General features: G+C 39.8%; 7 protein-coding genes, 1 long non-coding RNA gene and 7 other non-coding genes across 25 annotated transcripts in view; 5 read left to right on the top strand and 10 right to left on the bottom strand.

Annotated features, from left to right (window-relative positions):
- Window positions 1-5484: 5484 nt before the first annotated feature.
- LOC116409777 lies at window positions 5485-46614 on the bottom strand. Its single transcript, XR_004222053.1, has 8 exons — window positions 46437-46614; window positions 36404-36602; window positions 31647-31681; window positions 29994-30052; window positions 27883-28185; window positions 26183-26302; window positions 16805-16886; window positions 5485-7008 (listed from the first exon to the last, which is right to left on the bottom strand). It is a non-coding gene; the product is annotated as an uncharacterized LOC116409777 (long non-coding RNA).
- On the bottom strand, window positions 36484-36559 carry mir9-3 (microRNA mir-9-3). Its single transcript, NR_049635.1, has one exon. It is a non-coding gene; the product is annotated as a microRNA mir-9-3 (primary transcript).
- An 18798-nt stretch (window positions 46615-65412) lies between the features above and the next one.
- Window positions 65413-75036, top strand: LOC100488087 (microtubule-associated tumor suppressor 1 homolog A). The gene is made up of 4 exons (XM_002932233.5): window positions 65413-65515; window positions 69245-69298; window positions 70777-70918; window positions 74534-75036. Exons 2-4 carry the CDS (start codon window positions 69250-69252, stop codon window positions 74733-74735), a joined length of 393 nt encoding a protein of 130 aa, XP_002932279.1. The 5' UTR covers window positions 65413-65515; window positions 69245-69249; the 3' UTR covers window positions 74736-75036.
- A 3104-nt stretch (window positions 75037-78140) lies between these two features.
- On the bottom strand, window positions 78141-78213 carry trnar-ucg. Its single transcript has one exon. It is a non-coding gene; the product is annotated as a tRNA-Arg (tRNA).
- A 495-nt stretch (window positions 78214-78708) lies between these two features.
- Window positions 78709-78781, bottom strand: trnar-ucg. Its single transcript has one exon. It is a non-coding gene; the product is annotated as a tRNA-Arg (tRNA).
- Window positions 78782-79988: 1207 nt separating this feature from the next.
- Window positions 79989-80061, bottom strand: trnar-ucg. The gene has a single exon. It is a non-coding gene; the product is annotated as a tRNA-Arg (tRNA).
- Window positions 80062-81563: 1502 nt separating this feature from the next.
- On the bottom strand, window positions 81564-81636 carry trnar-ucg. Its single transcript has one exon. It is a non-coding gene; the product is annotated as a tRNA-Arg (tRNA).
- Window positions 81637-85205: 3569 nt separating this feature from the next.
- polg (polymerase (DNA) gamma, catalytic subunit) lies at window positions 85206-100286 on the top strand. The gene is made up of 23 exons (XM_002932235.5): window positions 85206-85349; window positions 86650-87284; window positions 87786-87981; window positions 88804-88971; window positions 89379-89525; window positions 89603-89682; window positions 90217-90399; window positions 91528-91673; window positions 92288-92414; window positions 92499-92720; window positions 92800-92920; window positions 94495-94578; window positions 94803-94913; window positions 95130-95290; window positions 95507-95560; window positions 96073-96190; window positions 96880-97015; window positions 97217-97463; window positions 97753-97875; window positions 98016-98181; window positions 98729-98937; window positions 99576-99736; window positions 99948-100286. The coding sequence occupies exons 2-23, from the start codon at window positions 86704-86706 to the stop codon at window positions 99998-100000; spliced, it is 3594 nt and encodes a 1197-aa protein (XP_002932281.3). The 5' UTR covers window positions 85206-85349; window positions 86650-86703; the 3' UTR covers window positions 100001-100286.
- Window positions 99786-130478, bottom strand: fanci (FA complementation group I). 2 transcript variants are annotated; one of them, XM_012959553.3, is made up of 38 exons: window positions 130371-130478; window positions 127549-127641; window positions 127096-127168; window positions 124785-124915; window positions 124547-124700; window positions 123277-123334; window positions 122427-122468; window positions 120958-121081; window positions 119661-119746; window positions 118875-119007; window positions 117544-117636; window positions 117318-117454; window positions 117051-117231; window positions 116594-116681; window positions 116096-116226; window positions 114345-114415; window positions 114014-114128; window positions 113810-113932; window positions 113659-113727; window positions 113347-113448; window positions 112656-112844; window positions 112033-112154; window positions 111541-111705; window positions 110312-110491; window positions 109622-109788; window positions 108975-109057; window positions 108700-108816; window positions 108504-108555; window positions 107676-107803; window positions 104955-105023; window positions 104752-104845; window positions 103759-103946; window positions 103559-103615; window positions 103412-103471; window positions 102928-103005; window positions 101377-101472; window positions 101169-101294; window positions 99786-100391 (listed from the first exon to the last, which is right to left on the bottom strand). In XM_012959553.3, exons 2-38 carry the CDS (start codon window positions 127630-127632, stop codon window positions 100338-100340), a joined length of 4020 nt encoding a protein of 1339 aa, XP_012815007.2. In that variant the 5' UTR covers window positions 127633-127641; window positions 130371-130478; the 3' UTR covers window positions 99786-100337. The 2 variants fall into 2 exon arrangements, with proteins under 2 accessions (XP_012815007.2, XP_012815006.2); XM_012959552.3 differs by having other exon boundaries at window positions 127549-127638; window positions 130371-130477.
- Window positions 130479-130776: 298 nt separating this feature from the next.
- trnar-acg lies at window positions 130777-130849 on the top strand. Its single transcript has one exon. It is a non-coding gene; the product is annotated as a tRNA-Arg (tRNA).
- Window positions 130850-131195: 346 nt separating this feature from the next.
- Window positions 131196-131268, top strand: trnar-acg. The gene has a single exon. It is a non-coding gene; the product is annotated as a tRNA-Arg (tRNA).
- A 5778-nt stretch (window positions 131269-137046) lies between these two features.
- kif7 (kinesin family member 7) lies at window positions 137047-159423 on the bottom strand. 6 transcript variants are annotated; one of them, XR_004222051.1, is made up of 19 exons: window positions 158566-159421; window positions 156828-157028; window positions 156328-156745; window positions 155429-155972; window positions 153489-153632; window positions 152510-152725; window positions 151088-151278; window positions 150887-150999; window positions 149239-149391; window positions 148131-148333; window positions 145758-145955; window positions 144920-145045; window positions 142701-142877; window positions 142171-142386; window positions 141742-141948; window positions 140344-140542; window positions 139784-139948; window positions 138508-139690; window positions 137047-138379 (listed from the first exon to the last, which is right to left on the bottom strand). XR_004222051.1 is itself a non-coding variant. In XM_031899227.1 (18 exons), the coding sequence occupies exons 1-18, from the start codon at window positions 158888-158890 to the stop codon at window positions 139311-139313; spliced, it is 4110 nt and encodes a 1369-aa protein (XP_031755087.1). In that variant the 5' UTR covers window positions 158891-159423; the 3' UTR covers window positions 137047-139310. The 6 variants fall into 6 exon arrangements, 4 of the variants coding, with proteins under 4 accessions (XP_031755087.1, XP_031755084.1, XP_031755085.1 ...); XR_004222052.1 differs by having other exon boundaries at window positions 138572-139690; XM_031899227.1 differs by having other exon boundaries at window positions 137047-139690; window positions 151088-151212; window positions 158566-159423.
- A 2317-nt stretch (window positions 159424-161740) lies between these two features.
- On the top strand, window positions 161741-172200 carry rergl (RERG/RAS-like). The gene is made up of 4 exons (XM_018092465.2): window positions 161741-162037; window positions 163369-163422; window positions 166057-166133; window positions 171157-172200. The coding sequence occupies exons 1-4, from the start codon at window positions 161890-161892 to the stop codon at window positions 171583-171585; spliced, it is 708 nt and encodes a 235-aa protein (XP_017947954.1). The 5' UTR covers window positions 161741-161889; the 3' UTR covers window positions 171586-172200.
- Window positions 172201-183724: 11524 nt separating this feature from the next.
- Window positions 183725-214391, bottom strand: plin1 (perilipin 1). Its single transcript, XM_031898216.1, has 9 exons — window positions 214383-214391; window positions 213497-213542; window positions 212581-212645; window positions 212078-212276; window positions 210513-210595; window positions 206036-206288; window positions 203676-203866; window positions 196928-197137; window positions 183725-184796 (listed from the first exon to the last, which is right to left on the bottom strand). Exons 1-9 carry the CDS (start codon window positions 214389-214391, stop codon window positions 184509-184511), a joined length of 1344 nt encoding a protein of 447 aa, XP_031754076.1. The 3' UTR covers window positions 183725-184508.
- Window positions 214392-219822: 5431 nt separating this feature from the next.
- pex11a (peroxisomal biogenesis factor 11 alpha) overlaps window positions 219823-225772 on the bottom strand; it is a 6585-nt gene continuing 635 nt past the window's right edge. For 3 of the 5 annotated variants that reach the window (XM_031897982.1, XM_012959137.2, XM_031897984.1), the window contains exons 2-4: window positions 225435-225586; window positions 223481-223596; window positions 219823-221900 (exon numbers count right to left, since the gene is read on the bottom strand). In XM_031897982.1, the coding sequence (XP_031753842.1) occupies window positions 221329-221900; window positions 223481-223596; window positions 225435-225490 (744 nt within the window). In that variant the 5' untranslated portion in view covers window positions 225491-225586 and the 3' untranslated portion in view covers window positions 219823-221328. 5 annotated transcript variants of the gene reach the window in all.

The raw sequence follows: 225772 nt of genomic DNA, 5'->3' as shown, positions 1-225772 counted from the left end.
GATGTCTGTTTAGCGCCACTGATCTCATATTGAGATAATAAATGGGTTCCAGTGCAGAAGGTGCAATGTAGAACATTCTAGCATCATGTGTTGCCTGATTGTGTTGCCTATGGGCTTCCCTAAAGCGCAGGCAATGCAGTTCTGCTTGGGTTATAGTGTGTATAGGGCTTATATTGGTCAAATTTTATCTAGGAGCTCCTAGTTAGAAGACTTACATAGAAACTCCTTATTGTAATATTGCAAAACAGCATACAAATTTTCATTTAATGCACATGGGATCACTGATCTGTCATTTGAATATTTTCTGTTTTTCATTTATTTTGTCATTAATGGAAGAAAAATTCTAGCTTATCCTTGGTGGGAATATCAGCAGCTAAAGCTTAGAAAGGTATGGGGTGGCTCTCATGTACACATGATATATTGCCTTATCATGCAGTGAAAGATAAGAAATCCTGCTCCAGAACTGCAGGAAAGATGAGCTTAGATTCCTTGCCTGTCCAAATTTGTTTGTTTATTGCAGAAAATATATATTTTTTTTTTTCTGTAACATCTGTTTTTTTTGTTCAGCACTGAATTTACCATACAACTGTTTGTTTGTTGCTCTTTATACATTTCACTGAATAGAGGTAAGATGGTTTTGTTAGATATTAAACGGCAGAAGGAAGAAGATAACTTTCACCTTCCTCTCTGGGAAGATATGATCTATTATGGTGGGAATCTTAACCGGGAGTTTATTCACAAAGCTGGAGTAAACTAAAACTAAAAATTCCCAATTCTAATCTGCGAATTCAGGATACCATTAAAAGGATTCATCCACCCAAAAAACTAGAAAAAACTAGGGTATTTTTATGTTTTGCATAATAAGACAAATATAATTCTCTGTAATGCACATTCATTGAAGATTTTCTGTGGTTTTAAAGTGATGTGAACATTTACTTACAACAGAAAGCAGTGTTTGTTTGTCTATCCCTTTCTGTCTGCCTCTTAAAACAATGTAGCTGGATTTATCTTTATAGCCATGGCCCATGTGGGAGATTAGTCACCCACAATTAATTTTAGGCTACTGCAGGCAACTAATCTCCCAGGAATGCCTTCCAACCAGCATTAAAGTGAATCGCCTATGGGAAGGCATATGCGTCACTTTGTTTTCTGAAGTCACTGGAAGTTTCCTGAAGGAATATCAAGAGTTTCAGGAGTCAAAACCAGTATAGTCTGACATATATTGTTACTTTAAAACTACTGGAAATGTTTAATCAATGTATATTCAAAAGATTCTTAGAACTGCATTTTTCACTGTGCAATAAACAGTTATTATGTGGAAGAGCCCTTTAGGAAACACACAAAACCCATCAGAGCAATGGATGAATTTGAAGTTGGTGTAAGTTTTCCGGTGTAACTCCATTTTGCTTATATTACCAAATTCACAAAGGATGGAATTACATTGGTAGAAACACTGTCAATTCAACTTCTTGACCATTAAAAAACATTTAAGCTTAAGGTGCTGGAAAGAAACTGAAATTGGAGTACATAAAAAGTTGTTTTTTATTTTACTTAATGAAAGAACATACAATTTTCAATATACATACAATTAAAAATGTTCAATGATTTGAAAGGAAAATTATAGGATTAATTACCATGCCATGCATGCAGCCCAGGGAAGCAACAAGTATTCCAGGGGCAGGAAACAAGATGGCATTGTTCCACTTACTAGAATAGCACCCTGGTTGGTACAGGGTTTGAAATTAGCAATTACAGTCACTAGTGGGTGCCTAACAAATTGTTACCTGCAATTTCCACTTTTGTAAATGTTTCTCCAGGTCTCATGAGGACCGGCAGTTTACTTATGAGTTTGTGGAGTAGGGGTTGCGGTAAGGAATTTCAGGTACACAAGAAAACAATAATTGATAGAAAAGATGTTTAAGAGGATTTATAGATTTAAAGTGATAGTGACACTAAAAAACTACTCTTCAAAATATGAATGTACATTAAAAGTTACCTATAGGTCATGTTGGTTGTTTTTTCTGATACGGCTGCTTTTGTAAGTAATTGTTACTTGAAATTCCTAAACCTGACTGTTTTGCCAACCTGACTGTCCCTTCTCAGCCTGTCAGTTATAGTTTCTAATGCTTATGGACTCCTGCTGCACAAATATGACAGCATCCTCATAGATGGATATGGGGGATCAGATAGGCAATGTAAAAGCATCAGGCTATTACTTTTATGGCAAATTTATAAAACGCATGCAAAGACAATGTTATGATAGATGTAAAAAAGTTAATTTCTTTAAGAGGGTGTATGCAAATACTGTTGCTCATCATTGAATTACCAATTTCTTCCTACAGATCTTAGATACTCTAAACTTATTATCTAGGGCTAAAATGCAGAGAGGCATAATCTACCAACATCAGGGCAACAGTGTTTGTTAAATCTTTTCCAAACTTCCAAGGCTGGTGGCCCAATTTATGTAAAGGGGTCCACACCTGATAACTATGCCTATTCTGTGTACATTTCAAGGCAAAGTTGCTACCACAACCCAAAAATGCATCATCAAAAATAGATCAAAAGTTCATACATTTTAAGGAGTTTCAAATATATAATTAGGAGACACTTTTTCCCAAGATAATGTGCCCAAGCATGTAGGTGTCAGCCTTTACAAAATATAACAATAAGCAAATAATTAAGACTGCCATAAGGGGTTTTCTGGTCAAATTTACAATCCTAGATTTGTGACAGTAAACATCTATTTTTGAAATGTATTTATTTGAAAAGATCAGATTACTGTTATTCTATTTGGATAGAAAAAATGCATTAATTCACTCTCTTTTTGTGTGTGTTTATACAGAAGCTGTTTGGGCTACTATACATTAGTGGTTAGAGTTATTTTCTAAAAAGGAAGGCCAAATTTCCATTTGTAACTTATGCCTATAAGAATATGTGCTGTTCTTGGCGATCACTATATAAAAAAAACACAGCAGAGAAAGGGGGAAATAAACTTGACATGGCATAGTGGCTTAGCATAACATTTTTACTAAAACCTCTCTTTTTAAAAACATATACACATTCAAATAATGGATTACTAGTAAAACATAAGGTTAACAAACTTCTTCTTTGAACACTTTACCCTGAGCAGCGGTTTCTTTGTCCTTCTGAATATATTATTACAGCAGGGGTTATTCACAAAGGTGGCATAAATTAAAGCTGGACTGAGATAGATTAATTGATTTAAACTATTGTAAAGAGAACATAAACTTCACAAAAGCCATATTCCAGTTTTGTGAATAAGTTGTTAGGCAATTTAATATAGTTCGATCACCCATTTTTATACATTCAGAATACCATTTAAGAATCGTAAGAATTCTTACGAAGACGTTTTTGAGGGTTAGGTGGTAATTCCATATCCTTGTGTTAATAATATCATGCTTGGAAAGACAGATTAAAAATTGTCAGAAATGCTGTTACTATATTATAAGATATAGTGGTATAAAAAACAGGAGTTCAAACATTTGTGAATTTGGCTAGCCATATGAGTATTGTACACCAACTTTTTTTTCTCTTGCCCATTTAAGCTATCATACAAACATCATACAAACTTGAGTGTGATTTCAAGTGTGTGTCAGGAAAGGGTGGGTCTTGCAGAGAATGGTGAGGCTTGGATAGATAATGGGTGGGTATAATGAACATGTACAATAGCATAAGTACCATACAACAGAGAACCTGGATGGTCGTGGTATGTATAGTTCAGTTACCCTGCAGCAGCAACCAAGGGGGGAACTCGAAGGCACTAATGTTATGCCACTGGCCATGGTGCATTGGGGCATGTTCATGTGTGCAATGCATTTTTTTTTAAAATTGGAGCCCTATTCTACTTGTTGGCAGGGCCCACCACCCAGGGGTCCCAGGTGACTAAAAGGCTAATAATTGGCCCCGTGGGAGGATCTCACTATGCTAGTAATATAGAGCCCCAAGTTTACTAATGTTAGTCCTGTATTTCATATTTCAGCTTGCTGGAAAACTTTCAGTTAGGGATGCACCAAATCCACTTTTTTTGGATTCTTCCAAACCCCGAATCCTTCATAAAAGATTCAACTAAGAAACCAAATCCTAATTTGCATATGTCATGTAAACAACTTCCGGGTTTACATGACAAAAAGTCACGTGATTTTAAGCATTTGGTTCAGCCAGAAGCGTGGATTTGGCCAAATCCGAACAAAAAAGGCCGAAAGGCAACATGCAGTAAAGAATTATAAACTGTTAATACCATTTCCAATATACTATATATAATATCAGTATTAATATGTATATATTTTGAATGTTGGGACACCAACTGAAAACTTACTTTTAGTCTTTGAAATGCTCTTTTGGAATAAGATACCTGTAATCTCTTTCATTTGTAAGTAAGTAAGAGATAGGGTAGTCCTGTCATGCACTTGCCTTGCCAGGCTGTGAGTTGCTGCCATACTGTGCATCTAGGACACCGCTTCGAAACAAGCATAACATTACTTCACTTTCTCTGATTCCCCACTGAGACATGTTTGCACCCTGTTATTTTATTTAAGGTTCAATACAAGACTCTCTGTAGGAATACTCCAGCCCATGCAAAGTCTTATAATGTGCACATGGTATACTTGGGATACTGGGCTGTGTTATCATCTATGTACCCTTAAAGGACATGTAAAGCCTACATTTGCCTACAATGTATATCAGTTGGGCATTCTTTGTACTGCATATATCCCCTCCGCTTGCCAGCACCATCACATTTTCCTAAAGCAAATAGCAGCTTTCAACCGGTGGCCATTTTTCCTCTGATACATAATCACATTTAAATCTGCCAACAGCATACACACACACCCTTATTCAGCATACATTTCATCAAGAATACAGGCTCACACAGGCACAACTGTCTGATAAAAGTTTTGCTTTGTTTGAGCTGAGCTCAGGAGAGGAGGTTAGGAGAAAAAAATTGAAGCAGACAGTTAGAGCTGAGTTTCTATGGGAACCAGCAATGCCATCTCTTTACTGGCTGCTAGACTGGGGGCGTGTTTAGTAATCTGAGCTTAGAACAACTGAGCATGCCCACAGGCCAACAGCCAAAGCAAATTCCAGAGGGAGGGGGCCGAGTGCGTTACAAGAGGAGAAGGAAATCTAAGTGGTTAAGGGGATGCTGCAGCCTTACTATTAACCTCTGGACAACCAGTGTGGCAGGTATTGAAAGATTTCAAAGAGGCCGTTCGCTGATTAAATTTTTGTGTGTGGGGTTTACATGTCCTTTAAGCGCCATTGCGGCACATCCTGATTGATGTTTAATGTCCATATAATTGCTATTGGGCAAGAAGGCTACAGGAAAATTGATCTATATGCATAGATTATCTTATCATTCATTTTCACATTACTCTTTGTAGTACAGATCTGAATATGTTTCACTGGGTGTATCAGGAAAAGTCATACAATTCTACTTATATTTTATAGAAACAATGCAACTCTTTAAATGATACATAGAAAAGTTTATTTCTCAAAAATTCAAGAACATAAATAAGATTTACAATGGGCAACTAACAAACAAATTGTTAATATATAACATCATTTCCAGATAATCCGAATTCAATAACAGTGTTGTAATAAAGAATTACAGTTGTTTACAGGTTTCTTTCCTACACTTTTCTGTTTCCCATAAAAATACATAGAGATGCCTTCAAATTGATACACATGAAAGAATCCATTTGGCACCTATCTTCTTTGTATGGGTAATTATTTTCAAATCTGATTCTTTTCAGGTATTCACATAAAATCAGCAGAAACAATATGGCTGTTATTCGGCTTAATAGGCAAATGTATTATGTCCTAAAGTGACATTTCCTAAGATGGAGGTGATGTGTCACATAAAAGTGATGTAAAACCCACTTGTGGTTACACCTCTCCCCCTTTGCTGTTTTGGAAATTAAGACACAACCATTCTCAGCTTCCTGTTCACAGTATGATTTGTCAAATTAGAAATTATTTTGATCATATCTAATCACCCATCAAGTCACCTCTTGTATTTTCATAAAAAAAAAATATTTTTCTAAAAGTATGCACCATTGGATAATCCTATACTGAAACACTGCCATTTGAAACTCCAGTTTCTGTCCCTCTGGGTGGTATTAGTTACTGTCCCCACACACAGACCAAGGGCACATGGATATGTATTTTACTCATACTCTTCGTGCATTTATTTCCTGTCAGGTGATCAGTGAGAAAGCCCATAAAACATCAACTGGTGTTTCAGGGTAAAAAGACAATATTTACGGATATGTATAACACAATTTGATAAGATCACATATTAGGCTATATATTATTTCTTTGTAATGTTTTCTCTCAAAATGTATGTTTCTTTTTTAATTCCTAATCCATAGGAGAATTATGTAGGACATGACCTCCAGAAGGGCCTCACAGGGACAGCTTTCCAGTCAACTTGCGGCCTCAACCTGTAGATTGTATATGTGGCATGTAGTTCTTTTCAGGTAAGGTCTCCTAAATTCAAAATTGCTTGTCAGCCTTTAGAAAGGTGGCACACAAAGTTTGAATGCATTTCACAGAAGATATCTCTCTAAATACAGTTTGAATATAATATTTCCTATTGAATACTCCATAGATAATATTATCTTGAGCATATTATCTTGAGCGGGTGATTGAAGAGAATTTTTACCACTTGGCAAGGAAAACATACTATGCTTCATTTAATTAATATTAGCAGTCAGTGAAATTGAATACCATGGCACTTTTCTGGAAACACAGCCAGGTCTTTTCAAACTGATTTTGAAGCCATATTAAAAATGTGCAGTGAAAAGAGGTGCCTCGCAGATAATGTCCATTTTTCCTTAGATCTTCTTAGTAAGATGGGATGCAGTAGCTATGCTGAAATATTGTCATGTATAATGCATGGCCAGCATATGGCACTCTCTTGAAACCTTTTCAACATATTTGTTTGTCTGCTTTAGTGAAGCTGTATCTTCAGTTTGTCTTCATGAGGACCTGCAAAAGCAGAAAAAGGAGGACAAATTATTGCACAGAAATTCCCAGATTCATACAAAATCAGCCAGGATAACGCAGTACTGATGCATTTACTAGATGGCAAGGGCAGGGAATGAGCCTTTAAATTCTTTTTATCTAGGAGACATTTCAGGCCTACCACTTGCTCACCATGGACATGTATTATTCCTCCATAAATCCTCTCCCTGTGAGAATTTGATCATGATCTCAAAGGTTCCAACATGTCTTGCGGGCAGAGTTTGTGCCAGAGAGGACCTAGGATTAGCCTGCGTGTCAGACTGCTAATACAAAACCACTTTGTGATGTTTTAATCTTCCTGTTAACTTTTCCTGGATTTAAGCATTAACCCAGGACCCCCTATGGGCAATATTTACCAGATTTCCCCAGGCCAAGCCTTTTCCTGCGATCTTGAAGCAAGCTGTTTCTACTACACTTTGTTTTCTATCTATTGCACAGCATGTATAAGCAAATAGAGACCCTTAATAAGTCAGCTGTCTGTGGGTAAGGAAGCTGTAGTTCAACAAAATCTGCTAAAGCTTCCAGTTGCTCATCTCTGACATACATTCTTAGTTACTAGAAGTCTTGTAGATATATTTCATTTCTTGTTTCAGTTCATACCATCTGTGCAATTAACAGAGTTTAATCAATTAAGAAATATGAGGGGCCTATGTACCAGACACATGTGATGCCTACTATTTAAAAGAACTCTAACCCAAAATACAGTGTAAATGTTGTTATATTGGCAAATAATATTCATTTTTTGACTTGTTTCTAATTTCTTTTTCTCACTGGCCACAATAGCATTTATACATATAAACATTCAGGAGAAAAAGATGTAGCAATATCACACCTCTCAGTGAAAAATAGTTGGCTAATATATTTTAATGCATTTACTGTTACCCCAATAGATGCCCATATAGATTAATCACATTGAGTAACTACCAAGGGCACATCCATCTGGGTACAGTGCCCCTATGCCATATTGATGTGCAAGCACTTATCTTAAATTACATATCATTCTGTCAAAATCTAAAGCTATGGAACAGACATATTATTCCAAATGTCCCTAACCTTTTGTTCCTATGAGCCACATTAATGTAGAATATGCATAAGCACAATCATATTTCTGAAAATTGTAGGGGCCCCTGATTAGCTGCACACTTGTGTGTTTGTGTATTCCAACAGAATACATTCCTTATACGCATAAGCACCTGCTGTGAAACTTTTGGAGGTGGCTAGCTATTGAGACACTGGCTGAGATATAGTTCTTATAGAGTGTGCATCCACCCAAGCCAAGGGCCAGAGCTTTTTCTTAATGTAAAGGTTAGGGACTTACAGGGATTCTTTTACGACCTGGCTTCAAGCAGTAATTTGAGGGTAGCAAGGAGGCAAGATGCAGTGACCCTATGACTGTTCTCACCAACTAGAAGCAATCCATGTTGTCAGTGTGCCTCTAGCAGAAATTTAAAAATGTAACAGTTTAGAAGGTCTTGCATATGGTGTCTGATCAGGTTCAAGGACCCATATTAGCTTTCCTACTCTTTTTTATATGATCCTATCTGTGTACTGTATAGACTTTTTTATAACTGTGAACTTGCAGATAAGTACAATGCATTTAAAACATGCATGATACCTTAGGAAGTACCTTTTAGAAAAGACAAAATATTTGTATTTGTTTCTACAAGTGGAGCTAAATAAACTTGGGACCTCAGTGTGATTATTTGAGACTCCCAAGCCTAAAGCTGTAGGTGGGGGGGGGGGGGGCACTCCTACTTGCACAATGTACCAGTACCTTAACCCCCATGTCATTCCCCAAATTAGCCAAAAAAAAAAAATATATATATATATATATATATTTACCACTTATTAACCACTTATTAACAAGGTTTATATTTCTTTATGGAGATTGAATTTTAGGGTGACTGTGGCAATTCAAATATACCCCGAATGGTCAAAAAAACATCTAGAAGTGAAGTTCTTTTTTTACTCTTTAATCCAGAGGAAAGTGCAATGAACAGGCAAAAAGCACATTGTACATTTTGTACTTTGCCCTGTGGGTTGCTCTTCCAGGTGCAGGACTTGGCATGCGCTACATTACTCCCTGCATTCAGCAGCATGGAATTCAGAGGGGGCAGGTGGTGGGTAGCATGTAAGGTTAGACAAATGGGCCAGGGAACATTAAGGACTGCAAAGTACAGGAACACCTGTACTTAACATATAACAGGTATTAGCACATGGCTGTTTTGCACCCTACAGTGATGCGCTCTGCACCAAAAACTGGATTTCTAGTCTGGCACGAAATGCAAAGCCAACCCTGAACGTTTTCCTGTGCTCAGGGCAGTAGTAAATAATACTTGAGGTCCGAACATTAAGGTCTTTAAGTTGTACCTTTACATATGTTTTTACTATTGGCACAATAAAGTCACAACGTATGCACCTTGTGCTGTAATTGTAATATGTTAATCAATTGAGTCCTGTTGTTATGGGAAAAGTAGAGCATTTTACTGGCAAATTATCCTCCATCCATTTAACAATCTGTAGAAAATATTGTGGACATAATTTACATTTTTTTAAGCACTAGCACATTTTTTTCCTTTCCAACTAATAAAGATCTCTTTCTTTGCCCATTTCCTATTCATGCACTTAGGGAGGTGTTACCAACCCACCCCCTCGGTACACCCCATTGCCCATTTCACAGAATCATGGGGAGAAACTTTCTGGACAATTTAATCTCTACAGGGTGTTACTTAGCTAAACCCCTTTCACTGTCAGGTTTTCACCCCTCCTCCTTTTCCCTTATTTTGCTTCAAGTCTAGATTAAATTTTGCAACCCCTGATATCTTTCTTTCTGTTGCAGACCCATGCTGCTTATGTAAATTAAGTCCTTTCATACATCCCCCCCCCTCATCTAAGGTCCTCAGACTTAAATGTGTCCAAAACCAGCTCTCCCCTGCTAACTCCTTAGCACAATTACACCTCTATTCTGTTTCTGGGGCCTATCAAGGGGGGAAATCATTTTAAACTAATAACACGTGCTGCTTGGCTTGGGTAATTACTAGTCAGTCAGTTTATAAGAAAATATGAAAAGGCCGACAGGACATTTGATGACTATGTTTAACCTTACATTACTTTACCAGTCAAGAAATTTAAAATGGTGTTTTTTTCCCTTTAAAATGCAAATATAAAAATATATTTTAGTGTGTGTCATGTAATTGGCTACTAATTAACTATATTACTTTCAAAACATCTTCAAAATTGAAGGAAAGACAAAAGTAAAGAGAAAACCCACTGTTTTTTGCAGAATCAGTAATGCTCATTGTTGTGGTGAAATGTTTTCCATCATCCCCACCATTAGGAAAAACACACCTTGCACCATGAGTCTTATTCGAGGATAGCTATGTGTTGGCCCTCACAGTTTTACAGGCACATTTGGTAACAATATATACATAAGATTATTAATACATAAGATTATCAAAACACAAATTGTTATGCATGGTACATGTGTTAATATTACACTTCCCTATAGTAACACAATATTATATTTATCTGAAGAGAAAGAAAACAATATATCCCCCTGCAAATATATAGAATTTAGATAGTGTTAAAAGGGTTAAATGTCTGTGTGAGTTTGTGTGGAAGATTGAGGGTGCAGACAGGTCATGGGCCTCGCACTGAATGGCTCCTTGCAGACATTGTCCTTCTAACCCCACCCCCCTTGTTTCATGGTACAGTTTATGCATGTTCTGGTGTAAGACCAAACACAGAAAACAGAAGGAGGAAAGCTTTTTTTTTTCTCTCCTCCGTGGACACATAGGAATGTGTCAAAAGATGGAGAGCGGAAAGAGAAAAAAAAAAAGGATGAGAGAAGAGTGGGAACATCAAGGCCCTTGACTAATGAATATCAAGATTGCCCTTGAACCTTGGTAGGCTTTGCCATTCCCAGGACCCAGACAAGGGCTGAGGCATGTCTGAGCCCAGCTGCAGGGGGACTAGGCCATGGTTCATCTCAGACACTTTGACAGGCCAGTCCTTTTTTTGTGCATATTTGAGGTCTGCCTAGCTGCTCCCCTGGTAACCAGGCAGGAAAGACAACCCAAGCCAAAAAACTCTGTCTATGCTGGCTATGCTGCAAAGAGAAGCATACGAGAGGAATAAAACTGACTGTGAGATATGAGCTGTACTCTCTGTAAGACTTAAATACAAAATAATGACACAAACTGCACTGTAATTTTACTTGATTTTATGTTGTGTTCTAACTGATTATTGTCAGTAACTTAATATTTACTATAGCTTTTAGCATCACTACAACCAAAGACTACAGGGGGGTGCTAGCAATTATAGATCAGCCATTACAGATCATACAACAGAGGGTTGCTATTTACACAACCTGGGCTTTCTAAACTGTTTATTGTCTTCTGTTTATGAAGTCTAACCCTCACTGTTTTAAATCCATTGCTTGAGCATAACTCAATGACTCAGAGGAGATCTACCTCGAAACAACTCTATATTCCAATATAAAAGATTTGCTCTGTGTATTATACAAGAGCAACAATGTGGTCTATAAAAGCAAAGGAATAAGCAATGCTGTCATATTTGCATTGTAATGTTTAATACAATGTGTCTGGGGGTACATCAATACACCTAGTGGCCAGAAGTATAAGATGTCTTGACTGATATTTACTCTCAGATTCTGTGTACAGATGGCCCTTCCTAAGGTTTGGGGTGTGGAACCATAAGACCTAAATGTGTGGCCCAGTATGTTTAATCAGATAAACCACAAATAGTGAATGGCACTGCCTCTAAATAGTAATTTGGATAATGGCACCAAAAGACCAAAAAGTGTTGACCAGTAGGTTCCAGATAAACCATCAATGGGGCATTATGTAATATTTGAAATTACTATATAGAGGGTACTACTTCTGCAACAGGAAGAGGTGGTAAAGTGTGTGCCTTAAATATCTTAAACATCTTATTGAAAGTTTTCATAACAAATAAATATTGAATTCTACATTTTGAAGTATTTGAACATCTTGCAGGCAGGCTACAGTATCTATATTTTTGAAGAGTGCCAATAAATTAAATAGAGAGATTAAAATGAATATATACAGACTTCAAAGGCACGGAAGGACATGCAGTGGGAACTACAGAAGAACCGCATTCATGGCCTATTATTGCCATATTAGGGTTAGAGCTGGTTGTCTACCCTTTTCATAAGGTATTGCATGATTTATAAGAATCCCTCAGTATTCATTATGGTATGTATATTGTCAGTGTACACTGCCTCTCCAGGCAAATGAGTTTTTCTCTAATCTATATTATTTGAAAATTATTACTGCTGTCAGATGATTCCAACATTGCATATAAACTAAAGAAGACCAGGATGAAAAAAATTTTTCTCTGCAGATTGCAATATATTCCTCATCAGCACCAGCAGAAGTCTCACTCTTAAAACCCTTAAAGGCTGTTGGTACACTCAGAAGAGTATAGTAAGTTTGTAAAAATATCAAAAGAGGGAGTTATCACTTTTTTTTTCTTCTAAAAAAAATCCCCATAGAACCCACCACAAGAGCACAAGCCCTTTCCACGCACTGTGCTTTCACATCAGCAAGAGATGCAAAGCCACGTATGAGTACTGATCCCTAGCTTTAAATGCTCCTCTGACTTGAATTCTGTTCCCATCACAAAGCCTCCTGCAGCTCTTTCTTGGATTATAGCCCTTATCTGCAGATTAGGAAGGAAAGAACCACATCTGGGATTGGTAGCAAAGCAAAAAGGAGATCTTTTCTTCGTGCATTTTAACCCTAATTGGAAGACTTGTTCATTTGGAATCTGGGCCATACCATTATTTTATTACCAAGTGATTCTATGATAATTTACACCTACAGTGGGAGTAGGATTAAATGAAGAATGTGGCAGCATCCACCATGCCCTTTTTCACATTTAAATAAAGGTCTGCACCAGATGCATCCATGAAGTCTGTTGTTATCTGTTTATTAATTCAATATTCATCATTCCAGGAGAAATAAGCATAATTGCTGTGGGATATGCCTGTAGTTCTACAGCTGTCCTATGCAAGCCTTTCATATGCCCTGGCTATATTTCCTAAAAGGACAGGAATCGGAAAAGCAGCCCAATAAGCATTCTCCAATATGGAATGAAATCTGAAGATGAAATAAAAAATCCCCGTAGGCGATCTTTAGCAGGGACATCCAATCTGCAACCCACCTGCTGTGACTGAATTACATCTCCCATGACCCTATGGCCCTGGGTGATTTAAACTATAGCCTAGAAAAGGCTGGAGGGAGGGATTGAGACATCCCTACTTGGGACTTAGCTGTAGGCCTAAACATCCATCCATATCTCCACAGAGATCCCAGCTCTCTTAGGAATTTGTTTGATATGAAGATTTATGGATGTAGGCAAAAAAAAAGTTTCAAGAGTGAAAATCTATAAATGATGAGAGAAACTAAAACTACAAGGAAAAAAAAAAGGTTTATGAAGAAACATCTACAGACAACAGATTATTGATGTTACCAGTAGCTTTTAATTTGCTGGATACAAAGCCTGGTTTGTTGGCACAATAAACACTTTTCACAAGTATCGGAGTGCTGCAGCGTGTTCATCTTTGAGTTTTGATTTGCTGGAGGCACAGCAAGAATTGTTTCCCATTTTTTCTGACAAGTTAAATATTAATCGCTACCCAGCAAATAAGACTTACTGGTTGCTGATGCTTAATGTGGAGTGCCATGGCAATTTGCCTAGTGCACTGAAGGGGTTAATCTTCTTATTTCAACAAAGCCAGGGCACAGCCTGATTACGTGACTTTAACTGGGCCAACCAGCCTTTCCGGTGAAAATACATTATCCACATATTCATTAAGGAGCTTTTCTCATATGGAAATTTTATCCCTACAGGCACATCTTTTGCAGATCAACGTGGTAAAGACTTTACAAAGCAATTTGTGTTCCATAAGGGCAAAGACAGCAGGGTGAAGAGATAGCCATTTACACAGAAATGTTTTTTTCTGAAGATTTTTATTAATATAAAATTTCTTTGCACCACTGTTCCTATTTTAGGATGATTTTCCCTGGCAAACATGAAAAATACAGATCCTACACCGAGTCATTTTTCATAATACAAAATGTAGTATCTAGGCCCCCACATTATCTTTCAATGCCTTACATAATCCTTTATTGCCAAGGAACCTACTTCCAATGTAAAATATCCAACCTCTAGCAGGCACATCCTCTGTAATATATTTTGCCCTAATACTGTATTTAAAGTGCTTGTATTTACATTTTTCACACAAACTCTCCGATCTTAAAGGCAGAAAACCTATGACGCTTTCACTTTGAAATAAAATAATACTGGTGTGTTTATAGAGAATGATGTAGATTCAGTAACAAGGCTAACATGTAGTACACTATCTAGAAGACTCTAATTTTTTTTTTTTAATGTACCTTTTTAATCAAGGAAGGATTGGTAAAGTTATTGTCAAAGCAAAATATATATAGGTCAAAGAACCTTTTCTCATTTACCCTACTACATCAGAGCCAATGGGAATTTTTGTAAAAAATATATTGGTCTGTTATTTACAGCAACACTAAAAATTTAACATACCACCATTGTTAAACCAGTTTTGGAACAAAGGATAATGGTTCCGTGCTCTGTTGAAGCTAGGAGATATACATGACAAGACCAATTTCATGATTAAGCTACTTGACCAGAAAAACCCTACTCCAAAACCCATCCTCACTTAGGGTGCCCAGCCTATAAAGTTGAAAGCTAACTAAAACTCAATATGGAGCAATATTGAGTTTTAAAGTTAGCTCCTCATAATCTACCTACATGTAAAATGCACATCCAGTCTTTCTGCAGTACCACCTATTTTGTAAGATAAAGTGGCAAAAGATAAAGCTAAATAAATAAATAAAAACACTAACATAATTAAGCCTATAAAATCCATAAAGCTGAACCTTTGCCATGCTGTCCCTAATTCAGAGGAACGCAGCCAGCTGCCGGTTTAACCTCAGTAATATGAAATGTGTTTAGTACTGACTATGCATCATGGGATCAATATCCTTTATTCAGGAGTGAGCAAAAAAAAAGTAAAGTTGGGGTTTAAGGTAAACCCACCTGGCCCAACTGGACTAATTTGCGTGCATTGAGCAAATCTGCACCTTGGCATTTACCTATAGCAACCAATCAGTGATTAGTTTTTATCGGCCAACTGTAGATATAACAATAAGATAGTAAACATTTGACTGGGTGCAACAGTTCACTGAACAGATGCAACTTTGACCAGTGTTCATAAATGAGCCACATTATAATGACTTTAGAATATGGGTTTAAAGATACCATACATGTAACATTTCTTATTAAATGTTAGATTTCCTTTATATCTGAAGAAAATGAATTCCTATTAACTAAATCTACACTATAGGTAATTTATGTTTATATATATATATATATATATATCTTTATTTGTAGAGCACAATCTTTTTAACACTCACTAAGCTAATGATTTCCAGTTCTGGTTTAAAGAACTGTTATTTGCTAATAATGGGCAAATCTGCACCTGGGCACTAACCCAGAACATCAGTGATTAGCTATGTTCAGCCAACTGAAAGAAAAATAATGAAAGCAACATTTTGATTGGTCGCCATGGGTTGCTGTAGTAGTGCAAATGTACCCACCATTAGTAAATGGGTTTCCATGTGTCTAAAATGTAACTTTATACTGACATCCCATACATATTCCCATGAATTCTCTAAAAGAGCTGCAAAGAGGAAAGCATGTGTTTTATTTGCAGATTCCAACTAAAGCTTTTATTTTAAATAGTTGCCCCCATTTTAAATGCTTTTTGTAGAATCGCTAGCCAAGCAATTTACTGTAGATTTAAATTACTTGTCAAGAACAGCCAGCTTGCCTTAGTTGTCATTTGATATGCTTTTAAAACACAGCTAGCATAAAAAATTGTTATGTACTAATAACAGGTATGTCACCAACACACAATGGTTGTTGCATCTACCAAATACTTGATGTGTAAACAAAAGCGTGCCAGCCCTTTCCCTTGTACTACAGGATTATTTTTATTATATTTAATTATTATCTTATATACCATTCATTTAAATGTCAATTCCAGCTGCAAGGCGGTATTTTAAAATATAATGGTTTGTACTCTTACTGAATTGCATGGAAAGGTTTTTCATGCAAGCACATCAGTACATGAACATTGGGATGCCATTTGCTGCTTTTGCATGGTTTGCTGAAGTAGTATTCATGCCTTGCACCTAGAATTAAAACTTGCTTTATACAAAGCACAGGAGTTGGGCCCTGTAATAGTATAGTGGGCTGCAGAAGTGAACAGTTATGGTAGGGACAGGTGTACCAAAACTTGCAGGAAAGGTCTTGGATAGGCTGAACAGATAACCACCTCAACAGCACACACTTATAAGTGGCTGTATCACACCCAATACTACCCTGCAGCATGACTTTATTGTATATTCATGTAACTCTATCCTCATACTGACCTAGTTTACTATGCACGCACCAAAAGCAGTTCGCAAAACTGAGAGCTCAACACAAAGTTTCGGGGGCTATCCTCCATCGTGAGTTATTAAAATATGGTACAGTTATTTAAGATGGTAGAACTGCACCCAGTAATTACACTCAGGTGAAGCCATGTGATAAAAAAACATTCATGAAATCAGGAGTAAAAATACACAGTGCATTATCATAATTTATAATAAACACAAAATCCAGTTTAACTATATACCTCATTGTAGATAATATCTTAAATGAGAAACAGTCCATCGTTGTATGAATAGTGCGTAATCATGACATCTAGCCCATTATAGCTGTAAGAGACAAAAAATGTTATTGTTATTAATATATGTACATAGATGATAATCAGTTCAAATATCAAACCTTCAAAGGCAGTACAGGTATGGGATGCCTTATCCGGAAACCCGTTATCCAGAAAGTTCTGAATTACGGAAAGGCCATCTCCCATAGACTCCATTATAAGCAAATAATTCTAATTTTTAAAAATGATTTCCTGTTTCCTTGTAATAATAAAACCGTACCTTGTACTTGATCCCAACTAATATATAATTAATCCTTATTGGAGGCAAAACAAGCCTATTGGGTTTATTCAATATTTAAATGATTTATTAGCAGACTTAAGTTATGGAGATCCAAATTACAGAAAGATCCCTTATCCAGAAAACCCCAGGTCCCGAGCATTTTGAATAACAGGTCCCATACCTGTAGTATAGAATATAATTACAAATTAGGTATTAAATAAAAGATAAAGACGGGTAGGGTGTGCAATCTGATTTTGCACATTATTGTTTGGATGTCTCTCAAGGCAACACACAGATTGAGTACCACAATCCTACTATTTTGTGAAAACACAGCTTGATAAATACATAGAATTTAACACACCCAACACCTGGTTGCAGACAGCTATGTGTGGTGTATTTGATTGTTGCTTTTTACACAACTTGATAAATAGACCCCTTAGAGTGCCATTACAAGTGACTGCAGTGTAAATACACATATTCAATTTATATTTATGGATATTTAAATAATGTTTTGCCTTAGAAATATGTGTATGTGTGCTTCTTTTTAAGGAAAATTGGGATCCTTTCTTTGAATCTGAAATCATGTTTTGCACATCAATGCAGGTGCAAACTATGGTTTGTTGTTGAAGCATCTGTTTTCAAATACTAGAAGAGTAATGGGTTAAATCAAGTCTTCTATGCCATTAGTTCAAAATGTCTGCCTCAAGCTAATAAGCAAAGAGTGGTGTGTGCATGCCAGTGCAGCCAGGGTACCACCACAAACTGCTGGATATACACACACAGTATGAACACAATGAAGACATGGCAGCAGAGAGAAAGAAAGAGAGAGAAAATCTGTTCTCTCGTTCTCAGCCCCTGTTGGTATATATGCTTGAACTCCCTCCATCCACACACCCCCCACACTCATTCCCATCGCTCCCTAGAATAAATTAAAGCCAGGCATCTGTACAATAGCAGCAGGCATAAATTAAGACGTGCTCTGCCAATCTCCCCACAATTTGATGGTTACAGTAGCTCTTCAAATACAGTAACAGCTTTGAGTCCTTTCATCTTCCTGTTCAGTTCCTATTTTCCTTGTGCCCACCCCCACCCCCTTTTATTTCCTCCCCCCTTTGTGTTTTCTGTCCTTTTCTGTTTTATCTTCCATCTTTTTTATTTTGTCTGCACACAACACTACTATGGATCTTCTTCATTTCTCTTAAAACCCTTATTGAAGAACAAATTTGCCTTCTTCTATATGGTGGTGCAGCTGGCAAATAGATTTCTCTAGAGCTATAATTCATTTATGGTTATTTATCAACCACCATTATGTCAGAAGTAAAGGAGTCACATTAATAAAATGAAGTAACAGGGGCACAAAAGTGCATGAAATTCTGTAAATCTTCCCACCGTAATTATGATGCAAGTCTGTAGCAATAATTTCTTCTATCTGCCCTCCAGTGGATCTGCCCTCATGATCCATTGGTGGATCCCCAGTTGTGGCTCATAAAGTGGAAAATGAAAATGAAAGCAACAACAAATCTCAAATCAATGAATGTCCAGTAGTCTGATAGCAGAATGAGACATCCCAGCTCATCCTGTCAACCAAATAAGCACACTAGACTGGTAGGATCATTCCAAGGAACCTTGAGAAAATATGCCAATCAGATTTAGGGCTAAAATGATGACTGCCACTATAAGCCAGTTGGTTGGGTTATACATCTTTGTATGCACAGCTACTTTAATGGTTTTTCAAAAATGGTACATATTTATGATTCATTTGCATGTGAAAGTTAATGAGAACAATATGTCGCCCAGCTAGAAATGATCATGATATAATTACTTAGCGATATATGTGCAACCATTTAGGACTATCTTGACAGTGGAATCAGCTCAGAGAAAACCCAAGGTGATCTAAACACTTTCCTTTTTTTTCCTTTAGAGTCAGTGATAAGTGCATTCCTTATAGCACACATGGACAAGCAGCCATCAAACATCACTAAAAAGCTAAAAAATCCCTGTTCTCTTACAAATCTCTGGTGTGCCACAAGCTGCATGCTATCAATATAATCTAGTCAAAATAGACTGCCAGTGGTTCTGTGTATTTTTCTTAGTAAAACTGCAGAGATCACTACTTTAAAATTAGTTTAAAACCAGAGTTAAAAATGTAAACAACAAAAGACGTTTTGATTGGTGTTGTATTTTGGGCTTCTAGTGCTGTCCAAGGTCCCTTGCAGTCTTCCGATATCATTCATACGGAATTAAATCGCTGTGATCTCCATTGTATTAATCCCTACAACTACTCAGTTAAACATTGCTACACATTATTACTTTTAATAGGTTTCATCCTATGCTTATGTCCCTTAAAGAGACAGTAATATATATCAGCATGCTCACAAAACTTTTTTTAAGTATGAGTGGGTGCAGACTATTAAACATTAACCCTTCTTTTGTCAAATATATAAACACTTGCTGATACTCAATATGGGAAATTTCAAATGTACTTTTGTAGGAAGATTAAGATGCAAATAGCTAAGCTATTATTTTATATTGTATTTTATAGAAAGGAGCCATGTTTTTAAAAATGTAAACTACTATTAGATAAACTGGCAGGTTACTACAAGTAATGGAAATCATCTAGTATATCTCTGAGCAATGATAATGACTAAATGGCTAAATTATGATAAAGATTGGGAAAGAATACATTAAGATTTATTCTATTCTATTTAGTCTAAATGAAAAAATCCAATATAATGTATTATTAATTGCAATAACATATCTGCAAGATCTTCATATTATCTCAATCTTAACATACTGCAATTTAGTAGGAGCATGTGATCTGCACGATATATACTTTATATCTATATATATATGTGTGTGTGTGTGTGTGCGTGGTTTTTATGCATGCAACTGATTAGGCATAAGCAGCGACTGACAGAAATTACACGTGCCATAATAAGAGAGAATTGAAATAAGGGTGCAATTTCCATTAAGGTATCATTTGTAGGGATTCCCATTCTTTCCAATTTAATACACAGATTTATTATTTTACTGAATCCTTTCTGCTACATTCAGCCTCCTCAGGATCCCTTCCCCCCATTCCCATCACATGAGCTCCCAACGTTTGCAGGGACAAAATATTCATTGCCATTCTATCAGACATGCATGCAAGAAACTAATTAACATGGGCAGACATGCAACCAACGATAAAGCTAGCTCCGCATTCACACATACACACACACAAACAAGCCAGCCTTGTCTACGGGGACACTGAAAGAGGCTTTGTCGCTAATTTAGGCATCTGTCTGGTCTGGTTCTCCCGACTGGGCAAATTTTTTCCCACCCCTTCTGACAATGCTGGGAACATGCCCAGAGACCCCTCATTCAAATCCCCCTTAACAATGCTGTCATTGTGCTATCATAGAGAAAAGGGGAAGGAGAGGAGGAAACCTGAATTACAAATGTAAGGCCTGGAACGTGTTTACTAACAGACTCTGCAGCTGCCCCAGAAAGCAGCCGTCAGGGGGAATATAGGAGGAGGGGGAAGAAAGAACTGGATATAAAAACATTTACTCAAACCTTGTCCTGTGGGCTAATGTCACCGCTTATAAAACCAGCCATTGTTTCCCCTTTCTTTTTATACAGAGATTTGGTGCTGGCTAGAAAAACAAACGACAAGTGCGCAGACCAGCAGTTCTGTGAGTTTGCACTAATTATGGTGTTACAACGTGTGTTTTTATTGGGAGAATGCAATGTATTATGTGTTTATGGTGGCAATAAATTAGTAAGCTTTGTGGAAACAAAAGGCCAACAGCAAAGAGACAGTAAAACCAATTGTGTGCTAACAATGGTGGCTGTATAATTGTTCTGAAATGAACACACTGCCATCCTGTTCTGCAATCAACAGCAGTCGACCCAGTTGCTACAGCACAAAAGGCCACAGATTTAATGGGCAGCTTTACATATCTGAAGCTTGCAATTCATATAAAAATAAAACATCTTTAACATTGGATTTCATTTTAAAAACCTTAGTTGCCCTTATATTTATAATAATAGCTAATAATATATGTGTACAAAGTTACATTTCTTGACTCTCATATTTAAAATGGGCTGTTTTCCAGCAACTGTGTAAAACAAATGTTTTACAAAGTGAAGAAGAATTTCCTTACTAGAAAGTACTATGTGCAACCAAGTGCACGATATGTTAACTTATTACTATGGGATGGTGTGTCTATGTATTATAAAAGTAGGATTTTACCAGTTTGGTGACCACTTGCTTGTCTGTGATTCACAAGTGCATAAAAAGACCATGGTGCAGTTTTTAACTGGACATGGGGATTTATCGGGATAAAATAGTCCATAAACTTTAATATACTTAAATAAGTACTAATTTATCAGAAACAGCTATGTATATTGTTTTGTAACTGAAAGATTACATCTGCATTATTGTATATCTATATAGCTATAATATAAATAAATTATTTTTCCACTGCACAACAAATATGGCCTTAAAAATTAGTACATTCAGCTGTTAGACTATGTGTAGTTTCCATAACTTCATTCTCAGTCCTCATTTTCATTACGATATTAAATTATTGCAGCCAAATAATTATGGATAAATGCCAGGCTCTATAAAAAATATTGTCAAATTGGGTAGTGTGTTGTTGAAAGGCAGAATTTGCGCTAGGTGAATTCCTAGAAATCCCTTGCCCTACATATGCTACCACTGGCTTATACAAAAGGAAAATTAGCTATTACAATGAGCAAAGAGTATGGAAAACTACCACATCCATAGTTTTATGGTGTATGACACACTATTCGAGGTATGGTCACCTAGCAGATTAAGTGAAACTATGTGAAAAAAAGACTACTAAACTACTAAAAACAAGTTGTACACAGTAATATGATACAGGGAATACATTGCTCTCTGTACATTTACATCAGCACTAGGACATAGGCTGCATGGAATATCATAGCCTCAATAACTTCAACCACCAGCATCTTTAGGTATGGCTTTAAGTATGGCTATTTGTGCTGTAGGCTATAAAGTAGGAAAGCACCGAATCCACTATTTTGAGATTCACCCAAACCCCAAATCCTTAGTGAAAGATTTGGCCAAATACCAAAACAGAATCCTAATTTGCATATGCAAATAAGGCCACTGAAGTGATAAAGGAATATACGCACACCATGTTTATGTGACAAAAAGTCACGTGATTCAGTTCAGCCAGGCACATTGATTCGGCCAAATTTGAATCCTGCTGAAAAAGGCAGAATCTTGGATTCCGCACATCCCTACTATAAAGTGCATATTAACCACTTAACTTTTTGGGATTAAAAAATGACTCAAATACACAAGGAGATTGCTGGTTCCATTTTCTTTTAAAACTTTCTAAATGATTCTCTTTCTCACTCCCACTTTAATGTAAGGGCGAACTCTCACATCCAACAAAGGAAGCCAAAACACACTAGTCCCATTTGTATTTGTTATGCACACTTCCTCAGTAAATTCTGAGTTACAGATAATTGTCAAACTTGGAAGCAGAGTCCCTAAACCTGCACATATGCTGTATCTTGTGTATCCTCTGTTAATTACAAAGAGAACAACTTTGTGGCCTAACAACATCTAATGTTAGCACATGGCGTTGGGTTGACAAGCACTAGAGGGGCAAAAAACTGTACAGCTACTGCAAATAAAAAATATATTCATAACCTAGATGAGGCATTACATGAACAGCATCAGCTCTGGAAAGGAGGTAAACCAGTAATCAGGCAAACAATACAGATTATGGCAGGAAAAAAATAACAGATTATTGCAGGAATGCAAAGGTAGATAGCCCAGATTATTGCAGGCAAACAAAAGATACTGCAACAGACAATTGTTGAGAAGGGAAGGGAAGTAGCAGATTATTGTAGGCAATTTAGGCAAATACACAGATTATTTATGGCAAGCAAAAACAAATACACAAAAACAGACTATGGGTTACTGCAAGTAATCAATGGTTTATAACAGAGATTACTGTAGGAAAACATATATAGAGATTTATATGGGCAAGCAAATATATTTACACATATTATTATAGGCAGGCAAATGAAAATAAACAGATGAATGTACAGTTTATACCCATGCAGATTATGCCACCTTGGTTAAAAAAGACACACCCACCCCTCTGTGCCGTACCACTGCTTCTCTGTCTATTTCATTAATAATTATGTTTCATTTTGAGGTGTGTCTTTAAAAAATAGTATCTCATTGCACCTCACTATTCTCCCTGACCCAATAGGCAAGCAACACTACAACAGGGTAAATCCTTTATGCATATTAATGTGTTCTTGCATTGTCCTTTCTGACAACTCCTTAAATACCAACTACTGATTATTCACATTAGTAAATGTGTTTATATTGCATATTTGCTGCCTAATGCTATCACACATTTCTAAAGCCAAGAAATAAATGTCAAAAGACAATGTAAAGTGACTCGATATTGCATTTGTAGAGGTCATATTGTTGATGTTGCCAAGCAACATGGCTGATGTACCACTGTCCCTAGGCTGTTTATCTGTCTAGAACTTTTTTCATCTAAATTCTACATTATTCCCTTGTCATTTAAAAGAAAAATATGTTTTTTACTGGAGAACCATAAGATATATAGCAATACAACGACATCTTCTTATAATATCCCTATAGGTATAAGATTATATTCTTTATTTTTATGTTCTTATAGATTCTTGCTACTCAGACACAAAGGAGAGATCCTTCTTAATTTATAATAAATGAATCCCATTTTTATCTCAAACAGGTTCATGAGCAGCAATCACCAATTTTACAAATAAGATAAAGATACTACATCTAAAACTAAGCCAAAATCTGAAATATACCTTTCCCACATATGCTGTGTCCTAAAATGCTCTACATCTCATCAAAAAAAATCTCAAAAATTCAAATGACAAAATGTTGTACCTAAAACCTAGCAAGCTTCAATAAAAGTCAATGGGAGGTGTATTTTTAATATCCAAGCTATTTTATAATTCAAGTTTTGTTAAAAAGTTGCATATTTAAAAATGAATGTAACACTGTGATTTCTGTGATTTTTTTTTTTGTGGTTTTTATTGCAAATTACTGTGATTCAACTTTTTTTTGTAAATATGCTAGCAGTCAAAAAAATAAATGACCTAAAAAAAATTCCCAGATAAGGTTTAATCAAGAAAAATTGATAACTTGCCCCCCACTTTAGATCAAATGTGTGAAAGGATGTAGAGAAGCATTAGTGCCAGTTTTAAATTTGGGGTGAATTTTTATTTGCTGTCCTCCTTGAATTTTTATATAATCCTATTACCTTCTTATGAACTAAGAGGGCATCTAACCAAATGTTAGACTATAAAGGGGAGCATGTACCCAAAATCTCTGGAAATGTCTAGATAATGGTGTTCATGGCAGAAAATTGTTCCTTGGGGTTCCATATACACCAACTCACCACTAAATAAAGCATTACCCCCACCCCATAATGTCATCTGCAAACACCACAAAAACACTGCTCTGGGTGGATCTGAGCTACTGTGCGATCCAAAGCAGATGTTGCACCTAAATAACAATAGTGTAATATATACATATTAGAATAACCCCAAGGTATAAACATACCTAGAGAGCACCACAAAAATACAATAAAAATGTATTGTATCAAATGATGTTTTCATGGCTGGTTTTAAGGTAAGGCAGCGAACAATCGCCCTGGGCCCACAACATCACGTGTCACTTGGACAGAAAAAGATAAATGAAAGTGCAAAGGACATATTAAATTGTCACTTTTGCAGTTAATTTAGACCCTAAATTTTATGCTGATTGGCACAATTGTGGCACCCCACCCCCCTCACCAGAAAAATTTGGCCAATCAGACACAGTAATCGCAGTAGTGATTCGGTGAATGATTACCTGATGTACTGAATGTATGTGGTCACATAACCATATTTCACATTAGTATCTAAAAGGATTAGCCCTTGTACACAATATTTATGCATGTGCCACTCTTAAGTCTGACAATCATCTAGTTACAGTAGATATACCAAAAGGGCTCCCATCTTTGGATATTTTAAGCATAATTAGGAGTTTCTGCTGTAATACTGAGAGCGAGGCAGTAGGTAAATGTAAAGAAGTGCACTTGGACCATTATATTAATTGAAATAACTGTAGCATTTAGCCTATCAGCTGGACTAGAACTACTACTCCAAGTATTCACCCCCCCCCCCAGCAGAGTGGCCTATGGGATCCTGGGAGTTTTAGATTAACAATGGATATAATGCCAATGATTTCCTGTCCCTGCTTTAGAAAAGAAAAATTCTATTTTTTATGTGCTGACAACTGCAATGTCATACAAAAGTAAGCACTAAGCAAGACTGCAAAAGATTAGCACTTTGGGGATCTTTGCCCTACAATGCAGGGAATATGCATATGGGTTTAAGCCTCAGTTTGTGCCTATAGCAACATATAACAGTAGAGAGCACCTTCATCAATTCCAATCTGATTATATATAAGATTCATTTTAAATCTTTTCTGCTCAATGCAGATACACACATTTTAGATATTCCAAGACAAAGAATACATTATAAGCATAAAATAAATATGGTGTATATGTTGTGTATATATTTTCTTCAAGAAGATCTTTTGCATTTAAAAACTCATTTTTATATCAATATTGTGCACCTTGGCTATTTAGGTGTCTGGTTATCCGTCTATCTATCTATCTACACACATTTAAATTTTCCTTACTCTTACAATGAGCATCTATAATTATTCAGTCCTTCCTCACTTAGTAATTAGTATTAAAAAATGTCCTGTTGATTAGGGTAAGGTTGCATCCAATGTAGATGTTTCCATTACTGAACATATCAATTAACTGATATACTAAAGTCTTAGTAGGGGCATGCATAAACCATAACTGAAAAGAGCATGCACATGTTGGCACTGATGTGTAAGAGGGTGATAACTGTGCACTGAGTACATAAGGACACAGTGACAGCTTGAATGAACACAACATGTACTTTATGCCTTTGGCAAAAAGGTAAAAATGCATGTTATTTAAAGGGCTAGATACCTGGGAGATGTAATTTTCATGCTTGAGTTGCACAAATAAAGGCTGCACATGTACTGAACATCTCCCAGCAGTCAGAGGAGATTGTGATGAAGTCTTGTGATCCCTTGATCTTCTTTTAACCTTAGGAAAAAGGATAATTCACAGTGAGAAATGAGAAAATTCTCTACACAGAAAAGAGTTTTTGTTTATTGTGCCGTATGCAAGGACATCACTCACAGTTGTACAAGGAAACAAAGAAATGGGAATTCAATCTATCATTAACTATAAAACTGCTTTATGGCATTTTCTTAAGCCCATGTTATAGAAATCAGATTGCAGAAACTTGCTTATACTTATGATTTAATGGAATTAAAGTTTTAATGAAGAAAGAACATATTTAGTGAGGTGTTTCTATATTTCACTGAATTCTTAAAATATGTAAAGCTTTTTAGTCAATGGCTGAAGACTGAAGACCAGCAACTGCAGGAAGGCCAAATGTTTGCCTGTACAGGAATACACTGGCCACAGGTTGGTAAGGTGCCATCATTTCCTAATTGCCCCCCCACTCAGGGAGTTACACAAGTACATACAGTACACAGCTTCTCTACACAGAACCAAACAGTTCAAATGTAACCTATTTGACCCAAAGGGTAAGTTACAAATACCAAGTAGTGAGGCCCAGAGGCTTCCACTAATGTTAGATGAGTATTCAGTGAAAACCAGGCAAGCCAAATGTGCCACCTTCCCTGTCTTGGCAGCCGGAGCTCCTGGAATGTTCTCAGCACTGAGAGCTGCACTTCACCACCATTGAGGAAGTTTGCAAGTTTGACATCCATGCCATAGGATATATAGGTGAATTTGTACATAAAAAAAGCAAACAGCAGATTGACAGATGGTGCATAATTAAACACAGCAGCAAATTGAATATATCATGGATCATTTGTTTAGCATACATTAATAATTATAAAACCTTTGTATATTTTGCTTTACTGGAATATAATGCACCTTAACATTTTAATAGATTCTCATAATGTATGCCAACAGAAAATAAAAATGAACAAAAGCTACTGGCACAGTGTACTCATTTAGTTTCTATAGCAAAAAAAAAACCATAAATTATACCACATGTTCATATCCACATGCATTTTATATAGCTACCAGTTAGATATCATGCGAAACATACAATTCAGCAATTCTACGTAGCCCAGTTCCCAAAGAAACATTCAGTTAAGAATGTACATATTTTCATATATTTATTATATGTAATTATTACATGAAGTGATTAACACTATAAATATAAAATTAATAAACCTATCTATTTTACTATATTTTTTTATTCTTTAACAAACTATAGAATTGAATTTCCCTTCAGTTGCTATGCTACACAAACATTTTGTCCTCAATCGACTAAAAAAAAAAAAAATTTTTTTTAAACTGTATTTCTTTCTGTCTACATCATATATTTTATTTTTTTCTGTAGAAATCCAGCAAAATAATGCAAATCTGCCAGCGTACAGAAAAGAACATTAAATTAGAAAGTATGTTAATTCAATTAATATCAAGGGCAGATTTTCCGCTTGAAAAGGGTTCAGGCAGACATAAATGGGTCATGCCAGTTTCATTTATTGTCCCACTTTCTTTGTTAATTAGTACGATAAGATGACGATCGACTAGGTGGGAGGGAAAAGGAGCCAGAGATTAAAGAGAAAAATTCAACCTACCTCATGCCCAAGCGGCCATCTTAAAATGTTCATTTGATTCCATCAAAATGGCCTCCAAGTACAAAGCAGTATCTTCCTTGTGGTGAATCCAGAAACTGATGTCATTTGGGCCAAAATTTTCGTCTCAATTAGGCCTCGTCATATTCGTATATTCTCTTGATCAGCGAGAGTACCACATGGTGATGAGCTTCTCATACGCACGGTCAAATTAACAAGCTGTTGATACTAATGTTTCTTCTGCTTCCTATTTGCGGAATTGCATAACCCACACAGGGATGGGGATTCAGTCTGCTGTCTTATTCACTGTGAGGGAGATAAAGTGAAAGCAGTTCTGGATGTGTTCAACCTTAACAGATGCCAAGCAAGTCTAACCCCTTCTCTGCCACCAATAAAGTGGTTTCTCCCAGTAAATACTTTGAATAGGACCTGGAAAGTAATGTAAATAGTACAGAAGAAGATCAACACTTTTTCAAGCTTTTGATATACAAATTTACAAGAAACAGATTTAAATAAAAATATAGTTGACCCTAAAAAATAATTCATGAAATAATACTAAAATAGATAATCCTAAATGGTATATTCCAAATTCCCACTTACAAATGAATATGTACCTCACAAAATAATTTATTTTAAAAAAAGAACAAGGAATTACTATACCAAGGTGAACCTTAACAGATTTACTCAGATCTAAATTTAAATTTGCCAAACGTTTTCAGAATAAGCCACTATTTTAATATGCCTGGAAAATAATTCTTATGTCTTAATGGCTTGGAATATGGTAGCATAAAATCGTCTAAACTTGAGCTGCCAAATAGCAACACGCTGATTTTCCTTCTTATTTCCCAGGGCTTTCTTGTGAATTAAATTTAAAGCAGTTTTTTCTGTAATATCTCTTTGCACTTGCTCTGTAACTAGATACAATATACTCTTACAAAAGTAAGCGAAAAAAAAGAATAAAAATGTTTGCTTCCCTATAACTGTACAAATATTTAACCCCTTCAAGCCTACATCGGCCCGCATCGAATGTGCCAACAGCGAGATTAATTCTGTAGTCACATATTTAGCAGTGCATATGTGTAACAAAGAAATTCTGATTATAGCTATGCCAGAGAGAGGCCTGATTATGGAAACGCCCAGCATGCAATTGGACGCTATTGTTATTAAGATGAGGTTTAACACATGCAGATTGGAAGCATGCATATTCATTCGCCAGCTTCTAAAGACTTGGCCAATTGCTGCTTCTCATTAAGAAGAGGCTGGCGCTCCTTATAAATCACTCTCACGCTCTGCAAGCAGTGTGGGAAAGAAGGTTCTGTCCATTGTTTGTTGTGTGTGGCACAGCAGATTGCACCAATTGTGTATCTAAGATTTTGTTTTTCGATCTGCTCGCCTTTATTTCACAAAGATCCATTCTTTGTTATAATGGACATAAACACACTACACATTCAATATACTCCTTTTTGGTTATTCACCTATCCCATCAGAATACTATTAAAATGGCTGTTATGGCATGGTTAAAAAGCACTGGGTTCCTGAGAAAAGGCTTGCTACAACATGAAGTTCAGTTTCTTGGAACTTGAATTTTCAAGAAACAGGGTTTTTTTTCCCTCTGTGTAATAGAATAAAATGAAAGATATTTTCCTGCTTTCTTTTTATATTTTTAAAGCTTTTCATAAATTTCATTGCTTCCAAGAAATGAATGGGCCCAATCGGATATATTTACCAGCACATAACAGGTGGCAGACATTAGCCAAGTGTTATGTTCCAAAGGACTGATGTGTTTGGTCTTACTCGTAAGAACAGAATCATTCAAACACATCCAGGGCTTTGATTTTAGTGAGTTATGGCTGTGCCCTTCACTTACAGAGGGAAATGCTCTAACCATGCAAAGATGGAACTGTATTCAAAACAGAGATAAATCCCTTGCAGTTCCCTATAAATCCCTGTGTGCAAATCATGAACACTGAGTTAATTCCTTACATAAGTAGCACCACAGCTGTGACAGAGAGAGGGGAGGCTGCATTGGTATATCTGTTTTCCCTCCTTAACATACTGCATTTAGTAACAACACAAACCTAAAAAACAGAAAGAGGAATGTCTCTCTGGCTTACCGGAGGCCATTTTGAATTCTCCTGCTGTGACATTTTAACTCCTTTTCTTCTGTGTGCAGCTGTAAAAGATAAACGAGAATATATTTTTTTAAGATGTTTATGTTTTGTATATATGAAAATTATACCAAACAAGATGGGTAGTTTTTATGTGTAATATACATTCATTCCCCTTAATAAGATTTACTGATTGCAAAGAGCACATAGTAAAATAACATTCATTTTAATTGTTAAATTAGAAAGAGTAAAAAAAACACAACTTCAAAATGCAAATGGGATATCCACTCCTCAAATGTAATAAAATGCACACATTTTGCCCAGGTACCGTAACCTACAGCAACCAATAAGACATTTGCTTTTAAACAGATGAGCGGATAATCAGCTTCAAATGGTCATTAGATCTGAAGCAAACTTTGCACCTTTCCTCACATAACCCGCAAAGTTATTATTATCCCTGCAAATGTATGAGACAGAAGATATTTGCTATAGATTATTTATAAGGGGCATCTTGTAGCATGGCACCCCATCACCATGCTGCTGCTACTACTATATTGTGTATAGCTTTGTTATGAAGCAATACAACTAAAAATGGCTCAAAATACCTTTCAGCATTGGATAATCTCTTAAAATGAGGAAAGGAAAGTATCATTAATTAATAAAAATATTTTGTTTTCTGTCATTATCCTTCAACCGACAGCAATACAACAGCACCGCCACCTATGGATAAGATGCACATAAAACACTAGCTCAATATTTGAGTAAAGGAATGTAATTAATAACCAGAGTCCAACAAGATGTGTTATTTATTTATTTATTTTTTTTATGACGGTCATACTGACCCTTTTGTAGGATCTTAAGAACTGGCAATGTACCTATTTAGAGACTATCAGTCAGATATATTGTAATTTGACCATACACAAGGATGGTCAATTTGCACTTATCCAGCTTGTGCAATAAGTGTGACTGTATCTAATTCTGGGCTGGTTGATGACACCAAACATGCATATTTGAGAAACCAGGTTTTTAAAATTTTAATAAAAATGACAAAGTTTGAACCAGGTGTAGTAAGACATATCAACCAATTATTCAGGACCATTTACTAGTCCCTTGTCTGAAAGCAAATATCTGATTGGTTGTATGCATCAGTAGATCTGGAGAAGCATTGTGCCTTTTATTACATTACCCCTTAATGATCTGATTTTAAATGTAGGTGCTAAATGTAAAAATATAGTTGTCAAGTTGATTTCTATGTAGCACTTCTGTTTATAATGCATCCCTTTTAGGGTAATGTAAATAACATTTGCATAATATGCAGGAGGTCTAGGAACCCAAAGGAACCAATTAGATGCTACCTACTGATTGGTTGCTATGGGGTTATGAAACCATTTGATAGTTTAGCCTATATGCCTCCAAATCAAGGTTATTCACCCAGTCCCAATAATTTTTATAGAGTCTAGCTTTAATAAAGAAATTTATTTTTTTATGAATACATTTTACCAGTAGTGTGCTATGTGTTTTATACAGAACCCTTTTATATATTACAGTTCATTTTAGGAAAGTGCTACTCTACAACACAAATATGCAGGGGGTAGACATAGCTCCTATTTTATTAACATTATTAAATAATATTAATAGCATGCTTGGAATTGCACTTACCATTTTTCAGAGTATTTATCACCAGGGCATTTTTCCTTTGGGAAAGAAAATAAAATATTTAGTAGAAGACAGAGAGTGCTATCTTAAGAAGGTACCTAAACAGAACATAGACAGAATAAAATAAGATAAATATCAGCTGTATTTAGGGAAAGCCACATAGCTTTTGATGAATTAAAAGTAACTTAAAAAACAATATTTTGCTATGAAGACCATCCAGCACTGATGAAAAATAAACCATTTTTGGAGAGTATTCAGGCCCGGATTTGTGGCGAGGCCACAAAGGCCTGGGCCTGGGGCGGCACAAATTAATAGGTTGCATGCCCCACCTGAAGGTTCCTTACATCCGGAGCACTAGGGACCATGGACACAGGAAATGTTGATTCTACGCGCTGCCCAGTGCTCTGGATGCAGGAACATAGGATGCACATGCGCACAATCCCATGGGATGATGGGGTTGTGGGGGGGCAGTGTAGGATGCCAGCCTATGGGCCCCCTCAGGGGAAATCTGGCCCTTACTCAGGTTCAGAGCTTTGGAGAGTCCGCTTAGTCTAATATCATGTACTGTACTACGCTTATTATTCAATACATAACTGAGCCAGCTAATATACAATGGTGATGGCATATGTAGAAACTAATGGAGCTGACACAGGGAGCAATACAAACTCACTGTAGGACAACTTACAGCCTGAAGAGCTCCAATGGGCCTTTGAGTCAAGGTAGCATCTTAACCCATGCTATGGGGATAATCAGTATACTAAAGGCATTTACACTGCCCAATCTAATCCAAGGTGCAAAATAAAGCTGCAATCAGCCATTTTTCTGCACTTTTCCACTGCATATGGGAATTTGTGCAACTAACTGCAGGACTCTGTGCTACAGAGACCTGCAGCACAGAGACCTGCAGACTGCTCATTGAATTTAGTGCAACCTGCAATAGGCCATGTTATATTCAAAGGGGGCGAGCAGAGGAAGGGACATAGGCACCCCCTCCCGCACTCTTGTATCCTTTAGTGCACTTGCACCCAGGGCTATCAGAATAAGACCTACATACCTTTTTAAGATATATAATACTGTTTCTCAGAAGGATAGAGCTATACATTTGCATTTATTATTATTATACATGTATTTATAAAACATTCTTATACAGCATCAATTCAACATACTTCTAATTACTAGTGAAATGCTTAACATACATTGTTTCTAGGTGACAGCATTTCTAGCACTGAAAATGATCATGGTGCCAACTGCTTATTTTATTGGGTACATGATTAACAAAAGGTAGTGCCAGGGTGCTTGTATGCCAGCTGTAGGAAGCAGGATGAGAGATGCAGTCATTGTAGCATTGCCTTGCCTGACTGCCCTACAATGACTGCACCTCTCATGGCAAAGCACAAGAAAATAAATCTGGGATATTCTGAACCCTATAAACCCAGACATTTTCTATCAACTGCCCTGAACATAGTAATACAGATCTGAATGTATCATCAGCAATGCCATCAGAATCACACAAAAAGTTCCTACTCCTTGTTTGAGGGCTGAAAACAAGTAAAAATCACCCGGGCATGAAGTAAGTTTAAGAACTTATTCTATGGTTTCGATACATCAAATCAAAGGTTGTGTCTCAGTACCAGCATCATCTTGGGTCTTTAATTCTTTGATGAGTGGCAAGAGTAGAATTTGATATACTCTTCAATAATTTTTTAAATGTCTTGCCTATACTTTAGCATTTGCAATACTGCATTGAATAACACAGAATATTTTTATTCATAACCAAGCATTAATTATCACTTAGAATTGCAATCTTCATTAATAACTTGTCACAGATTCAATAATACTTGTGAGAGCAGGAAAAGGAGGCATAACGTGCAAGCTCACCTGTCTGCAAGTCTGTTAAAAAAAAGGCAAGGTGAGAAAAATGTATTAAATACCTGTCTGCAGATATGTCATCACTGGATTTTGCAGGCTAACGTCTTATCTTTGGTTCTATTCAATGAATGTGGGTGCAACATTCAAATACAGACTGCTAAACATAAGCACCAGATTTATAGAATCTTAACAGCCTTGTCTGATGAAAAAGGCTATTTTTACTGGCCTTGGGGGAATTTTCATAGGAACATGGAAGCCTCACCCATTTTTCTACTTGTTTAATGGCCATGAAATAGAATGATAGATCTGATGGCAGATTTCACATGCAGAAATTAAATAAATAAATAATACAGAGATGGGAAAGAGATTGGTAGATATTATATTTACTTCAGATATGGTAGAAAATACATAAAAGAAAGACTGTAAAAAGGCCAAGCTTTTCTAAATAAATGTTTATTCCATTTTTGTGTTTATTCTAAGCACCTATAATTTTCTGCTTGCACTTTTGATTATTAATGCTTAATTTCTTCTCTTTCATCTATAACTAAGAGACAGTATGTCAAACATTACAGTCCCTGGCTAAATGATAAAGACCTGAGACCAATAAGGAGGATACAGCTTTGAATATCCTCCTAGTTCTTGCCCTATTTTTTTCTTTTTTTTTTTTTAGTTCAAGTGCTGGACATGGCGTGGGAAAACGTGTTTGGGCCTTTCACAAAGCCACTGTCCCCTTGAATGAAAACCAATTAGCCTGGCCCAAGGTCCCAGCACTGAAGAAGTTGTACTCTTTTTCATCTCCAGAGTTTCAATTGCTGAGCTCAGCCTGGAAGTGAATGAGGCGACCCCACTTCAAGCAACCATTAAAAACAACTAAGTTTATGGAAAACAGGACATCTCTATAGAGACCTCCAGCGCCCGGGTGCTCAAGCACATTGCCCTCACGCTCCCATTCCTTAGATCCCCATACAAAACCGGCCAATACAATGGGATCAGACCGGCTACGGAAGTGCATTTGGTTCGGAAATACCTACAACTAGCCACTGGAGGCAGCCCTAATATTACTGCACTGTAGGTGGCGCTCCAGCCCAAAGTGTACCTAGTTGTGAAAAGTGATATTTTGCACTGCTATGAGAACCCAGAGTATTCTGTAGTTGATTTTGTTTGTTTGAGTATATATTTTATGCAAAATTACTAAGAACTTGTGAATTCTTCCTTTTGCAGGGTTAAATCTAAGCAACAGTCAATTGTCAGTCAGATTGGGGGGGGGCGCTACACATTTTCCACGATGAGATATTTTAGGGCGGCGAGAGCCCAAGGTTTCAAAGGCAACATTCAGGAGTCTGAATGTTGGGGATTGGGGAGCACCTGATTTCTCCATAAATGATATGTAGTGGCCGGGACTTCGGAAAAACACTAAACTAGTTTAATGCTTCTGCCCTGCCATTAGAGGGCGCAGTCAGATGTTAGTTATAAGTTTGGTCTTCTTTGTAGCCGCTATTCTTGGCTTTATTACAGAGTATGACACACCACCCAATAGATACAGCAGATGCGTCTATCCAGCGCTTATATATAATAAAAGCTTGCATGTGAGAGTGTTTGTCTATGTGAGAGTGCAGATATATATGTGCATATGGGGGTATATGAATTTGTGCTCTTAATAAGTATATATTTGAGGGTATGTTCTACCTTTGTAAGTACTTGTGAGCTTATAGGAATACATATGTGTGATGTGTGAGTGTGTGTCTGTGAGTGTATGTGTGAGTGTGTGTGTCTGTGAGTGTATGTGTGTGTGTGAGTGTGTGTGTCTGTGAGTGTATGTGTGAGTGTGTGAGTGTATGTGTGAGTATGTGAGTGTATGTGAGTGTATGTGTGTGTGTGTGTGTGTGTGTGTATATGTGAGTGTGTGTATGTGTGTGTGTAGCACTGTGAGGCAGAGGTGGGTGGAACTGAAGAAGAGGGACTGGGAGAACACTGGTGCCAAACAAAAGCAAAGCTTAGCTAGAAATGGCAGATAAATATGGCAGAAGGAACTAGGGGCGCGGGTGTTATTGGTTGCCATGGAAACAGAATGCAGATTTCTAAATGTAGTATTTTTCCATTGTGTGCGGGAATAAGTATTGTATACGAATAATATGCATCAGCTTCACATCTGTGAGAGTGAGGAAAGAATACATCAGGAAGAATTTGCGGCTCATGTGCCACACAATTAATTAAAAAAGAGATGCTCGTTATTGTCAGATTTTTCCTAATCACGCAATCACTTTCCCTTTCCATCCGGTAGTGCAAGGCAATCTCCACACTTAGTGGAAAAGATAATAGCCTTAAGCACAACTTTCCCTTTAGGGGGCGCCGACAGTTGGGAAGCAGGATACGATCTTACAAACGAGGCCTTAGAAAGGCTGAGCCCCCAATGTGATGCACCCTAGTATTTGGTACATTCTCTTGGGGTGGGGGTGCCCGGAGTCAACAAGGAACCACTTAGAGAATTGGAACCTTCAGTCATTTTGGGGTTCTGGAGCGCAGAATATAGAGGTTTGGCCTGCTCAGTAATTATATACGAACCACTTAGCTTTATAGCAGTGCATTTGGCGCTTGGCACACAATCAGTTATGGTTTTAGAATACAGAAACATTTTAAATGATATGACAGAGACGTCCTTTTATTTTTAATTCAACCTACTATGTCTTCTTGCCCATCTCTAGTCCACTCAAAACTGAAATTGCAAATATGCAAGTCTCTAGCTAGTGTCCCTTTAAAATACCCATTGATCCTAATTGCTCCCTGAAAACGAACATATAATGCAGAGTTCGACACTTGGGCTCATTAACGCTTGCTAATACAGTTATTAGAATGACAATAATAAGGTGAAAGAGGAGCTGAAGAAATGTTACCTGGAATGAAGCTGATTGGCAGTGGGGTGTCAGGCTGGCATTCTCCCTGCATGGCTGCGGCTAAGGTGACGCCTTGGAAGTGATTCCTACTTTCGGTTATCTAGCTTTATGACGGCTTATTTACACTCATACAGCTAGATAACCAAAGATAGAAACAAACTCCCCATCCTGGCCTTCAGGGTCCACACAAATCTTCCATCTGCCACCAAAAAAGCAAAAAACACAGATAAGTACAATAATAACATTCAAATTGATGGCCCTATGAGGTCATGTAATATCTATTTGCATTGACTTGTCGCCCAAAAACCATGTGCTCAGAGCTCCATCTTGTCTGTCTGTCTGCCCGAGGGCATGGACACAAGGTAAGATTTATAATAGTCAGGAACTAAGAGTTCTGTCTCTTTAACCAACGTCTCTCTCTTTTAATATGACCTATGAGAAAGTGACGTCACCACAGAGCCAGCCAATGAGGGTACCGGTATTTAAACGCCAACAGTTTCCCGCTCTTTTGCCTAAATGACCCATCTTATAATACTGACAATATGATATTGCCCCTTTGCTGAAAAACAATGACATTAATTATGAAACAGTCGTTTACCAAGAATGGGTTCTCTAACATATAATCATATACTTTGAAACCATACATTTAAACGTTATTAGGGACCAAAGGAAAAAGAGACAATAAAGTTCATAATTTAGCAAATGTAACCTAATCCTTCCTGTATCAGATTTCAGTGTTTTAATGTTGCGCAAAATATTAACAAAAACTTTTTGGGTGTAATATTTATCCCTTTATCACTTTATCGTTTTATCACGTATCACATCCATCGCTTCTTGGGGGTTTCCTATGTAATTCTTTAATGACTTTTTATTAAAAAATGTTTTTTTGCTTTTTGTCTCAAAAACAGGTGACTCATTACATAGGAGATAATTATATTGCACTGTAAGGAGAATCCAAAAGCATTTACCCCAGCAAGAAATCACAGGAACATCTTTTCGCCTCAATTAGAAGCTCAAATATTGATAACAACGTACCAAGGTATAGCAAATGTGTAGTTTAACAACCAATGTTGAATCCAAAATCACATCTCATTGCTCGCAATAAAAACTAAATTTTTCAGTCGCAGCCTGTCTATTGACATGAAACCATACTGGGGGAAAATGTAATATGAAAAAATAACATTACCAATAAAATTTATATCTGACAATAAAACACTAAAATAACATAAACTATTAAAAAAAATCACAATTATGCCCCAAAAAAGGGAATAGCCCTTCAGCATAAGATGGGGCAGAAAAAATGGTAGAAAATTAAAAAATAAAAAAGACAGAAAACAAGTAGTCCAGGTTTAAACATTTCGAATATAAATGATAAAAAAACAACATTTATTAAGATATCATATACTGTCACAGAGACAAGAAAAAAACTTAACTGGGCAGCTACAGAAAAAATCTTCGTGTCAGGGCTGAAGGAAGTTATTATAGGAAACGATTAATAAACTTGTGCATAATAAATGATAATGTAGATATTTAAGAAAATTACTTTAATTGTCGAGAATGTATTTCTAAAGGCAGACAGAAGGTAGTGGGAGGGTGGGAGGTTGACGTTATATAGTAACTGATTAAAATGGAAGAAAAATGCTAGGATTGTTCTTTTATACATATATATATATATATATATATATATATATATACGAATAATTAAAATATTTTTCGAAGAACTATTAATGGTCTGAAATGTGCAAATTAATAAAAGGGATAACAACAGGTATGAATTATTTGGATATTAAGCAACAAGACAGGTTTGCTTAGCATGAAAAATCATTAATAAAACTCCATTAAAAATTCAGAGGACTTAAAACCTATAAAATATAAACCCTTTTGTGAACAAATTGTATGCAGTTTAATTGGTTATTGTTGCCAAAATAAAAGGGTACAATGTTTATTTGTCTGCCACCTATAATACTATGTTCGTCGTTTCAAATCAAAGATGCATGGATCTAACGAATAGGTGTATCTACGTATATATATAAACAAAAACAATAAAAATCATTCCGTGTAAAGAGAGAGAAAATTTCATAAGTTGCTTAAAAGTGACATGGCTTCCACTGAAGGGGTCAAGTCTGCTAATTACGTGCCCAGGAAATATTTTATCTTTTGTGGACAGACATTTTTTCCACATCTTCAGTCGATATACTAAGTATAGCCTTTAGGTGTATTTTATCTAGAACTGGATTAGGGTTTGCAGTATTTTTATATGATATTTTTTTTCTCACCAATACTAAAGTGTGTTAAATATAAGTATTTCGGTGCTGGCCCGCATATTGCTGTATTAAGAAAATGGAAATATAAAATGTGGAAAACAGTGAGTAAGTGATTGTGGGGGTAAGCAGAGAGAGAGTGAAGAGAGAGGGAGGGATTGAATGGAGAGAGAATAGGTGGTTGGGAAGAGGAACTGAGTGTCAGAGAGAGCAAGGGGGGCGATTTGGGGGACAGAGAGAAAGAGGATTGACTAAATGAAAGAATAAGAAGGGAGATAGAGATGGAGTTGTGAGAGAAAGAGTAGGAGGTTTTTGAGTTAGAGAGTTAGAGAGTTTCACCCAGTGAGTGAGTAAGAGAGAGGGTAAAGGGCTTCAAAGAAAGAAAGAAAGTAGAGGGCAAGTGATTTAATTATATGAAGGATACAAAAGGAGAAAATGTAGGAAATAAGAAGTAGGGGATAGAATGAGAGAGAAAAGATGGGTTTGAGTGAACGATGATAGAGACGAAAGAGGGATTAACAAAAAGAGAAAAAGTAATTGAGCAAGAGTGAAAGTAGGCTATGGGGGAGTAGTCCGTTCGAGAGAATAAGGGAGGAGCTTACAGAGTCCAGGACTTCAGAAGAAGATAGAGTAGGATAAAGAGAGAGAGTAATATTAAAGACATTTTACATAAACAAGAACAATGAAAAAAAAAGAAAGAAAGACTTTAATTAATGTCCAATTCAATTCCGTTTAAGAGTTGAAATAAAGAGCGCCAGGAGCCCAGCTGTAGCCAGCAGTGTGCAGTAATGTGCAGCAGCACTCCGGCATCACGATGCAATGCAGAAACACAGAGGGCCCCACTTTAGACTAATAGTTTTTATAAGCACCACTATCTACAATACCACTGCGTGTATCACTATAATCCCCGATCTACAAATGATTGTCTTTGTCAATACAAACTGCATATTCATCTATTCAAACTACTCAAACAAAATGGCACAATTAAAAAGAAACCTGTTTTAGGAATAAAACCCCAATAAACCTTAATTCTCTGACACTTGCAAATTCATAAAGAAGACTGTCTCCAGGCCGCTAAATGTGCTGTGGTTCCAGGCTTTCCGCCCAGTCACTGCTCTGTACACATAAACCGGATTTACAGTGGAGCTGACCAAGGTCCTGGAACTTGGCTTTCGGCGCTAGGGATGCGCTCTCCCATTGCACTCCCTGATAATAGTGTTAAGCCATAGCCCTGCCGGTATGTGGCCAGAGACTACCCAAGTACATGAGATCTAAATGATGAGAGTACACAGCGTGTTACAGTGGAAGGCCTATATGAGGGCTGATTGCAGGACGCCGCAGCAGTGCGCTTGCTACAGTCTGTGGGATCAGCGTGTGTGTGTACCATTATATTAGCAAGCTAGCTTTGCCTGCAGCACAGTAATAGGGGGACGATCTGTTGCAAACACAGTTGCATGTTGCATGAATGTTAGATGTACTAGTATTTCATTAATTCCCCTTTGCATTTTCCAGAAAACATTACCCATGTTTTATACTCAAGCATTTGCCGGGACAACCAGATCTCCTTTATGCTTTTCTATGTGCTGTGAACAAAGAAGCCATCCATTTGCTGGGCCAAAATGACTCTATAATCATCCTGATTGCACCCTGGAATTCTAATCAGCGCTGGAGCAGGAGCTGAGAGTCACACAGCCACTAATGACGCCTAATAGCGATAGGGAAGCGCCATTCTCCCTCCACGGCGTGACGTCACCATGTTTTAATTGGGTCCAACTATTTATAGCCAGCCCATAGTAACCTTTTCTTTTTTTTGTCTCAAGTGCCTGACTTAATTATGTCTTTTTTATGACAACTTTTTGTCGTGGTGCCATATGCATTCCACTATTAAATTTAGAACACTGCCAATTAGAATAAACAGAAAGTGAAATAGTCTAGACTAAAACAATGGTGGTAAAACTTGTCTATCAAACAAAATGGGTGATGATATCAATATTATAAATATGGTTATTAGTAGTAGAAGTATTCATGTATACTCCATTGTTAGGTATATGGGCACATTCAGCCTCAAAGCTGCCAGTATTAGGTTCATTATGCAGGGCACTTATAGGGTATGAAAGTCTCATGGTGTCACTCTATCCGTTAGGATCTGTCAAGCCCTATTCTTGTTCAATAAGGATAGACATAATCTCACACTAACAGCTAGGGGCTAATATGCACATCTCCCTTCTGCCTCTCATTAGAAATGAACTAGCAGGGACCCTGCTTCTACTATAAGATCTGACCTGGTGGGGTCATTTTTCAGTCCTCCTTCAATGAAGACCTGCTGAGAACTCTTTTCCCTCTATAATAAGTGGGGCAAACACATGGAAATCTCGTTGCACCTCTAAAGACAAGGGATCAATACAAAATCCTCGCCCAAACATGTTATAAATATGTAAGGGTGCTGAGGGCATCTCCTGTTCAAACTTTTAAATGTCAGAAAGGCCTACGGTGTTATGCCAGGCAATAGTTACGTACAATTCCACAGAAATACAGTGAGCACTACGCATCAAAAAATAGATACAAATAGATAAAATCATGTGTACTATATCTCTTCCCACTTTTTATTGCAATGAGACCCCCTAGGCCAAATCATCCTTTCAGCACTGGGTTAGTCTTTCTTTTAATCTAAGATTGCATTGATCAGTGTTTAAATCCTAAGTGCTAGTCAAACACACAGGATGCACTTAGTGACCGTAGATTATGCTACTGTAGTACAGTAAATACAAAGGGGCTTTATAAGTCTGGGGGGGTTCAAATTCGTGTTCCATATTTATCAAATAATAACATCACACTGAGGGTGATGAAAAAATATTTCATTTAGAATTGCTCCAGCTTGATAAATATAGCTCCAATATAGTGGAGCTCTGGAGATGTTGCTCTTAAATGTGAATTAAAAATGATGTGCCTGGGAGGGTGCATGGCCAGGTTCACACACCTCATAATATATGTGCAGTTTATTGTACTTGCTGGAATTCTAAACCTTGGTATTTAAGTGGCACTTGAGTTGTGTCACTGATAGTGCAGATATTTTATGATTTCATGCGAATAGAATTAGTTGTTTAATAAAGATGTATTAAGTAAGCCAATAATAAGACTTCTTCGCCTTAGTGAGAATATGTTGATGTTATTAATTATGCCAATAATAAGACTTTTTTAAATTTGCCCTATTAAAAATGTATATTGTTAAAAGTAACTAATAACCGTATTAATGATGCTGATAATCAAATGTATATGTCCTGCCGAATATGAAATGATGTTGCTAATAAGAATAATGATATTATTATAAAAGAGAATGGTGCAAGTTATGTACAAAGTATCATAAAGTAAAGCAGTTTTTTCGTGCCAATCCACCCCCACCTCCCCGGCTAATCAGAGTATGAAAATGAGTACACGTTGTGTGTTAATTATTCAGTGCTGATGCCAATTTCAGAGAGAATAAGTGGATAGCATGGCTAGCCCCCTCCCCTCCCGGTGGTACAAGCCTTGGTTGTGCTCTACCCCCCAGGACAATACAGTGGGCAGCAGCAGCAGCAATGGGGAGGCCTCACACCCACACTGAGCTCTCTCTGCTTCAGGTAGAGACTTAGCTGGAAGAGACAGGAGCAGGGGTGAGTGGCACTGGCCTTGGCAAGCTCCATACGGGCCAGTTGGCCAGGGCGGCACAGAGCAGATTCCATCACGTTCCGGTGACATGTGCCCATCACAATGTAAATCCAGCAACAATAATCCTTCAGGTTGAGGCAAACGTGCTCAGGCAAGTTCCCTTTCAGGCTACGCTAGCCCTGGCCTATAGCTAGAACGAGCAGGTGCCATTGTTCCTATGGGGGCCATGATCTCTCTCCCTCCCAACGGTCTCACTGCTGTACAGGCTCAGGCAGTGCTGGATCCCACAAAGAGCGAACACTTACAGGCAACGTGCATCTCCATAGCAGGCATGGACCGGAGGCATAAGGAGCAGCAGCAGGAAGCAGCGGAGGAAAGTGGCGAGCAGAGGAGTGCTGCGGACACGCTGGGTCCCCATTTAAGGCAGTGTGTGGGGGGGTGATGGCTTCCCAAGGCACGGTGGCTGCAGCTCCCAAGCATGACACCTGGCTGAGCCTTAGCGCTCCCAGCCTCTGACTCTATTCCCGGAGCTGCCAGTGGGAGCTGCCACAGTCCGCAGTGACGTCACCGCAGCAGCAGCTCCCGCACTCCTACCATTGGCGGAGCAGAGGTGGAGGGAACCAACTGGGGAGGGACGAGGGGAAAGGGGGGTGGGTGGAGAGACTGGGAGAGAGGAGGGTGGATGCGGGCTCCACCAACTGGAATCGTTTTCTGCACTTGCCTTATAGTCTTTAATTAACACTCTGAAGGTATCTCAATTAAATGCCCACAATGCTGCATTCTCCAGTAGCCTTTCTCTCACAGTCACGTGGTCTTTTCTCTTCCCATTCCGTGTGTGTGTGTGTGTGTGTGTGTGTGTGTGTGTGTGTGTGTGTGAATTGTTTGAACATCACACACACCTGCACTTCTGCACCACATGATGTGTAGGTGCCTACAGCCTATGGCCTACAATTGCCAACATCACCCATGTACCCAGCTGTGGGGGTTAAAGCAGTCAGCTTCATGATCACAATATGCCTTGCCTAATTAGTGCATATATGTGCTTAGTACTTGAGCTTCAGTCATATGTTACACCAGGGCATCATACTAGAGGCTATATCAGCCTAACCTTATGTGGGGCCCCTGTGTGAGTAAATGGAAAGACAATGGCATAGCTGGCACCCATACACCCTACAGAATGTACCCCGGCCCAGGCTTACACACCCAGCCATTGTGTCAGTGTTATTCCTTCCCTTGCCTCATCCCATTCACTATCCGAGACGCTATCCAAATGCTGAAGCTGAGGCGGGGGGTGAGATTAACAAGGCACACAGACTGAGTGCTATCCTGTTAGTTCTGTAATGGGCCCATACATGGCACCTCTGAATGATCCCATTATACCATTAGGCTATAGAAGGGCCGTGCCTCAGGGGATCCGGCCAAAGGAATGCAGAGCAATTTGGAAGTTTCTTTGATGATTGTTCCCCACAGAAAGGAATCCCCCTGTGCCGGGGCTGATCTGCTGCGGGCCGCCAGGCCACTCAATCCGCTTGTCAGGCTCTAGAGGCCGGCACTGACAGCAGGGGAGCTACGGGCTGCTGCTGCCGCTGAACTTGTCACACAGGCTACCGCGATCCATCAAACTGCACCCAGACACACAGCAGGCCAAGGTCAGGGACAATCCCATTAACCCTCCCGGGACCGGCCCTAGCAACCAGACAGCACCGCAGGAATCTCCCTTGTGTGTATCTCCAGCACTGGCCAATATGTTCCCTCATCCCCCGGGCCTGACCCCATCAGTACCACCAGGCTCTGTGCTGAACAAAGGGCCAAGCCCTGGGACAGGCTGATAGGCTAGCCGATCTTGTATCACTTTGCCTGCCTGTCAGTCTTACCATTTATTTATATTTCCTATTCAATTTTATGTACCTAGTTTTCTGTTGTATGGCTAGCTGTGTCATCGATCAATTCATCTGTAATTGTAAATTTGGATCAGATACTTCATGTAACAATCTGTCTATATTTACCACTATAAAAATCACCTATGTATAGTCTATATGTTATCTTTATATATGCATATCTATTGTCAGTCATCTACCTATCATTATCACCTGTCAATCACAAATGTATCGACTCTATCTATCCATCTTATCTATCATCTATCTATCTATCTATAATCTATCTCTATCTATCTATCTATCTATCTATCTATCATCTATCTATCATCTATCCATCGTATCTATCTATCTTTCTATCCATCGGTCGATCGTTCTATCTATTGTCCTTCTATTATCTATTATCCTTATTGATTTGTAAATGTAATAATGTAATTTTGCTCTACTGCATACACCTGTTTTCTATATAATCTATCTATCATTTATCTATTCCTATCTAGCTATTTGTCTTTATATTTATCTATTTGTGCACTATCTACCAGTATTTTATAACACGAATCCAATCTATTTTATTTTTCATTGTAACTCAGTTTCTATTATGTTCTGTGGTTTAGTCCTATTATCAATGAATCTCTCTATCTATCATCTATCATCTATCTATCTATCTATCATCTATCTATCATCTATCTATCATCTATCTATCTATTTGTCAACTATGAATCACTTCTTGTTAAAATATATGCGTTTTATATGTAAACATTTTCACTTCCATATAATATTGTATTTATGTGTCATTTACTCCTGGTAAATAAATTGTATATAATATCTGTATCTATATATCCGCTCAATGCAAAAAAAGCCATACATATCTATCTGCATCTTTGTCTTACCAAAATACCCCTGATTCAGTTGTACAATTCAAGGAATGTACTGCAAAGGCGCCTCTCTGCAATTGTATCTATTTATAGACATAGGTGTGTGTGTAAGAGTGGGCGAGCGTGGGTGTGTGTAACCGTGTATTCGAGCGTGGGTGTACCTATAGATATATAATGTAAAAAAAAAAAATATATATATATATATATATATATATATACACACACACACACAGTTATATGTGCACGCTGCTGTATTTTGTGCAAATTATCTATTTTAGTTATGGAGGACTACACAATGATAAAATAGGAAAATACACAGTACAAAGAAAATTAAATATTAATATTGCCATGCATTTTATTCTCTAGAATATTAAAAACTGAGGAAAAAATATAAAACAATATATGTATATTGTTTCCGTTACATGAGATATCATATAATCTATCATCTATCTGCCTATCTATCAATCAATCTATCTAAATCATTTTCTTTTTTTATATATTTGGGAACATGTATAAACATAGTTTTTTATTTCTATTTTTTGTATAATCTTGATTTCTAATGGTCCCACTTCAAAGTTTATTTGTCCTAATAATTAATTGATTCACAAGAGACTCACTTTGCAGCCAGTCTGGCCATCCTTTCATTAAAAAATCTCCGAGTTTCCTATTGAATTATATCTGCTCCATTGCCGGTGAAATAAAGACGCCAAGCAGACTTTTAGCCTAAGTATTTTCTCACCAGCCCAAAGAAAAGTGCTCTCCTTTCTCCCGTGTCTTTTTGTATGGGACTCAAGCACCCAGGCAGTAGACGTGTCCTGCAATTTAACTACTTGTACATTCTTTGTTGCAGTCACACTGGGGCCCTATTGTGTTCCTATGGAGAGAGCTTATTGCCAAGCCAAGCCTGAATGGGCTGACACACAGCACCAAGCCTGCGAGCCCAGCTCCATTTATTTGCTAACTATGGAGTTCAAAGGAGCTTATAATACAAACACAATCACTGGGTGTGTGGACAAGCAATAAAAGAAAGACACCTATTTTCTGCCAATGCTTATCTTATAGACACCATTTATAGTATAAAAAATACCGGATTTTGCCACGTTTTCGCCTGTTTAATCGCCAATTCTACCTTGGCCACAACCCTTTTAGCAGCAGACGTATTTGTTTAGATATGTACCTGCCCACGCCTATGTGCTGCCTGTGTGCTGCCTGTGTGCTGCCTTCCAGCCTCCGGACAGGTGCTGGGTGAAAGTACTAAGCTAAATACCACAGCTAGCAATATACACAATAATACATATTAATTATTAAGTAGAGAAATTATACCACTTGTCGTTTTTAGGCATTTAGGTAAAAAGAAAAACGAATAAAATAGGCTTACCTTGAGAGTGTCCAGCTCCAGTGCGACAGTTTTCCCTCCAGTATACCATATCCCGAAAAGGGAAAGTTTGGGAAAATGTGTTGTCCCTCAGACACTTTGTGCCCCCCGCCCAACCCATCCGCAGCCCACTCCACTTTTGGCTGCCAGTCTATGGCTTTCCTGTAGGATGGCTGGAAAGCTCTCTGGAGCTATAAGGACGTCTCCAGACCAAAAGAGACTGCTTTGGAGAATGAGGGGGGATGAAATCTGCAAGCAGATGTCACTTCAGTAGGAAAAGCCTATAAGATGTGGCATTTGGGTAAAAAGCTGCCCACGTAGTTCATACGTCACCTATAAAAGCCCTTTACTCTGCCTGCAGCTCCTGCTCCTAAAATCACTGCAAACTCCTTGCCTGAATTTAGGGGTTCAATTAGCAGCTAGAGCCCAGATCTACACTAAGTAGAACCCCCAAATGTCCTTCGCTGGATTGTGGAACACTACCAGGACACAATTTGCACCCACACTGCTGCCCCAGTCCAGAGGGTTTCTATTAATATGGCAAGGAGTTTTAAAAAAATATATATATTTTTTTTCTGCACCAACAAATTTTGTTGAAACAGATGGAGGGGTTTTACCCCAAAGAAAAGTCCTGTGGGACTCTGGGCTATGAAAGGAGGGGGTTAGCTGGAGAGATGGGTGTGTAGCAAACATAGCCAATTAACAGAATGGATAGATGTGGCATTTTAGATAACATGCATTCACACACACCCATTAATTGCAGTAAGTGCCCTGTGCAGATTAGTGTTGGCGGTGCCTTATACCACGGTAGGTACTTGTGCAGCCTCTTGGTTCTGCAGGTAAGTTATTTACACATTCACCGAAACAAAATCGCAGCTTGTTTTGCTTTTTTGGTTCGTGTTTTTATTATTCCCTTGGTTTATCTAAAGAATATATATATTTATATGCTGAGTGCTTATGCTCACCCGGAGAAGGATTCTGGTTGGTGTTGGATTATATTCAGATTATATACAGATTATATTCAGACCCCCAAGTGTTGTCCTTGTTATATATGAACTTGATGCATTATACGCCAAGTCTGAGCGCTCAGTGTGTCTTTTGGCATTTCGACTTCTTTTCTCCCACTCCTTCTATATTTACAGATGGGTCTAATTTCCTTACACTTTCCCCGGAAATTCCAGAAAATTCCGGGTGCATTTTTTCTAGTTAATTATTGTTATTGATGGGCAGGGCTGCCCACTTAGGGGAAGGAATTAGTTAACCCTGAAACCGTCTACGTCAGTTTGGGGGTATGTCAGGTGTGGTGTGATTGTGTGAGGCATATATAATACATTAAATATTAAATATATGCCTCACACAATCACATTATATATGTATATAATATATATAAATACGGAGGCAGTGTTTGCCATGCTGAGAATCTGTGGTGAGCTTAGAGACAATTAGTATCTAACAGGACAGGGCAGCATCTACCTGTAAAGCCCCAACACTATGTTGCGATGAATAAAAAAAACTCCATTCCTAACTGTTCCTTTTGGACATTAAAGCAGACATCCTGTACTGATTTTATCCTTTCAATCACAGCAATAAAATTTTGCCGAATCAATTTTTTTCCTTTCTTTTGTTGCATGTTGTAAGTTCTGTAAAATGGGCAGATTAGCTCCACATTCACACAGATATGGACATGGGCATTACAAAGCGCTTTGGGACAAGCTCACTTACAGAATGGGAACCCACCAGAGACCCGCAAGGCTAAGGGGCGACCCTTTTATGATGCGTGCAGGGCACAGGGCAGGGAAATAAAGGGAGAATAATGGACCAGTCCTTGACCCCTGATCCTGGGCTCTTGTTATTTTACTATCAAGTGTCAAGTTAATAATGAGCGTCCACCTTTTGTACAGATTGGCAGCCTGAAAGGGTTAAACAAAGCGCTTGTACCCCTTATTATCTGTTTATTGCAAATAACTGGTATTTTTACCGCATCCCAATCTTCCCTTTATAGAAATGGATATTACAGTAAAGGTTACACAGATTGTCTCTATTTCTGCCAATTAAACTGATCATGGCCTTGGAACCGATACCTATTCTACACTGGGAGATTTTTCTCTTCCCTGTTAAACCGTACAGGGTCATGTATAAAAATATCACGGCTGCTACATTTAAATATGATATTTGGATCAAATTGACAAACCAACGAATGGCTACCAATAGGATACAGTTCGATGTACTGGTCAGTATTACGGTCTTATTACTGCTGATAATATTCTATATGATGCTGCTTACACTTCATCCTGAGAAGCTAAACTACATAGTGAAACGGCGAATTCAACGAAAGTAAATGTATTTATTTCTAATGCCGGTTTCTGTTACACACAGGCAAAATAGATGTTAAAATCAAAATAGTGTAACGCAAACAAGAATGAGAAACTGACTGTAAAAAAACTGTATTTTTTTAAACAAAAAAAAAACATTTTATCTAGAAAAGGGACACTGCCAGTTTTTCTCCATATCGATTTGATATGTCACATTTTTGTAATTTACAAGAATACACATATTACACACTTATTTTTTCTCTATTCCCATTTGATCCTAGTAAAAGGATTCTGCTGGGGTAAAAAAAATACATTGGGGAGAAAAACAAACACTTGTCTTTTCATTCCAATGAAAGCACTAGACTAATCCAGGTGTTTAACTTCGCCCTCTAGTGGCCACTTTGAAAACTGTCGGGAACACTGCAGGAATTATTTTCTATGTGCATTTTCTCTTTGCTTTTCTTTCTCTTTGCTCTCTGCACAACACACTGACAACTACAGACACACAATACTGGTGTATATTATATTTTAGTAAGATATTTATTCTCATAATTTTCACAAATCGAATGAAACAACAATTCATATTTAGTTTTGCATTAAAATAAATATTCTCTCGACTACTTTTCTAATTTTTGATTCGTACGCTTTAGGCAGCTATTAAAAATATCCCTGTAGAGGTTTGTTCATTGTTCTCAGGAAAAAGCAGTAATATACAATAGGAAATATTTGAACCATTTCAAAATGTTTCATTGTAAAGTTTGAATGAATCTGTTTCCAAAAACAATTAGCAATAGAAACAACATCGTAGAATTTGCTAATAATTTGCTATCAATTTTAAAGGTGACTTTGCCTCTTATTAAATAAAGTCACAGTCAATATGTCCGAATCTAGAATGAATACTGAATCATAAAAATACACCTATCTGTAATAATATATACACCTGTCATCAATATTGTACACTTTGTATTGCAGAAATTACCTCTTCTTTGCAGGATACAATATTATACTAACCCTCTCGATACTAATTAATTTCCTATACTATTATTGCGCCATACATATATAAAAACTGAAAAAAACGAATTTGTTTTTGAATGTGATTTTTTTTGTACTCGAAGGAAATATTATGTATATTTAAATTAGTTGTAAAATAAACCCAAAACGCCAGACCCTTAAGGAACTTTATTATTATTTGTAAATATTAATAAAATGAAAACACCTATTAGCTGAGTGTACAATGCTTGTGGTGTAAGTGCACATAATGCCTATAGGACACAGCTTTCGTTTGAGTGCATTAGCACTGTCACAAATTAGATTATATTTATAAAGCCAGTCAAGGAACTCATACAGAAACTGAATATGTATATCCGCGCATGTAGTATGCGGAGCTTTGGTTGCTAATTATGTACACGCTGGGTGTTTGCACTGAATACTTACTATCAGTGTGCGCAAAGGGTTACAGCTTTAATAACGCAGTTTTAGCGGCACTCTGCTTTTATATACTGGGGCATAGTGTAGTGATGGAGCTGCACATTTGCGCAAGGGCTGCTGGAGTGCGGAAAGGGCGCAACTGTGCTGTAAGTAAAAGCAAGTACTACAGATTTCCTGGGACCTTCTTCCAGCAGGAATACTTACTAAATCCTGCAGCACCAGAGGAACTCTAGGTAATGTACATAAGCTACATAAACCCTTTCTGCGTCTGGGGGTAATAACTGAAGCGACTGGCATCAGTTTGGCAGATTGCTGGGAGCGCTACAATAGAACCCCATGGGCAGTCTCCGAGCTGCTGCGCTCACTTTCCCAGTTTATGAAACTCTGCTCTTCGGATTAAGTGACTGCATAATAAATAAACTGGAATTTGGAATAAATCATGTACAGGTTTCTTACGTGTTTGTTTGTCCGAAAACCTCCTTTTACCATAAAATGCTAGTTCTAAAGATAGACACATAAATATATCGCACATTGCAGACAGACATGCTACATAGAGAGATAATAGGTAACACAGAAAGACAAAAAAATAATGAACAAGAATACGTAGACAGTGTATTTAATATATATTCAATTCCATACAAATGAGAAATAGATACATACATAGATCCAGGGAATTTCATATACAAATAGTCACATATGAAGTACCGACAGAATGAATTTTAATTCCACAGAGATTGATATACGATATTTAATTTTATAGATATAAACAATAATATGACTGAAGAGAGAAGGTAACTGGAGAAGAAAATGCAATTCTTATAGACAAATGGCTGGTAGATAACAAACAAATACGCTAATGATGATAGAAAACAAATAAATACATAGTAACATGGATATATAATAGACAGTTAACAGAAAGTTGCAGGGGACCGAAGAAGAGAAAAAAGACCTACTGTGTGTGTGTGTGTATGAGAGTGAGTGTGTGTGTGTGTGTGTGTGTGTGTGTGTAGCGAGGGGTGACATTGGGGCTGACCATAGAGTATAAGGGAGATACTGGGGAGGGAGAGAAGCGGTGCGGCACATCTCACACATACCCCTGCCTCCTGCTGCAGATACACAAACACACACTCACACTCACTCTCATACACACACACACTCATACACACACACTCACTCTCATACATACACACTCATACACACACACTCACTCTCATACACACACACACTCATACACACACACTCACTCTCATACATACACACACTCATACACACACACTCACTCTCATACATACACACACACTCACTCTCATACATACACACACACACTCATACACACACTCACTCTCATACACACACACTCACTCTCATACACACACTCATGCACACACACTCAATCTCATACACACACACTCACACACACTCACTCTCATACACACACTCATACACACACACTCACTCTCATACACACACTCATGCACACTCACTCTCATACACACACTCATACACACTCACTCTCATACACACACTCACTCTCATACACACACACTCATACACACTCACTCTCATACACACACTCATACACACACACTCACTCTCATACACACTCACTCTCATACATACACACACACTCATACATACAAACACTCACTCTCATACATACACACACACTCACTCTGATACACACACTCACTCTCATACACACACTCATGCACACACACTCACTCTCATACACACACTCATACACACTCACTCTCATACACACACTCATACACACACTCACTCTCATACACACTCACTCTCATACATACACACACACACTCATACATACAAACACACACTCTCATACACACACACACACACTCTCATACACACACACACACTCACTCTCATACATACACACACACTCTCATACACACACACTCACTCTCATACATACACACACACTCTCATACACACAAACTCACTCTCATACATACACACACACACACACACTCACTCTCACACACACACACACTCACTCACTCTCATACATACACACACACTCACTCTCATACACACACACTCACTCTCATACACACACACTCACTCGCATACACACACACTCACTCCCATACATACAGACACACACACACCCAGGCTTGTATATGCTGCAATAAGAGAAGGGGACCCATCTGCACTCAGATAAGGAAACTCATACATTTTCCACTTGGGAGGCTTTGCCAGCTGACACAATGGCCGCTAGCAGGGGCATAGGATGAATGATTACAGCCTGGCATGCATAAAGGCTGTAGCATAGCAGGCTTAAGATCTTACGATCGCAGTCTTACAGGCTCACTACCCACAATAATGTAAGTCTTTTTCTCTCCCCTACACTTCAGTCTCTTAACATTTCTCTTCCCCTGTCTCTTTCTATCTCTCTCTCTCTCACCCGCACAAACATTCTCTCACTTTTTATTCTCACACTCTCATTCTCACACACCATTTCTCTATCTTTTTATCCCTCTTACATGCACACATTCTCATACACAAATACTCTCTCTATTTTACATGCCCACGCACACACACACACATATATGGATGGATAATGGGTTTCCGGAAAACAGGTCTCATTCATGTTTTATATTTATGTACTTTATTATCTTGAATTATCTTAGAAACAGAATTATTAGCTCCTATACTTTGCTTTGTATCCAGGTTGCCTTACTATAGTCCTTGAGCAGGGGTCCCCAACCTTTCTTACTTGAGAGCCACAGTCAAATGTAAAAAGACTTGGAGAGCAACACAAGCACCATAACAGTTCATGGAGGAGCCAAATAAGGGCTGTGATTGGCTATTAGGGGGAAATGAGAGAAACATCAAGGGGTTGGTGAGCAACATGTTGCCCCTGAGCCACTGGTTGGGGATCCCTGGTCCTTGAGAGACATAATGGCTACTCAACTTACAACTTCCACTTGGATTTTCTTGTAATTTTTTATGCTTGTACTTAAAGGGATATTTTTATTTTGAACTTCATTATTTATTTTCTGTGGATATTGAATAGGCTATTTGTTCTGCAGTTCTCCAGTTTAGAATTATTGTTGCTAGGGTTGCTAAGGTCCAATGGGTGAATCTTTCTGAGGATAGCTCTAATTTCACACTTTGATAAATCTGCCCCTAACTCACAGAATGGGACAGCTGAGTACTGATTTATGCAGTGTGTTAAAGTTTCAGACTGTCTCTGAAAACAACCCTAGCATTAGAAATATTTATCAGTTTAACAATATGGGTTTCCATGGGCAAGCAACTAACTACAAGCCTAACAATGTATCACCTGGACTGGGGTAACCATCACAGCCTTTGGTCACAAGAGCTGTAGAAATGTATTCCCTTGAGTATTCAATTGCAGTGAATGAGACTGGGTTTGTCAGATTCCAGGAGAGCACCGGAATGTGCAATGCTAACAATAAGGTTTGTACTTGGGGCTTGTCATAGTAAAGGCTAGGGCTACTGGTTCCAGTGAAAGCTACAGGGCACAATGGCAGACAAGTCCAAGCTTGGTGGTGTCTTGGTGGTGCTTTCCCCAAAACCTGTTCTAAAGATGAAACAGGGAGAATTACAAACCCAAGTCAGCCCCTAGAATGAAACAGAAAGAAGCATCATAGCAACCACTACAAATAGGCTCAGCATTTCCCGAGTGGATTCCGTAGTCTGGACCATGAAACATGTCAGGTGGGAGCGCTACTGTCTAAAGCACCTGTTTTAGGCTATCAGGGTGCAAATCTTGTGTTTCCACTGAATTATATAATGCAGCAGATTAAGCCCTATGCACCCAGATGGTACCAATGGCATCGTACAAGTCACTACTACCAATCTTTGCAACCACTTAGAAGACAACTGACCTCTGTCAGTTGCTTTGGAACACATATAAACAGTGCATTCTCAATCATGCCTGCTGGAACTACTGTAGTGTTTTTCATAGTGTAATTCCCATTCATTTCTGATGGGAGGGGGCTGCAAATAGGGATGGGGGATTTTACTGTCTCCTACAAGCACCACGGAGGTCAAAACATCACTTGCACCATAGACCTTAGGCTGGATCATATTTTACTGCCTTTATAGACTTGCTTGCATTCCATAATGCAATGATATATATATTATACTGAATGTGCTTCAAAAGATCCCAGAGTACAAATTACATAGAACCCATATTCTGCTCAAGGTGAGCTTCATTTACAGTTAACAGTGGCTTCAAGTTCCAAGTGCAAAATTTTAGTGCAATTCACCATCCTCTCAACCCACAATGCAGTGTCTTTCCTCACTGTACCCACTGCAAATTGCTGCAAAAAATTGTGCAACCAATGTTACAATACAGGCACTATATTTGGGGCCATTTGCATGATGCCTAGAGAATTCACAAACATATTCCAGTACATATGGAAAGTTCTATACGTAGATACTGTATTTATACACATGGCCAAGTTGTCCATTGGCATAAGGAATAGAGGGATAAAATCACCTTCATAAATCAGAGCTTTTCTTTATTCCAATACATCTGGCTTAGAATTAATGCACCGTATTTTCTTGTGACATTCCTAATGCACATCCTGAAATAAAAACAGCATAATGGTGTACTCAAAACCCTAGCTGAGGATCTCCAATACCCTAACAGAAAATCAAATTTAGCAAAATGTAACTCTGAGAGAGTGCTTTTTACCAGGTATATTTTCTGGAAAAAAATATCTCAGGGGCTATTGTATTTATCAAGTGCAAGGCAAGGATGCTGGGAGCGAGAGCGACATAATTAGCACGCAAATTGTTTCTGCTAATGTAGTGCAAAAATCTTGTCTCTCACTTTTTAAACGCAATTGCATTTAATGTGTGGCAGAAAATGGTTTTCATCTATAAAAATGAACGAGAGCTTGCATAGATAGGGAGGTTGGAGATCATCACTTCATGCATTTATCATAATGAAACTGTATCAAATGGAGTGCAAGCTTGTTAGGGACAAGTGCACAGGCATTTTGTACATTCAGGTGCTGGGGGAGACAGAAAACATGCAAATACTCATCCGTCCAAAGTTACAGCAGCAGCTATTTCTGTAAGAGCGTACAAACTGATGTACATTAATGAAGGAGGAATACAAATAAAATAAAATAAAAGAGAGTTTAGGAACACAAGCCAGTCTAATTTGTGTGCCTCCAGTTTGGCTAAAAATTGCATCAAACACACAAAACATGATCAATGTTCTTCTTTTGAGTGCACTGCCCCATGCTGTGTTCCATGCCTAGGAGTAAGTGCCAGATAGTACAGCAAATGTGTAAGGCTGAGCTGATGTTATATCACCCAGTGGCAAAACTATAGAGCAAGCAAATCGATGGGCCTAGGCTAGGGGACAGGGGGCCTGGACCACAGAGTCTGATTCCTCTAGGCCCTGGCATTTAAAGTACAAACAGCCACCTACCAGCCCACTAAATAATGACTGTCTATGGCATCTTACAATAGCCTCTCTGGCATTTGCCAGAACCCACAGATTGCCCTAAACTAAAGCCATCTTGAATCATCTCTGCTAATATTTATTCTAATATTTATGCACAAGGAATACCAGTTGTCATTGGTGGGAGGCATTTATTTTGGTATTATTCCATTTTTTTGAGCAAGAAGCAAATTTATCATTAATCAGGCAGATGATAGGTTGGTTCGTGAGGTGGGAAAATAAGTATGAACAAGGCTTTCATTCATTTTGCACAAGATGTCTTGCAACAATTGAAAATTCAGTTTGAAATATTTATCAGATTACACCATTACCATGCAATTGGGATTCATATGGCTTTATATATGCCAGCAAGGCAATTGACCCCTTATCATGCCCCTAGAGATGTAATAAGGGTCCAGGTATTCATACTTTCATTACAGCTGATGAGGGCAGCTATTGATTGGTGGAGTTAATTCTCAGCTATTGATTGGCAGAGTTAATTCACTGAAACTTATGTTGGTAAAGGTGGCCATGCAAAGGCAGATTTAAGCTGCCGATTCGGGTCCTTTAGACTGATTCAGCAGCTTATCTGCCCGTGTATGGGGACCCTGACAGGCCTATCCAACTGATTTCATTTGGGCAGGTTTGATTTTCTCATCATTGTAATTCTCTAGATTGGTCCTAGGTCCAAATTATTGAATCACTTCGATATCTACCGCCATAGTGAGCATATCGGTGGAAAAATCTGCTTGTTGCCAGGTTGCCACCTTAAGGCCTGCTTGTACTGATCCTGCTATTAGATTTGTAGATGAGTTGCACACTGTACTTTCGAACACAGAAAAGCCTTAATATCTCACTTTTGGAACTAGAATTTACTTAAGGGCAGGCTAGCGTACAAAAAAATGATGGAGTAAAAAGTGTAAAATCCAGTTTAAATGCTGTGTAAAAAGTAATTCCAGTTTTTCTGAACTTCTTTTTATGTCAGATACACAGTTGCATACTTCATTATACAGATTTTATAAATATAAAACATTTTACACACTGTACCAAGGGGCTAAAGTGACAATAAAAATTAGATTCTAACATCACTTCACAACATATTATGTGGTCCTTTGGTGGTCCTGCTAGACTATCTTCTCCAAGTTTAACTCCAGGGCCTCCAGCACCCTTTATCTATGCCATCCATTCTGATGCTGCTTTTCACAGAGCCCATAATTCCTCCCCTTTCAAACTGCCAGGAAAGAGGAGTTTGACTGAGATTTAAACATATTTTCCTGCTCAGTTGTCCTAAGAGCATACCATCACAAATATATAATTTGTAATTACAAATATGTAATATGTAATAAAATAATATTCATAACGGATAATTGGGGAGCTCAACCCTCTCTTAATACACCCATAAGGGTGTCAGGTGCAAATACTGAAAGAGCCCCACCTTGTATGGGGATCAATACACAATAGCAAAAAAATCCAGTAGCACACTGAAATTGTAAACCATGCAAAAAATGTGTTTATTTGCCCAAGTACATACAAAAAAAGCAACGTCTCAAGCTTGAGAAAGGGCCCGGAGGGGCCCGAAACGTTGATTTTTTTGAATGTACTTGGGCAAATTTTTGGACACATTTTTTGCATGGTTTACAATTTCAGTGTGCTACTGGATTTTTTTGCTATAAAATGAAATTCAGACATGGGCCTTTATGAAAAATGAGAAACCTGCCCATTCAGACTTGATTTATTTATTGATTAATAATTATGTTACAGACACATAAGAGATGGCAGGGATGGCATTTCTGCCACTTCAGTTGAACCCTACTCCCTTGGACCTCCATAGCTTTGGTGCAATCCCAAGTAAACAGGGTAATGACTACTAAAGGAAAATGTCAGTTTTAGAGATTTGCACATCTAGAAGTTACAATATTCCACAAACTTTAATCACATGCCAGTACTCTCTGCCAGGCGAGAGTACCGGTGGTTTACTTATTTACAAAAGTTCCGCCCTTTAGATCTCTTACCGTTCTCTGTTAATTCCTGCACATCCCAGTACCCAAAGGAAGTGGTTGTAAAACCTTTTCTGAATAAGCCCCTCTTGCAGGTTAAACTTTTGATCACACGACTCTCATGGTTTTATAGTTTTTTTAAACTACTACTAAACTAATTTCCGCGAATGTCAGTCATTTATTAAAAGATCTGAATTGAAAAAGCACAAACAAAAAGTTGTATAAAAAACAAGGAAACCACAACTTTTTCATTTTGTCGCACAAAAACAACTATGTTTTTATATTGTTGTACAAAAGCCAAAAAAACCCGAAAACCTCTAAAACCATGAAGCAAAGAAAGATCTTATAGGTGTAAAAGGGACAATTGTGGGTTTTTTCCATGACAAAATTGGGTTTTGGCATCAAAAGACCCAAACTGAAAAAAATTGAACATTAGTAAATGCCCCCTGTAGTCATTGTTCCAAGAATACATCGGATATTAACTAAGTTTTAAGCCCAGATGTCACCCTAACTCACCCTAAGCTTTGCCAGCTGTCAAGTATGGTGACTATAGAGTGATAGTCTGGGAATGTTAGTCTATCTCCCAGTCTAATTAATCGAATGAAGCGGTAATTTTGCAATTAACCAGGGACATTGAATATTAAGTCCAATCTCATTATTGCTGACAGGCATTGGAGTACTAGATAACCCAATACAGTCCTATCATGGTGATTCTTCAGCAAGACCAAGCAGCAATGCTGAGCCAGATCCTGAAAAATAATGATGGTTAAGCTCAATAGACCAGTGAACTACACATATTTATGTCACATTATATTCAAGTAGGATAATGAACCTTGAGTTCTGCTAAAGTTCTGGTGAATTAAATGAACCAACTATTAGTGATGTTTGGGATTGAGATTTTTTTTTTAACTTCTGAATCAGCACTGAACATTACTAGTTTCTGCACCAGTTAAGTCCATGAGTGCAAAACTTCATCTCCCACCAGCCCCCTATACTTTATTAAGACCCAAAAAGAATTTGTAAGGTCAAGAAATAAATATGCTCCACATCAAGGTACCTATTACTCTCACTTTGGCCTGTGTAGCCTGAAAATTCCCCAGCTTGTCTTTAAAACGCATTTTGATTCACGTTCAGGTTTCTTATGTCCAAGCCATGAATCTGTATGAGCTCAGGTGACACCTGTGTCCCTGATACTGAATGGGCAAGAGGTTGTTTGCAGCCGAGCGTTGATGAGTGCAATGAGCAAGCTGGTAGGTAACACTACAATAGAAGTCACGGTCTGTATAGGCCTGGCTCCTTATCTCTAGTGTTTTCACAAGCACAAAATTAATTTTGTGTGCATTCCCCTTCTATATTATCACACAATCGCATCATTCCAATTTCATACTGTAGGATACGTAGGCCTTATTAGAGGCTGGTCATTCTCCTTGCTGTGTAGGAAATGCAGAACATTGCCCCATGGTCAGCTGTTTAAAGAAATTCCCATGCCCCCAGGGCCAGCTGCTTCTGCTTTCCCCATTGCTTCATTGCTAACTGCTTCATTTTCCCCTCTGCTCCTTCATGGCTAACTGCTTGACCCCTGTCCCATTCTTCCATGGCTAATGGCTTAATTCCAATCTCCTTCTTCCATGGTTAACTGCTTTAGATGTCATTTATTTTTTCAGTGTCCCTGGTTATAAGCAGAATTCCTGCCTCATTCAGTTAATTAGGTTGTGAGACAGCCTAGCATCCCCAGACCATCTCACTACAATCGCCATGCTTGACAGTTGGCAGAGGAAAGCCGCATATGCTTTTTTGTATTGCTTCTTTCACTCTGTGATATCCGGCTCAATAACAAAAACTGGGGCATGTTTTTTACCCTTTAAAATTTTCTCATTTGCTCAGGTGCAACTTTTTAAGCTCCTCCAATGGAGTGCAAAGTCACCTGGGTTTGGCGGCACTGAATAAAGGTGGGCAGCCCCTGAAACACCCCTAGCTTGAACATCATTCAGAACATGCAAGCTGGGGTGCACTAGGAAAGGCAAGCCTTATGACAGATGTTAACTACAGCTTTCCCTTGTACCTGTGTGAACTGTCCTCTGCACATTGTACCAGATATTAATTCTGCCTAAAATGCAGGGTGCAAATTGTACTTGTCATGGGAACAGGTGCAAATGCTCCACGTAAGGGCCCTAAGGAGTACACTTTTGTACCCCCTGCTTCTTCAGCACTTGTACCACTAGGACATAAGCCCTATTGTGTATGATCTATTGTCCCTAATGATATGTTATACTTCAAGTGTTGCATTTACAGTGGTGTGAAAAACTATTTGCCCCCTTCCTGATTTCTTATTCTTTTGCATGTTTGTCACACTTAAATGTTTCTGCTCATCAAAAACCGTTAACTATTAGTCAAAGATAACACAAGTAAACACAAAATGCAGTTTTTAAATGAGGGTTTTTATTATTTAGGGAGAAAAAAAATCCAAACCTACATGTCCCTGTGTGAAAAAGTAATTGCCCCCTGAACCTAATAACTGGTTGGGCCACCCTTAGCAGCAATAACTGCAATCAAGCGTTTGCGATAACTTGCAACGAGTCTTTTACAGCGCTCTGGAGGAATTTTGGCCCACTCATCTTTGCAGAATTGTTGTAATTCAGCTTTATTTGAGGGTTTTCTAGCATGATCCGCCTTTTTAAGGTCATGCCACAACATCTCAATAGGATTCAGGTCAGGACCTTGACTAGGCCACTCCAAAGTCTTCATTTTGTTTTTCTTCAGCCATTCAGAGGTGGATTTGCTGGTGTGTTTTGGGTCATTGTCCTGCTGCAGCACCAAGATCGCTTCAGCTTGAGTTGACGACCAGATGGCCGGACATTCTCCTTCAGGATTTTTTGGTAGACAGTAGAATTCATGGTTCCATCTATCACAGCAAGCCTTCCAGGTCCTGAAGCAGCAAAACAACCCCAGACCATCACACTACCACCACCATATTTTACTGTTGGTATGATGTTCTTTTTCTGAAATGCTGTGTTACTTTTACGCCAGATGTAACAGGACACGCACCTTCCAAAAAGTTCAACTTTTGTCTCGTCGGTCCACAAGGTATTTTCTCAAAAGTCTTGGCAATCATTGAGATGTTTTTTAGCAAAATTGAGACGAGCCATAATGTTCTTTTTGCTTAAAAGTGGTTTGCGCCTTGGAAATCTGCCATGCAGGCCGTTTTTGCCCAGTCTCTTTCTTATGGTGGAGTCGTGAACACTGACCTTAATTGAGGCAAGTGAGGCCTGCAGTTCTTTAGATGTTGTCCTGGGGTCTTTAGATGTTGTCTCTGCGCTCTTGGGGTAATTTTGGTCGGCCGGCCACTCCTGGGAAGGTTCACCACTGTTCCATGTTTTTGCCATTTGTGGATAATGGCTCTCACTGTGGTTTGCTGGAGTCCCAAAGCTTTAGAAATGGCTTTATAACCTTTACCAGACTGATAGATCTCAATTACTTATGATCTCATTTGTTCCTGAATTTCTTTGGATCTTGGCATGATGTCTAGCTTTTGAGGTGCTTTTGGTCTACTTCTCTGTGTCAGGTAGCTCCTATTTAAGTGATTTCTTGATTGAAACAGGTGTGGCAGTAATCAGGCCTGGGGGTGACTACAGAAATTGATATTGAAATTGAAAATTGAAATTGATAAACCACAGTTAAGTTATTTTTTAACAAGGGGGGCAATCACTTTTTCACACAGGGCCATGTAGATTTGGAGTTTTTTTTCTCCCTTAATAACGTAAACCTTCATTTAAAAACTGCATTTTGTGTTCAATTATGTTATCTTTGACTAATAGTTAACGGTTTTTGATGAGCAGAAACATTTAAGTGTGACAAACATGCAAAAGAATAAGAAATCAGGAAGGGGGCAAATAGTTTTTCACACCACTGTATAAGCCACGTAAATACCCACTGAGTAGGATGTTATGTCAGGTATAACAGATGTAGGGCTCTAAGGAATATGACCACAGCCTGCCCAATGCTTTATATATTTGTTGTATGGCATCATCATTTCCTTATAATCATTATTAAACATGCATTTTAAGCTTTAGTGGATTCTGAACCACAAGCCATATTTTATATATTATAATAGTAGCATGTGCTGAGCCTAAGGGAGTGAAGTTGTGCAGGAAGGACTTTCTTCCATCTATGCAGTTCAGCCTGCCAGAACCCACTTGACAAAGGATTTGGTACCGAAACATTGGGGTTTTCTCAATTCACACGTGTGGAATTGGAGGTATGTTTACTGTATATATTATTATTCATTTATATGTTCAGCCTGCACCATTAATCTGTGAAGTACATGTTTCTTATATCATACAATGTACAGTATATAACACCTTGCACCATCAATAAGAAACGCAGTGAGTCCCTTTACATGGGTGAATATTGTCCAAAGCAGCTCAATTAAAGTTCAACAGCATCAAGAGGGTAACAGCTTGTCTACCCTTGTTCTAATATACGTCAGTCAAACTGTAACACCCTCAACATTTGACACAGTCAGCACCAGGTTTCCTATGCTAGTAACATTATGAAATCATGGTGCTGCTTATACAGTACTTTTTATGTGATAAACTTATTCATGTGAATGATTGCTATAATCACCCTGCTCCCCAGCGCATATTCCACATATCCGTGTTATGCTACACAATGGGTTTAGGAAGGGCAATCTTCCTTTATATTACAATCATTTATATCTTTTTAACAAACTTAAACTGTGCATTCAAATTTCAAACTGCTTTGGTCTATATGTTTTTTTTTTTTAATCATTATTATTTTCCTGCATCATTTTTTTTCCCAACAGTTTTTGGGTGTATGTGGTTCTTAAAGAGACATTCGGCCAATTCATAAATAATCAAGGAAAGATTGCCATCTGGTGGCAATGATTGGAATATCCTTCTCCATTGTGTGATTAGGGACAATGCTTTTTTGTTATTTATTCAGATTTATAGAGAGACAGAAGATTTTAATTGTATATTCACTGAAGAATTGTTCCCGGTGCATAATTTATCCCTGTAAGGAACACCTTATGGGATATAAGGGACAGTATGCATGCACATAAGTAGAAATGAATTTTCATGGTGCTTCCAATGTTACCTGGGTGACCCATCAGAGGGATCAGAGTTTTCAAAAGTGGTAATTTGCTCTCCTGAGAATGGCCTATACTTACTGCAGTCTGAGTAGCCTAGGTACTGCTCCATTCCTTCTAATTTTTTATGGTCATATGTACAAAAATGATCTTCTGTACACACTTAAAAATTTGTGTCTGAATAAGCATTTTACATGGTAGGTTTACAATTATGGTTGTCATCATAATTTGTGTGCACTTGCCTTATGATATTTGTACAAAATTTCTAAAGTCATTTTGCTGCTGGGATGGTCATGGCATAAGATTTACACAAGCAATTCCTTTGTTCATGAACAAATCAGGATCCCATCAGTTTCTATATGGGCTAAAAGGATATCTGATCACAGCTTAGCCGGATACTGAATAACTGAATAATGGAGAATAACTGCCACTTTAATGGCATAATCCCAATAGGCAGTGCCAGATTGTGGCAGCCAGGCCCCAGTGGGTGTTTTATATTCTAGTCACAAAAAGTAATACAAAATCCTTCAAATATTAAAAAATAGATATTTGTACCTAAAAAGATTTTATTCCAAGCATTTTTGTGAGGATGTAACCCTTCTTTTTCTTCTGTGCCTGTCCCATAGCTTATCCCATAGCTTATCACAATGACGCCAGTCAGTGATATACTTCACACTGCTCAACTAATAGAAGGGGCACCTAGGAGGTAACAATTAAGGATACCTTACTACGCACTTCCCACGCTATATTTAAATAATGCTGTGTATAACCCTGATTTACAAACTAGGTGCAAAGTTTGCAGTCTTTATAGTTGGAATGTGTACCTGTAGTACCTGTGCCAGAGGGTGCTGAAAAGTCCTTACTTTACCTGTGTCCATCTGGCACTGAGTGGCAACAGCTACACGCTGCCCCTTTCTGATCATAAGAAAAACTATTCCCTTGTTGTGTGTCTGCTGTGTGGCCTACAAGCAGCAAAATGTGCTGCAACTCAATGATGTGTTCCACTGCCCCTTTACACACTATATATATCATATATACATATACATATGTATATATGTCTTTGGGAGATCTTATCCGTTCATTTGGCTTCAAATACCATCTATATGCTGATGATACCCAAATTTACTTTTCGACCCCTTCATTAACAGTTGAAACTGAGACTCAAATCTCTAACTGCCTCCTGGCTATCTCCAATTGGATGAACCAACGCCACCTCAAACTCAACCTAACAAAAACTGAACTAATGATCTTTCCGCCTAAACCTGGTCCTACTCCCCCTTTTCTATCTCTATTGAAGGCACCCTCATCAACCCTGTCAATTCCATGCGTTGTTTGGGGGTGATCTTTGACTCCAGTCTCTCCTTCTCTGACCATACTAACACCACTGTCAAAACCTGTCACTTTTTCTTACGCAATATTGCCAAAATCCGACCCTTTCTTTCTACTGTAACAGCTAGGCTGCTCATGCATGCCCTCATCCTATCCCGACTTGACTACTGTAACCTGCTGCTAACCGGCCTCCCTAATTCCCATCTTTCCCCCCTACAGTCTATATTTAACACTGCTGCCAGAATTCTCCTCCTCTCATCCAGGAGAGTTCAGGCCCTTCCCCTGCTAAAGGCCTTATCATGGCTTCCTGTTAAACAAAGAATAGTTTACAAACTCCTTCTCTTAACCTTCAAAGCCCTCCATTCCTCTGCTCCTCACTACATCTCTTCCCTGGTGTCTCCGTACGTTCCTGGCCGACTCCTTCGTTCCTCGCAGAGCAACCGTTTGGTTGCGCCCCCCACTACTACTGCTGTTTCCCGCCTTAAATCCTTCTGCCTTGCTGCCCCTTACATTTGGAATTCCCTCCCTGATGTCCTCCGGAGAGAATCCTCCCTCAGTCTTTTTAAAACTAAACTTAAAGACTACCTTATGGAGCACTCGCCCAGCACCTGATCTGGAAACTGGCACTTATACTGTAATGTCACCCACTGTGACCTATAGCACTTATATTTGCCTATTTGTGTCTGTTAGTTACCCTCCCATATAGATTGTAAGCTCTACGGGGCAGGGACCTCCTTCATCTTGTGTTTCTGACTCTTATTGCAACTGTACCTTGTATTTATTTGTATTTATTGTTGTACTTTGTATTTATCCATTATCTTTAACCCCCCTGTCTGTATTAATGAATCCTACTGTACAGCGCTGCGTACATAAGTAGCGCTTTATAAATAAAGATATACATACATACATACATATCATATATCATTATTTTATATATATCTATATAATCTCCGTATTGTTATGATGACTAAGAAGAGCGGCTGGTGGTGATAACATTTAGAACAAAAAATGGAGTTTGATGATATTAGGCTGACCAGATATCCACTTTCACAGGGGAATTTTAGAAAAGAAACCCTCCATGCTACAGAGCACTAATTAGACTGTAGCCCAATAGCTAATGTGCTATGTGTTTCCCCAGTTAAAATGGTGATTGAGTCAGCACATCCCATGTTGTAGCATTGGTTAGCTATTTATCAACAAATAATTTAATGATTTTTATTTCAAATGATATAACTGTAGCTCTCAGGTTTTGCAGAAAGTTGTAGTTTAGCGGAAAAGAAAGGGTCCAGTATGCAGATCCCTGCTTTGCCTGCCATTTCTCCCTGTTAGCTGGAGTCTGGGGTTAATTGCTCAGCCTTTGTGTATTCTGCAGTCCCTTAGCAACTAGAGCTGTTCCCATTAGCGCCGCTTACTACACAGACCCACACCCACAGCCCTGCAGTCAGTCTGAACTGGAAGTAAGTAGTGCCGTTTCTTCATTATTTCACTTAAAATTCTGAGCATATGAATAATAATGTGATATTTTAAGGACTGCAGGCAGCTCATTATCTTTCTTTAAACCAGGCCCATAATAATAGTTTGGTTAGGAAACCTGCAGTCATATGTTAACAAAGCTGCTCATAATCCTTATTATCATATCCAGTTTTCTTGTATGCTACTGCATTATTGCTGCTGCCGCTGCTTCAGAGGAAGCCCTTTCTAAGTGTGGTGCCAAGGTCGTCTTTTTGATGTACCTGAGCCCAGGGCTAACACAGCAGGAGGTTGGGCATCACTGACATAATGTGTCATTAACTATTGCCCCAAGCACATGTGCAACAGCACTAAGGGGCACACAATTATGCACTACTGTTGGGCACATGAAAGCCCTGTTGGGTACAAGAAAGCCATAGGCAGACTCTCCCGTGCCTTGCAGCCCCTGGCACTCCCTCGCCTGTACATGGAAATGACACGCAAATTAGATGTTATTCCAAGGCATGTCCATATGCCACATACATCCTGTCCCCTCTGAACTCCACTGATAAATGCAGGCAATGCTGTATTCAGAGCAAGGTACCACTCTCCGTATTCCATTCTAGGATCACAAAGAGCTGCATTTTGGGCACAACTCATAGGACAAAGTGCAAAACACAGAGCACTTTTTGTTATTTTGTGCACTACTGTGTCTACTAGTCACCATTCCAACTACTTCCAGCTGCTGGTCTATGGGCCCAAGTATGTGGGGGCTAAGGGGGTGGTACCTATGTGCCCCTCTTAAAGGAAGAGAGATTTTTTCATACAAACATATACAGGGTAATTTATGAAAATGCATTCCACTATGTTTGTATTTTTCCCTGTGCATTCAAGTCAAAAGAAACTAACACAGGCCTGAGTGCTTCATTTCAGAGCACAGAGACCTGTGGCCAGCCCCAATAATACAGCATTCCCTGTGTTTTGCAGTTCCATATTCTTGAGGGGTGGGCAGCACAGAGGTGCCCTCTCATCCGCTAACGTCACTGTCATTCAGACGTGCAAGTAAGGGAGCAGCAGTGAATGCTGCTCCAGGGTCCGACTGAGCCAGCAGTGAAAAAAAACAGGTGCGCCCTGGCCCCTTATGGGCGCTGCATCCCCCCATGACCCAGGCCTACACCCCCTGTTGGCAAATGTGGGCACTGACACTCCTCCCCATCACTGCTGCAAGTGTCTACGTGGTGTGCAGAGGAGGGGGGTTAGCGTTGAAGTAAGACCTTGCAACTGGGGTGGGGAGCCCTGGTGGGCCCCTGGCACCCCAGTCTGACACTGGGCTGAAGCTGAACTAGGGGAAGGCAGGACAGGTATGTGCCTAGCGCCCCCCTCCCCCAATACACACATTACGCCCTAGTTCGTGCCTCTTTCATCTACGCTAATGTCTGGCCCTGATCTTCTCTTAATATGCTCCATATTTGTTTTGGAATGCAAGTGCCAATGTGTTAGCGTGGGTATTTGTTTGGCCTGTGCAGATGATACCACTGTAAGAATCAATGAGGGCATTCTATGGGACTGTTTGGATGATCCATTACATGCTGACTGCTAGTGCTAAAGGTCACAGACAAGGCTAGAATCAATTTAACCAAAAAAACAAATCTCCAGCTGCTGTGAAACTACACCTCACAGATCTCACCTGTTGTCACTAATAACTAACATGAATTCATCAATGCTATAATCTTAAATGGCTACATTCAGGGCCCACTGTGCTTTTATCAGGTAAGCAAAACACCTAATGAGCAGTTTATTTGTACTCACCACTATATATATATATAGGTGGTCTGGAGCCCAAAAGAGGAGGAGAAAATCACTGTGATAATTTATTGTACTCAATAATAAATGCCACAAGCTGATTTTAAAATGTCCCATGTAATAAAAGCCACAAAGTTTTTCCAGGGGTAGCAACCCATAGTAACCAATAAGATGTTTGCTAATATGCAGCTGATAAGCAAGTGCCAACTGATGACTGGTTGCTATGGGTGATTAGACTTATAGAAAACTTTGCAGCACTTATTACATAAGCCTAAAAGTGAAAAGGTATTTAAGATTCAGCTGACGGAACTTATACTTTGCACTGTGACTGTGCGTGGCTGTAACACCAACTTATGTACCCTTGTGTCAGGTCAGATATAGTTAGGGCACCCAAGAAATAAAGTTGTTTAGACCTTAACTGTGCCACAGACTTTTACAAAAAAACAAAAACTGCTACTTTTATTGCAGCTCTTATTCACAGTTATGGACACCTAGTACAGCCCCTTCCTTCCCATGATAACTAGCATAGCTGCCCCCCTCCCTCCCCGGGGCAAATTTCATAAGTCTAACCCGACACGCCAGCTAGTTTTGTGCCTGTCAGTCTGGTCTGCACAGACCTGGCCTAGAGAAGCCCCTGCTTCAAAGCTTGTAGGATGTCAACTATGGATGGTTTTTACTAGTAACGCCTGGGGAGTCCAACCATAGCCAACCTTAGTGTTTGCTGCCATCTAGTGAATTAATTTCAAATTACATTGCACTATAGCATGTAAATTACAGCTTACTGCCCCTGACACACAACAGGCAGACAGACTAATCATAAAGGCTCATTTATAACAACCACATTTGTAGTCATGCAAAAATGATAGCTTAACACACACTTACTGCAGTTGCACATTAGCACTAAACACCATAAGGCCCACCTAGTCTGTTCAGATGAATCATTTGCAAGTAACCACTTAGATTGTAAGCTCTACGGGGCAGGGACCTCCTTCCTACTGTGTCTCATACCACATGGCACTTATTCCCTGTGCATTTATATATATTTATTGTATTTATTTATTATAACACTTGTCCTCCCTGTGTGTAATTCTGTATATTGTAAGATTGCACAGCGCTGCGTACCCTTGTGGTGCTTTATAAATAAAGTTATACATACATACAAGCATACCTACTGATTCAGGGTAACCCAGGAGTTACTTTTAGGGTTACCACTGCAGGCTATACTTAAAAGCCCATGATAAACAACATTAAACAACCAAGTAAATTAATGGTGTCACATACAACACATTTATTTGTCATAAAAATTCAATCAAATAAATCAATATTGTACATACCAAACAGCATACAGGTGCATCCTATTGCCACATGGTCCCTGAATGCCACCCTCCTAACGTTTTTTTGCCATTCGGTGCTTAATTTCCAATATGCACAGCAACCTAGCGTCTAAAGATTATTGTTCTGCATTGTGGATTTGAAGCATTTGCATTGTGGGTAAAAAAATGGCAAATTGCATCCATATTAATCATACATTTCCTCTATTGCTTTTAGCTTTGACAGTGGCCCCTCTTTTATAATGATTCTTTTCACAATTGTTTGCTGCCAGAAATTGCTCCACTTTCATCAACTGGATACAGGGCTGGAACTAGGGGTAGGCAGAAGAGGCACGTGCCAAGGGGGCAACTGTTGGGAGGGTGCCAGACACGTACCTCTTTGCCTACCCCTAGTTCGAAACCTTGTCAACCCACTGATCCCAATTCTCCCTCATCACACCCCCCACATTACTTCCCTCCCTTCCCATCTTCAGTGCGACTCGTACCTGGAAGGGATGGTGGAATGGTGGGTGGGCTGGCTGGCCAGGTTGCCTAAAGCTTGGCCCAATACTGATTGGATACTTCAGGTCTACAGTCATATAAAATAACTTATTTTTCCCACAGGAAGAATGAAGAGATCCTACAGAAAACAAGAGCTGGCAGATCTCCGAGCCACAGGTAAAGGTGCAATATGTGGTAATATGTGCATGTAATATTTAAAGGTGATGATTATGAAGTATTTTCACCAGCAGCAGGTTAGGGAAATGTGGAATTTATATCAGGACCTCTTGTTTCTGTCTACATGAATATTTTGGTCACAGCCACATTGCACACCCCCCTCAAGGTTTCAGATTTAGTGGTTAGCACGACTTTTCCTTTTTTCCTATAGTTTATACAGGGACAGGGGCCAGCTCCATGTTGTTGGTTCCATCATTCCCAGCTACAGTCAGGTGCAGTGGTATAACTATAGAGGAAGGTGACATCTGGCAGGGGCCCCTGCGGGGGGGGGGGGATTTAGGGAGGCTCACTGGGGGCCCCTAGGTGGTGCAGGGGATGCGGCCGGTGTGGGCCCCTGCAGGGCCCCTGGGGCAGTAGCCCCAGTAGGCCCTGCACCCCCAGTCCAACCCTGGATCCCAGTGATGGTCAATAAAAAGGCAAACATTTGGTAGTTTTAACCTTGAAAGCAAGTCCCTGTATAAAATGTATAATTAAGCTGTAGATTTATTAATGAATCAGATGAAATTGAGTGTAGGACAGGCCAGAACAGGGATGACTTTGACATAGTTGGCCAGCTTGAAGTATGCTGTAATATAGTATATGGACAAACACTCCCTGTTTTGTTTAAAAGGAGAGGGCATTGCTTAGTAGCTTAAGGCTGATGCCACACGTTGTGTTTTTATGCTGCGTTTTTTCTCAGCCTAAAAACGCCGCACAAGCCACACAGCCCGAGACTATGGCGTTTTTCAGCCTAGTACTGGTGACGTAAGCAAATCCCGTTTCCATGGTGCTAATAGTGCGAAATAGCAAAAAACGCCCCGTATTTCCGCTAGGTCTGGCAGCTGCCTTTGTGTATACATAGGAATAGCTTGCTGTGCAAATACTGGCGTATTTCGGCCTACACTTGAAAAATCCGTGCTAAGGCGTTTTCTAGTGTATTTATGCTTTGTGTGGTTTGCTTCGAGTCTTTTCAAGCTATTTCTATGGATGATGATATCGGGCGTTTTTCAGCCGCCGAGAGAATTAGAAAATATGCAGCGGAAAAACGCCACGTGTGGCATCAGCCTAATGCACAGGATGTCTTAATGGCCTGTATATATTGATAATGGGTGAGTGCAGAGAAGGTCTTGTCTTTGCCTGTACTAATAAGTAAAATGCTGTATTGCTGCCGGGAGTAAGAGACACATAATAACCAAAAAGTAGATTGGTTCTTAGATTTATATAATTATTATAATTTTGCCTTTCTGATCAGACCCTCTCCTGCTGATTTTCTGATTCGGCATTCAAAGAAATACATGGTTCCAAAAAGAAAAAAAATAAAGACAAAGAGCAGGCGCACAAGCTAATATGTAAATGAAGAAATAAAAAAAATGAAAAGTATATAAAAGCATAATAGTTTACATAACATTCTGTTAAACATAGTCATTCTCCTCTTGTAGATTATACAGAGACCCCAAAATACACAAGTACCCTGCAAAGTAAGGCGGGGTTTGTGGAAGAGCAATTAAGGCGGGGCTACCAGCAGGAAGCTGCTGCTCTTGATGCAGCAATGGAGAACATGACGCGCATGTATCTGTCAAGGTAATGGGCATGAGTTGTCTGGAATGACAGGGTTTATGTGATATTCCTTGGTAACAGCCACTATTGTTACTTCTGATACTGGAGTGTACAGCAACAAAATGGAGATGGTCAATGGAAGACCATAAAGGATATAAAGGAGTAGCTGTATTGCTAGATTTCTACACTGAGACTGCACAAGTTGTTTCTTTTAAAACATAAACTTAGTTAGAGCCTATCACTTTTAATGAGAATATCAGAATGACATAGACAAATTTTTGTTTATTAGGTCAGGGAACATATGAGTCTCCATGATTCCTTTTAATACAGTAATAATTTAAAAACAGACAATAGTGATTGAGATGAGCTGCAAGGTTAACTCTAAGCTATTTATCTGGTATCTATGCTGGATACCACGGCAAATCAGAGTCTCCTAAGTTAAAGGTTATTATCCAGTCCAGCTGGTACAGAGGGTGGCAACGAGGAAGCAATAAAAATTCTCCCTGTACTGAAATTCGACCAGGGCTGGGACCAGCGTTGTACTAGCTAATTTAAACCCGTAAATATGCAACCCTTCCATAAAGGAGGATTAGTCTCAGTCACTGGAGTTTGCCAAATATTAGGCATACATCCCAGTGATTGTAATAGCTTACCTGATACCCTGGGCCAGTGCTTGTGTTAGCAGAAAACTGCCCCGGCCCAGGGTATTCCTGCAGAACTTCTTCAGTAGAGATGTAGCGAACCTCACAAAAAAAGTTCGCGAACCCGTTTGCGAACTTCCGCCAAAAAGTGTGAACTTTTGCGAACTTTGCGAACCCCATAGACTTCAATGGGAAGGCGAACTTTAAAACCTAGAAAAGCCATTTCTGGCCAGAAACCTGATTTTAAAGTTGTTTAAAGGGTGCCACGACCTGGACAGTGACATGCAGGAGGGGGATCAAGGGCAAAAATTTATCTGAAAAATACGTTGTTGACACAGCGTTGCGTTTTGTGCTGTAAAGGGCAGAAATCACACTACATTTCTAAACTTGTGTAATAAACTGCTTTAAAACGTCCGGGGTCTACATGCCAATCAAGTCGTGTAAAGGTTACAGCCGGTTCAATGTGTGGTTGGTGCTTAGTGCACTACTATGAGCAGCACACCTGTCTCCAACACACACAGACGGAGCTGCAGTACACAATGAAAAGAAGACTAGAGTAACAGTTATCAGAAAATAAAAGCAGTCCTTACAAGGACTATTGGGTTACAGCAGATGAGATCAGCAGGACAGCTGTCCCCAGCAGCTACATACAGAGCAGTAGAAAGTAGATTACTAGTCAGCAAAGCTACCTAAACTGTCCCTCAAACCCCTGCACAGCTCTCTCCCTATGCTAACTCATCAAGCACACACAGGCAGAATGTAAAATGGCTGCTGGGCTTCAGTTTATATATGGAAGGGAGTGGTCTGGGGGTGGTCCAGGAGGGAGAGCTGCCTGATTGGCTGCCATGTATCTGCTGGCTCTGGGGTGAGAGGTCAGAATTTGGCTCCAGCTAAGGCGAACCCAAAATTGCGAACTTCGCTAAAAGTTCGCGAACTTGTGAACTTGCGAACACCCGATTTTCGTGCGAATTAGTTCTCCGGCGAACAGTTCGCTACATCTCTATTCTTCAGCACAATCTTTCTACCTCTTCTCACTTCTTTTCTCCGGGCACACATGTGCACTAGAGTGAAAACGCTGGCTTTTAGTTGCTAAGATCAGCTTTCACTCCGTCACACATTTGCCAAACACACTGAGACCAAAAGAAGCCACAAGAATTGAATAAAGGTGGCAGTGGGGATCTTCTGCAGAAATACCCTGTGCCGGACATGTCAACCCCCAAAAGTATTTTTTTACCTTATAAAAAGAACACTTAATCCCAGGAAACTTTTCAATCTGAATTTATTGAAAATTTTTAGTGCTTTAAAAGTTATTTATAAATGTAATTGCTATAGAAAGCAGCATTTGCTGAACCCTGGTTGTTACTTTTTAAACAATGTTACAAAAGCCAGTCTCCTTCAGCAAGTCAGGTCTGTCAGTCTGCCGCCTTGTGTTACATTGTTTCAAATGCCAGAGCCACCAGGGCAGAGAATAGAAAGGACAAACACTACTTCTAATAACAACTATATATATATACAAATAAGTAAAAAACTATTGCCAATTCATAATGATATATTGCAAAGTTGGTTATAATTAAGTTTTCTTTTATTAGGCAAAAAATTATATTTTGTGTAAATGATATTAATCACCGGGGGGGGGGGGATGCACCTTACATTTTGACAGCCCCCCCAGTGATTTAAACTTTAGTTCTCATTTAAAATATTTCTATTATCCGTTGCCACAAACACTCCATGGTGAGAACTGCACACAGCGTCACAGATCTGTTGGTGAATATGGACCAGAAGAGTTTGTTGTATATATATATTTCCTTTAGTAACATAGCTGCCTTTGTTTAGATGCAGGTGTATGTATATTAGAGACCATCCCTGTACTACATGTTTTAGACAGGGCCTTACCAGTGCTTTACAGATAAACAGTTTATTACACTCTTTACCCATGAGGCTACACACTTTTTAATATGGTGTCCCTGGATACTCAGTTGCATGTAACGAGGAAAAGAATATATTATCCTTTTTTATTTTGGCATCTTAAATGCTGCTTTACGTTCTAATTTACATTTCTGTTCCCTCTGACTTGCACATCATAAGTAGCCTTATTCTCCTTTCTTATATTTGATTTGGCTTCATAATTTTTAAGGAGTATTCTAAGGGAATAAACTGAGCACTGTAATTGTTTCAGGTGCCTAAGATTAAGTTCCTTGGGTATAAAATGTGTAAGGCTATTGTGTGTCATACATTTACTTTAAACAAAGTTTACAGTGCTTATACAATGCCTTCTCGTGGAATCTCTCCCTGACAGAAATCTATGTTGGCACAAATTCCCTTCTTAAGCTGTATGTCTGGGCCATGGCACCCAGACCTACATTTGTTTTTAATGAGCTCTTGTCCAATATCCTAACATAGTGTGATGCTGTATTGTAAAAAAGTACAACTTTTTTGGTGGCTATATTGAATGTCATTAGTTATTATCAGAGGCTATAAGAAAGCAGACCCCCCCCCCCCAGGGCATAGGGGGCCCAGGGGACAGGGGTGCCTGGACTGCATGATTCCTCTATATAGAAGCCCCCCCCCTCTATAGTATAGAAATATATCATCTCAGGTAGGAGAGCTTGCAATGAGCTGGGAATGCAAGTGAGCGGGATAGTGGCATAGGGGAGAGGGTCTGAGTAGGGTTGGCTGCCATGTAGTTATGCCACTGGCTATTATATATCATATGTATACTAGTTTTATTTGGGGATGTACATGTACATGTGGAAATCTGAACCACTGGAACTTATAGGAAGGTGAAATGTGTGGGATTTGTGTGTTCCTGATAATTCCAGTGGGAATGGATATGTGAAGTCCCAAGGGGATTTTAAGACCAAAAGCCTGCATGCATCACTGGAGGGAATTTGGTGGGGAACAATGTTATTGAATGGGTATTAGAAGATAAAGAGCGAGTGAGAAAGAAAGGGTACAAATGAGGCAGATTATATATAATAAGCAATGTTTTGCTTTTCAGACTTCAAGCACTGGAGAAAGAGCTAACCAGTACAAAGTGTGAGCTGGAAGAAGCAGAGAAGCAGCAATGGGAAGCTCAGAAGACCCAGTCTGAGCTTTTCCATGAGAACTGGCGACTGTTGAAAACACTTCAGCAGCTACGAAGGACCATGGAAAAGCAGGAGGAGACAAAAAACAGGAGGATTAAGAACACCCTAAAATGACACCCTTATAATACCAATGGGAAAAAAATACATTTTTGAGACCTTGTCCCAGAATAAACGCCTGCACCAGGAGACACTCACAAAGGCACACATTGAAAAACAGTCCCTATGTAATAGTGAAACTATTCTGCCTCCACAATGTATGCTAAAAAATATAAAATAATGTACATAAAGTGTTTCAGCTGACAGCTTTACATTACAGAAAAAGCCTTTAAAAGGCTTATTTATTCTTGATCTTTGTGGAAATAGCGATCCAAAGAATTGTAATCCAAAGGAATAAAAACAAAATTTCATGATAGTCTGTCTGAGCCGAACTAAAACAAGACAATGGAATGCAAACCTTGCCAATCCCATGTTAAATGGCATGGCTGCCTAGTAATGAATATAATGTGTATTGATATGGAGTATGGTATGATTGTAAGCTAACAATATAAAGGTTACATGATAAACTATATGGGCCTATTGGGTAGCTCAGAAGCAGTACAATAAGCCACTGCAGCTTGTTATAAAGTTGTATATATCTATATAGCTCTGTGTCCCTCTGGGAGCTAATAGAATGAATGGCACTGTGCCTTACAGGAGAACTAAAGCCTAAACATGTTGTACAGCCAGGGCCGCCATCAGGGGGGCACAGGGGGTACAGCCGTCCCGGGCCCGGCCGATTTTAACTTTAATCAGTTCCGGGCCCTGTCATTGGTGGACAGCGGGTGATCCTATTGGTCGCGCCCCGTGCGTACATGCACGTCAGTACGCACGGGCCGCAACCTTATAAAAGGGCCTGTGTTCTGCCGGCAGTCAGAAGTGAAGAGGTGTCGGCAGGGAAGGACCTTGCCGCCGCTGAAGATGCCGCCGCTGAAGATGCCGCCGCTGCCGAACTAGACGCAAGGGCTGTGCTAGCTACCAATGTACTAGGGGGGCCCTGCTGGCTACCAATGCATTAGGGGGGCCCTGCTGGCTACCAATGTACTGGGGGGGCACTGCTGGCTACCAATGTACTGGGGGGGCACTGCTGGCTACCAATGTACTGGGGGGGCCCTGCTGGCTCCCAATGCATTAGGGGGGCCCTGCTGGCTACCAATGTACTAGGGGGGCACTGCTGGCTACCAATGTACTAGGGGGGCACTGCTGGCTACCAATGTACTAGGGGGGCACTGCTGGCTACCAATGTACTGGGGGGGGCACTGCTGGCTACCAATGCATTAGGGGGGCCCTGCTGGCTACCAATGTACTGGGGGGGCCCTGCTGGCTACCAATGTACTGGGGGGGCCCTGCTGGCTACCAATGTACTGGGGGGGCCCTGCTGGCTACCAATGTACTGGGGGGGCACTGCTGGCTACCAATGTACTGGGGGGGGGCCTGCTGGCTACCAATGTACTAGGGGGGCCCTGCTGGCTACCAATGCATTATGGGGGCCCTGCTGGCTACCAAGGTACTAGGGGGGGCACTGCTGGCTACCAATGTATTAGGGGGGCCCTGCTGGCTACCAATGCATTATGGGGGCCCTGCTGGCTACCAATGTACTAGGGGGGGCACTGCTGGCTACCAATGTACTGGGGGGGCACTGCTGGCTACCAATGTACTAGGGGGGGCCGTGCTGGTTACCAATGTACTGGGGGGGCACTGCTGGCTACTAATGTACTGGGGGGGCCCTGTTGTCTACCATGTATTAGGGGGGCCCTGCTTGCTACCAATGTACTAGAGGGGGGCACTGCTGGCTACCACGTATTAGGGGGGCCCTGCTGGCTACCAATGTCTCATGTCTGTGAGTCCTTTGTACTGGTGGGAGGGGGGCCCAGAAAATGTTGTTGTGAGGGGCCCCGTGATTTCTGATGGCGGCCCTGCGTACAGCTCATTGCATTATTTACACCAGCTTACATGCACAGCTCTTCTTATTGTAGGAAAGATCTCCAGAGTTGTTTCTTTGTGATACTGAATATAATGGGAGGTTATATTTTTTAAAATGAATCAAATTTTAAACCCAAATAAGTCAATAATCAAAAAATAAATTCTAGTAAATATGGCTTTATTTATATAAAAAAAACACTGTGTTTCCCCAGCAAGTAACAAGTGCACCCCCACCCACAAGACCATACCATGGCATGATGGGTATTAAAACAAAAGCAAGGTATTCTCAGGCAAATGAGCCATCAATGCTTTGGCAAGTAAAAAGGCAGGGTAGAAAATGCCAAGTAGATAGCTTATATACAGTTCCACTCAGGTTTCTAAGATACGCAGAGATAAAATTGTAACACAATATTGATGGGAATTAAGGGAATATAGGGGAGCACTCACCAGGATAGCAGGCTGGATAATGCTCCACGGTACTGCAACGCTCCCCAACACCCCCGATAGGGTAACAATCACATTAGATAAATAGAAAATGTAGCGGAGCACCGGATAGCCAAATTAATAAAAGTACATGTTTATTTCATCATTTTAAAAGCATATAGAAGGCGTCCTCACCCATCCAGCTTTATTAATTTGGCTATCCGGTGCTCCGCTACATTTTCTATTTATCTAAATTGATGGGAATTAAGTCTGTTGGTTAAAAATAACTCACCTAGGGTGATCAGTCTGTCTGTATAGGTACTGATGATCACGGGAACAAAATAGTTATGTATCACATAACAGGTAAAATGTGCCCCAAATGACAAGAGCATGGTATAATACAGCCTTTTATATAAAGTCTCATATTGTATAAACGTCAAAGGACAGGGAGGCCTACATATCAAAATTCCTATTTGTGAAATGTTCATATTTTTTTCTGCTTTAAATAAAATGTGAATGTTTGCTTACTTATTACAAATCTGAATACAAAAGTGGAATCAAAGAAAATCGGGGAAAAAACTCAAATACTCCTACCTAGAAACCCACTTTTTTCCTTAGGGCAGTGGCACACAGGGAGATTAGTTGCCCCGTGACAAATCTTCGCAATGCCATCCCACCGGCAGGAATGTAAATCGCCGGTGGGATGGCAAACGCGTCGCTATGATTTCCCAAAGTCACCCAAAGTTGCCTCTCACGGAAACCAGATGACTTTGGAAAAATGAAGCAACGCGTATGCCATCCCACTGGCGATTTACGTTCTAGCCGGTGGGATGGCATTACAGGGGGATTAGTCGCCCGCGGTATACATGATTTGTCGTGGGGCAACTAAACTCCCTGTGTGCTACTGCCCTAGGTTCCCAGCAAAGGACATGCTCATGTTCTGCCTGTGTACTCTCCCATCAACAAATCTATCAGTCCCTTTAGCACCTCCTCAAAACAGGTTTGGATACAGCATCACATGTACTTTACATTAAGTAGAATTGGACCCTTATATGATGTGGTAAGTATTAATAGACATTTATATGCATATTTAGTTTAAAAAATATAGAAATTAATTTGTAGCAATGTTAAAAAAACTGACCACGGCAGGACTCGAACCTGCAATCTTCTGATCCGAAGTCAGACGCCTTATCCATTAGGCCACGTGGCCCACTTGTGTTCTCTACTGCAGACACGCTATCTATAACACATATGGTTTGTTTCATTTCATGAAAATGTTGTAACCTTATCGATTGACTAAACGACCGATCGTCATGGTCCAAAATTTATCAGGACGATAATTTGGAATGCACACACGGTCTGAAAACAGATTATTTTGGTGCGTGTATGCCCAGCCTCCTCATACACCCGCTTGTGCATAACCCGCATTCACCGCTAGAAGCTGTACTTGAACTTAAAGGACAACATAGTAGAAACCAGTGCATTCTGGGTGCCATCAAAACCTGTACCCGTGCTGTCACCTCACTCTTACCTAGAAACCCACTTTTTTCATTAAGAGTCCAGCAAGGACATGGTCATCCCATCCTGTTCTGCCTGTGTACTCTCCCATCCATTGGCTGCCCTGTTTCTCCTGCCCACAAATCTATGAGTCTCTTTAGCACCAGGTTTGGATTCAGCAATCACATGTACTTTGCATTAAAACAACCGACCGCGGCAGGACTCGAACCTGCAATCTTCTGATCCGAAGTCAGACGCCTTATCCATTAGGCCACGCGGCCCTGGTGCAAACTTTACTGCAGACGCGCTATCTATAATATATATGGCGGGTGTCATTTGCCCTTTATTTTCTCTGTATAGAAACATATACATGTTATATCCTTCCACCGAGTTTTGTGAGCTTCGTTCCATGTGTTACTGCGGGAGAAAGCCTGCTATGTGGGACACTTAATTTTCTCATACACCCAGACAGGTCGGTACAACTGACTGAGAAAGATTAGTTCTCAGCGGATGATTTTTCCGCTGCTTGCGTGCTTTACTGGCCTAACCTCTAAATTTAGCTCCCGGCTTCATAGGCCACAGATGGAACCTCCCAAGCGGTACTACAGCAGCACAAAGCAATGTTCAGTATGCAAACACCATATGGCGTGCTTCTCTGACAGGGAACTTTCCCCGCATGGTGCGCTTTATATCCCGGGCACAGGATTATTCAGGGCCACTTTCCCTTGATTAAAGGTAAGTATGGGGGTGTCTTTCACTTAATATTACAGTATGATGCTTATTCTTGCCTATACCTCGCATATTTACTGACATAGATTTACTTATATAACTGTAAGGAGGCATAGAATAGATCCAGGCAGAGCAGCAGTAGCACCAGCTTTTGTGACCGACAGCCTGCGCAGCACCCGCACCCATGACTAGTGATGGGTAAAATGTTTCATTGGCATGGATTCGTGGCGAATTGCTGCTTTTCAGTGGGAGGTAAATGCTTTGTTACCGCGGATGACTAATCTCCCTGCGATGCCATCCCACCGGCAAGAATGTAAATCGCCGGTGGGATGGCATACGCGTCGCTACGATTTCCCAAAGTTGCCTCTCATGGAAACCAGGGGAGTTCGGGAAAATGAAGCGACGCGTATGCCATCCCATCGGCGATTTACATTCTAGCCGGTGGGATGGCATTGCAAGGAGATCGCCCACGGTAACGAAGATTTGCCGTGGGGCAACTAATCTCCCCATGTGCTACTGCCCTAGGTTCCCAGCAAAGGACATGCTCATTCCATTCATGTTCTGCCTGTGTACTCTCCCATCAACCAATCTATGAGTCCCTTTAGCACCTCCTCAAAACAGGTCTGGGTTCAGCAATCACATGTATTTTACATTAAGTAGAATTGGACCCTTATATGATGTGGTAAGTATTAATAGATGTTTATATGCATATTTAATTTAAAAAATATAGAAATTAATTTGTAGCAAAGTTAAAATAATCGACCACGGCAGGACTCGAACCTGCAATCTTCTGATCCGAAGTCAGACGCCTTATCCATTAGGCCACGCGGCCCACATGTGCTCTTAATTGCAGACACACTCATCAGGTAAGAGGAAGGCTGCCACTGGTGGCACTTTGTCTGAGAGAACAGATTCATTTTGGAGGCAATAATCTACAAGCTAAAAAAAATGTATAATTGAATAAATGGTTTAAATTTTGCCTAGGACAGCTCCCATTAACTACATAACCCCGCAAGCTTTCAGATGCTGAAATTTTACATTTGAGTTTTTCACATTTTTTATGCTTAATAAATATGAAGAATTCGAGTTTTTTGAAACATAATTCAAATTCGTTATTTTAGAGCAAAACAAAACAAGAATTGTGGAAAAAATTCAAACATTAATAAGCCCCAAAATGTCCCAGGAAGTATTCTTAAATCTAGACTAATGTGCTCTAAAAATTTATAATAATATTTTACAGGTATATATACCAGTGCACACAGTACATCCTAGTGCTTTCTTTGGCTCTTACCTTAGATTGTAAGCTCTATTGGGGCAGGGACTGATGTGAAAGATGTACTTTCTCTGTAAATATGCGGAATATGCCAGTGCTATATATATATATATATTTAGGGCCACTCGAGGCATTACCTACATAGCTGCAGGACTATCACTAGTGATCTTATCCGTCAGGATCTACGCTAACTTTGCAGAATTACCCCACTAAATGCTGTTAACATGACTACCTGTGCTCCTAAGGGCTCTGGCGGTGGGATGGCATCCACGGCAGCAAGACTTGTGGAAAGCGCCGAAGTTGCCTCTGAACGCGCCGCCGCGTATTGGTGTTTTGGCCCCTGGAAAACTGGTGAGTTCATTACAATTGCACATGTACACCTTCATCTGTGGGTGGCAATTTGCTTGACCGAAATGGGTTGGACAGACACATTTTGTGGGGCAAAAATGCCATCCCTACTATGTCTGTTACCTTGCATCCCTATGAATAATATTTGCACCAGTGGCTATTAAGGTGGCCAATCGCCACGTAGCAATTTCAGTAGCATGTAAGATTGTTGTTCCCACCCTCCACTGACGTTAGGGGCTGAATAGTCAGATATGGAGGTAGAAATTCTACCTCCACCTGCCATCATCTTTTTAGCTGGCCGATCAACGAGTCGACTGCTATCCTCAGCCTTCTGTGATATCAGTTGCCTCTTCGAGCCGCCATACACATACCATATTATCGGTGCATGTATGACCGGCCTTACTGTCAAGGTACCAGAGAAGTAGGACCCCTTAGACTGGCCGCTAGATGCTGTACTTGAACTGAAGGGGCAACATATCAGAAAGCAGTGCATTCTGGGTGCCATCAAAACCTGTACCCGTGCTGTCACCTCACTCTTACCTAGAAACCCACTTTTTCATTAAGTGTCCAGCAAGGACATGGTCATCCCATCCTGTTCTGCCTGTGTACTCTCCCATCCACTGGCTGCCCTGTTTCTCCTGCCCACAAATCTATGAGTCTCTTTAGCACCAGGTTTGGATTCAGCAATCACATGTACTTTACATTAAAACAACCGACCGCGGCAGGACTCGAACCTGCAATCTTCTGATCCGAAGTCAGACGCCTTATCCATTAGGCCACGCGGCCCCAGTGCACACTTTACTGCAGACACGCTATCTATAATACATATGGCGGGTGTCATTTGCCCTTTATTTTCTCTGTATAGTATCTTTATTTATAAAGTGCTATTTTTGTACGCAGCGCTGTACAGTAGAATACATTAATACAAACAGGGGGTTATTAAGATCATAGGCAATAAGAATCAAAAACACAAGAGGATGGAGGTCCCTGCCCCATAGAGCTTACAATCTATATGGGAGGGTAACTTACAGACACAAATAGGCAAATATAAGTGCTGTAGATCACAGTGGGTGAAAGTACAATATAAGTATTCCTACACGTTATATCAATCCACGAGTTTCGTGAACTTCACTCCATGTGTTACTACGGGAGAAAGCCTGCTATTTGGGGCATTTATTTCTCTGGTGCGGACTGATACAAACAGGTCGGTACTACTGACTGTGAGAGAGATTAGCGTTCAGCGGATGAGATTTACCGGTGCTTGCGTGCTTTACTGGACAGACCTCTAAATTTAGCTCCTGGCTTCATAGGCCACACATGGAGCATGAAACAGTATTACAGTAGCGCAAAGCAAGGTGCCGTAAGGGAACACCAACTTCTCTGCTTCTCTGACAGGGAACTTTCCCAGCATGGTGCGCTTTATATCCCGGGCACAGGATTATTCAAGGGCCGCCATCAGAAATCACTGGGCCCCTCACAATAAAATTTTCTGGGCCCCCTCCTATGCCCTGCCCCCCAATGGCCCCTCAGTACAAAGGACACAGATATTGGTAGCCAGGGGTTATGTTTTGCATTGGTGCCAGGGCAGGGGCCCCCTAAAACACTGGTGGTCCTCCTCCACTACGGGCCGCTCCCCACTGCAGCATCTTCCAGCTCCCCCCCAGCATCCTTCATCTCCCCCTAGCATCCTTCATCTTCCCTCAGCGTCCTGCCCAACATCCTTCATCTCCCCCCAGCGTCCTGCCCAACATCCTTCATCTCCCCCCAGCGTCCTGCCCAACATCCTTCATCTCCCCCCAGCGTCCTGCCCAACATCCTTCATCTCCCCCCAGCGTCCTGCCCAACATGCTTCATCTCCCCCCAGCGTCCTGCCCAACATGCTTCATCTCCCCTCCGCATCCTGCCCAACATGCTTCATCTCCCCTCAGCGTCCTGCCCAACATCCTTCATCTCCCCCCAGCGTCCTGCCCAACATGCTTCATCTCCCCTCCGCATCCTGCCCAACATGCTTCATCTCCCCTCAGCGTCCTGCCCAACATCCTTCATCTCCCCTCAGTGTCATGCCCAACATGCTTCATCTCCCCTCAGCGTCCTGCCCAACATCCTTCATCTCCCCTCAGTGTCATGCCCAACATGCTTCATCTCCCCTCAGCGTCCTGCCCAACATCCTTCATCTCCCCTCAGTATCCTGCCCAACATCCTTCATCTCCCCTCAGCGTCCTGCCCAACATCCTTCATCTCCCCTCAGCATCCTGCCCAACATCCTTCATCTCCCCTCAGCGTCCTGCCCAACATGCTTCATCTCCCTTCAGCGTCCTGCCCAACATGCTTCATCTCCCCTCAGCGTCCTGCCCAACATCCTTCATCTCCCCCCAGCGTCCTGCCCAACATCCTTCATCTCCCCCCAGCGTCCTGCCCAACATGCTTCATCTCCCCTCAGCGTCCTGCCCAACATCCTTCATCTCCCCCCAGCGTCCTGCCCAACATGCTTCATCTCCCCTCAGCATCCTGCCCAACATGCTTCATCTTTAGCTCCTGGCTTCATAGGCCACACATGGAGCATGAAACAGTATTACAGTAGCGCAAAGCAAGGTGCCGTAAGGGAACACCAACTTCTCTGCTTCTCTGACAGGGAACTTTCCCAGCATGGTGCGCTTTATATCCCGGGCACAGGATTATTCAAGGGCCGCCATCAGAAATCACTGGGCCCCTCACAATAAAATTTTCTGGGCCCCCTCCTATGCCCTGCCCCCCAATGGCCCCTCAGTACAAAGGACACAGATATTGGTAGCCAGGGGTTATGTTTTGCATTGGTGCCAGGGCAGGGGCCCCCTAAAACACTGGTGGTCCTCCTCCACTACGGGCCGCTCCCCACTGCAGCATCTTCCAGCTCTCCCCCAGCATCCTTCATCTCCCCCTAGCATCCTTCATCTTCCCTCAGCGTCCTGCCCAACATCCTTCATCTCCCCCCAGCGTCCTGCCCAACATCCTTCATCTCCCCCCAGCGTCCTGCCCAACATCCTTCATCTCCCCCCAGCGTCCTGCCCAACATCCTTCATCTCCCCCCAGCGTCCTGCCCAACATGCTTCATCTCCCCCCAGCGTCCTGCCCAACATGCTTCATCTCCCCTCCGCATCCTGCCCAACATGCTTCATCTCCCCTCAGCGTCCTGCCCAACATCCTTCATCTCCCCCCAGCGTCCTGCCCAACATGCTTCATCTCCCCTCCGCATCCTGCCCAACATGCTTCATCTCCCCTCAGCGTCCTGCCCAACATCCTTCATCTCCCCTCAGTGTCATGCCCAACATGCTTCATCTCCCCTCAGCGTCCTGCCCAACATCCTTCATCTCCCCTCAGTGTCATGCCCAACATGCTTCATCTCCCCTCAGCGTCCTGCCCAACATCCTTCATCTCCCCTCAGTATCCTGCCCAACATCCTTCATCTCCCCTCAGCGTCCTGCCCAACATCCTTCATCTCCCCTCAGCATCCTGCCCAACATGCTTCATCTCCCTTCAGCGTCCTGCCCAACATGCTTCATCTCCCCTCAGCGTCCTGCCCAACATCCTTCATCTCCCCCCAGCGTCCTGCCCAACATCCTTCATCTCCCCCCAGCGTCCTGCCCAACATGCTTCATCTCCCCTCAGCGTCCTGCCCAACATCCTTCATCTCCCCCCAGCGTCCTGCCCAACATGCTTCATCTCCCCTCAGCATCCTGCCCAACATGCTTCATCTCCCCTCAGCATCCTGCCCAACATTCTTCATCTCCCCTCAGCGTCCTGCCCAACATCCTTCATCTCCCCCCAGCGTCCTGCCCAACATGCTTCATCTCCCCTCAGCATCCTGCCCAACATTCTTCATCTCCCCCCAGCGTCCTGCCCAACATCCTTCATCTCCCCCCAGCGTCCTGCCCAACATGCTTCATCTCCCCTCAGCGTCCTGCCCAACATGCTTCATCTCCCCTCAGCGTCCTGCCCAACATCCCCCAGCTCCCCCCAGCGTCCTGCCCAACATGCTTCATCTCCCCCCCAGCGTCCTGCCCAACATCCTTCATCTCCACCCAGCGTCCTACCCAGCGTCCTGCCCAACATCCCCCAGCTCCCCCCAGCGTCCTGCCCAACATCCCCCAGCGTCCTGCCCAACATGCTTCATCTCCCCCCAGCGTCCTGCCCAACATCCTTCATCTCCCCCAGCGTCCTGCCCAACATCCCCCAGCTCGCATGCCTGCGCCCTCCAGATACCCCCGTCTCGCAGCTACAGCTACTCTTTTATTAGGTTGCGCCCAGTGCGTGCTGACGTCACGCGTACGCACGGGGCGCAACCAATAAAATTACCCGCTGACCGCCAATGAACGAAGGGCCTGTAACTCTTTAAAGGGGCCCATGCTTAAAAACTGGATGACGGCCCTGCCCCCTATAAAGCCTAGATCGTCCGGCCCGGGACAGCTGCCCCCCCTGTGCCCCCCTGATGGCGGCCCTGCAGCGCTTTGCCTTGATTAAAGGTAAGTATAGGGGTGTCGTTCACTTTATATTACAGTATGAGGCTCATTCTTGCCCATGTACTTATATACACAGTGTTATAAGAGTGCGCTGCATTGGGGAGACTTGCAGATAACTCAGTTGGTGTTTATGTTCTGCTCTTGGCCATTTCTAAGCTTCCCCTGCTTGCAGTCTGCTGCTCACACATGGATACTGTAACTTACTCCTGAATAAATCTATTGCCTGCTTGTTGGCAGTACCCTGTAGGCTTGTACACCCTACAAATAAATAGGGCTAGAAATGGCATGTTCTTTACTCTGATTTTAATGCGCCAGCCTTTCAGAAGCCCTATAAAAGTAATAATCCAGGCTTTAAGGGCGAAGACAGATTAATTGCCATGATTTTCAAAATCTAGTTGCAGCAACTAATCCCCGCCACTAAAGTAACTGTGACTTGTACCAGCGCGGGTACCTTCACATGCGGCAACTTGCATATTTTGAGAACAGAGGTAGCATTGTGACTGGGTAATTAGTCGCCACAACTACTTTTTTAAGTAACCCTGTCTGTCTTAGCCCTAAAGGTTGTGCTTAGGGGATCACCATCTTGGATTTTGTTAGATGTGTCAGTGACACTGCACATGCTCAGTGGGGTCTGGGCAGCTGTTATGAAGCTAAGCTTAGGGGTTGTAGCAAATTATCAAGCAGAAAATGAGGTTTGTCTGTGATATAAGCAGATTCTGCAGAGCTGATTATTAAATTCTGATGCTAAGTGCAGTGGCTTCAGAAACTGAATTACTAATCAGCCTTATATAATGACATTTATATTCTATATATACAGTATATTGTGAGTGGGTCCCTAAGCTCAGTAAGTGACAGCAACACAGAGCATGTGCAGGGAATCAGCAGAGAAGAAGATGGGGAGCTACTGAGGCATATACAGAGGCACAGATCTGGGATGTGGTCACATTTGTCTTGTTCAAAGGTTCAAAACATAATGCGCAGCATTTTTAGCCTCCTTCTCATTAGTTGTCCTTTTAGAGTAAGAAATTGCTCTACTGGTCTATTTTAATAAATGTTTTTAAAGAAGGAAAGGCTACATCACTGGGGGGGGGGGTGCCAAAATGTTTTTTGACTCCAGGATTCTGAAGAAAGAAGGAAGAGGAATGCTCACTTGCAATCAATAGGGGGTTGTCTAACATTTGGCATCCCCTAGTGATTTAGCCTTTCCTTCTCCTTTAATTATTTGAAGTTTCACATGTAATTTAATATATTTATTTGTATTTTATATACAAATAATTTATTTAGGTTTTATTTTTATTTTCAGATCCTGCCATGGATCTCTGAACCCTTGCCATACCAACCACTCTAATCCACTAATATGAATCGTTTGCTTCGAAAAGCCACTCCTCTATTTCCTTCTTGGAAGACAAGAGGCTGTGGATACCGTAAGTGCTCCTATGCACCACAGTTACAGACGGAAACTCTGGAAACTGAAATGTCCCAGAGGAGAATGAACCCCCTTAACATCCAAATGCTTTCCAAAGGGCTTCATGCGCAAGTATTTAGGGGTAAGCAAGTGCAGCATGCAGAAGAGGACATTCAGAGAAGCATTAACCATCTGAAGAGTCATGAACTTTGGGGGCAAGAAACATCTACAGTCCCAGACATAGAACTGCAGCTTCCCAAGTTGTATGGAAATGATATTGAGGAACACTTCCAAATTCTGGCTCAGAAGCAGTCTTTGCCATACTTAGAGGCAGCAAATGATCTCCTGAATTGCCAGCTGCCAACTATGCCTCAAACATGGGCCTGGCAGTCTGGATGGACCCGATACACTGCTACAGGAGAGACAGAATTGGTGGACTTTCCAGATGAAAAAGCTTTGGTGTTTGATGTGGAAGTTTGTGTATCAGAGGGCCACTGTCCAACCCTGGCTGCTGCTGTTTCTCCTCAGTACTGGTTAGATATGAAGCTAGAATGTCCTAGAGAAGGAAAGGCTAAGTCACTTGGGGGTGCCATGATGTTAGGCACCCCCCAGTGACTTTAATCGCTTACCTTGTACCCCGGGCTGGTGCCCCTGTTTGGAGAAAACAGCACCAGCCCGGGGTACCTGCAACAAGTGTTTCCTCTTCCTTCTTTCATCTGTCTTCGGAATCCCTGGGCCGGCGCATGTGCAGTAGAGTGAAAATGTCAACTTTTTTGTTTAAGTTCGGCTTTTCACTCTACTGCACATGTGCAAGCACAAAGACGGGAGAAGGAAGGGTAGCTGCTCGCTACAGGTACCCGGGGCTGGTGGGGTTTTCTCCTAACAGGGGCACCAATTCCGGGTAAAAGGTAAGCGATCAAAATGTTAGGCACCCCCAAGTGACTTTAATCGCTTACTTAGCCTTTCCTTCTCCTTTAATGTCCTCTATGTCCTTTCATATGTATATCTGCATCTTATATTACTGTTTTTTGTAGGTACTCTTGGTGCAGTAGGAGATTAATAGAGGACAGATATACATGGTCTAAAGAACTGTCATTGTCTGACCTGATCCCACTGGAGACATCAGTGAATTGCAACTGTATTACCAAAAACAACTGGACAGAGAGATTGGTTGTGGGGCACAATATCAGCTTTGATAGGGCACATATTAAAGAGCAGTATCTTATCAAAGTAAGAATACTAACCTGTTTCTGATATATGGGCAGTAATATAGGGAATACACTTGATTAAAAAGACTCGCTAAGATATTACAAGGGAACTCTACCCAAACACAACTTAAGCTTTTTGAAAAGTAAACTTTATGTCAATTAACAACTTTGCAATATACATCAATTAAAAAAATATGCAGCCTTTTTATGATTTTTAATGTAATAATATGTTTGAAACTGTTATCGTAGCCTGGCCCCCTTTTCTTCTGTTGATCTGGCTGACTACTTTAGCACTCAAAAACAAGTGTAACAGTAGCTGACTATCTTCAGCCTGCATCCTCCAAACCCCACAATTCCCTGCACATGTGATGTCAATAAGGAAAGGAACATCGTACAATACATTGTAGGTTTTGTAGTTTCTGCATGCTGTCTGTAAGCTGCCAAGAAGTTGTTACAATTTGTAACATTAGTGTTTTAGTCCCTCCTCCCCTGCCAGGATTTCAAATGATGCAGAGAAGAAAAGAACTGTTTTGCAGCTGGATTTCAGCATTTAAAAATGGTATTTATTCATACTTTTTGAAGGAACAGATTACAGTGATAGGTATATTAGGAGTTTCCATGTTGTGCGGGGACCTTTAACAAATTGTGATGTGGAGGCTGAAGTTCCCCTTTAAGGTCTAATAATAGATATACTGGTCATTTTTTTTTTTTTTAAATTCGTAATTGTACATTTCTATAAAGATTTGTCTATATACTACTTGTGTTAGAAGTGTAGGAGGAACCTGAATATTCTGCTTTCAAGCAACTTAGGGTTATGACTAAAAAGTCTTTTGATGGGTTTCAGGGTTCAAAAATGAGATTTATGGATACCATGAGCATGCACATGGCCATATCTGGTCTTACAGGATTCCAGCGCACTTTGTGGATGGCCAGCAAATATGGAAAGAAAAAGGGGCTGCAGGAAGTCAAGCAGCACATCAAGAAAACGCGCAGCAAATTTGATGGTTCTCCAGTGAGTTTTTGCAACCAAATTAAATTGGTTAAGAAAAATCCTTTCTCATCATCATTTACTAGCACCACTGACTGCATTCCTTCATTTTGTTCTAATTCTAGCCACAACAAGCAGATTTGGTTGTTTATAATTAATGTCATTTTCTCCAGTATTTTAAAAAAAAAAAAAAAAAAAAAAACGTTTTGGTGGTTTCCCTTTAAATGAGATTTATTGTGGCCACTGTTACCCAGGGGTTCTATTGCTAGCACATTTCAAATTCATACTGGGTCATTTAAGATCACTAAATCCAGTATCATTTCTGGTAGCATTCTCAGCAGTCTGGGACAAGAAATTGTCATGGATTTTTTCTTATCACAGTTTCAGAATCATTCAGGGATTAAAGTCAGGATTTTGTGCGTTTGTTTCAGATCAGTTCTTGGGACTGGGTGAATATCAGCAGCATAAATAACCTTGCAGATGTGCACGCACTGTATGTGGGTGGCCCACCCCTGGAGAAGGAGGCCCGGGAGCTCTTTGTAAAAGGAAGCATCTCGGATATTAGAACAGAGTTCCAAGTAAGAAAAGATTACACTTCCCCTTTAAACCTCTAAAATAACAAATCCTCCTATGACTTTTTTCTTTATGTTGAAAGGAACTCATGAGGTACTGTGCGCTGGATGTTCAGGCAACGCATGAAATCTTTCAGGAACAGTTTCCACTCTTCATGGAGAGGTAAAGGGACAGTTACCATGGAATATTTTTCAGTATGATACAATATATAGATTGTAGTATTAGTATTCTATATTTATTTTCTACATGGATGTTGAAGGCAGGGTATATATTATATTTAGCTTTTAGAATTTTTAACTTGAGGCTTTTGCTTCCCATGATGCAGGAGCCAACAAACTAAATACAATTTATAGGTTATTTGTTACCAAACCAGAGAATATGGATTAGGGGATAAAGGCGCTTATACTGCTCCACCTACCTAAAAGATCAGCTACCTCCATTCTTAAACTCAGGTGCTCCTCAGCTAAATGGTGTTCTGGTTGTATTTTGCATTAATGTTAATAAAAATACATAAAACAAAATTTCGCTGGTCAGGTCAAAAGCACTGTATCAACTTCACATGGTTAGACAATTTTCATGAGTGTGGAATCAAATTAGTACATGAATATGACAACTGTGTATAACAGGGGAATATTGATGAAGGATATGAATGTGAGAACATATTTGCTATTATCACAGGGTATTATTTCTCCTCAGGTGTCCTCACCCTGTCACTCTGTCAGGTATGTTAGAAATGGGCGTTTCCTATTTACCTGTTAACCAGAACTGGGAAAGGTATTTGGATGAGGCTCAGACGAGCTATGAAGAGCTTCAAAAAGAAATGAAGAAATCATTGATGAATCTAGCCAACGATGCATGCCAGCTGCTCACCGAAGATGCGTATGTTATATATTAACAAGTTGAACTTGTTTTTTTTCACTAACCTGCTCTAGTTATGGGTACTAAGGAGCTTTACACTGTCTGATGGCTGGGAACCTGTGGTAATGCCATGTAAAACTATATAGCCTCTTATTACGAATGTGGAACTATTACAGCAACATGCTGTGTATCAAAGACTTTTTTTTTTTTTTTAATTTTTTTTTTTTTCACAATTCAAATTGTCTTGCACAAAAATATGATTGTCTTGGAAAAAAAAAGTGTGTTTTTTTTTACATTTATTATGCAACAAATCTGAGACAAATCAGAGAGGAAAAAATATGCTATCTAAAAGCTTGCAAGATCATGGTAGGAAGTCAATGGTAGGTTTTCTTTTTTACATCTAGATGATGTTTTCAGTTTTTTTTTTTTTACACTTTTATTTGTGCAACAATACAAAAAAAGTTGTGGCTTTGCGTTTTTTTTCTTTTTCATTTGTGCTTTTTTAATTCGGGTCATTTAATAAATGACTAGACATTTGTGGCTTCAAAAAACTCAAACAAGGAAAATCTGAATGTTGATAAATCCCGCCCCCTTAGTGTTTATACCACCACCACTTAAGTCCTTTCATAAGATCTCCCTCCAGTTCCAGTGGTGCTGTTATTGCTTAGGAACATTGTATCCATGAACATGTTATAAGGAGTATTCTCATGAAGGCTCTACACCAGGGGTGGCCAATACGTCTATCGCGGCCCAGCAGTCGATCCCCCGTGGATTTCTGGTGGACCGCGATCAAGCCGGGGATGCGGAAGTGCTCCGTGAATGCGTACGAATAAACCTATGTGCGCATTGACGCCGCACTTCCGCATTCTGCGTCGGTCCGTTCGATCGCAACCGAAGAACGTCTGGCCACCCCTGCTCTACACTGATATCTCTGTGTGATGTGACTGTGCTTACTTCTGGTAAGGGAGGTGGTATAATAGAGTTCTGTATATGTAATAAGGCATATTCCCTGTTTAACCTACTGTTGAAGTGGGCGGCCTCAATTTCCACGACTTTGATAACTATTTAGAAAGATTTAACAGTTTCTTTGAATAAAATATGTTGGTAAAGGAATCATACATTGTATTATTGATCTCAACCTCACTTCAGTTACAAGGAAGATCCCTGGCTTTGGGACCTTGAATGGGACATTCAGGAGTTTAAACAAAAAAAGACTAAAATCAGTAAAAAGCAGAAGAGACTGAAAGAAGCCCAAGAAAGTGTAGGAAACAAGTTTATTGAGGATCTTAATGAAGGTGAGTGGAGAATAGAAGGTTACATTTAGATTTACATTTAGATTTAATATCAGTTTTTATGTATGTATATTTTTATTTATAAAGCGCTACTTATGTACGCAGCGCTGTACAGTAGAATATATTAATTCAAACAGGGGGTTAATAAGGTAATAGATAAATACAAAGTATAACAATAAATACAAATAAATACAAGATACAGTTGCAATAAGTTAAGAGTCAAAGACACAAGAGGATGGAGGTCCCTGCCCCGTAGAGCTTACAATCTATATTAATTTGACAGATCTCTTTTGGTATAAATTTGTATTTTTGTATTATGTGCTTCTTGAGCACGTGACTTTGTAATTAATTTTAATTAATTAATTAAAAGTACTATGCAAATGTGTCTGTGCTATATAAAGAACAACTAATACATAATAATTATATATGTAATAATATAGTAATGTTAGGCTGTTGCATGTAAGTTTCAGCTTTTGAAGCTCAGAAATAAAAAAAATAAACATTTTTGATACCAGCTATTAATATGTACCTGTATTTTGTAGCTGTTATGCAGGACTATTACATTTGACTTGTCTTGAAGTTATTTGGCATTTAATATTTGTAAATTGCTCCTGTAGATACTGGACCTCCGAGTGAAGAAGAAGAGTCTCGCCCTTCCTTGGCCAAAATCTACTTGGAAGATCTCAAACTCAAAACTTTACCTTTGCTGCCAAAGAGAAGCCAGCATTTACCTGGTCACCCTGGGTAAGAGTCAGTCAGCAGACTGGAAACCACATGTTCTTGCACCTTACGTTACTAATAAAAATATAATTATGTTTCTGTTTTCAGATGGTACCGTAAATTGTGTCCTAAACTAGAAGATCCTGACTGGCTGCCAGGACCAAGTTTAATTAGTCTTCAGATGAGGTTAACTCCTAAACTTATGAGATTGACATGGGATGGTTTCCCTTTGCATTATTCTGAGAAGCATGGCTGGGGCTACCTTGTTCCAGGGAAAAAGGACAACATATTGAACAATGAACAAGAAGAGACCATCCTGTGTCCATACAGGTATATAGGCACATACAAAGGCCTTCTAACATCATGAGAAATTGTAATTCTTAGAACTTAACCATTACTCTTCTTGCAGAGCCATTGAGGAAATTTTTTCAGAATACAGTAAAAATAAAGCAAAGGATAGGCGTGTATCTGAACATTCCAGCTTACATGAGGATTTCATTCTTACTGATGACAGCTCTATGTGGCAAAAGGTGAGGAAGGATAAGAGGAAGTCTGCAATATATTTTTTTAATCGTAGTATCAGGTACTGCTTCATATTCAGAGTAATATTGTCTGTTATGATAGAATAGTTGAAACTTTTATGAAGGTGCTTTGCAGCTGATCCTGTTGGTGTTGGCAGCTGGATACCAGGCTTAAAGGAAATTAAAGGTTATAACACTGGTGGGTGTTAGGTGCCCCCCCCCCCCCCAGTTTGTATAATTACACAGCTTGTGGCTCCAGCTGATGTACTTCTTACATCACCTGGCATATTTTATTGATAAGCTCTGCATCCATGATGTTGGCGTTGGAAGAGCCCTGTGTCGCTTTTGAGAGAAAGTAGAGAAAAGGATTTAACGGCGAGAATATAGATCTTCCTTTCTTTCATGTCGAGGGGGGTACAGGAACAGTGTGGGCATACCTAAAGTGCCCCTAGGACAAAGGCGCTCCTCAGGAAATCTTAGGATCTTGTGGCCTAAGGGCGCCTTCTTGGAAAGATAAATATAAAACTGATAACATTTTGTGAATGTCTGTAAGGAGGACCAGGACACAAAACTTGTTCTGCCAATACCATATTCCAGGGTGTGCCCAAGAGGTTCTCAAGGCCCGGGTAGAATGTACTTGTAGTCATAAGGGAGGCATCCTTTGATCCAGCGAGTAGAGATACATGGGGAACCACAAGCCCCGAACTGATCTTCTTTGAAAGGTCACTTTCCAGCCCTTGAGGAAATTCACGGGGAAGTGTGCCCCCATACCACATGGGGAGAAGGTGCCAAGCTTGTGTCTCCCGATCCCAAAGATGTACACCCCAACTCCGCTGCTGCCAGTCCCCGCAGGCTGGTTCTTCAGAGGGTCAGGCAGAATACCTGAGGTCTTAGAGAGGGGGATATCCAGCTGAGGGAGCTAACGCAAAGATCACAGGCCAGGGACTGGCTCAGGTCTCAACCCTGTTGTGAGTGTTATCTGCCGACCGACAGTTTCCTTGCCAAGGCCTTTCTAAAGGCCAGTCCTAACTTCCTGTGATGGTAAAAGGGAGAGGGGGGGTCAGCAATTCTGACATCACTGCAGGGTCCTACCTCTTGATGGGAGGGGCCCTTTACCCCACTGTTCCCATGTCCCCCTTGACATGAGAGAAATACAAGTAAAAAAAACAAATATAAACGGGCCTAGGCACACCGACCCTAGCCATTATATTGCAAGTGATTTCTCTCACTGGTATTGGCTCCTCCCAGAATTCTAGCCTTTTTTTTTTTTGTTTTCAGTAGTGAATTTTCTAATGCCTAATTTCTTGGTGTGTCTGGCTCTCATTAGATTTTTTTATTACAAGAGTTGCTCTGATCTCTATAATATAGATTGGCACTTACTGTTGGGAACTAAAGGCACAACACTTCTAAAAGAAAGCTCCTCTCTGCAGGAGAAAGGACACCAGATCCAAAAAGAAATGTATTTGAATTCTGTGCTTTCCTGGTAAACCTGGGTTTTTAAAAGGAAACATTTTGATTGTATAGATTTTCCTGTCAGTTTACACAATACTAACAATCTTAAAATGAATAAATATGCTTCTTAGGTTGAGCAGCTAAGTCGGATGGAGATGGATCTTAGTGCTGAAGTCCCGTCCACTGGAACAATGAAAAAAAGAAATAATAAACCTGTGAGTTCCTTTTCTAGAACAAAAATAGAAGAAAATGTATCCAATTGTTTAAAATAAAATATATACTAATAAAAATGTTATCAAGTGTCTAGTCTTACACATGAGCAGTATGGTTTTGCAAGCGAGTCTCTGAACTTGTTACAGACAGGAAGTCCCTTTAGGTTGGGAGAGGTTATATCATCCACTATATAATTGTAACCATTTTATTTCACTTTCTTGCACAGGAACCCCCTGCTGAACCAGAGTTTTGTAGCCTACCTGACTATCACCATGGAAACAGCCCTTGCAGTGATGTGAATGTTTCAGGCTGCTGGTTCTACAAGTTGCCACACAAAGTAAGCTTGGACAAGCCTTCATTTACACTGGACATGTGTGTCCTGCAGCCCTAAAGCTTGTTATAAATGTCAACTCCCAGCATTACCAACAGTTAATTACTGCTGTGGAGTTCTGGGAGCTGGAGTACAACAACAACCTGCAGGGAAGCAGTGTGTACATACTAAAATCTTTAGCAATAGGCCAGTTATATTACATTATATTTTTCTGTTATTCAGGATGGCTATGCTAATAATGTTGGAAGCCCATTTGCAAAGGACTTTCTGCCAAAGATGGAAGATGGCACTTTACAGGCTAGTATTGGAGATTCCAGTGCAACACGTGCCCTAGAAATCAATAAAATGATCTCGTTTTGGAGAAATGCTCACAAAAGAATAAGGTAACAAATTTATAATTGTGTAAATTGGATGAAACCTATGGGGTAATGCAATGGCAGGAGCAGTGTTTACTATTAACTCATATCAACCAACCAGGAGGTAGAATATACTGGTCTATTGCTTGAAAACAAACATCTGATTGGGTTGCTCCAATTACCTCCTTTATCCTTAAATGTCCTTGTAATATATATGTACATTGAGCTTGGGTTTTGTTACAGTTCCCAAATGGTGGTGTGGATGAAGAAGGGTGAACTTCCCCGGACAATCACCAGGTATCCCTTTGTCTTCTTTATTTTGTCTGTTTGTTTGTTCTGATAAGAGAGAAAAGCATAAGGGCTCTGGCACACGGGGAGATTAGTCGCCCGCGACAAATCTCCCTTGTCACGGGCGACTAATCTCCCCGAACTACCATCCCACCGGCGAACATGTAAGTTGCCAGTGGGATGGTACACGCTGCGCAGTCAATTTCGGCAAATCGCCGAAGTTGCCTTGCGAGGCATTTTCGGCGATTTGCCGAAATCGCACCACCGTGTTTGCCATCCCACCGGCGACTTACATGTTCGGCAGTGGGATGGCAACTGATGGCAACTCGGGAATTATTTGATTGCCTCTGCCCACGGTTCATAGGGATGTGTTTATATTAGGCTGTTTTATGGGAATGGAGAAAAAAAACTCCCTCTCCACTGTTTTTCCTTTCTTTTATACTTGATAATACATACGTAACTTTAATTCACTGCTTTATTTAGTGCCGTTGGTTAGAATTATGTGAATCTCTTTCTTTCAGGGACCCCGAGTACGATGAAGAAAACAAGTATGGTTGTATTTTGCCTCTGGTTGTTTCTGCAGGAACTATCACTCGCCGAGCTGTAGAGCCCACATGGCTGACAGCAAGTAATGCTCGTGTAAGTAGCTAAGCAGCTCCACCCACCTTTCTTTGGCTGTATTAGTAAAATGAGAAATGGAAGAGCTGCATAGACAGTAGCATTGATAACAAGGGAATGTGGAGTTGAGGAAACTGAATTAATCAGTGCTTGTTACCATGCCACCATCTTCACTTAGACCTCCTTCCCTGCAAATTCTTTCATTGGCTCCCCGTCACTTAATGAATTAAATTGAAAACAATATTACTTGCATGCAAAACACTCCACAATGTGGCTGCACCTTACTTACCCTGCTTTAGTTGGAAAATACTCACCAAACTGTAATATTTGTTCCACCTATTCTCTACCTTTTTCATGACTACCACACATTTCTCCAGGACTTTTGCAGAGCAGTGCACCATCTCAGTGTGATAGATTGAAGGAGCTATAGAACTGAGCAGAGAAGCATCACATGATGTTTCCTGCATCAGTAAATGTAGCTTTTGCCATTGCCATCTGTTTGGTACTCGCCTGGACATAACCGCAGAGATTTCCCTGTACACATTTGTGAAATAAGCGGTGAACAACTGCTTATATCAAGAAATAGAAAAGGAAAAAAATGTAGTGCTTAGAAGAGCACAATTGAGCAGTTTTATGTCCTATTTAAAGCACTTGTGTATATGCCATTGTTGGCCATTTATGTTGCTGTTCGTTCTTTCCTGGTATGTTAGGCAGATCGCGTGGGCAGTGAATTAAAGGCCATGGTACAAGTGCCCCCGGGATATCACATAATAGGAGCAGATGTGGACTCTCAGGAACTTTGGATAGCTGCAATACTTGGAGAAGCTCATTTTGCTGGAATTCACGGTACTGCAGATGAGAATGCTTATGAGAATGCTCATCATTGTGTTTGGGGGACAGTGATCGTTTGCATGTGGCATAACCACCATCTTTACAATCGGCATAATTACAACATATTGCTTATTAGCCGTGAATTACTATTATTCATAAACCTGTGTACTCTCTCTAAAAATTCTGGCTTCTCTGATGCTGATGTTTAAATTGAAGGTTGCACAGCCTTTGGGTGGATGACTCTGCAAGGCAAGAAGAGTACTGGCACTGACCTGCATAGTAAAACTGCATCTACTGTTGGAATAAGTCGGGAACATGCAAAAGTGTTTAATTACGGGCGCATTTATGGTGCCGGGCAGGCCTTTGCTGAGCGCCTGCTAATGCAGTTTAACCATCGACTTACTCAGGAACAAGCAGCAGAGAAAGCAAAGCAGATGTACGCTGTGACAAAGGGAATCCGGAGGTAGGTGGGGCAGAACACAGCAGGCTTGTAGTAAGCATTTTCTGCATGTCCCAGTAGGAACAGGCTAGATCCACTTTGATAATTGTGGGGCAGCAATCTGGAGGCTATTGTCAGATAATACCTTTGCTTATTTCAGCAAGCAGAAATGTGCTTTGTAACTGGTAAGCATACATTTGGGATACTTTCATGTTGGTATACCCTCCTGTCTCTTCTTTGCGTTGCATAAACTTGGCTTGTAAAGGGCTTCTCATTGCATCCTTATGAGTGCATTCACTTTAACCACGTGCAGGTACATTTTATCTAAAGAAGGAGAATGGTTGGTGGAAGAATTGGGAATCCCAGTTGAGAGGGGAGAAGAGAATTCTGTGAGCTTACAAGATTTACGGAAAATTCAAAAAGAAGCCTCAGCAAAGTATGATATTTTTAATTGTTTTTATTTATATTTTTTACAAGAAAAAAGCACAGACCATGTTTATCCTATCTTTCTAGGAAATTAAAGAAAGCATAGGAAAGGCAAATCTTCAGTCTGTTAACAATGTGACTGTTGTGCAGGTCTAGAAGAAAGTGGAACTTGGTAAGTCGCAGAATTTGGACTGGAGGAACAGAGTCACAGATGTTTAACAAACTGGAGACCATTGCCATGAGTCCCTCACCAAAGACTCCGGTTCTGGGCTGTCACATCAGTAGAGCGCTGGAACCAGCAGCAGTAAAAGGCGAGGTAAGTTGGAAACTAAATCTCACTCTGCCTTACCCCACTTTCCTTATAATGGAACTGGCGTAACATATGCTTGGCTTATTGAGACTTGGGCTTTCTTCCATTCTGATTTTTAGAGGTCTTTCTGATATTTTGATCTAACCCTACAGTCTTATTATTTTTTGTCTTTCTGTGCTTAATGAGGCAAGGATATATAGCTTTGTAACAAAAATGGTTTCCAAATAGTGCAAAGTGTTTTCCAGGTTACCATTAGTGGGAGTGTATATATGAACATGACCAGGGCACTTAAGCTGCAAGATTGAGGGGGCAGTAAATTCTGGGCTCCCCTAGGGTACAAAAGAAAGCACTGGATGGTGGCCCCAAATGAGGGTTACATTTTGGGTGCATGCAGATTGGCTTCTCTGGATAGGGCGCTGAGACAAGTAGGGCTTGAACCCAGTGTATAATACAGTCTTTTGTTGATTTTTATACTCCCTATAAATCTTTGTTTTTGCAAATGTTTTTTCTGTTGTTACCTATTCCTGCCATATTTATATTTTATGCCTCTAAGTTCATAACAAGCCGGATTAATTGGGTGGTGCAGAGCTCAGCGGTAGATTACCTTCACTTGATGCTGGTAGCCATGAAATGGCTCTTTGAGGCATATGACATAGATGGACGGTTCTGCATTAGTATCCATGATGAAGTGCGGTACCTTGTGCAAAGCAAGGACAGATACCGTGCAGCCCTGGCTCTACAGATCACAAACCTGCTAACAAGGTAATTATAACTCATTCAAGGACACTTCTACTTATTAGTGCCTTTGGCACTCAAACAATTGCCAGCAATGTTGTTTGGCCAAATTAAAAATCCTGGCATATGTTAGCCTGTACCTGAAGTAAGTAGGCAAGTGCACACTCTAGCTTGCGTGCCTCAGTAACGCCCATATGCCAACCACTACTCTGCTTTTATGAATACAATGCTGGCAAATGCAAGGAGAGATGTATGCACTGGAAGGTGAAGCTCTGTGCAGTTCATTCTGGGAGCTCAAAGAGCTGCACCTTCACATGCAACCTCCAAGGCCAGGGGTGCAGAAAGTGAAAATATTACATTATATAACCAAGTATACATGCACACTGTTGTAGAACTACAACTGACTGCATGCTGTTTCCGAAGCACAGATGCAATATATATTGCAATATAATATCATTAAGTAACTGGAAAAGTATATAAAAGGGTCCATAATGTAAATCAAAAGTAGAACTCGCTCATATTTTTGGACTGGTGCCAGAATCCCGCATGGGTCCAGTGCGTATGATTAACCACCCACTTTTTCACTCAAAACAAGCATTAACAGGATTATTTAATTGGATGTTGAAAGGTGTCAAAATATTTTAATGTGAATTTGGTTTTTAAAGGTGCATGTTTGCTTCGAGACTTGGAATGCAGGACCTGCCACAGTCTGTGGCATTTTTTAGTGCTGTGGATATAGATAAGTGCTTGAGAAAAGAGGTAACCATGGATTGTGCGACTCCATCAAACCCCACTGGTATGGAGAAAAGATACGGAATTCCACAAGGTACACATCATGTGGTATTGGTTGTATAGTGTTAAGGAATGACTGAAGATATTACTAATTGTATATTTATTGCATAACTTTATGCATTTACAGGGCAATTCCACAGATATGATATCTATATACATAGTTGGAAATTTTCATAACAAACATCTTAAAACCTTCTGAGATTATTCCAAATTGTTAACTTTTTTTTTTGTTTTTTTTATTTTAGGGGAAGCTTTGGATATCTATCAGATTCTTAAAGTCACCAAAGGAGTTTTGTGAAGAACAGCTAAAACCTCCCTGACTCCTATGGAGTTTGTGTAGATGGCACTGAAGTACTGGCGCTTCATTGAGATGCCATATTGGATAGTCTCAGAGGTGTTACAAGCACTTAAGAACAGAAAAGTTCCAATTTTGTGAAACTTAAGCATTAATGCAAACATTTACCATTTCAGAAACATCTCACCTATATAAGGGGTATACGGAAACTGAATTTGTGCAGGAATTTTCGTTCCAAATTTTCTTTCCCCGTTCAGAGGAATAAAAAGTTTGAATTCCTTTAGAAAAAGTGCATTTGTTGTCTGTATTTGACTCTCCTGTTCTGACAAGTGGGCGACATTTATTTTCTCCGTCTCTTCTTTTTTGGTTCCTGGCTTTGTTCCTCTGTTACAGTCTGAAACAATGTAAATAATTTATTTGAAACACAAACACTCTTTTGCAACTGTATACAAGAAAATTCAGCATGCTGTCAGTTCCAGCTGTTTAAAGGAAATCTAAAGCTTAGCAAAGTAGGTTAGAAATGCAAATGTTGTGGGTTTTCTGTACCAGCCCAACGCAACCATAGCCCGTTACAGGGAAGATCTGTGTCCCCTCAAAAATGCCCCAGTAGCTCCCCATCTTTTATGCTGCCTTAGGGAGCTTAGGGAACCACTCACAATATACTGCATATATAGGATATAAATGTCATGATATAAGGCTGATTAGTAATTCATTCTCAGTGCAATTGGTGTCAGAATTAATTATCATCATTGTAACATCAGCTTCTATGACAAGTAAACCTCATTTTCTGAATGATAATTTGCGACGACCACTGAGCATGTGCAGTGTCACTGACATACCTTTGTTATAAAGCAACATGGAAATCAGCTGCTTATCACAGCAACAATATGAATTTACATTAATAACCACTTTTATCTTCAAGTTGCCCCCTGCACCCATCCCTGGGAGGACAAATCTTTGTTTAGGTTCCCTCTTGAGTCTTAACAAGGCTCTAGTATAGGAAACTATAGGTATATTATAGGAGTTCCAATAATATCTATAAGAGCATACCTCCCCCAACTCTCACCCTGATGGACCTTTTAACTGGGCTTTCAGAAGATCTAGAAAGGCAAATGGCCTTCAGATTGAGACCCCTAACAAGGCTCTAGCTTGTGACCATTTCATAACATACCTGTTCATTATCTGGTTCATTCTCTTCATCTTCAGAGCCTTTTTCTTGCAAAGCTGCATCTAGTGTGGCTGCATTAATCCTGAAATCCCTTGAGGTGCTCAGCTTCATGTATTGCATCAAGTTTACCTAAAAAAAATGCAAACATAAAAATGTTGGGTGTTCTGATAACATAATGTTTTAAGATAAAGTGAGAAAGAAGGAAACATACCTTGGACTTCTTGGAGAGATGAATGAGAAACTTCTCGTACTGTTCAATGGCAAAGATCAAGTTTGGTATGGGCTTAGTGTCACGAAGGATTTTCGCCTGGGGGAGGAGAGATGGGTACAAAGGATTTAATTTCAGCCAGTTGCTGCCAATAAGACTTGTGATTCTCACAAAAGAAAGAATAAAAGTGTATATGGTCTCTCACTAGGACGCAGCACACTTTCTATACCGGGACCCTCCTGACAGAGCAGCAGTATAGAACCCCCAGCCAAAACAAAGGAAAATCCTTAAACCAGACCAACAAACAGGAGAATATTCTCCCTACACACCTGAGAGTAGTGCTGGGCGGTATACCGGTATAAACCGAACACCGGTTTTTTTAAAAAAGATGATAAAAAATTTTAACTTACCGGCATACCGGTGTGGGCGCCTCCTGGCAATTTTTCTTACTATTTCCGGGTTGTGCGCGCTGACGTTACGTGCGCGCTGACGTCACGCGCACGCTGACGTCACGCGCGCAACCCGGAAATAGTAAGAAAAATTGCCAGGAGGCTCTGTGAGCTGTCGGGGGTGCCTGCGGCTGCCTGGCCCGTAAGGTTTATTTATGTGAAGGGGATGGGGGGGTGTTTGGGGTTGGATGGGGGGGTGTTTGGGGTTGGGGGGGGGGTGTTTGGGGTGGTCACGTAATCATGCATGGGGAAAAAAAAATACCGTCAAATACCGTGATACCGATATAATAAAAAAAATACCGTGATATAAATTTTTGGTCATACCGCCCAGCACTACCTGAGAGGATAAGTACATATCTGGCTTTAACTAAGGGAGTTGCCATGTTTCCCAAAGTGAAAAAAAATAAAAGGAGTAAATAGTATTAAATATAAACAACCTTCTATGTCACATGTACCCTAAAGCACTCAGGATTTCTACAGGTCTTAGAGAATCACCAATGAGAGACAGGAAACTGAAAACAGCAAACAAATTCTTTTCCCTGGTTAACAAATGGCTACCTGTGATGCACAGACTATTACTGTGCCCTTCATAATGTTTGGGACAAAGACACATTTTTCTTTAATTTAGCCCTCTTCTCCTTAAATCAAACAATTCAGATGTGATTAAAGTGCTTATCCCTGACTTTCATTTATTACATGTTATTTGCATGCATTTCAGTTTCACCATGTAAAAATGACAGCACTTTTTCTACACAGTCCCCCTCCCTTCACCATGTTTGGAACAATTGGCGTCCAGGTGTTTGTGATCACTCAGGCGTGTTGCATTGCTTCATTAGTGCAGGTATAAGATACCTAGGCTGCTTCTACCATTTGGAGTCTGTAGTTGCCTTTGTTCAATATGAGGAGAAAAGTTGTGTCAAGGAAGCTATTATGAGGGCACTGTATATGCTGCTTTACACACTGCATGTGTATTTTTTTTTTTTTTAAATAGGTTCAATTTGATGATTTTAGTAGGTTTTGGAATTCTGTATCTCTCACTGCATACTTGTATATAGCTGAGATGACAAATTTGACTTGAATTCCCAACATTTCAGGTGCCACTTACTGTGGTGACTGTGGATGCCTCTTCCTTCTTTTTCTTCTTCTTTTCTCCAGCAAGGCTTAGACTTTCACTGTGGATGTTCTGAAAGAAAAGTCAAATCCAACTGTAGATACCTTTCTCTTGTTCAAGGATGCAAAATGACTGACTACTCGACTGTAGCTACTGAGACCCATGGATGTGTTTGTGTATGCCGATTTGCATCTTTTGTCTGCAGCATAGCTGCCGTCATGCATCTTTGTAATATAGGTCCTAGGCAAATATGAGCCATTCAGAATTGTGGTGTGAGAGAAGCATAAAATCAGCAGAAACAAGCTGCTGTCCAAGGCTTAGGTTTTCAGATTTGCCTTTATAGTATCTTCATGTATGAGCTTGTGGTGGTTTAAAAGCTTAATTACAGCTTAATAAGAGTCAAAGTACAGCAGATCCACAAGCTCGCTGTTACAGAGGGTATTAGATTGTTTTCCAATTCTTTTTACTTTGTTCCTACCTGTACATATGTGATGAAGGCATAACACTGTGGAGTAAGATGAGAACCCGAAAGCTTCACCTATGGAAATAAGTCATTAGACCTAAGTTCTTCATTTGGTGTTTAACAGTCTAAAGGAAATATTCTCCTCATCACCAGGTAACCTACCAGCTTCTCCAACCGAGCAGAAATCTGGCCTCCATGACTGCTGCAGATCTGCAAGTACTAGAGGCAAAAGAAAAAATCTACAGTATTAAGAGAAAAACATCAGGTCATGGTCAAGGCTACATTTCAGGAATCACTGCCACTGGCACTGGATACCAGTAAGCATGTGTCTCAGCTGGCATTGTTAATTAGGAGAGACTCACATATTTGACAACAGACGTGAGGATCGTGTACATCTTTGCCAGCTCTTTCAGAAGGGTTTCAGTACAACTCCCAGCAGGCAGAGCAGTCTGCACTAACTCATGGCATGCAGTCAGCAGGGTCCCCAGCTGCAGAATAATGGCCTTCTCTATTGGAAGCCTTGCATTTGAAGTCTGAGTTAAGTCTTCAGCTAAAGAGCAAAGGGAGAATTTTAAGACACATTTGTAAGATTTAAAGTGCCCATACACCTTCAGATCCGCTTGCTTGGCGATGTAGCCAAGCGAGCGGATCTTCTCCCGATATCCCCCACCAACGGGTGGGCGATATCGGGAGAATCCAGGCTAATTCGATCGAATTATAACGACGGGTATATGCAAAGTCGGTCTGGGGATCGCATCAACAAGCCGATGAGGTCCCCGAACCAACGATTTTTTTAACCTGCCCGATCGATATCTGCCCGATTTCAGGCCAGATGTCGGTCGGGCAGGCCCGTCGGTAGTGCCCATACACGGGGCGATTAGCTGCCAAATCGGTCTATGGGCCCGATATTGGAAGCTAGAATCGGCCTGTGTATGCACAGTGTGTTTTTGAAAAACAGATTTCAATGCAGGATTCTGCTGGAGAAGCTCTATTAACTGGTGCACTTTGAAAAACACATGTTTTCCCATGACAGTATTCTTTTAAATTCTTTGTAATTTTCGTATAGTATAGACCCCCCTTGGAAAGCGAGAAGGAGCCAGAAGAAGGTGGCTAATAATTCAAAACCTATATAAAATAAAGACCAACTAAAAACTTGCTAAACATACTAAAAAGTTAACTTAAATGTAAATTACCCATTTAATATGGTGTCAACTTTTTCCTGCTTTAAAAGCGCTATATGGAATTTACTCATTAGCAAAATCTGTGCTGGTAGTCACCAGCATTAAAAACATTTATAAAGATTTTGACCATTTCTCCTCTGAAAATGATGTGCAGAAATATTTCCCTAGGCTTACTAGAGAGCTTTTCTGAACCCAGCAATCCTTTCAGCTTTATGATCAGCCAGTCCACCTCTTCCAGGACCTTTGCAGCTTGAGCCAGAACCAACAACTGGAAAAGAAATACAACTGGGTGTAATAACTTCATTACGTAATTATATTCCAACACACAAGTCAAAGGTAACTATTCTAGTTGTTTGGTCCTGAATAACAGTACTTACAGTAACAGTAGGGGCCGCAGTCTTGAGACTTACAGAAGCAAAATGAGACTGCTTCTCCACTTCAATATCCTGTATAAATGCAACACACTGTTGAATGAGTTGTATTCTTCAAGAACTATGTTATGTATGACTAAATCAGTTCTTAGTAATGCACAACAGACACTCAGCACCCTTAAAGGGGAAGGAAAGGCTAAGTCACTTGGGGGTGCTAAAATGTTAAGCACCCCCAAGTGACTTGAATCGCTTACCTCGTACCCCGGGCTGGTGCCCCTGTTAGGAGAAAACTGCACCAGCCCGGGGCACCTGGGGCGATTCGCTTCCTCCTTCCGCCTTCCTTTCCCCTAGACTCCGAGTCCGGTACATGCGCAGTAGAGTGAAAAAGCCGACTTCTCTGTTAAAGTTCAGCTTTTCACTCTACTGCGCATGTGTGCGCAGCGAGAGAGGAAGGAGGAAGCGATTGCTGCTACCCCGGGCTGGTGCTGTTTTCTCCATACAGGGGCACCAGCCCGGGGTAGAAGGTAAGCGATCTAAGTCACTTGGGGGTGCCTAACATTTTGGCACCCCCAAGTGACTTAGCCTTTCCTTCTTCTTTAACAAAGTTAAACTGTTGCTAGCTTAGTGAAGTCATTTGCACATGGATTGAAAACTGGCTACAGGATTGGGTACAGAGGGTGGTTGTTAATGGTACATTCTCTACTTGGAGTAAGGTTCTCAGTGGGGTCCCTCAGGGTTCTGTACTGGGTCCACTTTTGTTTAATTTGTTCATAAATGACTTAGGGGAGGGTATTATAAGCAGTGTATCAGTGTTTGCAGATGATACAAAACTCTGCAGACCAGTCAATTCTCTCCAGGATGTGACATCCCTGCAGCAGGATCTTGACCAACTGGCAATCTGGGCAGCTAAGTGGCAGATGAGAATTAATTTGGATAAATGTAAGGTCATGCACCTGGGATGTAAAAATATGCAAGCCCCATATACCCTTAATGGGACTGCAGTAGGCAAATCCATAATGGAGAAGGACCTTGGAGTCCTTGTAGATAATAAACTTGGCTGTAGCAAGCAATGCCAGGCAGCAGCTGCAAGGGCAAACAAGGTTTTGAGCTATATTAAAAGGGGTATAGATTCACGGGAGGAGGGGGTTATTCTTCCCCTTTACAGAGCACTGGTAACACCCCATCTAGACTATGCTGTTCAGTTTTGGTCTCCAGTGCTCAAACGGGACATTATTGAGTTAGAGAGGGTCCAGAGAAGGGCAACTAAGCTGGTAAAGGGTATGGAAAGTCTCAGTTATGAAGAAAGACTGGCCAAGTTGGGTCTGTTTACACTGGAGAAGAGGTGACATGATAACTATGTATAAATATATAAGGGGATCATATAATAACCTTTCTAATGTTTTATTTACCAGTAGGTCCTTCCTACGGACACGAGGGCACCCACTCCATTTAGAAGAAGGGAGGTTCCATTTAAATATTCGGAAAGGATTTTTTACAGTGAGAGCTGTGAAGTTGTGGAATTCCCTCCCCGAATCAGTCGTGCTGGCTGATACATTATATAACTTTAAGAAGGGGCTGGATGGATTCTTAGCAAGTGAGGGAATACAGGGGTATGGGAGATAGCTCTTAGTACTAGTTGATCCAGGGACTGGCCCGATTGCTATCTTGGAGTCAGGAAGGAATTTTTTCCCCTCTGCGGCAAATTAGAGAGGCTTCAGTTGGGGTTTTTTGCCTTCCTCTGGATCAACTAGTAGTTAGGCAGGTTAGATATAGGCATTATGGTTGAACGTGATGGACGTATGTCTTTTTTCAACCCAATTTACTATGTTACTAAGCTTAGATAATATGAAGCAACCTGAACAGCTGCATGATGCCCAGCACTACCCTCAGCTACAATTACAAACCACTGGAAAGTTACACCCAGCCCAGTATTAGAGCAGCTTGTTTGCACAAGCAGACATAAGCAGATACTGCGGGCCCCACAGAAAATTAATTTAAGGTCCACCTAAAACATCCAGAAGTTTTACCATACCTGTTTTACCCATATATACTTAAAGGAGAACTATACCCCCCAGGCGATAAAAGCCCCCTTAACTATCACTGCCTTGACCCCCCTCACCTCTCCCTTATTGCATTCTAACTTTTGAAACTGTCCCAATCGCTAACCCCAACCTAAAAGAGCAGAGTAGCGCAGAAGCGTACCAGGCCGACATCATCTTTGCAACTGAAGACACTTCGGGTCTCACCGCCGACACGGACCCTGCTTGCACTCGCACAGTTTAAGCAGATTCCCTGCTGCCTCCAACTGTGCATGTGCAAGCAGGGTTTGTATCGGCAGAGAGAGACCTGAAGAATGTTCGCTTGCAGGGAAGATGTCGCCCAGGTACGCAGCTGCGCTACTCTGTTCTTTAAGGTTGGGGTTAGCGATAGGGACAGTTGTTAAACTTGTGATAAGGTTGAGGTGAGGGGGGTCAAGGCAGTGACAGTTAAGGGGCTTTTATCGCCCGGGGGTATAGTTCTCCTTTAAACTCGTTATTTAGGGCCCCCTATTATAGCTACTGTATATGATTGGCTTGTACAAATGTAAATCAGATTTTCAGACAGATTTAATACGAGAGGGAAATCATGAAATGACATAAATAAAGCAAAAAAAAAAAAATGCAGACTAAGAACTCCAGTAGGTTCCATTCAAAATGCAAAGAAAAAAAAAAGCTTAAAAGGTTGTACCTGATCAATATCACCCAGGTGCCCATGGATGTCTTGGCACAGTTCTCTGAGCACGCTTACTGGGCTCTTGAACTGAGCATGGAGGCTAAAGAGAAGGTTCATTAGGCCCTTGCAAAACTGGACATCCTCTGTTGGTTTAAATAAAAAATAAGAATGAAAATATAATCCTACATTTCTACCCCTATATAAATACCAATAATACCTGTATGACAATGAAGCCTTGCACCAGCAGACACACTTAGCACACTTACAGATGTTTCGGCATATTATTGTATAATTTGTAAGCTGCTCCTTTTTCTTATTGCTAGGTGAGTTTCAAGTTTGCCTGTATTTAAATATTGTCACTTTATAGGATTCACAGGCCAATTTTATAAAAATAATGTTGAGGTTTTAGCTCTGTAAAACTAAATGGAAGGTCCTAGATGGGACAGCTGGTATGCAAGGCCAATTTCATCTTTCCATAAATATCATCCTACCATTATTTTAACCACAGCAAAAATACATCGGAGCCAATTTACTAAGAATCTGTATTTTTTCAGAAGCAGTAAAAATGTATTACCCAAGAGGGTAATGTGATAAAAGTTGCAAAGTTTGCCCAGAATTAGTATCCCTTAGCAACCAATCAGCAGTAGTATCACTGGTCATCTGTTGGAAAGCAAACATCCAATTGGTTGCTAAATGTTAGTAAACATGGTTTAAACATTCCGCCAGTTATTACGCTGCCCCAGCCACAGCTGCAAAAGGATGCTATAGCCTACAGTAAAATTACACAGCAATCTACTTTACAGTGACAACCTGTGTTGATAATTTTTAGCAATTTGTCCTTACCAATATTTGTCTCTTTGCAGATTTTAACAGTCCAAGACAGCATTTGCACAAACTGAAAAACAAAGTATGGGAGAATGTGAAAGGACAGATCTTACAATGAATTCTCTGGGCTTTGTGTAGTGATACAATACAATAAACTATTTACAGAACACAAATCTCTATGAATTGGCAACCCCACCACCAAGGATGTCCCTACCTGTGGAGAAGAGGGGGCCAGTAACCTGGATAGTGTAGACAGGATGCTGACTAACAGTAGAGCTTCTTTGCTGTTAAAGTCATCCTCTCCACCACTGAGCTGGTTAATTAGAGATCTCTGGTGACAAGAAAAAAAAAAGTTTCACAGAAGCTGAAACCATACCCTAAATGTTGAACAATAAAGTATCAGGTTGTTTTCATGACTCGGTTTTTCTGATGTTGAAGTTTTATCAGCGATGTTTTTAACAACAAATGCCAAAGTTCTTCAATACTCACTTGAAACTGTTTAATCTGAAAAGCCGCCTTCTCTGTCACATTGATTTCTCTTGCACCTTCTTCATCCTCTTCGCCTAGAGCATCTATAAAAAGAAAGTTTTTACTTTTAAGCTGCACAAGTGGCAATCACAGCACTTTGTATTAATGTAGGCATATGTAGGTGTTTATAACTGCAACTACAATGGCAAAACAATACAGTGCTCCCTTTGCTATGGCTTTATATAGTGAATAATTTACCCCCTATTGTAAAATATAAGGATATTAAAAGTCACCAAGGAAGGAACCAAGGCTGAAGGCCAAGTGCTTTTATACAGGCCATGGAACTCCAAGCGCTGTATTGTTTTGTCAATCTAGGTGGGGGTCTGCCTTAACTAAATCAGTTACATCATATGAAACATTCATTGATATAGTATAATGTCTTTGTGCCACTGGCCTTTTAAGGAACTTACAGAAGGAAGACATTTTAATTCTATTTTGAGAAAAGCAAACAATGGCGAAGTGGAACTAGATAGAAGGAAACAAACCTACAGACTGGAGACCGTTTGGCTGGAACTCCAAATGTGTATCTGCAGTACATCTAGTTATATTGCTGAAATTAGAGTTTTCAACTTCTAACATTTTAATTGTTATCCATTATAAATACACACCCAAAGCTGTAAAAAACTGTGGGATTTTTGATGGATATCGTTGCTGAATGGTGTTAAATACTCTCAGCAATCCCTCCAGGCACAGTAAGGAAATGTTTTTGCCTTTGTCCTTTTTCCCAGGATTCTCAGCTGCAGTTGGAATTGAGTTGTATCTCCACATAAGTACTCTGGGAAGAGAAGCATGGGCATCATTTTCCTGAACCTTTAAACTATAGCAGACAGCAAGTTTGTAGAAGCAGTCAACATCATAACAGTTGCAAAGGTGGAATAAAATTGTGGCATCCATAAAAGTGAACCAGTTAAAAAGGGTGTGGCTAATATATATATATATATATATATATATATATATATATATATATATATATATATATTGTATAAAGGTAGTTTATCCTAAACATAAAGCAAACACTTACTTTGTTATGGAAATGGCTGAAAGTGGCAAACAGAGCAATAATGATTGATTATATATATATGATCTGTGTTGCTATTCTTCTTATGTTTACTCATATAATCCAGTTTTCTTACTCATTTTAGTAAATATAGGTACTGAAGGGATAAATCGACCTGAGAGGAATGGACCCCAAAGGAACCAAAGTCTTGACAGTCCTCCACACCCTTTCGGGGTCATATATAATTTTGCTTCGGGGTCTCTCTCTTATACTCAAAAAACAAGATTTTTGGGCCAATTACCTTGTTATTTCACATATGCTTTGGAACATTTTCTCACTGTTCTGCCCATCAGGTCCATCTGTGACACCAGTTTCTTCAAGTTGCTGAATTTTTTGAAGGGCAACACACACAGAATAGCGCATGAAATCCATGTTGGCTCGAAGAACAGAAAGACTCTCCTCGTGTGATCGTGTGCTGTCTCTACAAATAAGTATACAAGATCATATTACAGTTTTTGTTAAAACCAATAACATTGTAAAGTAGAATAAGAATAAGTAATAAGTGAAATGTAACCTATAGTAGAAAACTGAAGTATTGAACACTACACAAATTGCTAAAAACTTCCATCAGTATTAAAGTAAGTAACAGACATGGATGGGAGATACAAACGTTATGTATTCTCTTTGAGCAGTGAGAAAACCAAGAGCACAATAGTGACCATACCACTGCCAATGTTCTGCCCAGTGTTCTACGAAGTTTAGCAGTATTAAGGTTTCAACCACAGATGAACTTAAACTAAGATGTATTTTGGCAGCCCTGTTTGGTATATTAATATATTGTTCTACTGTACAGTGCTGCATACACATGTAGTGCTATATACATAAATATATCCATATATACAGTTAACAAGAGTAAGCAATTCTTCATTATATATTACTTATCCAATAGTTTTGAAGTTATTGTAAATGTTATTGCTATTGTAGGTAATATTTGTCTGTCCTTTTGCATTCTTGCATGGTTCTATCTTTTGAAACACAGTGCTGTCCAACTTCTGTGGTACCAAGGGCTGGAATTTTTCTGGTCTACATGGAGGAGGGCCAATAATAAAAACCAGTTTTGACAACTTCTTTTTTAAAACTGCACCCACTTCAAACCACACCTATGTTACCACAAAGCTTTTAAGACCATACCTAACAAACTCCCAGAACTAGCCCCTGCAAGGTTAACCTCCCACAGGCAACATAGGGAAGGCAGAGTATGGCGCACACACAGGCAGCATAGGGAAGGCAGAGTATGGCGCACACAGGCAGCATAGGGCAGGTAAAGTATAGCACACATAGGCAGCATAGGGCAGGCAGAATATGGCACACACTTAGCTATTAAACATTGTAATATGGAGGAACAGACAAACTTCCTTTACTTAATAATGATTCATAAGTAAAAAAAAAAAACTATTTTTTTACATTTTTAGTGCATTAAACACATTAGGGAGGTAAATTAAAATTCCCAAACTGGGCTGGTAACCTTACCTGAATAAAGCAGTTAAGAGTGTAGACACAAAAGTCATTGAAATTAGGCTTCTGGCCATTTTATTGTTCCCAGGCTGTCTGCCTTTTGCAGCTTTCTCCTTTAAGATATCAGAGAGCTTGCTGTAGCATTTAAACAGGCCCAAAATATCCTCAAATTTACTCTTGCTGAAAAAATAAAGATGACAGTATTTATGCAAGGCACAGGGATTACCAGTGAAAAATAAATATGGCTATCCAGGGAATTGTTTCTTATGTTTTTACAGGACAAATACCCAAATTGTAACTCTGTAAATGTTCTCACTGTAACAGCCCTGTCTGATACTGAAGGTTTTTCTCTGGTGTTTTCAATGAAATGTGATCACATAACAAAATGCCTTATACATTCTGCCTTGTTGTGGGGCCCTATACTTTTCCTCCTTTGCCTATATATTAAAACATGCATATGTTTCTATGGGTATAAGAAGTAAAGTGGTCAGTATGAAAGGATCGTACCTGAAATTTGCTATGATAAAGTTGTATTCTATTAAGACCTCACAAATCCCCATTACCAAAACAGCATATATGTTATTTTTGACTCCGACACCAGATGCCAAAGAAAAGTCTGCAGATTTGTCCTAGAGCAAAAGACAGAAAACAATGATACTGATATTCCATGTAACCATCACAGTACATACAATGGGGTATGCATGGTGTAGTTTGGCCTCAATTTTTCCATACTAAATTAATATTTCGCTCTAAGCTACTTTCTATTGTACAACTTACAAATTTTGATGCGTTATATGTAAAATGTCTTAATCAGCTGGCTACAATTCAAGAATCACAACCAGAAGTGAATAGACTAGAAAGGAACAGGCAAATACTGCTTTTAATATAATACAAATAACAAATATTTAATTAATGTATATTGGAAAGGTGCTGATAATTACATTCTCTTAAATATTTAAGTGGAGTTCCCTCAAGAGTGGGGTAAAAAAAAAAAAATTGGTCAGGGAGAAAGTGATTTCCAATGTTAATGAAAAGTACTTATAACAATTTTAAAGGGGTTATACCACCTCTTATCATAACGTTTTAGCCAGAAGATCTATAGAGTGTATCCTAACAAATGAAAGCATTACTAATTCAAAGTCCTCCAGGTCACATTTAATCATTCTTCGAGTGATGGATTCCAGTATATCATGAAGATCCTGCTGACATCCTGTATGGTCATTGTCTTCATCATCATCATCATCATCAGGATTTCTATGCTGCAGTAAACTGCTTTTATACCAATGCAAACAATGGTGAATACAGCACAACAGGTGGGCCTAGGGCAGAAAGAGGCTTAGTGAGTAAATAAAGGAAAAGGTGATGTACTGTGCTAGCCAGTCAAAACGTTTACAGGGTAACTCTTTTGAAATAAAAAATAATAAAAGTGGTATAAAGGTGATACCTTTATTGGCTAACTAAGATAATCATAGCAAGCTTTCAGAACATTCTAGTTCCTTTTTCAATCAGCTTGAAAAAGGAACTAAAATGTTCTGAAAGCTTTCTATGATTCATATGCCAAATATTTAAGGTTTCCCTTTTCTGCACATGCACTGAAACAAAGCCACTATACAGCAGTACGCCACTGTAATGTTAATCTGTTTAGACAAATGGCATACTTTGACTAAGCCAGGTCCCCACAAAAACATATTTGAAACCCCCTCCACAACCTGTCCCCACCCCCAGCAAGCCCACCCCACTCCACCTCCAATCAGTCCATCTTCTGTATACACGTTACACAACTGTTTTTGACAATGAAGAAGGAATTCGTATGGCTTTTACCAGAGGTTCCTGCAAAAAGATATGATCCCCTTGAGCAGTAATGCAGCCCTCCAACTTTAATGGTGGCAAAAGATCAGGCTCAGGCTCATAATATCGCTTTAACTGTGAGAAGAGGACAAAACAATATGAAAAATTAACTGAATACAAAGGCAAATGTTTTGCTAAAGCAGATATACTTTTTTGGGTTTTAAACTTTTATAACTACTGGAAAATTAAAGTAGGCTTGATCATTAATTATAGTGCCATGCGGTGACAACACCCCCTTTAAAGAGTTGTTACTACTCCATCTACAAATATAATAATAAACCCTACCTGAGACAACAAAGTCTGCATGACAGAACTGGCAAGCTGGGAATTGCGCCGAAGGACATCATAGAAACCCTGATTGTACAATAAGTAGTGTCAAAATTAAAACTTTGCTATGTTAACCATCTCATTTTTTAGCCTAATATTCTTTACAAACCTCATAAAGCATGAGCCTGACATCAGCTTGCTGGCTTAAGCACCTCCTCAGACTGCCAAGGATTTCCAGACAAAAGGCCTCATTTGCTGCAGCATTGTAACGCATATGGACATCCACCTGGATCTGTGTGATATCAATTAATTGAAAGTAATATTTACACAATAAATGTATAACGCCACAGATAACAAAAACAACTATTATTACCTGGCTGGCACCAATAGCTTGGCTGCACTGAGACGAGGACAGACTTCCTAAGACTTTAAAGTTTCTCAGGAGGAGAAGAAACCCAGCAACGGCAGACTTTCGTGCATCTATTTGACTATTTTTAGAGAAAGAGAGAAAGCAATTATAGTATTTTATAATTTGATGAAGTTCTGAACTTCACTACAGCCTGTTATGCTTTGGCACAAATGATATAAATAAAGAGCAGAGAGCAGAGGAAATGTAAAAAATATCTCTAAAGAGGCATAAGGATCAAAGGCATCTACGAGGTTTAGTTGTAAATAAATTATTTTTCAGTAAAATCCATTGTTACCTGGAGAACATGGCTTTTCTTAAAACAAGAATAAGAGAATCCCTCATAGACATACTGATTTTAAGAAGTGGCTGTTAAAAAAAGGAATATATTGTTAGCTAGGAAGTGAACTTAATTCTTGCATTCTGTTATTTGGTTTACCCGGAATTATTTAAGACAAGAAGAATATTTTAGAATTAAGATCAGAGAGGAAAGCATTTATTCTAACTTGTAATGATACGATGTACCGGAAATAAACATCTAATGCATTGGGCACTTTCTTCTTGACCAAACAGAACAGTGCCTAAATGGACTAGCTTAGTGGGTAGCAGCATTACAGCAGGCTAAAAATAAGAGTGTTTTATGTCATGCCTAACACCAGAACTTCTCTCACTTATCTTTATGTACAATTTCATCAAAGCCATCAAGGCCAATACAGTGCCTTTCAGTGCAAACACAGGAATCAGTGTAGTTCAATGGATCTGCTGATGCTCGGTCTGCATTTATTTACAGGCTGAAAATCAGCCCTGTGTGGCTGTAGTTTAAGATCATGCTGACATCTTGAAGACTTAAGGTGTTCGCACGAAAGATCGTTAAATCTGCCACTAACCTTCAGGGCTGAAACGGCAGATAAGGAGGTAGAAACAATAGGGTTTCTACCTCCTTCTGCCAAATCAGCCCTGATGGCAGATTTTGCTCAGGCGCCTTCTATGGCGCCCAAACAAAATCTTTTAACCTGGCCGATCGGCGAGTCGACCGATATCAGCAGCCCCCTTACAATATCTGTCGACTCGCCAACTTGCCATACACGCACCGAATATCGTACGAAGCGAGGTTTCGTACGATATTATCGGTGTGTGTATGGCCAGCTTTATGGAGAGGATGCAAAGACTACTATGTCAACAGCGTATACACTCGTAAGTGTGACTAACATTTGTGTAGCATTCTGAAGGGTTAAATGTTAGGGGGGGGAAAAAATGTTGCCGCATACTACGTGCATATGCTAATTAGATTTGGGTCAGTATTCGGCCGAATCCATCGGGGTGGGTTCGACCGAACCCAAAAGACTAGGTTCGGTGCATCCCTAAATACAACCAATGGGTAGTTTGACAAATTGGTTAAGTCTAAATCATGGTGGTTACCAGATGGGGAATAAGTTTGTTACATCAGGTAATTCCAATCAAGCTCCTTCAGCCTAACAATTCTCACCTGATACAACTGGTTGCTTTTGCTATCAGTCTGGGACTCACAGCATGAGCAAGCTGTTTGCAAAAGGAACATGTTGAGTGGACTAAAAAAACATTATATAATTTACAAACTATGGAAACTATTTCTGAAACTCAGCCAGAGCTGGCAGTTAATTCCAATAAGATTGCAGGTCCCCTTTGGTGTGTGGACTCCCCATTGACTATTGCCCTCCTGGCTCTTTGGGGACATCTGTTGGGAGTTCATTTTCACTAAAAATAGATGTTGTTTTCATATTTATTAAGGGAGTGCAAATTAAATCTCCCATCGTAACAGAGAGCTCTTCAGTCTGCATAAGGCAGACAGTGAGGGCTGCAAAGATTAAACATCTCTAATGTCTGCTACAGAATTTTGAAATTGTTGGGTTTCATTGATCATTGTTTTTACATAATTTTCTGGAACCTTGCTATGTGCATTACTGCAAGCAAATAAACTGTATATAGCTCTGGTTTCTGACCACCATCTTTGATGAATGGGTCTCCATTCTGTAAAACAATATGCAAGCAACTTTAAGCAACCCAACATACCTGCACAGCTTTCAGAAGACCCTGAACAGTTGTAAGAGGCAGGAAGGACAAGTGGTCAAATGCTTCAGTAACTTTAGATGATGAATTTTGAAGGATGAGTGGAGCAGAAACCACAATATCTGATAACAGATCTGAGGCAGAAGATTTAAACATTACAAAAAATATATTTCCCACTTGTGTTTTCACATACTTCACTGATAAATACATTTTGAAAAAGAAATACAGCAAGACAGCTCAGGGTGTAAACACTATACTATTTTCCTTAATCCTACAAAAGGACATCCAGGGTCAGAGCTTAGTCCTTTCCAAGCGAAATGAGAAAGTAGTTCTTGTACCAACCTATTATTCTGTGCTCACTGTTAAAATGCTTTTAAAAAGTGTTACAAGAAACCCAATCTTCCTTCCTCTAGATAAAAGTCTTGGCTTCTCAATGTATCTGCATTTTACTGCGAGAGAGCAGAGACAGAAAAAATCGTCACAGCCATAATTACTTGTTACCTAAAAAGTGAGTAACTGGATTGGCAGCTTTTGTAATAACACGATTTAAGACCTGCTCCAGAATTTCACTTCTGATAGGCTCATGGACCTGAGAAGACAATAAAAAGAATGAGTCAATACATGCAAGAAAGCAGTGGATGTGTGGAGAAGAGAAAAAGAATAGGTTTCTAACACACAACATTAAAACATGAAAAATGTTTGATGTAAACTGAATAGAAAAGTTGAAAGTGACAAGTTTAGACGTAAATAATTGAACAAATGTACTGTCCAATATTTCAAACGTTATCTGCAGTTCTTATAATCAGTACTTGTTCAAGTGCTTTAGGGCATAGTTACAGAAAAGCTTGATCACAAGCGGAGTAATTTTAAAAAAACATATTTTATTGTTTGTGCAATTATTGTCTTTAAAATAAATTAATAGCTCATCAAAGTTACAAATACTGCACTTATAAGGCACCTTAAAAGCTTCCAGCAAGATCCTAGATCCAAGTTGACAAGCTTGCTGGGCAGGTGTCCTGGAATTCACTGAAATTGTCTCAACCACTTTAGTTCCAAAGGCTGCTTTGGGTCCAAACGAATCCATTAAAATAAAACCAAGTTCTACAAGCCCTTGCGTGACATGATCCCATCCATAAACACTGAAATACATACATATATAGACTTTGATTCCAGCGCATAAAGAATTAGACATATGCACCTGTACTACCAGTTAGAGAAAGTTTACCTGTTTTTAACAGTTTTCAGAAGAATTGAAGATACACATGCAGGCTGAGGTACTAAGTCCTGAAGGAATTTTGAACTTTGATGAAACTGATGGTCTTTATAAACTCTGAGTATAGTAGATTTTAGAAAATCAAATACCTGTACATTGAAGATATATACAGATTATATAAAAAGTCACAAAGAGAAACAGTATGAGTGTAATACACATTAGGACAGTAAAAGAATACCTGTTCTTGGAATCTATGTATCCTTGATACTGATAACAAGAGGGCAGCACTGAAAGGGCAAAGGATCTTACTTGTGTCCCCTTGTTGGCCAGCCTACAGGAATTAAAAGCACAGCCTTTTAAAAATGTACAGATTTTAACAATAGAACAATAGCTTGTAAACATCTGACCAGTTATAAAGCAGGACAGGGACTTTGGTCCTCACCCTCAGGGATACTTTTAGAGAAAAGATATCATGAAATTATAGCACCTTTTAATGGAAACAAATATACACAGCTTGTAACTTGTTTTTTTGCATAGCTAAGAAAATTCATATAAATTAAATCACAGCAGTTGTCTATGATAACCTCTCTTGTTTCCACTTCATTACTTTTAAATGATATGAGCATTCCAGACACTGCCTTGCTTTAGGGAGTTTAGAGGAGATGCCATCAATTGGTTATGGATCTCTCCTAACCACCAGGATCACGTGTTGAAAAGTGATTTTCCAAATAACTCTTTTTACAAGTTACAATGTCAGTAATAATTGTCATCTGCTTAACACTGGCTTGTTCTGTGCATGAAAAGTAGTTGTAGCTACAGTACAGCTTGAGGGTAACATATATCCTAGATTCAGTGACAAAGATGAATGGAAAAATCCGTGCCTTTCTCCAAGTATCAGGCATTCTGGTCCTGCCACTTACAGTTTACCTATTTACAAGATATCACATCTTGTGTTCCCAACCTGTAATTACAAGCTTAGCTGCTAATTGGGACAGGAAGTCAGTGTAACAGGAAGGGAGAGTAAAAGGAAGTAAAGCCAGTATTGACAGTTAAAGCTTTAATCTGCAGACTTTTACAGTCTTCCAACATTACTCCACTGAAGGCCTTTCCTGTAAGTTATCCTTTTTTTCAGTTATACATCTTTGTTAAAATAACTTGACTAAGGAAATGTAAATTTTACTGTTGCATTTATAAAGGTTTTATTGTGCATCCAGTTAATATGGTACTGCTGTTATTTCTAATGATTAGTATCGCCATTATGTATTTATATTTAAAGTTTTACATCATTTGTATGAGTAAATATTTTCAGCATCACCTCGTCATCCTAAAGTCTATATACTAAGGTGTTTAGCATTTTCAAATGCCACACCTTTGTGGACCAAATTATAATAACATGATGTCACATACAAAGGTTTATGCGGACTAAAAGTCACAGGACTAATTATACAAATAAGATCCAATTTTGTGTCTAATATAACTGATGTTATTCTTAAGTGGTAGCAAAGATTGCCAAAGAAGAGTTTTCTAAGAAGCATGTGTGTAAAAAGAGAATCTATGGTGCCTGGTTACCTTCAGATATTTCAGAAGCTCTCTTCCTAATTCCTGGTCTAACTTGATTGCAAAGACGATGTGTAAAATGATAGTGCCCTCCACATGGCACAGCTGGTCTTGTGGGATGGTTGCATCTTCCAAGTCTAAAGATCTACAAATCATTTTGGACAGTTGTAGTTATAACTCCTAAAGTCTACAAAAGCAATGCAACTAATCATTAGCCACATAGACTTTGTTTCAGTTAACCTTAGTGATCTTGGATCTCAAAATAATCTTGAAATAGTTATAAGATATCCTAAAAACTATACTAAGAAAAAACATTTTCAGTTTTACAACAAGCTAACTCATCACATAAAGGTCTACTTATTATACCAGGTTGCAAAATGAGTGCATTGCTGCCAAAAACAGCAGACCAAATTGGAATAATTTTATTGGTTGACCCTTGGACAAACATAACACCTGGGAACCCATGCATTTCAAATGGCATTAGTGGTTCAATATTGCCATCACACATGCCGCATTCACTCTTAAATACGCAGTCATATGAAAACTAAAATGTACAGGGTGTGCTGAAGCCTAGCTAGGGTATTATTATGCTTATTTCATAAATGTTATCCTTTAAAAGTGAATTTTGCCATTTAAGCAATAATCCTTTTTAATCCAGATGATATACATAAACATATAATCTGGGCTACAATGTATTATTTCTTACATGCATTACATAAACCTAATTTTAAAAATATGTTAATAAAAACTCATTACACAAAAACAGATTTAATTTCAGTAGTATGATACATTACTTACATAGAGTTCTCTTGCTGTATTAACTGCTTCTGATCAAGATCATTGAATATAGTGATGATTCCTTCCACAATATTCTTTTTACTCCCCTGTACACAAACAGTTTTTCTAAATTATTCTGTACTGTAGAAGCGGGGTTTTATAGCTAAAAAATAAGATGATTTAATAAATAAAATTCTAAACTTAGATTAACTGCCATAAGCTTTTCTGAGAATGTGAATTGAATTAGAAACTTAACAGCTACAACTTCAGTGCTGAAATCCAACCAAATAGTTCTGTTATAATTTACCTGCTTCTTTTATTATTAACTTTCCTAGTATTTTAGAAATATTCAAGAAAGAGAGTAAATAATGCTATTTCTAGTTCTGCATACATTAACACAGAGTAGAATTCATTACATGCTCTAACCTTATACAACAAATATACACAATGAAGATATAGAAACAATTTTTATAATGCTTTGAGAGAAAATCAGACTAAATGATGTCATTAAAAACTATATACTAAAGGGATAGTTCATGTTCCAGAGACTTTTTCCATTTAATTGCCTTGATATCGTATGTGTTAAATTATTTTTTTTTTCAGCTGCTTTTCATTTTATTTTTTAACAGTTTTTCTAAGATTTAGATTTTATATTTAATATTCCACCTTCTTGGGTTTCCCACAAGCATCTTAGTAAGGGTGGCTGTAAACACTGTAAATTGTTAAAACCTACATACATAATAACAGATTTATTTTCTTAATAGTAGCATTTAAGCCCCTACTGAGCTTCACCAAAGTTTAACTGAAGTTATTTCTTACAACTGCTCTATTAGTTGCTAACACTGCTCTGGTGATGGTAAGAAGTATATCAGCCAATATAGCACACTGAAACAGTTTTAATGAACTGAAAATTTTCAACCTGCACCCAAGCCTTTCAGCCTATTTTAGAAATCTTCTTATCCTCTATTTTTAAACATCCAACATGACCCACTCCAATTGTGTCATGGTGGATAATGGGACATCACTAAAAAAAGAGGGAGCTGGTGTGAGTGTGTCAGAAAAGGAGATGGGTTCTGCTCTAATCTGATCCTATCAGCAAGAATCCACATTTTGGCTAAGATTCTTGTTCCAACCCACCCCTGGTTTTTGAGTAGGCCAGCTCATCACTATTTGTTACTACTAGAAAACACCACAGGGAGGAAAATAAAGCAAATTATTCCTGGCATACTTTCTGAAAGAGGTATACTATTTGAAAACAAAAACTAGTGGTTCAAGGCTGAACCCTTTACAATTTCTTGAGCACATAATATTGGCTTACCTTAGCAGAAAGAAGTAGAAGTTGGTAAACTAATGGAGGCATTTCCTGGAGGTCTAACTTAGAAAGCATCCGTAAAACCTTTTCTACTACAAACTGCAGCTCTTCAACACTCAAAGAAACATCCCTAAACAAGTACATAAATATGTGTTTAAAACTGGGCATTTCAGAATACTTCTGTTTAAAACCGGCAATTTAGGTGTTCCAGTTTGCCATGTAACTTCGTACCACTTTTACCACACTCAAAATGGCACATATATCACCATGCTGTACCTTCACCCTGTAATGCTGAATTACAACTCATAGACTTAAGCATTTCCACTGACAGTCTTGACCTGCAAAGGATAGCTGGGATTTTTTAGTTCATTACCATTACCAAGGAATGGTAAAATTATTTTGACATCATTAAAAATAACGATGGAAGTATTATAGCCAATAAGGGCCAGAAAAAAACTAAACATGCATCACACAAAAATTCCCTACTTGAAAAAATTCTCTAATTCTGTTGCACATAATCTATATATTGCCAAAATAAGCTGGAAGTTAAAGGCATGGCACCTCTGACTGATCTGTCCACAGATTATAAAATGCAGATGCATGGTATATTCCCCTGCTGTGCAGGAAACCTCTGCCACTGCAAAAGGGACACACATTTTTTGCCATTAGTAGAGTAGAATGCTTTGAGCTATATTATGTGACAGGAATCATCACTTTCAATATACTGGTGTTTTCAGAGGAAAACAGGTATTTGGTTTACTGTAACTATTCTGCTAAGTGTCTCAAAAAGCAAAAAAAACATTTTTTTTTGTTCTTTTCTCCACCTGTGCTGCAGTATTACACTTTCAGTTCGTATCCTAACGTGTGGAACAATCTAAGCAGCTCTCAAAACAGTTCTTATTTTAGTAGTTTTAGTAGTTTTCAGTGTATTAAATTTCATTTGGTTTTAACATAGACAATGTGTACATTTGAATTGCAAAAATAAGACAACAGATAGTAAGTCTGTATTACCACTGGAACAAAAACAGCTACACCTACAGATTAAAGGAGAAGGAAAGGCTAAATAATGGGGGGATGCCAAATCACCTACCTGAAACCCCTAGCCGGTACTCCTGTTAGGAAAAAACTGCATCGCCATGGGTTAATGCAGGCGAGCAATCCTCTTCCTTACTTCTCCTTTTAACAAGATCCCGGGGCCTGCGCATGTTCAGTTGAACGAAAAGCTGTCTTTTTTGTTAAAGTTCGGCTTTTTGCTCCATTGTGAACGCGCGAAGACTGAAGAAGGAAGAGGATAACTACATCGCATATACCCGGCCGGTGCAGTTTTTTTCTAACAGGAGAACTGGCCGTGAGTTTCGGGTAAGCAATTACAGTCACTGGAGGGGTGCCTAACATTTTGGCACCCAGTGATTGTAACTTTACTTCTCCTTTAAATGTCAAAATCAGAAAAAGGTTATTAACATGTGAATGCTTACCTAAACATTGAAGTAAGAAAAATCACACTCTGTGGATCCCATCTATAAAGATACGTGCAGGCATTCAATCTCAAGGAAAAACACACTTACACAGCAACAAAATTACATCAAATATATTTATATTAAAAACTAAAGTTAACAGTGATACCTATAAACAAAAAATGAAACATAATAAACAATGTTTCAAAGTAACACAGAATAGATAACAAATTAGTGTTAATGCAAAGTGTACACATTTCTATATTTTAATAATCAACAAACAGATAAACTGGTGGGGAAACTCAACCAATGACACATGGGTTCGAAATCAAAAGCACCCATATGTTACCCAGGCTACATTGTAACCTAATTAAATATATAAGCTTATAGCTGGCAGTGTCCACAAAATGTTAGGTAAACAGGGTATCTATATCATATTGTGACATGGTGCAGCACTAATATTGCCAGTGCCTGCCTGTTTGCTGTGATTGAGAATTCCTAGACTAAATTAAACAAAATTTATATCATTTAAAAAGTGAAAGTGAAGTTTATTTTGCCTGACTAGAACATTAGAAAAGAATTTGGAATTATTTCTTAGGGTTGTCTGCCATGGAGGGGGCAGGAACATTGTCAAAATCAAACTTTTTTTTTTTTTTTTTAGCTCATCTCTTAGGGTGAAGACACACTTAGCTACCAGTAGCTGCTACTTTTTCCACTGCTACTAAACTCCAAAATTACCGCCACAGACAATACTGAGAATTGTCTCTGCAAAAACACACGTACAGACAATTACCAGTAAATGATCAACATTGTCTATTTTAGTAGCCACGACAAGTAGCTGCTACTAACACTTTTTTTTTTTAACACTGACCTGCTAGAACAAAGACTATTAATAAGTTGTTTCTTAAATTCCTCTCCAGTAAGTTCCCCTATAAATATAAAAACATAAAAACATATTTAATACATATCTGTAACATTTATAGAAACACAAGTTAGTAATGTACATTCAACATTATACAGTATACACAATTTGACATGTTTTAAACTCTTATATTTTAAGACAATTGGCCATGCAGCATTTCTTTTGCATAATTAAGTTATCAGAGCAAGAATCCATACACGTCTGTGCTGCCTCCCATTGTCATGAATAGAAATGTGGAAATGTACCAATGTGCATAATAGTCCTTAGCTTGCAGTTTGATAAAGCTCAGAGAATAAGATCATTTTGCTGCTTATTTATTTTAAACCATGCTCTTAAAGTGCTTAATAAAGGACTTGATTGTCTACAGAACTGTGCAGACAGAAATCCAATCGCAGATGAGCCATATTTATTATAACACTTGTCCTTCCTGTGTGTAATTGTATGTATTGTAAGATTGTACAGCGCCGCGTACTTTGTAGCACTTTATAAATAAAGTTATACATACATACATACATGCCCAGATTTGGTAAGGCTGCTTGACTGATTTCAACCATACTGCACTATCTGGGCATGTATGCCACAATGTCAGTTTCAACATCTGACGCTGGTCTGCTTGTGTACCTTCTATGGCCTCCATGGCTGCATAGTACATGTGGAAATAAAAGTCAGATCCTTTAGAATGGAAAACTGTAATTTTTTCTGTATGGCCAGAATTGCTGCAAGCCGGTAGATTAGTACACTTCTGATGCCCTGATAAGTACTAACTTCAGCTCTGCTGCAATTAAAACCCAGCACATATATCTGGTATGGTAATACTTTAGAAAGCAGGGTACACAATCTTTGACTGAATGCTTGCAGATCTATTGAACTATAACCTTTGCATTGTATACCAGCAAAGCAGAAAGAGCAGGAATTTAGTGCAGGGCAAAGCAGAAACAGCATGATTATGGTATGATCAAAAGCATGGTGATGGCAAAATTGAGTAAAACACAGGCATCACCCCCAGCAACAAGGTGCTGAAGAGGGAGCTACAGAAGCATAAAGCGACAGGTAAAAAGTAGTGTAACTAAGAAAAAATTGGAGATATACATATAATGTATATCATAATGTGAATCAATTATCACATGCATTTATGAAAAGCTTAGAGACATGTTTAGAAGAATGAATTTCCCTTTCAGAAAATATAGTAAAAACAAATTTTCCATTTCTATTTGTTTACCTTTTCCGTATGCCAAGCTTTCCTTTGAGGAAAGCGCAGATAGTACTGTGGGAAATAAATCTAGAGATTTTCCATTGGACAGACTGCCACCTTTAACAGCATCCACAAACAAATTAGCCAGTTCAATGAGTGAAGCACCTGGAAATAGATGGACCTAACAAAAGACAGACACTTAAAATCAAGACAGATTTCCATGTGTAATTTTTTTTTCAGATAATTTCTATATTTTAATACCTACCTCCAGCATTAATAAACCCATAATCTCAGATGCAACCTCTCTTTGCAAATCCCCAGACTCAACAAGCTGTATGCAGTGTCTGTAAACCGTAAGCCTGCGCTGAACTGCTACATCTTGAGAACAAGGAGACCCTGGAAAAAAATCATCAAAAACTGTAATTTACCCCAACAAAACAAGAAATGTGCATGAGGATGCATTAGTTCTGTGTATATTAATGACAATAAAAATCTAGTCATGGGATTAATCTACTTTCTGGTTGCTAGTGTGAGTGACCACACCAAACCACAGAGGTCCTTGAAACTTGTACCTAATGGCATGGGATTACAGTAGGGAACCTTCTGTTAGTGCCATCTTAAGCCTAGCACACTTTAAAATGAAACGGACATGTTCATGTATTTATAAATATGCTTTCGGTATTACAATTTTATCTTTTTTTACCCTCTTTTTTACAATAGTTACCTTCCCCTCAGCAAACTCTGGATGCTAAACTTGAGCTCTGCTTAGCTTTTATATTGAGTGGATAGTGTGAAGTGATGGTATGTTTAAATTATTGTTTTACTCTGTAACCCCAAAATAAAGATTGCCAAATGCTATTAATTGTTTAGAATGACATCGCAAAGATTAGCTAAAATTAGAAGTGGATACCTTTTCACTGCCCTATCTGCTGAGAAGTTGTACTGACATATTACTTTTTTAGTTAGGACAGAATCAAATGCAATCTTAAAGGATCACAGAATGTTCTGACTAAACAGCCTTCTGAGCCAATATGCATGGCCAGACAGTTAAGAACTATCGCCAAAATTGTCCAAAACTGTCCAACTAAATCATTCCATCTGCAGGCTTTTTGCACAATGCAACCCCAAGACCAATAAGCGCGAAGACACACAGAGCAACTTAAGCTGGCCATACACGTGGCGATCTAACGATGTTTCGCGCGACCATCGGTCACACGAAACATCGTCAGATCCGCCACACACAGTCAGGGCTGAAACAGCAGATAAGGAGGTAGAAACAATAGGATTTCTACCTCCTTCTGCCGATTCAGCCCTGACGGCAGATTTTGGTCAGGCGCCTTCTATGGCGCCCGATCAAAATTTTCTAACCTGGCCGATCGGCGAGTCGTCCGATATCAGCAGCTTCCTGCAATATCGGTCGACTCGCCGACATGCCATACACGCACCGAATATCGTACGAAACAAGGTTTCGTACGATAGTATCGGTGCGTGTATGGCCAGCTTTAGTAGCAGCTACTTATCACAGCTAGTAAACCCCAGAAAATACCCTGCCATAGACAATACTGTGAATTGCCTCTGCTATAACACACTATTTTAGTAGCTGCTACTAGTAGCCCTGTGTGTCTTCACCCTTAGCAGTCGTGATAAGTAGCTGCTGTGTGAATTCACTTTTATGGGGCCAGAGTCTTGTCCCAGACATTGATAAAGGGTTAGTCGTAGGAGCTAGACTTCTTAAATACATGATTATCTAAAAACTAAAAGTGTCAGTACTGTATCAATCCAGCACAGCAGTTTACGCACTAAGAAAATAATATGTAGCCTTTACAGTAAGAATTCTTAACCATTTTATTAATAGAACAGAGATTCTAAAGGAAAGGGATTCTGGAAATCAGCTTCACAACCCAAGAACTGCTTTAGATCTATTCATGCCCTCATTTCAACGAGGATTTATTAGGTTATTAAAGGGGATCATGAAGACCTGCCCTAAACAGTACAGGGGCTAAAATGTGCATACGGACCTTTGGGATAAGAGAAAAGTAAGCTTAAGAGAAAAGTAAGCAAGATAAGCACTTGCCCAAGAGTTTAAAGCAATGCAGTATATTTGTGGGAGCTGCTGCCACACTTCCTCAGGTGCAATGTTGTACATTTACTTAAACTGCCATATTTAACATGCTAACCTGGAGCACTTACTGTGGAGGTTTTATAGAAACCACAAATTGAAGCAGGAAACCAAAATAGTCAGTTCAGAGGCTAATAACTTGGCCCTGCAACTCTGGACCAAAAAACACGAGAAATATGGTCAACTGGTTACTTAGTGTTTCAAAAGTATTGTTTTATATATAAAAATATATTTAGTTCTCCTTGAAGGCCCTCACCACTTCCAGAATACACGCCGGGTGCTCACCAAAAAATGTGAGCGTGGAGCAATAAAATTTTTTTTTATTTTTTGAACCACATGGAGCTGTGAGTGCTTTCTATTGGCATGATAAAAAAATATTTCAGTATCTAGTTAAACTTAAGTTAAAATTAATGCATTTAGTAGGATAGACAGCACAAACATGAAATATAAAACGTACCTCTAAAGATGCCTCGTAGTAACGCCCCACACTCTTTTCCCTTGACTGCATGCTTTGTTATGATTTCTAAAAGCTGATGAAAGATAAAATAAAAACAATATTCAATGCTAGAACTTTAAATAGCTCCGTTCTACTGGTGTGAGACCTGTTATCTAAATACTCGGATCAATACAATTGGATTGTTTTGTCTTCAATAAGGACTGGGATAAAATACAAAGTAATGTTTTACTAATACAGATAATAAGGAAAGTTTTTTAAAGATTTGAATTATTTGATTTAAATGTAGTCTATGGGAGATAGACTTCCTGTAATTGGGAGCTTTCTGGATAACAGATTCAATACCTGTACTGATAAAAAGAAATGAAAACTACACACACAAATAAAACTCCACAAGTATTTCTGCATTACACACACTGTTGTTGCTTCATATATTGTTTGAAGCAATAAACCCACCTCTGTTTCTTTTAGGTTTTGAAGACAACACTGGAGCCCTTCATTTTTATCTTCAGCAGCCAAAGACAGAATTTTTTGGTCCATAGTGACCTGCTGAAACATAACAAAATTTTAACTTTAAAGTGAGAGCTGCCAAGAACATACTTTCAACTGGGCTCTCTAAATGATCATTATAAACAAAGTAATAATAAACAGCATTTTTCAAGTGTATTATTGTGCTCCCGTACGAGAGGAGCCACTCTTAGTTAAAATGAATGCACAAGTCCCACCACTTTTCATGAGAATTTGTCCACTAGAAAAAATGGTTTTTAACTGAGGTTTATGAATGCAATTTGACTAGTTAGATAATAGTGGCAAAAAAGTATTGTAAGCTCCATTCAAATAAAGCAAGTCAAATATACATATATTTATGGACAAACATATTTGGTCAAATACCAGCATAATCCAGAGTGTTTATGAACACTTCATATGACAACTGAACATGACAATGTTTCTTCGTAACTGATGCATTTTTTTTGTTTGAATATGCCATTGAGGCTTTGGAGCTCAATATTCCACCAAATCTTTTATGGAGGATTCCATATTCTGGTGCATCATGACATATAAATTAAGCTCCCAGTGGATATGGACCAAAGTGATCATGCTTTACATGAAAAAAAGTCAATATATTTATCTTTTAAAAATCCAATAATTCCCCTAGGCAGAAGTGCTCATTCAAACATAACTTCTGCACAGAAAAATAGCTGCACTGTGCATCATCTGCCAGATATAAAAATCCTAGTACGAGTAGGCACAAAGTAGCATCTGAGGGCACAGGCCTTGAGCAGCCGGTTAGGGAAGGGCCCAGTTGCAACACTACGAACTCCAAAATACTTTTCAGAGCCACAAACTCACCCCATAATTAGATTAACATTTCCCTGAGCTGTAGCACCATAAGTCTAACATGATTAGACTTAACACTGACACAAAAATCTGATTCCCAAACACTTCCCAGAGCCCTGGTACCACAAACTCACCCCATGATGTGTATGGGGGAAATTGGGGGCACTGTCTTTGGGGGGCCCTGTCCAGCATAGCGTTAGGGGGGCACTGTGTAGGCTAAACACTGGCACACCAATCTGATTCCCAATCACTTCCCAGAGCCCTGGCACCACAAACTCACCCCATGATTAGAGGAAACACTGGCACAACAATCTGATTCCCGAACACTTCCCTGGCACCACAAACTCACCCCATGATGTGTATGGGGGAAATTGGGGGCACTGTCTTTGGGGGGCCCTGTCCAGCATAGCGTTAGGGGGGCACTGTGTAGGCTAAACACTGGCACAACAATCTGATTCCCAATCACTTCCCAGAGCCCTGGCACCACAAACTCACCCCATGATTAGAGGAAACACTGGCACACCAATCTGATTCCCGAACACTTCCCAGAGCCCTGGCACCACAAACTCACCCCATGATGTGTATGGGGGAAATTGGGGGCACTGTCTTTGGGGGGCCCTGTCCAGCATAGTGTTAGGGGGGCACTGTGTAGGCTAAACACTGGCACAACAATCTGATTCCCAATCACTTCCCAGAGCCCTGGCACCACAAACTCACCCCATGATTAGAGGAAACACTGGCACAACAATCTGATTCCCGAACACTTCCCAGAGCCCTGGCACCACAAACTCACCCCATGATTAGAGGAAACACTGGCACACCAATCTGATTCCCAAACACTTCCCAGAGCCCTGGCACCACAAACTTACCCCATGATGTGTATGGGGGAAATTGGGGGCACTGTCTTTGGGGGGCCCTGTCCAGCATAGCGTTAGGGGGGCACTGTGTAGGCTAAACACTGGCACAACAATCTGATTCCCGAACACTTCCCAGAGCCCTGGCACCACAAACTCACCCCATGATGTGTATGGGGGAAATTGGGGGCACTGTCTTTGGGGGGCCCTGTCCAGCATAGCGTTAGGGGGGCACTGTGTAGGCTAAACACTGGCACACCAATCTGATTCCCAATCACTTCCCAGAGCCCTGGCACCACAAACTCACCCCATGATTAGAGGAAACACTGGCACACCAATCTGATTCCCGAACACTTCCCAGAGCCCTGGCACCACAAACTCACCCCATGATGTGTATGGGGGCAATTGGGGCCCCTGGCCAGCATAGCGTTAGGGGGGCACTGTGTAGGCTAAACACTGGCACACCAATCTGATTCCCAACCACTTCCCAGAGCCCTGGCACCACAAACTCACCCCATTAGGCTAAACACTGGCACACCAATCTGATTCCCAATCACTTCCCAGAGCCCTGGCACCACAAACTCACCCCATGATTAGAGTAAACACTGGCACACCAATCTGATTCCCGAACACTTCCCAGAGCCCTGGCACCACAAACTCACCCCATGATGTGTATGGGGGCAATTGGGGCCCCTGGCCAGCATAGCGTTAGGGGGGCACTGTGTAGGCTAAACACTGGCACACCAATCTGATTCCCAACCACTTCCCAGAGCCCTGGCACCACAAACTCACCCCATTAGGCTAAACACTGGCACACCAATCTGATTCCCAATCACTTCCCAGAGCCCTGGCACCCCATTATGAGACTAAACACTGGCACAACAAACTAACGCCCATTATATTTCTGATTTCAAACCCTAAACCAAAACAAAACAAAGGATTTTGCTAATTATTTTGCTAATCCCTGGCACAACATCCCATTACTATGAAACTGTGGAGCAGCACCCAATGATTCTGTTAAACCCTAGCAGAGGACAGACTGATGTGAGGCGCAGCAGCCCATTGATCCCAGCCTCAGTCACTCACGGCCAAGTGCCAGCTCGGTGCCAGCTCGGTGCCAGGCAAACAGCGCGTCCTTCCGCCGCCTCAGCGCGCCCTCTGAATCTCCCGCTCTGCGCGTCACTTCCGGAATTTGGAGTCACTCTCACTTTCCCTGGCAGCAATAAAACAAGGCAATTCGAGCAGGATAAACTCTATTTGCGAAAGAATACATGTAGTTTAGGAATCCCTTTAGCAATCGGGGTCCAGCGCCAACTGAGTGTTGTACCTGGAATGAGATCCTTGAAATAATCCCCAACCAGTGCAGAATCAATAGAATATGACTAGTGTCGCCTGGGACTAATAATGAGTGGGAATAGTGACAATATATAGAATTAAACACTGTCTTGTTTCAGTTGCATTTCACAGTGAGAATGAGAGGCTCAGGACAAACGGGCCAGTGGCGCAATGGATAACGCGTCTGACTACGGATCAGAAGATTCTAGGTTCGACTCCTGGCTGGCTCGGAATGTTTTCCTTCTCAGTCTCGCTCTTATTTACTAATTGTTAATAATATGTGAAGGCAGACACAGATCTCTGGCACCATGTATTTCCTGCTAAGTAGTAACAGTGATACACTGTGTGCCAGTTGTACAATCATGCCCCATGCGCAGTGTATGCAGCCTCCCAGCCTGGCTATTCAGTAACATGTTCCTCACTGTAAGGTTCCCCCTCCCTTCACTCCTCACAGTTATAGCGCTCATGGATTATTTATAGTGGAGCCTTACAACTTCACAAGCCATGATACTAAACAAAACACACAGATGATCCTGTAGCTATAATTTACATTATAGTTTCCATGAAGTCTCACATGGGCCAGTGGCGCAATGGATAACGCGTCTGACTACGGATCAGAAGATTCTAGGTTCGACTCCTGGCTGGCTCGGATATTTTTCTCCTATTGCGTTCAATTTTCTCTTTGCAGTTAACTCTTCTTGCTAATGTTGTTACGATTTTTTTCTGTCCCCTCTGATCAGCAGGGAATTGTCACTTTGACAAATATTAAAGTAGCCAGAATGTGATGTTGCTTTCACATTGTCAGTGGCCTATTGTATTGAGCCCTACAGCAATTATTTTACACTATTCTAATTTCTGTCAGAGTGCAGTAAGGAAGGTGTAGGGCTGTGGTTCCCAGCTGTGCAGCTCACTCACACTTTTGGTGGTTCCACTAGCAATTCCACCCCCACTCACCCCAGTTTGTGCCCTCAGTAAAGAGAAGGAGGTAAGTTAGCAGAGCCAGGCCAAGTATTACAGCTACCAAAGCAAGGACATCACTGCCCACTGTTACTCCATCATGGTGGACAGTGTCTGGTTTACCTGGTGCCCACGAGGAAACTTCACCACAGGGGCCCAACAAACCTATAAAAGCACCCACTGCTGCAACTGCTGCCACCCCACTGGAAATGCAGAAAATGGATTATGAATGCATTAAACCCAGCCATGCCCATAAGATTGTATAGAAAATGAACAATAAACACACACATACTAGTAAGATTACAGCTGACTGACAGTATTACATTAGATTGTAAACTCTATGGGGCAGGGACCTCCTTCCTACTGTGTCTCATACCACATATGGTATATATATATATATATATATATATATATATATATATATATATATATATATATATACTGTATATATATATATATATATATACTGTATTTATTTATTATATCACTTGTCCTCCCTGTGTGTAATTTTGTATTCTGTAAGATTGTACCCTTTATAAATAAAGTTATACATACATACATTACATTACACACACAAGCCGAATTCCACAATAATTTCTTCTCTCAGTATTCTTCATTGCTGAAAGTTCCTTCTGCATAAAAAGTAAAACTGGCCTTGTCTTCCACATTGGAACACACAGCATCTTGTTTTAAATCTCCTTGCACTTGAGAAAAAGAGTTTCTACCACAGCAGACTGGCAAGTGGGACCCAGAGGGGGTAGGAGAGCAAAACCCCAAATACTTTTCCATCTAAATTAAAGTTGTCGCTTGCAAAACACTTTCATGCAGCACTCCATTGTAATCATGCAAGTATTCAGAAGGAATGGTCTGGCATCACCCTTAGGATTAGCTTTTGGTGTAAATGCCTGTTTGCTTTCCTAAATACTCCTGGAATGCACATAAATCTGCTTAGAAAAAGTATTCTAGTTACCTGTTCTCTGAAAGAGAATATCTGACTGAGATCCTTTGGATCCCAATTAAAATATGCAGGTCAAGCCTATTTTGAAGACCACATTCAATATGCTCGGGTTCCCGAGAATGTATACCCTTCCCAGTAGCCATCCAGTAGCTTCTCCGAGCTTTCCATCTTACCTTGATATTTCCCAGCAGCATCATAAGTGATGGGTGGTACACCAATCCAGCTGGCCAAGGGGCAGTAAATCTACCTGCCATGCTGGGAACCTCCGAGAAACCCAAAAAAGAAAAAGAAAGTAGAAAACTGGATTTGGCACCCATTGATATGAAGGCATGCCAGAAGCTCTAAAGGTCTCCCATGTGCCATCTTGTGATCTTTGTTGGGAAGAAACAAAGGAACAATGCAGAGGCCCGGCTTGGTTAGAGGTTTATGCTGGTGTATCAGGCCTCATTTCAGTGCATCTCAAGAGCTACTCAGCCAAGGTCTGGCGGAGGGGAAACATCTTACCTTCCCCAGAACCTGCTGGAATTCTGCATTCTGTAGGTGCGGTGCTCAGGATAAAGCCCACCATGCCAGCAGTGTCACATTAGGGCAGTGACAACTAATCTCCCCGCAATGCCATCCCACCAGCTAGAATGTAAATCGCCGGTGGGATGGCATATGTGGCGCCATGATTTGCTGAAGTCGCCTTACATTCTAACCGATGGGATGGCATTGCGGGGAGATTAGTCGCCCGCGACAATGAAGATTAGTGTGTCACTGCCCTTAAGATTAACTAGAAATTGGTCCTTTATGAGGAACATGAATTCAGTAACGAGTACCTGCTTTAATTTGTTGGAGCAATCTGACTCGGAGGAGCTATAGCAGTGCATCTATTCCTCATATTGCATGCACGAGGTATCTGTTTTTTGGTCTTTCATAGTCTTTATTGTTGGATCCTCACTAACTCTCACTAACATCCTCCTTTGGGTTATCTCTGTGCTCTGACTCCCCCACTCACTCTAATGGAAACTCCCTGGATCTTATATTTACAAAATGTTGTTCTACCTCCAACTTCACTAACTCCCCTTTCCCCCTCTCTGATCACAACCTGCTCACATTTCAACTCTCGCTAACTCCCTCTACACCCTCTGCTGTCCCCCAAACATGCACATACCGAGACCTGCAATCCCTAAACACGTCTCTTCTTCCTTTGACTCGCTTCATTCTAACATCCTAACTGTCTCTTGTCCTAATCAGGCTAGCTCTGTCTACTACAGCACACTCACCACTGCCCTCAATGAGTTTGCTCCTGCCAAGACTAAACGCATGAGGCCCAAACCGCTCCAACCCTGGCACACTGCTCATACCAAATCCCTCCAAAAACAGTCACGTACACTTGAGCGTCGCTGGCGCAAATCAAGGTCAGAGTCAGATTTCTGCAGCTACAAATCTGCTCTGCTCTCCTACAACACCACCCCCTGCCAAGCTAAACAAACCTACTTCACTGCACTTATTAACTCCCTCTCTAAAAAACCTGCACAACTCTTCTCTACCTTTAACTCTCTGCTATCCCCTCCTCCACCCCCTCCGTGTGCTTCAGTCACTGCTCAAGCTATCGCAGAGCACTTTAAAAATAAAATTGACACCATCCGAAGTGACATTGCACAACTTAATCCCCATAACCATTCCCCTCCCTCCCTACATGCTACCCTGTCTCTTCTTGGCTCCTTCTCCCCAGTGACTGAAGAGGAAGTCTCAAAACTGTTGGCTTCCTCTGACCTTACTACCTGCCCACTTGATCCTATTCCTACCAAACTTCTACGCAATGCCAACCCCTGTCTTATCAAATCCTTAACTCATCTATTCAATCTCTCGCTCTCTACTGGAATCTTTCCCTCCCAGCTGAAACATGCACTTGTAACCCCTATTCTGAAAAAACCCTCCCTTGATCCCTCCAATCCTTCTAACCTCCGACCTATCTCTCTGCTCCCATTCATCTCCAAACTGCTTGAGCGCCTAGTATACAATCGACTGACGCTATTCCTCTCTGACAATAACCTCCTGGATCCCCTACAATCTGGTTTTAGACAACAACACTCCACCGAAACTGCTCTAACCCGACTAACAAATGACCTCCTTTCGGCTAAAGTCAAAAAACACTACTCGCTACTAATACTTCTCGATCTCTCTGCTGCTCTTGACACTGTGGATCACCCTCTTCTCCTCCAGACTCTCCGCTCTCTTGGCCTTCGTGACACTGCCTTATCCTGGTTTTCATCTTATCTGTCAGATCGATCCTTCAGTGTCTCTTACAATGGGGAATCATCTTCTCCCTTGCCTCTTTCTGTTGGGGTTCCTCAAGGCTCTGTCCTGGGCCCCCTACTATTTTCTCTCTATACCTCCTCACTTGGCAAACTAATAAATTCTTTTGGCTTTCAGTACCACCTCTATGCTGACGATACTCAGATCTATCTTTCCTCTCCTGATCTCAACCCAGAGCTTCTAACTCGCGTTTCTTCCTGCCTGTCTGCTATCTCCACTTGGATGTCCCAACGTTACCTTAAATGAAACCTCTCTAAAACTGAACTGGTTCTCTTTCCCCCATCCAATGCCCACACTGTTCCCGAGGTATCCATAACAGTTAACAATTCTACCATCACCCCATCTTCCCAGGCCCGGTGCCTTGGGGTTATCCTTGATTCTGCCCTGTCCTTCACTCCTCATATCCAATCACTTATCAAATCATGTCACTTTCACCTAAGAAATATCTCCAAAATCCGATCATTTATCACCCAAGACGCTGCCAAAATTCTTATTCACTATCTTATAATATCTCGCCTGGACTACTGTAACTCCCTATTAATTGGCCTTCCCCTCCAAAGACTGTCCCCTCTCCAGTCCATAATGAATACTGCTGCCAGGCTCATACACCTCTCCAACCGCTCCTCCTCTGCCATGCCACTCTGCCAATCTCTGCACTGGCTTCCCCTACCATCCAGGATAAAATTCAAACTAAAAACCCTCACATTCAAAGCAGTCCATAACTCTGCCCCACCCTACATCTCTGAACTTATCTCAAGGTACCATCCAACCCGCTTGTTACGCTCCTTTACTGACCTGCTCCTCAACTCCTCTCTCATTCCCTCCTCACACACTCGCATTCAAGACTTTGCAAGGGCTGCCCCCCTTCTCTGGAATTCGCTCCCACAAACTGTCAGACTTTCTCCCAATCTCTCTGCCTTCAAGAGATCTCTAAAAACACATTTATTCAGAGAAGCTTACCCTAATCTAGTTTAGCAATACCCTGTGCCACACCTCTCACAACTCTGGTCATGCCCATTCCCACACCTTGTGTCTCAACCCTCTCTCCTTGTAGATTGTAAGCTCTTTTGGGCAGGGCCCTCTTCACCTCTTGTATCGGTTATTGATTGCTTTATATGTTACTCTGTATGTCCAATGTATGTAACCCACTAATTGTACAGCGCTGTGGAATATGTTGGCGCTTTATAAATAAATGTTAATGTAATGTAAAATGTAATGTAATCCTAAACAGAACTAATGCTCTTGTGCAAATGCTTCAGTCGGTCTCAAGACAGACTGATTTTTAGCAATAAGTTATAGGCAGTACACAGTTGCAGAGTTGCTATTAGAAGGGACATAAATGCAGGGGTCTCAGTGAAACAGGTGTATCTGGTAGACCAGGGGTCCCCAACCTTTCTTACTCGTGAGCCACAGTCAAATGTAAAAAGACTTGGAGAGCAACACAAGCACCATAAAAGTTCATGGAGGTGCCAAATAAGGGTTAAGATTGGCTATTAGGTGCCTCTATGCACACTATCAGCTTACAGGGGGCTTTATTTGGTAGTAACTTTTATTTTTATTCAACCAAAACTTGCCCCCAAGTCAGGAATTTAAAAATAACTCCCTGGTTTGGGGGCACTAGGAGCAACACCCAAGGGGTTGGGGAGCAACATGTTGCCCCCGAGCCACTGGTTGGGGATCACTGTGGTAGACCATATAGCCTGGGGGCTAAAAGAAAAATTGAACTCTAAATAATGATGAAACAGAATCCTGAAGCATCATCACAAGAAGCAAAGTTGTGCCATTGAGCTGCAATAAGGTAAGCTGGTGCACCATGTCACTTCACATATGAGCATGCATTAGGTCAGGATGATGAAAATGTGTATAGCCCAAGTGGCCCAGAAAGCCATTTGTATGCTATATTCACAGAAGCTATACCCATGGTGCAGCATGAGCTGTAAGGATAGATCAACGGCTAAACAGTACCAACCAGGAGCTCAGATGATCAGCATCACTGGCTTATACTTGGGGAGAGTCGAGAAACACTAAAGAATATGAAGTTGGTAAGGGGAGGGTCTATTACATAAATGCTCCCTGTAAAATAATTTTAACGATAGAAGCACTAGGTACAAGAATATAAACAAGGCAGATTGCTTTTCTACCGTTTCAATTTCACAGTTACATTTACACACAAAGTGCTGTTTTGAGTAAAAATTGAAACCTCAAAACACATTGAAAACTATAATAAAATATCTTTATTCCATAAAAACCATATAGAAAATTGCAATACTTTTGATGTAAAAAAAAACCAAAATATTTACACAGTAACAATTCAACCTGTACATGTAAACTGCTCTATAAACATTGCCTTTAAATGCCAGATACACTAACATTTATCATTAAGCACAATGCCTGCCCAGTAACATGCAAACTGGTAATAGTAAATACACATGCTTAGTGTTAACTACAATTTAAACATGCAGAACAACTCTGTACTGAAATTCGGGTTCAAATACACTGGAACTACAAAAAAGGCACTGTTAGCGGGGATGGTCACCCTCATACACAAAAACCTAATTATAAAAAACATAAGGCAAGCTACAAGGGCACGTTTGTCCTCAGCGCAATATACAGTGAAGCTGATTTTACTGTAGAATTGGCATAAACCACAAAAAGTTTTACTTTTTGTGAAACATTTTATGTTTTTAAGCATTTTAACATTTAAAGGGGACAAACAAGATAAAATGGCATAAAATACTGGAAAACCCAGTTTATAATCTATCTATGCTGGAGAGGTCAGGCCCCCCTTTGCATGCAGGTGTCCCATGTTAAATGTATTGGTGGTGCATGAATTTCAGAGGTTAATACATTTTAACACTTATGTTTTTGTTAACAGATTTATTTTGCTGATGTATTTAAAATGGAGCACTGTCTCCTTAAAACTTGAAAATAACTCCAAGACATATTTAATCAAGCTGGGCTTTGGTTCTCATGTTTATATTATTCATACAAGTTGCCATTTAATTAAAGCAATGGGTGAGTGGCCACAAGTGTAAGTCGGCACCACAACATTGTGAGTGACAGGAAAAAGTATCACTTTATTTTGCAACACATCAAGAAAAAAAAATGTTTTAAAAAATTAGTTTGGTTATATTGATACTTCATTTGAGTATTTGTTTTTAATCCTTTAAGCCTGTGTGAAGGGCTAGTAAACAAACGTTCTACATGTTGTAGGTCACCCCCCTATTGACATTAAACATCAACAGCTTTTGGAACAGCTAAGTGAAATAGCTAGCAAATATTAGAAGATCTTTTGTACAGAAGCCCCATTGTGTCATTTTTATGTCTTAGGGCTCTTACACATGAGTGGTTGTTCCTGTGTGCCCTTGTGATGGAGCATTCATGCGTTCAACCTCAACAGCACACATGAACACAGCACTTTCTTCATTTACTTTGTACTCACAGGGCCATAGGGCAGCTCCATATGCAAGTGAAATGCACCTTCTTTTCAATCACTTTGTACTCACAGTGCCGCAGGGCAGCTCCGTACGCAGGTGAAATGCACCTTCTTTTCAATCACTTTGTACTCACAGTGCCGCAGGGCAGTGCCGTATGATGGTGAAATGCACCTTCTTTTCAATCACTTTGTACTCGCAGTGCCGCAGGGCAGTGCCGTATGATGGTGAAATGCACCTTCTTTTCAATCACTTTGTACTCACAGTGCCGCAGGGCAGTGCCGTATGATGGTGAAATGCACCTTCTTTTCAATCACTTTGTACTCACAGTGCCGCAGGGCAGTGCCGTATGATGGTGAAATGCACCTTCTTTTCAATCACTTTGTACTCGCAGTGCCGCAGGGCAGTGCCGTATGCAGGTGAAATGCACCTTCTTTTTAATTATATAGTACTCACAGTGCCGCACAGAAGTGCCAAAGACAGGTGGAAAGTAGCAAGTTGCATTCCACCTGCGTTTAAATCTTTCCTGTGCAGTGTGAGTACAAAGTGATTGAAAAGAAGAGGCTACGTTTACTTCTGCATTCCCTTGCAGTGGAACACATTAGTTCCACCTTAAGGGAACACAGAAAGAACCAACTCATGGGCAAGAGCCCTGAGGCTGATGGCAGATGTGAAGTTGTCACCTGTGCTTAATAACTCTAGAGTGGGCAACAAAACATCCAACATTATATGCCTACAGGATTCATGTAAAATTCCAGTAGTTAAACATATGCATTGGGTAGTAGCCCAAAGTTGTCTTGTGAGGAAAATTCAAGGTACTACCATGTGCTTTACCACCAACAATTTCATTGTCCTGGTTAGGCATGTAACATTGGATGTTGTCACCCGCACTGGAGGAAATTAAGTGTAGGTGACAAAATGTCCTGTCTGCTATAACCCTAAAAGGTATGTAAAACGGCACTCCAAATAGAACATGTAAATATACTGATTTCCAGTAGCCTTGGGAAAACAAGTGCATTAAATATTTTTATCCGAACCTTTCTACAATGGATTTTTTCTAACATCTATCATCTCCAAATTAGAAATTACGGGGACAGTGTTCACATTACATCTGCGCAGCTCTCTTCGAGATTTAGGAAGATAGGAAAGATTTCTCTGGCAAAGGGCTTCTGCTGGTTGCACTAATTTACTATTTTCTAAGACAGTCTCTCGATTTCTGAGTTCCTCAAGGCCATGTTGCTCTTCAGTAGGAAGCGAAGAACGTCTCCAAGTGGGTGGTAAAGGTGCATACAAAAAGTCCTCTCTCGGCTGTATGTTTTTGTCTGTACCAAAAACAGGGTTGTTTAAATTCACAGTGGCAGAATGGATTTCAGTGGTCTGTTTTTCAGCTGTGGTGAGACTTCTTCCATCACCTAGAGCCACTCAGAAAGACAAAGGGTGTCAATATAACAAGATTTGCTCAGTGTACTGGAAACACTCACTGCAGAACAGGTCTTTAAGTGTAGCTGTCTTACCATTTACTTGCTGTCCAGGAGCATTCTGTTTAGGAATAGATACTTTAATTAGTCTTTGGCTTAGTTCTTGATGAGCCTGCATATACCAACATAACTCCTTTTCAAGCATTTGTATTCTGGCTTCATATTGCCTCTTGCTTCCAGCCAATCCTTCACCCATTTGGCCTGAAACAGATCACAAGAAGACAGGAAATTCATATCCATGTTCAGTGGCAAAATCTCTTGTGTGCTGAATCTAAAATACACACACCAAAAGGATTAGGAACACCATACTAATACGGTGTTTGACCCCCTTTCGCCTTCAGAACTGCCTTAATTCTACGTGGCATTTTTATAAATATGCCCATATGTCACACTGGACACTTCATCAACCGGTAGGACATCTCCTACACCTACTCCTATACTTTTCTATTAATCACATTAAAATCATTTTTTAAAAAGCTTTTTATTTATACTACAGTTTTTGTATATGTGAGCTGTTCCATGTGAGTAAATCTACCATTGAGTGGGTATTAAAGCAATATAATGCTATATAACATTAAAGTAGTAAAAGATCAAACCTTGAAATTGCTTTAGGATAAGCTGCATGTTTCTTTCGTGTTCCTTCTGTTGCAAAGTGAGCTGGCGATCCATCTCAAGCCTCTGCCGTTCTAGAGCCACCTCTAGCCAGTAGACCTGCCTTTGCTGTTCTTCTAGCTTCATTTCTAATTCTGAGAATGCAATCTGCAGCTTGTGCTCCTCCTCCCGCAATGTTACAACCTAAAGAATTATATTACATAAATATAAATTATAATAAACAGACTGCATAAAAAAATGCCATACTCTACACCCTCTGAATGCATAGGGGTAGCACAAACAGTAGCATTAATTGCCTTACTAACCAACTGCCTTCTAAAAATATAGAGCAGTGACCCCAACCAGTGGCTTGGAGGCAACATGTTGCTCACCAACCCCTTGGATGTTTTTCCCAGTGCCCCCAAACCAGGTAGTTATATTTGAATTCCTGACTTGGTGGCAAGTTTTGGTTGAATACAAGATTTACTACCAAATAAAGCCTCCTGTAAGCATAGAGGCTACCTAATAGCCAATCTTAGCCCTTATTTGGCACCTTCATGAACTTTTGATGCTTGTGTTGCTCTCCAAGTCTTTTTACATTTGGCTGTGGCTCATGCGTAAGAAAGGTTGGGGATCCCTGATATACAGTATCTAGATAGAAGTAAGTCTATGGCAGGAATCGCAAAGTGGTCTTCCAAATTTATCACCAGTCATCCTAGGGTTTTGTTTTTTTTACCTGTGCTTACTTTCTGTCAGGATTGCTATCAGGATTAATCACCTCTTTAGTACAAGCTGTGATATGAGGTAGGTAACTAAATGAGAGCATGTTTAGTGCTTTACTCAAAAACAAGAATGAACTGCAGTGAAAATAAGGCTTTAATAAGCGATTTGAAATAAAAATAAACAAAGGTGAGCCAAAAATGCAGGCTGAAGAAAAGTTCAGATGCAAGCAAGAATTTAGGGAAAAACAAAGTCCATAAACAGGCCAAGAATCATACCAGAAAAATCAGCAGGGGTCAGGAAAACACTCACAGGAGGAGGACAGGATACTTGGAAACTCCAACAGCATTCCCAGGATAATGTTGACTTAAAATGCAGGTTAACAGATGCAGGGTCCAAGGGTAATGTTGACTGGCTTAGACCAAGTAGTTTAGTTTAAGTTTCCAGCCAGAATAGGAAGGGGCATGTTAAAAAAGCCATGTAATTAGGAAATTACTTGCAGCTGGATCAGGTAACTAAGGCAAGAAGGCAAAAGCATAATCTGCCTGGAGAAGCTGCATTCCATGAACAGGAGGTTCCCGAAAGTGTTAGGCCAGATCCTAACACTTTCTGTCCCTTTAATCAATGAACTGCTAGTTCAAATAGGGCTGGGTAAAGTGCTAGGAGAATAAGCTGATCTCTACCTTGTCAAAATACTTGCAAAGGAGTGCTCTTGTCTCTGAGGAGGAGAGATAGCTGAGCTTTGCCATCAAGTTCATTTCACACTGGGACAGCAGACTGGCAGATGCTCTCAAAACCCGCTGCCTACGAGTAATGGACTCATTTTTGTACTCTATTGCAGCATCCAAGGCTTCAATTGCTTCATCTAGCTGGAACAGTATTCTTTCTTCCTGGGGGAAAAAAATAACACGTAACATAAATATAAAATGCAAACATTCTTTACATCTGGTAGCGATGACATGTGGATGCAATGCCTTATATATATGATTTTATAAGGTTCTTCACAGAACCAGAGAATACAAGCAAATTCAAAAGGTGCAGGCCAGTGTCAGGCTTAACTGAAGCAATACAAATCTTTTAAACAATCATTTTCATGAAGAGACAATAGTCACCTCTGCAGAGAGAAGGTTTCCTTGTCTCAGCTTGTCATCAATGTCTACCCTCTGTTTTAACAACAGGTCCTTCTCCTGTCTCAGATTGTTGATCTCATCTCGTATACGTTGCTGGTCGTGGGCGCTGCCCTGACGAAGCTGGCCATTCTTCTCAGACAGCTCCTTCTCTAAATCCTCAATGCGGCTAGACACTCTGACAATATCGTTACTTAAGGCCTGGGATTAAAAAAAACTTCATAAAACATCAGCTGGAGACAAAGATCACCCTGTGACACAGACAAATTTTTCAAGTTAGAAGTTTACCTCCAGGTAAAACTATGAAGTTATGTTTTGACCTGACAGTGCTTGTTCAGGTATAGTCACAGGCAGGATGACAGTACAATAAACAGTAAACTGGAAGTGTGAGTGAGAAGAAATATATTTTTTTTAAAAAACATTACACTCACAAGATTTATGTATTGTATCTAGTCCCTTCAGCTGAAAAACCAACTCACTTTAGTTTCCTCAGGCAGACTTAAAAGGCATCTCACCTGACTGGAACGAAGTCTTTTGATCTCTAAGTCATTCTTTTCCTGTTGAAGTGCCTCTTTTTTTAACAAAATGCCTTCTCTTTTATGAAGTTCTTCTTCCAGCTCATTCAAGGAACGGCGCTGCTCAAGCACTTTATCAATCTCGCTGTCTAGCCATTTCTTCTGCTCTTCAATTTTCTAACAGCAGACAACATGGAAAACAGCATAATGAAACAAAGTCTTAAACTGACAACACACAATGTTTCCTCCACCAGGGGCAAAGTGCCTGAAACTGCCCCTGCTGCCTCCCACTGGCTGTAATGGGTACCACTTGAAGGCACCAGGTATGGTTGTTATTAGCCCAAGAATGCTCTCCAGTGCATGTTTATAGGCAGCACTTGCAGCACTGGGCTGACATATTTCAGAAAAATACGCAAGATGTCCTACAGCCCTTAGTTGTTGGGAGCAAGAAGTATATCAGAATTAGAGCCATGAGTGCAAAAATGTCAACAGCCAGACAGATACTGTTTGAGGACTATTTTAAACTACTGAAATTTAAAATTAATCTATGCTGGAAAGGTGAATCACATTTTACTATACAGAATAATAGTTATTTACTGAAAGAACCCTTCAATGGAGAACTAAAGCTTAACTAAAGATATAGGCTAGAAATGTTGTACATTATGTTTTGTGCTTCTGTACCAGCCCAAGGCAACCACAGGCCTTTAGCAGGGAAGATCTGTGTCCCTAAAGTAGCCTAGTAGCACCCCATCCTTTTTTTTGCTGATTTCCTGCACATGCTCTGTGCTGCTGTCACTTACTGAGCTTAGGGACCCACTCACAATATACTCTATATATAGGATATAAATGTCATAATATAAGCCTGATTAGTAAATAACACACATGATTACTGCATGGCAACTCTGAAACCAGTGCTATTAGTATCAGACTTTAAAGAAAAAGGAAAAGTAAAAACTCAGTAAGCTTTATTACAAAAGTCTATGTAAATACAACCATAAACACCCACAGAAACGCTGCACTGAGTCCTCTATAAAAAAAAACACAGGATTTCTTGTCTCCTTTTTGGGAAAATGTTCTAGGGTTCTTTACTCGGGTACAGTTAAGCTTTTGCTGAATAAGAATAGCATTCTAGGTTGCACTAATGTGGCAAATCTATTGGCAGTAAAATGCCAAAATTACTTTCCTTCTCCTTTAATAATCAGCCTGTTAGGATCAGCTTATATGACAAACATAATTTTCTTTGCATGATAATTTCCAACGACCCCTAAGCTAAGCTTCTCAACAGCTGCTCAGAGTGCACCGAGCATGTGAGTGACACTTTTAACAGAAGTGTTGAGTATGGTCACCCCTCCTTACTACTATAGAGATGTTGAACCTTTAGGCTGGTTCAATAAGTTCATTACATAAAATATGGCATGTCTAGCCATATTTATTTTTAGGGTTTAGTTCTTCTTTAAAGATGATGGAATGTCAAAAATAAACACATTCTCACTGACACATTTTAAGCATTTGCTTATATCTGCCAAACTTTTTTTAGATGCATGTTACCCTTTATGGGTGTACACTGAAAATGCAGAATGTATTTTTGTTTTAAAACTTTTTGACTTTCTATACACCTTAAGATCAACAAGGGTAGTAGATTATTTATACCATTACCCATTATCATTAAAGTTTTAACATACCAAAAACGTATTTATGTATTCAAATCAAAGTGCTTATTTTACATGGGATGCTATTAGCAAACCATCAACATGTTATCCCACCAATTTCCTTCTAAAGTAGCTTTTACCTTTTAGACTCATGGCACACAAATGTTTGTGGACAATATCTTTCTATGTCAGGAATGAATTGTTCCAAAGGGCAAAAAAATATTGGAAACATCAAAAGATGTTTGAGCTGTCACAAAAGATGTTTGAGCTGTTAATTAATAAACTATGTTCCACTACTAAACCATGTTGTTAGCCATGAACGTTTGAGTTCTCAATGTAAAATAATCTAACTTATCTACTAAAATGCTTATTAATAGGATTAAATATGCAAGTGATATGTGGAATAATTTTCAGCTACATAAAACAACTGATTTTGTCAACAAATAAAAATAACAACCAGTGTTTCCATTATCCTGACAGAAATGAATTATAGCCACATATCACATCATGGCTAGCCTCATTTTCTTATCAGAGCTACAAAGAGCATTTATAAGAATCAAACAGACATACTTGCTGCTGCTCCAGGCTGATAACTGATCCATTACTTCCACTCCGTCTTTTTCTTTGAAACGCCGCTATTTCCTCTGTTTTGATCCTTAATACCTTTTGCTGCTGTTCGTGTTTGAGCTCAAGTTCCTGAAATGAAATACTGTGCTAATCACTACAGGTGCTTTTGTCAAGGCAAGGAAAGGCACCAGTGTTTAAAAAGCCCAGATGTATTGATCAAAAAAGCTACAACAGACAAATATAAAGAGGATTGAGTAAGTGATAATGAGAGGCTACTGACACATTAGGCTAATGCCACATGAGGGCTAATTCTCCACTGTCATCAAACTTCTTTTGTGACTGCACCCTGAGCAACTCAGTCAAGCCAAGTGTAGACACGTGGTTTTAGTTGCTGAAATCCATACTGCTTTTTGGCACTAAAGTCTGCTGCATGTGCCTGCACCTGGGCTGATGTGTTGGCTCTCGGTGCAGGCAGAGGCGAGGGATGCTGATAGCATAAAGGCGGATTCCTGGCCTGCGTTTTATCCGCAGGCTGAAAATCAGTCCTGTGTGGCAGTATCCTTAAGATTTTCCTTGTAGATTTTACTTGTGGGGTGTATTATTTTTCAGTGCTATGAGGAATTTCTTTCGGCAGAACTTAAGTAATGATCCTTCATTATGCAAGAGATACATACATACATATACTGTACACATATAGTATAGCCCAAGCGAGATATCCCACATTTAATCTCGGACTTCTTTTCTGCATTTCTATAGTACGGACCAAGCTAGATATACCCACCTTTACTCTGTGTCTTCTTTTCTGCATTTCTATAGTATGGCCCAAGCTAGATATACACACCTTCACTCTATGACTTCTTTTCTGCATTTCACTCTCTAGACGACGTTTCTGTTCTGTCTCCTCTTTCAGTTTCCTCTGCAACTGACACTGCTGCTGTTTCATTTGCTGTATGTTTTTTTCCAGTTCTTCGATTCTCCTTTCACTCTGTGCAGAAAGTGACACTAACTTCTCTGTAGCCTGCTTCTTCTCATTCAGAACCTGAAAGCGACAGCTCACGATTGGAACTTGCGAAAGTTAAAAAAAAAACAAAAAAACTAAACACCACACAAGACAACTTGCCATTGACTTAACGGAAAATATATAATGTAATTAAGATTGGAAAACAGAAAATGATACCTAAAGGTGGCCACACATGTGGTGATCGTCAAATCCGCCACTAACGTTCAGGGCTGAAACGGCAGATAAGGAGGTAGAAACAATAGGATTTCTACCTCCTTCTGCCGATTCAGCCCCGACAACAGATTTTGCTCAAAATCTTTTAACCTGCCCGATCGGCGTAGTCGACCAATATCAGCAGCCTCCTGCGATATCGGTCGACTCGCCGACTTGCCATACACGCACCGAATATCGTACGAAACAAGGTTTCGTACGATATTATCGGTGTGTGAATGGCCAGCTTTATTTGTAAGTTAACACGTTCCTTTTCCCAGTAAATGTTTAGGAAAGCAGAACTAGTCCAATTACACTGGAAAAGGAAATTGCAAGGGAAATGAGCTGACTGTATAATTCTTTACTGTAGAAACTGAACTGGACTGTTACTCCTGACTATTATAACCGCTCTCTAATATCCAAAGTTACAGTTATTATACAGTGGTGCTTGAAAGTTTGTGAATCCTTTAAAATTTTCTACATTTTTAAATGAATGTGACCTAAAATCATCTGATTTTCAAACATGTCCAAAAAGTAGATGAAGAAAAACCGGCAAAACAAATTATTATTATTAGATTTAGGCATGTATTTATTGAACTGATCCAATAAAATATCTGCGTGTGGCAAAAGTAAGTGAATGGTGCTCTCAGTATTTGGTGTGATCCCCTTGTGCAGCAATAACTGCAACTAAACTGTTGATAAGTCCTGTACATGGAATTTTATCCATTATCCACATAGAACAACTTCAGCTCTTGAATGTTGGTCGGTCTCCTCACATGAACAGCTTGCTTTAGGTCTTTCCACATTTTAATTGGATTAAGGTCAGGACTTTGACTTGGCCATTCCAGAACATTTACTTTCTTTTTTAAACATTCTTTGGTAGAACAACTTGTGTGCTGTATGTCTCTTGAGATTCAGTTCACAGACAGATTTTCCTTTAGAATTCTCTGGTATAGTTCAGAATTCATTGTTCCATCCGTGATGGCAACCCATCCAGGCCCAGATGCAACAAAACAGGCCCAAACCCAAACCCAAACACTTCCCCCCACCATGTTTCACGGGCGAGATATTCTCCTTGCTACCCTGTCATACACACCATAGCTGTTCAGTGTATTCCTGATGGTGGACTCATGATCATCAATATTCAACAATGTGAGACAGGCCTTCAGTTGCTTAGAAGTCACCAAGGGTTCCTTTGTAACCTCTCTGATTATTAGACGCCTTGCAGCTGGAGTTATCTTTTATGGTCAACCTGTTCTGGGTAGGGTAACAACAGTCTTGAATTTCCTCTATTTGTACACAATCTATCATACTGATAATTGGTGGATTTCAAACTCTTTAGAGATGGTCTTGTAACTTTTTCCAACTTGGGCATGGAACACTCTCCATCAAAAACTCTATCTGCCCTGCTTCTCACTTTTATTAATGTGTTTGAGTGTCTAGGTACAACGTATTACTGTAAACCTTAAACAACTCTGTGCACCATAAGACATGTGTGGCACATACAAACCAAAATGACTGGCACATAGGACTCTACAAAGCAGGATCTCCCCTGCATTTAATCTGTCAAATACAACACTGCAGGGGTGGGCCCCTTCATCAGGTATACCTGAAGGGAACCACTCCCAAAATGTTTTATATGATGAGATAAACACAGGGGAGATCCCCACACTAGAGTCCTGTATGCCAGTCAGTTTGTTTTGTTCAAGTTATTAGAGAGTTGCCTATCCCCCTACACTGTGCACCGGACTGCACAAGTTATGCGCAGTTGCATATTAGCATAATTGTGGCATGTAGCCATTTCTATCAGCACTGCAACATGCAAAAGAAACCCCACGGCAAGAAGAATACTGTAGGCTAGACTACCAAAAAGATAGCAAATGTTGTTTTAGACACAAAAATTACTCAAACAGCAAAGGGCTAAAATCCCAAAACAGAAGTGAGTATGGGATCAGTACATGAGACCCATAAACCAGAGAACTCTTTGCTTCTAATAAAACAAACCTGCACTTTGCTCTCCGCAGCAGCTATCTTTTTTCGGTATTCCTGCAACTTGCACTTTTCAGCTGGATCACGCGACGCTTTTCCCTCCAGTTCCAGTAATTGCCTTTGACTTTCGCTGACTTCTGCTCTGATCTGTTCAGCTTCATTCTCTAGCTCAGAAATCTTAAGGCAGTATTGTTTATTCATGGCTTGAGCTTCCTTTCCTGTAAAAAAAACAAAAAAAAACAGAACATATTCCTGTAATATTATATGCTTATACTAACAAACAGTTCTATTAATATCATGCCTGAAATACCCCACCTATCTAACCAATGAGATTGAGCCATTCCATAGTATCAGAGAAGTACTTACAACACCAGAAAAATACAGACGGTATAGCATTAAGTACTGTCCTGTTAAGGGGAATACACGTCCTGTTTTCTTTTTTAAATGTGGTATTTGATGCACTCGGTGTTACACTTGACAAAGGGCAGAAGTACTCAAAACATGTTGTGTAAATAAAACAGACACTTTGCAGCTAGTTCTGCTTTTTTGCCTTTTCTCCCTAACCATTTTATTTTTCTGCTGATCCATGTAATCTTTTGGTGGAGGTGCTTTTACCACATATGTGCAATCATTTTCAGTATTAGAGATAAGCTCAGCTCCAAAGCAACACTGGATATCTTGACTAGTAATATTAGTAACAGTAAAATATGTCTATGAAGATATGTCTATGAAGATTTCATTCACCTAGGTTAAGACATACAGTAAGTAGTAGAGATAAGTTTATAGCAACTGGACTTTAAATATTCTTGAAAACATTTCACTCACTCACTCAAAGTGGCTTTTTCAGTCAAAAAGGATTATTAGGAAAATATTTTTTATATGCAAAAATGTGAACACCAAACCAATGTATAGTTTTTACCATCCTAGGTTATTTCAAGTGGCATTTTGCACATCCTCGCAACTATCCCCCATAAAAATACCAGAAAACACTAATCAGCATCATTCTGGATAATTGTGAAAACAGTAGATTTTGCTAAAAAGCAGCTATCTGTAACCAGTCAAAAACATGAAAATGCTAAGAAAATTAGCTGGCTGATAAGCGCCAGCTGGGAAAGCACCTTACCGGTTTTAACAAGCTCTTTAATGAGCTCTTCTTTCATGCGGATGTTGATAGCTAGTTCCCGGATCTTTTGTTGAGCTTGACGCAGTCTCCACTTTGAATCATTTCCTAAGATTTGGCTTTCTCTGGGTACATTCTGGGCACTCTGGGAAAGTGCTTGGAGCATAAAATTAAGTCTAACAATTAAAGGTTATTCAGGGAATTTTAAGAATGATTAAATACAAGTTCTGATGAGAAGGAAAGGTAGAATCATTGGGGCAGAAAATGTTGGGCTCAGCACCAGTGATTCGCTTTGCTTGCCACCTTCCAAAGGACAGTGCTCTTCTTCTTCAAAAAATGCACTAGTCTAGGGTACTTTTCCTGTGAGCTCTTCAATTTTGTTCCGTGTCCCAGGAATCCCCTGTTCTTTAATGTTTTCTGTACTGTGAATGCAACCAGTTTTAATAAGCACAGGGGATGCCTGGGACACTGGAACAAAATAGAAGTAAGCACCAAACATTGCTTAGGTGGGTTGTATAACAACTTGGCACCCCCAGTGATTGCAAAGCTTGTTCAAAGCATGTGATTACTGAGGATAGTTCAAAAGTGTGGGTTAAAATTAACCACAATACCACTTGTGGCAACAGTAAAACTCCCATTCCCCCTCGCTTGATCCTCCAAATCAGTGCTGTCCAACAGGCAGCCCATGGCCCCCCCCACCTGTCTGGCTGCTGTGACCACTTACCTTTGTGTATAATTTAAATCGTATCAGTACTGAGATTAACTGGCCCCCTGAATTGTTCACACCTCAAATTCAGACTGTAAACCCATGTATTATTCACACCTGTAGTCCCCTGTATTGACACCCTGCCCTGCACTCCCTGCATTGTTCACAATTTAGGCTCAGACTGTAAGCGCCCACACTGTTCACACCTCTGACAGAAAGTGCTGCCTGCCCTACGCTGCCTGTGTGTGCCATACTCTGCCTGCCCTATGCTGCCTATGTGTGCCATACTCTGCCTGCCCTATGCTGCCTGTGTGTGCCATACTCTGCCTGCCCTATGCTGCCTGTGTGTGTCATATTCTGCCTTCACTATGCTGCCCCTGGCGTATGTTAGCATATGGTGTGTATGGTGTGTCCCTATGGTGTAATTATGTGCTGTGGGTTGCTGTGCTATCCACAGGGGAGGAGGAGGCATATTGATTTAAGGGTGTGTCTTAATATGACATAATAAACTTCTTTCACATATAAATGAAGGGTGATATCCCTGCAGTGAGCACCAACTATTTGGGTGTTTGATGTCCTACAACCATTCATGTGGGTATGGTCTTAAAAGCTCTTGTGATAACATGGGTGTGGCTTGAAGTGGGTGCAGTTTAACAAGGGGAGTGGTCAAAACTGGCTTCCATTATCGGCCTTCCATCATGTAGGCCAGAAAAATGCCGGCCCTCGGTACCACAGAAGTTGGACAGCACTGCTCCAGATGGTTTATCATGGGGAAAAAAAGGCAACATATGCTCTTTTTTAACAGGATTTTCCCTTGACAGAACTGATTACATGCTGGGTTATAATAAAACGTTGTCACATAAAGGAGACACTTATTGGCCAGGCTAGGGATCCTTAATAGCTCTGCTGGACTACATACTATGCAATTTTATTTTTAACACTTACATGAATTTATATTGAGGAGTGTCGATGTAGATTTCTCTCCCTCGCTCTCAGAGATTCTGCTCTGTGGCTTATAATGGGAACGATTTGATCCTGGTTTAGTTATTCTTTCACGTCTACATTAGGAAAAATAAAGAAAAGTCGTATGCATACCCTTTTATAAAAAGAAAAGACAATCTGCTTCTATGCTGAACTCTTGGTTACCTGGGAGGCTTTCCTTGCTGCCCTTTACATTGATCTTTATCATCTTCTTCTGCTGATTCATTTGAATCTTCACTAAACCGTCTCTGCAGTACTGTATCTGCTTCTTCTAAGCTAGACACCAGATTCTGTGTGCCAGTTTGAAAACTCTTAGTAAACTCTTTAGATAAAGAGGAAATGCAGCTGCTGGAAATCTGCTCTGAGCACAAACACACAATAATTACACACTGACAATGCATAGGGGAAAAAGGTGGCAATAAAACCCCACCCAGGGTCAGACTTGGCCAGCGGGACACTGTGGAAAAACCCCAGTGGGCCCCTCTGACCCAGACTTGATCCTCAGTTGCCGCTCCCCACTGCCATAACTTTCCCGCTGCCCACCCTGCCCCTGCGATTACCGTATTTTTCGGACCATAAGACGCACTTTTTTTCCCCCAGAAGTGGGGGGAAAAAGTCCCTGCGTCTTATGGTCCGAATATAGCCTACCGATATACTTTAAAAAAATTTTTTTACTTGCCCATGTGGTCTCCGCAGGGCCCTCCTCTATTTGCCGGCGCTTAGCTATGGCGCTGTGCGCATGCCCATACGCATGCGCGTCATTGTGCATGCGCCAGAGCTAAGCGCCGGTAAATAGAGGAGGGCCCTGCGGAGACCACACGGGCAAGTAAAAACATTTTTTTAAAGTATATCGGTAGGCTATATGCTGGTACAGATGGGGGCAATATGTTGGGTGAAATATGTTGGGTGCTGCTGGTACAGGTGGGTGAAATATGTTGGGTGCTGCTGGTACAGGTGGGGGGCAATATGTTGGGTGCTGCTGGTACAGGTTGGGTTTTAATGCACATAAAATATTTTAGGACACTTTGTTTCAGAATCTTTTTTTCTTCATTTCCCTTCCCAAAAAATTGGTGCGTCTTATGGTCCGGTGCGTCTTATGGTCCGAAAAATACGGTAGTCGCTGCGACTGGCTTAATTAAAAGTTGCAGTGACTAATCGCCCCCTGTGTCTTTGCCTTAAATCTAACATTGCAATTAGTTGCTGCTCAGAAATGTAGCAAAAAATTTATTAAATTGTAACAGTTTAGATAAGGGACTTAAGTCTGCTGCTGAGACAAAGAGACAAAATAAAACAACTTATTTAAGCCACAGTACAAAAAAAAAAAAAATTTGATAAAAGCCATTATGTAACGTTTAAAAGATGAACTACCTTTTTTCACACTTAGCATTCCTGCTGTGGCCAATGCATCTGGTGCTGGGCAGTGTGTGTTTTTAAACACAGTGTTATATTTAAAACATAAATGTCAGTCCTACTGTGCTGGCATGAGGGCACTTCTGTGTCAGTGCTTTTTGTATTAAACAAAAGCAATTAGGCAAGAAGTAAAGAATAAAGTTAGAATTAGTCATCTGAAGGGCCGAAAACTCATACCTTTTTGGACTTTGAAAATTCCCATGAGGAAGATTTCTTTTGTTCCAAGGAGTCATGTGGTCTTATTTGAATTATTGGGGCTGTACTTGGCCTTCCTCCAAGCTGCAGCACATGTACATCTTCCAAAAGGGTTGAAGCAGAGAGACCGGGTCTTAACCTCTCCAGGATATTTTGATGTTTAATGATTTCATCCTGTTGTTCTTGCAACTTTGTACTCTATCAAAAAAGCATCTTGTTACCTACAGCTTTAGCCTGCAAGTAATTACTATGCTTTTCAAGCTGGATCATGTCCAGACATTGTCTATAGGAAACAACGCACACACACGGAAAACAGTTTATACAAACAGAGCCAGTTTTAAGAAACAGCAGAGAGGGCATTTAACCTAAGCATCCAGTCTCAGAGGGGCCACATGACCAGAAATCTAATATCATGAAATTTTTAGACTAACATTAAGTATATTTTGATATTTATGTCCAGCAATGTCCAGCCTGCAGTCCTCTAGCTCAGTAGATACCAAACTGTGGGGCTCGGAGCTTTTATTGTTGCCAGATAGAGCAATATTTAGCAGCCATATATGCACTGATTTACAAGATATCACAATGACAGGCAGTAAGGGAGGCCAAATGATGATGAACAACTGTGCAGCTGGGCCATACACACTTCAAAGTGTGGCCCTATCAAAATGCAAGTTGGTCAGTTAACCCATACATGTGCTGATGGAGGTCATAAACCAGGTTTTCATGTTAAAACAATTAATTTGGATGCTATTTAATTAGATCAGTATATATCAAGAACTTTGTGCAATTGCCGATGCGTGGACAGATCACCAAAATCCCTAACTCTGGTAACCTGACTACTTGGTGTATATAACCAGCACTTTTCTAGATTTAATACATTTGCTATTACATTAGGAACAACAAATGCAGACATTCTGACATTGTCATCAGTATTTCGGAAGGCACAAAAAACAAATAGCACCTGCAGTTTATATTGTTCCATTGCATCTTCAAGGGCAGACAGAAATTCTCTGTTCTCATCTTCGAGACGTTGTATTTGGAGCTGAAGTTTTTCGATGAGTTTATCCTTCTCGATTTCACATTCCTTTTCAAAGGTTAGCACACCCTAACATGCAACAGAATCACAAGAGAATCCAAAACAATAAGCAATTTTTCTGTTCACACTGTGGAGAAGATTATTTACTATAATTCAGACAAAACAAAGCATCTTTATTGTAATGTAGAGTCAGACACGGCTTTCAGTAAACTTACATTTGTAATTATGGCTTAAAAAGGAATATTGTAAAGTTGCTTAAAATGGTAATTTTTTTCATTATGCAAAAAACTTTTTGGTGGAGGTTCCCTTTAAACAAACTCATTTCCTTATTTTCTCTAATTTGCATCATAAATGCTTATCTTATAGCATGCCACTAACTGGTGCATTAAAACATGCAGAAGAATTTACAAATCCCATCATATGTAACAAGGTTTATATGTTGCACAGTTTATGACCCAGGGCATGTTTCCTTGATGTCATTTTAATTCTCATCAAGAATTGGATAAGAATTGCATTTAATAATATATTATGGAATGGACACGGTTGGACCAAATTTGAGGCATGCAACAAATTTGGCAATCCTGGGCATTACATGACACAATTCTAACGCAAACCAGCTGGATATGGCTTCTATCAAAATGATTTTTTTTATCAGAATTGCATGAGATGTATGTGGCATTATAACAGCCTGAGGAAACAAATCTATATTTGCTATAGGCCAAAGAAAAGGCCTAGAAATTCTGAATCCCCCAAGTAGACTGGTATGAGACATGCTTCAAAGGAAAAGGCAATGCAAAATAGATTTTTTTTCCTAATAAAAGAAAACAAAATTCTAAGCAGCTTTGCAATATACATTTATTACAAATGTGTAATGATTTTTGAGTTATTTGTATATATAATTGCTATTAAAAGCAGTTTCCCTGTCCTTTTTTATTTTTTTGCCCTGGTGGCTCTGACTGTTGAAACAATGTAACACAAGGCAGAAGATTGACAGACTTGACTTGCTGGAGGAGACTGACAGTTGAAACATTGTTTAAAAAGTAACAACCAGGAGTTCAGCAAATGCTGCTTTCAATAGCAATTACATTTACAAATAACTTTTAATGCACTAAAAAAAATTAATAAATTGATATTGGAAAGTTGCTTAGAATTATGTTTTCTCTTATTAGGCAAAACATTATTTTTGGGGTTGATGTGCCCTTTAGGAGTCAATCAGTTAAGTGGACCTGTGTTTGTTCTTCTAAAAAAATTACTTACAGGGTAACCCTTTTGAAATAATAAATAACAAAAGTGGTACAAAGCAAGCTTTCAGAACATTTTAGTTCCATTTTCAACCTGATTACCTTCTCCTGCTTCTTCTAAATAATAAAAGCCAAGCTGTTGGTTGGCTGCTATGGGTTGCTGGAATGAGACAAACTATTGTCTATGTTATTACATAAGCCTCCTTATACTCTTTCACTTGTCCAATCATCAGACGTTCATTTGAGAACAGATAATGTGTTAACACCCAGTGAAGTGTACAGTGGACAAAACAAATGCCTCTTATGTACACAAGTATGTACAATGGGTCAAAAATACAGCACAAATATTTTATTGAGATGGAAAGCATATTTTTCCCAAGTAAATTTCAAAAAAGGTTAGATTAGAATGACATTGCTCAGTAACCAATTAGTACATGTAGCACACACACATTCATTTTAAAAAAGGAAAATGTTAGGGCCATTTGTCCTCATGCATTCATATGTTTGGTCTGCCTTCAATTATAATGCTATGTAACATTTTAAAGATATCTCCTAAACGTTTACTGCTAAAAGTACCATTTTGGATGCAGTCTGATATGTTGATAATTCTGATTCTAGACGTACCTTGTCCTTTATCTGCCTTTTGCCTAGCTCCTTTAATTTTTCCTCAGCAGTGGAGCTCTCAATCCCACTATCAAGACCTGAGGCAGATGACACATCACTTCTCTCTTCTTCTACTGAACACATCCACTCCTTTGCCCGCAGCACCTGAGCAGGGCCCAAGTTATTATCAGAGAGGAGATCCATAAGGAGTAAATAAGCTGCATCAGTGCATGTCCTGTAGTGTGCACATTCTACTATAACCTGGGACACTGGATTATCCATGGACCGCTGGTTTACTGCCTTAGCAGGGTCAGAACGATTTAGTATGCGTGTTTCTGAGCGCAATCTCTGTTCAAGGGCACGCTGCAGAGATTTGATCTGAAGATGCAAATCCTCCACACAATCTGTATCTCTTTTACAATTGACAGTAGCTTTGTTCTTAATGTTCTGGGCTCTGCTTGCATAATTTAGAGTATTTAAAGTTTCATCAAAGTCAGATGCAGATGGACTAACACATGCAATCATCACAGTCTTTGCATTGCCACCTAAGGAGTCCTTCAGTATCCTGCATAACAAATGGCAGATAAATAAGACCTGCGTTGCATGTAGTAAATCTGAAATGCATACTAGTCTGAACTAAATGACAAATAATTGTTATATTTCCGAAAAATGAAAATAGAAAACAGTACACTATTTATTAACATAGTACATCATTCAAAACTTCATTATTCCCGCACCCTCCTCCCCCCCCCACCATCCCCCAGTCAAAGTTTTTTATGCACATTCTTCTAAAGGGACTAATGTTCTTATACTTAGCAAATTAGTATTACAAAATGATAAGGGTGCAGTAAAAATCATAACGTCTCTTTGAGAAGCAGGTTTGTATGTAAATAACTTTAAAAAAGTCCTCTAGAACCTACCTTGTTATTTTCGAATCCCTATAGGGAATGTGCATGGTTTTTCGTTTTGGGTCCCCCAAAGCACTGATGACATTACCCAGCGCCAGCAGACCAGAGTTTATCTGAATACTCTCTTTTAACCGCTCACCAGTGTTTCCTGTTTTTAGAACTCTTTCAGACCCAGCAAGGTCTACAAAGTGAAACTTGGAAGACAAAACTTGGCCAATATCAGGGAGAGTCTCTTCTTCATCAGTAGCCACTCTGGCAACCCGACCAACACACCTTCTTTGTTCCATTGTGACCGTAAAGACCGTATGCGAACGGCTAGAATGTACATTAACATGTGTGGCTCCTGTATGTTTTGCGGCATTACCCATTTCCAGTAGGCTAAGCACCTCATCCAGCCCCTCGACTTCACATTCCTTTATGCCACACAACACTGAAAGAACACGGCAACAGGTTATATTTTGGTTTATTAATACATTTACCAGGAATGGACAACCTGTGTGTATCGCACTTACCAACATTTCCCTTTTCATCTTCTCGTATTAGAATGCTTTTGCTTGTAGTGTGCACTTCAAGAAGATCTCTAAACTCCTCTTTGTATACTTCCAGGTATGAAACCCGAAGGGTAAAGTCAATTAGGTCATTTTCGTCTATCAGCTTAAAAATTTCAGCCATAGACCGTGGTATAATTCCCTGCTCATCCTCAGATATTGAAGCTATGGGAAAAGAAAAAAAAATTTGGTCATGAACAAGCAAATGTCAGCAGTACACAAAATTCAGTTCTACTCTCAGCATCCCTTTCACAAAGGTATGTGCAACTTGCAGCAACCAAGTTGGATATTAATTCTGATTGATGTCACATCACATAAAGCCACAAGTTGCATGATATACTAAAAAAACTGCTAATTTGCATAAACATTGGTGTGTTAAGCACAAGTATTTAGGAGATACCCACAATTGTGCAGGTATTCTGGGGGAAACGCTGCATTGGGGTAAAAAAAAAAACACAGCAAACTGCATCTTTTTAGCGCCCTATGCAAAAAGGAGCCCTCTGATGTTTTTGCCTGTAGCAGATTGCAGACTTTCTGAAGCACCTATAGAAGTAGGTGCTTTTACTTCCAACATACCCTATCAACTTATGCTAAGAGTTCAACAGCAGCGGGTTGGAAATACATTTATGAAGCTTCCACTGCATGTGCTGGTTTTGTAATAACCATCCTTTTTAGCCTATTATGTGTTTAACATTATACTGCACATCATATATGCAACAGTTAGTTGTTACTTGCTGCCAGCCAGGGAAAAATATTTTTCACACTGAACTTAAATTACGTTATCCCTAAATTCAGATGGTTCTACGGGGCTAGGGATGTTATCAAAGATAACCCAAGCCTTAAATAGTTAATACTGAGAAAACAGATGTACACTCAGGGTGCTTGTTGCCAATAAAAGCAGAAGGCAAGTACTGTGCTGTAAAAAGAAGTCTAAAATTAATAAATAAAGCGGAAGGCACTTTATCTAGGCTCTTGTCATACACTACCATTTACTAGATATGTAAAGTGTCTGTTAGCAATTTTCTCTACCTTTCTATGGTATCCTCATGGAGGATAGAAGCTATAATTTCAGCTCCTCCATCCAGAAACCAATCTAGCTGCCTAGGGCTGGCTAAAGGTAAGGCAAATCTTCTTAAAAAATCAAGTCACCAATGAGACCATCAGTGGTTGTGATCCATCCTTCATCGCACTTGACCAATTTTTTTTTTTTGGGAGGGGGTCCTAACCCACAGTATAAGTATCCGTACTATAATATAGTAATTTTACTACAAATTAGTGATGTGCTAAATCTTTAATTTTTGTTTACATCTCAATACTCCATATGGGATTCTGCCACATGCAGAACCATAACCATGTCTGAATAATCAAAGCTGAGCAAAAAACTCTAAATAAAATCGTATAATCTTTGTTCTTTTAGCGACTACGGTGTTGCAGAATACGGCTGTGCTAAGGGAGAACGGCTACTGGTACAGATCCACTACATGAGATTACAAACTCTTACTGCTCCCATATGTGCCTGGTTTGCTTAAATCTTTGGTAAACCACTGCAATAGTACTTCTGTGCTGTATATTCAGAACTAAAAGACTCAACAAGTAATATATAATTCCTGCTACCTCAATGTTACTACTACATAGATCTCCCACCTCAGTTTAACAATATGCCACCCTATTCTTAGATACGAAATTCAGAATTACTACTTACATATGCTTGCCTCGCCAATGGTGTAGGTTTTTCCTGAGCCAGTCTGCCCATAAGCAAACACAGTGACATTAAATCCTTGAAAGAAAGCCGCAAGTAATGGCTGTACACAGGCGTTATATGTTGCATCTTGGCTGCAAGTCTCATCCAATATGTCCTGGAACTGAAAGTGCCTGTTTGTTCCAAGTGTTAGCCTCCTTTGGTCTGGTTCCGTCCACAAACAGTGCTGCTGTCCATGCAGAACCTCCTTAGGGAGTAAGGGTCGAACTCGGACAACTACCCGCACAGCGGTTTCTTCAGTCTTTGACTGCAGCACTTTGGGACCCATCCGTTCAAAAGTAGGTGCTGTGTAACAAGTCCAAATACTTAGCCTAACTTTGTCAGACAGATGGACAAATCACATGTACTTTTCATAACATAACTTGAACTCTCGGATCGCTGTTTAAATGTCTAGTTCCTCGGCTCCTGCCGGCCACTTCATCCAGACGTCACAAGTCTTTGTCGCGATTCAGTGACGTCACGAATACCAGGCCATAAGCGCAGTGACGCCTGAGGGAGCGGTGCGTGTGGAGTTACTACAGTGAAGGCGCAGGAGTGTAGCCTGCTAGTAACATGCGATAGCCACGTTTATTTTTTATTTGCCAACAGTTTTACTTTTGTCAGGGAACGAAAAAGGAACAAAAAAACACTGCTACCTTGGCTCTTAATATTTGACCAAAACGAATGAATTGTTTTCTCTGTTAGCAGCTCACAAAAACTCATACTTATGTTAGGGAAAAATAATAAAAAAAAGTTTGTTTTCCCTGGTAGTTGACAGCAATAGCTTCTGGTTCCACTATTTCCTCAGAAAATCATTCTTTTCTGCTACTTGTAGCAATACCAGGGGCAAATACCTGCAACCGTTAGAGCAGGGGTTCCCAACCTTTTCTACCTGTCAGCAACTTTGAAATGTTAAAAACGTTGGGGAGCAGCGCAAGTATGAAAAGAGGTTCTAAGGGTTGACCAGTAAGGTGGGGTTTGGTTACTTGGTAGCTCAGTGTGGGCTGGCAGCCTACAGCAGGCAATGTTTGGCAGTACACCTGGGAGCAACATCCAAGGGGTTGGTGAGCAACCCGCCAACCACTGGTTCAGGATCACTGCATTAGAGCCTCTGCTCTGGGTTGGACTGAGCCCGCATCCCCCAACCCCCTGCTGAGCCTCCCTTACACCCTTTCCCCCCGCAGGGTCCCCCACCCGAATTCCTCCCCTGAGCGTTTAACACATCGGGGGTGGAACGGTTGGCTGATGGAGCACCGGCAAGGGTTGGATCTGGGCCGCCAGGGCCCACTGTTTTTTTTCCCGGTGTCCCGGCGGCCCAGTCCAACCCTGTCTATACTTAACTGGGAACTCCACCCAAACACAACTTTTGAAAAGATCTTTGAAAAGTAAACATCATTTCAAGCAACTTTGCAATGTACTTCAATTAAAAAATATGCAGCTATTTCATAATTTTTAATGTAATAATATGGTTTGGAACAGTTACCCAAGCCTGCCCCCCTGTTCTGCTGATCTGCTTGACTACTTTGAGACTCAAAATGTAACAGTAGTCTTCAGCCCACATCCTCGAAATCCCATAATTCCCTGTACACGTGATATCAATAGGGAACAGAACGTCACAGTGCAATTCATTGTGAGTTATGTAGTTCCTATATGCTGTCTGTAAGCTGCGAAGTTGTTACAATTTGTTTTAGTCCCTCCTCCCTGCCAGGATTTGAAATGATGCAGAAAGAGTAGAGCTGGATTTCAGCATGCAAAAGTGGTATTTATTCATACTTTTTGAAAGGAACAGATTACAGTGATAGGTATATTAGGGGTTTCTGTGTTGTGTGGGGCCCTTTAACAAATTTTGGTTTGGAAGCCAGAGTTCTGTAATAAAAATAATAATTGATAATTTTATTCCAATTTTCAGGGAACTGATGTGTCAGGGAACAAAATATTTTTTTTGCTTCCCAACAAAACAATACCCATATTGTTCCAAAGTAGAGCCAGGTGAAATTAAGTCATCTTTAGTATTTTTAAGTCTGTGATTTACAGGGTCCTACTTTTTGTTTTTGTCTTTTTTTTGTACAAGCAAGGGCCAGTTTTTTCACAGTTCAGGGAGAAAACAAGGGGTAATTTAGGATAAGACAATGTGTAAAATTAAACAAAAGTAATTGTGCATTTTTAGGCCCTCATTTTTAACTCTGGCATCAAAGGGTCCCAGTGTTTTATGTAAAAACTAGGGTCAGATTATTCAATTTAGGGACAAAACTGGCTAATTTAGAAGACAGGGTCGCACTGGGCTGGTGGGATCCCTGCCAGCATTCCCCCGACCTGCATATCTTTTTCTCCCAAAGCGCCTAAGGTGAGAATGAAGTATGCGTGTTCAGGAGAGGGGGTTGGGCAGGCAGAGACCCTTGCGGCGCTCTCGCCCTGCCCGACCGCTTCTGCCCCGAAGCGTTAAATTTACGCGCTCGGGGAAGGACGTCGGGTGGGGGCCCTTCAAGGGGGGTTAGAGAGGGCCCTCGGGGGGGAGGCTATGGGCGCGGGCCCCGGTGGGCCCTCCACACCCCAGTCTGACCCTGTGTGGCTGTGTGTTATTCATCTCACATACACATACTCTGGGTGGCTGTGTAGTCCTGAGTTATAATGATTGGTTTGGTCTGAATTGCTGTTTTAAGGATTGTTTTTCACACTTCATTCCAGTGCATTACATGCGGTTTATGAGTGACCAGGCTGTTGGAAGATGTGTGCCATTTTTAGTTTAGTGGCTTACCTGCATAGCTTGGTTTGTGGTCCTCTGTTATAATGATTGCCTTGGTTTGGGATCGCTGTCCCAAGGTTTGAATTTATTTTCTTTTTCTCTAATATTTGAAAGAAATCCTCATTTTGCAAAAAAGTACATGCCCTTAAAAGTACATGTGGTGTAGAATCCTAAGCAAACTGTTGTACCAAAAATAAGTTTAACCTACGACTGCATTTCCCTGTTGTGCTACAGCAATATTACACAGTCACTGCATGTGTGGGAAATACCAATATGTAGCATCCAAGTATTTATAACATTGTTACTATTTTCTAAAACAATGCACATACGCATACATCGTCATATTTTAATATGATAAAATAGTAACAGAAAAGTCATCTATAAATAGTTTCATCCTTTCCTTGTTATGTTTACAGGACCCCATTCTTTCAAAATAATGGTACATTCCATTGAAATGCCTTTGCTGCTGCTGCTAAGCGTAGGCTCATTCCCAGCCAGTGCTTGAGAAGGGCACATCCTGCTCTACTGTGAGGTCTGATCTGCAAATGGTGCTAAAAATCCCTCTGCGGAGATCTGTCAGCCTCAGTCCTGAGCATCACTCCTCTGCAGCTCCAGCAGAGATGACTGGACCCACAACACTGAAAATGGAAGCAAATATACTTGTCCTTGGTGCAGATGGTGTAGGGAAATCAGGTGAGGATGTAAATATGTTCAAATATATAAAGAGTTATGGCATGTCTTGCTGTGTACATATCTAAACCCCTAAAGGGAGACCTTTTGTTTTCCGAAAAAAGTTAGCAAAAATACAAACTCAAATTTGTGACCTTTTTCTGTGTTTATTCTGTGTTTATTTGCATGCATTTGTCTTTAATTTAGTGTGTACAAAAATAGCCAACATTGCTCTGTTGTGATGATGTGCATTTACAGGCTGTCAGAAGATGCTGGGTATTGTAGTTTTAAGATACACTAGTGCAGCGTTTCTCAAACTGTGGGTCGAGACCCCTTTGGGGGTCAAACGACCCTTTCACAGGGGTCACCTGTGACCATCGGAAAACACATATTTCCGATGGTCTTAGGAATAATTTTATGGTTGGGGGTCACCAAAACATGAGCAACTGTATTAATGGGTCGCGGCATTAGGAAGGTTGAGAACCACTGCACAAGTGGATCACATGTTGACAAGCAATCCCTATGCTTTTTTAAGTGCTGTTTAATACATTTCCCTGTATGTATTTTGTGCAAAGCACAGTGTGCCTCCTGTTAGTTGCTGTTCCCTTCCCATCAGGTTTTCTGTTCATTAGAATATTGGTACTAATAATTATTTAAACAGGACAGGTGGCTGCACCACTATAGAGAGTTAGTTAACATATGTTCGCTTGTTAACCTCTAAATGTGGTAGCTGGACTGGAAATGACCAAAGGAGAATTACCAGCCTTGAACCCACCATAGGCTGTCAGGGGATACTTGGAGCTGTAGTTCAGTGACAACAGAAGGGATGCGATTTAAAGGAGAAGGAAACGCAAAGTCATTTGGAGATGCCAAAATGTTAGGCACCCCAAGTGACTTTAATCGCCTACCTTTTACCCCGGGCTGGTGCCCCTATTCGGAGAGAACAGCACTAGCCCGGGGTAGCTGCAGCGCTTCCTCCTTCCTACTCTGCTAGCGTGCGCATGCGCAGTAGAGTGAAAAGCTGAACTTTAACAGAGAAGTCGGCTTTTCACTCTACTGCGCATGCACCTGTCATTTAGTCGTTGTAAAACGAAGCCGGAAGGAGGAAGCGCTCGCTACAGGTACCTCGGGCTGGTGCTGTTTTCTCCTGACAGGGGCACCAGCCTGGGGTACAAGGTAAGCGATTAAAGTCACTTGGGGGTGCCTAACATTTTGGCACCCCCAAGTGACTTAGCCTTTCCTTCTCCTTTAACCACTAGACTAGAGAAGAGTGGGGAATTGTACTCCACTCTTGTTTATTCACCATATAGTCTGTTTTTCTATATGTTGGTAACATTTATTGTGTTTATTTTCAGCACTAACTGTACGATTTCTGACAAGACGTTTTATTGGAGAGTATGGGGAGCTTGGTAAGTATTCACTTGTTATTGTAATCTTTACTATGTACATTCATTTTATGTACTAACGGGAGAATCCATCCAATTACCCCCCAATAAAAAAATTGTACTTGTAATTGCTATTAAAAGCAATATAGGTCTGTCACTTGCTATTTCCTGCGCTGCTGGTCCTACATACTTGTAGTATTGAAACAATGTAGCAAAAATCAGCTCTGCTTCAGCCAAAACTCTATTTCCCACAATGCTGTGCATACTTCTCTGTTGTGCCTTCTACACAGGTCTGTGAGCATGCAAGGAACCAGTGGGTTTAAGGCATCATTGGCCTTACTGTCTGGAAGTGGGCAGGAAGTGAGTATGGGGCTCTGTGCAGCCAGAACCTGCTGGTGCTCCCTAACTTGTGTGTCTTAGTAATATGAAAGTTAGGGGATGGCTCAGAGAGGGATGTCTATGTGCCAAATGCCTCAAGCGCCTCATGAATGAAGTGCTGCAAAATGGAGGCAGTGCTGTATTCTTGGAGCAATTAGTTTTGGAGCATAGAGACCTGCAGAAATTTTCCTATATGCTGAGCGCTTAGTGTAAAATAATATACACACCATTCTGCACTGTAGCCTTTCTCAGGAAATATATAATTTTGGGGGTGCAATCTAGTTACTTTAAACTTCATATTATTTCTATTATTACTACACAAGTAACAAATACATATGCAACACTATATACCTATACACAGCATTTTTATAGCAGAGTGGGAGGCTACACTGACTTTTGTATATATCACATAATGATTAACTTCCCTTAAATTAGCAGTAATCCCCTGACTATTCTATTATATTGAATTTACATAGCAACAACCTTATTATGCTGCACAGTGGTGTGCCAGGGGCTAAAAGCAACCCCAGTTACCCTACTGATAGATGTTGAGGGCCCTTCTTAAGAGTGGGAGAGGCAGATATTTACAGGAATTAGAAAAGTAACAAAAGGAATAGCTAACAGCTTGTTCCAGTGATACCATATGTTAAAGCTTGTGCATTTTTTATTGAATCTGAGATATGAGGGTTCTAAATATTTATTGTAAAAAGCAACCAACATTTAAATCGGAAATACTCTCCATTTATAAAAAGTGATCCATTTGTTGTTCCAGATATACTGTATAAGGTAACTTATAGAAGAGTATTTATAAATGAGTGAACGTTCACCACTTGATATATACACTTCTAAAAATCCTGTAGGAATGAATAGAAAGTGGGTGAATTTTTCTGTGGTGAGTTGTAATTTCACACTTTGATTAATCTGGCCCATATAGTGTGGCTGGAGCATGTTTTTAACTTCTACACATTTGTAGTTATTTAGTACAAATAAGTGGATATTATCATATTGGCAGGTTATTCAGTACCTGAACAGAAACTTTTATATTGCTTACTTTTACTGAGGAAAAGCTTATAGGCACTTATTATAAAATCAGTTTCTTTCTAACTGCTATGGATACGGTTGTTATTGCAGTCTGTGGATTATGTCTTGGGTAGAGTAAATGGCAGCTACTGCCCATGTGGCAATGGGTCTCAAAAATAACGTTAACTTTGATATTAAGTGAAATACTGTATATGCCATATATTTGTTATTAAAACATGAAATAAGACATTAGGACATACATACATACTTTATGGCATAATAGCCTCTATTAAAATCGTCCTAAGGTGCTAGAGCTTTAATGAAAATGGCACATATGGCTTTTTGGTGGACAAGATTTTTAGTAGCAAGACTATGCCTAATGGCAAGAGCCAAAACAGGTAACAGACGTGGTTAGCAACTTGTATGCTAATTTTTGCTGTCATTTACTATGAATGATGAAAAGCTACTTATTCGTTAAGTATTTTTTAATTATTTCCTCCTAAAATCAAAGGCACCTTGAGCACTGGATGAGGCTTGCAAACACATATCTCAGAAGAGCGTATATAACATAGGAGAAGATTGTAGTTGTCATAAACACTGCTATGCACATAGGTATTCAAGAATATTTGCAGTATGTTGCCCAAAACTGCTGTTTCCCATGGTACTGTTTCCTAATAGAAATCCTTTAGGAAACAGTGGCTTTACTGACAATTTGTTATTTGAAGTTTTCTATCCAAGAAAACAACCTTAATTTTTTCTGATGGATTAACACATTATATACCTGCTATGCCTTTGGTCCATCTTGCGGTAATTAAGATGCTTCTGGACAACAACTCTTAGAGATTCTGGGACTTATGGGTTATCAACATCTCTAAGGCCACAATCTGGGGTATCCCTGAAAATTCTGTTTCCATAGGTGCTATTTCCCAGACACAGTGTGACTTTGCGTGAGCACCTCATTTATCTACAGTGCAGATATTGAATTTTCTACACATTGTCTGGGAGACATCAGTAATGTTATTACTGAGCGTACTGTATCCGTTCTTCCCCACATACGACGATAATATCATAATATCACTATATTTAGATGTATATCCTCATTACAAGAAAATGCCTAATTCATTTAGATACCAAAGGATAATATAATTTGTCTACAGCATGTTTTGCAGACTTGTATGAAGCAGATCCCCAGAACATATTGTATATCCTATTGGCACTATATAGATGTATAATAACAGGAATCTTTTTTTTTAATTGCAGAATCTATATATAGTCACAATGTCTGTGTGGATGGAAAGGAAGTGATATTTAATATCTGGGACTTTCCATATGCAAAGGTGAGGCTTTTGATACATCAAACTTTTTTATCAAACTTTTAAAGAAAAGGGCCCTCAGTTTAATTTACTGCTGCTGGATGTTGTGGTACAGAAAAAATGGGTTCTTTTATCTTTAACACACACACATATTCCCTGTAACACATTGCAACTAATCAAATGTTTGCTTTTATTATTGTTACTGTATGAGGTTTATGGCTCACATCATGGGCGTCCACAGAAGGGGGCAAGAGGGGGCACTTGCCCCCCCCTGGAAAAGTAGCAAAAAAAACCTTACTTTCTGCACTGTCTCCTCAAGCCCGTTTTTGCTGTGCTCCGATTGGATCTTTCTTCTTGTGGATTCTCCAATCAGAGCACAGCTTCCTTGACAGACAGTAAAATTGACCAATCAGAGCACAGATGCACACAGGGATCGGGAGATTTTGCAAACTGGAAACAAATGAAGACTGAAAAGAAGAATCTGCAGCTGTAACTTTACCTGAGAACCAACTCTCAACTTTTGCTGCAGATTTCATCCCACAGGCACTATACACAGGTACTATACACAGGCACTATACACAGGTACTATACACAGGTACTATACACAGGCACTATACACAGGTACTATACCCAGGTACTATACCCAGGCACTATACCCAGGTACTATACCCAGGTACTATACCCAGGTACTATACCCAGGCACTATACCCAGGCACTATACCCAGGCACTATACCCAGGCACTATACCCAGGTACTATACCCAGGTACTATACCCAGGCACTATACCCAGGCACTATACCCAGGCACTATACCCAGGCACTATACCCAGGCACTATACGCAGGCACTATACCCAGGCACTATACGCAGGCACTATACGCAGGTACTATACCCAGGCACTATACCCAGGCACTATACCCAGGCACTATACACAGGTACTATACCCAGGTACTATACCCAGGTACTATACCCAGGCACTATACGCAGGCACTATAAACAGGTACTATACCCAGGTACTATACACAGGCACTATACACAGGTACTATACCCAGGTACTATACACAGACACTATAAACAGGTACTATACCCAGGTACTATACACAGGCACTATACACAGGTACTATACCCAGGTACTATACCCAGGTACTATACACAGGCACTATACACAGGTACTATACCCAGGTACTATACACAGGCCTCTGTTCTGCCTCTATACAGATTTCAAATGGGGGCCAAAAATATTGCTCTGTGAGGCTACAATTTTATTATTATTATAATTTTGTATTACTTATTTTTCCAAGTAGTCCCCTTAACTATTCATATTCCCATCTCTTGTTTAAACCACTACCTGGTTGCTAGGGTAAATAAGACCCTAGCAACCAGATAGCTGCTGAAATACCAAATGGAGAGCTGCTGAACAAAAAGCTAAATAACTGAAAAACCATTAAAAATAAAAGTGAATTTGAATGCGAACTAGCCCTGATCACAAACACAAATGTTTGCAGATCCCCTCACAGAAATGCGCGTATAAATACTTTAACATACTAAACATTTTAGGGTAAAAACAAAAAAGCCCCCCCCGCACTTTTGTACAGTATCCCTGGGAGTCAGTGGGAACGGCAAGAGGTAGTTGGGAGGTTAACTTTTTACGCCAGCAGCGAATCCACTAAGTGTCACATTAGCTGTAGGTCAGTCTGTGTATGGGCCATCTTTAGCCTCCCCTAGTATCATCCTGCAAAAAAAAAATATATATTTATATATATATATATATATATATATATATTTGTCTGTTGCAGGATGATACTAGCTTACTTGCCCCCCCTTGGAAAATTTTCTGCGGACGCCCATGGCTCACATGGAAGATTCTCGGCTATGAGAATTTGCTCCTATGCTTGAATCAGCACTTTTTTGTGCTGGCACATGGAGGGATTTTAGCTCTGAAGTGCATGAGTATGCAGCGCTGTATATCCACAGGCCAAGATGCCTACCACATGTGGCATAAGCCTTAGACTGATGAAGGCTAATTGTTGATTGTTTAAAGGGTTCAGCAATATTTGCCCATGTTTGTTATAATGCTGGAAACCTCACCCTGGCAGTAGGCTTGCTTAGAATACACTGCAACAGCCATTTGTCCTAAACTTGTCTGGACTGAAACCCCTTTGAGATTTTCACCTAAGAGAAAAGTTAGACAATTTGTTTCAGTGTTGAAGGAAACCAAGTAACAAACAGAGGTAGATATCATCGTTTACATTCTAATACTGTATTCATTTTTACCTGTGACTGGAGCAAAAACGCTTCCTCCATTGGTTTCTTTATCATTTAAATGATGTGCAGTCAGTGGCATAACTATAGAGGGAGCAGACCCTGCGACCAATGGTCCCAAGTTATGCCACTGTGTGCTGTAGTTCTAAAGCTGCTATATGTGTGTAAAAACAGAGCATGCTCAGACTGCAGGTTATTCCCACATAGCAACCTCACAAAATACTCACCATGTGTGTTAATGAGTCTTAGGCTATAACTCCTCAACAGGTGTATTGACATGCTCATTTTTATTAGGCTTGTGGCAAATGACCCAAAGCTTAAGTGCAAGAGCACAAAGGGGCACAACAATGCACCCGTTAGTGCTCATGCAGAGAGGGTCTGCCCAAGGTACAGAGTGACGGCAGGTGCAGGCCAGCCCTGGCCTTACTCAGGCTATTGTAAGCAGGGTTTGTCACAGCTCCCTAAAGTTAGGGGGCAGGATCCCCTTCCTCATGAACACAGGCAGCGTGGTGTTTGTGGGGGTAGCTGCAGGGTGAACTTTACATCCTGCCTTCTACAACTTAAATGACTCCTATAGAGCTGACCAGTGTGCATAAGAGTGGCCTATAGTTCACATAAGTACAGAGCTCTGTACTTATTACATGCTCAAGACTGTTGTGCATGTTAGTGCTTTAGCAGCAGTGAAGGTTTAGATGTAAGAGCATGGTTGGATATGTATATGTGAGTATTTTGCATACAACATGGATATTTGTAGTCATTTGACTCCTGTTGTTTATGGCCTCCACTTTTCATTATTGAAAGAATATGTGCTCTATTTAAATGGTTAGGGCATACAGCATTCTATTTTTACAGGCCTTTTTCTCCTCCCTGCCCTTGTTAAGTAATGCAGATCATCCTATGTATCTTTTTGCCAACATTTTTATGCCAACACTGGTAAAGAAATAAACAACTCTGATATATTTAGAGCACTATAGTAATTGTAGCCTGTCATTTTTTTCCTGGAACTAATACATAGGAAGGAGACATGGTTGAAAAACTGCACTGTTACATTTACTCCCAGTGGTACTGTGTTTATTAAGTTAGTGGTTTTTCAGAGACCATGTATTTAAAATTAACTTGGAAAGTGGCAGGATTGTGTTCAGTGTTTTTTTTCCATAATGGGTTCAACAGAGGACCCAGAAAAGATCTGGCAGTGCAGTTGTCTGAAGACCTAAAAAGAGCACAGTATTGAATAGAAAGGTTTGTTGACACACCCGCCTCTGTATTCTCCCTTTATTGTAATTCAGAAGGTGCATTCAGGGACTAAGGACTTCAAAATGCAGCTTTATAGAATAAAATCTGTTTTGTTTAACAGGACACTGTGTTTTCTTCATTTTATAGTACAGGCTATGGGTAGACCTAGGTGATTGTTTCTAGTAAGGCTCAGCCTGGACTGTTCAGCTTTGGTCAGCTGGTCTTGGCCCCACTATAGATAACACCCCTATGCAACCTTATTGCAGTTGGATTATAACTTTAATAGAGGGCTAGGGGAGGTATAAGAAAATGTATTTCTCAGGCAACCAGTTAGTACTAAAAACACTGCCAAAAATTACATTCATACAGACAGTTTAAAAAACTGTGAATCCTGGGTAGTTTTTACTTCGAAAAAATCTTGTTTGCAATGGTACATTAGACATGCAACCTATTTGACATCCAATCACTATACCATTAAGATGTACTTGAATGCTGCCCATGATCTTGATCAATGTACCTGCAGCCATGATTCTGATATTTGAGCTTTATCGGCTCTAATAAGGATTCTGTATTTTCATAGCTATCTGGTATTTGAGCTTTACCAGCTACAGTAAGGATTTATTCAAGAAAAAGGGTCTCTCAACGGAATATTGGATCCTGTAGATTCTGACTCTGACAGTCAGGCAGGATACATGCAAAGACATATTGGATCACAGTAGGTTTGTCTAGACAAAAATATAGATTGCTGATGGCTCTAATAGATGTAGGGACATGGCTATAAGAAATACCTGGCATTTTTGTTTTTAGGGCTCTGGCAATAGATAGGCCCACAATGGCATAACACAGAGTTAGACAGAAAATAGGTATTCAATATATAAACTCAATATACCTGTCTATATGGCTTGTAGCCCCCATTGCATTCTAACATTTGGGAATGGCTCCCTTAGATCAGAGCGAGGTTACATATCTAAAAAAAGTATTCTATATAGGCAACTGAGGTCACATGGTTGGGGGTGCCTGTATTGGAGCTTAAAGAGAGGGTGGGTAAAAAAAGAAGGTGGAGCTGGGAGGGAGTAGGTATCCCTTTTTTTGCAGATATGAGAGGAGGCATGTTTTCCATTGCTTTGGGTTTTTTTGAGAAATTAAAGCAAAGTAAAAATGCCTCATTTATGAGCATGCAAACAAGACAAAGAGCCCTAATTTATGAACTTTACACATTTCCCTACGGGCTGCACTGTAAGGTTAAGCCCTGCAATTCTAGAATTGATATACAGTTTAGGGAGTGCCAGGGGCCACAAGCTGCAGCACAATAGCAATGCACTACACACCTTACTCTGGATTTTAATCGGGGGTTAGTTTCAAAGTGCTGTCATTGCCCCCTACATGCATGGACTGTAAAGTTGCCAAAAACTCTGGCACATATGATAAATGTCTTTGCTGGGCACTGCTGCTAATCTGCAAAAATTAGCACAGATGAACATTAAAGCTGTGCATCATTCATCTTACTGAGTGAAACTGCAAATTAAATTTTTGCTGGCCTCTTTTTCTTCCAAGGATCCAACTGAGGAGAGCTGTGCTGAGGAAGAAAAGCGCATGCAGTGGGCCGATGGCTATGTCCTTGTGTATAGTATTTGTGACAGAGCCAGTTTCAATGTTATGTGCCAAACAATCCAGCTCATCAAAACAGCAAAAGACTGCTTAGGAGCAGAGAAACTTCCTATTGTCATTGTGGGGAACAAACGGGATCTGCATCACCTACGGGCTGTGTCTAGTGAAGAGGGCAGGCTTTTAGCTCTCTCTATGGACTGTGACTTTTATGAAGTTTCAGCAGCAGAAGCATACCATGGGGTCCTTATGGTTTTCCATGGGTTAGTGGACAAGATTCGAGAATCCAAGCTGGTCACAAAGAAGGGAACGGGAATACGTGGCATTGTGAAGAGCATGTCTGCTGTGTTCGCTAGAAGAAGAACAGATTCTCTCTGATGCCTCTTATACATGACATGAGTTCAAACCCTCGGGTCATATTTGCCTTTATTAACAAAACTGTGCCTATATATTGAGTTTGAGTCATTGTTTGTTCTATCAGTATTTATAGAGCTGTATTGTTGAATATAATCAGCTTCATATTCAGTGGATGTTTACTGTAGAACAACAGCTGTCACTGAGAGATAAGCTAATGTAGCGTGTCAAAACAATCACCAGTTTAAAATGTTTCTGCATCAAGGGCCAATTTGTAACATTCGCTAATATATATTGTGTCTAAACACTGATGGGCAAAGAAATCACTTAAAAGGAACCCCTGTTGGTAGTACTACTTGAGAGACAGGAATGCTGCACATAATAGCCTGGCTCCGTCAGCAAGGCACTATTGAAAGCCAACAGCTTTTGCTGGAAATTAGAACTATATAAACGTATTAGATGCCACAGGATATGACACTATCTCAAACCAGAAGAGGATAGCACCTGGATATTTTACACTAGTGTCCACAAACCCAACACTTGCTTTCCTGAATTGTTTTTTACACCTTTAGTTTGTGCATTTTGGGAACAAGCTATATGTGGAGTATTAAATGATTATATTAAAATATATCAAATTAATTTTAGAATGCAGATTTTGGTTTTCTGCAAGATCAGAATCAAATTATTTTCTTATAAAGGGGAAATATAATAAAAATGACTTGCCAGACAACTACACTGTGGGCATCCTAGGTCAGGTACAGCACTGACGCTCACACGTCAGCTCACTTGGATTTGGCACCCCCTCTCCTGGTCACCTACAGTCTCTTGCTTCTAAACGCACTCTTGAATTCTCTTCTGATCTATCAGTCATTTTGGATGATCACAACCCATCATGAAAGGGCCACAAAGTGTCTTTACAGTTTTCTTATTTTATTTAGTCTCTGAGCCTAAGAGCAAATTTAAGGCTAATGCCCCACATGGAAACTTCAGGCGATTTAGTGGTGCGGTTCACATTATTGCCGGTGGGAAGGCATTTCGGGAAGATTAGTGCCCTACGGTAGCGAAGATTTATCACAGGTGGCTTATCACCAAGTGGGGCATTAGCCTAAGGCAGCAGCATTTCTAGCCCTAATGCTGCCTGAGATGTCTTTCACAATACAGCCCCTCCCCCCCGCTTACTTGCGTCTTAATTGCTAGTGCAGAGAGTGCAATTGCACTTCTTGCACTAGAAGAGATTACAGTTCCCAGGTCACATTATCCTTTTATTTTTTGCATTAACCATGGAAACATCTAGGGCGAAGACAGATGGGGCAATTATTTGTTGCCACTTGTAAAACGTGCAACTAAAAATCGTGACATAAAATCCATTTGTGGCAACTAATCGCTGCAATTATACCTCCATATAAATACATAGAAGTCTGTGCGAGATGTACCTTGCGGTGCAAATTGTTAACGTGGTGGTTAGTTGCAGTAACTGGATTATAGCAATTGCCGAGACTAATTGCTCCGTCTGTCATTGCCCTAAGGGCTCTGGCACACGGGGAGATTAGTCACCCGCGACAAAACTCCCTGTTCGCGGGCGACTAATCTCCCCGAGTTGCCTTCCCCTGCCATCCCACCGGCGACAATGCAAGTCGCCGGTGGGATGGCACACGCGGCGGCGCGATTTCGGGAGATCGCCGAAAAAGACTCGCGAGGCTTTTTCGGCGATTTGCGCAAAATCGCGCAGCCGCTTGTGCCATCCCACCGGCGACTTAAATCTCCCCGTGTGCCACAGCCCTTAGGGTGAACTAGTGCTAGTAGCCCAGTGTGTCTTCACCTTTAACAATTACAAAACAACTTTTTCTGTCACTGAAATAATGCAGGCAGAATCAGTCCATGAATATTTTTATCAACAGTTAAGGAAGGCTATCCACAGTTACAGTACATTTTAGCTAAATTAAAGGGATATTATCACATTATTAGAAGTACAATTAAGCCTTTGCCAATACAATATTCTGGGTATGCAACTTCTTTAAATTTTCATGGATACAGCCCCTGTACATTCAGGCCTGAGTCAGTAAGGAGCAGATGACGTTGGTTTGCTAACCTTTCTAAATGCTCCTCAGACAGGTTAGGAGATGGCACAGCAGAAATATCAATGTCAGCACCCCATTAACTCACTGTATTTCCACACATGTCCCTTATATCTTTATTCTGTTAGCCTGTTTGTCATTGTAAAATGCTGAGGAACTTGCTGGTGCTATGTAAATAAATCAATGTGGTAATATTTATTGACATACATGAAATGTATATTTCTTTTCATAGTAGCAGAAGGTTTGTAGCCTGATGCAGTAGCTACAGTAAGTATATCTTTATATAATGCAACTGTATATACAGCACTATGCATTTTTCCAGTACAGTAATAGTACAAACAGGGTGACAAACATTAAAATATATTTATATATAGTGATAAAGATTATGTGCTACATGTTGAGAAACACAGAAGGTGGTCCCTGCCCCAATTTTACAAGCAAACTCCCACATGTAATAAAAGGCACTACATTTGTCCAGGTGCAGTAATCAATTGCAATCAGCAATATATTTGCTTTTAAACAGGAGTAAATGCTACCTGCTGATTGGTTGCTATATGTTACTGCACCTGGGCAAACTTAGTATCTTTTACATAACCCCCTAACTGGTTTATCATGTGGGATATTCACAAGCCTGTGCAATGTTGTCCATTATTTAATTCTTTCTTCTAACAGGCAAGATCAGACTTTCCATTAGGTACAACGTATATTTAAACAGGGAGTCTATCTGCCTGCAAGACCCTATTGTTTGATAAAGGAATTTCCACTACATCTGATTTTGGCATTGGATCGGACATGTTTTCTGTTTTGCTAATCCAGTGTTATCTCCAGAGATTTGCTGCAGTGGTTTTGCAGACTTGCCTCAGAGAATTCCACTGTTCAATCATGGCATTAATTCTGGGATAATGATTCCAGTTCCATGTCATGCAAAAGGCATTACTACAGAGCCTGGAACCGTTCTACATTCCACGGTTGTGTGGTCTCTGCAACTTTGTTCTTGGGGTTTGTAACATAGCTCTGGCCCAGTTTGTCAGTGATATAGATTAGATTATGAACTGTGCTGTTCAATTTCAACTATTACATTGTTATATGAATGTTGAAAGACTGATGGCATTATAGAAACTTATCTATGGGTAACATTTAGGAGCACTTGCCCTAGCAGATCATTATAATTGTGTTGGATTGGAGAAAAAACATGGTCTGCAATTCCCAATTATTGTAAAGTATGCACCAGTTTCTGTAATATCTGTAAATAATGTATGCTGTTGTATATTTGTAACTAAGTGAATGTTCCTCATGTATAATTATGCAAAATCACTGTCTTGTGTTTAATGAACTTTAGATGTGTATTGTAAGTATCTGCCGCACTATGTATAAATGTATACATCACATTACAGATTTTGACTTGTTTCTGTGTGCATTTATCATCATACAGGAAAACCATGAATTGCACCCTAGTTAGATGAGTGTTAGTATGTGTACCAGAAACCTGCGCTATTTTCTGTGGATTTGAAGGGTGCTGCTGAAGGCTGGTTCAGGGAGTGTACTTTAGATGGGGAACACTGGATTAGCAAGTAGCTTTACCTTGCAACCCTTTCAGGTAGTTTTTGATGTTAACTTGCACAATAACTCTGCCAGGCTGACTACACCATTTACACCACCCATCTGCTAAGTACCCATCTCATCTTGAAAAAAAAGGTTGAATGGCTGGCACCCATACTAAGGGGCTGATTTACTAAGACACGATTTCGAATCCGAATTGGAAAAATTCCGATTGGAAACGAACATTTTGCGACTTTTTCGTATTTTTTGCGATTTTTCCGGCGTCTTTACGATTTTTGCGTAAAAACGCGAGTTTTTCGGCGTCTTTACGAAAGTTGCGCAAAGTCGCGATTTTTTCGTAGTGTTAACACTTGCGCGCAAAGTCGCGCCTTTTTCGTAGCGTTAAAACTTAAAAGGCGCGACGTTTCACGCAAGTTTTAACGCTACGAAAAAATTGCGACTTTGCGCAACTTTTGTAAAGACGCCGAAAAACTCGTGTTTTTACGCAAAAATCGTAAAGACGCCGAAAAAAATCGCAAAATTACCGATCATTACGAAAAAAACGCAATCGGACGCATTCGGCCCGTTCGTGGGTTAGTAAATGTGCCCCTAAGAGTGATTACATTACATTGACTATAGCTAAATGGTTTGATATATGCCTAACTGGTCTTTGTAGGTGTCAGTATTACCATTAGTTCAACGGTACAGAAGTGCTCAGCACCTACTGGGAGACAACATGGGAACAGTCTTGTGCTTTTCTGTAAAATATAGTCCCCAAATACTCCCATCTCCGGGTAACTCCTCTATGGTGGTAGACCGATGACTGACTTGTAATTAGTGTATGACATTAATAGTATTTTGTAACATTTACAATTGTATATACATTAAGTTCGCTGCCTATGTTTAAGATACTTGAAAGTGCAGGTGGTATGTTTCAGCGTGCTGGACCTGGAGCAATCCTTATAAAGAGCTCCAACTCCTAATGCAAACAGCTCATGTCATTTCATATGTCACGGAGAAGGAATAGCTGAAGCTGTGAATAGTACAAAACACAGTAGTATTTTATGTTCGAGCCTTGTGTATCTGAGCAGAGGTCCCCTTTGCTACTTGTGCTGCCGCTTGTACTATACTGTACTCTGTAATATGCTACAATTTTTTTTTTAAATTCTCTCCTTCATTCTCTTGAAATGTTATTCTATGTAGGCTGATGATAAATGAAAGCACTCGTGCACAAGTAGAGGCAAGGTCCTGTGTTTATTTTAAATTTTGTATTTATTTTTTTTGCAAAAGGAAACTGTGAAAGATGTATTCAAAGTGCTATTTGCAACATCCACTTGACATTTTCCTGTAAAAAGCAGCATCGCTCTAATGGCATGGTAAACATATGTCTTAAAAGTAAAATGTCACTGCTTACGAGAACATAGTTGTCGTGACAATGAGTAGTGAAATCTGCTTTAAAAAACCCGACTAAGTCAACATAACGCCGCCATGACAGCGATGTTTATCCACACGGGAGCTGGAAACTCACTCTGTCTCAACAGGATTTCTATGTCTGGCATGTATAAAATTGTGAATGCGTCTGCAACATATATGGGAGTTAATGCCTGAAGCTTGTGCTAGATTTACTTTTCCTAATGCCTTTTGTTTTTAGTGTATTTACTAATTTCAATGCCTGATGGAAGCCTGTTGCCAAGAAAATGGTATGTTACAGTTTTTACTGTAGTTTTTCCTGCAGAACTTTGATAGATGGGAAGCCCAAAATGGATTGGAAATAGTTTACAATGGAAAATCTCCAAGGAACCAGACAAGAAGAAAAACAAATGTTAGAAGTACTAAGTGTTTCCAAAAAGGCCCCAGGATCAATATGCAACGCATTTCAATCAAGATTTCTGCTTTTATTTCAGGCCTTTTGCCATGGCTGTTTCTTAAGAAAGTTTCTAGAAGCATTTTCCATACTATGGCCAATGTTCTGACATGTTTACAAGCTTTTTGGCTAATTCCCAACAGAATCACTCTGCTACCATGGGAAACTAATCTCCCAGAAATGCCTTTCTACCAGAAACAAGGTGAATAGCCAGTGGAAAGGCATATGCATCACTTCGTTTTCCATTGTCATGCAAAGTTGGCTGCAGGAGGAAACCAAGATGCTTCAAAAAAACAAAGCAACACATATGCCTTTCCACCAGCGATTCACTTGGAAAGGCATTTCGGGGAGATTAGTAGCCTAAAGGTGGCCATACACGAGCAGATCCGCTCGCTTGGCGATGTCGCCAAGCGAACGGATCTTCCCCCGATATCCCCACCTACGGGTGGGCGATATCGGGGACCATTTAGGTAAAAAAAATAATAATCCGATCGTTTGGCCCTGGGGCCAGACGATCGGATTATGTGGGCGGCAATGGGGCAGTCGGATCGGGGACCGCATCAACGAGCCGATGCGGTCCCCGATCCGACCAGATTTTCTAACCTGGCCGATCGAGATCTGGCCAATTTCAGGCCAGATATCGGTCGGCCAGGCCACTCTGCTCTCCCCATACACGGGCCGATTAGCTGCCGAATCGGTCCAAGGGACCGATATCGGCAGCTATAGTCGGCCCGTGTATGGCCACCTTTAGATAGCAGGGATTTATTGCTGATGACTAATCTCTCCGTGGTGGCTTAGTGTACTTTGTTATAGGCCAAAGGGTGGGGTTGCAGTTAAGGGCACATTAAGTAAGCAGGGTGAAGGTTTATCCAGTCGGAGGAACTCTGAGGAGCTTAGTGTATTTCCCTGTATTGCCTAGTAGTTATTCTGCTTTAGCAGAATTCCCCTACAACAGCCTCCCCAGTGGCACACACTCACCGTCACCCCCTCATGAGGTCTTGCCTTGTGGTCACCTTTGTTGGTGCCATTATGTGCTTTACAGCAGATGGCACCAGAGGTGGGGCGCCATTCCACTGTAGTGGGACCAGAGGGCAACCATAATTGGGGCATCAGCCAAACATAAATGCAAGAGCCACACTTGGTCCAGCCAACTGTCCCTCTAGCCAGTTACAGGGACAGAACTAGGCAAAAAAGGCATATGCCTAGGCGCAATAGTGGGGGGATAAATGACAGATGCTTTTAAAATATAAATAAAGTTATGTATTTTATGGGTTAAGTAAAGAGCTGAGAAGATACATGGGATTCTTTTTCAGATATTTGAAATTGTATGTGTCTTATTCACTTGGGCTTTCTTTGTTTTGTTTGCTGATTAATAGGAAGCCTACAATTAAGATTTCCTGCTATCTAATTAAATGCTGGCTTGATTTAGGGCTCTGCTTGTATGTAATGATTCAGCTGAAGGCCTAATTCTTTTAAGGATAATTCACAGTTCTTAGTTATTGTATATTAGGATTACCCAACCACCTGATATTGTTTAAGAATCATTTTCCTACACTTTCACTTTTTTTCTAAAAATGTATTTATAGTTGTTTCACCCTCATGAAATATGCCTTATGTGGGTGCATTTTATTGTGTGCATAATCAGTGTGTTTATTGAAATGTATGCATTAGTATGCTTCTAGAGTAGAGGGTGCTCCCACCAAAGAAAGCAAGATAAGCCCCACCTTGGGTTGCATCTGGGTGGTAAAAATAAAGCTTGGTGCCAATGGTATTAATAGGGAATACATATAAAGCTATATTTTTCTAGAAAAAGTGGCAGCCACACAAAAGTGTCATCTCTTACAAACAGGCAAAAAAGCAGGCAAAACCATAATGTATTAAGCACTGAGGCAATAAGAACAAGCCCTTTAGTTTGCTCACATTTCATCAAACTACAATGGCATAAGTACAGTACTACTTTGTACTAATTACTGTAGGAAAAAATTGAATAAAGAGGCCTGTTAATAATGTAGGTACAACCCATAATGGTGGTGTTTTTTTAATTTGTTAGATCTCATCAGGGCACCATATTGCTTTCTTTTGCAGGGATGTTAGGGCCAATTTACCAATGCCTGACACTGATCCTGCACCCTGTGGCCTTGTTCCGGTTGCACCCTGCTAGAGCAAGGCACAGAGTGCAACACTCAGGTGCATTGAAGCTCTTACTGCATTAAACAGGGAAATGCCTTGTATCTCCTTGCCCTCATTGTTTTTTGCTTTCATGACTTACACATAAGGATTGTGTATGCAAGGGGACACCCATTCAATGAAAGTGCATGCGAGGGGGTGCTCATGCTATGTAAAGAAACAGGCTTTATGCCTACTTGTGCTTCCCAACCCTATTTTCTTTAGACATCAGGAGAAAATTGACTCTAGTAACTCTAGTAATAGAGGCTGAAAAATGACATGTCAAGTTTTTTGTCAGCACTTGCATCTGAACCATTGATAAATGAGCCCTACAATCTATAAATGTACAGAATGTATTTTTCATTTTGGGGCACATTTATAAAACACTGTAGAAGTTGTGTTAATTTATAGTGTATAATCATGATACATCTTTATTGCTATAGATTCTCAAAAAAAAAAAAAGAATAAATCCGTTCATCACAATCGAGTTCAACCTTAGCAGCCATTTGAGAAATCATTAATTTTTTTTTGTTTGTTTTCAAAGGGAAAAAAACATTGATTCTATGATATTTCAGTGAATCAGAGCGGAATAAAGCTGACATCTGATTGTTTCAAGTTTGTAACATCATAAATCTCAAAAACCATAGAATGCATTGATTTGTAAAGGCTTTATATTCGCTCACATGTCATATGTCATATTAGCTCACCTTAGTCTACAGAATATTCAAATTTACAACCTCAAGGTTTAATAAATGCACCACTTTTTGATGTAACTGTCTATTCATAACCAATGTGAGAAAAACCCCCATAGAAAGATATTTTTTGTACAATATATAGTCTATATGCTTTTGCTTTGAGAAACATACCCCAAGTAATGAGCACATCCAATTCTGTTTAGCACCTTAGTACAACTGTCCATCCACATGTGTTATTCCTAAACAATGTCTGTTTTTTTATAGTAATTGCACTGTGATTTAATGGGAACATATGTGCAGCTGGTAAATTTCCACTGCTCTTAACATCTACTTGAGACAAAATATAAAAAGAGAGAGAGAGAAAGAGAAGAAAAGGCATTGGAAGCTCAGGTCTAGTATCCTTAATATTTACATGAAAGAGATCCAAAGCAGACCAGACACATAAAGTTTATTGTACTAGTATTTATGCAGCATTAGCATCATTTAATTTAAACCAAACAGCCGCTGACATGAAAGGGAAACAGCATTAATTCTTCTGCTGAAATAGGACCTATCGGAGAAGTATGATTTAAAAATCCTGAAGAGATTAAAGGTGCACAATTAACATTTAAATAATTATTTATCAGGTTAGCTTCATGCATTATAGAGCTGTAAATAGATCTGCCTGCACACTGCAAACACATAGGAGCAAATTACAGTCTAGTATCGGCATGTTAGAGTTTATTGAGCAGATGAGTAAATTAAACAACCATGTTGGAGTTTATAAGGCAGAAGAGCACAGTACAATCTAATTTTAATCACTAATGTACTGCAATACAGACTAATAGGCTGGGGTGTACACACAGGGTGTGCCACTCTTTCCTGGCATTTAATGGGACCCATGTACACAAATATCTAGATCAGGGGACCAAAAACTTTTTAAACAGGTTGCCGGTTCACGGTCCCTCAGACTGTTGGAGGGCAAGACTAGCATTAGTCCTCAAACTACGCCCCGCCTCCACTGCATCCTCATCCCTGGCTAATACCTGTCTGCCTCAGTGTGGTCCTTGGCCCCAGCGCATCACATCACCGTGTCACATCGGCCGACACAAAATGATGCTGGACAGGTAGTAGCTAGGGGTGAGGACACAGCGGGGGCCGGGTAAATGACCTTGGGGGCCATATCCAGCCTGCGGGCCTTAGTTTGAGGACCCCTGACCGAGATCATTAAACACACAAAGCAACAAAAACAGAAACAAAGCAATTTTATAGAAAGGGAAAGTCCCATGTTCTGAAGTTGAGGGATATAGGATAGGTGGTGTCATAAATTAAATCACAGTATTTGGAGACAAATATATTTTGGGGTGATTTCAAGGAGACCAGCACCCAATTTTATATGTGCCTATAGTTATTCTTAGGGGAAGCATCAGTGAAGTGGGGTAACTAATCCTCAGTGTAAGCTCTGGTAAGGAGGGACCCAGTGAAGGAGGGCTAGCTAGCAGTAGGCAAGATCTTACATGTCACTTACTCCTTCTAGGAGTGGTCAGCAGAGCCAGTAGAGTTAGGGAAGTGAGGAAAGGAGTGAGAAGCTCCATCATGGGGATTAGAAGGTTTAGTACACCACATGAGCTCAAGAGGGTTGGGTCAGGGTACAAGAGCATTCCTTGTAATACAATTGGAATTGGGATTGAGCCTAAATTCTTCCCCCATTTATACATTAATCCATTAATCCATGATCCTTATCCTATCCATTTGGACTACTGCAATCTCATACTAACAGGGCTCCCAGTCTCCTACTTTTTCAATATCAATACCAATTTTAAACTCTGCTGGTAGAAACCTTCTGCTTTCTCCAAAGAGGGAACCTGTTCAGCTCCAGCTAAAATCCCTGTCATGGCTGCCTGTTAGGCAAAGGATATCATACAAAATCCTTCTGCTAACCTTCAAATCCTCCGTCTTTTTTCATCATCCACACCTACTGCCATCTCGCTGCTCCTTGCCCTTGTGATTCTATCCCTGATTTACTTTCTAAGAAATACTCTCAATTTCTAGAATTGGCACTTAAGGGCTAATGCTGAAAATTTGTTAAGTTTTACCCTTTAATTTTTGCCTGTGTGTTAAACACCAACTTTGACAGTAAGCACTACAGGCCAGAGACCTCCTTTCTACTGTGTCTTTTACCACATGGCACTTAATCTCAGTGTATTTATGCTTATTCATTATATTTGTTATCATATTTGTCTTCCCCATGTGTAATTTTGTGCATTGTAAGATAGTAAAGCACTGTGTATCTTTGTAGTGCTTTATGCATACATACTGTACATGTTACTGCTGCTTCAAATGCAGACTAAAGGCCAATAACCTAAGCAAAATAAATTTGTCGCAAATATAGACATACTGGTTTAATGAGATGTATGCTAAAAACCATAAACCATTTCTAAGAAAGCATTTCCTTCTGGATAATATCATATCAATACAATCTGCTCTAAAAACATACGCTGCCTTATATATAAACATGAGCACCTAAAAAGACTGCAGAGGATGAATCCCTAAAGGTTTATAGTGTCAGAAAGGGATGATCTAACCCTGTGCTGTATATGGTAAATCATAACATTCATGATTAAAAAGAACACAATTCATAGACAGTGAGCTTTTAAAAGCTTAATGCAGCACTGAGGGGAAAAGTCCACGGTGCTGGTTATGAATGTGTTATGACTATGCTCAACAACTGTGACTATGCTTGTTGATACAGACCATTGGCGATAATAGATGTTTCACTGCATAATGCTACTTTATATCTGCCAGAGCCATGATGTAAAGTATTGTGTGCAGTCCTGCAGCAGATAAACACGGAAAATACATAATATATATACCACCTACTTTAAAATACAAATATACAATGCACAAAATCCACAAATAAACTTTAAAATATAGCTTGTGATTGGTGATGTTATTAGTAACAAATTGTGCTTTGTCATGCCACATGTCATATGGCTCTTTGGAACATGGGTATTATTAATGACACAGTTGGGGGTAAATTTTCCCCTAGGATAAAGTCACTGAGACGGTTCCTGACTACAGGGCATAAAATCACAAGTTGGCTTCTAAAAATTTCTTATCATACACAAGTTTCAGTGAGTCATGTGACACAGAATACATCCCTAAACACAAATTATAAATGACAGCTTTAAGCACCATGTATAAGGAGATGTTTTGCAGGTTACTCAGGGTGTTTTTGTGTTATAAATCTATTTTATATAAAAGCACAAGCATTTAACTGAAAGACTAGTGGGGCCAAATGATTCTTTTCTACTATCAAATGCTATAATCTAGACTGAGACCGTTATGAGGACAGATTAGGGCAATAAAGGAGATAATAAGGGAGAGATAAGTAGGTCAAAGTGCAGGATGGAATGGAAAGCACCTGTCATCACTTGTTTCAGTCAGACATTGTCTGAAAATCTCAAATGCCTGCTTTTGGCTGGAAAATTTTGGCCTGAAATTTTGGCAGGGTCATGATAGAGACTCAACATGACTCAACAAGATTACAGATACACTTAATTAGATGCTTATTATTTCTGAAAATAATTTATTAGAAGCGGGGGCCCACATTATTTGGATACATCTTTTTTGTCTGTTGTGTGTTGGCTCTAGGTGCAGGCACATCATTTTGATTTTTATAGTGCTGGGGCAAATTCTTGGCCTATGTTTATCCACAGGACAAGAACCTGCCCCATGTGTAAGTGCCCTAATAGATATAAAGCCTAATATTTTAGTTTATCTGGAGGGATTTTGCAAAGCATAAAAATGAATATGGCTGTGATAAGCTGAACTCTTCATTTTTGTTGTTGTTAATGGTACATTTTTATTTCCTTTTTGTTTTAATAACAAAATAAAATTCAGGTCAACGAAACTTAAGGCAGATATACAAAAGAAGACTTGAGAGTTTTTTCTTAGCATAGTACCGCACTGAACGGAATCTATTTCTAGCGTAACTAGAAGTAGTAAATTCATCCAGAATTCCTAGGAAAGCTGTTGAACAGAATACAGAGATTGGTGGGGACATCCATATCATGATAAAGAAGTCTGCACCTTACCAGATAAGGGGTTTTTCTGTAGTTTGGATCACCATATTATAAGTCTACTAAAAACCATTTTAACATTAAATAAACCCAATTTAACTATTTTTGTCTCCAATAAGGATTAATTATATCTTAGTTGAGATCAAGCACAAGCTACTGTTTTATTATTATATTTTCAAATTGGAGTTATTTGCTTAAAATAGGCTTTGTTGGAGATGGCTTCCCATATTTTGGAACTTTTTGGATAATGGGTTTCTGGATAACATATCCCACACTTGTATTTTTACATTTTAACATAGATTTAATCTACCAGTTTATCAGAGCTATCTTCTGAGTTACATTTATGTGGAAGTTTCCACAGCTCACAAAGAACAGAAATGTTCCATGAGTAGCCTAGAATATGAAGTGCTATACAACACATTATAGACACATTATGCTGTAAAAGATTCCTAAACTGTTGTACAAAATGCCTGGGTTTTGACAGAATAGGATACTTGCTTATTTCCCAGAATCCCCTTGTTTTCAAATAAAGGCCATGTACCCACAGTCAGTCAGTTTTGGAAGCTGTGGTGTAGAAGTTGTCATTTGCTGGACTTGGGGAAGCTTTCACATTGGTTCCTTGCTTACAAAGGGCTGCATCCAATAATTGCTGAGCTGCTGCGACAGCTGGATCCTTACTCTCCAGACTAATGTGTTTTTCCCTCTGCTTAAGAGTTTTATCGGCTGTGAAGGACACTGACTTTTCCTGCCTTACACTATCACGGGGGGCTTCTTGTTCCTTTTTTTCTGTTGTTTTCTTTTTCCTTGTCTTCTCTTTTACCTTTTGATTGGGAAGCTGCATGATAGGAAACAAACAGTATGAATGGAATATTAACCGGGACTAACAGGTTCACACATAAATGCATACTGTTGATTTGCTAGTGGTTGCAAAGGCCAGACTTAGGGGCACATTTACTAATCCACGAACGTCCAAAAAGCGCCGAATGCGTTTTTTTCGTAATGATCGGTATTTTGCGATTTTTTCGTAAATTGTCGCGACTTTTTCGTAGCCGTTACGACTGTTTTGTAAATTGTCGCAACTTTTTCGTAGCGTTACAACTTGCGCGAATTGTCGCAACTTTTTCGTACGAAAGTTTTGGATTCATTAAAGCTTCAGTATCGTGACTTTCCTTGGGCCAGGTTGGAGCTGCAGAGTGCCATTAAGTCCTATGGGAGGCTTCTAAAATCATGCGAAGTCTGAAAGTTTTGCCCGCCGTTTACGAGCGCTCAATACGAAAAAGTCGCAAACAATATATGAGCAAATTGTAACGGCTGTTATGGGAGTGTGGTACAAAAAATTTGTCATAAAATTATATTTTACATGTTCCCTGTCTGAACCTGCATACAGGTCTGTTTCTGAGCACATTTGGCTTAGCACCTCAAAATCAGGGCAGCTCATTAATGAATACAAATGTTCAATGGCATTAGATGATAATAGGTATTTTTAGTATTTAGAATTTACAGACCTTACGCTGCTGCTGTGTTAAAGGAACAGTAACACCAAAAAAATGAAAGTGTATAAAAGTAACTAAAATATAATGTGCTGCTGCCCTGCACTGGTAAAAGTTGTGTGTTTACTTCAGAAAGTCTACTATAATTTTTATAAATAAGCTGCTATGTAGCCATGGAAGCAGCCATTCAAAGGAGAAAAGGCACAGGCACATAGCAGATAACAGATAAAACACTATTGTATTCTACAGAGCTTATCTGTTATCTGCTATGTAACCTGTGCCTTTTCTCCTTTTTTCCAGCTTGAATGGCTGCCCCCGTGGCTACACAGCAGCTTATTATATAAATTATAGTAGTGTTACTGTAGCAAACACACCAGTTTTACCAGTGCAGGGCAACAGTGCATTATATTTTTATTACTTTAAAGCTCTTTCATTTTTTGGTTACTGTTCCTTTAAAACAGCATCCCAATGCCAACCAGTTTTAGGGCTCTGGTACACGGGGAGATTAGTCGCCCGCGGCAAAACTCCCTGCTCGCGGGCGACTAATCTCCCCGAGTTGCCTTCCCCCTGCCATCCCACCGGCGAACATGTAAGTAACATGTTCGCCGGCGGGATGGCAGACGCGGCGGCACGATTTCGCGCAAATCGCCGGAAAAGACTCGCGAGGCTTTTTCGGCGATTTCCCGAAATCGCCCCGCCGCGTCTGCCATCCCGCCGGCGACTTACATGTTCGCCGGTGGGATGGCAGGGGGAAGGCAACTCGGGGAGATTAGTTGCCCACGAGCAGGGAGTTTTGCCGCGGGCGACTAATCTCCCCGTGTACCAGAGCCCTTAGGGTGAAGACACACGGAGCTACTTAGTAGCAGCTAATTGTCATGGCTACTGAATGCCAGAATATAGAAAAGAATTGCCTCTGCTAAAACACACATAGAGATAGTTATCAGTAAATGATCAGCATTGTCTATTTTAGTATGTGTTATGAGAAGCTGCTACTAGTAGTTCTGTGTGTCTTCACCCTTAGGGCTCTGGCACACGGGGGAGATTAGTCGCCCGCGACAAAACTCCCTGTTCGCGGGCAACTAATCCCTCCGAGTTGCCATGACCCGCCATCCCGCCGGCGAACATGTAAGTCGCCGGCGGGATGGCACACGCAGCGGCGCGATTTCCCGAAATCGCCGGAAAAGACTCGCAAGTCTTTTTCGGCGATTTCAGGAAATCGCACTGCCGCGTGTGCCATCACGCCGGCGACTTACATCTCCCCCGTGTGCCAGAGCCCTTAGAAGATGTAAATCAACAATAGCCCCAGAGCCACAGTTTGGAATCCCTAATTTAAGTAGTTTTCTTCTTCAACTGACCTTTCCATTATGATGTAAAACAACAAAACAACTTTTATTGACTATATCTTGGGATTCTTGAATTTTATATGTGTGGTAGGATGGTAGAGATGGAGTTGTTTTTTTCTCCAATGGCATTCTACATTGCAGGGCTGCATTTGTAGTTGATTTCTGTATTTTGTCTGCCTGTGTTACCTGTTAGCATGATGTGAACTGTGTTCAGTGATGGGTGCAATGCTGTCCAAAACGGTAATTATATCAGTATAGAATATTGCAGCAAGTTCAGGGTCAGTAAATGAAGGCATATAGGAAAGGAGAAAAGATGATGAGAGATAGTTTAGATTAATGTGGTGGAGGTTCCTGTGTTTGATTTTGAAATTCACGTGTGGAGGAGGGGTGGGAAACTGTGAGTGTTACGAGATGGTGATCAGATGGGGAAAAGAAAAGTTTAAGGGGTGAAGCATAGAGCAGAGGTGAGTAAAAAAAAGGTCAAGGGTGTGGAAATCCTGGACGGTGGGAGCTGAGGTTCATTGAGGTCATGGGAAGAAAGACTGAGAAACTTGGAGGCAGGTGACTTATCAGTATTATTATGGATATTGAAGTCACCCATGTTAATTGCAGGAATATCTAAGGAGAGGACATGTAAGAGTCAAGCTGAAAAATCATCTAAAAGTTGTGAAGTGGTCCTGGAGGCCAATGGATAATTGTGACCCACAGAGCAAATGTTTAAAAGGCACATGATATTGGGACAGGAATGGTGATGATTAAAGACATTTTCATGAGGTTGTCTGTATTTCAGGCATTTGGAATGCATTTGGTATGTTTTTAGGTGAGGGGCAGAATAGTATCGGGAGACAAAGAACAAACTAGGAATAAGAGGCATGTAAGGGAATAGGTGGCATGTAAGGGAATAGGGGGCATGTAAGGGAATAGGGGGCATGTAAGGGAATAGGTGGCATGTAAGGGAATAGGGGGCATGTAAGGGAATAGGTGGCATGTAAGGGAATAGGAGGCATGTAAGGGAATAGGGGGCATGTAAGGGAATAGGTGGCATGTAAGGGAATAGGGGGCATGTAAGGGAATAGGTGGCATGTAAGGGAATAGGGGGCATGTAAGGGAATAGGGGGCATGTAAGGGAATAGGAGGCATGTAAAGGAATAGGGGGCATGTAAGGGATTAGGGGGCATGTAAGGGAATAGGGGGCATGTAAGGGAATAGGAGGCATGTAAAGGAATAGGGGGCATGTAAGGGATTAGGGGGCATGTAAGGGAATAGGGGGCATGTAAGGGAATAGGGGGCATGTAAGGGAATAGGTGGCATGTAAGGTAATAAGAGGCATGTAAGGGAATAGGGGGCATGTAAGGGAATAGGGGCATGTAAGGGAATAGGGGGCATGTAAGGGAATAGGTGGCATGTAAGGGTATAGGTAGCATGTAAGGGAATAGGGGGCATGTAAAGGAATAGGGGGCATGTAAGGGAATAGGGGGCATGTAAGGGAATAGGTGGCATGTAAGGGTATAGGTAGCATGTAAGGGAATAGGGGGCATGTAAAGGAATAGGGGGCATGTAAGGGAATAGGGGGCATGTAAGGGAATAGGTGGCATGTCAGTTGGTCAGATATATCTCCTTCTGCCTCAGGGAGAAGTGCTAGGATAAGCAATAAATGAAAACAGTAAAAGAAATTGCTTCTTTTTAGATTTTCTAAAGAAATCCACAGCAGCTGAAATTGTAAGATTTTGCCCACAAAGGTGCATGATAACTGCTGTTCTAACTGCTCTCCCACTCTATACTTTGTTATACATTGAATTGCTATGCTACCAAGCTGTAACCCCCTGCAATGCCGCCCCCATACTGATAATAAATACAGTAAATAGTAAATGGAAGTCATGGATGAGAGGAGGGTCCAATTGTTCTTAGTAGACATGAAACACACCAAGATTCCCAACTAGTGCCTGTTATCTGTTTCTGATTTGGCCTCAGACACAGGCCAGGAAATTTAATTATACTGGGGGTATGATAAGCTTGGTGTGCGCGATCAGAGCAAATCAGCACATGTGGGAATAGAGACACACAGTAACAGTAGCAGATGTGGGTGCAAATAAGGAAAAGTGGATGGCAGACATACCTGATGAGAGAAAGAGAATTAAAATTTAGTAGATTGTGGTTAGGAGTGCAGTTTAGTTCAGTGATGGTAAAATCAGAGAGAATAGATGTGAAACAGTTGACTCTGTCTACCTCTGATTTCTTACATTGCTATACTTTGAATTGCTACACCGCCAAGCTGCAACCCTATATACCCTGTGTTATATTAATGTTAAAATGATACCTTGGTATTTTTTATTGGCAAATTTTCACGTCATTAGGCTTAAAAAGAAATCAGAATTGAGGAACAATGTTTTGATAAACTTACAAGCACATGTCAAGTTTTAACGTTCAACAGGGCAGATATGTAAATCTGTAAGGGATATTGTGGGCATAGATTGCCAACCAGTCAATGCTTAATTTAGGATCATATTTATATATAGGCTCCAAAGGTCCATGCCTGGTGGCAGATTTAGGGTGTGCCTATATGTAAAAAAAAAAAACAAGTCCCTTGAAATAATTCCAATTCCCAAACCTGCCGCCAAACGCTAGCATTTAAATCCGGCAGCGTGGGTGTGTTTGGTGTCTGCAAAGCTATTGGGCCCTCTTCCCATCCATGTGACTTTCATGAACTATTTATTTAGAATCAGCCTGGGGCAGAAAGGCAGTGGGGCTACAGCCTGGTAGTAGAGCATTAACGTATAGCAATGTATACTAACAGCAGTTGGAATGACAATGATTAGGCATTATGGACAGAATCCTACAAGTCCTTTCAACTGCTGTGGATTTCTCTAGTACAGGTATGGGATCCCTTATCCAGAAACCCATTATCCAGAGAGTTCTGAATTACGGAAAGGCCACCTGCCATAGACTCCATTATAAGCAAATAATAACAATTTTTAATAATGATTTCCTTTTTCTCTGTAATAATAAAACAGTACCTTGTACTTGATCCTAACTAAGGTATAATTAATCCTTATTAGAGGTAAAACAAGCCTATTGGGTTTAATTAATATTTAAATATTTTTTAGCAGACTTAAGTTATGGAGATCCAAATTACGGAAAGATCCATTATCTGGAAAACTGCAGGTCCCGAGCATTCTGGATAACAGGTCCCATACCTGTATATCCAAAAAGAAATGTTTTCATTTTTTTTCTTCCATTACTTTGAATGTTATTTATTGCTGGCACTACTTTTTCAGGCAACAGGGGATATTTGACCAATTTGAGACCCCCTGTACTGTACTTTGTAGTGGCCAGCGGTTGAAGGTCCAGTGCTTGGGGTGGCACTGAATAGAAAACATCTCTGGTAACATTATTAAGACATTCTGATTGTCAAAGTGGAAAGGCTTTTGCCTGCCATGCCTTTTGTTAGCTTTACATGCGTGACCAAAACACCCAAGAACATTCAAAATTCAAAATTGCTCTTCATCTGGCCTCTATGAGAACTGGCTAAAAGCACAACACCTGCACCTATGCACGTGGACAATTACTCTGTTAACGTTTAAAAACAGTGTGTTGCCCAGAGCAGAAGAAAACAAAAGTCTATTGTCCTAAAACTGATCTAATCTTCACTTCCTATGAAGCTGGATATCTTTCTAACCATCCATGAAAAAATATTGTGCATTTTGATAGGAGATAAGTATCTGAAAAGTGACAGGACTATTAATTCTAAATTTGCTATTGTTGCAGTATAACATCTGCTTTTCTTTTTATGACTTAATTATTTCAATGATTTCTCAATTGAAGAAATAAAGTTTATCTTGTGTTGAATATACTTGCTGTCTTTTTAATTGAAATATAGTCATAGTCGGTGAGAAGGCATACGCATCGTCCGAAGTTTCCTTGCAAAGGAATATAAGGTAAGTGATTAAAATAAGGGTTTATGGTAAGTCATTGTAGTCAGTGGGGGTGCCTACCCCCCAATGATTTCACCTTTTCTCCTTTACACACTAAGGGCTGTACAATTAGAGTGATCTCTAACTTTTATAAATGTTTTATAGTATATGTATTGGCCCTTGTTGATATTTAAAGTCCATGTACAACTTGAAAGCGTCCATTTCTTTAAAAACCTAACAATGTATGCTGCAAAAATTGTCTGTAGAGGCATTGGTGGAAGAGTCTATATTTAATGCAGGGAGTTGAGCATTATTAGTGAGTAACTTATATTCGATTAGTTGTGGCATGTATGAAGCTGATTTTGTGCAAATAATATGAGCTTGTGGCCCTCTCAGTTCCTTTTGGCTAGATACTACTCATTACAGAGACTCAAACCGGATAAACAATTTGCTTTGCTCTGTTAATTTGTACACTAGGGACTGGCCTGATGATGCAGAAAATTGGTAATTTTATACAAGACAGACTCAAAATCTCCAGATATTACTCTATGAACAATATATGCTAGTAAAAACATTATTTCCAAAACCAGCATGTTAATAAGTTTAAATGCAATAATAAAGCAAATTTTGTGATTATCTTGCTTATTGTCTTATTGAAATTGGAGGGGGAGGGAGATAAATAATACTATATATATATAGTTTTTATTCACATGCACATTTTTTGTTTCCTCTTCTAGTCGTTAAAGGCATTGGCACACATAGAGATTTAAAGTATTCTTTGCCCAGGGCATATATAGTTCTGTGTGCAGGGAACAAACCTCTGGAAAAGTACCTATGGGGAAATTATTCTCCCAGGCGACAAAATGCCTGAATTTACTCCGTGTGCCATCTCAAAACACTTAAACTATACTTGTATAGCAATTGCCTGCAAGCATGAGTGCACCAGCTTGTCAACCAATTGCCGCTTAAAAAAATGCTGATTTTTAGCTTTCCTAGTGACAATTGCCAGTGCACTCGTGCTTGAAGCTGATTGCAAAAAGTAAATGGGACGTGATCAGGAGCAATTTTTTCCTCTGCTCACAGAATAGCAACAGCGACCAAACACTATTTGAATTGCCCTTTGGACATGGCACGGGTACCCCAAGCATTTTGCGGCCTGAGCAAATAATAGCTTCCGAGCAAATTGCTGTAGCTGAAAAAAGCTAGTCCATCCCATATATATACATAAGCATGCATACAAATAAAGTAAAAGTATTTTAAAGGGGAACAAGTAGAAATTTTTATATGCTGAAATCCAGCTGCAAAACAGTACTTCTCGTCCTGCATCATTTGAAATCCTGGCAGGGAGAAGGGACTAAAACAATATTACTAATTGTAACAAACTCTTCACAGCTTACAGACAGCTTACAGGAACTACATAACCCACAATGCATTGCACTGTGATGTCCCTTTCCTTATTGACATAATGTGTGCAGGGAATTGTGGGTATCAAAGTTTGAGTCTCAAAGTAGTCAGATCAGCAGGAGAACAGGGGCCCAGGCTTAGGTGACTGTTCCAATCCTTTACATGAAAAATAATGAAAAGGCTGCATATTTTTTGATTGAGATATATTGCAAAGTTGCTTGAAATTATGTTTACTTTTCAAAAAGCTTCATTTGTGTTTAGATGGAGTTCCCTTTAATATAATATGTTTTCTAGAAATTCTTCAGGATTTTAGAATTGCTGCCTGAATTAAAGGGACACTAAACCCAACCATAAAGCTGTCCCACTGCACCCCTAGTTCTCTATAGAAGTTGATGTAAAATGTAATTACACATGGAAACCAATTCACCAATTAGAAACTACTGACTGAAAACTTAATTAATGATACAAGAGAACTGACCCATGAGAATGCTGATCCCAGCTCTACGTCAAGCAACTTTCTCATATCTTACATACATATAGAGATAAATATGCCATTTTTCCCCCTTCATTATATTACACAGGAATCCAGCATGGGGATAAAGGACAGACTTGTTCAGTGCTGGGAAACTCTGCTTAATGCTCCCAACTCCAACTGCAGGAACAGAGAACATGGAGCCAGATTTACACACATTAGCTGGGATTATTATTGGAGGATTCTTTTGCATTTCAATGCTGCTGCAGGCACTGGAGAGCTGGAAAAGTTTTATTGTGCAATATTGCTTTAAGAATACAATCCTGATGTTGCTGAACTACAGCTCCCATCATGCCTCTACTTTCATTATATGTTACATTATTCTGGGATTTGTAGTCCAGAAACAACTGAGTAAAGTTTGGTTGAGCAATGCGGTGCAGCAGGGTTTAGTGACCCTTTAACATTACATATAAATACATATAGAGCATATTCCAATGTGTTGTTACTGGCCTTCCTCTGCTTTATTCCCGTAATGCATCAGTAAGTCACTTCACTGGACTGCATGTGTGAAATCTGTAGTTTCAGGCACAGAAAGCAAGAATTCTGCAAACCATGAAAGCTCCATTATTCTGCTCCCAGCACACAGGAAGTCATGGTTACTCCCACAAGTGAACAGAGGCTGCCCGATAAGTGCAACCGCATCCTTGGGGAGAGCCTCAGATAGTCACAGATGCTTGAGGAGCCACTAAATACCAATTGTTCCCAAAGGGATTACAAACTCTGAGATTTCACATCTATTAAATAACAGGGCAGAGTGAGAGACAGCCAGTAAAAATTTCCACTACGCTTTTTCTTCAATTAGGACATGACTGTATAAGCCAAAGTATGCACATTCTGCACGCTCCAGTGTTTGTATTTTACACGTACTGCAAAATAAAATAAAGAATTATTCTGAGTCCCATGGAAATGTTGGCCCACATTTCCTGGAGGAAATTTTTCATCCCCTTTGAAAACGTAATGTACAGTAAGTACAGCTGTGAGTTGTTAGTTGCAGAAAGGTCGCAGCTTTGTTCTCCCTAAGATTCTATGGGAGGAAGAGTTTGCTATAGAGGGGATAAAAACAGGTCACAACATATGGCCTAGGTCATTACATATTTAGAGTTATGGGCAGTGTGCAGAGTGATCAGCTGTCTGGCAGCAGCATGTCTATATCTGCATTTACCCATTAACAGATGAGTGTCGCTGTGAAGTTTCAAGCTGCTGGATACACAAGTGAGTGTCTCAGATGGTGCCTGTACTCATGGCCCTGATGGGATAACTTAACTAACGGACCCTAGCCTTACAGCTCACATATCCCACATGCAGTAAGAAATGGGATGCTATTCCTATCTCTGGGAGTTTTTAGTAAATGAAAAGGGATAATTTCCTTACACCTGGAAAATACAACTTCCCCAGATGTGGACCTGCGGGTAAAAGGAACATGATCATGTGGTTGCTGCTCCAGCAGGCCCCTGGTGCTCAAGTCTGACACTGTCAGTAACTTTGATTAAAATGATTTTGGGGGAACTCACACTGGGGAAAAAGCACAAGTTGCCCACTGCGCTTGCACTCGTAAATTAACCCTACAGATTTCCTATTACACAAGCACATGGGCTAGGGAAAATGTAAGTAAAATGGTGTGCAGAGCTGCACTACTGTTATCACCAGCTGAGTATGAAGCAACAAGCACAAAATAAACCTCTTTAGAGACAATTATAAAAATAAAGATAGTGTGGAATATACTGAAAGAGCAAGGAGAATGAGTCTAAGAAGGTGAACAAATGAAAAGAAGTTATTCTGAATCTACCAGGACTTGTAATTTGCAGGCTTGTAGTGTGAATAGTTGTGTAATAGGTAGCATGAAATCAGTATATACAAATATACGTTCCCTAAAACTATTCAGGAGTGCATTCTAGAAAAGCTCTTGCCAGTTCTTACCCTATGGACCCCAAGTTTTCTTACAAAAATGCATGCATAGGCTTCAACAGCTAACACATTATTAGACTGCAAAATGCTTGGCTAAAACGTTATTGGTTCATTTACGTTTTACATAAATCGTTATTTATACAAAGCCAACAATGTATATAACAAACAGCACTAGAGCTGAACAAGGCTATAGCTTGTAACTTGTAGCACATTAATCGTGGGAAAGCATGTCAGCACATAGTTTGAATAAGCTGATACCAAGACAAACTATGAGCTGTGAATGAATGAACTGTGATAAGTAAGAGAAGAGCAGAATGGACTACAATAACACTGACAGTATATAATTCAATCCAGAGAAGCCACATAAAAGTGAAGAATCTCTAATTAAGTAAACAGTGGAGAGCTGCTAAAACCCGAAGGAGGAACTACTTGAGAATGTGATATAAATCACCACTAAACGAACATCACCAAAGGTTCTGGAACCCCCACAGTTCAAATTCTGTGAGGGGAAGCAATGGCCTGGATTACAATAACATGTTGACAGAAACATTTTTTATGTTTGCTAGACTTGCTTCCTTTCCTCGCCAAATTCTTTCAATACAGAAAACAAGAACATAGACTTAAGGGATTACATATATCCTTCATTCCCCAGCCTGCGCATACTGGGGTTGTTTCCTAGAAAGCATCCTTACTAGTCTAACAGAGATAGAATATGTAAGGCTCCAAAGGGGTGCTCTGGGACTGGAGAATGACCATTAGCAGCAAATGTTCATAGAGAAAACTTCTACTCTTACTAAAGACCAGTGGAAGCAAATTATGTCATATAAGCATTATTATCTTTATTCTTACATGGCTCTGTAAGCATATACAGGCACACATAGAATATGACATTGAACAGGAGTCACATTCTATCTCCCCCACCCCAAACAGCCTTTTGATGCCAATCAGGGGCTCAGCCTGAAGGAGAGCAGATGAGGATGACAAGAACTGTAGTTCAGTCACAGCTGGAGACCACACATTTAAATCCCTAGCCTGACGCACTGAAACAGAACAATTATGATACAAGTAGGTGTTTTTCTAACCTTGCAAGCTTGAAATCCATTTATTAACTTTACATTTTTCTTATATTGTGGCACAGAGAGGTGACACCAGGTCGCGTGCTCGTCTGTATGCAAAGCTGGTTGCCTTATTGATTTTTAAAGGAATGGTATATTTAGAAAGAGTAACCTGCTTCCCCAAATTACTTTCTTTAAAGGAACAGTAACACCAAAAAATGAAAGGATTTTATTTTTAAATATAATATACTACTTCCTTGCACTGGTAAAACTATTGCGTTTGCTACAGATTTGTTACTATAGATATATATAAATAAGCTGCTGTGTAGCCAGGGGGGCAGCCATTCAAGCTGGAAAGTGGGGGTAATTTCCCCCACTGCCTAATGACACGCGGCGGGGGCAATGACAAGGAAGTGCGGCTAGGGGTCCTGCCTGGTGCCCCCAATTGTTGCACCCTAGGCAGGTGCCTTTTCTGCCTTCTCCTAGTTCCAGTCCTGGATGGCACATAAAGTACATGGCTAGGAACACTTCATAGTGGATACTTATCCCATCAATACACTGGCAGAAGAAGAGCAAAGATCTATAGGCCCATCAAATATAGTAGCTATTGCTGATGATGGACTGTAATGATAAAGCACCTATGGATAATCCAATGTGGCAGTCATAAGCATGTTGACTTCTGCTACAAGAATTTGCAAGTGCATCTTAAAGGAAAACTATACCCCAAACAATGTAGGTCTTTATATAAAAATATATTGCATAAAACAGCTCTAATGTAAAACCCTGCTTCATCTAAATAAACCATTTTCATTAAAATACTTTTTCAGAAGTATGTGTCATTGGGTAATCTTAAATAGAAAATTGCCATTTTAAATACTAAGGGCCCCCTGGGACCATACAAATCACAGTGCACACAAACAAGCAAAGGCACACATACATATAAGGTCTCATCAGCCAATTAATGGACAGAGTTCTGCCTTTTCCTGCCACACTTGTTCCTGTTACAGTTAGAGCTGCATTATTTCCTGTCAGGTGATCTCTGAGGGAGCACACAGCCCATCACTAAATGGTGGATCAAGGGAAAGGATGTAAAAGGGCAAACTATGTGTTGGTTAATTATTTACGTTTTCCTTTAAAGTAGTAAAAATTGAGCTGACCAAATGTGATGATTCAGCAGAGGTAAGTAAGACCTGTAAGTAGGCAAAATGTTATACAATTTGATGTTTAGTCTTTTAAGATTTTTTCAGAGAAAATTGAAGATATAGTGAGCATCACTGGGTCACACTATTTCATGTGGCTGAAAAGCATGAGCTATAAATGCCTTACCACTTTATCCTTGAACTGTAACAGTGTTCCTCCTATTGTGGCAAGTGTGTCCTTGGCAAATGAGAGCCCCTGCCATGGTACGTTGAGGAGCAGACCTCTTGCAGTCTCCCACACTGCAGAAGGAGTTTTCTTAACACTGCTTACAGCAGAAAGATAAACACTTTGAAGATTCCGTGTCACTGATACAAGAAGGCTTTGCGGTTCCTTGGACTAAAAAAAATGAATCAAATTGCATTACCTTTCATTTAAAGTGAGTCATATTACATTATTGAATTTTCAACTGTGACGTGATCTTAGGACAGTGTGGGGCAGTCATTGCTGAGATGTTTGCTGAATGCTAAGACCTTGACAAATATACACTGTTCAAGTCTATTTTTCTCTCCATCCAAAACCTTGTACTAGCAACTTTCCAATATACGTTGATTAAACTTGTTCTGTGGTTTTGAAGTTATTTGCACACAAAAAATTGCAATTGAAACCAACATTTGTTTATCCCTTTCTATTCTCTCGGTCTCCTATGATTTAGGAAAAATCAGTTCTCCTCCAGGTCTGTTAATCAGCTGGTTTCTGCTACATCGCTTCCGAAGTAAGAAGCGGTAGTGCAGGTTGTAGAAACACCCAAATAGATCAACTTAGATTATTTTTACAAATAACTTTAAAATGCTATGACATTTGTCATTAATGTAAATTGGAAGGTAACTTAGAATGACATTTTCTATTATGCAACAAGCAGTTTTAAGGGTTAAGGTGGCCTTTATTGACAGATTCTTCCACTCATGGGAAGCATTGCCTATCTACCATACTGTTCCTTGTCATATCACCCAGTTAAATTTCAGTCTTTTCACAGCTTCTCACTAAAATATTTTCAGTAAAAATACTTTACCCGGACTGTGCATGTTTTTGCAGTCACCCATATAATCCATAAAACTGTTTTTAAATAACACAGACTGTACATGATCAGTTAACATAATGTTTAGTGCATCAGTGCTGTATGTTGCTTTGCAGATGTATCTGCTTTTTTGTAGTTGTGGGTCTGCATATCTCTTTACATCTGTGCTTGTGTTTATGTCTCTGTGCTCTGTGTCTGGCTTTGTTTATCTTTGTGTAAATGTGACTTGGCTGACAGCCTAAATGTACTTTTTGTATGTCTCCACTGTAAAATGACAACAGTGAACATCATCATAAAGTGTGTAATAAGGAGAGGTATCTAAATACCAGAGTGCTTCCAGGGTATGCTGGCTGTATCTGACAGTATAGTACAGGTATGGGATCCCTTATCTGGAAACCCATTATCCAGAAAGCTCTGAATTACGGAAAGCCTGTCTCCCATAGACTCCATTTTAATCAAATAATTCAGAATTTTAAAACTGATTTCCTTTTTCTCTGTAATAATAAAACAGTACCATGTAACTGATCCAAACTAAGATATAAATAATCCTTATTGGATGCAAAACAATACTATTGGGTTTAATTCATGTTTTATTCATTTTTTTAATAGACTTAAGGTATGGAGATCCAAATTACAAAAGACCTCTTATCCGGAATACCCTTGGTCCCGAGCATTCGCTCAGTGGAAAAGATACAGGGGGCAGTGGCATACATTTGAGGTGCCTGCACAGAGGAAGCAGGTAGAGGACTTGTGTAGGACATCCATGGGGTCAGATTTTTGATCAGAGGGCTACATATTTGGATTACACTCATTTGGCCTATAACTTGGTTACCTGGTTCAATAAATTGACCTTTATATTCATAGCCATCTTGAAATGTAATATGAAACATCTAGCTTTTTCTTCCCTATGACAGAACAAGACACAGTAAAAAAGAGGAGACCCTTTTTGTTTCATAACCCATTTTGTATTTGCAAAGAATATAATGCTAGTTTTCCTTCCATCTCCATAAAGGGTGTTCTGCTGTTCTGAGTGACATATAGGCATTTTTGTATTATCTCCAGCCCCATAAGCTCACAATTTCTTATTTTGTATCTGTTTACTTAATTACTAAATAAGTCCAATCTTTGAAAAAACAGCTGATTACCATCATCATATATTTGACGGTAATCACTATATAGTGCCAGCAAGTCATGCAGCACTTTAAATGTATTTAACAGGGGTCCCACAATAATTGAACAAACAATAAAAATAGGATCAGTGGCCCCTTTTCACAAGGGTTTACAATCTAATTGTATGTAAGATATATCTTGTACTATTGCCAAATTGTAAGTACTTTCAAATTGATGTTCTTTTGAAGGTGGACATAATACAAAAGAGCACTGACCCCTTTTTAGGCCATGCATAGATATGGTTATATTCAAACGTTTCCCTATGCCACATTAGTACAGTAAAATAAAAGAAGAGGGAAAAAATGACACAAGCCTTTCTTGTAAGACATCTGAAATTCATTAAGTCAGTAAAGGACTGCCAACCACAGGAAGTAAATCTGAAAGCGCAGATAACTGCATCAGACATAAACCAAGCTTTTCTTCCCCCCTAAAGAATTTTTCCTCTGTTTGTGAAAACAAATATGTCATAAATCTTGTACAGACTGGATCTATTTATGAGCAGCAGAGGAGGGACATAAAAGACAGTGGGGGGGAGAGGGAAATAGATTAAAAATAACTTTTAAGTCATAAATTCATGTAAATCAATTGCTATTGTACGGTGAACAAAGCCTAATAACCTTAAGAAGGCTTTTTAGAAAAGCATTAAAAATTAGCACAACAGGGAAGACAAAACGCTCATGCTGAGTAAAGCAGGTTTTGAAGGATTTTTACATGTGGGCTGTAAGGGATATAATACCGTATTGTGAGTAAAAATAGGTAAGAATATGTTCTATCTTTTTTTACTCTTTGTAACCTTCAGTGCTGCTCAACTTATCTGGGTACTTGTTACACTAGGTATTAAAATGCGGAACCACAGGAAAATATACAGCAGGTTCCTAGTATAGCTAGCAGAAGAAACCCTTGAAAATCCTGACATCTCATGTGCTGCAAGGGGAAGGTTAAAGAGGGACTCCGGCTTCTGAACCAAAATTTGTTAAAGAGCCCCACACAACACAGATACCACTAATATACCTATCGCTGTAAACTATCCCTTCAAAAAGTATGAATAAATACCATGCAAAACAGTTCTTCTCTTTCAGCATCATTTGAAATCCTGGCAGGGGTGGAGGGACTAAAACACTGATGTTACAAATTGTAATAACTTCTCCACGGCTTTTAGGAACTGCATAACCCACAATGCATTGCAATGTGATGTTCCTTTTCTTACTAATATCACATGTGCAGGGAATTGGGGGGTTTGGAGGATGCAGGCTAAAGGCAGGCTGTTGGAGTCTCAAAGTAGCCACCAGATCAGCAGGAGAACAGGGGGGCAAGCTTAGGGAACCATATTCTTACATTCAAAATCATAAAAATGCTGCATATGTTTTAATTTGGGCAATTTTACATCTGAGTCTTTAGACAATATAGCTTTTTCAACCTCAATGGAGAAAACACAATTGCAGATAATATATAGGAATACACAGATGTGGAATACAAGTATAGAATTACTGAGCATTTGTACAAAAACAAAGTGAAAATAGACAGTAGTGGTAGTAGTTTGAACGGCATGTCAGTAGGGAACTGATGGGTGGGAATGAGAGGGAGGAGGCCCAGGGGCAGATGGTCTGATTGCCCTTCAGCAAAGTGCAGAGAAGAGTGCAAGTGTCCAAAAAACATTGCACTTTGTACCCAGCCCTGCACTTGGTAAATAAGCTCTATAGGGTGTGAATTCCCTGTAATGGGCCTCTATACCTTTTTTTCTTGCCTAATGGAAATGTTGCGGAAATTGCAAAAAAATAAAGTTCATAAATAATTTGATATCTATATATCTATATATATTTTATATCTACATATATAAGGCAAAGTTAACAGTCAAAGGCAAAGTTGTGTCAGAGTTGTATTGAAATGAAACATTTCTGTTAAAAAGTTTTAAATGGGAGAAAACTTCCAGTTTCTAATTAGAACCCTGAGTCTCCACAGACTTTACACTGTAATTAGCTGGACAAGTATTGTTCTTTTATAATATGATACAAAAGCAATTTATTTCAGGCAAGATTCGCCAGGAATTCACAATGCCATTGTGTGCAAGGCTTTCAGCTCATAATCTTTTCTAAGCAACATCAGCTAAACAGGCTTCAAAGAGGATCATTAGCAGATCTCTAACACACCAGAAAAAACGTCCTGTAAACATAGCAACATCACAAATCTTCAGCATTCTCAGGCTTCATTTAATAAGTTGCTGATCTCCTAGGCAAAACATTTCACTGTAATTTCATCTGTATGATTTATAGTGTACAACATGTTACGGCAAAAGAACACCAAGGCATCTAACTTGTACCATAACTGTTAGTGGGAACTATCTGATATTTTCATCAAAGAACATTATATTCGATATTGTAAGCTGATGGTTGTGGAAGCTGTGACATTATCCAGAAAAGTATAGGTTGCAAGTCCTGCACCAACTAGGACATTCACCGAATCCACTAAGTTATGCACCGAATCCACTATCTTTGGGTTCGGCCAAACCCTGAATACTTTATAAAAATTTAATATTTACTTAATATAATATAATAATAATATAATATAATACTTTAATATTTTTTTATTTCCGTGTTCATGTGACCAAAAGTCACATGATTTTAAGGATTCTAATTCAGTTCAGCCAGGCTCTTGGTTTGGCTGAATCCTGCCAAAAAAGGCAGAGCCTTGGCCGAAGCCTGAACCGAATCCTAAGATAAAGTAACTGTTCCTGCACTCTTACTTACAGAAAATTAATTAATTAATTAACTAAATAATTAAGAAAATACTTGTCTAGCGCCCATTTTAATTGTTTCAAAATGGTTTCCTGTGGTTGGGGCTCCCTGCTCTATAAGATTTAGCTGTTGAGCCAGTAGATACTTGCTATGCAACTGGTGTATAAGATGCACAGGACCAAAATACTGGGTTCTGGCATGATGAAACAGGATCAGGAGACACCTGGGCATGAAACAACATGGCAAATGGGTTAGGAGTGATAGAGAAAAAATAACAAGGGGATTATAGAAATATACAGGAGATCATGGCCACAAACAGGAAACAATGGCATAACTCAAAGACTGAGCGCCCCACAGCAAAATATTTCCCTGGCCTGCCCACCAATGGACCAAATAAATTGTTTTACACATAAATATTAAAATGGTCTACCCCTTCTCTAGCAGTTGTCTGCTGTCTGCAATGTTATACCCCTCAACTTTATGCTCCTGCTTTATATGCCTTTTAGGCTATAATCTTATTAGTTCATCTGTAATAATTATGTACTTTCTACTGTTTCCAAAAATAAGATAATAATAATAATGCATCCACATGACCATTAATCAATTTGCAAAAATAGCATATTGGAAACAAGATGTTCTGTTCTATTTAGCTGCTTCCTCTGTGTATTTTTCCTTCTGATCTTTGCACTTTAAATATAAGAGCCTTCCGCACAAATGTAGTTTTCCTTTCATCTCTGATATTCATCATTTTAAATTTAGATTAAGATAAAACTGAAATGGTTTCTCAGAACAATCTATTTTTTGTTGCTGCTTTTGGTTCTTGCTTCGGTTTGCCAGTTAATTTGTTTTTGGCCTGAAGAGGGCACAGTAACAAACATTAGTACCGTGTAACTCCAGGTCAGCACTATTATAATAATGCAGCTGTTTATTCCTGTGTGACTTTCTAATGGTAAAGATAATAATGATAGGGAGAAATAAGCCTGCGGAAGTTATTCATGCAGCAAGAATTAATTAACCAGTTCTCCTCAAGCTACGACCTTTGGATTGTGCCTGGGTACAAAAACAGAGCTGGGAAACTGAAGATTAAATATGGATGTAACATGGTATACTGTATGTATCAGGATTGGATTAGAGGGTTCTGTAACAATAGTAATGCCCACTGAATGAATGGGCATTACATATTAAAATTAAAGGCTTTAGGTCTTACAGATAAGGAAACCTGTCTAAATTACAATTAAAAACCAGTATTTTCCTGCAAATACATACCTACATCAAACACATACATACATATACGGTGGACTTAAGTGGAAACCTGTGTGATATTCCCCAGATCAACACAGAAGTCTTCATTAAATACATTTATAGATAAGATAACTGCTACACAATGTGATTAAAGGACCAAAAACAATTACAGTGTGTATTATGGCACAATTTAAAAGCCACCAAACAAACATGGCAGTAGTACAGACCCTTACATTATATTATATTGTATGAATCCATGGGGTGAAGCTCATGTGGGACACTGGGGGGGGGGTTCAGTTATTAAGGCCAACAATGCAGTTATATACTTTTTTCAGTTATAAGGGGTGGCACTGTAGTTGACTAGATATGAACAATAAAACAACTTTGCCAGCCCTGGTTCTTAGGAACCTATAAGGAGAGGCTTAACTCTAAATTCTTGTGTTGTTCTAGCCTAGTGTTGCAGGAGGGACACTGGTGCAGACTTCCTGGGCTTGTGATCATGCTAGTTATGTTACTACTTGTAGCTATCGCACTCACTGTTCAGTCACTGGCATTCCAGTGAAATGTTAAGCTGATTTCAGTGTGCCCGCCACAAGACCTTGCAATCTAATCACATTTTGTGCTTCTTATGCTCTTGTGGCATCACTGTCAACTTTCAACTAGAATTCTTGCTGGGAAATGAGTTCAAGGATAATATCGAAATATAGACACTCACCAAAGCCACGCTACCAGGCAGCCAGTTTTGTCCTTTGTTTCTGGCATCTTCAATGGTCTTATAAGTCCACTGAGTGGTGTGCTGAAATACTCTGCTTGCCAGTGCTCCAATCCTAGGTAACAAACCACTCGGAGGCAGGGACAGTGATTCGTAAGACTGGACAGTCATACCGTCAGGTTTCTCACATTCCTCTTCAAAATAAGGAAACATATTAAATTTCATAACGGCAATTAAGCACTACTTCAAACCATTCTTGTGAATGCTACATAAATAGTATGTGTAGGTGTGTGCTTAAAGGGTTTCTGTCATGATTTTTATGGAGTACTTTTTATTTCTAAATTACACTGTTTACATAGCAAATAATTCACTCTACCATTTAAAATGTTATTCTTGAACTAACAAATGTATTTTTTTAGTTGTAATTAGTGATGGGCGAAATGTTTCGCCAGGCATGTATTCGCAGCGAATTTCCGCGTTTCGCCATTGGCGGATTGCTTCGCGAAACGGATGAAAAATTTAGCCGTGGAAAAATTCGCCGCACGTCCAAAAATTGTCGCCGGCGTCAATAAAGAATAGTCGCGGGCGTCAAAAGAATAGCCATGCGACTAAATAATAGCCGCGGGCAGCTAAATAATAGCCGTGTGACAAAATAATAGCCACGCGACAAAATAATAGCCGCGGGTGATGAAACAATAGCCGCGCAACAAAACAATAGCCACGGGCAACGGAACAATAGCCGCGCGACAAAATAATAGCCGCAGGGCGACGAAATAATAGCCGCGCGACAAAATAATAGCCGTGGCCGACAATTTTTTTTGCCGCGTTTCGGGAATTTTTCGCCGTTTCGCGGATCTTTTGAAAGATTCACAAATTTTTCGGCGAAGCGAAACGGAACAGATTCGCTCATCACTAGTTGTAATGCTTATGTATAGGCAGTCATCTCAGTGCATTGTGCTTGAGTCTGAGCTTTCAGAAGGAGCCAGCACTACACATTAGAACAGCTTTTAGATAACCTATTGTTTCTCCTACTCCCATGTAACTGGAGGAGTCCCAAGCCAGACTTGGATTTCTTACTATTGAGTGCTATTCTGATATCTACTGGGAGCTGCTATCTTGCTCCCTTCCCATTGTTCTGCTGACTGACTGCTGGGAGGGGGTTAATATCACTCCAACTTGCAGCTCAGGAGCTGGCTGTGTTAAGGCTGTCCTACATGGGCCGATTCTAGCTACCGATATCGCTCCCTTAGACCAATTCGAAAGCTTATCAGCCCATGTATGGGCACAAATCGGCCAGATATTGATCGGGCAGGTTTAAAAATCAGTTGGATCGGGGACCGCATTGGTTCGTTGAAGCAGTCCCCGAACTGACGGACACCTATACCCCTTGCTCTCAGGGTCAAACGACCAAATTAGCCAGATATCGTCCACCCGTAGGTGGGGATATTGGGAGAAGATCCGCTTGCTTGGCGACCTTGCCAAGCAAGCAGATCTTTGCATGTATGGCCACCTTTACCCTGGGAAATGAAGAATATGGCTAGCTCCATGTGAAATTTCAAAATTGAATATAAAAAACTCTGTGCTTTTGAGGAATGGATTTCAATGCAGGATTCTGCTGGAGAAACTCTATTAACTGATGCCTCTTGGAAAAAACATGTTTTCCCTTGACAGTATTTCTTTAACATTAATGAGATATTTTTTATCTATATTTCTTTAAATTCACACTTAGAGGGGAATGTAATAAAAGTCTATAATGGAATAAATATTCCCAATGTGAAAATGTATGCCTCTGTGCGAACATATTTCCCTTTACGTGAACCACTTCCGACAGAAGAAGAAAGTGATCATTTACCACCTCCAAGGCAGTGCGCAAAGAAGAGGCACAAATTGGCAACTTGGGAACTGACATGCAAATTTGTACCCTGCAGGGTCAATAGACTAGGGAGCTAATTGAAAGACATGTTCTGGCTAATTATTTTGTTTTTTTGGAAAAAGTAATTGTTCAAGAAAGTATAAGGTATTTAAATTTACTTAGATGCACAATGACCTCTGGTGGAACAATATACTATAATATCTGGAATGTCGCCATGAAAATTTGGCATGCCACTTTAAGAGTGAACATATCACACATTGGGTTCCCTTTCAAATCTAGCCTGGCTCAATGGCTCAGCAGCAAAATGTCCCAAGAGACACTTTGCAAATGTTGACAACTATTATATACTTTAACATAAGGCCAAATATTATGCCCAGTAACCTTTTGTGTTCAATAATGCAGCATCAGTTTCATTTCTGCTAAAGCTATAATGGCATGGCACAGTAACACCTCATCCCCCCACCCCTAAAGTTACCACACTCTGACTTACCTTGCTGGGGCAACATATAATCAACAATCTTTTCCATATTATATAGTACCACATATACTGTGTCTGTTGCCATTTGACTGAGTCTTTTGCTAAACGCATAATCTTTGGCGCCATTCATTGCATTCACAGTGATGCCAAAGCCAGCTGACGCCACGCCAAGGACTTTGTCTGAAGTGTTTGTGATAGGGCTGCCAAAGCCACTTCTGGCATGTTGGATTGTTGCAGAGATAGATTCTTTCAATTCAAAAGCAATCTGGAAAAAAATGACCATGCATCCCATCATGTTAAAGGGCCAAAGGCAAAATATATAAACTATATATTTATTTGTATTGCCATATTAATTTTAATTGCAGGGGTATTTGCTCTTTTGTTTGCTCTCTTATTGAAGTTGTGGGGTTGACATTTGGATCTATTTTTTGGATTCTTTTTGAACTACATCTAGAAACTACATAATCATATCAAAGGTGCCATTTAATTTCTTCTTATGATATCAGTCAAAACCTTGATACTGGTGATATCATTAGCCTTAGGGTAATGTCATGAATATTTACCATTCCTAGTTATCCATCAAAATGTTATATTTGCTTTTAAATACTAGCAAATACTTCCTTCTTATTGGTTGACATGGGCTACTACACCTGTAGCAAACATTGTACATATTGTTATTTTACTATAAATTGGTGTTTCTGGATACATTACCAGGTATTACTCTTCTGAAAAAGGGCTGTCTCTCACAGTGAGCTAAGCCAGTCATATGGCTCACTGCTTATTTTGTTTGATTCCAATTTCAAATTACTTGGATCCAATTTGAATGTCATTTCTTTTTTATTGTTTGTTGGAAGCATCTTTGATCTGTTATATTCACAAACTCCACCCATAGTGTAAGATTATCAAAATGAAGCAGTAATTGGTGAACAGAAAAAAGGTATTATTGGGATGGATCAGGTGCTTAAGTGTGGGTGGCAGGGGCTTAATTGTAGGGGGCAATGTAATAAAATTCAGTTTGCCCAGGTGCAGTAACCCATAGCAACCAGTAGCATTTATTGGCCACTATTTATTGGCAAATATCTTATTGGTTGCTATAGGTTGCTGATCCCGGGCAAGCTTAGTGTGTTTTATTACATGTGGGGTAAGGGGATACTTTGTTTATACTTTTGTATAATATTTGTATACTATTTAATATACAAATTTATCCACAAAGTAATTGTACTTTGTGGATACATTTGTAATACCCCAGCCAGGAGTCTGCACTTTGTTACAGAGTAAGCTTTATCAGAAAGGTAAATACAGCCATAAGCACTGTCTATCCTCTATCAAAAGACAAACCTTTTTTGTATACATGTTCTTAGGATATCTGACTTCCTCTCTCAGAAAGATCCTTCATTCCCAGTGCCAGAGTCTGCTCAGTTCTTTCCTCTCTCCCCCCTCCTGCTCCCTCCTTCAATAAGTTCATAAAACTCTCTCCCCCCACCCTTAGGAATGTGTAATCTGAGCTATAAGGCTAGAGCTGCAAACAGGAAGCTATGAAGACCAAGCTAAAATGGCAGCTGCAATCTTAAACTAACAGAGAAAGCTTCTAGGGCTCTTTACTCAGGTATAATAAAGCTTTCTGCAGAATAAATATAGTGTTCTAGGTGGCACTAATCTATTCTAATCTATTGGCAGTAAAATGCCATAATGACTTTTAAAGGACATGCGAACCCTAAAGATTTTATTCCCTAATAAAAGAAAACGTGACTTTAAGCAACTTTGCAATAAACATTCATTATAAATTTGTAATAGTTTCAACATTATTTGTATATATTATTGGTAAAAAGCAATTCTTAAAAGCAATATGTGTCTGTTCTTTCCTAGTCTCTGCCCTGGTGGCTCTGACTGTTGAAACAATGTAACACAAGGCGGCAGGCTGACAGACCTGACTTGGTGGAGGAGACTGACCTTTGCAACACTGTTTAAAAAGTAACAACCAGGAGTTTAGCAAATGCTGCTTTCTGTAGCAATTACATTTACAAATAACTTTTAAAGCACTACAAATTTGTATTTGGAATTGGAATCAAAATTATGTTTTCATTTTTTAGGCAAAAACTTATTTTTTGGGGTTGACATGTCCTTTAAACTTGTGCTTCTAGGCCAAGAAGATTGCCTTGGAGACATTTTTACAATTGAGAGATGTTTAACAATGGTTTACACATATAAGGACATATACAGATACATAAACCTGTGTATTTTTATCATCTTCCTCCCCTATTCCTTTAGTTAGCATTAGTTTGAGGATATTTCCTTCAAATGATTGCCTCTTTACCTGACCCTGCTTGGCCAAGAAAAATACCTTGGAGATATTTTTGAAACTATGATGGTTTACATTCTATGGTTTTGGGGTACTTATTGGACTATTGGGCATAGGACTTATTGGACTAATGGTTCTGTAAATTGTACTTGAGGTACTTACTATAAAAATGACAGTGATTTTAGTACTAACAAAATATATGTTGACTGCTTTTGCACACAGAACTACATTAGACAATAAGGATTCCTTTGGACATCATCTACATGTTAAAGCACAAATATGGAGATCCTTAGGTTTTTGGGTATAACATTTTAGAAATGTATTCTTACTCTTACACTATGGGGCACATTTACTAATCCACGAATGTCCGAAAAGCGCCCGAATGCGTTTTTTTTCGTAATGATCGATATTTTGCGACTTTCTCGCGAATTGTCGCAAATTTTTCGAGCGCTCAATATGAAAAAGTCGCGACAATTCGCGAAAGTCGTAATAGTTACGAAAAAGTCGCGACAATTTACGAAAAAGTCATAACGGCGACGAAAAAAACGCAAAAAATGCGAAAAAGTCGCAAAATGTTCGTTTTCCAATCCGAATTTTTCTCATTCGGATTCGTGGATTAGTAAATCAGCCCCTATAGGTATTTCATTGGTAAATTTATCATTTATTGTTAATTTAAATAATTATATGACCACCTTTCGTGATCTTAAGCTGGCCATACACACACCAATATTATTGCATGAAACCTCGTTTCATATCACAAAGGCTGCGGATATCGGTGGCTTTGTTGATTGGGTGGGTTAAAAGATTTTGATGGGGAGCCCTTGAAGGCGCCTGAGCAAAATCTATGTTCAGGGCTGAATCACCAGGTGGAGGTTGAATCCCTATTGTTTCTACTTCCATATCTGACGATTCAGCCCTGAACGTCAAAGGGGAAAACCAATGGTTGCAGGAAAGATAGTGTATGGCCACTTTATACTACAAGGAGTGGTGAAACTACATGTAGTAAAAGACCCCTTTGGGGTGGAATGCCTTGCACATGTGTAAAACATATCATGTGGCCCTTGGAATTTGAAATGATAAGCACAGTGTATTTGTCACGTGGCATTTTGTTGAGTTTATCTCAGTGCCATAGATTCTGGTTGATTTATCAGTTTTCCTGGACAGCTACTGACTTACATATACAAGCTTCTTCCAGACAGCTGTTGATGAGTATTATTTGTATTGACATCAATCTTATTCTATCCTATGTCTCTCCACCTTACATCATACTGTATACTTTAGAACAGAAATGTTATGCTATTATATGTTTTTAGTTACTGAGGTAATTCACTTGCTCATCATTGTAATGTACATGCCTTGTAAATATTAATAATGTTTTCTATTCTTTACTGTGCTGTCAAGAAAGTTATTCAAATATACTTTCAATAGCATATTCCTTTTGTAAACATCTGACTTTATCTCTAAAATCGTCAAAATGGGATTTTTTTCTATTTGGAAATTTTTTGACTGCTTTTCTGGAAGTTGAAATGGCCTGTTTATAAAGTTGCAAACAATTTCCGTTGAAAATTGGAGGCAAAATGAAAGTGCTGGTATTAAAATGTAATGCAAGTAGTAATATGGTACTGAAATTCGATTACTTTAATAGCATTTCATTGACTTTAATAAAGTTATTGATGGGTAGGAAAATGGCAAAAAAAGGTTTCCTGTCTCATTTTGCCAAAAATAAATTCTTCTTCTTCCCACAGGAAATGAAAAGACTTTGGCAGATCTGTGCTTAAGTACAATTTCATTCATATATTCATCACAAAGATGGTCAGCGTTGTTAATAAGCAGGGAGAAATTAGAAAAATGGTCAAAGACCATTTCCGTTAAAAGGGAAGTGTTATAAATTGGACTTTTTTATATATTTTAAAAAGGACCCTGCACTGTTTATTCTATTCATACTTACCATTATAAACTTGCTCTCTGGCACCTTGGTTTTTGCAGATTCCCATTCAAATGTGCCCTATCCTCTTCCACTACACTTTTTGGATTTTAACCATGAGAATTTTGGTACTGGTTCTTTTCGTGTACCTTTTTTTTTTTTTGCTACTATCGCAAGCATGTTATTCAGTGTTAATTTATCAATGTATGTGCAAATTCAGACCTAGCAACAGGCACCATTGCATTATGATAATCATGCTACATTACCTTGTCTGGAGGGAAGTGCAGTGCAGGAACCTTGCTCTCCAGGTGATCCATGCCCTTACAGGCAATTTCATTAGCAGCACTGACTGGCACATAAAAACACAATGCCATGACAATCATATCTCTGGAACATTTTTGTTGGCTCTGTTGCACCCTAGTAGCATCACCATCACTTTTATTTTAAGGCACAACATTAGAATTATGGAAAGGAATAAAAACATTGCTCTTGCATGCATTAGACTTATAGGGCCTTTCTGTAACCGCCTGGATTTATCTACAGAACAATAAATCATGTAAATGTTTAACATTTCACAATTAGAGCGAGCAAGTCCCAAAGGCTTTATAATTCCTGGCTTGCTCCATATGGAAAAGGCATTTGATTTGATGAACATGTGCATATTAGTCAGCAGATCTTTTCTACCGTCTTCTTTGATCACAATCATGGGTTTTTAGCATGGAAAAAGAGCTACGTCTAACATGTTTCTGTAAGTACAGAAGTCTCCTCACTAAATCAGGACCATCTTTAATTTGTGACAGCAACTGGATAAGTTGCCTCTTGACTCTGGGGTCCCTAAACGTAGTGGTATTTCGATTGTTCCCACTGTGGGTTCCATAAGTAGGTGCAGCAGACTTGTGCCTAGTGATGCTGGGGAACCCTGAACATGGCAGTAATTCCAGGTTTTCCTATCAATAAGCAGGGCTGTATTTATATATAGGCACCCAAGGGCCAGTATCTAGGGCGGCAGCTTTTGGGGGAGGCCCTCGGATGTATATATTATATATTTTCTTTTTGTAAAAACAGAGAACGGGGGGGGTGGGCTGTGAGTTGGGGGCACATGATATCACTTCTGCGCGGCTGCCTTGGGTCTGCCTTGGGCCTTCTGTCTGGTGCCTTGGGTGGAAATGGACCTAAATACAGCACTGTCATTAGATAAAGCAGACTTGTGCCAAAAGGATCACACGCTATAGTTTTATTGGCAAGCACTGGAAGTGATTACAAACAAAACACTAATGCTGTGAGTCAGGCAGAAAATGCTGTAACACAAAAGAACATAAATTATGAAGTTAAAGGACTCAACTTAAAGAAAGAAAGTTACAATCAGTGGGGGTGCCAAATGTTATGTACCCCCCAGTGATTGTAATCACTTACCTGATACCCGAGGCCGGTGCTCCTGTTGGCAGAAAACTTCACCAACCTGGGGTTTGTGCAACCAAGTGATCCTATTCCTATACTTGTCTATCTTCAGTACCCAGGGGTCGGAGCATGCGCAGTCTAATGAAAATGCCGATTTTATTGTTAAGTTCGGATGTTCACTCTACTGGGCATGCGCAAGTGGCAAGAAGGCAGAAGAAGAAAGGGGATTGCTCTGTCACAGGTACCCTGTGCTGGTGTGATTTTCTGCTAACAGGAGCACCAGCCCAGGGTATCAGGTAAGTGATTACAATCACTGGGGGGTGCCTGACATTTTAGCACCCAGTAATTAGACATTTCCTTCTCCTTTAAGGGTGCTCATTATAATGTACTTTCCAGACAATGCCTTTTATCTGACATCCAATGTTTCACTCACTTTGGTGCTCAAACGTCTTCACCACTGGCTGAATGCTCCTTACTGCTAATGTTCCAGCAGTCTGGACTCCCTTTTCATAAAAGCCACAAACAGATCCCACCAGTGGGTGTGCCTGCTTCATATTCACATACTTATTCTGTAGGCTGTCAATTGTGCAGCTCACAACCCCCAGATGAAGGAAGCGCTCAATGACATTATCCTGTTTGATACAGAAAACCACAGAATTACATACAAATATATGCAGACACTGATATATCAGGTTTGTATGCACTTTGGGTATGCAACAAGTTTCAGTAGGTCCAGGGATGTCTGGGGACTGACAGGAAGATGGTGACTGCACTATCTGCAAAAAGTACTCCAGGCTAGAGCCTTTTTTAAAGAAATAGAGTGCAAGCCTGGGTTACAGATTTCCAGTTAGAGTCACTAGGGGATGCCTAGCAAATCTGCAACAACTGCCAGTTTAGTAAATGAATGAATAGACCCTACTATGTCCTTATACTGACCTTGCCACTTCCGTTTGGAGATTTAGGTGATGTTATGTCCATGATCATGCATACAATTCTACCACCTACAAATCATAATAAAATATAGGCAATATGTTTACATAGACATTCAGCCAAGCCAAACAAAAAAATAAAATCATTTTATATGTTGCATGTACAATGTCTTATGCAAAACATCTAAACTGATATTCCCCATTGATCCCCAGTACCATTTCTGCCATGAGACAAGGTGAAAACCTCAGATGGCACTTTACATTGGGTAGCAAAAAGCTGCCCCATGTAACATTATCTCTATTAGTGTAGAGAGTTCAGCTGCAAAACCAACCTTTTTGGGTGGCGATCCCCTTTAAAATGTTATATATGATCATGTTATGTTAGTTGGAATCAATCACATTAAATTAAGCTTGTTGGTTTAGCATTTCACTGTCCCATATTGGAGATTGATATCAATGCCATGCAGCAATCAGTAATCATCTAAAGTTAAAATGTCTTTAATAAGCTGTTTAATAAGCTTTGGAAATGAGTGATAGTTAGCTGTATCTGACACTCTGTTATAATAACAGCCCATTAGACAACCTCTCGTAAGAAAACATTGCTCTGTTCTGTGTAAAGATGATGATCCATCAATCTGTGTCTCATGCAAATAGTATTAACGCAGGCCATTATACTGTATGTTGTTACACATTCAAAATACAGTACTAATGTATTTAAGTAACCGTTATAAAAAAAAATAACATTATTTTTTAAGAAGAAAGCAAGGACATTCTATCAAACCTTCAAGCCAATACAGCTATGATATAATGGAGCGCTGCCTAAGTGCTATGCATGCTAAAGCTTTCAGGAAATTCTATCCAGGGAAATAATTGGAGCTGGTTAAGATGATATAAAGCTAAGCCATTACCTCTACCATACTTACGTAAAGTAAAAGTCTTGCTGAAGTGCTGCCTATCAGCTTTTATTAGCTTCTTTGACAATCAGAGTGATTTTAGGTTGGAAATACCCCTCCCTTAAGAAGGCAAGTCTTCTACCCACAGTATTTATGAGTGACACACACAATTGGCTGTGATTTCAGGGTTTTTTTTTGTAAATTATTCTTGTGCCCTTTGCATTGTTTTAATTTCAAGTAAAACAGAAAGAAGGATGCTTAAAGGGGAAATTCTGAATATCACTTAGAGCAATTTAACCTTAAAGGGGTAGTTCACCTTAAAACTAACTTATGATGTATGATGTAGACATTCATGTTCTAAGAATATTTTCAATTGGTTTATATTTTTTTTGTTTTTTGAATTATTCAGCTTTTGGTTCAGCAGCTTTCCAGTTTGGAATTTCAGCAGCTATTTGGTTGTTAGGGTCCAGTTTAGTTCTAGTAACTGGGCAGTAGGTTGAATAAGAGACTGGAGAGGAATAGGTCCAGTATAGTAAAAAAAAAAGTAATGAAAAGTAACTGTAACCATACAATTGTAGCCGCACAGAGCACTGCCGTGGGCAACTACTTTTCTGAAAATGTGTTTCCCATGGGAGATAAAGTAAATTGCCTCGCGAGAAAACGTAAGGCGGCTTTGGCAAAACGAAATGACTGGTTTTGTTTTCCCAGTGGTGATTTACATTATTTCTGTGAGAAAGCATTTTCCGGAGATTAGTCGCCCATGGTAGAGATGATGTATTGCAGGTGACTAATCTTCACCTTAAGAGTAAATCCACCACGACAGCTAAACATTGACTAACAATTTGGAATCCCCTGACTTAGCTGGCATACCATCAACCCAAGTATAGCCACAACAAGTATAGCCCAAAACACTCACCTTCTTCATAATTTGCCCTCAGCAACTCATATATCAGTCAATCTGACTGAGAAATCAGGGCAGCCAAGGGCCCTATCATGTTTTGTGCACAGACACCCTCTACTTAATCTTGTTAATGATTTAAGGGTCCAATGTTCAGATCTACTTGTAAGGTTTGGAAAACTGACAAAATTAGCTGAATCTCTCAGTGCATGCCCGGTTTAAGAATAGAAAGAGATTGTTCATTGATAAAATATCATCATCGCAGAAAATCACATAAACATTTCCAAACTGTGAAGGAAATGATGATGCATGCCAGCTTTTAACGTTTCTCCAGTGGGACAGAGAGAAGCCAGATAACATGCAATGCATTTTATCATAGAAGATCACAATCTGCTGTCCAGCAAAAGTTCAGTGCAATACAGAATGTAGTGAAAAATGACAAGACTATTTTTCTTATTCTTTAACACTGAATGTGATCTAGTTCAAACATCAGGGAAAAAAATGTAAATGTTGATAGAGATGATATTAATGTGGGAAAATATTATCATCTAACAGCTAACCTTTGGAGCCACATATATATAACTGAGAACTAATGAAGATATGTATATACACTTAGAAGAGCAGATACTTGTATATATGTGCAGGGCCGCCATAGAAACTTTGGGGCCCCATACCAGTTATTTGTCTAAGGCCCCCATGAACACAAACATGTAATATCACACAATCAATTAGCAGGTAGGTAGGGTTTGCTGGGACAAAATATTTAAACTTGTTAGATATATATTTTTTTATCCACAGTTGCTATGATACAAACCCACAAATTAATTGACTAAAAAGCAAGTATGAATTAAACAGAAAACAGAGCCTGCAAATGCTGGAGGGCCCTCAAACTATAGGGAGCAGGGCCGCCATTGTGGGGAGGGGAGAGGGGGTACAACTGTGCCAGACCCCGTGAAATCTTCTACCTTAAGGGGGCTCTGGTGCAACGCAAAAGTTACACAAATTGCATAAGTTATACATAGAATTCTGCCAATGTGCAAGAAATTTCCATAACTTCCGCAAGAACTGCTTAAAAAACGAAGTAACTTGCCTAGAAACTTAAGTAACTTGCATATCAAGCAAAAGACAATGCAAAGAAGCTTTGCAAGGACAAACTCTACTGACCACCAATTAATTAAAAACTTATGGTAAATTCCACTGTCCCCAATGAAACTGACTGACTTATTAGGGCATTAACTATTTACAGTATATGAACTGCTTGTAGAGTAACATCAGCTGTATATTCGGATCCATTCACTGTATTATATTAGCGTCTTTTACATGAACTGCAGCAGGGGAATGACTGGTTATTGGGCCCCACAGCAACATTATTGGGCTACCATTTGTACCTAGCCTATCTGGTAAACCACCAGCAAGAGCCGGCAGCAGTGTTACAAATTTACAGACAATATACTTGCTGGTAAATGTATAATATCCTATATATCTCCCCCCCCCTTTTCTCACCTTCTCTGCTGCTGATCAGCCTTTATGATCACAGGACCACATTTACCCCGCCCACTCCCCAGTAACATTTACCCTTTCCCCTCCAGTCCCACCCTCAAATGAAATCATGGCCGACCCGAAGGCCGGTATTATTGGAAGAAAAGGTGGCAACCCCTAGAGCCCGTGGGACTGATAAACATTATATGTACTTGGAAAGTGACTTGTTGCCCGAGATAAGGGGCCCAGTGGTGTTGATTTGGGGCCCAATAACTTGTCAGTTGGCTGCTAAAAAGTTCATGTAGGTAATAGCTTATATTATCCTTTAAATAGATCCTAATGAAAACAGTTGATTTTACTTTAAAATAAGTAGTTCATATAAATAGTTCCATGAATTAACTTGCTTATAAGTTCTTTGGGGGACAGTGGAGTTTGCTCCTGCCAAGCTTCCCTGACTTGTCATTGCTTGATACGTAAGTTACATAAGCTTCTATGTAAAGTTACATTGGTTTCTATGCAAGTCAAGGCAGATCAGTCCCACTCCCTCCCGCCGATGGTGGCCATGTATATGTGTAAAGATAAATAAAAAGGATGTTGTTAATTTTCTTAGATTTAATAAACAGTCAAAATGTATATTTCTGTAAGCACAGTCAGTTGGCATTGAACAACAAGCTTGGGCATTACTTACTCTTAGGGGCAGTTTTATCAAAATTTGAGTTTTTAAATAAAATGCAGAAAAATACCTGCGTCAAAACTCATACAACTTTTCTTCTCAAACACTAGCTTATTTAAGACAAAACTAGACAAAATATTTGCACACACACTTTGTTGTAGCAACAAAAGTTGCACACTGGTGAGAATCATATTGTTCCATTAATTTTCAAAAACTTGAATGTTTTAATAAACTGGGGAAATAAATAAATAAAGTTGTGGCAAAGTTGAGACAATTCCCATTGACTTCTATTGAACCTTGCCAGCTTTTACTTGCCGAGTTTTTCTGGCTACTCTTCGCCGATTTATTCTATAATAACTAGTAAAGAGGTAAATTTTTCACCAGACATAAATTTGCGTCAAATGTTCGTGTTTTGTCTTTGGTGGATTATTTGGCAAAAGGGATGCAAAAATTAGCTGCGGAAAAATTCACTGCATGTCAAAAAAAATTACATTTATTTTGCATATGATTTTCATGTTTCACAAATTTTTCTCTGTTTCGCAAATCTTTTTAAAGTTTCATTAATTTTTCATTGAAGCAAAATGGGACAGATTCGCTCATCACTAATAATAAATACTGACTACAAACCTTTTTATAAGCTGGGCTATGAAGCCTTTGATACCTTCACCCTGTTTGCATGAGTAGGTGAGATATAATAGCTTAGGGGTCCCAAGAGCCTCTGTATAGTCAGCTTTAGCAGCAAGGGGGACAATGTGCAACTTGTGAGGAATGACTGTGCCATTTTATCATCCTTAATATATCCATGCTGGAGATAAAATGTCCTAAAATATTTTTTGGCACAAATAAGCGTTATGCGTTTGGCCGGAATGCAACTATTTTTTTTGTAAAACAAATTGTCTGGGTCTAAATTTACATATCTGGTATTTTTGCCAGGTAGGCTATCCAATGTGTTGGCACAACAAACAAGGGTTTGTCTTAGAGACTGAAGCATGCCAACTTCTCAAGAATGTAGGAATGGGAGAAAAAGCAATGCATTGGGAAATCAGTCACAAAAAAGGTCAGTTTGTGATGTAAGGCTACTGTGGAAAGGCAATGTCTCTGAAACAAAAATACTTTGAAAATTATGTAGCCTTTACCTTTTTTCTTTGAAAATGCATTGCATTGGTGTTAGTGGGAATCTTCAGTGCTTAAAAATATAAATCACAAAGCCCCAAAAAATTGCTCTTGTATTCAATTACAGCACACAATTAGCAGTTACACCTAAGAAAAGGAATTTTTGGGAGATTTGTTGACCGCAGGCAGTGGGAGCTTCAGCCCAAAACATATTAAATACAGTAAGAGGCAATGGGAACCCCCAAATACGTTTAATACAGAGTGAGGAAATGGTTCCTGACACCACAGACCCCCTTACCCTTCCAAAAAGCAGTACCTGAAGCTTGGAGTAGGTTTTTACATCGTATAGATCAAAAATAAGTCAGAAATCGTAGCATTGCTAAACATGGTCCCAAGCCCCATCTAGTGGCAGACATGAGACCCAAGCAGGAGAAATGGAACCATGACTCCTTCAGATAACACTGAGAAGAATAAACCATAGTGTAATTTAGCAATAAAATCAGGCAGTTTTATAAATCTTGTTGGGTGAGTACAGCATCAATGAGCCAATGTGGTTGTCATCCGACGTCCTGTATTCCCATCCCTGTGATCCGATTGTTTGATCACTCTCAATTTTGCCCATCTTGAGATGTGTATATCAGAAAAGATCCACTTGTTTGCCATCTGGTCACTAGCGTAGAGAAAGCAAACCCATAGTGGGATGGGCCAGCCACTCTCCTAGCTTGGCGTAAGTGGACGGCACCTGGGAGGGTGGGAGAGCAATTTCTGTGTGTGGCAGGCTACTCAGAAGATTTTTTTGCAGGGGGGTGCCACCTTATACTGGTATGGGACATGTTATCCAGGATGCTTGGGACCTGGGTTTTTTTCCTGGATGAGGGATTCCATACCCTAAGTCTACTTCAAAATAATTTAAATACGAATTTAACGCAGACAGATTGTTTTGCCACCAATAAGTATTAATTATATTTTAGTTGGGATCAAGTACAAGGTACTGTTTTACTATTACAGAGAAAAAGGAAATAATTCTAAAAAATTTTATTATTTGATTAAAATAGAGGCTATGGGAGATGGTCCCATAATTCAGAACTTTCTGGATAATGGGTTTGCAAATAATGGATTCCATTCCTGTAGTTATGCCACTGCGACCAACATATGGCGAGCTTTACTTTGATGCAAGGGAGGATTACACAAGAGCTCTGGCCAAGGTAAATATAAAAATGATGTAATATAAATTTGCACCTCTTATGTGCCAGAAGAAAGTATATTAAAATTAGGTAAAATGATAAAGTGCAGTAACAATATAACAACAGCATCTGTTTAGCTGATGGTATAGCAGTAGTCATGGTTGCAGAGAATTGTTTCTCTTGCACATTATTAGAACTGAAAGTAAAAGCATCCTGCAAAGGGCTGGGTTGGAATGCAAACAAACTACAGGTATGGGACTCATTATCCAGAATGCTCAGGACCAGGGGTTTTCTGGATAAGGGGTCTTTCAGTAGTTCAGATCTCCTACCTTAAGTTTGCTAAAAAAAATATTTAAACCATAACTATTGTTGTTGTAAGGATTGTTTTGGCTCCAATAATGATTAATTATATCTTAGTTTGGATCAAGTACAAGGTACTGTTTTATTGTTACAGAGAAAAAGGAAACCATTTTTAAAAATGTGAATTATTTGATTACAATGGAGTCTATGGGAGATGGCCTTTCCGTAATTCCAAACTTTCTGGATAATGGGTTTCTGGATAAGAGGTCTGATACCTGTATAAGAATGGAGACAGTGAAAATTAAATCCTAACTAGAGGTTCTTATTTCTCTAGACTGGTATAGTCGAACAGTATTAGTGCCCATAACATAGAGCAGAAACTAGTGCAATAAACAGACAAAAGCTGACAAGGAAACATAATAACTGAAATGTTTATTATCACAACATGGAGCATTAGATAAGTGGCATTAGGGTTGTGACAGACAGGAAGATTAGGCGCAGCGCGACAATTCTCCCTTGTCGCGGGCGACTAATCTCCCCCAAAATGCCATCCCACCGTTGAGAATGTAAATCGCTGGTGGGTGAACATCAGATTAAAATGCAGGGCAGGAACAAGGGGTAGGCAGAAGCCTCAAGATTTAAATATATTATATAAATTACAGTGGATAATGTATTTCAAGATTTAATTTGCAAAAATGAGGCCAGACAGTTTTTCAGAAGCTTCTTTTATTATCTAGAAATTTGTTCACGGAAATTCAAAAATATATATATTTAAAAATCACACAATAAAAAGAGGAATATCTGTTATTTCCTGTTATTCACGCCGAACAGCTTCAGCTGTTAGGTGTTCATCTTATGTTAGGTGTGTACAGAGCAATGGACTAAACTTCATCCCTGTATTTCTTTACTTACAGTAAGTACTAAGATTATCCATTATCTGCTATGCAATTATTAACTCTACGCCCTATTTAAATAGCATACTGATATGTTATTACCAGGGTCACTGCTGCCATGAGTTGAGTTGAGAAACTTGCCTCAGGTGGCAGAGCCCCGCAAGTTACCAGGGGCAGCAAAAAGCTGCCTCTGGTATCTTTAACAGCCAAAATTACAATTTTTCAATCTGAATTTCAGCTCTTCCAGTGCAGAGAGTGCAACTTAAGGCATCGGAACCACCAATTCGCCCCTGATTATAAATGTACTTCTCAAATAAGCACACAGTTTTGAGAGTGCAGAGTAGCAGTACATTATGTTATAATGCATACCTAACTCTTTTGTTTTTTGGTGTTACTGCTATTAAAAACTAAAAACAAATTATTTGTATGAAAATTCTATCAAAAGCACCAGGGAATTACTCTGAAATTATTCCAAACTGACTAGAGAAAGCAGCTATACCAATACCATATGGTATTATGGTCAAGTCAGTGCACCATACCTCCTACATCATATTAATTAATTAGTATTAACAAAGGGTGAAAAGACAAGCCTCCCAGGGCCTATATAAGTTAGCTGGCTGTGGGAGCAAAAATGTGGTTTTCCAAACTGTCTTTGTTTCCTTTTGATCAATATGCCTCTAATGTAAAGGTCTACACATAGACATGCTGTATAACCAAATTCACAGTAAAACTACACAGTCAAGCTACTGAATTCACAGTAAAACCACTAAGTAGTAGTGACTATACACTGACAAGCCCTGGCCTGTGTAATAGCTCAAAACTTGTACTTCCCCAAAAAATGATGAATTAGTATAGGAGATCATTAAAATACTGATCAGGCAAACTTGCAAAGTCTGGGATTGGTATCCTCTCAGTGAAATAGGTGGCTAAGGGTTTTCATCAGGCTGGTGTTCCTGTTAGGAGAAAGCAGCATGTGGAAAAAAAACTCAGCTCTGTGCCGGCATTTCATTTACCTGCGTACTGGTCCAGCCCAAGGAAAAGCCTAGCAATCTGTTTTACTGGGGGGGGGGGGGGGTACCTAACATTTTGGCACCCCCCAAGGAATAGACTTTCTATGTCCTTTAAAAAAGGAGTGCCGTCATACTTTCTATGTAAAGTGAAAATATTAAAAACATTAAAGTGCTGTAGAAAATTCTATTGCAAAAAATGTGATACCTATTTACTTAATAAAATTCAATTTAAGTTAAACCTAGAACTGTCTGACATTCTGTTTCTAAAATTACATCCTGAGTATATTATTTTAACTTTTCAGTTTTTTATGTTCAGTGCTTTATCTTTAATGATGGATTTGCCACAGTAAGGATGCCTACAAGAGAAGAGACAAGGCCACAAATGCCAATGATCCCTTGACTGGTACTGTAAATTTCTAAGCGATCAAGGGGACTAAAAAGGTCACAGACATTTTTGATAGTATCTAATAAAAGAGGTGGGTGGTTACGGAAACTTAAGTAAAGCAGTAACAGGAAATTCTCAAACCCTTTTGGTAAAACAGAAAGGAATTTTAGGTCTTGGTCACTTTCAGCAGCTGTATCTCTTGCTTTCTGTTTTCTTTCCTTGGCCTCTTTCTCCATACGCCATGATATTTCATATATATCCATAAGTATATTGAGCAGAAGTGAGTAGTAATAACACTTGGTTGCTCTGGAAAGCCATCTCTCCTTGCTGATACCAGACACTATACCCACGCTTCGTGCCCAAAGGACAGTGTCACATACGAAATAGAGAACGCGATTCAAGTTGGCGGCAGTTAGGCAGCAGCGTGGAATTGGATCTGAAATCTGAATGGATGCTTTTGAAGCTTTTAAAGCATGCACAAAGTTGCCGAGTCTGAACACTGTAAAAAAATAACAAAAGGTAATCATTAGTCTTTGTAATCACTAATGTGATACAGGTATGGGATCTGTGGATGCTTGGCACCTGGAATTTACCAGAAGCTTTTTATTGGTATTATGGAATCCCATGTTAAAGAGCAGTGGCTCACAGTGCACATTCTGGCATTTTGTCCATTGCCTTTGTCCTTGCTAAAATTGATGTTAAAATCAATTGAAAGCTGCAATATAGAATCTTGTCAGGTGACTATCAACTTAAAACTTACACAGTCTTTTGCACTGGGGCTTTCAACTGCAGTCATACTGCAACAGAGGGATTTTGATACTACCTTTTTAGCAAGAGAAAACATAGGGGGCCTAACCCCTCAAAATCACTGCGAGGAATGGAACTGATAGTTTTAGTGCTTTCTGGATAATGTGTTTTTCGATAATAGATTCCATAACTATATACATTAGAAATAAAATATTAATATAGGCAATGCAGTCACAGAACTTACCAAAAGTAATGTTTTATTGAAGAGGTTAAATCATGTTGTTTCAGTTTGCAATGACGAAACCTTCATCATAGCCATGGACACCAACCATGTCCCTCATAAGGCACAAAACCATGGATGACCCGCAACACACGCGAAATTGCAGGTCACTTTTACGTGTCATGTGGGAAACTGCATGTCACCCAAGTTGTACAGGTATGGGACCCAGGGACAGAACTAAAGGTAGGCAGAAGAGGCACCTGCCTAGGGCGCAACCGTGGGGGGGCACCAGTCAGGTACCTCTTTTTTCATCTACCACTAGTTCCAGGCCCTTTCCCCCCACTGCAGTACCCCCACCCGCAGCCCCAACAACCCCGCCGCCCTGTGTGCACGCATTGTGCGCTCGCTTGCGCACACACACACACGGGGGAGGGGTTGGTTCAGGCCAAGACGACCAGGTTGCCTGGGGTGCCCGGTCGGCTTGGCCCAGCACTGATGGGACCTGTCCAGAGTGCTTAGGACCTGGGGTTTTACAGATAATGGGTCATTCCGTAATTTGGATCTCCATACCTTAAGTCTACTAGAAAAATCATCTAAACATTAAATAAACCAAATAGGATTGTTTTGCCTCAAATAATTACATCTTAATTTATATCTTAGTTGGGATAAAGGTACTGTTTTATTATTACAGAGAAAAAGGGAATCATTTTTAAATGTGAATTATTGGATTTAAATAGAGTCTATGGGAGATGGCCTTCCCGTAATTTGGAGCTTTCTGTATAACAGGTTTCTGGATAACTGATCCCATACATGTATATGACCATATGATTTAACAACATCAATAAAAGCTCTCTTTTGGAAAAATTCCTGTGAGTGCGTTGCCTTTGTTGTTTCTCTTCAGCATTTTAATTTTTTTTTTACTTTGTTTACATGGAGAGTTCCTCGGTTACTAGAAAGAAAAAAAGAGATTATACTGTATATACACACACACACATTATTTCTACGTAGCTACAATCTAAAATAGTTCATGGGCTTGTTGTTAATAGGTTAATCAAAATTATTTATATGTGCTGTGAACTAGGGGATGCAGATTCCACTAGTCTAATACTTACATTTACGCCCAGAACTCATGTTAGATTCCACCCGTTTGAGCTTCGTTGCCAATTTCTGTGTTCCAGGTTTATTCTCTACTAAATACCTAAGCAACATGCATGCATATTGAGTTGCTCTGAAAAGGAAATGGAGAACATCGTATGGTGGCTTTTGTGAAAAATCAAGGAAAAGGACAAAAGTTTCTTAGCAATTTAGGCTTAATGAACATGCACACCAATTAGTAAATTCAAGGGGGTATATTTAAGAAAGTGCAAAAATCGAGCTTGCCGGAGAAATATCACAGATCTCTTTTCACTTTAGAGGCATATTTATCAAGAGGTGAATGTTAGAGTTCACCCTTTGATACATACCTTTGAAAAGTCTGTCTGGTTAACTGTTGCAAGCTCTGTTTTCAGAACCCCAATGTACACATCTATGGAAGGTACTGTTTAAAAACAATGGGTCTGCATAACTGCAGAATGCTCGGAGACTATATTTCATAATATGGAAGGCCAGCACTGTACTGTAACTGTCCTTAGTTCTTTTCAATCAGTGACTATGCAGTTAAAATTAAACTAGGCTGTAGCCATATGCTATCAATGCATGCTGCAGTCCTAAGCCACTGTGTTTATCAAAATGCAAAGGCAAGTAGTACAGTTGTTAAGGTATTTATTCCTGTTCATGGTTTGCCAAGCACAACGCCATATATAAACTATAGAACTTGGAAGAGGTGTTACATTAGAAAAGACTCTGCAACTGCAGGGGGCCTACAGCTAATGAACACTTTCACTATATGAAGTCGAATGTGATTTTTTTTTAGTAGGTAACAGTAACTTTAACTTTAACTGGAGAGTGCGTAGTAAAAGGATATGTGCAGATGAATCCATATGTCCTGAATTTTTAAATAATTTGACCTGGAGCTGTAGATGGTACTGGCCTAGAGACTTTTGCCTATGAGTGATTGCTCTATTTATGATATTTTCCCATCTGTGATAACTTATGCAGTTCTTTTTCATTGTCACGTGACATAGGAATGTTGTTTGTAAGATCTGTGTCTGGGTGGCTGCCATAGCTACAAGTGTTTTTCTAATGTTAAGTATAGGGTGACAGTCGTTTTTAACCTATTGGTTCAGATCTAATACTAGAATAGACTGTAAATTGCTTGTGATTATAGTTTAAAAACTTTAAAGACCATTGTAGCCTGTAGAAATTTGCTAAGCCCAAGGGAATACCTATGCTGACATGGTTTTATGTTATCTCTTTCCAAAGGGCAAATCTTAACCAACCATAGAGTATTGTCCCTGCTAAAAAATGTTCCATTAACACCCTGTTTTTGCTGTTTTACCCCCAGTTACATTTAATGACAAGCCTTAAACTGCAACGTCATTCCGCCTCATAGTTTCTTGTAAGGGAATTATGGTTAAAAGGGCCATGGAGGTAATATGGAAGTCTGTTACTGACAGCCTCTGAAGGCAACAAGTTATGGAACACTTGTGCTGGGGCCACATGGACACCAAGGGTGGTCTTGCATAACCAGGGTCAGACTGGGTCAGTGGGACACCGGGAAAAAACCCAGTGGGCCCTGCTGGACCCAGGTCCACACCTTGCATTGAACTTGTGCTGCAAATAAGAGTAAGGCGATACGATGTGTGTGTGTGCAGGGGCAAGTGTAAAAAAAAAGTGTAAGGAACGTGGTGCATGACTAGAGTGGGGGCCCTTGGGGTGGCAGCCTCAGTGGACCCCGGACACCCCAGTCTGACCCTGTGCATAACACAGCTATATCAGGGCTGTTTTTGGGTGGGGCCCTTGGGGTGGCAGCCTCGGTGGACCCCGGACACCCCAGTCCAACCCTGTGCGTAACACAGATATATCAGGGCTGTTTTTGGGTGGGGCCCTTGGGGTGGCAGCCTCGGTGGACACTGGACACCCCAGTCCAACCCTGTGCGTAACACAGATATATCAGGGCTGTATTACCTGAAAAGTCGATCTCTTCCCTGACTTTGGTTTGTAATCTGAACAAATAAATCCATGGTTACAGACACAGATGGGATTGCAACACACTAATATACAATTGCTGGGCACTCCTGGAACCAATTCTTTTTCTTTTGCATTATTTGTCAAAAGCCCTGCAAGTAAAACATAGTTACAATGAATAGATGTGATACAGAATATAATCTTGGAAAATCTCATGTACTTTTCATTAAAATGCATACTTTTTAAGTAGTATTTGCCATTGGGTAATCGTAAACAAAAAATGGCTAATAAAAGTACTAAGGGCTGCCTCTGGGATCATACAAGTCACAGTGCACACA

This window comes from Xenopus tropicalis, chromosome 3 (genome assembly GCF_000004195.4).
Source record: "Xenopus tropicalis strain Nigerian chromosome 3, UCB_Xtro_10.0, whole genome shotgun sequence".
NCBI classification, from domain to species: domain Eukaryota; kingdom Metazoa; phylum Chordata; class Amphibia; order Anura; family Pipidae; genus Xenopus; species Xenopus tropicalis.
This window is presented reverse-complemented; position numbering and strand designations above follow the sequence as displayed.

Bases quoted from the DNA above. Each gene is read 5' to 3' on its own strand.
- rergl (XM_018092465.2), top strand. From the start codon at position 161,890: ATGGTGCTAAAAATCCCTCTGCGGAGATCTGTCAGCCTCAGTCCTGAG. The intron at 163,423-166,056 runs GTAAGTATTCAC...TTTTAATTGCAG, and splicing joins TGGAGAGTATGGGGAGCTTG to AATCTATATATAGTCACAAT. The intron at 166,134-171,156 runs GTGAGGCTTTTG...TTTTCTTCCAAG, and splicing joins GGGACTTTCCATATGCAAAG to GATCCAACTGAGGAGAGCTG.
- fanci (XM_012959553.3), bottom strand. From the start codon at position 127,632: ATGGACCAAAAAATTCTGTCTTTGGCTGCTGAAGATAAAAATGAAGGG. The intron at 119,747-120,957 runs GTAAGCCAATAT...GTTTGTGTACAG, and splicing joins TTCTACTTCTTTCTGCTAAG to GGGAGTAAAAAGAATATTGT. The intron at 110,492-111,540 runs GTAAGGTTACCA...ACTTATTTGTAG, and splicing joins CTCTTAACTGCTTTATTCAG to AGACAGCACACGATCACACG.
- LOC100488087 (XM_002932233.5), top strand. From the start codon at position 69,250: ATGAAGAGATCCTACAGAAAACAAGAGCTGGCAGATCTCCGAGCCACA. The intron at 69,299-70,776 runs GTAAAGGTGCAA...CTCCTCTTGTAG, and splicing joins GGCAGATCTCCGAGCCACAG to ATTATACAGAGACCCCAAAA. The intron at 70,919-74,533 runs GTAATGGGCATG...TTTGCTTTTCAG, and splicing joins ACGCGCATGTATCTGTCAAG to ACTTCAAGCACTGGAGAAAG.
- polg (XM_002932235.5), top strand. From the start codon at position 86,704: ATGAATCGTTTGCTTCGAAAAGCCACTCCTCTATTTCCTTCTTGGAAG. The intron at 87,285-87,785 runs GTTAGATATGAA...TGTTTTTTGTAG, and splicing joins GCTGTTTCTCCTCAGTACTG to GTACTCTTGGTGCAGTAGGA. The intron at 92,415-92,498 runs GTAAGAGTCAGT...TTCTGTTTTCAG, and splicing joins CATTTACCTGGTCACCCTGG to ATGGTACCGTAAATTGTGTC.
- plin1 (XM_031898216.1), bottom strand. The intron at 203,867-206,035 runs GTAAGTCAGAGT...CTTATTTTGAAG, and splicing joins TTATATGTTGCCCCAGCAAG to AGGAATGTGAGAAACCTGAC. The intron at 197,138-203,675 runs GTGAGTGTCTAT...CATTTTTTTTAG, and splicing joins TGCCTGGTAGCGTGGCTTTG to TCCAAGGAACCGCAAAGCCT.
- kif7 (XM_031899224.1), bottom strand. From the start codon at position 158,890: ATGGGTCCCAAAGTGCTGCAGTCAAAGACTGAAGAAACCGCTGTGCGG. The intron at 145,956-148,130 runs GTTTGTTTTATT...TGTCGCTTTCAG, and splicing joins CTGCGGAGAGCAAAGTGCAG to GTTCTGAATGAGAAGAAGCA. The intron at 142,878-144,919 runs GTATGTCTGTTT...GTCTGCTGTTAG, and splicing joins TCAGCCTGGAGCAGCAGCAA to AAAATTGAAGAGCAGAAGAA.